The sequence below is a fragment of the Anolis carolinensis genome, unplaced genomic scaffold (genome assembly GCF_035594765.1).
Source record: "Anolis carolinensis isolate JA03-04 unplaced genomic scaffold, rAnoCar3.1.pri scaffold_7, whole genome shotgun sequence".
NCBI lineage: Eukaryota > Metazoa > Chordata > Lepidosauria > Squamata > Dactyloidae > Anolis > Anolis carolinensis.
Window position 1 is genome coordinate 6,611,606 of NW_026943818.1, and position 288,358 is coordinate 6,899,963.

The 288,358-nt window shown below is 41.3% G+C and overlaps 6 protein-coding genes across 18 annotated transcripts in view; 3 read left to right on the forward strand and 3 right to left on the reverse strand.

Annotated features, from left to right (window-relative positions):
- Positions 1-22,500, forward strand: part of whrn (whirlin) — a 49,816-nt gene extending 27,316 nt beyond the window's left edge. The window contains exons 4-13 of one of the 2 annotated variants that reach the window (XM_062959649.1): positions 1,237-1,439; positions 1,571-1,607; positions 8,106-8,318; positions 10,039-10,251; positions 11,948-11,980; positions 13,971-14,039; positions 16,049-16,634; positions 18,106-18,311; positions 19,779-19,901; positions 20,197-22,500. In XM_062959649.1, the coding sequence (XP_062815719.1) occupies positions 1,237-1,439; positions 1,571-1,607; positions 8,106-8,318; positions 10,039-10,251; positions 11,948-11,980; positions 13,971-14,039; positions 16,049-16,634; positions 18,106-18,311; positions 19,779-19,901; positions 20,197-20,379 (1,866 nt within the window). In that variant the 3' untranslated portion in view covers positions 20,380-22,500. The remainder of the gene's footprint in view (positions 1-1,236; positions 1,440-1,570; positions 1,608-8,105; positions 8,319-10,038; positions 10,252-11,947; positions 11,981-13,970; positions 14,040-16,048; positions 16,635-18,105; positions 18,312-19,778; positions 19,902-20,196) is intronic. The other variant, XM_062959650.1, reaches the window with a different exon arrangement.
- Positions 22,501-26,264: 3,764 nt separating this feature from the next.
- akna (AT-hook transcription factor) lies at positions 26,265-87,414 on the forward strand. Of its 3 annotated transcripts, none has more exons than XM_062959646.1 (22): positions 26,265-26,590; positions 47,227-47,767; positions 50,391-51,577; positions 51,705-51,779; positions 54,801-54,957; positions 56,509-56,663; positions 61,460-61,519; positions 63,465-63,592; positions 66,425-66,632; positions 67,349-67,497; positions 69,490-69,678; positions 74,836-75,106; positions 76,731-76,837; positions 78,955-79,193; positions 80,537-80,684; positions 80,934-81,104; positions 83,648-83,760; positions 83,855-83,968; positions 84,210-84,350; positions 84,475-84,591; positions 84,747-84,924; positions 86,427-87,414. In XM_062959646.1, the coding sequence occupies exons 2-22, from the start codon at positions 47,458-47,460 to the stop codon at positions 86,701-86,703; spliced, it is 4,494 nt and encodes a 1,497-aa protein (XP_062815716.1). In that variant the 5' UTR covers positions 26,265-26,590; positions 47,227-47,457; the 3' UTR covers positions 86,704-87,414. The 3 variants fall into 3 exon arrangements, with proteins under 3 accessions (XP_062815716.1, XP_062815715.1, XP_062815718.1); XM_062959645.1 differs by having other exon boundaries at positions 26,266-26,590; positions 56,506-56,663; XM_062959648.1 differs by lacking the exon at positions 26,265-26,590 and adding an exon at positions 49,982-50,053 and having other exon boundaries at positions 47,661-47,767; positions 56,506-56,663.
- A 6,692-nt stretch (positions 87,415-94,106) lies between these two features.
- stxbp1 (syntaxin binding protein 1) lies at positions 94,107-139,364 on the reverse strand. Of its 2 annotated transcripts, XM_062959655.1 has the most exons (20): positions 139,201-139,364; positions 125,418-125,467; positions 125,216-125,297; positions 124,947-125,023; positions 122,444-122,522; positions 121,803-121,906; positions 115,657-115,805; positions 113,822-113,906; positions 113,474-113,604; positions 112,515-112,622; positions 111,081-111,141; positions 110,203-110,268; positions 108,895-108,975; positions 108,607-108,745; positions 107,793-107,902; positions 107,316-107,417; positions 105,979-106,064; positions 104,176-104,330; positions 100,581-100,714; positions 94,107-95,002 (listed from the first exon to the last, which is right to left on the reverse strand). In XM_062959655.1, exons 1-19 carry the CDS (start codon positions 139,235-139,237, stop codon positions 100,605-100,607), a joined length of 1,812 nt encoding a protein of 603 aa, XP_062815725.1. In that variant the 5' UTR covers positions 139,238-139,364; the 3' UTR covers positions 94,107-95,002; positions 100,581-100,604. The 2 variants fall into 2 exon arrangements, with proteins under 2 accessions (XP_062815725.1, XP_062815726.1); XM_062959656.1 differs by lacking the exon at positions 100,581-100,714 and having other exon boundaries at positions 139,201-139,362.
- Positions 139,365-157,196: 17,832 nt separating this feature from the next.
- slc31a2 (solute carrier family 31 member 2) lies at positions 157,197-179,506 on the forward strand. Of its 2 annotated transcripts, XM_062958895.1 has the most exons (4): positions 157,198-157,428; positions 174,242-174,308; positions 175,883-176,072; positions 178,164-179,506. In XM_062958895.1, the coding sequence occupies exons 1-4, from the start codon at positions 157,420-157,422 to the stop codon at positions 178,330-178,332; spliced, it is 435 nt and encodes a 144-aa protein (XP_062814965.1). In that variant the 5' UTR covers positions 157,198-157,419; the 3' UTR covers positions 178,333-179,506. The 2 variants fall into 2 exon arrangements, with proteins under 2 accessions (XP_062814966.1, XP_062814965.1); XM_062958896.1 differs by lacking the exon at positions 174,242-174,308 and having other exon boundaries at positions 157,197-157,428.
- Positions 179,507-180,199: 693 nt separating this feature from the next.
- Positions 180,200-278,344, reverse strand: niban2 (niban apoptosis regulator 2). Its single transcript, XM_003227969.4, has 14 exons — positions 278,102-278,344; positions 243,132-243,262; positions 212,902-213,030; positions 210,133-210,238; positions 207,468-207,635; positions 197,069-197,184; positions 196,808-196,912; positions 195,020-195,182; positions 193,497-193,684; positions 193,016-193,171; positions 189,378-189,494; positions 187,758-187,865; positions 186,601-186,712; positions 180,200-183,319 (listed from the first exon to the last, which is right to left on the reverse strand). The coding sequence occupies exons 1-14, from the start codon at positions 278,154-278,156 to the stop codon at positions 182,658-182,660; spliced, it is 2,316 nt and encodes a 771-aa protein (XP_003228017.1). The 5' UTR covers positions 278,157-278,344; the 3' UTR covers positions 180,200-182,657.
- A 7,886-nt stretch (positions 278,345-286,230) lies between these two features.
- Positions 286,231-288,358, reverse strand: part of cacna1b (calcium voltage-gated channel subunit alpha1 B) — a 250,165-nt gene continuing 248,037 nt past the window's right edge. For all 8 annotated transcript variants that reach the window (XM_062960070.1, XM_062960067.1, XM_062960066.1 and 5 more), the window contains one exon: positions 286,231-288,358. This exon is cut by the window's right edge and continues 7,585 nt beyond it. The gene's annotated coding sequence lies outside the window, so the exon portion shown is untranslated.

Below are 288,358 nucleotides of genomic sequence, written 5' to 3' on the forward strand. Positions count from 1 at the left end.
GGTGATGATGGTTGTGCTGATTATGGCCAATTAGGTGGACAAATTTATTTATTTTTATTTATTTACGGTACTTATATTCCGCCCTTCTCACCCCGAAGGGGACTCAGGGCGGATCAGAATGCACATATATATGGCAAACATTCAATGCCATTATTAGACATACAACATATAGACAGACATAGAGGCAATTTAACATTTTTCCAGCTTCCGGCTTCATGAGGGTATTCTCGATTCTGGCCACAGGGGGAGCTGTCGCTTCATCGTCCACTTGTGACACCGAGTCCTTGATGGAGTACTTTCTCATTCTTCTGCATGCTGCTGGATGTTTTTAGGCTGTCGTGAATTAGTTAAATTAGCCTCCCTGCATAAAGCGGTACCTAGAATTTTCTACTAGACAGATACAACTGTTTTTCGAGCTGCTTAGGTGGGCAGTCACAGGGGGAGCTGCCGCTTCATCATCCACTTGTGACACCGAGCCCTTGATGTAATACGTTCTCATTCTTCTGCATGCTGCTGGATGTATTTATGGTGTCGTAAATTAGTTAAATTAGCTTCCCTGCATAAAGTGGCACCTAGAATTTTCTACTCGACAGATGCAACTGTTTTATGGTTCTTGTCCCCTTGATCAGGTTGTGTAAGTGTTATTTATTGCTATGTAATTGCATTGTTTTACCTTGCTTAATAATGTGTTATTATGTTGCTATGTAATGTATGTGTTTTTTTTATGACTGGAAACCACCCTGAGTCTCATCCAGGAGATAGGGCGTTACATAAATAAATTATTATTATTATTATTATTATTATTATTATTATTATTATTCGAGCTGGTTAGGTGGGCAGCAAGCTAGGCTATTAATGGCTGGGAGCTCAATCTGACCCGGGCTTCGATCCCATGGCCTCTTGGTCAGTAATGATTATTGCAGCCAGCTACTAACCAGCTGCGCCACAGCCTTGCCCTGATCTGACTCAACTCAATCATTTATGTTTCTGTTAACTTCAGCTATTCATCACCATGAAGACTTGAAGCTTCCATTTGTAAGAAGCTTCTTATGGGTCTTATAGGACACTCTAAAGCAGAGGTGTCCAACCTTACGTCCTCCATGTCTTTGGGACTCTTGCACTCAGGTTGTCCAATGGTCACAAAGTCCAAAACATATCGGAGGACCAAAGCTTGGGCAATGCTTCACTGAAGCTTCCATCCTCTCTTCCGCCCATTCCTCTCTTCTCACCACACAGGTTGGAGACCAGATTCTGGAGGTGAATGGCCGAAGCTTCCTCAGTATCCCCCACGACGAAGCGGTGAAGCTCCTGAAGTCCTCTCGCCACCTCATCATGACCATCAAAGACGTCGGGAGGCTGCCTCATGCTCGGACCACCGTCGACGAGACCAAATGGATCGCCAGCTCCCAGATCGGAGAGACCGTGGTCAACCCAGCAGGGTTTGTATCTGTTGTCCTTCACTGCCATCCAGTTGACTTTGGCTTATGGTGATCCCCAAGGAGGAGAGACCTCCAAGCTCTTTGGTTCCCCATCTTCAGCTTGGTGCTAATGATGGCTATCTTCGCTCTAGGGTATCTGGAGATCCCACGGCAGAAGGGACAGCAAAGGTAAGGACATTTCAAGCATGGGAGCAGGTCCAAGGAACACTTTGGTGGTTGTAGCTCCGTGTGCCAAGTTTGGTCCAATTTGTCAGGGTAAAAAATTGTCGCCCTGATTTATTGATGAGCCAGGTCTTACCTTCTCACCACCAGTCAGACCACTTAAGCATCGGCAAAGTGGCACCGACAAATGACACCTCAGCCGTAAATTATCTGCTGATCCCAGCGATACTATACATTTATTTACAGACTATATAGAATACTAAACACTAGGCATGTCCGATCGATGAAAAAAATGTTTCAATTCTCGTTTCTAAAGTAGGGGGCGCTGGCGCTTCGATATAGAAAGTATTTCCGATTTTTTCACCCGAAAATTTCAGATATTTCCAAAAATTCATAATGATTCTAAATGTTTCTAAAATGGCGGACGCGCATGCACAATCGCTACACACCGGGCTTGTATGGCAATCTTCCATGTGGACGCAGAGGACATTAGCCCCCACCTTTGCATCCATCGGGGAAGCTTCTGATTGGCCGGGGAGCGGCAGCCATGTTAGGCTGCGCTAAGCTCCCATTCAAGGTAGGTTGAAGAAACAAAAAAAATTAAAATATTTTTAAAAATATATTTTAAAAAAAATTTGAGGGGGAAAAAATTAACGAAACATTAAGAGACAATTAGAGAATGGGCCAACAATGGTTCGAATTACATTGCTGGTTGCACTGTGAGACAATGTCTCGGAATGCGTATCAAAAAGCGAGAACAATCTGAAATAATTCCGATATACGATTCAAAACGATTTTTTGGACATGTCTACTAAACACCATCACTCTCAGGACTCATGTTTCCCGGCAGTAAGCCGAGTCTGTTATCAGTTCTAGGAGGCACTCCCAACATTCCACAGTTCATGACGAATGTTCTGTCCACACAACGGAAGTCTTGACCCATTGGCCCTGCAGGCAATCACTCAGGGTTGACATGTAATTAACTCCTGTGCTGCTGGAAAGCTTGCCGGAACACATAGACACAATCCAAACAACAATTGATCTAACATTTCACACTAATAACAACAAAAACACTGACACGATTCTATCTGATGGAGTTCAGAGCACTCGTTGATTGCAGGTGAACTATAAATTTCAGTACCTACAACTCCAAAATGTTCAGGCCAATTCCCCTCAAAACCCATCAGTATTCAAATGTGGGCATGTTGAGTATGCATGCCAAATTTGGTCCAGATCCATCATTGTTTGGGTTCATAGTGCGCTCTGGATGGAGGTGAACTACGAGGGTTGAATGAAAAGTAATGCCTCCACCTTTGTTACTTGGGTTTGGATGGGAATATTTTTATAAATCAAATGCAGAAATAATCCTTAGAATGTGCTCTTTAACGACCACTATTCACTTTTCCACATCATCACCAGACAATTGGATACATTTTTGTCAACAATGAACAAGATTTCTGAAGCTGTCACGGAAGAAGTCGACACTCTGTTCCCGCAACCAGCGTCTCACAGGACCCATCGTGCACCTTACTCACCCAATGAGGCACAGGACTCACATTAACACAATCGTCATAAACAGCTTGCATTCTCTGATGATATCTCCTTTGGGGTGACACCTTCTGCTGTCAAGAATTCAATGACTACATGTTGCTTAAGTCGCATTGACCGACAGTCTGCACAGGATTCCATACTTCGCCCTTTGACAACACAACCATTCAATGCTAAGGCTTTCCTGTCTGCACAGGGTCCCACATTTCACACTTTAACAACACAACCGTTCAATGCTAAGGCTTCCCCATTTGCACAGGATTCCATACTTCACACTTTAACAACACAACCGTTCAATGCTAAGGCTTCCCCATTTGCACAGGATTCCATACTTTGCACTTTAACAACACAACCGTTCAATGCTAAGGCTTCCCCATTTGCACAGGATTCCATATTTCGCAGTTTGACAACACAACCATTCAATGCTAAGGCTTTCCTGTCTACACAGGGTCCCATACTTCACACTTTAACAACACAACCGTTCAATGCTAAGGCTTCCCCGTCTATGCAGGGTTCCATACTTCGCACTTTGACAACACAACCGTTCAATGCTAAGGCTTCCCCGTCTGCGCAGGGTTCCATACTTCGCACTTTGACAACACAACCGTTCAATGCTAAGGCTTCCCAGTCTATGCAGGGTTCCATACTTCGCACTTTAACAACACAACCGTTCAATGCTAAGGCTTCCCCATTTGCACAGGATTCCATACTTTGCACTTTGACAACACAACCGTTCAATGCTAAGGCTTCCCCGTCTATGCAGGGTTCCATACTTCGCACTTTAACAACACAACCGTTCAATGCTAAGGCTTCCCCATTTGCACAGGATTCCATACTTCGCACTTTGACAACACAACCGTTCAATGCTAAGGCTTCCCCATCTGCACAGGATTCTATACTTCGCACTTTGACAACACAACCGTTCAATGCTAAGGCTTCCCCGTCTATGCAGGGTTCCATACTTCGCACTTTAACAACACAACCGTTCAATGCTAAGGCTTCCCCATTTGCACAGGATTCCATACTTTGCACTTTGACAACACAACCGTTCAATGCTAAGGCTTCCTGCTGAACAGAACTGTAGAGGAGAGTCTACTGAACAAGCCAGTACCTGCCGCATACCAGTACTGCCATTCTTTGAGGAATTATGAAGGTGGAGGCATTATTTTTCATTCGACTCTCATACAACTCCTATAAATCCACACAAAGTATTTTGTGTTGGTCATGGGGGTTCTGTGTGCCAAGTCTTTGTGTGTGTGTGTGTATGCCTGGTTTTTTCATCCATGAGGAGGAGAGCCTTCAAATACTCATCTCTTGCATTACGTTCTGTTCTGTTGCACTCTTACATGGATCAATGGCACCCTGTATTTATGTTCTTATCTCCAACGATTGTCAGGAACAGACGCCTTGACTTGGCCATTCATACATTTAGTTTCTTTCTCCCTGCTCCGTCTGTAGACATCACATCCTTGTCATCCGGGGCTAATGGAGCCAAGATTCTCACGCCCCGCTTCCCAAACAGGAAGACGCTTGGACACCACCGCCAGCTCCATGCGTTGCTGAGTTTTGTCCTTTTTAAATGCAAATCAGCTCTTAAGTTGAGCAGGTGGTTCTGGCTGATAAATAGATTTGCAAGCAGCGTTCTTTGCCGAGTTGTATTTTTCCACTCTTTCCCATTTCCTGGCATCTGTTATTCCTTCCCCCCAAAGCAAGTCATCTCCATATGCATGGTGTGCATTCCTTAGTGCATTGAAAGAAGTAGGAGAAGCATCCAAACAAACAAACAAAAGCAGTCAAGTTTTGGAACAAAGAGGCAATTATTATTATTATTATTATTATTATTATTATTATTATTATTATTATTATTATTATCTACTAGCTGTGCCCGGCCACGCACTGTGGCAAAGTATGGTGGTATGGGAAATAAATAATAATAATAATAATAATAATAATAATAATAATAATAATACTTTATTTATATCCCGCCACCATCTCTCCACGGGGACTCGGGGCGGCTTACATGGGGCAGTGGCCCAAACAACATAAGAACAAAATATAAGCAACACAATAAATCACAATATAAAAAGATAAAACAATAATACAATATATCAATATAAACAACAATACAAGATAAAAATTTCATTTAAAACACATAAATGGTAAGACCGTAATAAAAACAGGATAAACTATTTATTTATTTATTATTTATTTACAGCATTTATATTCCGCCCTTCTCACCCCGAAGGGGACTCAGGGCGGATCACATTACACATATAGGCAAACATTCAATGCCTTTTAACATAGAACAAAGACAAACAAACATAGGCTCCGAGCGGGCCTCGAACCCATGACCTCCTGGTCAGAGTGATTCAATGCAGCTGGTTGCAGCTGGCTTGCTCTCCAGCCTGCGCCACAGCCCGGGCCTATTGAAGAATTGGTGGTAGTTAAGGTAAAGGGTAAAGGTTTTCTCCTGACATTAAGTCCATTATAAATGGGTTATATAGCTGTGTGGAAGGGCCTTGAGTCTACACTGCCATATAATCCAGTTAAAATCAGATAATCTGTATTTTATAGGCAGTGTGGAAGAGGCCTAAGTGAGGCCTAACTCTGCCTGTCCCCTGGGATGAGTGGGTTGCTAGGAGACCAAGTGGGCGGAGCTTAGCCTTCTAACTGGCAGCATTTGGATAAAAAACAATTATTCCTCTCCCTCTAATTAGGATTTATTTTTATTTTATTTTTGTTGTATGAACGTAGAGGAATGGATGAGGAGTTGTGCTGCCAAGTTTAGTGTTTCTGGGATGTGTAGTTTTGTTGTTTTATCCTAGGCCGAAATTTCATTACCCTTTTATATATATAGATATATATATAAATGTAATGTGCATAATTCCCATGGAGTAAACAACAAAACCACGGGACCAAAGCCCACCCAAGACATAGTCATCCAATCTATGTCTTTCCATCAAAAAACCCTAAAAAATTAGGTCCAAATTACAGAAAATCCCCCAAAAACCAAAAATTACAAATCACGCATGCGCAGAGGCCCCCCCTCCCCGAAATTTGGTGGGCGGGGCTTCAACGTGTCACCGAGCACAGCTAGACATATTTCAGATAGGAAACAACCAGAGCCACCTCCCAACAAAGGATTCCCCTTAGAGTCATTATTATTATTATTATTATTATTATTATTATTATTATTATTATTATTATTATTTTGTATGACACAGCAAATTAGATAGATATGCTGGATTTCGTATCACAAAATCACAAGTCGAATACTTCCCAAGTGCCTAGGGCGTGTTCAACTTGTGATTTTGTGATTATTATTATTATTGGGTTCCTGGGAACCATCAAAATGAACAAAACCTGGCAGCCAGGATTAAAAAACTCTACAATTTGGACAGCAAATAAAGAACCACATTCTGAAAATAAGGGTATTCCAGACAGGAAACAACCAGAGCCAGCTAACACCTCCCAACAAAGGATTCCCCCAGGGAGGAAACAACCACGCTTTGAAGCTGCAAGCTCATTCAGTGCTAATCAAGATGACTAATTACAACATTCACACTTGCCTCCACAAACAAAACCCCACTTAAGACAATACCACAGCAACACGTGGCTGGGCACAGCTTATTATTATTATTATTATTATTATTATTATTATTATTATTATTATTATTATTATTATTAATATTCTGCCCTTTTCCCCAAAGGGACTCAGAGTGGATTACAGTATATAAAGCAGACACAAACATTCAATGCCTTGTTACAATCACATAGAACGAGACACACAACACAAACAATGGCAAAGGCTTGTCCTTTCATTTCCGGCTTCTCACTTTTCCCCAAGGGGACTTAGAGCAGATTACAGCATGTAAACAGACACAGGCAAACATTCAATGCCTTGTTACAATCACATAGAATGAGATACACAACACAAACAAAGGCAAAGGCTTCTCCTTTCATTTCCAGCTTCTCCCTGCTTCCCAAGGGGACTCAGAGTGGATTACAGCATGTAAACAAACACAGGCAAACATTCAATGCCTTGTTACAAATACTGTACAATGAAACACAAATGCACAAACAAAGGCAAAGGCTTCTCCTTTCATTTCCGGCTTCTCCCTGCTTCCCAAGGGGACTCAGAGCGGATTACAGCATGTAAACAAACACAGGCAAACATTCAATGCCTTGTTACAATCACACAGAATGAGATACACAACACAAACAAAGGCAAAGGCTTCTCCTTTCATTTCTGGCTTCTCCCTTTTCCCCAAGGGGACTTAGAGCCGATTACAGCGTGTAAACAGACACAGGCGAACATTCAATGCCTTGCTACAATTACCATACAATGAAACACAAATACACAAACAAAGGCAAAGGCTTCCCCTTTATTTCCGGCTTCTGGAGGCGGTGCTCATCTCTGGCTTTGGGAAAGTTACTCTTCTCAATTTCCTGCGTTGTCACCTCCTGGTCATGTAGCCAGCATGACTGCTTGGATCATCTTTTTTTTCCTTTTCCCACCAAAACGGTACCTATTTATCTACTCACATTGGCATGCTTTCGAACTTCTAGGTTGGCAGGAGCTAGGGCTAACAGCAGGAGCTCACCCTGTCCCGTGGGCTTCAGGTCAGCAGTTCAGCAACACAATGGTTCAACCCATGGTGCCATCACAGCCCAAAACTACGAGAGGGGTAGCAAGCTAGGTAGATAGTCACCAAAAAGAATATGGATGATCCAAGTGCCCAGAATGTGGCTCATATATGCATTATAGATGTTGTATCCAATGGCTAATGAGACAGTGGCATGTAAGCTGGACATGTTCAATGCCATCTCAGATGGAGTGACAACTCAAATTCGCCCATGACGTGGAATCACTTTGGGCACACTAACATGCCACATGGTGTGGCCTTCATGTATAGATTTCTCATATTGTTATTTTCCTCTTCTTCCTCCTTCTAGCCATCTTTTTACAAAGGTTTGGCTGGATCCCAAGTGACCCTCAGCAGCCTGGTGAACCAAAGCCGAGTGATGCTGGAGGAGCAAGCGCGACATCTCCTGAACGAGCCCGAAAGAGCCACCATGGGCTACTACTTGGATGAATACAAAGAGAACAACATCCCCGTGGATGCCCTTGTCATGGCTCTCTTTGAACTGCTGAACACTCATGCCAAGGTGAGAAGAAAGAGGGCTCCAGTTGGGATGCGAAAAGCACTTGGATTTGGTGCTCCTACGTGGCAGAATTGGGGTTGGACTGGGTGGACCTTAAGGTCTCTTCCAGCTCTACGAGTCTATGAGTAACCCATCGAGTTAAGAGATCAATCAGGTAACAACCTGTAACATTTCTGGATTTTCGTTAGGAAGACTCACATAGTGTCGTGGGGTTGGAATTGCATCTATTTGTGTACATGTATCCCATTTCCAATAGCTACAGAAGAACATATCCACATGATTGTTGTATGTTTTCCGGGCTGTATGCCTGCCATAGATGTGGGTGAAACGTCAGGAGAGAATACTTCAAGAAAATGGTCATACAGCCCGGAAAACATACAACAACCCTGTGATCCCGGCCATGAAAGCCTTCAACAACACATATCCACATGAGTTTGATATATCCAATCACGGATAATTGAAAAAATAGGAGCCATAATACTTTTCACCAAGCCTACTCTCCTACAATTTTAGCCCCCAAAGGTAGGTATTAGATTTGTGTATTATTATTATTATTATTATTATTATTAATAATAATAATAATAATACTTTATTTATTTTCTGCCCTTCTCCCCAGGGGGACTCGGAGCAGATTACAGCATGTAAACAGACACAGGCAAACATTCAATGCCTTGTTACGAATACAATGAAATACAAATACATAGACAAAGGCAAAGGCTTCTCCTTTCATCTCCCGTTCTGGAGGCAGTGCTCATCTCTGGCTCTGGAGGAGGTGCTTATAACATTTACAAGCCTATACATATAAACAAACACAGGCAAACATTCAATGCCTTGTTACGAATACAATGAAACACAAACACACAGACAAAGGCAAAGGCTTCTCCTTTCATCTCCGGCTCTGGAGGCAGTGCTCATCTCTGGCTCTGGAGGAGATGCTTATAACCATTTACAAGCCTATACATATAAACAAAAACAGGCAAACATTCAATGCCTTGTTACAATAAGACACACATACACAGGCAAAGGCAAAGGCTTCTCCTTTCATCTCCGGCTCTGGACGCGGTGCTTATCTCTGGCTCTGGGGGAGGTGCTCATAACTATTTCCAAGCCTATACCTATAAACAAACACAGGCAAACATTCGATACCTTGTTATGAATACAATGAGACACACATACACAGACAAAGGCAAAGGCTTCTCCTTTCATCTCCGGCTCTGGAGGAGGTGCTTATAACCATTTACAAGCCTATACCTATAAACAAACACAGACAAACATCCAATGCCTTGTTACAATGAGACACACATACACAGACAAAGGCAAAGGCTTCTCCTTTCATTTCCGGCTCTGGAGGCGGTGCTTATCTTTGGCTTTAGGGGAAGTGCTCTTCTCCATTTCCAAGCCTGCATTGTAACCTCCTAGTCGTGTGGCCAGCATGACTGCTTGGAGAGTCTTTTTGCCTTTTCCTGCCAAAGCAGTACCTATTTATCTACTCACGTTTGCATGTTTTCAAACGGTTAGGTTGGCAGGAGCTAGGGCTAACAGCGGGAGCTCACCCCGTCCCATAGATTCGAACTACTGACCTTCAGGTCAGCAGTTCAGCAACACAAGGGTTTAACTCATTGCGCCACCACGGCCCCTATCGTTTATAATATTTATGGCAGGGGGAGAGGATATGGGGCAGGTCCCCCTTTCAACCCTCGGCCTTTCTTCCCTTGCTGCGCAGTTCTCGCTCCTGTCCGAAGTCAGAGGTGTGATCTCGCCTCAGGATCTCGACCGATTTGACAACCTGGTCCTGAAGAGGGAGATTGAATTCATGAAGGCCCGCCAGCCCTCCGGGACGGGGACGGGGACGGACTCCTTCTCCATGATGTCTTACGGCGACACGGTCTCTTCCACCGGGAGCCACTTCACTTCCACAACTGTCAGTTCGGCCCGGGTAGGTGCTCCACTCCCGATGCTCTTTATGTGTGCCATGCAAAGCCATACCTGAAAGGGAAGAAGAGTGTAAATCTAATCAGAATAGGATGTCCAGTTTGTGAGGTTTGGACAGGTCCTTCTTTGGGTATAAGGGGCCTTTTAGTAAAGCATCCTCTAAGTATGAGGGTTGATTGAAAAGTAATGCCTCCACCTTCATAACTCCTCAAGAGATGGCAGTCCTGGTCTGCGGCAGGTCCTGGCTTGTTCAGTAGATTCTACTCTACAGTTGCATTTGCATTGAACGGTTGTGTTGTTAAGCGAAGTAAGAAACCCTGCGCAGACGGGGAAGCCTTAGCATTGAACGGTTGTGTTGTTAAAGCACGAAGTATGGGACCCTGCGCAGATGGGGAAGCCTTAGCATTGAACGGTTGTGTTGTTAAAGGGCGAAGTATGGAACCCTGCGCAGACGGGGAAGCCTTAGCATTGAACGGTTGTGTTGTTAAAGTGCCAAGTATGGAACCCTGCGCAGACGGGAAAGCCTTAGCATTGAACGGTTGTGTTGTTAAAGTGCCAAGTATGGAACCCTGCACAGACGGGGAAGCCTTAGCATTGAACGGTTGTGTTGTTAAAGTGTGGAGTATGGAACCCTGCATAGACGGGGAAGCCTTAGCATTGAACGGTTGTGTTGTTAAAGCGCGAAGTTGGTCAATGCGACTTAAGCAACGTGCAGTCACTGAATTCTTGAGAGCACAAAGTGTCACCCCAAAGGAGATTCATCAGAGAATGCAAGCTGTTTGTGGTGATTGTGTTGATGTGAGTACTGTGCGTTGTTGGGTGAGTAAGTTTAAAGATCAACATCTGACAAAAAAAGAGTTGGACGTCCCGTGACAGCAACCACCGAGTCTCACAAGCAAAAGGTTGACAGATTGATTCAGGACGATCGTCGTGTCACTCAAAGAGAAATTTCAAGCATCACATGTTCTTGTGAAAGCCGATGATGCTTGAAATTTCTCCTTGAGTGACACGACGATCCCAGTTGTGGACAGTCTTCTCTTACATTTGAGCTTTATGTAAATATTCAAAAACATTTAACCTACTGATGCCTTTCTGAAATTTACCACCCTCGGCTTATACTGGAGTCAATGTTTTCCCAGTTTTTTTGTGGTAAAATTAGGTGCCTCGGCTTATATTCGGGTCGGCTTATTCTCGAGTATATACGGTAATGTAATTTTATTGGTATATACATTTCTGCCTCATTTGGTTATTGGCTGCTTGGGGCTTTTCTATACTCCCCTTCTGTCGAATGCTTCCCAGAAGCAAAAGCACTCAAAAGATACAATAAAAGTAGTGCAATAAAACAACAGAAAATTGAATCATCACTTTAGAAGCTTTTAAACAGCTTTTAAACAGTTACTACAGAGAATCCATTGGTTGTAATGAGTGAACTCAAGGAGGGGTGTGAGGTCTGATCCAACGTAGATCTTCTCCTGTTTTTTACGAGACATTCTCCAGAATTTTCAGGAGCAAGTTCAGTCATCCAGTCTTCATGTGGGAACATGGATGAGAGGTTGCTCATCTGGTTGCGCACTGGTTTTTGTTGAGGCTGATGTTGCTCATGTGTTTTCCTCATCTCCGGCGTCTTTTGCTCCTCTGCAATGCTCCATAACCCCTTTGTTTTGTTTTGGTCCTTTTCATTGCTCCATCCGTCCTCCCAGGAACGACTCTTGTGGCTGATCGACCTCATGGAGGTAAGCAGATCTTCACATATCTCCTTGTATCTTCTATTTCCAATAGATAGTAGATATGTCCAAAAAATCGTTTTGAATCGTATATCGGAATTATTTCGGATTGTTCTCGCTTTTTGATACGCATTCCGAGACATTGTCTCACGGCGTAACCAGCAATGTAATTCGAACCATTGTTGGCCCATAATTGTCTCTTAATGTTTCGTTAATTCCCCCCTCCCCCAATTTTTTTAAAAATATATTTTAAAAAATATATTTTTAAAATAATTTGTTTCTGCAACCTACCTTGAATGGGAGCTTAGTGCAGCCTAATAGGCTACCGCTCCCCGGCCAATCAGAAGCTTCCATGACGGACGCAAAGGTGGGGGTTAACATCCTCTGCGTCCACATGGAAGATTGCCATACAAGCCCGGTGTGTAGCGATTGCGCATGCGCGTCCCCCATTTAGAAACATTTAGAATCATTACGAATTTTTGGAAATATCCGAAATTTTTGGGTGAAAAAATCGGAAATACTTTCTATATCGAAGCGCCAGCACCCCCTACTTTAGAAACGAGAATTGAAACATTTTTTTCATCGATCGGACATGCCTAATAGATAGTCCTAGCAATTGAATGTGGTTGCGAGCGCTTCTCTTATAGTGCAAACTGGATGGAAAGCAGTCTTTCATGGGCAACCAAGAGGAATACAATTTGCAAAATACTCCATCCTGGTGGATATGGAAACGAGTTTTTCTCTTTATTTACTGTCCTGAATTTAGATTTTTTAAAATACTGGTAGCCAATTTTTCTTTCATTTTCATGGTTTCCTCCTTTCTCTTGAAATTTTCCACATTGAAATCCACAAGCATTTGGGCTTTTATGACTGTTTTTATCCATGTTGATGTTTTATTGTTGGCTTATTTGTATATTGTTTTTGTTTTGATTTTGTGCTGTTGTGTCCGGGCATTGCCCCATGTAAGCCGCCCCGAGTCCCTTCGGGGAGATGGGGCGGGGTAGAAGAATAAAGTTATTATTATTATTATTATTTCAGCAGAAAGGAGGAAACCATGAAAATGAACAAAATCTGGCCACCAGTATTTTAAAAAATCTAGAATCAGGACAGTAAATAATGAACAACACTCAGAAAACAGGGGAATTCCAGACAGGAAACAGTCGGGGCCAGCTAACACCTCCCAACAAAGGACTGCCCCAGGAAGGAAGTAGCCAGGCTTTGAAACTGAAAGGCTATTCTGTCAACCAGTATTTTAAAAACTCTAGAATCAGGACAGTAAATAATGAACAATACTCAGAAGACAGGGGAATTCCAGACAGGAAACAGTCGGAGCCAGCGAACACTTCCCAACAAAGGATTCCCCTAGGAAGGAATTAGCCAGGCTTTGAAACTGCAAGGCTATTCTGTCGACCAGTATTTTAAAAACTCTAAAATCAGGACAGTAAATAAAGAGCAACACTCAGAAAACAGGGGAATTCCAGACAGGAAACAGTCGGGGCCAGCTAACACCTCCCAACAAAAGATTGCCCCAGGAAGGAAGCAGCCAGGCTTTGAAACTGCAAGGCTATTCTGTCGACCAGTATTTTAAAAACTCTAAAATCAGGACAGTAAATAAAGAGCAACACTCAGAAAACAGGGGAATTCCAGACAGGAAACAATCGGGGCCAGCTAACACCTCCCAACAAAGGATTCCCCCAGGCAGGAAGCAGCCAGGCATTGAAGTTGCAAGGCTATTCAGTGCTAATCAAGGTGGCCAATAGATACATTCATGTTTGGCCTAAACATATGAGTTATTATTGCCCACTTGCCTAGTTTCCAACAGATCCCACAACCTCTGAGGATGCCTGCCATAGATGTGGGCGAAATGTCAGGAGAGAATGCTTCTGAAACATGGCCATACAGACTGGAAATTTCCCAGCAACCCAGTGATTTTGGCCATGAAACATTTTCTTCCTCGTTCCCCTTGAAACATTATTTTTTTACTCTATCTTGCTATTAGAATACATCGGATTTAGAAGGAGGAGACGGCAGCCAAAGCAGCATCAATGCCCTGCCTGACGTTTCCCTGGTAAGATCCAATTCTCTCCTTCTCTTTTATGTTGATTTCATCATGTCCTCAGTGTTTTTCTGTACGTTTTGACACAGTCCATTAAAATAATGGGTACCTAGTATAGGTCGGCGTTTCAAATCCTCGGGACAGGGTGAGCTCCCATTGTTAGCCTCAGCTTCTACCAACCTAGCAGTTCAAAGACATGCTAATGCGAGTAGATCAATAGGTACCGCTTTGGCAGGACGGTAACAGTGCTCCATGCAGTCATGCCAGTGGCCACATGACTTTGGAGGTGTCTATGGACAACGCCGGCTCTTCGGCTTAGAAATGGAGATGAGCAGTATTACAGACTTTATTACATACATTTATTATTTTACTTTGTTTATTATTACATTTATTATTTTATTTTTCTCTCTTATTGTTGCTACTATTACATTTATTTTATTCTATTTTTATTATTAATAATAATACATTTATTATTTCACTCTGATCTTATCATTATTATATTTATTATTTTACTCTATTTATTATTACATGTATTATTTTCCTGTATTTATTATTATTATTACATTTATTATTTAACTCTATGATTATTAAAAGGATACATAAGCACATTTACATGGAAGAAGATGAAAATAATGATTTAATCAGAGTTGAAGAGTCATATCTTAAATTACAGTTTGATGTAAAGATTCAAAAACATTTAAACTACCGATGCCTCAATTAATGTCATTTTATTGACATTAGCTTATACAGTAGAGTCTCACTTATCCAAGCTAAACGGGCCGGCAGAAGCTTGGATAAGCGAATATCTTGGATAATAAGGAGAGATTAAGGAAAAGCCTATTAAACATCAAATTAGGTTATGATTTTACAAATTAAGCACCAAAACTTCATGTTATACAACAAATTTGACAGAAAAAGTAGTTCAATACGCAGTAATGTTATGTTGTAATTACTGTATTTACGAATTTAGCGCCAAAATATCACGATATATTGAAAACATTGACTACAAAAATGGCTTGGATAATCCAGAAACTTGGATAAGCGAGGCTTGGATAAGTGAGACTCTACTGTACTAGAGTCAATGTTTTCCCAGGTTTTTTTGTGGTAATATTAGGTGCCTCGGATTATATTCGGGTTGGCTTATACTCAAGTATATATGGTAATTTTATTGGTACAGTAGAGTCTCACTTATCCAAGCCTCGCTTATCCAAGTTTCTGGATTATCCAAGCTATTTTTGTAGTGAATGTTTTCAATATATCGTGATATTTTGTTGCTAAATTCGTAAACACAGTAATTACAACATAACATTACTGTGTATTGAACTGCTTTTTCTGTCAGATTTGTTGTATAACATGATGTTTTGGTGCTTAATTTGTAAAATCATAATCTAATTTGATGTTTAATAGGCTTTTCCTTAATCCCTCCTTATTATCCAAGATATTCGCTTATCCATGCTTCTGCCGGCCCGTTTAGCTTGGATAAGTGAGAGTCTACTGTATCTTGCCTTATACTGGAGTCAATGTTTTCCCAGGATTTTTTTGTGGTAAAATTAGGTGCCTCTGATTATATTTAGGTCAGCTTATACTCGAGTATATACGGTAATTTTATTGGTATCTCGGCTTATACTGGAGTCAATGTTTTCCCAGGTTTTTTTGTGGTAAAATTAGGTGCCTCGGCTTATATTCGGGTCGGCTTATACTCGAGTATATATGGTAATTTTATTGGTATCTCGGCTTATACTGGAGTCAATGTTTTCCCAGTTGTTTTGTGGTAAAATTAGGTGCCTCGGCTTATATTTGGGTCGACTTACAGTCGAGTATATACGGTAATTTTATTGGTATCTTGCCTTATACTGGAGTCAATGTTTTCCCAGGTTTTTTTGTGGTAAAATTAGGTGCCTTGGCTTATATTCAGGTCAGCCTATACTCGAGTATATGCGATACTTAAATTAGCCTCCCCACATAAAGTGGTACCTAATTTTCCTACTTGACAGATGCAACTGTCTCCTTGTTTTTCCCAGGATGATGTTTCTTCTTTCCCCGACGAGCCCCCGGCTTTCAAACCTCCACCCCCCCAAGCTTCACCCCAAACCACAGCAGAGAACTCTCCTTCCCAGAACAAGCCCGTCTTGAAAGGAAGGCGCCAAAGGCCGTCCTCCGAATCCTCCCAGTCGGGGCTCTTCTTCACGGCGCCCCGCAACCCCACGCCGCCCCCCAGCCTCTCCGAGAAGGACACCGTCAGCCTGGCCTCTTCGTCCTCCACCACGGCTTCATCCGCCGACGGTTCCATCTACGCCTCCATCAGTTCGGCCACCCACCGGGGCTCCCGAAGGCCCGCCGAGGCCCGCTTGTTGTTGGTCAACCAACACCCCATCGGGCCCTTCCCTCGGGTCCGCTCGCCGACACGGCTCAAGACACCCTCTCCGGAGACCACAGAGGCCACTTCCCCTTCCCCGCCTCCGCCTCCGCCCCATCCTGCTCCGGCTCCTCCGGCCGAAAAAGGTTCCCCGGAAGCCGGGGCTGCTCAGCACTTCATCATGGTGGAGGTCCACCAGCCCAACAGCGAGCCCGATGTGAATGAAGTCCGGCCTCTGCCCCAAGCCAGAGGTGAAAACCCATCTCCTGGTTTTGTGGTCCTTTTGCTTTTTCGGAGAGATGGTTAAAAATTGTGACTTTGCTTCCCCCTTGTGATTGTGTTTGCTCACTGCAAGGAGCGACTCGTAGAATCCGAGAGTTGGAAGAGACAATCCAGGCTCTCCCAACAGATATTAATAATAATTAATAATTCTATCCCGCCACCATCTCCCCATAGAGACTCGGGGCGGCTAGCACAGGGAAAGCCCGAGAACAATAAAACTGAGTAAAATAGATGAAATAGCATATTCAATTAAGACACAATAAAATCAGACATGAATACAAATAATACAGTAGAGTCTCACTAATCCAAGCCTCGCTTATCCAAGCCTCTGGATAATCCAAGCCATTTTTGTAGTCAATGTTTCCAATATATCGTGATATTTTGGTGCTAAATACATAAATACAGTAATTACAACATAACATTACTGCGTATTGAACTACTTTTTCTGTCAAATTTGTTGTATAACATGAAGTTTTGGTGCTTAATTTGTAAAATCATAACCTAATTTGATGTTTAATAGGCTTTTCCTTAATCTCTCCTTATTATCCAAGATATTCGCTTATCCAAGCTTCTGCCGGCCCGTTTAGCTTGGATTAGTGAGACTCTACTGTAATAATAATAATAATAATAATAATAATAATAATAATAATAATAATAATAATAATACAATACAACACACCAGACATCACAGTTGTGGAAAAGAAAAAGGTTTGGATCATTGATGTCGCCATCCCAGGTGACAGTCGCATTGACGAAAAACAACAGGAAAAACTCAGCCACTATCAGGACCTCAAGTTTGAACTTCAAAGACTCTGGCAGAAACCAGTGCAGGTGGTCCCGGTGGTGATGGGCACATGCCAAAAGATCTCAGCCAGCATTTGGAAACAATAGACATTGACAAAATTACGATCTGCCAACTGCAAAAGGCCACCCTGCTGGGATCTGCACTCATCATCCGAAAATACATCACACAGTCCTAGACACTTGGGAAGTGTTCGACTTGTGATTTTGTGATACGAAATCCAGCATATCTATCTTGTTTTCTGTGTCATACAATGTCGTTGTGTCAATAATAATGATAATAATAACTGCACCCACTGGGACCACTATGACTGATTTGTGCCAGAGTCTTTGCAGTTCAAACTTTAAATCTTCGTGTCATGTTAAGCTTTTCCAGTTGCTTCTCATCAATCCTGCTGGGATTGCAACATTGACGATCTATACTTTGTATTATTATTATTATTATTATTATTATTATTATTATTATTATTATTATTATTGACACAACGGCATAGTATGACACAGCAAGTGTTTAACCCATTGCACCATTGTGATGCACTGTTGCAGCCCCCCCCAGTTTAGGGTCTTTGTGCAAGTATCTTTGTGCAGTATCTCACTGATCTGGCCCATTATTTCTTGCCTGTGCTGCTCTCCTGACAGACTCTCTCCTGCTCTCGCCCACCTCAGCCTCCACGCTTTCCCAGCTTTCCGACAGCGGGCAGACCCTCAGCGAGGACAGTGGCGTGGACATCGGAGAGGCCGAGGTCAGCGCCCGGGAGAGGAGCCGGATGCAGGGTCCCAACAAAAGCCGGAGCCCCCAGGAGACCCTCAAAGCGGACGGGACGCTAGAGCCAACACCCAAACCAGTATGGAAATAACAAATAATGGTTGTATTGATAAGACCAATGTCTGGGAGGAGGGGAAGCTCACCTAGGTAGTTACACTATGTAACATGGTTTATAAATATCACTAGCTGTGCCTGGCCACGCGTTGCTGTAGCGAAGTATTAAGGAATTGGTGGTAGTTAAGGTAAAGGGTAAAGGTGTGGAGTCCAGATAATCCAGTTAAAGCAGATAATATAAGATTATAAATGGGTTCTATAGCTGTGTGGAAGGGCCTTTAGTCTACACTGCCATATAATCCAGTTAAAATCTGATAATCTGTATTTTATAGGCAGTGTGGAAGAAGCCTAAGTGAGGCCTAACTCTGCCTGTCCCCTGGGTGAGTGGGTTGCTGGGAGACCAAGTGGGCGGAGCTTAGCCTTCTAACTGGCAGCAATTGGATAAAAACAATTATTTCTCTCCCTCTAATTAGGACTTTATTTTTCTTTTCTTTTTGTTGTATCAACCTAGAGGCATAGATGAAGGGTTGTGTTGTCAATTTTTGAGGTTGTGGGGTGTTTAGTTTTGTTGTTTTGGCGGTCGCCAGGATTCCATCACTCTTTTATATATATAGATTTCTAATTGGTTCAGAATAATAATAATAATAATAATAATAATAATAATAATAATAATAATATACTTTATTTGTATTCTGCTCTATCTCCGCGAGGAGACTCAGAGCGGATTACAGGTACATATATGGCAAATATTCAATACTGTTATACAATTGACATACACAAACAATACACAAATAGAGGCAAGGCTTCCCTCTTTTTTCATTTCCGGCATAGCACTTCCCAAATATAATAATAATATAAATATACTTTATTTATATTCTGCTCTATCTCCCCAAGGGGACTCAGAGCGGATTACAGGTACATATATGGCAAATATTCAATACTGTTATACAATTGACATACACGAACAGTACACAAACAGAGGCAAGGCTTCCCTCTTTTTTCATTTCCGGCATAGCACTTCTCAAATATAATAATAATATAAATATACTTTATTTATATTCTGCTCTATCTCCGCGAGGAGACTCAGAGCGGATTACACGTACACATATGGCAAACATTCAATGCCATTATACAATTGACAAAGACAGAACAGTACACGAACAGAGGCAAGGCTTCCCTCTTTTTTCCATCTCCGGCATCTGGAGGCTGTGCTCAACTCGGCCATGGGGAGGTGCTGTTGTTCTGTTCTTCCTCGTCGTTCCTAGTCATCTTCCTGATCAGGAATTCCTTTTAACTCCCCACTAAAAGTGGTAGCTATTTATCTACTCACATTGCTGTTTTCAAACTGCTAGGATAATACTTCTTTGCCAGAGGCTTTGTTAACCGAGGTGTACATACACTAACAGGGGAACGGGGATTACATCCACTGTTGTGCCTTCTGAATAGCCACTGGCATCATGTCCTTTTTCTCTTCTGCCCCCCAACCCCACAGCCAGGCCTTCTAGAACCGACATCCCATCTGATCCGAGTGACAAAGAGCACCCCAACCCTGGGCATTGCCATTGAGGGAGGAGCCAACACTCGGCAGCCTTTGCCTCGGATCGTGACCATCCAGGTAAAGTAGGAAGGGTCTCAGGCAACTAGTGTTGCACCCATCGTTGTGTGTGTGTTTTTACAAGCTTGTGTTGTCGAAGGCTTTCATGACCGGAGTCACTGGGTGGTTGTGAGTTTTCCGAGCTGTATGGACATGTTCCAGAAGCATTCTCTCCTGACATTTCACCCACATTTATGACAGAGGTTGTGAGGTCTTTTGTGTCTGGATTTCTCCGGTGCATTCAAATCTAATGCTTTGCTCTTCTTTTCTCTTCGCTCCTCTTTCCGCTCCTCTTCCCCTTCCTCATGGGTTGCAGAGAGGAGGTTCTGCCCACAACTGTGGAAAGCTGAAGGTGGGCCACGTCATCTTGGAGGTGAACGGAGTCACCCTTCGAGGGAAGGAGCACCGCGAAGCGGCTCGGATCATCGCCGAGGCCTTCAAAACCAAGGACAAGGACTACGTGGATTTTCTAGTCACAGAGTTCAACGTTGCACTTTAGGAGTGGGGCAGCTGGAGCCCCAAAGCCAAATAAGAGACAAAGGGGGTGAAAGCGAGAAGGAAAGAGAAGGAATGGACAGGGTTCCACGTAGGCTGCCACATGTGTGTTGCAATATGTGTGCTGTCACGACATCTAGATGACTCCGAGCATCCCATATATAAGCATCAGTGGCATTGGACATATACAGGACATCCTACCAAGCTTTGGGTTGATGTCCCAAGACTCAGTCCAGATTCTCTTACCAAGCTTTGGGGTGATGTTCTAAATCTCAGTCTGAATTCTTCTACCAGGCTTTGCGTTGTTGTTCCTAGACACAACCCAGATTCTCCTACCAAGCCTTGGGTTGGTGTCCCAAGACTCAATCCAGATTCCCTTCCCAGACTTTCAGTTGGTGTCCCAAGACTCAGTCCAAATTCTTCTACCAGGCTTTGGGTTGTTGTTCCTAGACACAACCCAGATTCTCCTACCAAGCCTTGGGTTGGTGTTCCAAGACTCAATCCAGATTCCCTTCCCAGACTTTCAGTTGGTGTCCCAAGACACAGTCTAGATTCTCCTACCAAACATTGGGTTAGTGTTCCGAAACTCAACCCAGATTCTATTCTCAGGCTTTGGGTTGGTATTCCAATAATCAATCCAAATTCTTCTATCAGGCTTTGCCTTGGTGTTCCAAGAATCAATCCAGATTATTTTACCAAGCTTTGGATTGCTGTTCCAAGACTCAGTTCAGATTCTCTTCCCAGGCTTTGGGTTGGTGTTCCAAGACTCAATCCAAAATCTCCTACCAGGCTTTGGGTTGGTATTCCAAGACAATCCAGATTCTCCTACCAAGCTTTGGGTTGGTGCTCCAAGGCTCAGTCTAGATTCTCTTACCAAGCTTAGCATTGGTTTTCCAAGACTCAGTCCAGATTCTCCTACCAAACATTGAGTTAGTGTTTCACAACTCAATCCAGATTCTCCTACCAAACTTTGCTATGGTATTCCAAGAATCAATCCAGATTCTCTTACCAAGCTTTGGGTTGGTGTTCCAAGACTCAATTCCCCTACCAAACATTGAGTTAGTGTTTCACAACTCAATCCAGATTCTCCTACCAAACTTTGCGATGGTATTCCAAGAATCAATCCAGATTCTCTTACCAAGCTTTGCGTTGGTGTTCCAAGAATCAATCCAGATCCTCTTACTAAGCTTTGGGTTGGTGTTCCAAGACTCAGTCCAGATTCTCCTACCAAGCTTTGGGTTGGTGTTCCAAGACTCAGTCCAGATTCTCCTACCAAGCTTTGGGTTGGTGTTCCAAGACTCAGTCCAGATTCTCCTACCAAGCTTTGCATTGGTGTTCCAAGACTCAGTCCAGATTCTATTACTAAGCTTTGGGTTGATGTTCCAAGACTCAGTCCAGATTCTCCTACCAAGCTTTGCATTGGTGTTCGAAGACACAATCCTAATTTTCCTAGCAGGCCTTGGGTTGGTGTTCCAAGACTCAGTCCAGATTCTCCTACCAAGCTTTGCGTTGGTGTTCTAAAACTCAATCCAGATTCTCTTACTAAGCTTCAGGTTGGTGTTCCAAGACTCCATCCTAATTCTCTTCCTAAGCTTTGGGTTGATGTTCCAGGACTCAGTCCAGATTCTCCACATCTGACACCATCCCAAGACAGATATGCCTAGAGGAAGAGTCTTGAGGTCCAAGACAGGACCAAGAAGGTCACCTGCTGAGAGGACTTCTTCCTATATACCATCTTCACTTGGTTGGCACACCATGGTTTAAGACCAGTGATGCTAAACTTTGGTGTTCCAGGTCTTTGGGACTCCAATTCTCAGAAATTCTGGGATCTGATGTCCCAAACATCTGGAGGTCCAGAGGTTGTGTTCCACTGGTTTAGACCTTCCTCATGCCCTTGTCTGAAATGCTCACCTGACCATCTTCTGTAGCTTTGCATCAAAAGGGAAGCATCTCAACGTCTTCACGCTTTGGGAAGGTTCCTGGTCTGCCTTTCCATTCATTCATAGCCAGCGACGGAGGACACCTCGCAAATGCCTCATCGGCGTCACGATATTTATATTCCGAATCGCCTGCCCTGTTTCATTTTTCAATAAAGCAAATACATTCAAAGTGGGTTGGAATGAGAGACCCAAAAGGTGTGTGGCTTTTATTTTTTGGTCTGGTTGACAATGGATCTCATAATGGTGAATCCCACCATTATGAAAAGCGGGACAGAAATGAAATAATAATAATAATAATAATAATAATAATAATAATAATAATAATAATAATAATGCTGGATTTCATATCACAAAATCACAAGTCGAACACTTCCCAAGTGTCTAGGACTGTGTGATGTATTTTCGGATGATGTGTGCAGATCCCAGTCGGGTGGCCTTTTGCAGTTGACAGATCGTGATTTTGTCAATGTCTATTGTTTCCAAATGCCGGCTGAGATCTTTTGGCACGGCACCCAGTGTGCCCATCACCACCGGGACCACCTGCACTGGTTTCTGCCAGAGTCTTTGAAGTTCAATCTTGAGGTCCTGAGAGCGGCTGAGTTTTTCCTGTTGTTTTTCGTCAATGTGACTGTCACCTGGGATGGCGACATCAATGATCCAAACCTTTTTCTTTTCCACAACCGTGATGTCTGTTGTGTTGTGTTCCAGAACTTTGTCAGTCTGGAATCGGAAGTCCCACAGTATCTTTGAAATCCAGCATATCTATCTTGTTTGCTGTGTCATAATAAAATAATAATAATAAATAATAATAATAATAATAATAATAATTATTAATAATAATATTGACGTGTGATCAAATTCAACAGCCAGCAGAATGTCTGCTGTGGACTCATCTTGCGTTTCAAATAATAATAATAATAATACAGTAGAGTCTCGCTTATCCAACGTAAACGGGCTAGCAGAACATTGGATAAGCGAATATGTTGGATAATAAGGAGAGATTAAGGAAAAGCCTATTACACATCAAATTAGGTTATGATTTTACAACTGAAGCACCAAAACATCATGTTATACAACAAATTTGACAGAAAAAGTAGTTCAACACACAGTAATGCTATGTAGTAATTACTGTATTTACAAATTTAGCACCAAAATATCATGATGTATTGAAAACAATGACTACAAAAATGCATTGGATAATCCAGAACATTGGATAAGCGAGTCTTGGATAAGTGAGACTCTACTGTAATAATAATAATAATAATAATAATAATAATAATAATAATAATAATAATAAATAATAATAATAATTAATAATAATAATAATCTGTGTCTATTCCACTGTGTGTAGATGCAACCTAGGTATCCCTTGCTTAAGCCAATGTATCAACACTTTTTGCAAAGTTACACATTGCTTAACTTTGCAAAAAGTGTATCACAATCCACCACCTGATACTGTTGCCATGAAACAATTGATACAAAAACTAAGGAAACGGAGGAAAAAAAACAAAAATATTGTCAGCAACAGTGTTTCTCCCTTTCTTCAGGACCAATTTTTATTAAAGGATAGGATCCATTCTAGATAGTCTCAAGAAAGAACTTTGTAGTCTCCGGGGCTGTGCCTACACTAGGGAATTAATGCAGTTTGATACCATTTACGGTATATACTCGAGCCTAGTTTTTCAGCCCTCTTTTTAAGACTGAAAAAGCCCCCCTCAGCTTATACTTGGGTCAGGGTCCTGGTTGGCTTATATTTGGGTCAGCTTATACTCGAGAATATATGGTACATTTATTATTTTTCTCTATTATTATTGATACTAGCTGTGCCCGGCCACGCGTTGTTGGCATTGTCTGGTGGTGTTGGTGAGAAATTGTTGAGGTAGTGGTGGTATTGAATGTCTGTTGTATGGTTGTCTATGTTTAGTATGCACACTGAAGTGGATTATATGGCAGTGTGGAGTCAAGATAATCCAGTTCAAAGCAGATAATATAAGATTCTAAATGGGTTATATAGCTGTGTGGAAGGGCCTTGAGTCTACACTGCCATATAATCCAGTTCAAATCTGATAATCTGTGGAAGAGGCCTAAGTGAGGCCTAACTCTGCCTGTCCCCTGGGCTGAGTGCGTTGCTAGGAGACCAAGTGGGTGGAGCTTAGCCTTCAAACTGTCAGCAATTGGATAAAAACTATTATTCCTCTCCCTGTAATTAGAACTTTATTTTTCTTTTCTTTTTGCTGTATCAACCTAGAGCCGTGAATGATGGGTTGTGTTGTCAAATTTCGAGGTTGGGGGGTCTGTAGTTTTGTTGTTTTGTCCGCTGCCCCAATGCTATCACTCTTTTATATATATAGATTATTACATTTATTATTTTTCTCTATTTTTGTTTCTACTATTACATTTATTTTACTCTATTTTTATTTTTATTATTAATACATTTATTATTTCACTCTGAAATTATTATTATTGCATTTATTATTTTACTCTATTAATTATTACGTGTATTATTTTCCTGTATTTATTATTATTATCTATATATATAAAAGGGTAATGAAATTTCAGCCTAGGACAAAACAACAAAACTACACATCCCAGAATCATAGAATCATGGAATCATAGAATAGTAGAGTTGGAAGAGACCACATGGGCCATCTAGTCCAACCCCCTGCTAAGAAGCAGGAAATCGCATTCAAAGCACCCCCGACAGATGGCCATCCAGCCTCTGTTTAAAAGCCTCCAAAGAAGGAGCCTCCACCACAGCCCCGGGGAGAGAGTTCCACTGTCGAACAGCCCTTCTCACAGTGAGGAAGTTCTTCCTGATGTTCAGGTGGAATCTCCTTTCCTGTAGTTTGAAGCCATTGTTCCCTTGTGTCCTAGTCTGCAGGGCAGCAGAAAACAAGCTCCCTCCCTCCTCCCTATGACTTCCCTTCACGTATTTGTACATGGCTATCATGTCTCCTCTCAGCCTTCTCTTCTGCAGGCTAAACATGCCCAGCTCTTTAAGCCGCTCCTCATAGGACTTGTTCTCCAGACCTTTGATCATTTTAGTCGTTCTCCTCTGGACGCTTTCCAGCTTGTCAACATCTCCTAGAATTGGACACAGTGTGATTCCAGGTGTGGTCTGACCAAGGCAGAAGAGAGGGGAGCAGGACTTCCCTGGATCTAGACGCTATTCCCCTCTTGATGCAGGCCAGAATCCCATTGGCTTTTTTCACCGCCGCATCACATTGTTGGCTCATGTTTAACTTGTTGTCCACGAGGACTCCAAGGTCTTTTTCGCACACACTGCTGTCAAGCCAGGCATTGTCCCCCATTCTGTATCTTTGATTTCCATTTTTTCTGCCGAAGTGAAGTATCTTGCATTTGTCCCTGTTGAACTTCATTTTGTTAGTTTCGGCCCATCTCTCTAGTCTGTCAAGATCGTTTTGAATTCTGCTCCTGTCTTCTGGAGTGTTGGCTCTCCCTCCCAGTTTTGTGTCGTCTGCAAACTTGATGATCGTGCCTTCTAACCCTTCGTCTAAGTCGTTAATAAAGATGTTGAACAGAACCGGGCCCAGGACGGAGCCCTGCGGCACTCCACTTGTCACTTCTTTCCATGATGAAGACGACGCATTGGTGAGAATCACCCTTTGGGTTCGTTCGCTTAGCCAATTACAGATCCATCTAACCGTAGTTTTGTCTAGCCCATATTTTACTAGTTTGTTTGCCAGAAGGTCGTGGGGGACTTTGTCAAAGGCCTTACTGAAATCCAGGTACGCTACATCCCCTTCTGTCTTTGTGCACTGAAAGCACAAGCAAAGCATCCCTGACAGATGGCCACCCAGCCTCAATGTTAATGTTAATGTTAGAAAAACTAAACTTGGCAGTTTGGGGACCCCTGCTCAAAATGCAAGTTTAGAAGACGCCTGCGTTGTATGTAGGCAATTGGGGGGGGGGGGGGGAGATAGAGAGAGCTCTGATTGGCTCATGGATATGCAAATCTGCCGTATGCAAATAAAGCCCCGCCCCCTCCGCTTTGCCGCCTCTTCCCATCCAACCTCAAAGCAACTTCAATCAACTTTCCTTCAATTCGGGGAAGGAGGGGGGAGTGATTCCTCTTCCTCGAGCTCTCATTGGTGGAGCGCTTGGAAATATGCAAATGAGGCCTCCTTAAGCCACGCCTCCTCCTTTCCCCCCTCCCTCCTCCATCTCAGCATTGGCGACTATTGTGAGCCGCGCCAGAGTTGCCACTCCAGGAAATTGAGATTTTTTTGTGGAAAAGAGATTTCATCCTTCGAGGTAAGTGAAAGGAGGGGTTCGAGGCTTCCCTTGGGGTCCTAAATATCCTTATTTTCCTCCTGTTGCTTTGCTTTCCCGGGAATCCTTTCTTTCCTCCCTTTTGCAAGCTCCTTGGGAGGCGTCTACACTGTGCAGTTGATCCAGTTTGGCCCCCTTTTGTGCTCCAAGGGGTATAGCATCCTCGGACTTGGGAGTGCTGCCTCCCTAAATGACAACTTTTAAATTTCCATAGCCTGGAGCCAAGGCAGGGAATAGGGGGCCCCAATCTGGATTAATTCCACAGTGTAGATCAGGGGTCCCTAAACTTTTTAAACAGTTGACGATCCTTTGGACCGTTGGAGGGCCAGACTATAGTTGGCCACCGAGCAATAATTAATAATAATAACAACAACAACAACAATAAAGAGGGTTGGAAGAGACCCTTTGGGCCATTGAATCCAATCCCCTTCTGCCTTTGTGCACTGAAAGCACAAGCAAAGCATCCCTGACAGATGGCCACCCAGCCTCAATGTTAATAATAATAATAATAATAATAATAAAGAGGGTTGGAAGAGACCCCTTGGGCCATTTAGTCCAATCCCCTTCTGCCTTTGTGCACTGAAAGCACAAGCAAAGCATCCCTGACAGATGGCCACCCAGCCTCAATGTTAATGTTAATGTTAATAATAATAAAGAGGGTTGGAAGAGACCCCTTGGGCCATTTAGTCCAATCCCCTTCTGCCTTTGTGCACTGAAAGCACAAGCAAAGCATCCCTGACAGATGGCCACCCAGCCTCAATGTTAATAATAATAATAATAATAATAATAATAAAGAGGGTTGGAAGAGACCCCTTGGGCCATTTAGTCCTATCCCCTTCTGCCTTTGTGCACCAAAAGCCATTAGTATTGCCCCTGACAGATGTCCACTCAGCCTCAATGATGATAATAATAATAATAATAATAATAATAATAATAATAATAATAATAATAACAACAATAAGGGTTGTAAGAGAAGAGGCCCCTTGGGTCATTTAGCCCAACCCCCTTCTGCCCTTGTGCCGTGGGGGCCGGTTAAATGGCTTCGATGGGCCGCATCCGGTCCCCGGGCCTTAGTTTGGGGACCCCTGGTGTAGATGCACAACTCGGGTGTGTTTTGTGTTGCAGTTGCTGGGAGGCAGAGAGGGAAAAAAAGAAGGGAGGTTTTGTTAGTTCCCAGGCTTGCTAAGCAACCAAAGGCTGCTTGAGTTAAGCAGCTTTTTTTCTCTCTCCGTGGGAAAACAATGGGTGCATCTACCCCAGACATGGGCAAACTTGGAAAGAACCTGAGGCTGAGTTGTTGTGTGTTTTCCGGGCTGTCTGGCCATGTTCCAGAAGCATTCTCTCCTGACGTTTCGCCCACACCTATGGCAGGCATCCTCGAAGATTGTGAGGTATATACCTCACAACTTCTGAAGGTGCCTGCCGTATTCCTCACAACAATATCTGAAAAATATGCACCGCAGTAAAGGTTCAAAACATAGAACACAATATGTATATTAGAGCATCATATACATAATACTGTTAACAATAATACAAATAATAATACAACTGATGATCCAATTCTGTCAGCTGTAGTGGCACACAGTCATAACTTACAGAGTACAGTAGACTCTCACTTATCCAACACTCGCTTATCCAACGTTCTGGATTATTCAACGCATTTTTGTAGTCAATGGTTTCAATACATCGTGATATTTTGGTGCTAAATTTGTAAATACAGTAATTACTACATAGCATTAATGCGTATTGAACTACTTCTTCTGTCAAATTTGTTGTATAACATAATGTTTTGGTGCTTAATTTGTAAAATCATAACCTAATTTGATATTTAATAGGCTTTTCCTTAATCTCTCCTTATTATCCAACATATTCGCTTATCCAACGTTCTGCTGGCCCGTTTACGTTGGATAAGTGAGACTCTACTGTATAAAAATGTTTAGACTGCAGTCTTCCAGATTTAATTGCTACACAGTCAGTTGGCTGCATTTACATCCCGAGGAGTCCTATAGAACTACTCCAGGACTACAGAGACTTTGATTTGTTTTGACTCCAAGCCAGGTTTGAGCCAATTGATTTGTACACTGATATATTTAGTTTTACAGCATATTACATGCCATTTTGAAGAGACTGAATGTACACGTACTGTGTCGCTAACAAACTTCATTTGGAGTCTTGTTGATATATGTCTGTTATATGTTTTATACTGAAAACTGCTCTGTGTAGCAATTAAATCTGCTCTAATATACATATTGTGTTCTATGTTTTGAACCTTTACTGTGGTGCATATTTTTCAGATATTGTTTAGAATAGACAGCTGTGTTTAGTTATTATTATATTCCTCACAACCTCTGAGGATGCCTGCCATAGATGTGGGCGAAACGTCAGGAGAGAATGCTTCTGGAACATGGCCAGACAGCCCAGAAAACATACAACAACCTTGAACCTGAGGCGGTTAGGAATTGTGGGAGTTGAAGTCCAAAACACTTGGAAGGAGGGCTGAAGTTTCCCCATGCCTGGTCTAGGTCAAGGTAAAGCTTTTCTCATGACGTTAAGTCTAGTCGTGTCCGACTCTGGGGGTTGGTGCTCATCTCCATTTCTAAGCCAAAGAGCCGGCGTTGTCCATAGACACCTCCAAAGTCATGGCTGCATGGAGTGCCGTTCCCACCAAAGCAGTACCTATTGATCTACTCACATTTGCATTTATTTATGCATTCCCCTTGACATGAAGTCCAGTTGTGTCCAACTCCGGGAGGTGGTGCTCATCTCCATGTCTAAGCCGAAGAGCCGGCATTGTCCGTAGACACCTCCAAAGTCATGGCTTCATGGAGTGCCGTTAACTTCCCGCCGAAGCAGTACCTATTGATCTACTTACACTTGCATTTATTTATGAATTCCCCTTGACATGAAGTCCAGTCATATCCGACTCCGGGAGGTGGTGCTCATCTCCATGTCTAAGCCGAAGAGCCGGCATTGTCCGTAGACACCTCCAAAGTCATGGCTGCATGGAGTGCCGTTACCTTCCCACCGGAGCAGTACTTATTGATCTACTCACACTTGCATTTATTTATGAATTCCCCTTGACATGAAGTCCAGTCATGCCCGACTCCGGGAGGTAGTGCTCATCTCCATGTCTAAGCCGAAGAGCTGGCGTTGTCCGTAGACACCTCCAAAGTCATGTGGCCACTGGCATGGCTGTTAGCCCCAGCTTCTGCCAACCTAGCAGTTCAAAAACATGCAAATGTGAGTAGATCAATAGGAAGGTAATGGAGCTCCATGCAGTCATGACCTTGAAGGTGTCTACGGACAACGCCGGCTCTTCGGCTTAGAAATGGAGATGAGCACCAATCCCCTGGACTTAATGTCCAGGGAAAACATTTGCCTTTAACTATAAAATTCCAAGAAAAATATTTGTGTAAAAAAAAGGATGGGGAGTTACAGTTTGGTGAAGGTAAAGGTTTCCTCTGACGTTAAATCCAGTCATGCCCGACTCTGGGGGTTGGTGCTCATCTCCATTTCTAAGCCAAAGAGCCGGCATTGTCCATAGACACCTCCTAGGTTATGTGGCCATTGGCATGACGGCATGGAGCGCCATCACCTTCCCGCTGCGATGGGGGTAAATGGCACTTTGTGAGTCTGGTGTGTATGTGTGCGCGCCCATGCTCAGCTTTGTTCAAATGATTGGCAGTCTGACCCTCAGAGGGATCCAGATGGCATGCAAACATGTTCGGGAGAAAGGATTTAGGGCATTGTCCACGTGAAACGCTCTCGCTGGAGCAGTGACAACAAATACACCACACACACAAACATATACATAAACCTACCGTATATACTCGAGTATAAGCCGACCCAAATATAAGCCGAGGCACCTAATTTTACGACAAAAAACCTGGGAAAACATTGACTCCAGTATAAGTCGAGGGTGGTAAATTTCAGAAATAAAAACAGATACCAAAAAATTACATGAATTGAGGCATCAGTAGGTGAAATGTTTTTGAATATTTACATAAAGCTCAAATTTAAGATAAGACTGTCCAACTCTGATCCAATCATTATTCTCATCTTCTTCAATGTCAATGTGTTTATGTATCCTTTTAATAATAATAGAGTAAAATAATACATGGAATAATAATAACAAAGTGGTGTCAGTGGACAGGAATGTCCAGGGATTGATAAATGAATTGTCTTTTATCGTACCTTCCATGCACTCCCGTGTTTGGCCAACAATCCTTCCTTCTAGTATGTGAATTTATAATGTTGTGTTGACTGTGTATTGCCTATGTTTTGTTTTGCACTTGTTGTATTTTGTATTTGTCACACCTTGGGTGTCTTGTGAGCCGCCTCGAGTCCCTCTGGGAGATGGTGGTGGGATATAAATAAAGTTTTTTTATTATTATTATTATTATTATTATTATTATTATTATTATTATTATTATTTTATGACACAGCAAACAAGATAGATATGCCGGATTTCATATCACAAAACCACAAGTCGAACACTTCCCAAGTGTCTAGGACTGTGTGATGTATTTTTGGATGATGCTGCAGATCCCAGTAGGGTGGCCTTTTGCAGTTGGCAGATTGTAATTTTGTCAATGTCTATTGTTTCCAAATGACGGCTGAGATCTTTTGGCACGGCACCCAATGTGCCCATCACCACCGGGACCACCTGCACTGGTTTCTGCCAGAGTCTTTGAAGTTCAATCTTGAGGTCCTGATAGCGGCTGAGTTTTATTATTATTATTATTATTATTGAGATAAATCCAGGAACACCTGGTGGCTCAGCGTGTTAAACCGCTGAGTTGCTGAACTTGCGGACCGAAAGGTTGCAGGTTCGAATCCGGGGAGCGCAGTGAGCACCCGCTGTTAGCCCCAGCTTCTGCCAACCTAGCAGTTCGAAAACATGCAAATGTGAGTAGATCAATACAGCGTTGTAACATGACTATTGTAACATGACCTATTGATGCATGGATTGATGCATGCATCAATTTCGTAGGATTTTCTTGGCCAAGGAAGCCACAGAGGTGGTTTTGCCAGCGGATTCTTTTGAAATAATATCCCATGATATTTTTTCTTGTGGACTCCCATTCAAGTATTAACCAGGACTGAGCCTGCTTAGCTTTCCGGATCGGATGCAATGTCTTTAGGGTCTTTGCAATCAAATGTAACTGAGCTGTGGCTCTGTTTGAGACATTTGTATTCTAAGATATCACTCCGGCAACTTGGTGCAAGTGTTGTTCGTAACCAAACCATTGCACAACCGTTCCAGTGCTTGTGTCCCGGCACATTGCGAAACAGGAGCCCTTGCGTGGTGACACAATGTTGTGTGTTGTCACAGTTCACTAGCAAGTCTGCTCCGTCATTACACGTGGTTGTGTTCTCCAATTCTTTTTCCATCCCTTAGAAGCAAATTTTTTAATAATCTGCTTTCCTTATGACTGAGGAAGAAAGAAAACATCTGCCGTGGGATAGCGGGGTGGGCGATGCTAAGCTTTGCCAAAAAGTCCCGGTTCGGGGCCTCCCCGCCCGACCAAAGCAGAGGCCCTTGGAGCTTCACTTCAAGGAAAGCTTGTGGGTAGATTTGGGAGATCAGTCTGCGACCGGGGATGATGGATAATAATCGGATTAACGGAGCAGCCTTGGCTTCACTGAACTGGATTCCAGCTTCCTTTGGTCATGTCGGCAGTGAGATCCCTCTGCCATGACATTTCTTCCGGTCCCCAAATTTCCAACATTGAGAATTTTTTAAAAATAGTTTCTATTAAAAGAAGAGTTTTACTTACATAAAAAGTGGGGGGACATTATAAATAAAGCAAAGTAGGGGAAAAAACAACAGAAAAAAAGGAATTATTGTTTGTGACTTCCGTTCTCCTTCCTTCCGTTTTGTTTCTTTAATCTTTTATCTCTCCATAAAAAAAGGTTGGAGTATGAAATTTCTTTCTTTCCTTTTCATGTCCTTATTTTTTCTTAATACAGTAGAGTCTCACTTATCCAAGACTCGCTTATCCAATGTTCTGGATTATCCAACACGTTTTTGTAGTCAATGTTTTCAATACATCGTGATTTTTGGTGCTAAATTCGTAAATACAGTAATTACTACATAGCATTACTGAGTAGTGAACTACTTTTTCTGTCAAACTTGTTGTATAACATAGTGTTTTGGTGCTTAATTTTTAAAATCATAACCTAATTTGATGTTTAATAGGCTTTTCCTTAATCTTTCCTTATTATCCAACATTCTGCCGGCCCGTTTACATTGGATAAGCGAGACTCTACTGTATATTCTTCAAGGGTTGATCAGTCCATCATTTCTAGTCCTCTGCCAGCATTTTCCTTTAATAAAAATAATAATAATTAATTAATTTGTCCATGTCCTTTATATCCATAACCTTGAGTAGCCAGTCCTTTATGTCTGGTGATAAATAATTTTTAAATAATAAGATAAATAATTTTTCTTCATTATGATTGGTGAAAGTTTCTCTATCAAGCATTCCAAGTAAATAGTATTCGGGTCTCATACTGAAAACTTTTTTGAGAATTATTTGACATTCTTTGTGAATATTTTTTCCAATAAATCTTTGTAGCATCACATATGGAAGAATGAGCCTTCCTTGGCCTTATAGTTCCAACATTTGTTGTCTGTGTTTTTATATATGATTCCGAGTTTCTTCGGTGTTATGTACCAGATTTTCAGCCAGTTTTCTTTTAAGTCTGAAGCGTATGTGTATTTCATTTTTTTTCATCCAAATTTCTTCCCATTCCCTTAGCTTGTATTGGTCTGCTTACATTTCTGGCCCACTTTATCATTGAGCTTTTTACCGTATATACTCGAGTATAAGCCGACCCGAATATAAGCCGAGGCACCTAATTTTACCACAAAAAAACTGAGGAAACATTGACTCCAGTATAAGCCGAGGGTGGTAAATTTCAGAAATAAAAACAGATACCAATAAAATTACATTAATTGAGGCATCTGTAGGTTAAATGTTTTTGAATATTTACATAAAGCTCAAATTTAAGATAAGACTGCCCAACTCTGATCCAATCATGATTCTCATCTTCTTCAATGTAAATGTGCTTATGTATCCTTTTAATAATAATAAAGTAAAATAATACATGTAATAATAATAATAATAATAATAATAATAATAATAATAATAATAAATACAGGAAAATAATACAAGTAATAATACAGTAAAATAATAAATGCAATAATAATAAGATCAGAGTGAAATAATACATGTATTATTAATACAGTAGAGTCTCACTTATCCAAGCCTCGCTTATCCAAGCCTCTGGATTATCCAAGCCATTTTTGTAGTCAATGTCTTCAATATATCGTGATATTTTGGTGCTAAATTCGTAAATACAGTAATTACAACATAACATTACTGCGTATTGAACTACTTTTTCTGTCAAATTTGTTGTATAACATGATGTTCTGGTGCTTAATTTGTAAAATCATAACCTAATTTGATGTTTAATAGACTTTTCCCTAATCCCTCCTTATTATCCAAGATATTCGCTTATCCAAGCTTCTGCCGGCCCGTTTAGCTTGGATAAGTGAGACTCTACTGTAATAATAAAACTAGAGTAAAATAAATGTAATAGTAGCAACAATAATAGAGAAAAATAATAAATGTCATAATACCAATAATAATAGAGAAAAATAATAAATGCAATAATAATAAGATCAGAGTGAAATAATAAATGTATTAACAATAATAATAAAAATAGAGTAAAATAAGTGTAATAGTAACAACGATACTGGAGAAAAATAATAAATGTCATAATATCAATAATAATAGAGAAAAATAATAAATGTACCATATATTTTCGAGTATAAGCTGACCCAAATATAAGCCAACCAGGACCCTCAACCGAGTATAATCCGAGGGGGGCTTTTTTAAGACTGAAAAACTATGCTTATACTCGAGTATGTACAGTATTTCTTCTGTTTCTGTGGCTCAACCAAGCAGTTTGTTGTAAATCCTTGTTGTTAGTTTTTTCTCAAGTTGTAATAATTTTTCCCACGTGGAGAATTGATCGTACATCTAGAGCTCTTGCTTTGGTGTGTTCACTTGGGGTGCATCTTGGCTGTCAAATTCATGCATCTTGGCACCACTTTAATTGCTATTGCTCAGTGTTATGGCCTCCTGGGAGTTGTAGTTTTGCACATTATGTGGCCTCTGTCCAATCGTGCTTAACAAACTTTAACTCCCTATCCCGCTGATAAAGGAGCCATTGATCCTCTGATCAAGTGGGCCCATAACCATTGTCATTCTGTAGGACTGCAGTAAAGGGGGAAAAAACGCACTGTTTTTTCCCTTGCCCTTTATTTCGCTCTGTTTGTATCTAACAAGGGGAACTCTTTATGTTTAATGAGGTCTAACGCATCACACCGCTTGGCGAGTTATATAACCTGCCCTGTGGCGTTTGGGTACGTTAGCAGCAGATTCATGGCAAGTTATATAAAGACCGGGAGAAACCCTCAGTGAATATATCCAATATTCCGTTTCCAGTTCAAGCCCTTTGACTTGGTGTGTCCTCAACACCACTGTACTATTTAAATCAAGGTATTGAGTCGGGTTAATTAGCAGGTTAATAAGCTGAGCTGCTGAACTTACTGACCGAAAGGTCGGCGGGTTGAATCCACGGAGCAGGGTGAGCTCTCGCTGTTAGCCCCAGCTTCTGCCAACCGAGCAGTTCAAAAACATGCAAATGTGAGTAGATATATATATATATATATATATATATATATATTCAATATAAATGCTGTAAATAAATAAATCATCATCATCATCATCATCATCATCATCATCATTTAATTACTTATTAATCGCCCTCCATCCAAGATGCTCTAGGCGATTTACAAGATAAAATGGTAAAGGATAAAAATACATACATACAAATATTGATTAAAAAAATATTAAAATAGATTAAAAGCTCTAGTAGATAGAGTAAATAGTAAATAGATCAATAGGTACATTAAGTCCAGTCGTGTCTGACTCTGAGGATCGGTGCTCATCTTCATTTCTAAGCCAAAGAGCCGGCATTGTCCATAGATACCTCTAAGGTCATGCAGTTGCCATGGCTGCATGGAGCGCCATTACCTACCCGCCGGAGCAGTACCTATTGATCTACTCACATTTGCATGTTTTCTAACGGCTAGATTGGCCTTTGAGTTCTGTCAGATGTTTTAAAAGGTGCTTTTAGGATGTTTTTAAGATATTTTTAAAGATGTTTTAAAGATGTTTTAAGATGTTTTTAAATTGTTGATTTTAACCGGTTCTTGTAAGCAGCCCCGAGCCCTAGGGGAGTGGCGGCATATAAGTTTGATGAATAAATAAATAAATAAATAAAAAGCTGGGGCTAACAGCGGGAGATCACCCCGCTCCCTGGAGTTGAACCTGCGACCTTTCGGTCAGTAAGTCCAACAGCTCAGTGGTTTAACCCGCTGTGCCACTGGGGGCTCCTATATATATACTGCATATACTCGAGTATAAGCTGAGTTTTTCAGCCCCTTTTTAGGACTGGAAAAGCCCCTCTCGGCTTATACTCAGGTGAGTGTCCTAGCTGGCTTACACTTGGGTCGGCTTATATTCGAGTATATATGGGACATTTATTTTTTTTCTCTATTGTGATTGATATAATTACATTTATTATTTTGCTTTATTTATTATTAGTAATACATTTATTATTTTACTTTATTTATTATTATTACAGTAGAGTCTCACTTATCCAACATAAATGGGCCGGCAGAACGTTGGATAAGCTAATATGTTGGATAATAAGGAGAGATTAAGGAAAAGCCTTTTAAACACCAAATTAAGTTATGATTTTACAAATTAAGCACCAAAACATCATGTTATACAACGAATTTGACAGAAAAAGTAGTTCAATACGCAGTAATGCTATGTAGTAATTACTGTATTTACCAATTTAGCACCAAAATATCACGATGTATTGAAAACATTGACTACAAAAATGCGTTGGATATTCCAGAACATTGGATAAGCGAGTCTTGGATAAGTGAGACTCTACTGTACCAATAAAATTACATTAATTGAGGCATCGGTAGGTTAAATGTTTTTGAATATTTACATAAAGCTCTAATTTAAGATAAGATTGTCCAACTCTGATCAAATCATGATTCTCATCTTCTTCAATGTAAATGTGCTTATGTATCCTTTTAATAATAATAGAGCAAAATAATACATGTAATAATAATAATAATAATAATAAATACAGGAAAATAATACAAGTACAGTAGAGTCTCACTTATCCAACACTCACTTATCCAACGTTCTGGATTATCCAATGCATTTTTGTAGTCAATGTTTTCAATATATCATAATATTTTGGTGCTAAATTCATAAATACAGTAATTACAACATAGCATTAATGCATACTGAACTACTTTTTCTGTCAAATCTGTTGTCTAACATGATGTTTTGGTGCTTAATTTGTAAAATCATAACCTATTTTGATGTTTAATTGGCTTTTTCTTAATCTCTTCTTATATCCAACATATTCCCTTATCCAACGTTCTGCCGGCCCGTTTATGTTGGATAAGTGAGACTCTCTGTAATAATAAATAGAGTAAAATAATAAATGCAATAATAATAAGATCAGAGTGAAATAATAAATGTATTAACAATAATAATAAAAATAGAGTAAAATAAGTGTAATAGTAACAACGATACTGGAGAAAAATAATAAATGTCATAATACCAATAATAATAGAGAAAAATAATAAATGTACCGTATATTCTCGAGTATAAGCTGACCCAAATATAAGCCACCCGAGTATAATCCGAGGGGGGCTTTTTCAGTCTTAAAAAAGGGCTGAAAAATTAGGCTTATACTCGAGTATATACAGTAATAATGATAATGAATTTTTAAGTGGCATCTTGCACCATCTTGCTCTTTCCGGAGGCCCCCTCCCACCTCTTCCGTTCCAAAAAGCATCAGAGAAAACCTCAAATATGTCGGCAGAGCAGAAAAGGGGAACTGGGTACACCAATATAGAATTCATGCTGTTTGACACCACTTTTAACTGTCCTGGCTCAATGCTATAGAATCACAGGAGCAGTCATTTGAAAAGGTCTTTAGCCTTCTATAGCATCACCATAAATGTGGTGGGTTTCGTTCCCGCAGCTGGATCCTGTTAAGTCAGCATTCCAGAAAACGCAGCTGCCTGCCAGCCAGCGAGAGGCCTTTAAACATTCCTTCCTTCGGCAGGACTTTCTCTTCCCTTTTCCTTGTGGTTCTGCTGGAGGCTCAGCTGATTTCGCCGCCTTCGGTTTAGGGCGTCAAACAAACAACAGCATGTGATGCAGCCGAAGTTAGCGAGCCGGCATATCCCAAAAAACAGCCATCTCAACCCAAGAAAGAGAGAGAATCCTCTCTTTTCCTACATTAGTGGTTTCACAACTCCGAATGAAGATCCTTGAAGAGGTTTCATGGACATATTTATCATGTCAGAATCAAACTGAGAATACAGTTATAATATATTCACACAAACACACACATCTATCCATATATATAAAAGAGTGATGGCATCACGGCGACCCACAAAACAACAAAACTACAGGCCCCCCAACCTCGAAATTTGACAACACAACCCATCATCCATGCCTCTAGGTTGATACGACAAAAAAAGAAAAGAAAAATAAAGTCCTAATTTGAGAGAGAGGAATAATTGTTTTTATCCAATTGCTGCCAGTTAGAAGGCTAAGCTCCTCCAACTTGGTCTCCTAGCAACCCAATGAAAATAATAAAAAAACACTAAAAAATTAATACAATAAAATATTATAATAACAGAAAATAACTAAAAATAATTCAAGAAAATAATAAAATATAATAAATAAAAAAATAACTTACAATAAAATTAATTAAAAAAATGCAAATAACATCAAATAAAAATTACACAACAATTTTTAACCAATACCACCACCACTTTGCCACAGTAACGCGTGGCTGGGCACATCTAGTATATATATATATATAAGGGTAATGAAATTTCAGCCTAGGGCAAAACAACAAAACTGCACATCCCAGAAACACTAAACTTGGCAGCACAACCCCTCATCCACGCCTCTAGGTTCATACAACAAAAAGAAAAGAAAAATAAAGTCCTAATTAGAGGGAGAGGAATAATTGTATTTATCCAATTGCTGCCAGTTAGAAGGCTAAGCTCCGCCCACTTGGTCTCCTAGCAACCCACTCAGCCCAACAGATGGCCACCCAGCCTCTCAATAATAATAATAATAACAACAATAATAATAATTAATAATACAATCCTAAAGTTAGCAGATACCTCTAAGGATCATCCAGTTCAACTTCCTTATATCATGCAGGAGGACAAAATCAAACCACTCCTCACAGATGGCCAACCAATATCTGCACAATGATAATACACATTGAATCATAGCATCAGACAGTTAGGAGACACCCCTAAAGGCAGTCCAGTCCAACCCAATTCTGCCATGCAGGACACAATCCAAGCACTCCCAACAGATGGCCACCCAGCCTCTCAATACTACTACTACTACTACTACTAATAATAATAATAATAATAATAATAACAACAACAACAACAACATCATACAATCCTAAGGTTTGGAGTGACCCCTAAGGATCATCCAGATCAACTTCCTTCTACCACGCAGGAGGATACAATCCAAGCACTCCTGACAGATGGCCATCCAGCCTCAACAAGATCTCACCAACACCACTAGACAACGCCACAGCAACGCGTGGCTGGGCACTCCATGAAGCCATGACTTTGGAGGTGTCTACGGACAATGCCGGCTCTTCGGCTTAGACATGGAGATGAGCACCACCTCCCGGAGTTGGACACAACTGGACTTCATGTCAAGGGGAATGCATAAATAAATGCAAATGTGAGTAGATCAATAGGTACTGCTTTGGTGGGAACGACACTCCATGCAGCCATGACTTTGGAGGTGTCTATGGACAACGCCGGCTCTTTGGCTTAGAAATGGAGATGAGCATCAACCCCCAGAGTCGGACACGACTAGACTTAACGTCATGGGAAAAGCTTTACCTTGACCTAGACCAGGCATGGGCAAACTTCAGCCCTCCTTCCAAGTGTTTTGGACTTCAACTCCCACAATTCCTAACCGCCTCAGGTTCAAGGTTGTTGTATGTTTTCTGGGCTGTCTGGCCATGTTCCAGAAGCATTCTCTCCTGACGTTTCGCCCACATCTATGGCAGGCATCCTCAGAGGTTGTGAGGAATATAATAATAACTAAACACAGCTGTCTATTCTAAACAATATCTGAAAAATATGCACCACAGTAAAGGTTCAAAACATAGAACACAATATGTATATTAGAGCAGATTTAATTGCTACACAGAGCAGTTTTCAGTATAAAACATATAACAGACATATATCAACAAGACAGCTAGTATATGTATAAATTAGGGAGAAATCTATAGCATCTGATGGAAGTCTATAGTACGGTCCCATCCTATGGAAGTCTATAGCATTTGGGAGAAGACTATGGCGTCTGATGGAAGTCTATAGCATGGTTCCATCCGATGGAAATCTATGGCATGGTTCCATCCTATGGAAGTCTATAGCATTTGGAAGAAGTCTATGGCATCTGATGGAAGTCTGTGATATGATTCCATCCTTAGGAAGTCTATGGCATGTTTCCATCCTATGGAAGTCTATGGCATTTGGGAGAAGTTTATGGCATCTGATAGAAGTCTATGGCATGGTCCCAACCTATGGAAGTCTATGGCATTTGGGAGAAGTTTATGGCATCTGATGGAAGTCTATGGCATGGTTCCATCCTTTGGAACTCTATAGCATTTGGGAGAGGTCTATGGCATCTGATGGAAGGCTATGGCATGGTTCCATCCTTAGTAAGTCTATGGCATGGTTCCATCCTATGGAAGTTTATAGCATTTGGGAGAAGTCTGTGGCATCTGATGGAAGGCTATGGCATGTTCCAAACTATGGAAGTCTATAGCAATTGGGAGAAGTCTATGGCATCTGATGGAAGACCATGGCATGGTTCCATCCTATGGACGTCTATAGCATTTGGGAGAGGTCTATGGCATCTGATTGAAATCTATGGCATGGTTCCATCCTTAGCAAGTCTATGGCATGGTTCTATCCTATGGAAGTCTATAACAATTGGGAGAAGTCTATGGCGTCTGATGGAAGACCATGCCATAGTTCCATCCTATGGAAATCTATGGCATTTGGAAGTCTATGCTGTCAGATGGAAGTCTAAGGCATGGTTCCATCCTTAGTAAGTCTATGGCATGGTTCCATCCTTAGTAAGTCTATGGCATTTGGAAGTCTATGGCATCTGATGGAAGGCTATGGCATGGTTCCATCCTATGGAAATCTATGGCATGGTTCCATCCTATGGAAGTCTATGGCGTTTGGAAGTCTGTGGCATCTGATGGAAGTCTGTGGCATGGTTCTATCATTTGTAAGTCTATGGTATTTGGAAGAAGTCTATGGCGTCTGATGGAAGTCTATAGCATGGTTCCATCCGATGGAAATCTATGGCATGGTTCCATCCTATGGAAGTCTATAGCATTTGGGAGATGTCTATGGCATCTGATGGAAGTCTGTGATATGGTTCCATCCTTAGTAAGTCTATGGCATGGCTCCATCCTATGGAAGTCTATGGCATCTGATGGAAGTCTGTGATATGGTTCCATCCTTAGTAAGTCTATGGCATGGCTCCATCCTATGGAAGTCTATGGCATCTGATGGAAGTCTGTGATATGGTTCCATCCTTAGTAAGTCTATGGCATGGCTCCATCCTATGGAAGTCTATAGCATTTGGGAGAAGTCTATGGCGTCTGATGGAAGTCTATGGCATGGCTCCATCTTTAGGAAGTCTATGGCATTTGGGAGATGTCTATGGCATCTGATGGAAGTCTGTGATATGGTTCCATCCTTAGTAAGTCTATGGCATGGCTCCATCCTTAGGAAGTCTATGGCATTTGGAAGTCTATGGCATCTGATGGAAGTCTGTGATATGGTTCCATCCTTAGTAAGTCAATGGCATGGCTCCATCCTATGGAAGTCTATGGCATCTGATGGAAGTCTGTGATATGGTTCCATCCTTAGTAAGTCAATGGCATGGCTCCATCCTATGGAAGTCTATGGCATCTGATGGAAGTCTGTGATATGGTTCCATCCTTAGTAGGTCAATGGCATGGCTCCATCCTATGGAAGTCTATGGCATCTGATGGAAGTCTGTGATATGGTTCCATCCTTAGTAAGTCTATGGCATGGCTCCATCCTATGGAAGTCTATTGCATCTGATGGAAGTCTATGGCATGGTTCCACCCTATGGAAGTCTATGGAATTTGGAAGTCTATGGCATCTGATGGAAGTCTATGGCATGGTTCCAACCTATGGAAGTCTATAGCATTTGGGAGAAGTCTATGGCGTCTGATGGAAGACCATGGCATAGTTCCATCCTATGGAAGTCTATGGCATTTGGGAGAAGTCTATGGCATCTGATGGAAATCTATGGCATGGTTCCATCCTATGGAAGTCTATAGCATTGAGGAGAAGTCTATGGCGTCTGATGGAAGTCTTGTGGTATGGTTCCATTCTATGGAAGTCTGTAGCATTTGGGAGAAGTCTATGGCGTCTGATGGAAATCTATGGCATGGTTCCATCCTATGGAAGTCTATAGCATTGAGGAGAAGTCTATGGCGTCTGATGGAAGTCTTGTGGTATGGTTCCATCCTATGGAAGTCTATAGCATTTGGGAGAAGTCTATGGCGTCTGATGGGAATCTATGGCATGGTTCCATCCTATGGAAGTCTATAGCATTGAGGAGAAGTCTATAGCGTCTGATGGAAGTCTTGTGGTATGGTTCCATTCTATGGAAGTCTGTAGCATTTGGGAGAAGTTTATGGCATCTGATGGAAGTCTATGGCATGGTTCCAACCTATGAAAGTCTATAGCATTTGGGAGAAGTCTATGGCATCTGATGGAAGGCTATGGCATGGTTCCAACCTATGGAAGTCTATGGCATCTGGAAGTCTATGGCATCTGATGGAAGTCTATGGCATGGTTCCCTCCTATGGAGGTCAATGGCATTTGGAAGTCTATGACTCCATTAAAATGGGATTAAAACCTGGAATGGATGTACCATGCTTCTGAGAGATGAGAGGCACCAAGCTCCACTGAGCATGAAAGAAAGCGAACACTCCATCCTCTCCACCCAAAGGGCCTTTTAGTGGGCATAGTACTTTAAACAGTGAACTATATGAGTAATCTTTTTGAGTATCTCTCACTTAGTGATGCATTAGCTTTCGAATCAGTATAGTCTCCGTTCTGGAAGAAACAGTCTCTTCTTATGCGGCAGCTGATGGGGAGAAATTGTTCTCTTTTCCTTGGATGCTTCCTTTGTCCACAATGAATGCCGCAGTCTGATAAAGGATTTGCTATATTTCTCCAGCTGCATGTAAACAAAGGCATGTCATGTTGTGTCCAAACCGGTCCCTGTCACTGGAGACAGCAATCTCTGGTTTCTTTGCATCCTATCAAAACAATCTCACAACCTCTGAGGATGCCTGCCGTAGATGTGGGCAAAACATCAGGAGAGAATGCTTCTGGAACATGGCCATAAAAGCTCAGAAACCGAAAGCAATTTTATCTTAACTGAAACTGTATGATTGTCCCAGATTCATCCACATTCAACAAACTGTTTTGAAACCCGGGTCAATATTGGGACACAGGTGGCCATGCAACATGGGAATGGATGCATCTACGCTGCAAAATTAATTCAGTTTAAGACCACTTGAGCTGCCGTGGCTCAAGGCTATGAAATACTGGGATTTGTAGTTGGGTGACACACCAAACAGAAAGGGCCAAAGACCTTGTAAAACCACACAACTCTCACGATTCCATAACACCGAATCATGACATATAATGTGGTGTCAAACTGCATTAATTCTGCAGTATAGAGGCACCCAATTTATGTATTTATTTCTCGTGTCAGAAGCAAATTGTGAATATAGTTATAATGTATTAAAAACCACTAACAAAGTTACAAACTTGGCATCTATATATATAAAAGAGTGATGGCATCACGGCGACCCACAAAACAACAAAACTACAGGCCCCCCAACCTCGAAATTTGACGACACAACCCATCATCCACGGCTCTAGGTTTATACAACAAAAAGAAAAGAAAAATAAAGTCCTAATTAGAGAGAGAGAGGAATAATGGCTTTTATCCAATTGCTGCCAGTTAGAAGGCTAAGCTCTTCCAACTTGGTCTCCTAGCAACCCAATAAAAAATAATAAAAAGCACTAAAAATAATAAAAAACACTAAAAAAAATTAATACAATTAAATACTATAATAACAGAAAATAACTAAAATTAATACAAGAAAATAATAAAATATAATAAATAAAAAGATAACTTACAATAAAATTAATTAAAAAATACAAATAACGTCAAATAAAAATTACACAACAATTTTTAACCAATACCACCACCACTTTGCCACAGCAATGCGTGGCTGGGCACAGCTAGTATATATATATAAAAGGGTAATGAAATTTCGGCCTAGGACAAAACAACAAAATTACACATCCCAGAAACACTAAACTTGGCAGCACAACCCCTCATCCATGCCTCTACGTTCATACAACAAAAAGAAAAATAAAGTCCTAATTAGAGGGAGAGGAATAATTGTTTTTATCCAATTGCTGCCAGTTAGAAGGCTAAGCTCCACCCACCCAGGGAACAGGCAGAGTTAGGCCTCACTTGGGCCTCTTCCACACTGCCTATAAAATACAGATTATCTGATTTGAACTGGATTATATGGCAGTGTAGACTCAAAGCCCTTCCACACAGCTATATAACCCATTTATAATGGACTTAATGTCAGGGGAAAACCTTTACCCTTTACCTTAACTACCACCAATTCCTCAATATTTTATTTCCCATACCACCATACTTCACCATAGCAACGCGTGGCCGGGCACAGCTAGTTATACTATATTTCTTTGGACCAGAATCTGGTCAGGCAGTGGTTCTAGTAAGTCAGGGCATGGTCCAGAGTGACTATATAATAATAATAATAATAATAATAATAATAATAATAATAATAATAATAATAACAACAACAACAACAACTTTATTTTTGTATGCCACCTCCATCTCCCAGCTATTTTGTTGTGCTGCAATGCTCCAGTAGAATTCCTTTTCAGATCATCCTCAGAGCTCGAGATGTTGTCTGTCGTTAAGGTGGAAAGCATCCGTCGGCAATTTAAATGGATTACGAATCAGTAAGAGCACCTAAAGCTTCAGAGAGCTTCTGTTCAACTATTTCCAAGCTCACTGCTTGAGCGGTGATTACTCGATCGTCAGCATAGATGAAATTCTCTTTCCATTCTGGCAGTGGCCGATCATTTGTGTAAATATTAAACATTGATGGAGCAAGCACACTTCCTTGAGACAGGGGAGATTTGCCCTAAATATTCCTCCCTAAACTGCAAATCTGAGGATTTCCTATGACAAAAGTTTTTTTAAAAAAAACTATATTATTTTTATTGTAATGTTTGTAAGCAACTTTGATACAGTTTTTATAACAACAAAGATCGTCTTTTCTGAATACAATAAAGCATTGTACACTATATACAGACTATGTGGAAGTGGAAAGAAGTGGGGGGCATGGGGAGGGTAAGTGAACAGGGAAAAATGGGGGCAATGAGGACAGGTTAAAAAAACAAGACATAGAAAAAAGAAGAAGAAAAATATACGTATACACAGTTGCTATACTATTTGTTACTTCCAGAGCCCATGGCGTGGCTCATTTCTGTTTTCCCTTTTTTCCCATAAGTTTTATCCTTTGTAATTGTATAATTTACATTTACTTTATATTTTCGCCCTGGTGATTTTCATTAATCAAACTTTATATACGTATTTGTATTCTCTTTTTGTAAATACTGTGTGAGTGGTTTCCATTTCGTTGTGTTAGCGGGTGTTCTGTCCTGAGCCATTTTTTTGTGTAAGTAAGCCTATGACAAAACTTAAGAGTGCATCTTAGTGGGGAGTTGGACACCACTTTTAAGTGTCATGACTCAATGTAAATAGGGGATTTTGTTAATGTGGGATTTGTGTATAGATAGTGTTTAAATGCAATGTGTGTCTTGGTTTGTATTGCATACTGATTGCATCATCCAGAGTGTGCTATAGTCTGGAAAGAGTTAATTACTGAGAAGCTGTGATGACCTTGATGTGTGGCTGGAACTGGAGAGTGTCCAGACACAAGTGTGTATGCATTACTGATTGCATCAGTTTAGTTCAGTTCTGTTCTGTCTGCCTAGAGTGAGAGTCCTGTGTCTATTGTTTGCAAGTCTGTTTGTCTTGTACAGTAAAACTTTGTATATAGCTTTACCAAAGTCTCTGGATGTCACTTCGCTCTGCGTCCCACTGATTCCATCTATTGCTGCGCTGCAAATTACTCTGACAGATTTGTAGTGTGCCGATTTGTAGTGTGCCGATTTACCAGCACTCTTTGGAAGAGAAGGCTTAAGATATTGTAAAATTACAATTCCATGGAGTTGAGCCATAGCAGTTAAAGTGGGGTCAACTCAACGGTGTCGATTGCAATCTATATATATAAATGAGTGATGGCATCACGGCGACCCACAAAACAGCAAAACTACAGGCCCCCCAACCTCGAAATTTGACAACACAACCCATCATCCATACCTCAGGGTTGATACAACAAAAAGAAAAGAAAAATAAAGTCCTAATTAGAGGGAGAACAATAATTGTTTTTATCCAATTGCTGCCAGTTTAGAGGGCTAATCTCTGCCCACTTGGTCTCCTAGCAACCAACTCAGCCAAGGGACAGCCAGGGTTCAGTTAGGGGACAGGCAGATTTAGGCCTCACTTAGGCTTCTTCCATAGATTATCTAATTTGCACTGGATTATATGGCAGTGTAGACTCAAGGCCCTTCCACACAGCTATATAACCCATTTATAATCTTATATTATCTGCTTTGCACTGGATTATCTTGACTGCACGCTGCCATATAATCCACTTCAGTGTGCATTTTATCCAGCTGTGTAGAAGGGGCCTCATATAATCCAGTTCTAAGCAGATAATATATACAATATACAGTTGAGTCTCACTTATCCAACATAAACAGGCTGGCAGAATGTTGGATAAGTGAATATGTTGGATAATAAGAAGGGATTCAGGAAAAACCTATTAAACATCAAATTACGTAATGATTATACAAATTAAGCACCAAACATCACAATCCAAGCATTCACAACACATGGACAACGTATAAATACTATACAATACTACACAGGGACATAGACGTCTTCTATCCTCACCACTTTCACAGTACACAAACAACCAAATGCATACTAAACATCAAGACAACCATACAACAGACATTCAATACCACCACTATCTCAACCATTTCTCACCAACACCACCAGACAACCCCACAGCAACACGTGGCCGGGCACAACTAGTGGAAGTATAATATTATAATGGTGTTGTACGGACTCTTCCAAATCAACTTTACACGTCTCTACCTCCATTGTCTTTTTTTTTCTTTCTCTTTTCAGCCTCTGGGCAGGATGTGTTTGAGGCACTGAATGAAGTGTCGATGTGACCTACTTTCTTAGGGCATGCTCGCCCACCTCCCCTCCCAACTTCGCCCCCCAGCACTTTGGAGAAACCAGAATGAAGCGGCACAAGTGAGTGTTTCCCTTTAAAAAAAAAGACACACAGAGAGAGGATATCGTCTGTGGCAAGTTATTCCGCCACACTGCACTGTCGCAGACTTCTTTTTCAGCATGGCCAGCACTGCAAACAATGGTTTTGGATGGCGGCAAGAAGAAGAAGAGGACGAAGAAGAGGACGAGGAGGAAGGAGAGGAGGTTGAGCTTGAGGAAGACACGGATCCAAGTGGAGGCAGGCTCTTGGGACACATGGATCGCTGGAACATCTCATCCTCCTCTCAAGAAATCCTAGAAGACATTGATCTCCTGCAGGAGCTTAAGGATTACCAAGACCTTCTGGAAGAACATGGAGAGGACTATGATTTTGGCGAACTTTCTGAGTTTGAAGGCCTGGGAAAGGCCAATCCTAGGAGTCCCCAAGCTGGTGAGTAATTCAAGAGTTGTGGGAATGCAGGGAAAAATGGGATCTGTTCAATATCACTTTCCCGGCAGACTCATAGACCTGATGCATATTCTTAGGATGACAACAAAAGCATTGGTTTTGATTGTAATTATTACTAGCTTGGGGACCCGGTGGTGCCCGGGTCAGGTGAGAAACTTGTTACCAGGTGAGAGTATAGCGGAATCAGTAGCATCCAGATAACACCATGTGCAAAAGACTCAGACCAGGCAGAGGAATTGAAATGAACAAAGGAAACTTTAGTCTTGCTTGTTGAGTTGAAATCAAATAAACAGTTCTGCAATCTTACAATGTCCATGTAGTTGCAGAAGTTCAATAACCAATCAATCAGCATCAATATATACAGCATAGCATGTTCAAATTAGCTACTTGACCATAGCTAGAGAGCCCTGTCTTTTTCTGTGCTCTCCCTCCAAGCTCAAATTCCAACTGACAAACTCAGCCACCTGCCATCAAATAGATACATTGTTTTAGGCGTGGCTTTGCCTCTGCAAAAAGGCTGAGCTCTTTTGCAGAGTTCCCTTTGTAAACCAACTTTTGCAAGGATTTCTTTGCAAGGATTTCTTTACACACACACATAGCAATTTGGCGCAATAAAACTTGTGTGCCAAGTTTGGTCCAGATCCGAAGTTGGCTGGGTTCAGGACTGTCTGGATAAGGGTGTACTACAACTCCCAGAGCCAAGGTCAATCACCCCGAAACCATGCTTGTATGCACAGTTGGGCATGATGAGGCAGTGTGCCAAGTTTGGTCCTGATCAGAAGTTAGCTGCTGGGTTTAGCGCTGTCTGGATTAAGGTGAACTACAACTCCCAGAGGCAAAGGTCAATCACCCCAAAACCATGCCTGTATGCACAGTTGGGCATGATGGGTCTGTGTGCCAAGTTTGGTCCTGATCAGAAGGCGGTTGGGTTCAGGGCTGTCTGGATAAGGGTGAACTACAACTCCCAGAGGCAAAGGTCAATAACCCCAAAACCTTGCCTGTATGCACAGTTGGGCATGATGGGTCTGTGTGCCAAGTTTGGTCCTGATCAGAAGGCGGTTGGGTTCAGGGCTGTCTGGATAAGGGTGAACTACAACTCCCAGAGGCAAAGGTCAATCACCCCAAAACCTTGCCTGTATGCACAGTTGGGCATGATGGGTCTGTGTGCCAAGTTTGGTCCTGATCAGAAGGCGGTTGGGTTCAGGGCTGTCTGGATAAGGGTGAACTACAACTCCCAGAGGCAAAGGTCAATCACCCCAAAACCATGCCTGTATGTACAGTTGGGCATGATGGGTCTGTGTGCCAAGTTTGGTGCAGATCAGAAGCCGGTTGGGTTCAGGGCTGTCTGGATAAGGGTGAACTACAACTCCCAGAGGCAAAGGTCAATCACCCCAAAACCTTGCCTGTATGCACAGTTGGGCATGATGGGTCTGTGTGCCAAGTTTGGTCCTGATCAGAAGGCGGTTGGGTTCAGGGCTGTCTGGATAAGGGTGAACTACAACTCCCAGAGGCAAAGGTCAATCACCCCAAAACCATGCCTGTATGCACAGTTGGGCATGATGGGTCTGTGTGCCAAGTTTGGTGCAGATCAGAAGCCGGTTGGGTTCAGGGCTGTCTGGATAAGGGTGAACTACAACTCCTAGAGGCAAAGGTCAATCACCCTGAAACCCTGCCTGTAAGCACAGTTGGGCATGATGGGGCTGTGTGCCAAGTTTGGTCCTGATCAGAAGTTGGCTGGGTTCAGTGCTGTTTGTATAAGCGTGAACTATAACTCCCAGAGCAAGAATTGAGTTAAGCAACTTGGTCCATCCTCCCCCAATCTGCCCCAGGACGGAAAGAGGTTCATGGGTGTGTGCTAAGTTTGGTCAAGTTCCGTCAATGGTGGGCTTCGCAGTGGCCTGTGGGAGTCGTAGCGATTGAAAGTACTACAAATCCCATCACCCATTCAATGCTGTTATACACAGACAGGATAGACAACAGATAGAGTTATATAGGTATTTCCCATCTTCAGCATCCGGGAGGTTGTGCTCAATTTCGGCCACAGGGGGTTGTTGGCCCTCCGTCCTCCATGTCAAAGAGTCCATGTCAAAGACTTCCACCTTTTTATTGATCGCCGATATTTTTCTGTTATTTTAAAATACTTCCCCGCTAAAGCGGTACCTATTTATCTACTCAAAGCTGTTTTTGATGTGCTAGGTGGGCAGTGAGCTGGGCTGAAAGTCGGACACTCACTCTGACCCAAGCTTCGAACTGCCAACCTTTCAAATGGTAAGATTTATTGCATCTTGGTGGTTAACCTGATCTGCTAAAGCCTGACCCATAGTAAAGTTGCATTACTATATGTTGTCCAGAGTACACTTTCCTGATTTCGCCCAGATCTCTGAATGGGTTTAGGTCAGGGTCAGGGTTAGGGTTGAATCTTTTACCTCCAGAAGTTCCCCTTCCAGCCTTTGGAGCTCAGAAGGTTCTGGATTAAAATGAGCACACTCTTGGTGTCCCAGAAGACTTTGCATAGTCCAGATTACCCGTCCGAACGTATCTCCTTCTATGAACCATCATGGAGATTAAGATCATAGTGTAATGCTCTTGGCTTCCTTCCTTGCAGAATATCTAGAGGGTGATGAGACCCCAGAAGACCTAAGTCCGCTCTCCTATTGGCGTCCAAAGATGGACCAACAGTTGGATTTCCCAGAAGACAACCAAGACATCTCATTGGCACAAGATGTGGCCAGTGATGGAGAGGCCTCCCGTGAGCTTTCTTTTGAGGGTCAGTATGGCTCAGAGTTCAGCACCAGTCCTGAGGCACAGAGAGATCCTTTGACTTCGTATCAACACCGCAGGTCCTACATCTTGGCCTCAGATGGTGGTGAAGAGGACATAATGGAGAACCCCAACCTCAGCGAGGAGGACATATTGGAGAACCCCAACCTCAGCGAGGAGGACATATTGGAGAACCCCAACCTCAGCCCGTCTCCTTCTGGGACACCCCTGCAGCACACCCGCTTAAAAATAGATGTCTTTAAGACTCAGGGGCCACATGGCGACAGTCAAGAGCTCTCCTCTCCATTGGGAAGGGATCTCAGACTTAGTTGTCCTCCACCTTCCATGACTTGGAGTCGGAGCTCCTTCGCAGACCACATTCGCAACTCTCCCAGCGTTGATCCTGAGATGTCTTCCTGGGTGGAGGCCATGGGTCAACCCATGATGACTGCTGGTGAAACATTCCAGAAAGAACAGTATGGTACGTTAGTCACGGCTCAGCCTGGAGATAGATGTTTGGATTTGAGTGAAGCTCTAGAAACACCTCCTGCTCTGAGTCAGGTCCATCACAGGAGGCCAGAAAGATCACGGAAGTTGAAAGCCGGCATCGCCCAAGGGCTCCCGTCCAAATTCAGCAGGCAGTCGAGGTCCCTGAGTCCTCCGGGAAGAACCTCCCGGAGAAAAGCAGCAGGAGAACCAGATTCAAGTCCACCCATCCTTGTTATGAGCAACGCTGTGCCCTACGGCCGAGGGCAGCTCAACTACCCGTTGCCGGATCTATCCAAAGTGGAGCCTCGGGTGAGATTCCCCACTCAACGTTACCACCCGCCCCGAGGGAAAACCCTCCTGGCCAGGTCCAAAGATCCTGGGAAGCCGGTGATCTTCAAGTCTCCTGCTGAGATTGTCCGTGAGGTGTTGTTGAGCAGCGGGGAGGGATCCCCGCAGCAACACGCAGCAGCTTCCACCGTCTCCGTGATTCCAGAAGAATTGAAATCCCCACGACAAGCCACCGAATTGGTGCACCAGCTTCAGGTAACTCAAGAACTCAAGGGAATGGTTTCTTATGTTGTTGCGTGCCTTCAAGACATTTCTGACCTACGGGGTGGTCAACCTGTGAAGCTAAATAAGGTTGTCATCATCATCGCTTTCTTCTTTGTAGGAGGATTACCACAAACTGCTGACGAAGTATGCCGAAGCTGAGAATACTATTGATCGGCTGAGACTGGGCGAAAAGGTAGGAAGCCCTCTCAAGTTGTGGGGCCTCCTGTAGAAGCCGTAGGGTTTCAGTTCCCATCGTTCTCCTACAATAGTGATTCCCAAAGTGGGTGCTACCGCCCCCGAAGGGCACTGGAGCGATCCAGGGGGCGGTGATGGCACCTATTAGGACACGGGGGCGGGGCCTCTTCCCAAGTGCCGGAGACAGGGCTGAGCACCTGAGGTGCCTGTTAGAACACACAGGGGGCGGAGCTAGAGGAGTGGGTGTGACTTCTTCCCAAGAGCCCAAGACAGGGCTGAGGATCTATACATCTCCTGAGGCTCTTGTTGGGAGACAGAGGGCGGAGCTAGGGAAGGGGGCGGGTCTCCTTCCAAGAGCCTGAGACAGGGCTGAGCCTCTATACTTCTCCTGAGAGGCCTTTTAGGACTAAAGGGTGGGGTTATGGGTGGGGGCGGGGCCTCTTCCCAAGAGCCTGAGACAGGGCTGAGCCTCTATAGTTCTCCTGAGAGGCCTTTTAGGACTAAAGGACGGGGCTAGGGAAGGGGGCGGGGCCTCTTCCCAAGAGCGCGAGACAGGGCTGAGCCTCTGTAGACCTCCCCTGAGGCGCTTGTTAGAACACTTCCCAAGTGCCTGACGGCCCCCTCCTCTAGCCCCGCCCTCTGTGTCCTGGCAGGCTCCGCAGGACAGGGATAGAAGCTCAGCCCTGCCTCAGAGCTCATAACTCCGCCCATCCCAATCCTGGCTGCCCATTTGTGGCCCCGCCCACCTCCCCATCTCCCTCACAGCCCTGCATCTTGGACTAGGGGAGAAGCTCAGCCCCACCCTCTTGAGTAGGAGCCACGCCCACCCCTCTAAACCACGCCCCCCTTTCCAGGGGGCGCTGAGTAATATTTTTTCTGTAAGGGGGGCGGCAGGCCAAATAAGTTTGGGAACCACTGTCCTACAAGAAAGTTCTTTGAGCTCTTCTGGGAAGGTTTTTATAAGGTTGGGAACCATGCTTGCGAGACACACAGGAGACTGTCCACTTCTTCATTTCTGTCCTTTCGAAACAGGTCCCTGCGTGTTGCAATGAGTCATTCCCGAACAGGAAGAGAGCAGGGGAGTGAGAACATGCCGAAATCATACTATCTAACAACATCTTAATTTTTTTCTGTTCCTGATTTGAAAGTGTTATTTCCTGTTTAATTGTGCAGTCCCTATTTTGAAAGTAGTTGTTCTACTCCATAAACAGAGGTGTTGAGACTGAGCTTAGACTGGATTTTCAGGGTTGTGGTTCACTGAGCGAAGGAGAGAAAGAAGGAGCACAGATGGCAGGGATTATTGAAATCCAGCGTTCATCCGCCTCAGCTGAAAAGAAGGGAGTGAAAACGGACAAAGGGTGAAGGGAGAGGAGGAACGTCATCCTGGTCCCGGAGTTGTTCATGAATGGAGTTGTAGATGAACTTAACATCACCATGTCCGTGTCTCACTTGGACATTGATTGAAGAACATCAAAACCTTTGTTTGTTGCTATTAGAGACCAAGTTGACCTCATGTATGGCATCTCTGTGCATGGGAGACGTCTTAAGATCATGAAGGTCCTCAGTTCAGATCTTGTAGACTCAGCCCTGATTTCATTCAGTAGATCAACCCATCTGTCATGTGCTTCTCGACTTTTCTTAGTACTTTCTAATTCAACAAGTTTAATCCCCTTTCCCATGAAGTTATGTCATCTCATGGTGCGTTCTAAAATATGATAGTCTCCATTTAGTCATTTTGATTTCTTGGAAATATTCAAGCTTGGTATTGGGGCTCAGCAAGAAGCTGGGGATTTCTCAGACAATGAGGGGGATGATGGGAATCTGTGTGTGAATTGCAGACCTTAGATCAGAGAGAAGTGCAGACAGTTGAAGATGAGCCAGGGGATGTTTTGGATTCCAATGATTGTTGCTATTTGTAAAAGAAGGAGCAGAGCGGGGAAGCTCCTTCAGGCAGGGGGGAATTTTTTTATATCCCACCGCTGCCTCCAATTGTAAAGGAACTTAATTACGAGGAGCTGCCACCAAATTGTGAAGGGCTAATTATGACTGCCAACAATTTGGAAAGATGCAGCTACCAATTGAAATGATCTAGCCACCAAAGACTCAGGGAGGAGACCTTTTACTTTTTATTCTTTTCTTCGTCTTATTCACTCTAGATGGTAGCGTATGTGGTTTATAAAATATATGACAGAGACTTCAATGTTGGAAAAACAAGAACAAGTTTATTCAGGCACAAAGCTTAGTGGTTACAGTATTGTTCTCATGTAGAGGTATTCTTATTAACAGTTACAATTCCAGAATAAGATGAATCAACTCTCTAAAATATTACTTCTTTTACATAAGGTAGTTAAACCCTATTCCTCAGCCACTTTTATACCACAGTCACCCCTGTGATCTGCTATCACGGATTCTCTGTTCCTTACCAGGACACAGATTATACCAAAAAAGTCTCCAAACTTATTTTAAACTGACTCAAAATGACCATTTGAGTCTCCCTGATCCCCTTAACCTAGGATCAGTCTTCCCTGTGCCTCATCAGAGCACAGACTGGCTCTTTTTTTAAAATCTTTGCACTTCTTCAGCAAAATGGCAGTTGGCTCTGCCCCCTTCTCCATGGCAAACAGCCTTTGAGTGCTGAGAAGCAGCAACTGCAATATTTACCCTTATAAAACACAAACACACAATTAAACATAACATCTGTATACCAAAATTTTGTACTTCATTGCACTTAGCAACAGAGGAAAAGTCAATTTCCCTTGGGAATTGGTTTTCAGCTGACAGGAAGTTTTCCCGTGATATCAGATTAGGTCTCGGCGCGGAGATAGTGAAGGATAGATTAATTAGGCATTCAGAAACTTAGTGAGAAGTCCTTGAAGCCCAGGTGTGTGAGGCATGATCTCATGGCTTCTTGGTCGGCCTTGGTCTTAAATTAAGAGATTTTTTTTGTTAAGAGATGGAGGACTAATTGGAGCAATCGGTAGCTATGAGAGTGTTGAAGTCCGCTTTGTGTTCTTTCTAGGTACGCTTGTATGCTGACCCGCCGCAGCCCAGCTATATGGTCCAGATGGGGACGGTATCTCCAGCCTCCAAGGTTATGACCCTAAGCCTCCCTCAAGTCAGGACATCTGAGGTCATGGGGATGTCTAGCCCAGCATTAGAACCTGCTCAGGACAAAGGTAGGTGTCAGCCATTTATATGAGTCCTTCCTTCCTCCCTCCTTCCCATCGATCCATCTAAAGAAGCAACACTCTTGCTAGGAAAGTTCATAGTGTGGGTCATGGGTCAAAAGCAGCCCCTGGAGCTTACTTTCATGACCTCCTAAAACCCTACAACTTCATTTTGAAAACTGATGTGAATTTGGGGAACGGTATGCCCGCCAAATGCATGAAGACAAGTGTATATCCCATATTAGAGGGACCCATTTCAGTTGGGTCCCTCTAATACAGGACGCATCTACACTATAGGGTTAACAATGGGTTAACCCAGTGGTTCCCAAACTTATTTGGCCTGCCGCCACCTTTCCAGAAAAAATCTAACTCAGCGCCCCCAGGAAAGGGGGCATGGCTTAGAGGGGTGGGCGTGGCTCCTGCTCAAGAGGGCGGGGCTGAGCCTCTCCCCTAGTCCAAGATGCAGGGCTGGGAGGGGGAGGTGGGCGAGGCCACAAATGGGCAGCCAGAACTGGGATGGGTGGAGTTACGAGCTCTAAGGCAGGGCTGAGCTTCTATCCCTGTCCTGCGGCACTTCCCAGGATTCAGGGGGTGGGGCTAGAGGAGGGGGCGGGGCTAGAGGAGGGGGCAGGGCCTCTTCCCAAGTGCCTGACGGGGCTGAACTTCTATTACCCCCCCCCCCCCCCCCCGTGTTCTAACAAGCACCTCAGGGGAGGTATACAGAGGCTCAGCCCTGTCTTGCGCTCTTGGGAAGAGGCCCCAGCCCCACCCTTTAGTCCTAAAAAGGCCTCTCAGGAGAGGTATAGAGGCTCAGCCCTGTCTCACGCTTTTGGAAGGAGGCCCCACCCCCACCCCTAGCCCCGCCCTTTAGTCCTAAAAGGCCTCTCAGGAGAAATATAGAGGCTCAGCCCTGTCTCGCGCTTTTGGAAGGAGGCCCCGCCCCCACCCCTAGCCCCGCCCTTTAGTCCTAAAAGGCCTCTCAGGAGAAATATAGAGGCTCAGCCCTGTCTCAGGCTCTTGGAAGGAGGCCCCGCCCCCTTCCCTAGCTCCGCCCTCTGTGTCCCAACAAGCGCCTCAGGAGAGGTATAGATTCTCAGCCTTGTCTCAGGCTCTTTGGAAGAAGCCACGCCCACTCCTCTAACTCCGCCCCCTGTGTGTCCTAACAGGCGCCTCAGGTGCTCAGCCCTGTCTCCGGCCCTGCCCCTTCCCTGGTCCCGCCCCCATGTCCTAATAGGTGCCATCACTGCCCCCCTGGATCGCTCCAGCGCCCACCGGGGGGCGGTAGTGCCCACTTTGGGAACCACTGGATTAAACCGTTGAACTGATTGAATCTGCTGACCTAAAGGTTGACAGTGTGCTGATCTACCAGCACCCTTTGGGAGAGAAGGCTGAAGATCTTGTAAAACGATAACTCCATGGCGTTGAGCCATAGCAATTAAAGTGGGGTCAACTCAACAGTTTCAGTTGCAGTGGAAGCATAATATTATAACGGTGTTGTATGGAAGGTTCTTTGGTAACCACAACACAACAAGAATTGGTTTCTGTCTCTTTCCTTAGTAGGGTTTTCTGGACAGCCTGTGGTTTCATCTTCCGGTCCCAGCTCTGTAAACCCTGGCATTTTAAGAATGGATAGTTCTCCTACCAAAGGCAACCCATTCACAGGAGATGAGTTGATGAAGTTGTTGGCTTTGCAGGCCAAGAAATTCCAGTCTCAGGTACGTGTGAGCAACAAATGGGACGGGACCGGGAAAAGACTGAACCAATTGGATTCGCTTCAGGCCCTTCAACTGCCATGGCTCAATGCTACGGGACCGTGGGAGGTGTGGTTTCACAAGCTCTTTAGCGTTCCCTGACAAACTACAAGTCCCAGAGTCTACACTGGCTGTATAATGCATTCTTTGGCAGTGTAGATCCAGTCATAATCATTTGGACTTGAACTCAATGCAACATATATATATCTATATATATATATAAAAGAGTGATGGCGTCACGGCGACCCACAAAACAACAAAACTACAGGCCCCCCAACCTTGAAATTTGACAACACAACCCATCATCCACGGCTCTAGGTTGATACAACAAAAAGAAAAGAAAAATAAAGTCCTAATTAGAGAGAGAGAGCAATAATTGCTTTTATCCAATTGCTGCCAGTTAGAAGGCTAAGCTCCTCCAACTTGGTCTCCTAGCAACCCAACAAAAAATAATAAAAAACACTAAAAAAAAAATTAAAAACGCTAAAAAATTAATACAATAAAATACTATAATAACAGAAAATAACTAAAAATAATACAAGAAAATAATAAAATATAATAAATAAAAAGATAATTTACAATAAAATTAATTAAAAAATACAAATAACATCAAATTAAAATTACAGAACAATTTTTAACCAATACCACCACCACTTTGCCACAGCAACGCGTGGCCGGGCACATCTAGTGTGTGTGTGTGTGTGTGTGTGTGTGTGTGTGTGTGTGTGTGTGTATATATATATATATATATATATATATTGTTTGGAAGGTGCATCCAGTGGCTTCCAACCACAGCAGCTCTTGTTTCACTGCATTTTCTCATTAGTCTACTTAATGCAGTGTAACCTGATGTATAATGCATTATTTGGCAGTGTGGATCCAGTCATAATCATTTGGACTTGAACTTAATGCACACACACACACATATATATATTTACCATATATACTCGAGTATAAGCCGACCCGAATATAAGCCGAGGCACATAATTTTACCATAAAAAACTGGGAAAACATTGACTCGAGTATAAGCCGAGGGTGGGAAATTTCAGAAATAAAAATAGATACCAAAAAATTACATTAATTGAGGCATCAGTAGAATAAATCTTTCTGAATATTTATATAAAACTGTAATTTAAGATAAAGCTGTCCAACTCTGATTAAATCATTATTCTCATATTCTTCAATGTAAATGTGCTTAAGTATTCTTTTAATAATAATAGAGTAAAATAATAAATGTAATAATACCAATACAGTAAAATAATAAATGTAACAATAATCATATCAGAGTGAAATAATAAATGTATTAATAAAAATAAAAATAAAGTAGAATAGATGTAATAGTAATAATAATAATAGAGTAAAATAATAAATGTATTAATAATAATAAAAATAGAGTAAAATAGATGTAATAGTAACAATAATAATAGAGTAAAATAATAACGGTATTACGAATAATAAAGTAAAATAATAATTGTAATTATATCAATTATAATAGAGAAAAAATTAATTATCCCATATATACTTGAGTATAAGCCGACCCGAGTATAAGCCACCTAGGACCCTCACCTGAGTATAAGCCGAGAGGGGCTTTTCCAGTCCTAAAAAAGGGCTGAAAAACTCGGCTTATATACAGTATATATATTTATATGGATTTATATATATACTAGCTATGCCCGGCCATGCGTTGCTGTGGCGTTGTCTGGTGGTGTCTGTATTTTATAGGCAGTGTGGAAGAGGCCTAAGTGAGGCCTGTCCCCTGGGCTGAGTGGGTTGCTAGGAGACCAAGTGGGCAGAGCTTAGTCTTCTAACTGGCAGCAATTGGATAAAAATAATTATTCCTCTCCTTCTAATTAGGACTTTATTTTTCTTTTTGTTGTATCAACCTAGAGGCGTGGATGAGGGGTTGTGCTGTCAATTTTTGAGGTTGTGGGGCGTTTAGTTTTGTTGTTTTGTAGGTCGCCAGGATTCCATCACTCTTTTATATATATAGAAGATGGATTGTTTGGAAGATGCATCCAATGGCTTACAACCAGCAGCTCTTGTTTCAGTGCATTTTCTCATTAGTCCACTTAATGCAGTGTACGAAAAATCTGGCCTGTTTAGCCATCATGTAAATGAAGCAAGAGGCGGTCAGCAGTCTGGAACTAATAGTTTGAACACGAAGCAACTACCAACGAGAAAGAAGCTTGCCCCGTTGCCTTTGAGATGCTTGTTAAATAGAGCCAAACCAAATTAGACCAGGAATGAGTCTAACTGTGGAGCTAACTGGAATTAATTTGATTTCAATGACGCAGATGAGACCAAAGGTGCGTCTCCACTCGGGAATTAATGCAGTTTGGCTCCACGTGAACTACCCTGCCTTAGTGCAATGGAATCATGGGAGAAAGTCAAAGGTGGAAATTGGCATTCTCACTTAGAGATGGTTTTGCTGGGCTTGTTCGGCCACTAATTGACCACGGAGCCCAATTAGAGCTAATGTCTCAATTAGTACTGTTGGCAACTGTATGTAGAAGGAGAAAGTGAGAGTGTCAAAGATATCCTGGCAGCCTTGAAAACTCTATGACAAGTCAATGCCTGATGCTCTTCATGCCACTTGCCTCTGGCCATTGCCCTTGTTTATTTAATTTATATATTTGAGAACCCCCCCTCTCCCTCCCTCTGTCTGTACACACATACATACAAACACACACACACACACACACATGATTCCATGGTATTGATCCATAGCACTTAGAGTGGTGTTGAACTGCATTAATTCTACAGTCTAGAGACTCTCTTCATAGACGAGAAGGTATATGTGATATGGGGCTCTGTAGGCATCCTTGATGTTTGATGCTTTTTATTATGGTTGTGTTGTATGTTGTGCTAATAGTAATTGTGTTGATGTTTTTATTATGGTTGCGTCGTATGTTTCTTTCTCTGGTAATTGAATGTTTTACTTACAATGGAAACCACCCTGAATGCCCTCGGGGAGATAGAGCTGTGGTGCAGGCTGGTTAGCAGCCAGCTGCAATAAATCACTCTGTCCAAGAGGTCATGAGTTTGAGGCCAGCCCGTGTCAGGGTGAGCACCCGACAATTAAAATAAAATAATAGCCCCTGCTCGTTGTTGACCTAAGCAACCCGAAAGATAGTTGCATCTATCAAGTAGGAAATTTAGGTACCACTTATATGTGGGGAGGCTAATTTACGACACCATAAAAATCACCCAGCTGCCATTGGAATGAGGAAGTGCCATCGCAGTGGATGATGAAGCAGCTGCTCCCCGTGGCCAGAATCAAGCATACCCTCAGGAAGCTGGAGAAGGTTTAAATTGCCTCTGTGTCTGTCTCTGTCTCTGTTCTATGTTATATGGCATTGAATGTTTGCCTTTTATGTGTACAATGTAATCCACCCTGAGTCCCCTTCGGGGTGAGAAAGAAGGGCGGAATATAAATACTGTAAATAAATGAATAAGTATACAAATAAATTATTATTATTATTTTATTATGACACAGCAAACAAGATAAATATGCTGGATTTCATATCACAAAATCACAAGTCGAACACTTCCTAAGCGTTTAGGACTGTGTGACGTATTTTCGGATGATGCGCGCAGATCCCAGTAGGCCTTTTGCAGTTGACAGATCGTAATTTTGTCAATGTATATTGCTTCCAAATGCCGGCTGAGATCTTTTGGCACGGCACCCAATGTGCCCATCACCACCGGGACCATCAGCACTGGTTTCTGCCAGAGTCTTTGAAGTTCAATCTTGAGGTCCTGAGAGCGGCGGAGTTTTTCCTGTTGTTTTCCGTCAATGCGACTGTCACCTGGGATGGCGACATCAATGATCCAAACCTTTTTCTTTTCCACAACTGTGATGTCTGGTGTGTTGTGTTCCAGAACTTTGTCAGTCTGGATTCGGAAGTCACACAGTATCTTTGTGTGCTCATTTTCCAATACTTTTGCAGGTTTGTGATCCCACCAGTTCTTTGCTGCTGGGAGGTGGTATTTGAGGCATAAGTTCCAATGAATCATTTGGGCCACATAGTTGTGCCTCTGTTTGTAGTTTGTCTGTGCGATTTTCTTACAGCAGCTGAGGATATGATCAATGGTTTCGTCAGCTTCCTTGTACAGTCTGCATTTTGGGTCATCAGCTGATTTTTAGATCTTAGCCTGAATTGCCTTTGTTCTGATGGCTTGCTCCTGGGCTGCAAGGATCAGGCCTTTGTCTCCTTCTTCAGGGTCCCATTCGTGAGCCAGAGCCAGGTCTTCTCCTTATCAGCTTTTCCTTCAATTTTGTCAAGGAACTTTCCATGCAATGTTTTGTTGTGCCAGTTGTCAGCTCTAGTTTGTAGTGTGGTTTTCTTGTACTGGTTTTTTGTCTGCTGTGCTTTGAGGAGTTTCTGATTTTTGACTTCAATCAGAGCAGGTTCTTCACTTTACATCTTCTGCCAGGGCATGTTCTTCTTCTTTGACTGCTTGTTTTACTTGCAAGAGTCCTCTGCCCCCTGATCTTCTAGGCAGATATAGCCGGTCAACATCACTGCGAGGGTGCAGTGAGTGATAAATGGTCATGAGTTTTCTTGTTTTTCTGTCCAAATTGTCCAGTTCCATCTGTGTCCAGTTTATGATGCCAGCAATATATCTTAGGGTATTATTATTATTATTATTATTATTATTATTATTATTATTATTATTATTTATTATCCTTGCAACATGGAAGGCTTTCAAATGATCTAAAGAGGTATTTAGAAAGCAATCTGCATGTTTGCATTTAGGTGGAATCCCTGGAGGACTTGATTCAGACGGGGAGGCTGACACCTGAGGACCAGCGAAAGGTACTAAAGCCAATGCTATTCTAGGCTGCATCCGTAGAAATGTCCAGAGAAGGGTGACCAAAATGTCCCAATTTTTGCATGCCAAGCTCTATGAGGAACAGCTTATGGATCTGGGAATGTTTAGCTTGGAGAAGAGACGTTGGATAGGGACATGATAGCCATGTTTAGATATTTGAAAGGACATCATATTGAGGAGGACTTTGAATCTGGTGACCTCAATCTACACTCCTCGAGCCTCAGAACATGCCAGCTGCCACTGGATAAATAAAACTCAGGTAACTTATTATGACGCTTAAACCTTAAGCAGCTTAGGGAAGACATCTCAGCAAGACTGCCTGGGTTAGAGATCTAAAGCTTTGTTTAATAATGTTTTTATTAAGTGTTTCTGTACATAGAAAGAATGAGAACAATGGTGGGTATAGGAAAGATAGAATGAGAAAAAAAGGAGAAAGGGAAAAGAGAAGAAGAAGAAAAAAAATTAGGAGAGGCAAAAAAAGAAGAAGAAAAATATATTTTTTTAAAAAGTATTTGCCTTCCAATTCATTCCTTTCGGGCATACTTCATATCCATCTTATATAGTTCCCGCCTTCTGTCTTTTACGTTTATAAGTACAGTAGAGACTCACTTATCCAACACTCGCTTATCCAACGTTCTGGATTATCCAACGCATTTTTGTAGTCAATGTTTTCAATATATCATGATATTTTGGTGCTAAATTCGTAAATACAGTAATTACTACATAGCATTACTGCGTATTGAATTACTTTTTCTGTCAAATTTGTTCTATAACATGATGTTTTGGTGCCTAATTTGTAAAATCATAACCTAATTTGAGGTTTAATAGGCTTTCCCTTAATCCCTCCAACATTCTGCCGGCCCGTTTATGTTGGATAAGTGAGACTCTACTGTATCATTATCTTACTGACTTCTCATATTGATTCTCTAATTAATGGTGTTCGTTGCTTCTCTATGAAGTCCTTGACTCTTGACCAGTCTGTTATTTTATGTCCTAATTTAATTCTTTCTGTCAGAATGTCCATTTGCGTAATCTCAAGTACTTTAGTAGTCCATTCATGTATGTCTGGTATTTCTTTTTGTCTCCATTTTTTGGCTATGATAATTCTAGCGGCTGTGGTTAGATAAAAGTACAATTTCTCTTGGTTTTTGTCTAATTTGATGTCAGTGATACTCAAGAGGACGTATTCTGGTTTCATTTTAATATTGACCTGGAGGGTTTCTTCCAGACTCTTCCTAACTTCTTCCCAGAACTTCTGGATTTTCTTACATAACCACTAGACATGTCCAAAAAATCGTTTCGAATCGTATATCGGAATTATTTCGGATTGTTCTCGCTTTTTGATACGCATTTCGAGACATTGTCTCACAGCGCAACCAGCAATGTAATTCAAACCATTGTTGGCCCATTCTCTAATTGTCTCTTAATGTTTCGTTAATTCCCCCCCCCCCCAATTTTTTTAAAAATATATTTTTTAAAAATAATTTGTTTCTGCAACCTACCTTGAATGGGAACTTAGCGCAGCCTAATAGGCTACCGCTCCCCGGCCAATCAGAAGCTTCCATGATGGACGCAAAGGTGGGAGTTAACGTCCTCTGCGTCCACATGGAAGATTGCCATACAAGCTCGGTGTGTAGCGATTGCGCATGCGCGTCCGCCATTTTAGAAACATTTAGAATAATTACAAATTTTTGGAAATATCTGAAATTTTTGGGTGAAAAAATCGGAAATACTTTCTATATTGAAGCGCCAGCACCCCCTACTTTAGAAACGAGAATTGAAACATTTTTTCATCAATCAGACATGCCTAATAACCACCACTAATGGAGGAACGTACTTTTTGTTGTTTCACATCTCTAAAGCTTTGACTATCCCATCCTTGCAGGCGAGGAGGAATATTTTTGATAGACATCTTTCTGTCCGTTGCAGGTCTTTGCGAGGCTAAAGGATGCCCAAGGTGCCTTGGAGCAGGCGTACCGACAAGCCCGAGATCAACACCGGATGCTGCAAAAGCAACAAGGACCTACTGGGATGTTAGGGGATTTTGACCCCGATCGGTATGTGTTTACCTAAACAACCCAAAAGACAGTTGCATCTGTCAAGTAGGAAATTTAGGTACCGCTTTATGTGGGGAGGCTAATTTAGGTACCGTACATACTCGAGTATAAACCGACCCGAATATAAGCCAAAGCACCTAATTTTACCACAAAAAAATGGGATAAGTTATGGACCCGAATATAAGCCGGGGGTGGGAAATAAAGCAGCTACTGGTAAATTTCCAAATAAAAATAGATATGAATAAAATTACATTAATTGAGGCATCAATAGGTTAAATAATGTGTATGTATGGATACAGATATACAGGTACATGGATCTATATGTATATAGGATTTACAAGCACCTGCAAACATGAGGGGGAAATTCATATATAAAATTAATGTATATAGATAGATACAGATATATAAGTACATAGGGATTGCAAATACATGCAGGGGGTTAATGCCTATATATCTGTAGGAGGGATTAACAAATATTTCAGGAGAAAATGCTTTTATAAGATTAATGCATATATATTTTTCTTCTTCCTGACTCGCGTCTTTCCCTTTTCAAAACATTCCCTTGGTTAAAAGCGAGGGAGGCTTTGGAAAAGAAAACACACTGATAAGGGAGGAGAAGAGAGAAATATATGATATATTGCAAGCGATGGCCTCCAGGTTCTGCTGCCCGGCCTTGACCTTTATTTATTTATTTATTTATTCGTGACATTTATATCCCGCCCTTCTCACCCCGAAGGGGACTCAGGGCAGTTTACAAGTATATATACATACAGTCTATATATATAAAAGAGTGATGGCATCACGGCAGCGGACAAAACAACAAAAGTAAACACCCCACAACCTTGAAAATTGACAGCACAACCCCTCATCCATGCCTCTAGGTTGATACAACAAAAAGAAAAGAAAAATAAAGTCCTAATTAGAGGGAGAGGAATAATTGTTTTTATCCAATTGCTGCCAGTTAGAAGGCTAAGCTCCACTTACTTGGTCTCCTAGCAACCCACTCAGCCCAGGGGACCCTTTACCTTAACTACCACCAATTCCTCAATACTTTATTTCCCATACCACCATACTTCGCCACAGCAACGCGTGGCCGGGCACAGCTAGTATATTATATTATATGACTATATTGCAATATTATTAATAATATTGCATGTAATAAAAATATACAATTATAATAGTGAATTATAATTATTATTATATTGTATTACATCATAATATTATTATTAATATTACATTTATATAAATATACATTGACCTTGACCCCATTATAAGCTGAAGGAGGCTTTTTGAGCTAAAAAAGGGGCTGAAAAACTCGGCTTATCTTCGAATATGTGCGGTATATGTCGGATGTTCAAGCTAACATCCAATTTCCCCCATTGAAGACTCAGAAGGAAAGACTTCACGGACAAGACTCATACGGCACACTTTTAGTCCAGCTTTAGTTGAAAAGATATAACAGGATCCTGTACCACCTTTGAGGGTACTTCTACATTCAGCTTGGCACCAAGTTTAATTGTTGGAAATCCTAATAATAGAACTGTTAGGGCTCAGCAAGGGATGCGGGATTTCTCAGAGGACAAGGGGGATGATGGGTTTCCAACTGAAGAGTTTCTGTGTGATCAGGGAGAATTGCAGCCTTAGATAAGAGAGAATTGTAGAACAGGGTTCCCCAAACTAAGGCCCGGGGGCCGGATGCGGCCCTCCAGGGTCATTTACCTGGCCCCCGCCCTCAGTTTTATAATATAATATATTGTATATACATATAATATTGATAATAATATTATAATGTAATGCAATATAACCTAATAATAATACCATATAATAATATTAATTATATATTCTATATTACATAAATTACTACTAATAATATTACAGTATAGTGGTATAGTTCAATATAGTAATATATAATGCTAATATTGTGCTATGCTAATAATATAATATATTGTATGTACATATAATTTGTAAGCCACTCTGAGTCCCCTTTGGGGTGAGAAGGGTGTGATACAAATGTAGTAAATAAATGCAGTAAATAAATAATAAATAAATTTTAGACTTAGGCTCACCCAAAGCCACCCAATGGCTTGAAGGCACACAACAACAACAACAACAACAACAACAACAACAACAACAACCCTAATTAACTTGACTATTTCATTGGCCAGAAGCAGGACCACACTTCCCATTGAAATCCTGATAAATGTATGTTGGTTAAAATTGTTTTTATTTTTAAATACTGTATTGTTCTTTCATTGTTTTTCTTCTTGTTGTTGTTTTTGCACTACAAATAAGATACGTGCAGTATGCATAGGAATTTGTTTGTATTTTTTTTTCAAATGATAATCCGGCCCCTCAACAGTCTGAAGGATTGTGGACTGGCCCTCAGCTTAATACGTTTGAGGACCCCTGTTGTAGACAGTTGAAATGAGACAGTAAACCGGTAAAAGGTCTATTTCTCTTGGGACTCGGCCTTCAGCTGATGGGGAGTTTTCCCATGATTTTAGATTAGGTCTCTGGACAGAGGGAGTGGAAGATAGATTAATTAGTATTTGGAGAGACTCCGCAAGGAGTCCTTGAAACCCAGGTGTGTGAGGCATGACTTGATGGGTTCTTGGTTGGGCTTGGGTTTAAATTAAGTGATGTTTTCTTGATGTCTCTCAGAGCAGACTACTGGACTCTGTTAGTACTACTGGACTCTGGTTTGGTGCTGGGTGAAAAGGTGTCTCAAGGCTAGAGTGCAAGAAGATCCATCTTAAACCACTTCATAATGTATCCCTGGGAAACACTCCATCCTTAACTCCTCTCTTTTGGGCCTCTTGGCATGTTTTCCAGTGCGGTGGAAGGAGAGATATTCCATCTTGAGATGCGTCTGGAAGAGCTGAAGGAGAGACTGGGACAGGCTGCTTTCAACCAGAGCAACCCAGTACCAACCACGGCCTCTTCCGCCCATTTTCCAGAACAGAGTCCGGAGGCACAAATGGGATCGCCGACTCCATCTCTTCATGCTCCGATCCCGGCTGTCCGCACACCATATCCTGAGGTTAAATTCAATGGCATGTTTGCACTAGAAGCAGATAGTTTTCCTACTAGAAGTCCTAGAACCCACCTATTGTACATATCTGGGGCTATTGTGGGAGTAACACTATGTAAAACTATGTAATAGTTAAGCCACCATCTGGTCCAACTCTTTTGTCAATTGAAACGGCTAAAACCCTGTGTTTAAACACTTTCAAGGAAAAGGTGCATCTACACTGTAGAATTAATGCAGTTTATAACGGTTTATGACTGTATATAACGGAATCCTGGGATGTGTAGTTTGGTGGAGAAGGCTAAACACCTTCTAAAGCTACAACCCTCTAGGATGTAATAGCATTGAGCCACAGCAGTGAAAGTGGTGTCAAACCACAGAATTCCACAATTTAGATGCACCCCTGGAAGGGGCTCTTGTGTTAGTATGGTAATGATGAGCAGTTTGCAAATGAGTATCAGTTTTGACCAACTCTTTCCAATAATTGCATAAGATCCTCCAGTTTCCTGCCAAAGTGTATGTTTCCCTGAGTGTTTCCAGTGTTCCATCCATTGACGTTCAAGAGTCAATCTAGTTGAACATTCAGAATATTCTCCAATACAGGGATGACCTTGCAGATGTCTCACCTTATACTACCATCGCCTAATATGGTAGAACTCAAGGATGGTGGAAGTTGTGGTCCACCACATCTGGAGGATCAATGGTTCTCAACACTGTTTGCTCCTCAGGTCTCAAACTTGGAAAAGAGTCACTATCGAGTCCAGGTGGATGTGGAGGTGAGCTCAGTCAGTGATGAGATGTCCGAAGGTGGCCTTCCAGAGCCTCTTCGCCATATGCAGCTCCAGGTGGAGAAGGACTTTGACCATCTCTTGGGACAGTAAGTGAACCAGCTTCTGACTTCCATACCTGCATGCGTATTCAGCAAGAGCGTAGCCAAGCGCAAGGGCAGATGTCTTCACTGTATCTTGTTGTGATCCCCAGGTTAGGAATCAGAAGCTTTTCCCTGTAACAGCCAGTAAGAGCACCTAAAGCTTCAGCTCAGGCAAATTACTTGACTGCAGCTGCAAGAATGGTGTATGCTAAGTTATGGAAAAACAAAGACACCCCGGAAATCAACAGGTGGTACACCAAAATTCTAGAGATTATGAATATGGATAGGCTAACATATTTATTAGCAAACAATCACGGCAAACCAAAAAAACAAACAAACTGGGGCTCTATCAAGGACTACTTAAAGAGTGTGAATGTTAAAATTCTGATTTAAAATATAAATCTAGAAAACACATATAAAGGTGGAGGCTGGGTGTAATGTATAAGACAAATTACCATATATAAAGTATAAGCCGACCCGAATATAAGCCAAGGCACCTAATTTTACCACAAAAAAACTGGGAAAACATTGACTCCAGTATAAGCCGAGGGTGGTAAATTTTAGAAATAAAAATAGATACCAAAAATTACATTAATTGAGGCATCAGTAGGTTATATGTTTTTGAATATTTATATAAAGCTCAAATTTAAGATAAGACTGTCCAACTCTGATCAAATCATTATTCTCATCTTCTTCAATGTAAATGTGCTTATGTATCCTTTTAATAATAATAGAGTGAAGTAATGCATGTAATAATAATAATAAATACAGGAAAATAATACATGTAATAATAAATAGAGTAAAATGATAAATGTAATAATAAATAGAGTAAAATGATAAATGTAATAATAATAATAATAATAATAATAATAATAATAATAATAATAATAATAATAAATAATACAGGAAAAAATACATGTAATAATAAATAGAGTAAAATGATACATGTAATAATAATAATAAAAAGCCAGGAAAATAATACATGTAGTAATAAATAGAGTAAAATGATACATGTAATAATAAGAATAAAAAAACAGGAAAATAATACATGTAGTAATAAATAAAGTAAAATAATACATGTAATAATAATAATAATAATAAATACAGGAAAAAATACATGTAGTAATAAATAGAGTAAAATAATACATATAATAATAAGATCAGAATGAAATAATAAATGTAATAATAATAATAATAATAATAATAATAGAGTAAAATAAATGTAATAGTAGCAACAATAATAGAGAAAAATAATAAATGTAATAATACCAATAATAATAGAGAAAAATAATAAATGTACCATATATTCTCGAGTATAAGCTGACCCAAATATAAGCCAACCAGGACCCTCACCCAAGTATAAGCCGCAGGGGGGGCTTTTTCAATCTTAAAAAAAGGGCTGAAAAACTAGGCTTATATTCGAGTATATACAGTACTATTTAAGATATAAATCGGTAAGGTCAGCAGGATTAAGATGGAAGTCGATATATATGTACACTGGGGAGGGGTTAAGGTATATGGTGTGACATATATATATATATATATATATATATATATATATACACACACACACACACACACACACACACACACATACATATACGTATATATATAAAATCACACATTGTCCATATATGTAGTCTTGTGTTTCCATCCATTGTCATGTTTTTCCTTACTGTAATTTTTATTTCTTTTTCTTTTTTGTCCTTGGTTTGTTTCTTTTTGTTTTTTTGTTTTGCTTTTTTATGGTTTAATTCAATGTAGAGAGCACGTAGTCTATGTTTGTTATTGTTCTTATGTGTATTCTTTATATTTTCAATTTCATTTGTGTGTCACTTTCCTGGAAAATCACTAATAAAAATGAAAAAAAAGGAATCAGAAGCTTTTCCCCGTAACAGCCAGTAAGAGCACCTAAAGCTTCAGCTCAGGCAAAAGGAAACTACTGCACCCTCTTCCCACTTTTGTGCTAGTTTGCTCAACCATTGCCTTTGTTTCCAGCTATAGCAGCTTCAAGTCATTGCCGGCAGCCCTGAGTTTGGAACGGTTAGATTCAGATGAGCATCATTTATCACCGGAGGAAACAGATGGTGCAACAGATGCTACAAATCCTGGGAACAAAAAGGACTCCCTCCAGACAGCGGCCAAAACTAAGAAGGCCCCTCGCATCCCATCTTCTTCCTCCATGACGTGAGTCCTACTTGGAGAAAACGTTGTATTGTGAGCCACTGCGTCTACCATTCTCAGAATAGACAATGGAGGGTTATTTTGGGATCTCCAAACAGTAGTAATAGTAGTAGTAGTAGTAGTAGTAGTAGATAATAATATTTTTTTTCGTGTCAGAAGTAACCGGAGTTGTTTCTGGAGTGAGAGAATTGGCTGTCTGCAAGGACGTTGCCCAGGGGACGCCCAGATGTTTTGATGTTTTTACCATCATTGTGGGAGGCTTCTCTCATGTCCCAATAATAATAATAATAATAATAATAATAATAATAATAATAATAATAATAATAGTAATATATCACACAGTTCTAGACACTTGGGAAGTGTTCGACTTGTGATTTTGTGATACGAAATCCAGCATATCTATCTTGTTTGCTGTGTCATACAATGTCCTTGTGTCAATTATTATTATTCTGGGCTTTCCAAGTTACTTCTAATTTGTGATGACTAAGTTGAATCTATCATGGTGTTTTTTCAGTAATAATAGATGTTGTTGTTACTTGCCTTCCAAGTTGCTTCCAATTTATGGTGATCCTAAGTTGAATCTATTATGGTGTTTTCTTAGTAATAATGGATGTTATTGTTGTTATTGTTGTTGTTGTTCTTGTTTGCCTTCCAAGTTACTTCTAATTTATGATGACTAAGTTGAATCTATCATGGTGTTTTCTTAGTAATAATAGATGTTGTTGTTGTTGTTGTTGTCATTATTGTTTGCCTTCCAAGTTGCTTCTAATTTATGGTGACTCTAAGTGGAATCTATCATGGTGTTTTTTCAGTAATAATAGATGTTATTGTTGTTGTTATTGTTTGCCTTCCAAGTTGCTTCTAATTTATGGTGACTCTAAGTGGAATCTATCATGGTGTTTTTTCAGTAATAATAGATGTTATTGTTGTTGTTATTGTTTGCCTTCCAAGTTGCTTCTAATTTATGGTGATCCTAAGTTGAATCTATTATGGTGTTTTCTTAGTAATAATAGATATTGTTTTTGTTTTGGTTGTTATTGTGTGTTTTCTAAGTTGCTTCCAATTTATGGTGACCCTAAGTTGAATCTATCATGTTTTCTTAGTAGTAATAGATGTTGTTGTTGTTGTTGATGATGGTGTTTGCCTTCCAAGTTGCTTCTAATTTATTGTGATCTTAAGTGGAATCTATCATGGTGTTTTCTTAGTAGTAGTAGTAGTAATAATAATAATAATAATAATAATAATAATAATATGTTGTTGTTGTTGTTTGCCTTCCAAGATTCTTCTAATTTAAGGTGACCTTAAGTTGAATCTATCATGGTGTTTTGTTGTTGTTGTTGTTGTTGTTGTTGTTGTTGTTGTTGTGTGCCTTCCAGGCTGCTTCTAATTTATGGTGACCCCAAACTGAAACTATCATGGTGTTTTCTTAATAATAATAGTTGTTGTTGTTGTTGTTGTTGTTGTTGTTGTTGTTATGCGACTTTCATGTTGCTTCTAATTTATGGTGACCCCAAGCTGAAACTGTCATGGTGTTTTCTTAGTAATATTTGTGAGTTGCCTTTGCTTTCCTTTGGAGACACTCCCTTCACAAACTAATTTCCAATGATTTCCACGATCATTTTCATGCTTTGTAGCTTAACTTGAGTTTCCTACGGGAGAGATAAAGCAGGGTACAAATAAATATAACAATAATAATAGTAACAATAATAATAATAATGCTAAGCTCACAGATATTGGCCAGAGCCTTTCCCCAGTAGAAATCATGCCTTGGGCACTCGGGAACGTGACTAAAATTAGAAGCAGAGTTTTGCCTTTTTAAAGAAGCCGTATTTGTTCTCCCTGGCCACAAAACAAGAGAGCCTTTGCCTTTTGCTTTCTTTTCATTTCCCAGAATCGGACAAAGGGCCTGTTTTGGACGCGGCTTGGAGGGCTGCAAAGATGTTTGAAGAGGAACCGCGTGGGGTGGAGACGGGCGGGACTGAAAGCATAGCCGGAAGGAAATAGGGACTCAGCTGGGATCTTAAGAGTCAGGAGGAAGGGAGAGGGAAGAGAACATGGAATAGCTAAAGTGATTTATTTATTTTCTTGCCAACAACAACAGAGCTCCTACTACACATAGTAATAGGGACCGCATCACAATAGAGTTTGGATCCACTTTAAATCCACTTTAAATCTACTTAAGGGAGGAGGCTTTAAACAGCTCAGCCAGACAGGTCCTGGGCCCCACGAAACTACAAACCCCAGAAGTCTGCAGGAGGCGGAAACTGGATTTAAAGTGGATTCATGCTCTAGTGTGATAAGACACTAAGTGCATGGAGCTGCAGTTTGGAGAGGAAGCTTGGGAAACAGGACTTCAATGCAAGAGACCCCCAAATAACACCAACTTAGAATGCAAATCTATATATATATATATAAGAGTGATGGAATCCTGGCGACCGCCAAAACAACAAAACAAAACACCCCACAACCTCGAAAATTGACAACACAACCCATCATCCATGCCTCTAGGTTGATACAACAAAAAGAAAAGAAAAATAAAGTCCTAATTAGAGGGAGAGGAATAATTGTTTTTATCCAATTGCTGCCAGTTAGAAGGCTAAGCTCCGCCCAGTGGGTCTCCCTAGCAACCCACTCACTCAGGGGACAGGCAAAGTTAGGCCTCACTTAGGCCTCTTCCACACTGCCTATAAAATACAAATTATCTGATTTTAACTGGATTATATGGCAGTGTAGACTCAAGGCCCTTCCACAAGATGGCGGGATATAAATAAAGTATTATTATTATCATTATTATTATTATTATTATTATTATTATTATTATTATTATTATAACCCATTTATAATGGACTTAATGTAAGGTAAAACCTTTACCCTTTACCTTAACTACCACCAATTCCTCAAAAGGCCCTTCCACACAGCTATATAACCCATATAATCTTATATTATCTGCTTTAACTGGATTATCTGGACTCCACACCTTTACCCTTTACCTTAACTACCACCAATTCCTCAATACTTTATTTCCCATACCACCATACTTCGCCACAGCAACGCGTGGCCGGGCACAGCTAGTAAATAAATAAAAACATATTGTCTGGATTTACGTGTGCAAGAAACTACAAACCTGAAATGGCAGACAAAGGTTTGAGGTAATGAGACAAAGAGAGTTCCGGTGGCTGTAGAAAAAAAGACGTTTATTCTCAGTGGCCAGAGAGAATATAGACCCTCCTGTCTCCAGGAAAAAAGGGGTACAGAACAAAGAAACACAGGTTCTTATATACTATTTTTGCCTTCCTTTATCTACGTCATATAGGCATTATACATCACCAATTAGTGTAAAAAAAGTCTTACTTTGCACTTTACTAAAAGCTACTTTTGCATTTTCCTAAAATATAGACTACTTTCAAGACCTCTGACCCTCCATCAGGCCTTATCTACGGAATTCCTATCTAGGCTTTCAGGGATCCATTAATTAAGGAATTCACCCCTATCTTAGCTTGTCAGAGAGTCATTAGCACTCCTACGTGGCGCCAGGTCTTATTTTGACATCCCAAAATCCTTAATTTGTCTTTTGTCCATTAGCTTATCTATTCTTGTTGACACTTGACATATGTCTCTGGCACTTAGGGTGAACTTTGGTCTCTGCTTATGGGGAGACAGTTATCTGCTGAGCAGAGTGTATTTTGGGGCTATATGCACACAATCTGCTTGTGATTACATTTTTCCTATTCCTATTTCTAATATGATTACATTCAATATATAGTTTCCAATACAAGTATTATATTTTCCCAATACACCTTCATCACCCCAGAATTCTGCAGAAGGCAGAAACTGGATTTAAAGTGGATTCATGCTTAGTGTGATAAGACTCTAAGTGTATGGAGCTGCAGTTTGGAGAGGAAGCTTGGGAAACAGGACTTCAATGCAAGAAACCCCCCAAATAACACCAACAACACCAATTTAGAATGCAGTCAAATAAATAAAAACATATTGTCTTGACCTAAATGTGCAAGAAACTACAAACCCCAGAATGTTGCAGGAGGCAGAAACTGGATTTCAAGTGGATTCATGCTCTAGTGCAATGATGGGCAACCTTTTGTGCTTGGTGTGTCAAAATTCACCAAAATACCTCGCGTGACTTGGGTGGTGTGTCACTTTGAGAAAAAAACCATAATTTCACAATATATATAGTTTAAATAACAAAAATTTATAATTGTAATATATAACTGTATTTAATAAATCAAAAACTATTTACTACCATTATTTCCATGTACAACAATCTATGGTACCTCTTGCAGTTTCCATGCAAGAGGTTTCCATAGAATGATTATATATATATATATATATATATATATATATATATATATATATATATATACAGTAGAGTCTCACTTATCCAACACTCGCGTATTCAAGTTCCTGGATTATACAAACCATTTTTGTAGTCAATGTTTTCAATATATCGTGATATTTTGGTGCTAAATTTGTAAATACAGTAATTACAACATAACATTACTGCATATTGAACTGCTTTTTCTGTCAAATTTGTTGTAAAACATGATGCTTTGGTGCCTAATTTGTAAAATCATAACCTAATTTGATGTTTAATAGGCTTTTCCTTAATCCCTCCTTATTATCCAAGATAATAGCTTATCCAAGCTTCTGCTGGCCCGTTATGCTTGGATAAGTGAGACTCTACTGTATATATTTTTGCTATTTAAACTATACATATTGTGAAATAATGGTTTTTTTCTCAAAGTGACACACCACCCAAGTCATGCTAGGTTTTTTGGTGAATTTTGACACACCAAGCGCAAAAGGTTGCCCATCATTCCACTAAGTGCATGGAGCCTCAGTTTGGAGAGGAAGCTTGGGAAATGACTTCAATGCAAGAGACCCCCAAATAACACCAACAACACCAATTTAGAATGCAATCAAATAAATAAAAACATATTGTCTGGACTTAAGTCTGCAAGAAACTACAAACCCCTGAATGTTGCAGGAGGCAGAAACTGGATTTAAGTGGGCAAGATCTCCAGGAAAGTGGAGAAACAGATGCCGACATTCATGGACAGAGTCTGATCATTAATGGTAGGTTGTGAGATGAAGGAATCATATGACAACTAACAGTGTTGATGTTTTCTCTGCCACTTCCAACAGAGAGGCTCAACAGAGCTCATCTCGCCATCCGCTTCCGAGAAACCCCCGGAGGCCAGCGTACCAGATTGGGCACGCGCCCACAGCTCAACCCGGGACGTTGGCAATGCAAGAGGAGTCCTCTGAGAAGAGCAGGGCCTCGGGTGCCGTCCGCAAGAAGATGTCCTCCAAAGGGCCGCCGGAGCAGCTTTCCACGCACAGCAGCATGGTCAGTGTTGCGGGCAGCGCTCTCTCTGAACGCATCCCCCGGAAGACCAATATGGCATTGTCAGAGGTGAGTGTCGCTTGGGGTGGATCTGCGCTGTAGAATTAATGCAGTTTGACAACACTTCAACTGTCGTGACTTCATACTATGGAACGGTTGGAGCCGTAGTTGGTGAGCCATCTGCATTATTTGGCCGGGAATGCTAAGGATGTAGTAATAATAATAGTAAAGATAAAGGTTTTCCCCTGACATTAAATCTAGTCGTATCCGACTCTTGGGTTCGTGCTCATCTCCATTTCTAAGACAAAGAACCGCCGTTGTCCATAGACACGTCCAAGGTCATGACTGCAAGCAGTGCCGTTTCCTTCCCACCGGAGCAGTACCTATTGATCTACTCACACTCACATGTTTTCGAACTGCTACATTGGTAGAAGCTGGGGCTAACAGCGGGAGCGCACCCCGCTCCCCGGATTCGAACCGCCAACCTTTCGGTCAGCAAGTTCAGTAGCTCAGCGGTTTAACCCGCTGCGCCACTAGGAGGCCTCAATAATAATAATAATAATAATAATAATAATAATAATAATAATAATAATAAACAATATTATACTTCGAATTAATTAATTTTTCCAGCATTCTCAGAACAGACCACAGAGGATTATTTTGGGATCTCCAAATAATAATAATAATAATAATAATAATAATAATAATAATAAACAATATTATACTTAGAATTAATTAATTTTTCCAGCATTCTCAGAACAGACCACAGAGGATTATTTTGGGATCTCCAAATAGGAATAATAATAATAATAATAATAATAATAATAATAATAATAATAATAATAAACAATATTATACTTCGAATTAATTAATTTTTCCAGCATTCTCAGAACAGACCACAGAGGATTATTTTGGGATCTCCAAATAGGAATAATAATAATAATAATAATAATAATAATAATAATAATAAACAATATTATACTTAGAATTAATTAATTTCTCCACCATTCTCAGAACAGACCACAGAGGATTATTTTGGGATCTCCAAAATAATAATAATAATAATAATAATAATAATAATAATAATAATAATAATAATAATAATAATAATAATAAACAATATTATACTTAGAATTAATTAATTTCCCCACCATTCTCAGAACAGACCACAGAGGATTATTTTGGGATGTCCAAATAATAATAATCATCATCATCATCATCATCATCATCATCACTTTTAATTGGGTTACTGTGAGTTTTCTGTGCTGTACGGCCATGTTCCAGAAGCATTCTCTCCTGACATTTCTCCCACATTTATGGCAGGCATCCTCAGAAGTTGTGAGGTCTGTTGGAAACTAGGCAAGTGGGGTTAATATATCAGTGGAATGATGTCCATAACTCTTGTCTGTTGGAGGCAAGTGGAATGTTGACATTGGCCAGCTTGATTAGCATTGAATAGCATTGCAGCTTCAAAGTCTAGCTGCTTCCTGCCCTGGGGGAATAGTTTGTTGGGAGGAAGCAATCAGGGCCAGCTAACACCTCCCAACAAAGAATTGCCTCAAGCAGGAAGCAGGGGATGCAAAACCTCAAGTCACAAACAGGTATGCATGAACTAGTCCACTGTCTACTTTCGAGGTCTTCTTTCCACACGTTGTTTGCAATGCTTAGATCTGTCTCTTTTTTTCTGCGGCAGGATCTCCGCATTGTGTCTCCAGAGACGGATAGTGGATTTGTGGGATCTGAAGCAAGCAGAGTGTCCCCCTTGGCACAAAGGCCGAAACAACACTTATCCCATTTGAGGTAGGAGACCTTCACGTCTCCGTCAGATGGCCATCCAGCCTCTGTTTCAAAGCCTTCAAAGAAGGAGCTTCCACAACACTCTGGGGCAGAGAGTTCCACTACTGAACAGATCTCACAGTTAGGAAGTTCTTCCTAATGTTCTCCTTTCCCGTTGCTCCGCATCCTAGTCTCCAGGGCAGCAGAAAACAAGCTTGCTCCATCCTACCTATGACTTCCTTTCACATGTATTTATACATGGCCATCAGCATGTCTCCTCTCATGCCCAGATCTTTAAGCCGCTCCTCATAGGGCTTGTTCTCCAGACCCTTGATCATTTTAGTTACCCTCCTCTGGACGCTTTCCAGCTTGTCAACATCACCCTTAAGTTGCGGTGTGTGATTCCAGGTGTGGTCTGACCAAGGCGAATAGAGGGATAGTATGACTTCCCTGGATATTGACACTATACTCCTATTTATGCAGGCCAAACTCCCAACAGAGACAAGTATTTATTATTAATTATTATTTACAGTATTTATATTCCACCATTCTCACAAATCGGGGTGGATCACAATGCACATATACATGGCAAACATTCAATGCCATTGTTAGCCATACAACACACAGACAGACAGACAGTAGAAGTGATTCAATAATTTTCCAACTTCTGGCTTATGGAGAACTCAGGCAGGGGGGAATCTTTTTAATCCCACCTCTGACACCGATTTCGGAGATTTGGAGGAGTTCCTATTAATTAATTATATTTATATTATACATTTAACTATATCCGCTGCCACCAATATAAAGATATATATTTACGCTGCCACCAGATATTAGAGGTTTTATAATGCTGCCACCAAATTACAAAGGGGATCATCAATTCTTGCCACCACTATAGGAATACGTAGCCACTAGCTACTTAGAGAGGAGACTTTTATTTTTCTTCTTTCTTCTTATTTATTCTCGATGTGTGTATGTATGACAGAGACTGAGATGTTTGAAGGAATAATAACACATTTATTTAGGCACAAGCTTGATGGTTACAATAACTTTTCTTCTTGTTTGAGACACGTTACTGAACAGTTGCAAAGTTATATTGAGGTGTTTCAAACTTTAAAATTCCACTTCAATCACAGAATATCTGTTCCTAGTCAGGAGACAGACTACCTTAAAATAAGTCACCAAACTTATTTTAGACTTGACTCAAAATCCAACCTTTGAGTCACCCTGATTCTCCAACTGAGAACCAGTCCTAACTGCAATTCCTCCAATTACAGACTACCTTAAAATAAGTCACCAAACTTATTTTAGACTTGACTCAAAATCCAACCTTTGAGCCACCCTGATTCTCCAACTGAGAATCAGTCCTAACTGCAATTCCTCCAATTACAGACTACCTTAAAATAAGTCACCAAACTTATTTTAGACTTGACTCAAAATCCAACCTTTGAGCCACCCTGATTCTCCAACTGAGAACCAGTCCTAACTGCAATTCCTCCAATTACAGACTGCCTTAAAATAAGTCACCAAACTTATTTTATCCCTGACCCCCTAACTTAGGATCAGCCTTCCCTGAGCTTCAACAGAGCCCAGACTAAAATCAACCTTCCCTGTAGTTCTCTGACCACAGACACTGACTGAGTTTCCCTCCAAATTCTGCTCTCTCTTCAGCTAACCCAGTTGGTTCCGCCCCCTTCTCCATGGCAACCAGCCTCTGAGTGCTGAGTAACTGAAATATTAACCCTTTTTAAAACACAGTTAAACATGGCATCTGTAAATAAAAAATCACACTTCGTTACATGGCTTCAGGAGGTTATGTTCAATTCCGGCCGCAGGAGGAGTTGTTGCTTCATCCACTATGACGCTGAGTCTTTTTGATCGTGGTATTTCCTCCTTGCTCTTTGCTCGCCAGCAGTATCATAAATTAAATTGAATTAACCTCCCCACATTAAGCGGTCTCTAATTTCTCTACTCACAGCTGCAGCTGTTTTCGAACTGCTTAGGTGGACAGTAAGCTGGGCTATTAAACAGTCGAGACTCAATCCGATCACAAGCTTCAATCTCATACCTTCCAGTCAGCAGTGATATTAACCAGTTGCACCACAGCCCAGCCCATGCCACTCAATCTGTCGTTTGTCCAGGTCCCATGGGATCCTGGGAGAATCGGCCCCGCAGGATGGAGTCCAGCAACCGGCTCCTCAGTGGAAGAGACCCATCGTGATGGAACCGCTAAGAGCAAAGGTCTCACCGAGGGACCGATCTTCAGAGGATGGTCCCCAGAGACAGACCCTACCCAAAAGAGGCCCGTTCCGGATCCGCTCCATTCGGCAAGAGCGGACAAACAGCATTGCGAGTGAGATGGAGCCAGGCACTGAGAGTTGTGAGTTGATTTGCTTTAGAAAGTGCAACAAGTATGTATTGATTTGGCGTGAATTGCCTGCGGTCAGGGTGAGCTCCTGGCCTTTAGCCCAGCTTCTGCCTACCTAGCGGTTCGAAAGCAAAATGTGGCAGATAAATAGGTACGGCTTAAAAGCGGGGAGGTATTTTAAAGCACCTTATGGGTGCCTTAAAATACCTCCCCGCTTTTAAACAGTACTTTTTTAGTTACCCACATTTTGTTTTCGAACCACTAGGTAGGTAGAAGCTAGACTAAAGGTCAGGAGCTCACCCTGACCTGGGCTTCGAACTGTCAACCTTTCGATTGACAAGATTTACTGCAGCTGGTAGTTTAACCTGCTGTGCTAAAGCCTGGCCTATGAAATACCCAGTGTAATGAAGTATGAATTTTAGTATACAAATGTTATGTTTAATTGTGGGTTTGTGTTTTAAAATGGTAAGTATTACAGTTGCTGCATCTCAGCACTCAGAGGCTGGTTGCCATGGAGAAGTGGGCAGAGCCAACCACCGTTTTGCTGAAGAAGTTCAGAGTATAAAAAAGAGGGTCAGTCTGTGCTCTGATGAGGTACAGAGAAGATTGATCCTGGTTGAAGGGATCAAGGGAGACTCAACTGGTCATTTTGAGTCAGTTTAAAAAAAAGTTTAGTGACTTATTTGGCATAATCTGTGTCCTGGTAGGGAACAGAGAGTCTGTGATAGCATATCACAGGGGTGACTGTGGTATAAAAGTGGAAGAGGAGTAAGGTTTAACTACCTTAAGTAAAAGAAGTAATCTTTTAGAGAGTTGATCATCTTATCCTGGAATTGTAACTGTTGATAATAAGAAAACCTCTACATGAGAAACAATACTGTGACCACTAAGCTTTGTGCCTGAATAAACTTGTTCTTGTTTTTCCAACATTGAAACTTCTGTCATATATATATTCTGAACCAAGTACGCTACCATCTGAAGTGAAGTAGAAGAAGAAAGAAGTAAAAGTAAAAGGTCTCCTCTCTGAGGCGTTTGGTGGTTGCATCTTCACAATTTGGTGGCAGTAATAATTAGATTCCCCCTTGCCCGAAGGAGCCTCAGTTGTTGATCAAAGCAGTCTTGACAAATTGGTGGCAGTGGTGGGATAAAAAGATTCCCCCCCCCCTCCCCTGCCTGAAAGAACTTTAGTCGTTCATAGTCTTGACACCCAGGACGGTATTTTTTGAAGCCGTCCTGTTCTTACCGTAGAATTGAGTTCTGGTAAAAGCTGTTCCCTGCGTGAGGTTCAACCTAAGGTACTTTTCTGTGGCAAATATTGTTTTGTTATTGAATAGTACTGTCTCCCTTGTCGGCAGCTCACACCAACTCAGATCCAGAGGCAGAACCACCTGGAGAACATGGCACATGCAACCCTCCTCCGAGCGAGTCGAGACACTCTGTTTCTCCCAGTTCTTCCTCTCTGACATGTGGCGACAGCCTTCTTGACTCCCGCTTGAAGCGAGAGTAAGTGTGACCATAGCAGGGAATGGAAGAGACGCATGGGATGGGCGGGAAGAAGAACACCTTTGTGTATTACCTTCCAGTGTCACTATCTCAGTCACCCACCTGGATAATTTCAGATTTCAGAAATCTGGTTAAGGGATGCTCAGCCTGTGTTGTTGTTAGTTTTGGACATGGAATTGAATAGCTCAGATGTCCTCCTAGAGAAGGCTCCTTTTGATCGATCCTGTTTTGCTTTGTTCCTGACTCCAGCCAAGCTATCGCGGATTTGCAGAACGAAGTTTCACATCTGCGGCAAAGTCTGGATGAGACCCTCCATGGACCCTATGGCTACCCAAAGCACTTCTCCTCCCCACGTGCCTCTAAACTCCAGCCGCCACTCCAAGGCATGGCCTGCTTCTCCACAAGGGACAATCCAGTTCTGTAAGTAATAGCCAACTCTATTGCCTAATAATGATAATAATAATATACTGGCTCTTGGCTGGCACACTCCCAATCTTGCGCGATCAAAACTAGGGCACGCTCCAACACACCGGCAAGATTGCTAACCCACAGATATCCTGGCTCTTTAACTCCAATAATCAAAGTTTATAAAGCAAAAATCCTCCCCATAATATTATATGGAGCAGAAATCTGGGGCCTAACCAGATTACCAATATTGGAACAAACTCAATCAAAATTTTTAAGACAGATCCTTGGCGTTGACACTAAGACCACCGCTGCTGCAGTCAGAGCAGAGTTAGAAATATATTCTATTGAAGGACTGGCCAAAATCAGGGCCTTTACTGGGCTAAAATAAAAAATCTCAAAAATAACAGACCCCCAAAATTGTGCTTCTTAGAACAATCTAACGGCCAAAACCAAGATTCATGGGCAGAACAACTAACTAGGTATCTTCACATCTGTGGATTACAAATTACTTCCTTAGGCCAGAATAGGGAGGCTGAAAGAAAGATTCTAGATATTGAAGCCCAGAAAGACATAGCCTCCCTGTCAAACACAGGATCTCTAAAGTGGTTAGGACATTTTAAACGTAATTTCCAGCGGGCGTTATAGCTAAAACCAGATATGCCAAGACACCTAAGAATCGCGTTCACCAGGGCAAGATTCGAACAAAGGGAGTCCATGGAGAGATACGGCAGATTCAACCACATCCCATATGAAGAAAGATTATGTATTTGTGGCGCCCCTGAAGTCGAAAATTTGAACCACACTTTGCATAGTTGTAACTTATACGAAAAAGAAAGGAAGCAATACTTATGGCCTTTTATTTGTAATAAAACAAGCTGGGACATAGCAGCCAAAACTACATTTTTATTGGCCGGTTATAACCCCATTGTGACAATAAAAGTGGCCCTGTATTTGCTTAAAGCTGCTAGAAGGAGATCGGAGTCCATAGATCCGATTGGGGTGCAGTGTAGGGGAGATGAGGATAGTTTAAGCATTCATCTATGGCTAAGCTACATTGGCACCAAGCTGGCAAATACCTGTATATTTTTATTTTATTTTAAGTGTCCCAGATGTATGTTGTATTTCATGTTTGTATTGTCTGTGCTTGATAAGGCAAACTGGCTAATCAATAAATTGTTGTTGTTGTTGTTGATAATAATAATATACTTTATATTCCGCTCTATCTCCACGAGAGATTCAGGGCAGATTACAGAACACATATGTGGCAAACATTCAGTGCCATTATACAATTAACGGCGTTCCATGCAGTCATGCTGGCCACATGACCTTGGAGGTGTCTACAGACAACGCCGGCTCTTCGGCTTAGAAATGGAGATGAGCACCAACCCCCAGAGTCGGACATGACTGGACTTAACGTCAGGGGAAACCTTTACCTTTAACTATACAGTTAACAAGGACAGACAATACATAAACAGAGGTAAAGGCTTTCCCCATATTTTTCATTTGCTGTCACTCATCTCCCTAAGGGCCATCCAGTCCAACCCCCTTCTGTCAGATGAACACACATTATTGCACTCCAGTCTTGACACCCTAAACATCACTTAATTTAAGTCCAAACCTGACCAAAAAGCCATGAATGACATCATGCCTCACACACCTGGGTTTCAAGGATTTTTCATGGTGTCTTTCTTAACATCCAATTAATCTATTTCGTGGGAAAACTCGCATTAGCTGAAGGCTGATTCCCAAGAGAAATTGACCTTTCACCAACTTCCCTTTCCCCTGTTGCTAAAGAACGAACATTGGAACCCAAAACATCCTCTGTCTCATCTTCAACTGCTGGCATTTCTCTCTGATTTAAGGCCTGCAATTCACCCTGATCACACTCAGACTCCTCTGTTGGAAACCCATCATCCCCCTCATCCTCTGAGAAATCCCCAGCCTCTTGCTGAGCCCCAACACCCAATCCTACATTATAATGGAAAAACTGTCAGGGTGGTGTGTGGATGATGGGCTGGGTAGTGGAATCGATCATCCATCACCCTGACTGACTTAATGAGTCAGTTCTCTTCATCTGCTCACCCGAAGGACCACTTTATGCAGCAGCAAAGTGGCACCAACAAAACAACAGCTGAGTCGTTGATTTACTGCTGATCTCAGCAGGTTTAATTGCTTTATTATACAAGTATATACAATTGCTAATAGCCATAGCTCTCCGCACACATGGCCTGTCTTCTCCTCTCGGCTCGGGTATTATCTGTACAAGGCTGGCACCTCCCGCATTCCTGAGTTCATGAGTTCCAGCCAGACATGTCAAACGGAAGCCTTGACCTATTGGTCCTGTGGGCAATCAATCAAGCTGGCTTGTGCTTAACCCTTATGCTGCTGGAATGCTTTGCCAGAAACACACAGTTGCAAACACCCAACAGCAAAAACTTGATATAACATTTCACTCCAACAACAGATGACACTAACAAAAGCGTAAGTTTCCTGCTGTGCGTTATGTAAAAAATGATATATGATGCATGAAAATACTCCTCTCTTTCGTCCTACAGGAAAACCTCAGGGAAAAACACAGCCAAATCTGAGAGTCTACCTCCAACCATCAGTTCAGAAGAGCGGGTGAGGAGAACATCACTCCCCCAAAGTGGGACTCAGGACAATCCCAGTAAGTAGCAGGCATTTGGTTAGTGAGTGATAACTCCAATGACACACATATTTGTCTAAAGATCTTGCGATGTCCCTTTCCTTCTTGTTTCCAGCTTCATCCAAGTTGGATTCTTCTACTCCAAAGCCCCAGAAACAAAGACAGAAGGAAGCCTCTACTTCTGAAACAAAACCCTCGAAGCAGACCATTCTACGAGGACCTTACACAGGTAATTCCAGTGGATATGAGAGGCATAGCTCCTAACTTCTGGAGGTCTACAAATTCTCCATCCCACCATTTCAGATGAGTGTGTTTTGTTTGTGTGAATTCCTCTCCCTTCACGTCAGATCATATCCCCAGTAGATCTGTTGTTGAAGGGCGAATCAACCCACATGCAGATCCCATGGATTCATTGAGTTCGGCTACCAGTAGGATCCAGAGCTTGAGTTCCTTTGTGGTTGCTTTTGTAGGGACGCCGTATGCCTTTACAAACCCAGAGCCCCAAGGACCACGGATCATCAAAGGCACTTCCTCCTGTTCCCGTTGCCAAGAAGCCCAGTCACACCTCGGAGATGTACTCACAAGTGACTCAGGCAGTGATGAGACTGAAGGTACCAGTGACTCTCCTAAAAATGTCTTCCTGCTTTACTTGCTGTTTAAATGGCCCTTTCCCAGGATGATCTAATGAGCTTAGTCCTCACATGAGACTCCAATGCAGTTTCCGTTTTGTTTTAGGTGGTGACTCCCAGAGGGATCCCTTTGGACCATCTCAGCATACGACTCAGAAGAAAACAGAAGCACCAAGATGCCTTTTCTGCAAGGAAACTGGGAAGCACAAAACAAAAGCGCATGGTGAGGGAATGCACACATGGGAGCATACATTGCAAAACGTCAGAAGAAATGGCTGCTAGAACACGGCCATACAGTCTCGAAACCACACAACACCCCCAAAGGTTTTTTTCTTGGCGAAACAGATTTACATCCTGTTTTCTCACTTCCCATCTCAGGACAAAACCATGCAAGAGAGGACACCCTGGCTCAGGACTTTGGAGCACAACAGAAACCTGTCAACCACCGTTCGTCACGACAGCCTGGCCTCTGGCACACTGCTGTCCCATCACAAGCTCCCACCGTTGGTTACATCCCCACCATTCCGTTGGCAGCTTATCCTTTGTCATCTATAATGTAAGAATAGTTCCAATTGTCGGGGGGTTAATTGGCTCCGAACCATATTGCGCCAAAATGCTAATGTGTATGTGTGTGTGTAAAGAAATCCTTGCAAAAGTTAGTTTGCAAGGGAACTCTGCAGAGGAGCTCTTTTTGCAGAGGCAAGGCCACGCCTAAAACAATGTATCTGTTTCTGGCAGGTGGCTGAGTTTGACAGTTGGGATTTGAGCTTGCTGGGAGAGCACAGGAAAAAGAAGGCTCTCTAATAGCTATGGTCAAGTAGCTGACTTGAATATGCTATGCTGTATATATTGTATGCTGATTGATTAGTTATTGATCTTATGCAACTACATGGACATTGTATGATTGCAGAACTGTTTTATATTTCAACTCTACAAGCAAGAGTAAAGTTCCTTTGTTCTTTTCAATTCCTCTGCCTGGTCTGAGTCTTTTGCACATGGTGTTATCTGGATGCTACTGATTCCGCTATACTCCCATCTGGTAACAAACCACTCTGATTTGTTGGTGAGTCAGGCCTCTCACCAATCCATCCTCTGTCAGACTGCTTAAGCATCCGGCTAAGCAGCACTGACAAACGACACCATAGTCGTAATTCAGCTGATCACAGCAGTTCCAAGGCTTTATTATATACAAACTATATACAACTACAAAGTCAATCGCTCATAGGACCCATGCTTCCCTAAGCAAGGCAAAACATGTCCTCTCACATTGCCAATCATCTGCGAAGCACTTCTGTTGGCAACTCCCACATTCCATAGCAGAATGACGAACGTCCTGTCCGCACTTCTGAGACCGGAATGCTTGACCTATTGGCTAGGCAGGCTATCATTCAAGCTGCCATTGACCCGTGTGCTGCTGGAAAGCATGCCGGAATACACAGTTGCAAAAACCCAACAGCAAAAACAATTGAATCAACATTTCACCCTTACACCAAAATACACCAATGTCTGCTCTGAGAGAGACCATGTAAACATCACTTAATTTAAGCCCAAGCCTGACCAAGAAGCCACGAGGTTGTGTCTCTCACACCTGGGTTTCAAGGACTTCCCAACTAGGCAAGTAGGGTTTATATATCTATGGAATATCCAGGGTGGGCGAAAGAACCCTTGTCTGTTTGAGGCAAGTTGCAATTGGCCACCTTAATTAGCACTGAATGGCAGAAAGAAGCCAAGCTTTGAAGCTGCAAGGCCATTCAGTGCTAATCAAGGTGGCCAATAGCAACATACACACTTGCCTCAAACAGACAGACCCTGGACCTTCCATAGATATATAAACCTCCCTTACCTAGTTTCCAACAGACCTCCAACAGAGGTTTCTGAGGACGCCTGCCATAGATGTGGGTGAAACATCAGGAGAGAATGCTTCTGGGACATGGCCATACAGCCCAGAAAACTCACAGCAACCCAATGATTGTATATGCTTTATATTGCATTACTTTGTACATCATGCTCTCACCCTCATGGATCAAAGTTCACCTTCTCTCTGTTTCTTCTTTCCAGATACTGTCCTCCTGTAGCAACTACCTCAACCTCTCCCTCTCCACTTGGTCTCCCTATCTTTGACCATGGCAGTTTCGGACCATTGAAAACATGGGCTTACCGGTGGAGACCGCAATCGGAACCTGACTGCGACAACAGCTTACAGGATCTGAACTGGTCCCTGAACCGTGCGGTGGAAGTGGCCAAAGACATGAAGTTGACCGCCCGACGAATGAGCAGGACATTAACTTGGGAACTGAATAAAGCAAAAAGCCTGCGAGGATCGTGCCTCTTCTGACAATCTCAGATCATCTGGGGATTACTGGAGTTGCCAAAAAATAAGACCAAGATGCATCGTATCTGAAAGGGAATCATGATAGAACATTCCAGGTTTGATGTGCTGAAGAGCAACACCGTGACCACTCGGTTGTCCTAAGCAGCCTCTCTCCTGCAATGAGATGTCACAGCCTTGGATGCCAAGTAGTGTGGGAGAGTCTTACTCAACTTGTAGGTTGATTTGTGTCTTAAAACCCATTGGATCGTCGATGGTCAGTCGAGGAGGGTAACTTGTAGAGTTGTGTGCGGACTTCTTTCCTACCATTTCTTTCGTGTCTCCTGTTTCTTCGGGAACATGAAACAGGAAGCTCCCTCCCCGCACGAAAATCTGCTTGACATGAAAGCCTGCTTTCGTCTGCAGCCGAGCACCTCCCAGAACTTGCCGTCTTGCCTTGGAAAGAGAGTGCATGTGTGGCAGGACATGGCCCAGAGTATGCCTGCAGCTGAGCGCCTCTTACTCTAGAGTCTACAGGTACTGGCAAGCGCTTGTGCTTTCCGGACCTGCCTGAACATCATGCCACATGCACTCCCCAGTGCCTGCAGATGAGCACCTCTTACTCTACAATAAGAGATGCTCAGCTGCAGGTACTGGCAGGCACATGTGCTTTCCAAGCCTGCCTGAACATCATGCCACACGCACTCTCCAGTGCCTGCAGCTGAGCGCCTCTTACTCTAGAATAAGAGGCGCTCAGCTGCAGGTACTGGCAGGCACATATGCTTTCCAGGCCTGCCTGAACATCATGCCATATGCACTTTTCAGTGCCTGCAACTGAGTGCTGCTTACTCTAGAATAAGAGGTGCTTGGCTGCAAGTACTGGCAGGTGCTTGTGCTTTCTGGGCCTGCCTGAACATCATGCCACCCTCACTCTCCAGTGCCTGCAGCCGAGTACCTCTTACTCTAGAAACAGCAGGTGCCAGGTAAGAACTGAAGCCTCCTTAAAGCACATGCCAGGAAGGGGAGCCAGTGGCCACCCCCAAAAACAAATATCTACCCTCCCAATTTCGGGAGGCTCCCAAAAAACGGATCGGGCTCCCGAATGAAAGCTGGGACACAAAATATGGCAATGTTCAGGCAGGCCCAGAAAGCACACGTGCCTGCCAGTACCTGCAGCCAAGCGCCTCTTTTGTGTCTTAAAACCTGTTGGATCATCGATGGTCAGTCGAGGAGGGTAACTTGTAGAGTTGTGCGCGGAATTCTTTCCTACCATTTCTACCATTTTTTTTGTGTCTCCCGCTTCTTTGGAACACGAAACAGGAAGCTCCCTCCCCGCACGAAAATCTGCTTGACATGAAAGCCTGCTTTCGTCTGCAGCCGAGCACCTCCCACCTCTTGCCTTGGAAAGAGAGTGCATGTGTGGCAGGGCATGGCCCAGAGTATGCCTGCAGCTGAGCGCCTCTTACTCTCGAATAAGAGGCGCTTGGCTGCAGGTACTGGCAGGCACTTGTGCTTTCCGGACCTGCCTGAACATCATGCCACATGTACTCTCCAGTGCTTGCAGCTGAACACCTCTTACTCTAGAATAAGAAGCGCTTGGCTGCAGGTCCTGGCAGGTGCTTGTGCTTTCCGGACCTGCCTGAACATCATGCCACACACGCACTCTCCAGTGCCTGCAGCTGAGCACCTCTTACTCTAGAATAAGAAGCGCTTGGCTGCAGGTCCTGGCAGGTGCTTGTGCTTTCCGGGCCTGCCTACACACCATGCCACACCCGCACTCTCCAGTGCCTGCAGTTGAACATTAGAACGTTCTGTTGCACAGAAGGTACTTACTCTCTTCTTGTTCTTCCCATATTTATTTGCTTGAAGGAATCTAGTACATCTGAAGGACTATCTTGAAGCTCTTCGTGGTACCGTTATTGCTCCTGTTGCGGAGCAATTTCTCATTTTTTTTCCTGGGAAAACCATTGTTGGAGGAAACCTTAGCCCAGGATGGATGATGCTATAGGAAAACCTAGTCTTTCTATATTAGTGACCACTTCATATTATCATAAGCACCATATTCACCAGTGTGAATCAAAGAAATGGAGTGGTCACTAAGTGGCCCAGACAGACTTTGCGGAGAGACTCTTGGAGCAATACTTACCTCAGGTCTCATATGTTTCCAAATGAGTGGGAGATCAAGTTTGCAAAGCCTTTGTGGGTTCTGGTTTGTGACAATGTCAGGATGTTTGCCACTCTCTCGCTTTAGCTCAGTTGGTGCCTGTTTCTCTGATTTTGTCCATGGTATATGTGTGTATTTATGTGTGCCTTCAATAACGGTTGTCAATTTATAGACAACTCATTGAACTTCAAGATACGTTGCCATCGCTTCTGAAAGACAGCCAGCCACAAAACATTTTGTGAAGCCAGCAGAGAGTCGTTTCGGTTTTCTTGTGGGAATCATTGCAACCCAAACTGTGAACGAGCCAAGCTTGTAGCCTTTGCAGCATTCCCTTTTTTTTTCTGGAAAATCATTTGGAAGTGTCTCTCCTAGAAAGATGTTAAATAAATAAATGATTTTTGCTGTTTATTTTTAAACATTTGTTGTGAGAGTTAAAGATGTTTATGGAGAGGTGGAATGTGCAAGCAGGTCACTATATACTAGCTTGGGTACGCGGCGTTTCCCAGGTTAGTTGAAAAAAATAATTTAATTGTACAAAATACAATTATGTAAATTTTCTAAAACATTTAACCTACTGATGCTTCCATTAATGTAATTTTATTGTTATCTATTTTTATTTCTGAAATTTACCACCTCGGCTTATACTGGAGTCAATGTTTTCCCAGTTTTTTTGTGGTAAAATTAGGTGCCTCGGCTTATATTTGGGTCGGCTTATACTCGAGTATATACGGTAATAATCACACAGTCCTAGACACTTGGGAAGTGTCCAACGTGTGATCCAATACAACAGCCAGCAGAGTAATAATAATAATAATATATAATAAGCAGAAGCTTGGATAAGCGAATATGTTGGATAATAAGGAGGGATTAAGGAAACGCCTATTAAACATCAAATTAGGTTATGATTTTACAAATTAAGCACCAAAACATCAACAAATTTGACAGAAAAAGTAGTTCACTACGCAGTAATGTTATGTTTTAATTACTGCATTTACGAATTTAGCACCAAAATATCACGATGTATTGAAAACATTAACTACAAAAATGCGTTGGATAATCCAGAACGCTGGATAAGCAAGGCTTGGATAAGTGAGACTCTACTGTACATAAGGTTGTGGGTGAACTACAACTCACATCATGCCAGGTTAAGCCCAAGAAACTCCCATTAGTACTTAAAAGTTTGTTATATTGGGCAAGTTTGCTCTGGATGCATTGTCAGTGGGGTTCAGTGTGTTCTCTGGCTGTAGGGTGAACTATAACTCCCACTATGGTGACTCAGTCCCATCAAACTCCTCCAGTAGGTTGAGTTAGTCATTGGGGTTCTTTGGTCCAAGTTTGGTCCAGGTCCTTCATCGGTGGAGGTCACAGTTTCCCTGGTTGTGGGTGAACTACAACTCCCAGAAAGGAAGGTCTGTTCCCTAACCCCTCCAGTAATCAAACAAATTCAACAGAAAGGAGGAAAATGAACACGATCTGGCTACCAGTATTTTTTTTAAAAAAAACTCTAAAATCAGGGCAGTAAATAAAGAACAACACTCAGAAATCAGAGGAATTCCAGACAGGAAACAGGAGCAGCTAACACCTCCCAACAAAGGATTCCCCCAGGCTTTGAAGCTGCAAGTTATAATGATAAATACACACAAATGTCTATACTAGACAATGTCGAAGAGATAAGCAAACACTATCTGACATGTAAAGGCCACAGAAATAGTCAGGCCTCTCTGAATATAGAGCTATCTTCTTTCTATGTAAAAAAAAAGATAAGCAAATACTATAAAGGTTCAAAACATAAAATGCACTATGTAATTTAGAGCATCATGTATATACATTATAACCTGAGAGTTAACAACAATAATGAAAATAATAAGTACAATCAACTGTTGTAATCCACAGTAGTATCTTCCAGACTGTAATGTTTAAAGGAAACTGTAATTATCAAGGCTCAAATGTGGAGTAAAGTCAAAACATATCAAGCAATTAAACATTACAGTCTGGAAGATACTACCCACACTTCAAAGCGCCTCTTGGATTAATGCTACGACTCCAACCACTCCACAAAACGGCCAGACTTTCACACTGCAAGGCTATTCACTCCTATTCCACCTGGCCAACAAATAATTCCCATAAGCCACAGCAACGCGTGGCCGGGCAAAGCTAGTGTGTATGTATATGTGTGTGTGTGTGTGTGTGTGTGTGTGTGTGTGTGTGTGTGTGTGTGTGTATATATATATATATATATATATATATTCCACTTGCCTAGTTTCCAACAGACCTCACAAACTCTGAAGATGCCTGCCATAGATGTGGATGAAACATCAGGAGAGAATGCTTCTGGATCATGGCCATTCAGCCTGGAAAACTCACAGCAACCCACAGGGTCTTACATTTAAAAAAAATACTTAACAGGCCAACTCTGGGTACAAATACCAGTCGTAAATAAATTGCCTGACTTTGTTGGACGGGACAGCAAATCTTTATTGACTCCAAGTGCTTTGAAAGGTACAGAACAGCTATACAGAGATGACACAAACTTTTTTTTGTGCTTCGACAGTTCCAAACACTGAAATTTCAAGAATGAAAAACAACTCCAGCGACAGAAATATTTTTTTAAAACCTCACTTTTTTTTTTGGTTAAATTATCATTTTCATATATACGTTAACTGAGGAAAGCAACAAAAAACAGACTTAAAACGAAACAGAAAAAGGAGGGGAAGACCCTGAAGCAGTCGCAATGCTACGAATTTAATTTTCTTTTGTAAACAAAGGCGGGAAAACTGGGGCGGAGTGGGCGACGAAAGAGCTACCGGTGCAATATGAACACAGCCTTTGCCCAAAGGATATATATGTAACTAGCTGTGCTCGGCCACGCGTTGCTGTGGCGTGGTCTGGTGGTTAAGATCCCTCTGGTTAGGAAGCAGCCTGGCTTTGAAGCTGCAAGGCTGTTCAGTGGTTTTCAAGTTGGTAAGCAATTGGGGGTTTTCTGTTATTTAGACTTTATTTTTCTAGGTTTTTTGATTGAAAGACATAGATTGGATGACTATGTCTTTTGTGGCCAAATTTGATGTGATTTGGTTCAGTGGTTTTTTTGTTTACTCCATGGGAAAAATGCACATTACATTTTTATATAGATAGATAGATAGATATTGTGATTGATATATATATATATATTTATCAATATATATATATATATATATATATATATATATATATATATATATATATATATATATATATATATAAAAAAAAATAAAAATAATAGTGTGGGCAAGAAAATCAGGATAAATGGGTTATGATGCCCTTTAGTCTTTCTATTGATGTTCCAAAACAATCTTTTCCAAGTGGATGTCTTCTGGATGCGTTGGACTACAACTCCCATCACTAGACTGCATGATGGGATATATAGTCCAATGTCTAGAAAGGGCATCCGTTTGGATTAGGAAGAGAAGGCAATGCCTTAGAAGAGGTTGGAAAGCGGACGAACCAAAGAGAAGGTAAATGGAAAATTGCAAAGGGAGTTTTGACAAGCAAAATGCAAATCTATATATATATAAAAGGGTAATGAAATTTTGGCCTAGGACAAAACAACAAAACTACACATCCCAGAAACACTAAACTTGGCAGCACAATCCCTCATCCATGCCTCTACGTTCATACAACAAAAAGCTCCAGCTACTCCAGAAAACGGCCAGGCTTTGAGACTACAAGGCTATTCCCTGCTATTCCACCTGGCCAACAAAGGATTCCCATAAGCCACAGCAACGCGTGGCCGAGCAAAGCTAGTAATATATATAATAACCATTTTAATTTCAAGCAATTCCTCCTATACAACTATATCTTTAGTTGGGGGAAATGCACAAAGCAAGAGATGGTTGACGGCTGGCATGATGCACAAGTGTTTACTACTGGACAAGCATGGCTAATAATAATAATAATAATAATAATAATAATAATAATAATAATAATAGTCTGAAGTATCCGACGTGTGATCCAATACAACAGCCAGCAGAGTGCCCGCTGTGGACTCATCTTGTTGTGTTTCAAATAATAATAAAATAATAATAATAAATACTCCAAAGGCGCATGGGTGAAACGTCAGGAGAGAATGCTCACGGAATAATGGCCATACAGCCTGGAAAACTCACCGCAACCTAGTGATCCTGGCCATGAATGCCTTCAACAAAACATCATCATCATCATCATCATCATATTATTATTATTATTATTATTATTATTATTATTGGCAGCCCAGAAAACTCACAGCATCCCAGTGATTCCAACAATGAAAGCTTTTGACAACACAATCTCAAATATAGATCTTTAATATGAAAGCTCTGCTCTATGGCAATGCAGCATGTCAGATGAAAAGACCGAATTAAGGGACTATTGCCCACATATATACTGTGTGTGTGTATATGTGTGTGTGTGTGTGTGTGTGTGTGTGTGTATATATATATATATATATATATATATATCTTATTTGCAATATTAAATTGAGCATCCAATAATTTTCCTTTGCTAGTAGGCTGGTTCAAAACCCAAAGAAAACACCAAATTAAGGGACTATCACCCACTATATATGTGTGTGTGTGTGTGTGTGTGTGTATACTAGCTGTGCCCGGCCACGTGTTGCTGTATGGCAAGTATGGTGGTATGGGAAATAAAGTATCTTATATTATCTGCTTAGAACTGGATTATATGAGGCCCCTTCTACACAGCTGTATAAAATGCACACTGAAGTGGATTATATGGCAGTGTGGACTCAAGATAATCCTGTGCAAAGCGGATAATATAAGATTATAAATGGGTTATATAGCTGTGTGGAAGGGCCTTGAGTCTGCACTGCCATATAATCTAGTTAAAATCAGATAATCTGTATTTTATAGGCAGTGGGGAAGAGGCCTAAGTGAGACCTAACTCTGCCTGTCCCCTGGGCTGAGTGGGTTGCTAGGAGACCAAGTGGGCGGATCTTAGCCTTCTAACTGGCAGCAACTGGATAAAAACAATTATTCCTCTCCCTCTAATTAGGACTTTATTTTTCTTTTCTTTTTGTTGTATGAACATAGAGGCGTGGATGAGGGGTTGTGATGTCAATTTTTAGGGTTGTGGGGTGTTTAGTTTTGTTGTTTTGTCCTAGGCCGAAATTTCATTACCCTTTTATATATATATAGATATAATTGAGGATCCAATAATTTTCCTTTGCTAGCAGGCTGGTTCAAAACCCAAAGGGGCTACACACAAATATATAAATATAAATATATGCTAGAAATGGGAGGGGAATGTATTTATTTCTTTGTCGGGCGAGTTTAGGGAGGATCCAGGCATGCCAGCATTGCAAACGTCACAGCCTTTTAAATGAAAGCGAGGAGAGAAACTTTGGGTTCAAAGCCTTCCTGTAAGCCCACAACCTACACAAATAAATAAACCCCAAGACGACAATCCCAACGACAGCAGCGCGAAAGGGTAGGTTGGAAAAGGGAGGAGATGAGATTATTACATTTAGGTCCAAAATGCAAGCGGTTTCCAAACGCAGAGAACATTCACAGTTTGCATCTGAGGTTTTCGGGAACGAGGATCACATAGCCATAAATAAGGTCACGAGCATTCACCCATCCAGGCAAAAAGAGAGAGAAGGAAGAACACAAATCAAGGATTGAAAAATACATTATTCAAAAAATAATTATCGTCGTCGTCTTTGCCACACGGATGGAGCGATGGATTCGTCGGGAACGGGGTTTCGGTTGTTGGCGGTTTTATTTCATCGGAATACATACGGAGATAATATTTATACTATAGAATATATTATTCTTTTCTTTTCTTTCTCTTTTTGTAACCTTTAGACACAATGCATATTGATTATTTTTTGTTTGTTTGTTTGTTCCTGTCTTATTTACTTTAGCTTCAAATGGAAAGGGAGGGAGGATGACAGGGAAAGGAAAGTTCACCGAAACACAAGTCGAGAGGACCGGGAGCGCAACGACGGGGAAACTGGGATACGTCGACCAGAAGTCGTTGCATTTTGTGTGAGCGGATGCAGAGGGATCGGGAAATGGAGGAGAGAAGGACAAACGGGTGGATTCCTTTAACTACTGCTGTCTTCCTCCGTTTTATTCAGTTTCTTCAACGTATCCAGCAGTTTCTGTGGGGTGAGAACATGAGTGGATCCTGGAAAGATCGAAGGGAAGACAAGGAAACTAGGATTAGATTGCGCTTCTTCGACAAAGCTTGTTCGAAAAACATAGGGAGAGCGGCAGGGTATGGAGATTTTCAATCTATTCACAATAATAATAGGAGGAAAGGGGTCTCAGGCCTCCCCCAAAACCACAGTGAAATCTGAACGAATCATATATCCTAATAAAAGGAAGGAGGAGACACGTGGCTGGCGAGAGCTCTGGAGAGCTCTCGACAGCCTTGTGTTTCTGCCTCTGTCCTCCTCTCACTAAAGCACACAGAAATCTATAATACGTGTAAAGATACAGTTGTCCTATTACTAACTAATATACAGAATAGAACAATGGTAACAGACAAATTATAATCCTTACAGGCGCATGAGTAATACACAAATACAAACTGTTTACAGCATTACATCAAACATTATATTCATGTTTGTATGTTTTTTCAGTAACAGATAAGTATGTTCAATAACTGAGTACAACACTTTAAATTCCAGTATTGTCCCACGTAGATAAAAGTCTTAGAAATGCATGGTCAAAGGAATAAACAACTGTATATTGTAGTTCACACTTTAGATAAATTCATCATAGTCCCATGTAAGATAATGTTTTGGAGATGCGCAAAAGGAATGTAAAACATAAAGGAATGTAGAACCAAGGAATGCAGAACAACAAGGATTCCCGGGTATTTTGTAACCCTTGTGAACCACAATATACAGTTGTTTATTCCTTTGACCATGCATTTCTAAGACTTTTATCTATGTGGGACAATACTGGAATTTAAAGTGTTGTACTCAGTTATTGAACATACTTATCTGTTACTGAAAAAACATGCAAACATGAATATGATGTTTGATGTAATACTGTAAACAGTTTGCATTTGTGTATTACTCATGTGCCTGTAAGGATTATAATTTGTCTGTTCTATAATTTGTACAGTTCTATTCTGTATATTAGTTAGTAATAGGACAACTGTATCTGTCCTCCTCTCAACCTGGGGGTGTGGGCCGCAGCTTCCACATGTGGAAAGGAGTGCCATGACAAATGAGACCCCAACTTGACCAGTTTATTATACTCACAGGGTCCACCCCACCCCAAGTTTATTTATTTATTTATTTACTACATTTATATTCCGCTCTTCTCACCCCGAAGGGGACTCAGAGCGGCTTACAAATCAAATGAACATACAATATAATACTAGCATAGCACAATATAAGCATTAAATTACTATATTGTACTATATCATTATATGGTAGTATTATTAGTAATATAGTTGCTCTCCCATTGACGGTAGCACTTAATCAACTTCCTTGTTTACAATATTCACTCGTTGCACTTTACCCAGTTCGTTTTATCCCGTCTTCTTGGGTGCCAAATCCATGTTTTTACTATGATTAACATTTTAAATTTTTACTATGTTTAGAGTGTTAATTTAATGTCTGTGCCTGTATTTTCTGATGTTATTTTATTTTGGTTTTCTGTTTTATCCGGGCTTGGCCCCATGTATGCTGCCCCGAGTCCCTTCGGGGAGATGGAGGCGGGGTATAAAAATAAAGTTATTATTATTATTATTATTATTGACCGAACACATCTCCTCTTACAAACCAACCCAGGCACTGAGGTCAGCAGAGGATTAATGTGGATGTTTGTTTGGATTTTATGTTATGGGGAAAGAAGGAAACCTAGCAAACACATATATGTTTCCCTATTGATATCACTTAAGGAACAGTTGTCGTTGTAAATAATAGAAAGGTTACACTCCATGTAGGTGGTTTGTAGTATCATCATCATCATCATCATCATCATCTTATTATTATATTATTATTTATTTTTTTGTTATCATCATCATATTATATTACCATTAGCATCATCATTATATTATATTATTATATTATTATATTATCATGAACATTATATTATATTGTATTATTACTATATTATTATATTATAATTATTATTTATTATTTATTGTTCTGTTATCATCATATTATATTATGTTATTATTAGCATCATCATTATATTATATTATAATATTATCAACAACATTATATTATATTATATTTTTATTGTTTTGTTATCATCATCTTATTATTATTATTATTATATTATTATTATCAGAATCATTACATTATATTATATTATTATATTATTATTATATTAATGTTATATTATTATATTATATTATTATTTATTGTTTTGTTATCATCATCTTATTATTATTATTATTAGTATCATCATTATATTATGTTATATTATAATTATATTATCATCATCAATGTTATATATTATATTATTATTTATTGTTATTTATTGTTTTGTTATAATCATCATAATCATCATTATATTATATTATAATTATATTATCATCAACAATGTTATATATTATATTATTATTATTTATTGTTATTTATTGTTATCATCATCGTCATCAACAACGTTATATTATATTATACTAGCTGTGCCTGGCCACGCGTTGCTATGGCAAAGTGGTGGTGTTATTGGTTAAAAATTATTGTGTAATTTTTATTTGACGTTATTTGTATTTTTTAATTAATTTTATTGTAATTTATCTTTTTATTTATTATATTTTATTATTTTCTTGTATTATTTTTAGTCATTTTCTGTTATTATAGTATTTTATTGTATTATTTTTTTAGCGTTTTTAATTATTTTTTTAGTGGTTTTTATTATTTTTTATTGGGTTGCTAAGAGACCAAGTTGGAGGAGCTTAGCCTTCTAACTGGCAGCAATTGGATAAAAGCAATTATTCCTCTCCCTCTAATTAGGACTTTATTTTTCTTTTCTTTTTGTTGTATCAACCTAGAGCCGTGGATGATGGGTTGTGTCGTTAAATTTCGAGGTTGGGGGGCCTCTAGTTTTGTTGTTTTGTGGGTCGCCGTGATGCCATCACTCTTTTATATATATAGATAATATTATTATTATTATTTAATGTTATTTATTGTTTTGTTATCATCATGATCATCATCCTGCTTTTCTCTCTCATCTGACATGTTTGGAAAGAGAGGTTTGTGAGCCCATTAATGGGTAACTCCCAGAATAGCTGGCTCTATGCTGCCAAATAATGCAGCTCAAATTGCATTATACGGTCAGTGCAGAGCCATACAATTCAGCTTGAACTACATGGAACTGAGTTATATGGGTCAACTGCAATATAGCTCACCGTAGATCCATACCATTCTCGTGTTATCAGTATCCGGTGGAAGCATCCACCAATTTGGCGTTGCCGCCTTACCTGTTGCCACGCAACCCAACAATGAACATCATCATCATCAACAACAACATTATTATTATTATTACTGGAAGAAATGCTTGCAAAATGTAAGCCTATGGAGCTACGGAGGCATCTAGTGCGGAAAAAAAAGAAACCGAAACCAAAAGAAACCCCATGGAGGTCTCGCCAAGAACTACGTGCTCTAAACGGATGAGGCATGGGGTGTGCGGTCAGCTGTGGGTTCAAGTGTGGAAAGAGAGAGATCGAGAGAGAAAAGAAAAAGAGAGAGTCGTGGCGACAGCGTCTGTCATGATGAGTCCCGCAGAAGGGAAAAAGCCAAAGTAAACCAAACGCTGTACTATCTACACTTGAAAATGTGCATTTTTTTGAGATATGAAGAAGAAGAAAAGGGTTGAAAAGGTGGGAGAATAAAGAGACAATCGCTGGGAGTCAGACATTACTGGACAAAATTGGCCCGAAACAACAATATCCACGATAAATTGGGCTTGGGAGAAAGCACAGTGGTGTCTCTCTTGATTGTGATTTTTTTTTAGTCAAAAAAAGGATCCCATAAAAAAACCCTAGACCTACACAATGGCTATATTTCACATTTGTGGTGGTGGTAGGGGGATAGTAGGGTTGTGCATAGATTTAGTTTTCTTCGGTACTTCGGGATCTCATAACGGTAAGGGCCCTCCCAGTACGAAAACCCACCCGACATGAAAACAAACGGAGCAAGTGCCTGCCTGCAGCCAAGCGCCTCTCCTCTAGAGTAGAAAAAACAGCTTTAAAGAAGCCTCCTCCTCTAGAGTAGAAACAGGTAAAAAGCCTCCTTAAAGCACACATGCCAGCCTGCAGCTGAGCACCACTCCTCTAGCATAGAACCAGATAAGAAGCCTCCTTGAAGCACACATGCCTGCCTGCAGCTGAGCAGCACTTCTCTAGCATAGAACCAGATAAGCCTCCTTGAAGCACACATGCCAGCCTGCAGCTGAGCATCACTCCTCTAGCATAGAACCAGATAAGAAGCCTCCTTAAAGCACACATGCCAGCCTGCAGCTGAGCACCACTCCTCTAGCATAGAACCAGATAAGAAGCCTCCTTGAAGCACACATGCCTGCCTGCAGCTGAGCAGCACTTCTCTAGCATAGAACCAGATAAGCCTCCTTGAAGCACACATGCCAGCCTGCAGCTGAGCATCACTCCTCTAGCATAGAACCAGATAAGAAGCCTCCTTAAAGCACACATGCCAGCCTGCAGCTGAGCACCACTCCTCTAGCATAGAACCAGATAAGAAGCCTCCTTGAAGCACACACGCCTGCCTGCAGCTGAGCACCACTCCTCTAGAGACAGGTAAGAAGCCTCCTGAAAGCACATGCACACTTGCCTGCAGCTAAGCGCCACTTCACTAGAGTAGAAAAAACAGCTTTAAACAAGAAGTCTCCTTAAAGCGTGTGCCTCTCCTCTAGTAGAAACATGTAAGAAGCCTCCTTAAATCACACATACCTGCCTGCAGCTGAGCACCGCTCTTTTAGAGTAGAAACAAGTAAGAAGTCTCCTTGAAGCACACAGGCCTGGCTGCAGCTGAGCGCCACTCCTTTAGAGTAGAAACAAGTAAGAAGCCTCCTTAAACCACACATGCTGGCCTGCAGCTGAGTGCCACTTCTCTATAGTAGAAACAGGTAAGAAGCCTCCTTAAAGTACACACGCCTGTCTGCAGCTGAGCACCACTCCTCTAGAGTAGAAACAAGTAAGAAGCCTCCTTAAACCACACATGCCGGCCTGCAGATGAGTGCCACTTCTCTAGAGTAGAAACAGGTAAGAAGCCTCCTTAAAGCACACACACATGACTGCATGGAGCACCATTACCTTCCCGCCAGAGCGGTACCTATTGATCTACTCACATTTGCATGTTTTTGAACTGCTAGGTTGGCAGAAGCTGAGGCTAACAGCGGGAGCTCACTCCGCTCCCAAGATTCGAACCTGCGACCTTTTGGTCCGCAAGTTCAGCAGCTCAGCACTGAAAGTCTTCCGGAAACTGATCACAATTGGTTCCAGTTCTGGCTAAAGAGAAGTTCACGATAGAGAGGGGGGTGGGTTGAGAGAATAGGTGGTGGGGCACATTTTCAAAATCATAGTGTGTTACCTTTTTGGAAAAAAAAAATCAAGCAAGCATTTTCTCATCAAAAAAAAGAACACCCCCTCCCCAAAAAAATGGAAAAGGGAAGAAAGAAAGAACGAGAAAGAGTTAGAGAAAGAGAAAAAAGTCATGTAAGAAATCAAAGAAGCCCTTCCGAAAGGGGAAAGAGTTTCTTTTTCTATAATAAGCTGCTTTTACTTTTTTATTTGCTCTCTTTGGCTCTCATTCCATTGTTGGAGCCTGCTCCTCAAAAGATACCCTAGTGGAATCCCTGAAGTCGGGGTGCCTCAGATCCATGAGAAATTTGGTGGGGTTAAGAATGTGAGTAGAACCTGCGGGAGAACACAGCACTGACTGCTTGCACAGAAGAATAAATCAATCAATATAGAGACAGAGAGAGAGACAGAGATTGTTCAGAAATATCACAATTGTCGAGAACATGCCGGGAGGAAAAAAAAAGAAGGAGAAGAAATCGTTAAAAGGCCGCCACACATTTCTTTTACGTCCGAAGCAAAAATACAGCAGAATGCAAGCTGGCGGAGATGTATCAAAGGAGCCGAATGAGACAAAGTGAAGATACATGAAAGGAAAATAAACAAAGCTTATTGCTGACGATGATCGAATGATCGGAAAAGCTTCGGCACAGCATGAGTGAAAGGCGACGGACGAGGACTGGGTTTCGGCAGTTGGCGTTGGGCCTCCGTTATCTATATTTGCCCCATCTGCACTGACCGATAGCAGTTCCAAACCGGTTCTGGAAGGAAGTGGTTTGGATTCGCTGTGCAGATATCTACACTATGTAGCACCATATTTGTTCCAGGGTTACCAATGTCATTTCCTAATTGGTGCTATCATAAAAACATGCTTATATGTTAATGCTTATACTACTGAGACTCTACTGTAATAATAATAATAATAATTATAATTATAATATACTTATATATTATACTTATACCACAGATACTCTACTGCAATAATAATAATAATAACAATATACTTATATTATATATTATACTTCTGCTACCAAGACTCTACTGTAATAATAATAATAATAATAATAATAATAATAATAATAATAATAATAATATATTATATATTATATTTATTCTACCGGGACTCTACTGTAATGATAATAATAATAATCATAATAATATATTATATATTATACTTCTACTACTGAGACTCTACTGTAATAATAATAATAATAATAATAATAATAATAATAATAATAATAATATACTTGTATTATATATTATACTTATCCTGCTGAGACTCTGTAATAATAATAATAATAATAATAATATACTTTATTATACATATACTACCGAGACTCTACTGTAATAATAATAATAATAATAATAATAATAATAATAATAATAATAATAATAATATACTTGTATTATATATTATACTTATCCTACCAAGACTCTACTGTAATAATAATAGTAATAGTAATAATAATAATATACCTGTATTATATATTACTAGCTGTGCCCGGCCACGCGTTGCTGTGGCTTAGTCTGGTGGTGTTGGTCAGTCTACATTAGGTTGTATTTATGCTGTGACCTCCACCTTCTTTATACTCACATTAGTAGTAGTATTTGAAGTCTGTTACCTTCTTCAATTTTTGTGTTGATTGATAATTGCTTGAGATCCCTGTTGTCTTTGGTTTGTTGTTAATTGTAATGTCTGATTCTGCTGAGTGCGGTTTATATTTTTATTGTGGTACAATAGTCTTTTTTTTTTTTTTTGCCTGTGTAGGTGTTTATTATTATTGTTGTTGTAGTGATTATGAAGGTACTGTATTGTTTTTTGGAGGCCCAGTTTAGCACTGACTGGCCTCTCAGCCTCAGTGCCTGGCTGTTTCTTGCCTGTGATGGTGTTGATTCTTATTGTTGTTGTTGTTGTCATTGTTATTATTGTAATTGTTTTTTTGGAGGCCAAATGTGAATGTAGAGATTGGGGAGGTGGATGAGTTGTGTTGTCAAATGTTGTATGTGGTTGTGTTGTTACAACTGAGAGGCAAGGCTTTTGTGTTGTGTTGCGAAGTTTTGTATTTCTGGGTCGTTTAGTTGTGTGCCAAGTTTTGTATTTCTGGGGCGTTTAGTTGTGTTGTTATAGTCACGATGCATTGTTGTGAGTTTTGTGGGTCCGGATTGTGGTTTGGTGGTGTGGTTGTGTTGTTACAATCAGGAGGGAATGCTTTTGTGTTGTGTTGCCAAGTTTCATATTTCTGGGGCGTTTAGTTGTGTTGTTATAGTCATGATGCGTTGTGAGTTTTGTGGGTCCGGTGTGGTTTTGTGGTGTGGTTGTGTTGTTACAACCGGGAGGCAAGGCTTTTGCATTGTTTTGCCAAGTTTTGTATTTCTGGGGCGTTTAGTTGTGTTGTTATAGTCATGATGCGTTGTTGTGAGTTTTGTGGGTCCGGATTGTGGTTTTGTGTTGTGGTTGTGTTCTTACAACTGGGAGGCAAGGCTTTTGCGTTGTGTTGTCAAATATTGTATTTCTGGGGCGTTTTGTTGTGTTATAGTCCCGATGCGTTGTTGTGAGTTTTGTGGGTCCGGATTGTGGTTTTGTGGTGTAGTTGTGTTGTTACAATCGGGAGAAAAGGCTTTTGTGTTGTGTTGTCAAGTTTTGTATTTCTGGGACGTTTAGTTGTGTACCAAGTTTCGTATTTCTGGGGCGTTTAGTTGTGTTGTTATAGTCACAATGCATTGTTGTGAGTTTTGTGGGTCCGGATTGTGGTTTTGTGGTGTGGTTGTGTTGTTACAACCGGGAGGCAAGGTTTTTGCGTTGTGTTGTCAAGTTTTATATTTCTGGGGCGTTTAGTTGTGTGCCAAGTTTCGTATTTCTGGGACGTTTAGTTGTGTTGTTATAGTCATGATGCATTGTTGTGAGTTTTATGGGTCCGGATTGTGGTTTTGTGGTGTGGTTGTGTTGTTACAACCTGGAGGGAAGGCTTTTGCGTTGTGTTGCCAAGTTTCGTATTTCTGGGGCGTTTAGTTGTGTTGTTATAGTCACGATGCGTTGTTGTGAGTTTTGTGGGTCCTGTGTGGTTTTGTGGTGTGGTTGTGTTGTTACAACTGGGAGGCAAGGCTTTTGCATTGTGTTGCCAAGTTTTGTATTTCTGGGGCGTTTAGTTGTGTTGTTATCGCATGATGCGTTGTTGTGAGTGTTGTGGGTCTGGATTGTGGTTTTGTGGTGTGTTTGTGTTGTTGTAACCTGGAGGCAAGCCTTTTGCATTGTGTTGCCAAATTTCGTATTTCTGGGATGTTTAGTTTTGTTGTTATAGTCACTGCGCCCGCAACTTTATCCTTTTATATATATAGATAGTTATACTACCGAGACTCTACTGTAATAATAATACTAATAATAATAATAATAATAATAACAATAATAATAATAATAACAACAACAACAACAACAACAATAATAATAATAATAATAATAATAATAATAATAATAATAATAATAAAATAATCCAAAAGAGACCCAAAATCAGAATGCTGCCACCCAGAGAGAGCATGAAATGAGAGCTGGCTTTTGAGGGGCTGCTTACAAATACGAGAGCAGAAACGAAAAGTACATTGTTAAAACGTTAGAAGGGAGACGTTACCTGTGAACCAACACATAGCAAATGTGGACACACACACAACAAACAGCAAACAGATCGGTGAGGCAAACATGGGCAAATGGATTGATTCATGAAGCAGGAGCGGGGCAGGGAGATGAAAGACGGGGCCGGCGACGCGAAGGCGGGGCCGAGCGCGACTCCGCCCACAACCAGACTCACCTATTAGCACCTCCCACTTCCCGCTGGCTTGCGTGACTTCGTAGGCGCAGCGCATCTCGCTCATGCTCACGCCCCCCAGGATGAAGATGATGATGCGGGGACCGCTGCGGTACTCCCCGGGGGCCTTGTTCTTGTGCCAGTGGCCGTAGCGGGCACTGGACGGAGGCCGGAGAGAAGAACAGAAGGAGACGGAGGAGAAGAAGAAGGGAGAGACACCAGGTGGAGGCGCCACTCAAAACAAATCCCATGCTTCAATACAGATTGATACTTATAATAATAATAATAATAATAATAATAACAACTTATTATTATTAATAATAACTTATTAATAATAATGACTTAATAATATCAGTAACTCAATAATAATATCTTAATAATAACTTATTATTATTAAATTATTATTATAAGCATCAATAATAATAATAATAATAATAATAATAATTTTATTTTATACCTCGCCTCCATCACCCCGAGGGGACTCAAGGGACAAATATAAAATGAACATAGAGTAATATCAAATACCGAAAAACGCACAAATGAAAATTAAAAGACATAAAATAAAGTCACAATCATTAGTAAAATACAAGTTAAAACACAGCAATCCGTACAATAACACAATAATAATAATAATAATAATAATAATAATAATAATAATAATAATAATAATAAACTTAATAATAAGTTATTATTAAGTTATTATAAGCATCAATCTACATAACGTAATAATAATAACATAATAATAATTCAATAATAATAACTTATTATCGCCGCCCTGAGTCCCTTCTGGTGAGAAGGGCGGGATAGAAATATTGGAAATAAATAAATTACTAAGTTATTATTATTATTATAAGCATCAATCAGCATAATAACTTAATACTGTAATAATAATAACTCAATAATAACTTAATAATAATGTTATAATATTAATAGTAATAATAATTTAATGATAATTCAATAATAACTTAATAACTTATTATTATTAAGTATTATTATAAGCATCAATCCACATAAGTAATAATAACGTAATAATAATAACTCAATAATAATAATTGAATAAAAATAACTTATTACTATTAAGTTATTATTATTATAAGCATCAATCCACATAACTTAATAATAGTAACAACTTAATAATAATTCAATAATAATAACTTAGTAATAATGTTATAAGAATTAATAATAATAACTTAATAATAATAACTTAATAATAATAACTTATTATTAAGTATTATTATAAACATCAATCTGCATAATAGCTTAATAATAATAATAATAATAACATAATAAAAATAATAACTCAACAATAACTTATTATCATTAATAATAATAATGACTTAATAATAATAATAATTTATCAGTCATGGTATTTATATTTTCACCAATCTAATGGAGATTCAAGACTCCTCAAGACTTGGCACCCGCAAGCATGCACTGGGCCCTAAACATCTGCTGAAGTTTGGTGGATACCAAAATGCATGGATGCTCATGTCTCATTGTATGCAATGGCATCCCTCATACAAAATGGCTAAACTACTAAACAACTAAAATGAGATTCTCAAAAGCTTTCATGGCTGCAATCACAGGGTTGCTGTGAGTTTTCCGGACTGTATGGCCATATTCCAGAAGCATTCTCTCAATGTTTTGCCCACATTTCGCCCCAGTGATTCCAGCCATGAACGCTTTCGACAACACATTATTATTATTATTATTATTATTATTATTATTATTATTATTATTATTATTATTATTGACCCATCCTCATCAGAATAACTCGAGGTTCCACCTGAGACACGTTCCTCCTACCTGACTGCTGTAGTGCTGAAGGAGGCTGAGGATCGGGTGGAGATGTACGGGTAGTGTTTGGTGTCCAGTTTATCCTCAATGGCATCCTGGGAAGAAGAAAAAGGCCCAAGTGATTGATATTTCTGGAAAATGTTCTGCAAGCCATGCATGGTCCGGGAAAGCAGTGCTTACTGGTGCAACATGTTCCCAAATAACCAAACCGAATCTAAAGTTGGTACTAATGTTGGAGAATGGTTCCTGGTCAAAGCGGTCCTCTTTGTGTTTCTCATTCCTGATCTGGGATCTATCCCGACAGAGGTACACCTATCCCAGTGGTTCCTAAACTTATTTGGCCTGCCGCCCCCTTTCCAGAAAAAATATGACTCAGCGCCCACTGGAAAGGGGGCGTGGCTTAGAGGGGTGGGTGTGGCTCCTGCTCAAGAGGGCGGGGCTGAGCCTCTCCCCTAGTCCAAGATGCAGGGTTGGGAGGGGAGGTGGGCAGGGCCACAATGGGAGGCCAGGACTGGGATGGGCGGAGTTACGAGCACTGAGGCAGGGCTGAGCATCTATCCCTGTCCTGCAGTAGCTGCGGGGCTAGAGGAGGGGGCGGGACTTCTTCCCAAGTGCCTGACAGAGCTGAACCTCTATACCCCGCCCCCATGATCTAACAAGCACCTCAAGAGAGGTATAGAGGCTCAGCTCTGTCTCGGGCTCTTGGGAAGAGGCCCCGCCCCCACCCCTAGCCCCACCCTTTAGTCCTAAAAGGCCTTTCAGGAGAAATATAGAGGCTCAGCCCTGTCTCGGGCTCTTGGGAAGAGGCCCCGTCCCAGCCCCGCCCTTTAGTCCTAAAAGTCCTTTCAGGAGAAATATAGAGGCTCAGCCCTGTCTCGGGCTCTTGGGAAGAGGCCCCGTCCCAGCCCCGCCCTTTAGTCCTAAAAGTCCTTTCAGGAGAAATATAGAGGCTCAGCCCTGTCTCGGGCTCTTGGGAAGAGGCCCCGTCCCAGCCCCACCCTTTAGTCCTAAAAGTCCTTTCAGGAGAAATATAGAGGCTCAGCCCTGTCTTGGGCTCTTGGAAGGAGGCCCCGCCCCCTTCCCTAGCTCCGCCCTCTGTGTCCCAACAAGCGCCTCAGGAGAGGTATAGAGGCTCAGCCCTGTCTCGGGCTCTTGGGAAGAAGCCACACCCACTCCTCTAACTCCGCCCCCTGTGTCCTAACAGGCACCTCAGGTGCCCAGCCCTGTCTCCGGCACTTGGGAAGAAGCCCTGCCCCTCCTCTGGCCCCGCGCTTGTCTCCTAATAGGTGCCAATAGGTGCCCAACTTTGATTCCCATATTCAGAAGCTTTAACGCCAAAGCCTCACCTCCATAATATCTTTGACTACCGGGGTCCATCGGGAGAGCTGGTAGGTCTGCTCGCTGATACGCTCCTTCCTTTCCGGCTTGCTTCTGCGGCGTAAGGTGGACTGCGTAGACAAGATTGAAAACAACTAAGATGGAAAGGGTCTAAACCAAAATAAATAAATAAAATAAATCCTTCCACTCACAGGGACGTGGCTGGATCACTAACAGCACATGACTACACTACAATTCCCGGTGACCATGAAAGCTGGAGGAACTCTGAAGTTCCAGAAAGGACGTGTCCCCAAGCTTTGTGTCTTCTTCCTCCCGTTTGGACCACAACAGTACCTTGTGAACAAGTTGTTCATGAGGGAACATCCTTGATAATGTCGGGAAGAGGTTTGGAAATATGTTTTGGGGGGTTCTCCGCATCTTCCCGAGGGTCCAAAGGGCAGAAACAGATCCATCCCAGCTGCCCATCCCAAGGCAGAAGGACTTACATCTGTAATAATGGGTATCCCAAGGTGCGCCATGTTGGTGATGATCTCACTATCCTCCGGTGGGATTTGGGCATGCTGGATGAGCTTGTTGAGATTTTCTTCAGTGATGCCTGAAGAAAAGAGACAAGAAGAAGATGACACCATTGATTAAAACATGAATCCGTGAACGTGAGTATCAGACTGTCCCAAGACCTTAAGCATAGATGTGGAATTAGACGCAAGATCCACATGATAACACAGTGTTGTCTGATCTGGCCCTCAAGTAAACAATCTCTTAATTTAAGGACCCCACAAAGCCAGGAGGTCATATCTCTGACACCTGTAATCTGGTTCCCTCCTCCCAGAGACTGAGTCTCCAACTTCTACTAACTTTAGGTGTGTTCCCAGGGAAAAGATTGCTCCCTTCTAGCTCCTTATCTGGTGTTGCTAAGGCACGACTAGGGGAAAGGTCCTCTCTCTTGCCACAGCATCTTGCTGCCTGCTGTGCTCTGCAGTTGTTTCACTTTCACTAGGCACAGACCCATTATCTAAAGAAGAATCCTTATCTAAAATCCCCTCATTTCCCTCACTAAAATACCTGTCAGTTCTCACAGACTCTGGTAACACAATCCCTCATCTTCAGTCTCTGGCTGAACTACAACACACACGATCCAGCTACTAATCCAGTCAGTATTGGTACATGATCTTCTCCTCTGCTACCGGCAGCAAAAGAACTACAGTCAGACCCTCCTACTGTCATTCCCCCAACTCTCTCTCTCTCCAAACCACAATTTGGACAGAGGTTTTGCCCCCCCTATGTAGGTGCATCTCCTACCATTCTTGAGAAAGACATAGAGCAAGATGATACGGATCTTGTCGTAGGTGCTGACGTTTGCATCCAGAAGGATGGGGACAATGGCTCTCATGGGATCCTTGATCTTCTCCCCTTCGGCATCGGTGCCCATGGCCAGGTCCTAAAGAGCAAAAAGTCAACAGTGGAAGGAAATAAGAAAAGAGGCAGAAATCTGCATTACAGGCGGATTAATTCCACCAAAGACATCTTGCCCCAACCTTGGTGATCTTGCATAGCGTCAAAATCACCTTGAACTGCAAGCCAAATTACCTGTTCAACTCGGCAAAGCTTGTCAACGGTGCCTTGGTAGTGTTTCATGCAGTCTTCGGCCAGGTGAAGGTGAGTGGAATACTATAGAGGAACAGAAGCACCACAAAGACATAAAATATTTACAATATATTCCTGGGATAAGAACACAAATATACATATACTAGCTGTGCCCAGCCACGCATTACTTTGGCGAAGTCTGGTGGTATGGGAAATAAAGTATTGAGGAATTGGTGGTAGTTAAGGTAAAGGGTAAAGGTGTTCCCCTGTAGAGTAAAATCTCACTTATCCAACATTCGCTTATCCAATGTTCTGGATTATCCAACGAAGTCTGCCTTTTAGTAGTCAATGTTTTTGTAATCAGTATTTTAAATGCATTGTGATATTTTGGTGGTAAATTTGTAAATACAGTAATTACTACATAGCATTACTGCGCATGGAACTACTTTTTCTGTCAAATTTGTTGTATAACATGATGTTTTGGTGCTTAATTTGTATAATGATTACCTAATTTGATGCTTAATCGGCTTTTCCTGAATCCCTTCTTATTATTCAACATATTCACTTATCCAACGTTCTGCCAGCCTGTTTATGTTTGATGAGTGAGACTCTACTGTATATTTATAATCTTTTATTATCTGCTTAGAACTGGATTATATGAGGCCCCTTCTACACAGCTGGATAAAATGCACACTGAAGTGGATTATATGGCAGTGTGGAGTCCAGTTCAAAGCAGATAATATAAGATTATAAATGGGTTATATAGCTGTGTGGAAGGGCCTCGAGTCTACACTGCCATATAATCCAGTGCAACTCTGCTAATCTGTATTTTATAGGCAGTGGGGAAGAAGCCTAAGTAAGGCCTAACTCTGCCTGTCCCCTGGGCTGAGTGGGTTGCTAGGAGACCAAGTGGGCTTAGCCTTCTAACTGGCAGCAATTGGATAAAAACAATTATTCCTCTCCCTCCAATTAGGACTTTGTTTTTCTTTTCTTTTTGTTGTATGAACGTAGAGGCATGGATGAGGGGTTGTGCTGCCAAGTTTAGTGTTTCTGGGATGTGTCGTTTTGTTGTTTTGTCCTAGGCCGAAATTTCATTACCCTTTTATATATATAGATATAAACCTTGTGCCAAAAACAGATACAGAATTGACATACAGTAGCAGCATTACTGGACGTTTTAATAAAATAAATAAAAGTGATGCAATCGAAGCGAAGAGTTAACCAAACCACCACGGCACACCACGCTGAGCGGGCTTTAAGAGGCAGCTGCTTAAAATCCGAATGTACCTGATGGTCCTTCTCAAAACGTACCTTGCTGAGCTCCTTCTGATACTGGGGCATCTTCTTCAGCATCTGGGAAAGGTCCCTCATGGTGGTCTGAAAGGGACAAAAATGGGCCGGTCACCAAGGAAGCAGATTGTTTTCCAAATGTACCTTGGCAGAACAATGGTCTCTTCCAACCCATTTGTGATTCTATGAAGGTACTATTGTTGGATCTTAGATCTGACATCCCAAAACAATGATGCTCTCTTCTGCAACGAATTCCAAGCTACCACATTGCATACATATCAAGAATGTCAACATACTTATACACTATACAAAATCCCAGAATACTTGTAAAGTATCTACACAAACACAAGATAGTCTATGTACAAAGAAAATATGTTCAAATAACATATAATATTATTAAAGTTCCCCGTACAAAGCTCAATTTGACGATTTGTCTGGTACTGTCAAATTGAGCTTTGTATGGGGAACTTTAATAATATTATATGTTATCTGAACATATTTTCTTTGTACATAGACTATCTTGTGTTTGTGTATAACATACTTATACAAGCAGATGGATAAACAATGTAAATCCATGGCCAGAATGCCCGTGTTTCGAGATTGAAACAAGACATTTCCTCTGTTGACCCATTCAGTTCTTGGGTCAACACTGAAGCCATCTGATATTAGGGATGCAAACCTTCACAAATGAAAATAAGGGTTTTTTATAACGATTTTCTCCCTGCTGTAAGAAAACCAAAGTCTATTCTGCTCAAAATTCACTCAGTGTTGTTTCTACCCTGATATCAGAAACAGTGACGATTCTCATCAGTCCAAGATGCTTCCCACCAACACTTGGAGAAGAGACTTGTTTTTCAACCATTTCCCTGCCCCTGACTCGTCCTTCAGCCAAAACTTACTTTTTCACCAGTACTCATCCTTTTACTGGAGGAGAAATCTTTCAGAGAGCGAGTGACCTCCCTAGAACGGAAGGAGAACCAGAGTGAGACATCGAACCTTTGTGAAAGTCACTGTTGTGCTCCACACACACACACACACACACACACACACACACATATACACATATACTCATACATATATATACACATACACACACATATATACATATACATATACACATACATATACTCGTACATATATATACACACACATATACACACATATATACACATACACATACATATACTTGTACATATACACACATATATACATAAACACACACATATACTCGTACATATAAACACACACACATATATACATACGTACACACATATATACATAAACACACACATATATATACACATATATACATACATATACTCGTACATATATACACACATATATATACACACACACACATATATACATATACACACATATACATACATACACACACACATATATGCACATATATATACATATACACAAATATATACACACATAAATACATACACATACATATACTTGTACATACACACATATATATACACGTATATATATATATATACACACACACATACATATATCTATATACAATAGCGTCTCACTTATCCAAGCCTCGCTTATCCAAGCCTCTGGATTATCCAAGCCATTTTTGTAGTCAATGTTTTCGATATATCATGATATTTTGGTGCTAAATTCATAAATACAGTAATTACAACATAACATTACTGCGTATTGAACTACTTTTTCTGTCAAATTTGTTGTATAACATGATGTTTTGGTGCTTAATTTGTAAAATCATAACCTAATTTGATGTTTAATAGGCTTTTCCTTAATCTCTCCTTATTATCCAAGATATTCGCTTATCCAAGCTTCTGCCGGCCCGTTTAGCTTGGATTAGTGAGACTCTACTGTATATAAAAGGGTAATGAAATTTCGGCCTAGGACAAAACAACAAAACTAAAACATCCCAGAAACACTAAACTCCACACTGCCATATAATCCACTTCAGTGTGCATTTTATCCAACTGTGTAGAAAGGGCCTCATATATCCAGTTCTAAGCAGATAATATAAGATACTGTACTTTATTTCCCATACCACCATACCTGCAACAGCAATGCGTGGCCGGGCGCAGCTAATACTAGCTGTGCCTGGCCACGCGTTGCTGTTGCAAGTATGTATACACACACACACACACACACACATATATACTTGGGTTATCTGGAATAGCTCAGGGCTTATGGGAAAATTAATTTTGGACTATTCTAGGAGCTCACGGGGCTGCAAGCAAAGACCTGCTACAGTCCTCATGCCCTGCATTTCCTCCCAGAAAATACATTAAAAGTATAGAAATAATAGTAGAGCGATCCCTCCCAGGAAGGACTCTTACTGGGACACTTCGGCAATGTGTTTGTGGCGCAAAGTAACCCAGAGGTCATCATCCTCATCCAGCAGAACCTCCTTGACCCGAGCTTCTCCAATGCCACTGGTCTCATACCTGGAGACGAAGAAGATAAGACAGAAGGCCTCATCAAAAGTCAAGAACGGACCTGTGGAGATGTGGCAGGGAGGAATCTTTTTATCCCACCGCTCCCACCAATTGGTGGAGATGTGGGGTAGAGGAATCTTTTAATTACTTATATTATTATGTATTTAACTATATCCACTGCCACCAATATAAATATGTTTTATTTAACCGCTGCCACCAATTGTGGAGATGTCAGGCAGAGGGGAATTTATTTCTTCTTTCTTCTTTTCTTATTCACTTAGATGGTAGCGTAACTTAGTTTTGAATATATGTGACAGAGGCTTGGATATTGGAAAGAACAAAAAATAAGTTTATTTCAGGCACAGAGCTTAGTGGTTACAGTAACTTCTTTAAAGGCACTTAGATAATGGTTGCAAAGCTATTAACTGATCACTTTGGATCTAACTGGGACTTCTTCCCCTTACTACTCAGACTCTACAAATAAACCTAAACAAGTCACCTAACTTGCTTAATTTAACACCACTAGAGATCTGAGTTCCCCTGGTTTCCCTAACTTGGAACCAGGGTCTTCCCTGTGACTAAAAATCACAGACTAAACTGTTTTTTAAAACATTCCCTCCTTTTCTTCCAAACGGCGGTTGGCTCCGCCCTCGTTGCTATGATAACCTGCCTCAGAATGCTGAGCTGGTTGCCATCCCCCACGCACTGGTAACTAATACTTACCCTTTTAAACATAGCTAAACATGACTTTTAAAATGAAATTAAACAAACATGACATCTATAAATCAAAATAAAAACACACTTCTTTACAGGACCATTGAGGGTTGCGTCGATGAGCCGCGAAAATGAGGGACCCTTACTTGTAGACGTCGTTTTCGATGGGCAGGAGGTCATAGCTCATGGCTTGGAAAGTCAGTTCATGGAGCACCGGGGAGGATGGGTCAAAGCCGCGGTCCAAGATGATGAGCTGCGAGCGAGCTTTGTCTGGACCCTGAGGAGAGAGAAAGGGCCATTTCTCTCATGGGTCATCTCTAAAGGGATCAGTGATTCCCAACCTTTGGGCCTCCAGGTGTTCTGGACTTCAACTCCCACAGTTCCGGGAGTTGAAGTCCAAACCACCTGGAGGCCCAAAGGTTGAGAACCACTGAAATAGATGGAGCCCATCCTGACTCCTCTGTCTGTTACGCTGGAGGATCTACTGCACTCACCTCACCCATCGTGGGGTCGTCTGCTTTGTAAGCGTCCAGTTTGTCCTGGATCAGCTGGGCCAACATGGCGTTGTCTTTGTAATCCCTGTCGAGAGGAGGTGAAAAATAAGATACAAGGAGATCAGGACTCACCTGGAGTAGTAGCATCTGGTTCTGGGAGCAACAATAGATAGATAGAAAGATAGAAAGATAGAAAGATAGATAGATGGAGGGATGGAGGGATAGATGGAGGGATGGATGGATGGATGGATAGATAGTTAGATGGAGGGATGGATGGATGGATGGATGGATGGATAGATGGATGGATAGATGGAGGGATGGATGGATGGATAGATAGAGGGAGGGAGGGAGGGAGGGAGGGAGGGATGGAAGGAAGGATAGATGGATGGATGGATGGATGGATGGATGGAAGGAAGGAAGGATGGATGGATGGATGGATGGATAGATGGATGGATGGAGGGATGGATGGATGGATGGATAGATGGATGGAAGGATGGAAGGAAGGCTAGATGGATGGATGGATGGATGGAAGGAAGGAAGGAAGGAAGGAAGGAAGGAAGGAAGGAAGGAAGGATAGATGGATGGATGGATGGATAGATGGATGGATAGATGGATGGATGGATGGATAGATGGAGGGATGGATGGAGGGATGGATGGGTGGATGGATAGATGGATAGATGGAGAGATAGATGGATGGATGGATGGATGGATGGATGGAAGGATGGATGGATGGAAGGATGGATAGATGGATGGATGGATGGATGGATGGATGGATGGATGGATGGATAGATGGATGGCTAGATGGATGGATGGAAGGAAGGAAGGAAGGAAGGAAGGAAGGAAGGAAGGAAGGCTAGATGGATGGATAGATGGATGGATGGATGGATGGATGGATGGATGGAAGTAAGGATAGATGGATGGATGGATGGATGGATGGAAGGAAGGAAGGAAGGAAGGAAGGATAGATGGATGGATGGATGGATGGATGGATGGATGGATGGAAGGATAGATGGATGGAAGGAAGGAAGGATGGAAGGAAGGATAGATGGATGGATAGATGGATGGATGGATGGATGGATAGATGGAGGGATGGATGGATGGATAGATGGATAGATGGAAGGATAGATGGAGGAATGGATGGAGGGATGGATGGATGGATAGATAGATGGAGGGAGGGATGGATGGATGGATGGATAGATGGATGGATGGAGGGATGGATGGATGGATGGATAGATGGATGGAAGGATGGAAGGAAGGCTAGATGGATGGATAGATGGATGGATAGATGGATGGATGAATGGAAGGAAGGATGGATAGATGGATGGATGGATAGATGGATGGATAGATGGATGGCTGGATGGATGGAAGGAAGGATGGAAGGAAGGCTAGATGGATGGATAGATAGATAGATGGATGGATGGATGGATGGATGGAAGGAAGGAAGGATGGAAGGATAGATGGATGGATGGATGGATGGAAGGAAGGAAGGAAGGAAGGAAGGAAGGAAGGAAGGAAGGAAGGATGGAAGTAAGGATAGATGGACGGATAGATGGACGGATGGATGGATGGATGGATGGATGGATGGATGGATGGATGGATGGAAGGATGGATGGATGGATGGAAGGATAGATGGATGGATGGATGGATGGATGGATAGATGGATGGCTAGATGGATGGAAGGAAGGAAGGCTAGATGTATGGATAGATGTATGGATAGATGGATGGATAGATGGATGGAGGGATAGATGGAGGGATAGATGAAGGGATAGATGAAGGGATGGATGGATGGATAGATAGATCGCCATCTCCAGTGATGCTTAGTATATCCTACTTACCCTCTGTATCGAACGGCTGGGTATTCCTTCAGGGTGGCGCAGAGGGTCGCAATCTGCTCTGCCAGGCGCTCTAAGATGGGATTCTTCATCTGAGCCTTGTGAGGACTGTAAAAGCTTTGGAAAGAGTCGCCTGAGTCCAGGGAGTAAACCTGCAACAAGCCGTGGCGATAAGGCTGAGACAGGGCACATCTATACTGCGGAATGAATGCAGTTTGGTACCACTTCAATTGCCATGGCTCAGTGGTATGCAATCTGGAGAGTTCTAGCTTGGTGCGGCACCAGAGGTAAAAGACCTTGCAAAACTACAACTCCCATGAATCCCACAGCATCGAGTCACGGCACTTAAAGTGCTGTCAAGCCGCAATCGTTGGACAGCATAGATGGGGTCAAGGGGTCAAGCCGGGCAGCAGAGCCTGGAGGCCATTGCTTGCAATATATGATATATTTCTCTCTCCTCTTCCCTTCCCTTATCAATGTGTTTTCTTTTCCAAAGCCTCCCTCACTCTTAACCAAGGGAATGTTTTGAAAAGGGAAATCTGAGGGAGAGAAGCCCGTGCAAGTCAGGAAGAAGAAAAATATATATCCATCAATCTTATAAAAGCATTTTCACCTGAAATATTTGTTAATCTCTCCTACAGATATATAGGCATTTCCCCCCTGCAAGCCTTTGCAATCCCTATGTACCTATATATCGGTATCTATTTGTCCATATACATTAATTTTATATATGATCTCTAGGGACTACCATGTACCTGTATATCTGTATCTATATGTATACATTATTTTATATATGAATTTTCCCCTCACGTGTCTGCAAGTCTCTGGAAAACCTGTATAGATATAGTTATCTATTTATAGAGAGAAGTCTAGATAGATATAAATGAATATAGATATATAGATATAGACACCTCCTAGGTCATGTGGATGGCATGACTGCATGGAGCGCAGTTACCTTCCCGCCGGAGCAGTACCTATTGATCGACTCACATTTGCATGTTTTTGAACTGCTAGGTTGGCAGAAGATGGGGCTAACAGTGGGCACTCATTCCGCTCCTGGGATTTGAACCTGGGACCTTTTGGCCTGGAAGTTCAGCAGCTCAGAGCTTTAGCACACTGTGCCACCAGGGGCCCCGATATATTAAATGTAATATTACTAATAATATTACCATATAATGATATAATACAATATAGTAATTTAATGCTTATATTGTGCTATCCTAATAATATATTGTATGTACATTTGATTTGTAAGCTGCTCTGAGGTCCCCTCTGGGGTGAGAAGAGCGGGATATAAATGTAATAATAATAATAATAATAATAATGCAAAAAGCCACCCTACTGGGATCTGCAAGCATCATCAGAAAATACATCACACAGTCCTAGACACTTGGGAAGTGTTCGACTTGTGATTTTGTGATACGAAATCCAGCATATCTATTCTGTTTGCTGTGTCTTACAATAATAATAATAATAATAATAATAATAATAATAATAATAATAATAATGAATCCAGACTGACAAAGTTCTGGAACACAACACACCAGACATCACAGTTGTGGAAAAGAAAAAGGTTTGGATCATTGATGTCGCCATCCCAGGTGACAAAAAACAACAGGAAAAACTCAGCCGCTCTCAGGACCTCAAGATTGAACTTCAAAGACTGTCAGAAACCAGTGCAGGTGGTCCCGGTGGTGATCGGCACATTGGGTGCCGTGCTAAAAGATCTCAGCCGGCATTTGGAAACAACAGACATTGACAAAATTACGATCTTCCAGCTGCAAAAGGCCACCCTGCTGGGATCTGCGCGGATCATCCGAAAATACATCACACAGTCCTGGACACTTGGGAAGTGTTCAACTTGGGATTTTGTGATACGAAATCCAGCATATCTATCTTGTTTGCTGTGTCATAATAAAATAATAATAATAATAATAATCATCATCATCATCATCATCATCATCATCATCATCATATCCTCAGCTGCTGTAAGAAAATCGCACAGACAGACTACAAACAGAGGCACAACTATGTGGCCCAAATGATTCATTGGAACTTATGCCTCAAGTACCACCTCCCAGCAGCAAAGAACTGGTGGGATCACAAACCTGCAAAAGTATTGGAAAATGAACATGCAAAGATACTGTGGGACTTCCGAATCCAGACTGACAAAGTTCTGGAACACAACACACCAGACATCACAGTTGTAGAAAAGAACAAGGTTTGGATCATTGATGTTGCCATCCCAGGTGACAGTCGCATAGATGAAAAACAACAGGAAAAACTCAGCCGCTATCAGGACCTCAAGATTGAACTTCAAAGACTCTGGCAGAAACCAGTACAGGTGGTCCCGGTGGTGATGGGCACACTGGGTGCTGTGCCAAAAGATCTCAGCTGGCATTTGGAAACAATAGACATTGACAAAACCACCATCTGCCAACTGCAAAAGGCCACCCTACTGGGATCTGCACACATCATCAGAAAATACATCACACAGTCCTAGACACTTGGGAAGTGTTCGACTTGTGGTTTTGCGAAACGAAATCCAGCATATCTATCTTGTTTGCTGTGCCATACAACGTCGTTGTGTTGATAATAATAATAATAATAATTCAGGTTCAGCCTCCTGCAAACTGTAGATTTTTTGCTCTTCATCTGGCATAAAACAGATAGGATACTATGTTTCATTGAAGGTGCTTCACTGAGTTAATGAATCTCTCTTTCGGCCAGCAACTCCCTGAAGGACAACAGCTTTTATTCAAGGGATGTTTGCTATCTATTTCAAACCAAAAAAACAACAACCCCAAGCTGTTTTGTATATATGTATGTACATCTCCGACCGCTGGCTGGCCATCTGTTCCCGGTCCACCTCTCACCCCAAAGTCAGAAGGGGTGGCTTTGTAAACAGATGGTCCGGACACAGGGTTTTTGCATCCACCTTTCATTGGAGGACATGAGAGATGTCAACAAGGAGAGAAGGAGGAGCGTTAAGCCCACAACAGAGGAAACACATGAGAGAAGATAAGCACAAGAGGGCCGGAAACCCGGTGGAAAAAAGTCAACTTCCTCTCCCAGAAAGCGATGGTTATATTAATCGTGTCGCCTCTCAACTGCAAACTGTTACGTAACCCCGATAATCCTATCTTTTTTTCCCCCTGCAAACGGAGCACACTACCCTTTGCCACAACCATCTGTTCACGACTCTATTGCAACCTCTAAGGCGCTCCAAGAAACACACACACACACAAGAAATACAGAGGCTCTTAACGGCAGAAGACGTCACTTGGGGCTTAAGAGGATTAAAAACAATGTTTTGGAGATAGCACTATCCTCTCTGCATTTTCCTGTGCAGAGAAACAAAGCTGTTTTCAATCTACATTACTGTATACACTCGAGTATAAGAGTGTGATGCAGCAGAGAAAAAGGCCAATGCAATTCTAGGTTGCAGCAATAGGAATATAGTGTCTAGTAGGCATGTCCGATCCATGAAAAAAATGTTTCAATTCTCGTTTCTAAAGTCAGGGGTGCTGGCACTTCGATATAGAAAGTATTTCCGATTTTTTCACCCAAAAATTTCAGATATTTCCGAAAATTCTTAAAGATTCTAAATGTTTCTAAAATGGCAGACGCGCATGCGCAATCGCTACACACTGGGCTTATATGGCAATCTTCCATGTGGACGCAGAGGACGTTAACCCCCACCTTTGCGTCCATCATGGAAGCTTCTGATTGGCCAGGGAGCGGCAGCCATGTTAGGCTGCGCTAAGCTCCCATTCAAGGTAGATTGCAGAAACAAATTATTTTTAAAAAATATTTTTTAAAATATATTTTTTTAAAAATTGGGGGGGGGGGGGAATTAACGAAACATTAAGACACAAATAGAGAATGGGCCAACAATGGTTCGAATTACATTGCTGGTTGCGCTGTGAGACAATGTCTCGGAATGCGTATCAAAAAGCGAGAACAATCCGAAATAATTCCGATATACGATTCAAAACGATTTTTTGGACATGTCTAGTGTCTAGGGAAGCCATATACCTTATATACAGTAGAGTCTCACTTATCCAACACTCGCTTATCCAACATTCTGGATTATCCAACGCATTTTTGTAGTCAATGTTTTCAATACATCATGATATTTTGGTGCTAAATTCGTAAATACAGTAATTACTACATAGCATTACTGCGTATTGAACTACTTTTTCTGTCAAATTTGTTGTATAACATGATGTTTTGGTGCCTAATTTGTAAAATCATAACCTAATTTGATATTTAATAGGCTTTTCCTTAGTCCCTCCTTATTATCCAACATATTCGCTTATCCAATGTTCTGCCAGCCCGTTTGGATAAGTGTTGGATAAGTGAGACTCTACTGTACCAATAAAATTACATTAATTGAGGCATCCGTAGGTTAAATGTTTTTGAATATTTACATCAAGCTCAAATTTAAGATAAGACTGTCCAACTCTGATCCAATCATGATTCTCATCTTCAATGTCAATGTGCTTATGTATCCTTTTAATAATAATAGAGTAAAATAATACATGTAATAATAATAATAATAATAAAGACAGGAAAATAATACAAGTAATAATAAATAGAGTAAAATAATAAATGTAATAATAATAATAAGATCAGAGTGAAATGATAAATGTATTAATAATAATAATAATAATAATAATAATAATAATAATAACAGAGTAAAATAAATGTAATAGTAGCAACAATAATACAGAAAAATAATACCAATAATAATTGAGAAAAATAATAAATGTATCATATATTCTCGAGTATAAGCTGACCCAAATAGAAGCTAACCAGCACCCTCACCCGAGTATAAGCCGAGGGGGGCTTTTTCGGTCTTTAAAAAAGGGCTGAAAAACTAGGCTTATACTCGAGTATATACAGTAATTAATGTTGTTGTTCTTGTTGTTGTTGTTATTGACACAAAGACACAGTATGACACAGCAAACAAGGTATATATCCTGGATTTCGTATCACAAAATCACAAGTCGGACACATTATTATTATTATTATTATTATTATTATTATTATTATTATTATTATTATTATTTGTGCAGAGAAACAAACTTATTTTCAATCTACATTAATTATTATTATTATTATTATTATTATTATTATTATTATTATTACTACTGACACAAAGACACAGTATGACACAGCAAACAAGATATATATCCTGGATTTCGTATCACAAAATCACAAGTCGAACACTTATTATTATTACTATTATTATTACGGAGCCTCTGGTGACACAGCAGGTTAAATCGCTGAGCTACTGAACTTGCTGACCAAAAGGTTGGTGGTACGAATTTGGGGAGTAGAGTGAGCTCCCGCTGTTAGTCCCAGCTTCTGCCAATCTAGCAGTTTGAAAAGATGCCAATGTGAGTAGATTAATAGGTACTGCTTCTGCGAGAAGGTAACGGCTCTCCATGCAGTCATGCCAGTGGCCACATGACCTTGGAGGTGTCTATGGACAACACCGGCTCTTAAGCTTAGAAATGGAAATGAGTAGCAATGCCCAGAGTCAGACACGACTAGACTACATTATTATTATTATTATTGTATGACACAGCAAACAAGATAGATATGTTGGATTTCGTATCACAAAATCACAAGTCGAACACTTCCCAAGTGTTTAGGACTGTGTGATGTATTTTCGGATGATGCGTGCAGGTCCCAGTAGGGTGGCCTTTTGCATGACTAAACTACATTATTATTATTATTATTATTATTATTATTATTATTATTATTATTATTATTATTATTATTATGTTTATTTATATCCCACTTTTTTCTCTCTGCAAAGATAAAGTGGAACTACAGCCTGTAATAAAAGGACCAAGGCATTGACATCTCCTGACCATCCTCTGTTTGGATATCAGCCAGCATGCCAGTGCCTTAAATTTTGAATGAAGACTCTAAGAAACAGCTTCCTAAGATCCACAGAGATACTCGCAGGAACGCCTCAGCAAGCAAGAGTCCAAAAGTGGCAGGGTAAACCCCGGAACCTCAATCAGTGGTTGATGACAGGTAAGAAACTCGCTCCTGGGCTTCTGACACAATAAATAAATAAAGGAGTCACAACACTTGAACAGAAAAGGCCAAGGCACTCGTTTTGGACTTACCTGCGACTCATAGGGCAGAAAAGCAATGTTGATTTCGGTCAGGGTCTTGATGACTTTGGCCGCGCGGGACTTGACCAGCTCGTTGAACAAGGAATCAGGACAGGCTGGGATGGAAATGGAGAAGATATGAACATCAAACAATTGTACAAATATACCTCACAATCTCCGAGGATGCCTACCACAGATGTGGGTGAAACGTCAGGAGAGAATGCTTCTGGAACATGGCTATACAGCCTGGAAAACACACAATAACCCAACTGTACAAACACCAAGAGGACATGTTACGGAAGCAATTCCCAAATGTTAGTTGTCCTAGTGTTTTGGACTTCAACTCTTCAGCCTTGGTCAATGGTCAGGGATTCTAGGAGCTCATGTCCAAGATAATTAGAGTTTGGGTAATAAGGAACAAAGAATATCTCTTATATATACAGAGAAAACTAAAAGGATCTGATGTAAGACAATAAGACCATTGGAAGGATCACGGAGGTGCTCTACGATGGTAGAACTCAACCTTTGGTCCTCCATGTGTTGTTAGGACAACACTCAGAAATGGCTTTATTTATGATACTTATGGACACAACTCAACAATCCAGCACAGGAAAAAAAGAACAAAAGCAGGGCCTGATCCCCAGAAAACTTACAGTCAGTGAAGAAGACGTGGGCCGCTCTGTACTTGGCATTGGGAGGCTCCTTGAAGTCGGCCATAAGAGACTCCACGGACTACAAGAATGAAGAAAAGGACAAGGAGGTTGGTTACAGCAGCACAACTTGAGTTTATTTATTTATCGAAAGTGTTGGGGGTTGTAGATATAAATAAACAAAAGCTTTGCAACTGTTTCTGAACCAAAATATACCCTGCAGTATAATAAAGTGTCACTCAGGTTTGTGTAACAAGTAACAGTAACTTTACTTCAGTTCAAAAGATCAAACAATATATACAGCAGTCTCTCCAAAATCTTACAGAGAACAGAGGGAATAAACAGTCCAAGAATTGTTGTATTATGTTATTCTGTAATTTGTTTTATGTTTTAATTGTACACCAAATTGATGGGTTTTAGGGCTTGTCCCCATGTGAGCTGCCCCAAGTCCCTTCGGGGAGATGGAGGCGGGTTATATGAAATAAATTATTGTTATTATTATTATTATTATTATTATTATTATTATTATTATTATTATTTTAAACAGTATTTAAATATGCCTCATCTGCTTTAGAAATAATCAGGCTTCAAAGAGTTGGCAACCAATTTCCTTCCTGACTGTTTCCAGTCAGCGCTCTCTTCACTCTCTGAGATGAGAATGGCAGTTAAAAACGTTTCTCTCGGCAGCAAGCCAGAGACAGTAGCCAATCAGAATTCTGGCTCCTGGCTGGCTTAGCCAATCAGCTGCCAACACATGCCTTTCCAGTCAACCCATTACAGCATGGTGTCTTTTACAGGTCTGCGCAGAAAGGACCTCCCTCCATTGCGTTAAACTCAAATGGCACCTTGGATAGCTCCTTTAAACATCACTTTTAAAAACCAATTTCCTTCCTGACTGTTTCCAGTCAGCGCTCTCTTCACTCTCTGAGGTGAGAATGGCAATTAAAACCGTTTCTCTCAGCAGCAAGCCAGAGACAGTAGCCAATCAGAATTCTGGCTCTTGGCTGGCTCAGCCAATCAGCTGCCGACACATGCCTTTCCAGTCAACCCATTACAGCATGGTCTTTTACAGGTCCCCACAGAAAGGACCTCTCTCCATTGCCTTAAACTTAAATGGCACCTTGGATAGTTCATTTAAACATCGCTTTTAAAAACCTAGGAATGGATTAATCGCTTCAGTGACATGGGAATCATCAACCGACATGGCCCTGGACTTCAGCCTTTACCGTTGGCCATGGAGCGGCGTCTTATGGAAGTCAAAACATTTGGAGAGAACCAGGTTGGCCAGCTCTAAAGTCACCATGACCAAAACATTTTATGCTCCGGAGTGCCTCCTAGAGCCATCTAAACCAATGGTATCCAACCTTTGGTCCTTCAGGTGTTTGGGACTCCAACTCCCAGCAGTCTTGGCCAGCTTGTCCATTCGGCAGGAATTCTGGGAGCTGGAATCCAAAACTCCTGGAGGACCAAAGCTTAGACACCATTGATCTAAACCAGGGGTCCCCAAACTAAGGCCCGGGGGCCGGATGCGGCCCATCAAAGCCATTTATCCGGCCCCCATGGAACAAGGGCAGAAGGGGGATGTGCTAAATGACCCAATGGTCTCTTCTTCTCTTACAACCCTTATTATTATTATAATTATTATAATTATTATTATTATTACTTGAAATACAACAAGATGAGTCCACAGCAGACATTCTGCTGGCTGGCTGTTGTACTGGATCACACACCGGCCACTTCCCAAGTGCCTAGGACTGTGTGATGTATTGGTGAATAATGCGTGCAGATCCCAGTAAGGTAGCCTTCTGCAGCTGGCAGGTGGTAATTTTGTCAGCACCGATTATGTTTAAGTGCAGGCCAAGGCCTTTAGGCACTGCACCCAGTTTGCCGATCACCACTGGGACCACCTTGACTGGCTTGTGCCAGTCTTTGTAATTCAAGCTTTAAATCCTCATATAGTGTCAGCTTTTCCAGTTGTTTCTCCTCAATCCTGCTGTCACCTTGGATTGCAACATCGACAATCCATACTTTGTTTTTAACCCGATTGTGAGGTCAGGAGTATTGTGTTCCAAAACCGTGTTGTTGTTGTTATTATTATTATTAACATTGAGGCTGGGTGGCCATCTGTCAGGGATGCTTTGCTTGTGCTTTCAGTGCACAAAGGCAGAAGGGGATTGGACTCAATGGCCCAAAGGGTCTCTTCCAACCCTCTTTATTATTATTATTATTATTATTATTATTATTATTATTATTATTATTATTATTATTGCTCGGTGGCCAACTATAGTCCGGCCCTCCAACAGTCCGAAGGATCGTGAACTGGCCCCCTGTTTAAAAAGTTTGGGGACCCCTGATCTAAACTATCCTAGCTCATGAGATACTACTGTTATTACTGATGATTGATTCAGCTTCCTAAATTCTTATAACATGGGTTCTAGTCAAGTTTGGAGAGTTGATTCTTCAATGCTCCAAGCTTTTCGAATCTCAATTCCTGGAAGTGGCTCACCTTCTCGGAAGGAGTGATCAGATACACAGCCTCCAGACTGGGCAGCGGCTCTCGGCGCTTGTTGATGTCTTCCACAACTAGATGAGAAAGAAACAGGGCGTTTTCAAGAAATCGTTGTGAATCCAAACCCAGTAGAGACAAACGAACCCATACTATTATATTTTGGAAATCCTACGGTTCCCGTTTCTGTGTCCAAACCTTCTGCAAGTTACCGCAGAAGTAAAAAAATTATAATCCCCAAATATATATTTTGCACACTTTGCACTCACTTGTGATCCCCTCGGTCATGATGTCGGTCATTTTACAGCAGGACGAGAGCATGCGCATGCTGAGCTGATCCACCACCAACACCTGGGAGAGAGAAGTGGCGTCAAACTGCATTAATTCTACAGTGTAGATGCACCCATCGATTACTATGGGATGAATCCAGATAGGGACTAACCCGCTTTCGATTTTGCTCAAGCCACTCACCTTCCATTCTCCCTTCTTCTTTACCTTCTTTATCACATCGGCCATGATTTCTGTAAAAGAAAAACATAGCGAAATAACATTCAGTTGCAATGGGAACAACCTCTCTTCTCACAGCCTTCTTCCGTACTTTCATCTCAAAGGCTTAGTGTCAGTTGGTTGATTGAGACGAATCACCTTCTCAATCTCAATTCCTGCTCAGAACGTAGGGAATTAAATTGCTTCATGACTCCTTCTCAGCTTATCAAAGTGGCTCAAACTTTATTTAAGTATATACAACTTATTTACAAGACAGATCAGACAATTACCAGATTTCATCCAACTACATCAGAGCGAGCTTCAGGAGAGAACATTCCATTCTTATCTCTAAAACATATATCCGACTAGCAACTGGAAACTTCTCAAAGTTACACTCTAGCAATTTCATTTCCATTCTATGCATTTTACCTCTTCACTTCAGGATTACACACACAGCTTTTAACTCTAAGCACAATTTCACACTATACCGATACATTTTACAGACACTAAGTTTCTTCTTACAGTGTTTTTACATTGTGTTTTAAATTTATGGATTATATGTTAATTTATGTTGTGATTGGATTGTTTTTACGTAAGCCGCTCTGAATCCCTTCGGGGAGATTGGGGCAGCGTACAAGAATAAAGTTGTTGTTGTTGTTATTATTATTATTTTATTGTATGACACAGCAAATAAGATAGACATGCTGGATTTCATATCACAAAATCACAAGTCAGACACTTCCCAAGTGTCTAGGACTGTGTGATATATTTTCGGATGATGTGCGCAGATCCCAGCAAGGTGGCCTTTTGCAGTTGGCAGATTGTGATTTTGTCAATGTCTATTGTTTCCAAATGCCGGCTGAGATCTTTTAGCACGGCACCCAGCGTGCCCATCACCACCGGGACCACCTGCACTGGTTTCTGCCAGAGTCTTTGAAGTTCAATCTTGAGGTCCTGATAGCGGCTGAGTTTTTCCTCTTGTTTTTCATCAATGCGACTGTCACCTGGGATGGCGACATCAATGATCCAAACCTTTTTCTTTTCCACAACTGTGATGTCTGGTGTGTTGTGTTCCAGAACTTTGTCAGTCTGGATTCGGAAGTCCCACAGTATCTTTGCGTGCTCATTTTCCAAGACTTTTGCAGGTTTGTGATCCCACCAGTTCTTTGCTGCTGGGAGGTGGTACTTGAGGCATAAGTTCCAATGAATCCTTTGGGCCACATAGTTGTGCCTCTGTTTGTAGTCTGTCTGTGCGATTTTCTTACAGCAGCTGAGGAGATGTTCAATGGTTTCATCGGTTTCCTTGCACAGTCTGCATTTTGGGTCATCAGCTGATTTTTAGATCTTGGCCTGAATTGCCTTTGTCCTGATGTCTTGCTCCTGGGCTGCAAGGATCAGGCCTTCTGTCTCCTTCTTCAGGGTCCCATTCATGAGCCAGAGTCTTCTCCTTGTCAGTTTTTCCTTCAATTTTGTCAAGGAACTTTCCATGCAATGTTTTGTTGTGCCAGCTGTCAGCTCTAGTTTGTAGTGCGGTTTTCTTGTACTGATTTTTTGTCTGCTGTGCTTTGAGGAGTTTCTGATTTTTGACATCTACTATTATTATTATTATTATTATTATTATTATTATTATTATTATTATTATTAGCTATAGCAGAACACCTTTCCCACAAAAACAAAGATGTATTTTTTTTGCAGTTTAATAAACTTTCCCCATGTTTTTTATGATAGAACCAATTAGGAAATGGCATTGATAAACCCAGGGACAAAAAAAAAATCAGTGTTACATGGTGCAATCAAGAAAGCACCGTGTTTGCTCCTCTTCGGAACCAGGCCACTAATCTGACACAAAGACAGGCCTCTCTGACCCATTTATAGAAGCAAGAAGTCAGTGGCTTCAGGCAACTCCTTGTAATCCCAAGCAAATCGCATTTCGCCTCCCCGTTTATGGGCGGCTTACGTAAACCGAGGTGACACCACCATCAGTGGTATAACTTTCAATCATGAGTGTTGAGTTGCATTCTATTACCACTATCTGTCAATTATGTAGCTGTGTTTAAGTTTTCATATATATACCATATATACTCGAGTATAAGCTGACCTGAATATAAGCCGCGGCACCTGATTTTACCACAAAAAAACAAACAAACAAACAAACTGGGAAAACATTGACTCCACTATAAGCTGAGGGTGGTAAATTTCAGAAATCAAAATAGATACTAATAAAATTACATGAATTGAGGCATCGGTAGGTTAAATGTTTTTGAATATTTACATAAAGCTCAAATTTAAGATAAGACTGTCCAACTCTGATCAAATCATTATTCTCATCTTCTTCAATGTATCCTTTTAATAATAATAGAGTAAAATAATACATGTAATAATAATAATAATAATAATAATAATAATAATAATAAAGACAGGAAAATAATACATGTAATAATAAATACAGGAAAATAATAAATGCAATAATAATATTAAGATCAGAGTGAAATAATAAATGTATTAATAATAATAATAAAATAGAGTAAAACAAATGTAATAGTAGCAACAATAATAGAGAAAAATAATAAATGTAGTAATACCAATAATAATAGAGAAAAATAATAAATGCACCATATATTCTCGAGTATAAGCTGATCCAAATATTAGCCAACCAGGACCCTCACCCGAGTATAAGCCCAGGGGGGCTTTTTCAGTCTTAAAAAAAGGGCTGAAAAACTAGGCTTATACTCGAGTATATACAATATAGTAGAGTCTCACTTATCCAACACTTGCTTATCCAACATTCTGGATTATCCAACGCATTTTTGTAGTCAATGTTTTCAATATATCATGATATTTTGGTGCTAAATTCGTAAATACGGTAATTACAACATAACATTACTGCATATTGAACTACTTTTTCTGTCAGATTTGTTGTATAACATGATGTTTTGGTGCTTAATTTGTAAAATCATAACCTAATTTGATGTTTAATAGGCTTTTCCTTAATGCCTCCTTATTATCCAACATATTCGCTTATCCAACATTCTGCCAGCTCGTTTATGTTGGATAAGTGAGACTCTACTGTATATATATACACACACACACACACTAACATGTTGGATCTGTGTGCCAAGTTTGGTCCAGTAAGTTGTGTTGGTCACTAGGGTTCTGTGTTCGAAGTTTGGTCCACATCCGTCATTGGTGAGGTTCAGAGTGCTCTGGGTGCAGGGTGAACTACAACTCCCACGCGGGTGGGTCGGTCCCCCCACGAACACCTCCATTATGTTGTGTTGGTCACCAAAGTTCTGTGTTCGAAGTTTGGTCCAGATCCATATTGGAGTTCAGAGTGCTCTGAACTACAACTCCCACGCGGGTGGGTCGGTCCCCCCACAAACACCTCCAGTATGTGGTGTTGGTCACCAGGGCTCTGTGTGCCATGTTCGGTCCAAATCTGTCATTGGTGGGGTTCTCAGTGCAATGGGTATAAGGTGAACTACAACTCCCACGCAAGCGAGTTGGTTCCCCCTCAAACACCTCCAGTATGTTGTCTTGGTCACCAGGGTCCTTTGTGCCGGGTTTGGTCCAGATACCTTACTGGTGGGGTTCAGAGTTCTTTGGGTGCAAAGTGAACTACAACTCCCACGCGGATGGGTCGGTCCCAACCCCCCATAAATTTCAGTTCCCCAAACCCCTCCAGTATGTTCTGTTGGTCATGGAGGTTTTGCGTCCCAAGTTTGGTCCAGGCCTGCCATTTGTGGGGGTTGCAGTAGTCTGTGGAAGTGGGTGAAAGTACTGCAAATCCCATCATCCCTAGCCCATCCTCGTCCAACCCTTGTCAGGACATAAAGTGTATCATGAAGACTTAACGAAACCCCAAAAAACTGGGAAAACATGGCAGCGGCTTAAAATCCGAATGCAACAGGCAGAGGAGAATTGGGGAGAAGGAAGAACGAGAAAAAACAGGTAGAAGACGAGTATCTCCGATGGCTCTGCAGCAAACGCCTTCTGGCCTGTCGGCTGCTGCACTGTTGAGCCTCATGACTGCACTGCAGCATCACATCGCAGGCCAGCATTCCGAAAAGGCATTTTGCAATCCACACGGTGGAATTAACTCAGTTTGGTGCCACTTGAACTGCCCTGGCGATGGGACGGCGGGATGTATAGGTTGGTGGAACGCCAGCACTCTCTCGCAAGGCAAGTTTCCTTGACAAAGCTCCCTGAGCAGCGAGTTATGATGGTGAAAAGCGGTGCTGAACTGCATTATACAGTAGAGTTTCAGTTATCCGACATAAATGGGCGGGCATAATGTCGGATGAGCGGAACTGTTGGATAATAGGGAGGGATAGGCCTCCCCTTGCTCACTGGAGCCTACCCTCCCTCCCACTCCCACTCACCGAAAGGCAAGTGAATGAGTGAGTGAGAAAGGGAGGGCAAGGCTGTAAAGGCGACAGCAGCGGCTGAAAGAGGAGCCTGGAAGAGGCGGCCAGGCTCCTGCTTCTATCGCCGTCACTGTTGCCTTTGCAGCCTGCCTTCTTTCCCTCTCTCACACTTCCGAGGGGTCTTAGCGAGGAGGAGGAGGGAGAGGGAAATAGAAGGCAGGTGAGTGAGTGAGTGAGTGAGTGAGTGGGAAAGGGAGGGAGGGCTTGGCTGTAAAAGCGACATCGGCGGCAGAAAGAGGAGCTGGAAGAGGCGGCCAGGCTCCTGCTTCTAACGCCGTCACATTTGCCTTTGCAGCCTTCCTTCCTTCCCTCCCTCCCTCACTCATCCGAGGGGTCTTAGCGAGGAGGAGGGAGAGGGAAAAAGAAGGCAGGTGAGTGAGTGAGTGAGTGACAAAGAGAGGAATGGCAGGCTGTAAAAGCGACAGCGGCGGCAGAAAGAGGAGCCTGGAAGATACAGCCAGGCTCCTGCTTCTAACACCATTGTTGCCTTTGCAGCCTGCCCTCCTTCCCTCTCTCACTCATCCGAGGGGTCTTAGCGAGGAGGAGGGAGAGGGAAATAGAAGGCAGGTGAGTGAGTGAGTAAGAGAGGGAGGGCAGGCTGCAAAGGCGACAGTGCAGACCGGCTCCTGCTTCTAGACTGGACCAAGCCCTGTGGCACCCCACTCCTCACTTCTGGAACCATTCGTGAGCACCCTTTGGGTTCGGTCACTCAACCAAGTACAGACCCACCTCACAGTAGTATTATCCAGCCCAAATTTTACTCAAAGGTCAAGGGGGCCTCCTTGAAATAGAGAGATGCTCCATCTACAGAAAGGGTGGAAACACTTTGTTCCGACACCCTGCTGCTCGTTGCAAAACCCGTGCCGGAAAAGAACCCCTACGAAGCACAGCAACAACTGGATCAAAGCTGCAAACAAGTCGGACGGTCCAGCGCAAAGAAGGAAGCAGAGGTTGCAGACAAAAGGAGGAAATAACCACACATCCTGAGGAAAAGGAAGTCCACGTGTCAGCGATTCCGGCGAGAAACACCAGAACGTCTCCAAAACATCAACATCAAACCGCAACATGAGTGGCACCACAAGATGTACACAAACAACAACACCAAGCTGAAGGTTGGCAATTCCAATGTTTCCGATCCTAAGACTCCATCCATTGCTTGATTTGAAACTAATATTAAAAGTCTTCTCTTCCTAACGGTTCCCTGCTAAACATCGATCTAGGACTCAGGGTTGTCTGACATGTCCCAGAAGCATTCTCTCCTGACGTTGGCAGGCATCCTCGGAGGTTGTGAGATCTATGTGTCTTACAATGATTGTGAGTTTGTTTTATGCCTTTTAATTTTATTTGTGTGTTTTTTGCGTTTCATACCATTGTATGCTTGTTTTATATCTGTAAGCCACCCCGAGTCCCTCTGGGGAGATGGTGGTGGGGTATAAAAATAAAATTATTATTATTATTATTATTATTATTATTATTATTATTATTATTATATGACACAGCAAACAAGATAGATATGCTGGATTTCGTATCACAAAATCACAAGTCGAACACTTCCCAAGTGTCTAGGACTGTGTGATGTATTTTGTATTATTATTATTATTATTATTATTATTATTATTATTATTTTATTATGACACAGCAAACAAGATAGATATGCTGGATTTCGTATCACAAAACCACAAGTCGAACACTTCCCAAGTGTCTAGGACTGTGTGATGTATTTTGTATTATTATTATTATTATTATTATTATTATTATTATTATTATTATTATTATTATTATTTTATTATGACACAGCAAACAAGATAGACATGCTGGATTTCGTATCACAAAACCACAAGTCGAACACTTCCCAAGTGTCTAGGACTGTGTGATGTATTTTCGGATGATGTGTGCAGATCCCAGTAGGGTGGCCTTTTCCAGTTGGCAGATCGTAATTTTGTCAATGTCTATTGTTTCCAAATGCCGGCTGAGATCTTTTGGCACGGCACCCAGTGTGCCCATCACCACCAGGACCACCTGCACTGGTTTCTGCCAGAGTCTTTGAAGTACAATCTTGAGGTCCTGAGAGCGGCTGAGTTTTTCCTGTTGTTTTTCGTCAATGCGACTGTCACCTGGGATGGCGACATCAATGATCCAAACCTTGTTCTTTTCCACAACTGTGATGTCTGGTGTGTTGTGTTCCAGAACTTTGTCAGTCTGGATTCGGAAGTCCCGCAGTATCTTTGCGTGCTCATTTTCCAAGACTTTTGCAGGTTTGTGATCCCACCAGTTCTTTTCTGCTGGAAGGTGGTACTTGAGGCATAAGTTCCAATGAATCATTTGGGCCACATAGTTGTGCCTCTGTTTGTAGTCTGTCTGTGTGATTTTCTTACAGCAGCTGAGGGTCTGATCAATGGTTTCATCGGTTTCCTTGCACAGTCTGCATTTTGGGTCATCAGCTGATTTTTCAATCTTGGCCTTGATTACATTTGTTCTGATGGCTTGTTCCTGGGCTGCAAGGATCAGGCCTTCTGTCTCCTTCTTCAGGGTCCCATTTGTGAGCCAGAGCCAGGTCTTCTCCTTATATATCATCATCATCATCATCATCATCATCATCATCATCATCATCATCATCATCTAGGGCACCTTCTCTGCTTGTATCTCCCTTCACTTCCCTTTCCTTCACCTGTTGCCTCTAGAACTTGAATGTCCACGTGGCAGTGTTTACTATATTCCAATTCTACATAAATAACGATAAGGTAAAGATAAAGGTTTTCCCTTGACATTGAGTCTAGTCGTGCCAGACTCTGCAGGTAGGTGCTCATCTCTATTTCTAAACCTAAGAGCCAGCGTTGTCCGGAGACACCACCAAGGTCATGACTGTATGGAGCGCCGTTGCCTTCCCACCAGAGCAGTACCTATTGATCTACTCACATCTTCATACTTTCTAACTGCTTGGTTGGCAGAAGCTGGGGCTAACAGCGGGCGCTCATTCCGCTCCCCGAATTATTGTATTTTAATCTAACTATGATTGGAATATTACCATAGCGATTAGGGTCTATCAGCCGGTGTATTTCTATTTTTGCCTTTTTATTGTCGATATCGTCAGTGGACTAATCAATAATCAATAAATTTTTCTGGTTGCCTTCCTCTTCCGTCTTTAAGGCATTTAAGTGATGTGTCCAGAGGATGACTGACAGCCTCCATATCATATTCCTTGGTTTTCTATAGTGCAAAGGATTTCCCAAGGAAGGAAGCAGTCAGGCTTTGAAGCTGCAAGGCTATTCAATGCTAGTCAAGGTGGCCAATGACAACATTGACACTTGCCTCCAACGGACAAGAGTTCTTTCATCATTCCACGGATATATAAACCCCACTTGCCTCATTTCTATAGCAAGTCCCATGTGGAAAGGATTCCCCAAGGAAGGAAGCAGCCAGGCTCTCAAGCTGCAAGGCTATTCAATGCTAATCAAGGTGGCCAATGACAACATTGACACTTGCATCCAAAAGGACAAGAGTTTGTTCATTATTCCACGGATATATAAACCCCACTTGCCTCGTTTCTATAGCAAGTCCCATGTGGAAAGAATTCCCCAAGGAAGGAAGCAGCCAGGCTCTCAAGCTGCAAGGCTATTCAATGCTAGTCAAGGTGGCCAATGACAACATTGACACTTGCCTCCAACGGACAAGAGTTCTTTCATTATTCCACGGATATATAAACCCCACTTGCCTCGTTTCTATAGCAAATCCTATGTGCAAAGGATTCCCCAAGGAAGGAAGCAGCCAGGCTCTCAAGCTGCAAGGCTACTCAATGCTAATCTCCTGTATCAATTTAATGATATAATAATATATAATAATATTATACTATACTAATATTATACTATATTGTGTATACATGTAATATTGATAATAATATTATGATGTAATGCAATGTAATAATAATTATAATTCACTATCATAATGGTATATTTATATTACATGCAATATTACTAATAATATTGCAATATAGTCGTATAATATAATATATTGTATGTATATATACTTGTAAACCGGGCCAGGAAGACCATGTCTCCTGTATCAACTTAATGATATAATAATATATAATAATATTATACTATACTAATATTATACTATATTGTGTATACATGTAATATTAATAATAATATTGTGATGTAATGCAATGTAATAATAATATTGCAATATAGTCGTATAATATAATATATTGTATGTATATATACTTGTAAACCAGGCCAGGAAGACCATGTCTCCTGTTCAATTTAATGATATAATAATATATAATAATATTATACTATACTAATATTATAATGTATTGTATATACCCTGTTTCCCCTAAAATAAGACATCCCCAGAAAATAAGACCTAGTAGAGGTTTTGCTGAATTGCTAAATATAAGGCCTCCCCCGAAAGTAAGACCTAGCAAAGTTTTTGTTTGGAAGCATGCCCAACGAACAGAACACCAGAACATGCAGGATCGGTAAATGTACGTACCATAAAGTGTTATACATGGAAATATTGGTAGTAACAAGAAATTCTTGATAGGATTCACAGTTTGTCTGGTTATGTTGGTTTATGATGACAACTACTGTACTGTATATAATAAATGTTCATTTTTTTGTTCAACAATAAATGTGAATTTTTCTTCATGGAATAATAAGACATCCCCTGAAAATAAGACCTAGAGCATCTTTGGGAGAAAAATTAATATAAGACACTGTCTTATTTTCGGGGAAATACGGTACATGTAATATTGATAATAATATTATGATGTAATACAATGTAATAATAATTATAATTCATTATTATAATGGTATATTTATATTACATGCAATATTACTAATAATATTGCAATATAGTCGTATAATATAATATATTGTATGTTTATATACTTGTAAACCGCCCTGAGTCCCCTTTGGGGTGAGAAGGGCGGGATATAAATGTCGCTAATAATAATAATAATAATAATAATAATAATAATAATAATACAATATAGTAATATATAATGCTTATATGAATAATATAATATATTGTATGTATATATACTTGTAAACCGCCCTGAGTCCCCTTCGAGGTGAGAAGGGTGGGATATAAATATCGCTAATAAATAATAATAAATAATATTCAATGCTAGTCAAGGTGGCCAATGACAACATTGACACTTGCCTCTAACAGACAAGAGTTCTTTCATTATTCCACGGATATATAAACCCAATTTGCCTAGTTTCCAACAGACCTCACAACCTCTGAGGATGCCTGCCATAGATGTGGGAGAAACGTCAGGAGAGAATGCTTCTGGAACATGGCCAGATAGTCTGGAAAAAAAACTCACAGCAACCCAGTGATTCTGGCCGTGAAACACATTGTCTCTCCCGACTTTCCATGAATGCTAGCAATAAAACCCCATTGCATTTGCAAAAAGGAAAGGTTTTGCAAATTGCAAAAAAAGGTTGCCTTCGATGTTTTCACTGCAATGACTAAACACTTTCAGGCACAAGCTTCTCTCCTTTGCAGAATTTGTATTGGGGAGGGCGGAAAAAGAGGCAGACATGAGTTATTATTGGAGGCAAGAGGAGAAATAACCAGAATGCAATGCACTGACACTGCAGATTTTTTTTTTTTTTTTGCACTAGAAATTCCTAGTGGAAGACGGTTTTTGCAAACGTATCTCCATCGCTGTGTGCTTTAAAGGGATACTTCGCATTCTGTTTACCTCCAACAGGCCATATATATACATATATAAAATATTTTTGAAATATATATAATTTATTTTCAATATAGATATTTTTCTAGTATTTTTACATATATAATTTTCTATTATTTTTAAAATACTTAATTTTTTAGTCTTTTAAAATATATTTTCTGGTATTTTTATGGATCGTCTAGGAGACATGTGAAATGTGTTATGTCTCCATATATAGGAGACATGACACATCTCGGTTAACTCTCAAGCAACCAGCCAAAAAAATAATGCCGTTTTTATAATACGTTAAAACTGTTAAGTTCTGTTGTCATTATGGCCATGTTCCAGAAGCATTCTCTCCTGATGTTTCGCCCACACCTATGGCAGGCATCCTCAGAGTCTATGAGGCCTGTTGGAAACTAGGCAAGTGGGGTCTATATATCTGTGGAATAATGTCAACGGTGGGACAAAGAACTCTTGTCTGTTGGAGGCAAACAATCAGGTCCAGCTAACTCCTTCCAATCAAGGATTTCCCCAGGCAGGAAGCAGCCAGGCTTGGAAACTGTAAGGCTTTTCAATGCTAATCAAGATGCAGGCAAGAGTTCTTTCTCCCACCCTGGACATCCCGGAAAACTTACAGCAACTCAATATAATTAATATTTTATAGAAATACAGTAGAGTCTCACTTATCCAACACTCGCTTATCCAACGTTCTGGATTATCCAACACATTTTTGTAGTCAATGTTTTCAATACATCATGATATTTTGGTGCTAAATTCGTAAATACAGTAATTACTACATACTTATTACATTACTGTGTATTGAACTACTTTTCCTGTCAAATTTATTATAATTAATAATACCTGCTTTGCACCTCAATCACGAGAGAAATGTATATTATTAGTATTGGGTGAAATATTAACATTATTAATTATTTTATTATAACAATAATAGTATAATTAATACAATTATTAATATATTTGTAATATTAATATTACTTCTAATACTGTAATAATACTATACTTTTTCTCTTGGAATGTGATGCAAAGCAGGTCACGCCATTAAAAAAAAAAAAAAACGAAATGCAGTTTAAAATCCACAACCCACACAAACATTGGAAGCGAAGCTTTCGATTCAATAGCAAGCCAAGGAAAAAACAATGATATTTTTCTCTTTTCCCTTTCGACGCAGACTGCAGAGGAAAATGCCAACAGCCTCCCACTTGCAAAGACAACAACATCAGCGAGAATGGCTTGCTTCAGCCACATTTTGCATTTGCTTCTGCTCCGATAAACTGCAACTCCATCTGCCTTCCTTTTCTGCATCTTCGAAATGATTCCAAAAAATAAAAAGTGTCCCATTCATTCAATTTCCTATTTTTTAATTAGTGGGAAAAAGGGAGAAAACAATGCATTTGCACCCTATTAACATTTCCTTGTATCTCTTCTTCTCCAAGCACCACAAATCCTTAAAGCTGCTCCCAAAATGCAGACCTCATTATTATTATTATTATTATTATTATTATTATTATTATTATTATTATTATTAACAATAAATTTTTTAATAATATTTCCCCCTAACTCTCAACTTTCCTCCCTGCAGGTAAAATATATTATCCTAAAATAGAACAGGATATAAAATCCAATGTCATGTCAGGATATAAAATCCAATGTCATGCAAAATGCAAACCACAAAACCAATGCAAAAAATACAGATCATAAAATATATCAATCAATAAGAATAAAAATATATGAATGCTCCGACCAATGGTGGTATGCATTTACACCAACAGACACAACATCCCAACAAGCATCTATACAAAACACTGTAAAATCCAACAGTTAAAAGCAGGATGCAAGCAGATATAAAATCCAATGTCATACCATAGAATATAATAGACTCAACAAATCTCAAATACAATACCGTAAAATAATAAAATATGTATCAAATCGAATGGAATGTTGTCAAACATGATGTACCAAACAAATACGAAAAGTAGCATCATAAAATAATATATACATAGATATATAATGTAAGGTTATAAAATAGAATGTACTAAACAGATATGAAATACCATAAAACTATATATCACTAAATATGAACTATACCACAAAATTGTATATATGTGTTTATATGTGTATGTCTGTGTGTGTGTGTGTATATATATATATATAACTTTATGATATATTTCATATATATGTACACACAATGCTAAGATTTTATGAGCATAAATATGTATTATATTATATTTATTATATTATTTATATTATATTTGTATTATGATATTATATTATTCATATTATATTTATTATTATTTATAATAATAATATTACATCATTTTATTATATTACATTGTTATATTTATATTATATTTGTATTATTATATTATATTATTTATAATTTATGTATTATATTATTTTATTTATATTTTATGTATGTTATCATATTATATTTATTTTATTGATTATATTATATTATTTATATTATATATATCCTTTATATTACATTATGGCATTATTATATAGATAAATATTTATCTATTGATATAGATAGATATAGATATATAGATGGATTGAAATGCATGCATTGGGGAGACAGAAAGAAACACCAGCAGGGATTTAAGAAATCAATAATAATAATTTGAATTGTTGGAAAGGACAGAAATACAATATTCATTGGGAAATAATGCCAATAAAAACGAAGAACAATCCAAAGGAAAATAATAATAATAATAATAATAATAATAATAATAATAATAATAATAATAATAAATAAAATCAAGAAAAATAATGTCAATAAAAATTTAAAATCCAGAAAAATAATGTCAATAAAAATAAATAAAATTCAGAAAAATAATAAAAATAATGTCAATAAAAATAAATAAAATCCAGAAAAATAATAAAAATAATGTCAATAAAAAATAAATAAAATTCAGAAAAATAATAAAAATAATGTCAATAAGAATATAAAAAATCCAGAAAAATGTCAATAAAAATTGAATAAAATTCAGAAAAATAATACAAACAATGTCAATAAGAATATAAAAAATCCAGAAAAATAATGTCAATAAAAATTGAATAAAATTCAGAAAATAATAAAAATAATGTCAATAAGAATATAAAAAATCCAGAAAAATAATGTCAATAAAAATTGAATAAAATTCAGAAAAATAATAAAAATAATGTCAATAAGAATATAAAAAATCCAGAAAAATAATGTCAATAAAAATTGAATAAAATCCAGAAAAATAATAAAAATAATGTCAATAAGAATATAAATATCCAGAAAAATCATGTCAATAATAATAAATAAAATCCAGAAAAATAAGAAAAATAATGTCAATAAGAATATAAAAAATCCAGAGAAATAATGTCAATAAAAATTGAATAAAATCCAGAAAAATAATAAAAATAATGTCAATAAAAATTGAATAAAATCCAGAAAAATAATGTCAATAAATAATAAATAAAATCCAGAAAAATAAGAAAAATAATGTCAATAAAAATAAATAAAATCCAGAAAAATATGAAAAATAATGTAAATAAAAAAATAAATAAAATCCAGAAAATAAGAAAAATAATGTCAATAAAAAATGTAAAAAATCCAGAAAAATAATGTCAATAAAAACAAGGAAAATTCCAAATTAATTAGAAAAGGGCTTACTTTCTCCCACGACGGCTTTGAGTCCAGCGGGGGCCATGGTGCTTCTTCTTCGGGGTCTCCCTGGCTTCTCCTCCCGGAATGCGAAGGCTCTTGAGCCCGTTGCTTTCTCCTCCTCCTCCTCCTCGGCTTCGGCTTCGGCTGCTGGCTCAGCTGACTGCAGAGGGAGAGAGGGAGGAGCTTCGGCGCCTCAGCCAATCAGCGCCCTCGCCCTGGCGCGAGGCGGCCCGGGATTGTGATGCTGATGCGGGAGGATGCAGGAGCCCGGACCGACGTCACGGCCAAGTCAGCCAATCAGCGCCCTCGCCCGCACAGCATCCTCCTCCTCCCTGGGACACAAAAAAGGGACAAAGAAAAATCGCAGGTGGAGAGAAAGGGACGTGCCCTGCGTGTCTCACCAAGGCCCAGCCTGGGGTCTGCTGCCAGGATTATTATTATTATTATTATCCCATTGCTATTATTATGCATTATCATCTATGGACAAAAAGTGGATTGAATATGCAGCCCAAATTGATGTATTATTATTATTATTATTATTATTATTATTATTATTATTATTATCCCATTGCTATTATTATGCATTATCATCTATGGACAAAAAGTGGATTGAATATGCAGCCCAAATGTATATAATAATCATAGAATCATAGAATCATAGAATAGTAGAGTTGGAAGAGACCACATGGGCCATCCAGTCCAACCCCCTGCTAAGAAGCAGGAAATCGCATTCAAAGCACCCCCGACAGATGGCCATCCAGCCTCTGCTTAAAAGCCTCCAAAGAAGGAGCCTCCACCACGGCCCCGGGGAGAGAGTTCCACTGTCGAACAGCCCTTCTCACAGTGAGGAAGTTCTTCCTGATGTTCAGGTGGAATCTCCTTTCCTGTAGTTTGAAGCCATTGTTCCGTGTCCTAGTCTGCAGGGCAGCAGAAAACAAGCTTGCTCCCTCCTCCCTATGACTTCCCTTCACATATTTGTACATGGCTATCATGTATGTGAAGGGAAGTCATAGGGAAGAGGGAGCAAGCTTGTTTTCTAATTAATAATAATAATTATTATTCCATTGCTATTGTTATGCATTATCATCTATGGACAAAAAGTGGATTGAATATGCAGCCCAAATGGATGCATAATTATAATAATAATAATAATAATTATCCCATTGCTATTATTATGCATTATCATCTATGGACAAAAAGTGGATTGAATATGCAGCCCAAATGGATGTATTATTATTATTATTATTATTATTATTATCATCCCATTGCTATTATTATGCATTATCATCTATGGACAAAAAGTGGATTGAATATGCAGCCCAAATGTATATAATAATAATAATTATTATTATTCCATTGCTATTGTTATGCATTATCATCTATGGACAAAAAGTGGATTGAATATGCAGCCCAAATGGATTCATAATAATAATAATAATAATAATTATCCCATTGCTATTATTATGCATTATCATCTATGGACAAAAAGTGGATTGAATATGCAGCCCAAATGGATGTATTATTATTATTATTATTATTATTATTATTATTATTATTATTATTATTATTATCCCATTGCTATTATTATGCATTATCATCTATGGACAAAAAGTGGATTGAATATGCAGCCCAAATGTATATAATAATAATAATTATTATTATTCCATTGCTATTGTTATGCATTATCATCTATGGACAAAAAGTGGATTGAATATGCAGCCCAAATGGATGCATAATTATAATAATAATAATAATAATTATCCCATTGCTATTATTATGCATTATCATCTATGGACAAAAAGTGGATTGAATATGCAGCCCAAATGGATGTATTATTATTATTATTATTATTATTATTATTATCCCATTGCTATTATTATGCATTATCATCTATGGACAAAAAGTGGATTGAATATGCAGCCCAAATGTATATAATAATAATAATAATAATAATAATAATAATTCCATTGCTATTGCTATGCATTATCATCTATGGACAAAAAGTGGATTGAATATGCAGCCCAAATGGATGCATAATTATAATAATAATTATTATTATTATCCCATTGCTATTATTATGCATTATCATCTATGGACAAAAAGTGGATTGAATATGCAGCCCAAATGGATGCATAATTATAATAATAATAATTATTATTATCCCATTGCTATTATTATGCATTATCATCTATGGACAAAAAGTGTATTGAATATGCAGCCCAAATGGATGTATTATTATTATTATTATTATTATTATTATTATTATCCCATTGCTATTATTATGCATTATCATCTATGGACAAAAAGTGGATTGAATATGCAGCCCAAATGGATGTATTATTATTATTATTATTATTATTATCCCATTGCTATTATTATGCATTATCATCTATGGACAAAAAGTGGATTGAATATGCAGCCCAAATGTATATTATTATTATTATTATTATTATTATTATTATCCCATTGCTATTATTATGCATTATCATCTATGGACAAAAAGTGGATTGAATATGCAGCCCAAATGGATGCATAATTATAATAATAATTATTATTATTATCCCATTGCTATTATTATGCATTATCATCTATGGACAAAAAGTGTATTGAATATGCAGCCCAAATGGATGTATTATTATTATTATTATTATTATTATTATTATTATTATTATCCCATTGCTATTATTATGCATTATCATCTATGGACAAAAAGTGTATTGAATATGCAGCCCAAATGGATGTATTATTATTATTATTATTATTATTATTATTATCCCATTGCTATTATTATGCATTATCATCTATGGACAAAAAGTGGATTGAATATGCAGCCCAAATGTATATAATAATCATAGAATCATAGAATCATAGAATCATAGAATAGTAGAGTTGGAAGAGACCACATGGGCCATCTAGTCCAACCCCCTGCTAAGAAGCAGGAAATCGCATTCAAAGCACCCCCGACAGATGGCCATCCAGCCTCTGCTTAAAAGCCTCCAAGGAAGGAGCCTCCACCACGGCCCCGGGGAGAGAGTTCCACTGGTGAACAGCCCTTCTCACAGTGAGGAAGTTCTTCCTGATGTTCAGGTGGAATCTCCTTTCCTGTAGTTTGAAGCCATTGTTCCGTGTCCTAGTCTGCAGGGCAGCAGAAAACAAGCTTGCTCCCTCCTCCCTATGACTTCCCTTCACATATTTGTACATGGCTATCATGTATGTGAAGGGAAGTCATAGGGAAGAGGGAGCAAGCTTGTTTTCTAATTAATAATAATTATTATTATTCCATTGCTATTGTTATGCATTATCATCTATGGACAAAAAGTGGATTGAATATGCAGCCCAAATGGATGCATAATTATAATAATAATAATAATAATTATCCCATTGCTATTATTATGCATTATCATCTATGGACAAAAAGTGGATTGAATATGCAGCCCAAATGGATGTATTATTATTATTATTATTATTATTATTATTATTATTATTATTATTATCCCATTGCTATTATTATGCATTATCATCTATGGACAAAAAGTGGATTGAATATGCAGCCCAAATGTATATAATAATAATAATAATAATAATCTTGTTTGCTGTGTCATACAATAATAATAATAATAATAATAATAATAATAATTTCATTTTCTATGCTCAGATTTGACCACCAGGGGTCTATTATTCATTATAATCTATGCTCAAACATAATAATAATAATAATAATAATAATAATAATAATAATAATAATATCATATTCTATGCTCAGATTTGACCACCAGGGGTCTATTATTAATCTATTTATTATTATTATTATTATTATTAGTAGTAGTAGTAGTAGTAGTATTCATTATCATCTATGCTCAAACATAATAATAATAATAATAACAATAATAATAATAATAATAATAATAATAATAATTTCATTTTCTATGCTCAGATTTGACCACCAGGGGTCTATTATTCATTATAATCTATGCTCAAACATAATAATAATAATAATAATAATAATAATAATAATAATAATAATTCATTTTCTATGCTCAGAATTGACCACAAGAGGTCTATTATTCATCTATTTTATCATTATTACTGTATTATCATTATCATTATATATATATATGGCTTCCCTAGACACTATATTCCTATTGCTGCAGCCTAGAATCGCATTGGCCTTTTTCTCTGCTGCATCACACTCTGGGCTCATGGGTTCTGCTAAGACTCCTAGACCCCTTTCAGATAAGACTCTTTCCAAGCCAGGTCTGCTTCTGCAATTGTGTTTCGCCCACGCTTCACACATTCCCTTGAGTATGTTCCATACTAGGACACAGTAGTTATTTCCGACCAGTTTCCAGAAGGTATTTGTTTGAGTGTGAAAAAGGAAAAGTGGATAGCGGTGGAAATCAAGGAGAAGCACAGCAACAACAAAATGAAGGCGGGAACTGCATGGCTCTAATGGAATATATATATATACACACACACACACACACACACACACATACACATATACACATACATACATATATATAGTCCAGTTAGCTGTGCTTTTCCTGCATGGCAAAAGAGAGTTGGACCAGATGGCCTCTGGGGTTTCTGCTATTTATTATTATTATTATTATTATTATTATTATTATTATTATTATTATTATTATGGCTGGATGGCCATCTGTTGGGAGTGCTTTGATCGTTTTTCCTGCATAGCAGAAGGAAGTTGGACTGGATGGCCTCTGGGGTCTCTGCTATTATTATTATTATTATTATTATTATTATTATTATTATTATTATTATATATTATGACACAGCAAACAAGATAGACATGCTGGATCTCATATCACAAAATCACAAGTTGAACACTTCCCAAGTCTCTGCTATTATTATTATTATTATTATTATTATTATTATTATTATTATTATCCCATTGCTATTATTATGCATTATCATCTATGGACAAAAAGGGGATTGAATATGCAGCCCAAATGGATGTATTATTATTATTATTATTATTATTATTATTATTATTATTATTATCCCATTGCTATTATTATGCATTATCATCTATGGACAAAAAGTGGATTGAATATGCAGCCCAAAAGTATATTATTATTATTATTATTATTATTATTATTATTATTATTATTATTATTGTTATTATCCCATTGCTATTATTATGCATTATCATCTATGGACAAAAAGGGGATTGAATATGCAGCCCAAATGGATGTATTATTATTATTATTATTATTATTATCCCATTGCTATTATTATGCATTATCATCTATGGACAAAAAGTGGATTGAACATGCAGCCCAAATGGATGTATTATTATTATTATTATTATTATTATTATTATTATTATTATTATTATTATCCCATTACTATTATTATGCATTATCATCTATGGACAAAAAGTGGATTGAATATGCAGCCCAAATGTATATAATAATCATAGAATCATAGAATCATAGAATAGTAGAGTTGGAAGAGACCACATGGGCCATCTAGTCCAACCCCTGCTAAGAAGCAGGAAATCGCATTCCAAGCACCCCCGACAGATGGCCATCCAGCCTCTGCTTAAAAGCCTCCAAAGAAGGAGCCTCCACCACGGCCCCGGGGAGAGAGTTCCACTGGTGAACAGCCCTTCTCACAGTGAGGAAGTTCTTCCTGATGTTCAGGTGGAATCTCCTTTCCTGTAGTTTGAAGCCATTGTTCCGTGTCCTAGTCTGCAGGGCAGCAGAAAACAAGCTTGCTCCCTCCTCCCTATGACTTCCCTTCACATATTTGTACATGGCTATCATGTATGTGAAGGGAAGTCATAGGGAAGAGGGAGCAAGCTTGTTTTCTAATTAATAATAATTATTATTATTCCATTGCTATTGTTATGCATTATCATCTATGGACAAAAAGTGGATTGAATATGCAGCCCAAATGGATGCATAATTATAATAATAATAATAATAATTATCCCATTGCTATTATTATGCATTATCATCTATGGACAAAAAGTGGATTGAATATGCAGCCCAAATGGATGTATTATTATTATTATTATTATTATTATTATTATTATTATTATTATCCCATTGCTATTATTATGCATTATCATCTATGGACAAAAAGTGGATTGAATATGCAGCCCAAATGTATATAATAATAATAATAATAATAATAATAATAATTCCATTGCTATTGCTATGCATTATCATCTATGGACAAAAAGTGGATTGAATATGCAGCCCAAATGGATGCATAATTATAATAATAATTATTATTATTATCCCATTGCTATTATTATGCATTATCATCTATGGACAAAAAGTGGATTGAATATGCAGCCCAAAAGGATGTATTATTATTATTATTATTATTATTATTATTATTATTATTATTATTATTATCCCATTGCTATTATTATGCATTATCATCTATGGACAAAAAGTGGATTGAATATGCAGCCCAAATGGATGTATTATTATTATTATTATTATTATTATTATTATTATTATTATTATTATTATCCCATTGCTATTATTATGCATTATCATCTATGGACAAAAAGTGGATTGAATATGCAGCCCAAAAGTATATTATTATTATTATTATTATTATTATTATTATTATTATTATTATTATCCCATTGCTATTATTATGCATTATCATCTATGGACAAAAAGGGGATTGAATATGCAGCCCAAATGGATGTATTATTATTATTATTATTATTATTATTATTATTATTATTATTATTATCCCATTGCTATTATTATGCATTATCATCTATGGACAAAAAGTGGATTGAACATGCAGCCCAAATGGATGTATTATTATTATTATTATTATTATTATTATTATTATTATCCCATTGCTATTATTATGCATTATCATCTATGGACAAAAAGTGGATTGAATATGCAGCCCAAATGTATATAATAATCATAGAATCATAGAATCATAGAATCATAGAATAGTAGAGTTGGAAGAGACCACATGGGCCATCTAGTCCAACCCCCTGCTAAGAAGCAGGAAATCGCATTCAAAGCACCCCCGACAGATGGCCATCCAGCCTCTGCTTAAAAGCCTCCAAAGAAGGAGCCTCCACCACGGCCCCGGGGAGAGAGTTCCACTGGTGAACAGCCCTTCTCTCGGTGAGGAAGTTCTTCCTGATGTTCAGGTGGAATCTCCTTTCCTGTAGTTTGAAGCCATTGTTCCATTGCGTCCTAGTCTGCAGGGCAGCAGAAAACAAGCTCCCTCCCTCTTCCCTATGACTTCCCTTCACATATTTGTACATGGCTATCATGTATGTGAAGGGAAGTCATAGGGAAGAGGGAGCAAGCTTGTTTTCTAATTAATAATAATAATAATAATTCCATTGCTATTGTTATGCATTATCATCTATGGACAAAAAGTGGATTGAATATGCAGCCCAAATGGATGCATAATAATAATAATAATAATAATAATTATCCCATTGCTATTATTATGCATTATCATCTATGGACAAAAAGGGGATTGAATATGCAGCCCAAATGGATGTATTATTATTATTATTATTATTATTATTATTATTATTATTATTATTATTATTATTATCCCATTGCTATTATTATGCATTATCATCTATGGACAAAAAGTGGATTGAATATGCAGCCCAAAAGTATATTATTATTATTATTATTATTATTATTATTATTATTATTATTATTGTTATTATCCCATTGCTATTATTATGCATTATAATCTATGGACAAAAAGTGGATTGAATATGCAGCCCAAATGGATGTATAATAATAATAATAATAATAATAATAATAATCTCATTGCTATTATTATGCATTATCATCTATGGACAAAAAGTGGACTGAATATGCAGCCCAAATGGATGTATAATAATAATAATAATCCCATTGCTATTGTTATGCATTATCATCTATGGATAAAAAGTGGATTGAATATGCAGCCCAAATGGTTGCATAATTATAATAATTATTATTATTATCCCATTGCTATTATTATGCATCATCATCTATGGACAAAAAGTGGATTGAATATGCAGCCCAAATGTATATTATTATTATTATTATTATTATTATTATTATTATTATTATTATTATTATCCCTTTGCTATTATTATGCATTATCATCTATGCACCAAGATGGAAAAAAGACGGATTTAATATGCAACCCAAATGCATGCATCATATTACTAATAATAATAATAATTTCATTATCTATGCTCAGATTTGACCACCAGTCATCTATTTTCATCTACAGTAGAGTCTCACTTATCCAACGTTCTGGATTATCCAATGCATTTTGTAGTCAATGTTATAATATATCATGATATTTTGGTGCTAAATTTGTAAATACAGTAATTACTACATAGCATTACTGCGTATTGAACTACTTTTTCTGCCAAATTTGTTGTCTAACATGATGTTTTGGTGCTTAATTTGTAAAACCTAATTTGATGTTTAACAGGCTTCTTCTTAATCTCTCCTTATTATCCAACATATTTACTTATCCAATGTTCTGCCGGCCCATTTATGTTGGATAAGTGAGACTCTACTGTATTTATTACTATATTATTTATTTTGTTTATTTATTTACAGTATTTATATTTCGCCCTTCTCACCCCGAAGGGGACTCAGGGCGGATCACGTTGCACATATACATGACAAACGTTCAATGCCATAACAAAGAACAGAGACAGAGACAAACGCAGGCATGGGCTGGCCTCGAACTCATGAACTCTTGGTCAGAGTGATTTGTTGCAGCTGGCTGCTATCCAGCCTGCACCACAGCCTGGCCTATTATTATATTATATAATAATAATAATAATAATAATAATAATTACTATTATTATTATTCATCTATTTATTATTATTTTATTGTATGACACAGCAAATAAGATAGATATGCTGGATTTCGTTTCACAAAATCACAAGTCGAACACTTCCCAAGCATTCAGGACTGTGTGATGTATTTTCGGATGATGCGTGCAGATCCCAGCAGGGTGGCCTTTTGCAGTTGGCAGATCATGATTTTGTCAATGTCTATTGTTTCCAAATGCCAGCTGAGATCTTTTGGCACGGCACCCAATGTGCCCATCACCACCGGGACCACCTGCACTGGTTTCTGCCAGTCTTTGAAGTTCAATCTTGAGGTCCTGATAGCGGCTGAGTTTTTCCTGTTGTTTTTTGTCAATGCGACTGTCACCTGGGATGGCAACATCAATGATCCAAACCTTTTTCCTTTCCACAACTGTGATGTCTGGTGTGTTGTGTTCCAGAACTTTGTCAGTCTGGATTCGGAAGTCCCACAGTATCTTTGCATGCTCATTTTCCAATACTTTTGCAGGTTTGTGATCCCACCAGTTCTTTGCTGCTGGCAGGTGGTCCTTGAGGCATAAGTTCCAATGAATCCTTTGGGCCACATAGTTGTGCCTCTGTTTGTAGTCTGTCTGTGCAATTTTCTTACAGCAGCTGAGGATATGATCAATGGTTTCATCAGCTTCCTTGCACAGTCTGCATTTTGGGTCATCAGCTGATTTTTCAATCTTGGCCTTAATTGCCTTTGTCCTGATGTCTTGCTCCTGAGCTGCCAGGATCAGGCCTTCTGTCTCCTTCTTCAGGGTCCCATTTGTGAGCCATAGCCAGGTCTTCTCCTTGTCAGCTTTTCCTTCAATTTTGTCAAGGAACTTTCCATGCAATGTTTTGTTGTGCCAGCTGTCAACTCTAGTTTGTAGTGCGGTTTTCTTTACTGGTTTTTTGTCTGCTGTGCTTTGAGGAGTTTCTGATTTTTGACTTCAATCAAAGCAGGTTCTTCCCTTTGCTTTACATCTTCTGCCAGGGCATGTTCTTCTTCTTTGACTGCTTGTTTGACTTGTAAGAGTCCTCTGCCCCCTGATCTTCTAGGCAGATACAGCCGGTCAACATCACTGCAAGGGTGCAGTGAATGATGGATGGTCATGAGTTTTCTTGTTTTTCTGTCCAAATTGTCCAGTTCCATCTGTGTCCAGTTTATAATGCCAGCAGTATATCTTATGACAGGTATGGCCCAGGTGTTTATGGCCTTGATGGTGTTGCCTCCATTGAGCTTGCTTTTGAGAATTTTTCTGACCCTTTGTGTGTATTCTTTGCTGACCACAGGTTTCACATGTTCATGCTTGATGTTGTCCAGCTGTAATATGCCCAGATATTTATAGGCTTCTGGCTGGTGACACTTTATTGTTTGGCCATTGGGCATATTTATGCCCTCACTTTCAATGATTTTTCCCTTCTTCAATGCCACTGTCGAACATTTGTCCAAGTCAAACTCCATGCTGATATCAGTGCTAAAAATTCGGACGTGTTAGTCAGAGACTGGATTTCAGTTTCCGTTTTCCCATACAGCTTCAGGTCATCCATGTACATCAGATGCGAAACTTTGTGAGATTTCTTAGATGTTTGATAGCTGAGATTTCTTTTTGGTAAGATTGTTGACAGAGGGATCATGGCACTAATGAAAAGCAGAGGGGACAATGAATCTCCCTGGAAAATTACTATTATTATTATTCATCTATTTTTTATTATTATTATTATTTTTATTACCATTTATTATTATTATTATTATTATTATTATTATTATTATTATTATTATTATTATTATTATTACAGTAGAGTCTCACTTATCCAAGCCTCACTTATCCAAGCTTCTGGATAATCCAAGCCATTTTTGTAGTCAATGTTTTCAATATATCGTGATATTTTGGTGCTAAATTCGTAAATACAGTAATTACAACATAACATTACTACATATTGAACTACTTTTTCTGTCAAATTTGTTGTATAACCGGATGTTTTGGTGCTTAATTTTTGAAATCACAACCTAATTTGATGTTTAATAGGCTTTTCCTTAATCCCTCCTTATTATCCAAGATATTCGCTTATCCAAGCTTCTGCCAGCCTGTTTAGCTTGGATAAGTGAGACTCTACTGTGTTATCATAATGCATTGATTGAATATGCAGCCCAAATGGATGTATAATAATGATAATAATAATTTTATTTTCTATGCTCAGATTTGACCACCAGGGATCTATTATTCATCTATTTATTATTATTATCATCATCATCGTCATCTTCATCATTATTATTCATCTATATATTACTATTACTAGTACAGTAGAGTCTCGCTTATCCAATGTAAAGGGGCCGGCAGAACGTTGGATAAGCGAATATGTTGGATAATAAGGAGAGATTAAGGAAAAGCCTATTAAACACCAAATTAGGTTATGATTTTACAAATTAAGCACCAAAACATCATGTTAGACAACAAATTTGACAGAAAAAGTAGTTCAATACACAGTAATGCTATGTAATAATTACTGTATTTACGAATTTACCACCAAAATATCACGATATATTGAAAACATTGACTACAAAAATGCGTTGGATAATCCAGAACATTGGATAAGCGAGTGTTGGATAAGTCAGACTCTACTGTATTATCATTATTTATTATTATTATTATTATTATTATTATTATTATCATTATCATCTATGCTCAAACAGGGACAAAAAGTGGATCGAATATACAGCCCAAATTCATGTATCATATTAATAATAATAATAATAATAATAATTTCATTTTCTATGCTCAGATTTGACCACCAGGGGTCTATTATTCATTATAATCTATGCTCAAACATAATAATAATAATAATAATAATAATAATAATAATAATAATAATAATAATAATAATATCATATTCTATGCTCAGATTTGACCACCAGGGGTCTATTATTAATCTATTTATTATTATTATTATTATTATTATTATTAGTAGTAGTAGTAGTAGTAGTATTCATTATCATCTATGCTCAAACATAATAATAATAATAATAATCTTGTTTGCTGTGTCATACAATAATAATAATAATAATAATAATAATAATAATAATTTCATTTTCTATGCTCAGATTTGACCACCAGGGGTCTATTATTCATTATAATCTATGCTCAAACATAATAATAATAATAATAATAATAATAATAATAATAATAATAATAATATCATATTCTATGCTCAGATTTGACCACCAGGGGTCTATTATTAATCTATTTATTATTATTATTATTAGTAGTAGTAGTAGTAGTAGTAGTAGTAGTATTCATTATCATCTATGCTCAAACATAATAATAATAATAATAATAATCTTGTTTGCTGTGTCATACAATAATAATAATAATAATAATAATAATAATAATAATAATAATAATTTCATTTTCTATGCTCAGATTTGACCACCAGGGGTCTATTATTCATTATAATCTATGCTCAAACATAATAATAATAATAATAATAATAATAATAATAATAATAATAATAATAATAATAATATCATATTCTATGCTCAGATTTGACCACCAGGGGTCTATTATTAATCTATTTATTATTATTATTAGTAGTAGTAGTAGTAGTAGTAATCATTATCATCTATGCTCAAACATAATAATAATAATAATAATAATCTTGTTTGCTGTGTCATACAATAATAATAATAATAATAATAATAATAATAATAATAATTTCATTTTCTATGCTCAGATTTGACCACCAGGGGTCTATTATTCATTATAATCTATGCTCAAACATAATAATAATAATAATAACAATAATAATAATAATAATAATAATAATTTCATTTTCTATGCTCAGATTTGACCACCAGGGGTCTATTATTCATTATAATCTATGCTCAAACATAATAATAATAATAATAATAATAATAATAATAATAATAATAATTCATTTTCTATGCTCAGAATTGACCACAAGAGGTCTATTATTCATCTATTTTATCATTATTACTGTATTATCATTATCATTATATATATATATGGCTTCCCTAGACACTATATTCCTATTGCTGCAGCCTAGAATCGCATTGGCCTTTTTCTCTGCTGCATCACACTCTGGGCTCATGGGTTCTGCTAAGACTCCTAGACCCCTTTCAGATAAGACTCTTTCCAAGCCAGGTCTGCTTCTGCAATTGTGTTTCGCCCACGCTTCACACATTCCCTTGAGTATGTTCCATACTAGGACACAGTAGTTATTTCCGACCAGTTTCCAGAAGGTATTTGTTTGAGTGTGAAAAAGGAAAAGTGGATAGCGGTGGAAATCAAGGAGAAGCACAGCAACAACAAAATGAAGGCGGGAACTGCATGGCTCTAATGGAATATATATATATACACACACACACACACACACACACACATACACATATACACATACATACATATATATAGTCCAGTTAGCTGTGCTTTTCCTGCATGGCAAAAGAGAGTTGGACCAGATGGCCTCTGGGGTTTCTGCTATTTATTATTATTATTATTATTATTATTATTATTATTATTATTATTATTATTATTATTATGGCTGGATGGCCATCTGTTGGGAGTGCTTTGATCGTTTTTCCTGCATAGCAGAAGGAAGTTGGACTGGATGGCCTCTGGGGTCTCTGCTATTATTATTATTATTATTATTATTATTATTATTATTATTATTATTATTATTATTATATATTATGACACAGCAAACAAGATAGACATGCTGGATCTCATATCACAAAATCACAAGTTGAACACTTCCCAAGTCTCTGCTATTATTATTATTATTATTATTATTATTATTATTATTATTATTATTATTATGGCTGGATGGCCATCTGTTGGGGGTGCTTTGATCGTTTTTCCTGTATAGCAGAAGGAAGTTGGACTAGATGGGATCTGGGTTTTCTATTATTATTATTATTATTATTATTATTATTATTATTATTATTATTATTATGGTTGGATTGCCATCTGTTGGGAGTGCTTTGATCGTTTTTCCTGCCTAGCAGAAGGAAGTTGGATTGGATGGCCTCTGGGTTTTCTATTACTGTATTATTATTATTATTATTATTATTATTATTATTATTATTAAGGCTGGATGGCCATCTGTTGGGGTGCTTTAGAGTCTGGATTGTATGTAGGAAATCATGGAGCTTCTCTGTCCTGCATGAATACATATATTTATGTGTGTGTGTGTGTGTGTGTATAAATATATATATGAATATAAATGAATAAAAAATCAAAGGAAATATCAAATAAATAAATATATTAATATATGAGTGTATGAATATAAAACATTAAAATAAAAAGAAATATTAAATAACTATTCACATGCATATATGTATATATATATATATATGTACATGCATGGTGATAGAACATAAATATATCTATATGTATATACAGTAGAGTCTCACTTATCCAAGCTAAACGGGCTGGCAGAAGCTTGGATAAGCGAATATCTTGGATAATAAGGAGGGATTAAGGAAAAGCCTATTAAACATCAAATTAGATTATGATTTTACAAATTAAGCACCAAAACATCATGTTATACAACAAATTTGACAGCAAAAGTAGTTCAATACGCAGTAATATCATGTTGTAATTACTGTATTTATGAATTTAGCACCAAAATATCACGATATATTGAAAACATTGACTACAAAAATGGCTTGGATTATCCAGAAGCTTGGATAAGTGAGGCTTGGATAAGTGAGACTCTACTGTATGTGTTAATAGAAATAAATCTAAAAAGACTAAATAAATAAATATACCTATATGAATGTAAGGGGCAGAGAAAGTGAGAGGCATGGCATTGCATTACAATTAATATCTAAAAAAATATTAAATAAATAAATTAAAATATGTATATGAATATAAATATAAATAAATTCATATATAAATCAAAATGAGAAGCATTTGGGGCAGAGAAAGTGAGAGGCATTGTATTGCAATTAACATCTAAAAATACTAAATAAATAAATTAATATATGTATATGAATATAAATATAAATAAATTTATATACAGTAGAGTCTCACTTATCCAACATAAACGGGCCAGCAGAACGTTGGATAAGTGAATATGTTGGATAATAAGGAGGGATTAAGGAAAAGCCTATTAAACATCAAATTAGGTTATGATTTTACAAATTAAGCACCAAAACATCATGTTATACAACACATTTGACAGAAAAAGCAGTTAAATACGTAGTAATGCTATGTAGTAATTACTGTATTTAAGAATTTAGCACCAAAATATCACGATGTTTTGAAAACATTGACTACAAAAATGCGTTGGATAATCCAGAACGTTGGATAAGTGAGACTCTACTGTATATCTATATATATAAAAGAGTGATGGCATCACGGCAATTCACAAAACAACAAAAGTACAGGCCCCCCAACCTCAAAATTCGACAACACAACCCATCATCCATGCCTCAAGGTTGATACAACAAAAAGAAAAGAAAAATAAAGTCCTAATTAGAGGGAGAGCAATAATTTTTTTTATCCAATTGCTGCCAGTTTAGAGGGCTAATCTCTGCCCACTTGGTTGCCTAGCAACCAAGGGACAGCCAGGTTTCAGTTAGGGGACAGGCAGATTTAGGCCTCACTAAGTCTTCTTCCACAGATTATCTAATTTGCACTGGATTATATGGCAGTGTAGACTCAAGGCCCTTCTACACAGCTCTATAACCCATTTATAATCTTATATTATCTGCTTTGCACTGGATTATCTTGACTCCACACTGCCATATAATCCACTTCAGTGTGCATTTTATACAGCTGTGAAGAAGGAGCCTCATATAATCCAGTTCTGAGCAGATAATATAAGATTAGAAATATACAGTAGAGTCTCACTTATCCAACATAAACAGGCCGGCAGGATAAGTGAATATGTTGGATAATAAGAAGGGATTCAGGAAAAGCCAATTAAACATCAAATTAGGTAATCGTTATACAAATTAAGCACCAAAACATCATATTATACAACAAATTTGACAGAAAAAGTAGTTCCATGCACAGTAATGCTATGTAGTATTTACAGTAGAGTCTCACTTATCCAACACTCGCTTATCCAACGTTCTGGATTATCCAACGCATTTTTGTAGTCAATGCTTTCAATATATCGTGATATTTTGGTGCTAAATTCATAAATACAGTAATTACTATATAGCATTACTGTGTACTGAACTACTTTTTCTGACAAATTTGTTGTCTAACATGATGTTTTGGTGCTTAATTTGTAAAATCATAACTTAATTTGATGTTTAATAGGGTTATCCTTAATTCCTCATTATCCAACATATTCGCTTATCCAACGTTCTGCCGGCCCGTTTATGTTGGATAAGTGAGACTCTACTGTACTGTATTTACAAATTTACCACTAAAATATCACAATGAATTTAAAACACTGACTACAAAAACATTGATTATGAAAAGGCAGACTGCGTTGGATAATCCAGAACATTGTATAAGCGAATGTTGGATAAGTGAGATTCTTCTTTAATATGAAATAATTACTGGGATAGAATAATGCAGAACAATATAATCTCTAAAACCAGGACAGTAAATAAACAGGGGAATTCCACACAGGAAACAATCAGGGCCAGCTAACACCTCCCAACAAAGTATTCCCATCATCAAAGTCTGGCAAATCCTGTTTTCTCAGGGCCACAGACAGTAGAGGCACGTAAAATATCGCAAACAACACCACTCTGAAAACAAGGGAATTCCAGACAGGAAACAATCAGGGCCAGCTAACACCTCCCAACAAAAAATTCACTCAGGAAGGAAACAACCAGGCTTTAAAGCTGCAAGGCCATTGCATCCTAATCATGTTTCCTAATTGCAGCATTCATACTTGCCTCCAACAAACAAAAAAAAACCAATCAGAAATATTGTATATTCACAACCTTTATGAAATAATATCCCCTGATGGCGCAGCGTGTTAAAGCGCTGAGCTGCTGAACTTCTGGACCGAAAGGCCACAGGTTTGAATTGGGGGAGCGGAGAGAGCCCCCACTGTTAGCCCCAGCTTCTGCCAACCCAGAAGTTCGAAAACATGCAAATGTGAGTGGATCAATAGGTACTGCTCTGGCGGGAAGGTAACGCCGCTCCATGTAGTCATCCCACATGACCTTGGAGGAGTCTACGGACAACGCCGGCTCTTCGGCTTAGAAATGGAGATGAGCACTAACCTCCAGAGTCAGACACGACTGGACTTAATGTCAGGGGAAAACCTTTACCCTTGACCTTAACTACCACCAATTCCTCAATATTTTATTTCCCATAACACCAGACTTCGCCACAGCAACGCGTGGCCGGGCACAGCTAGTATATATATATATATATATATATATATATATATATATATATATATCAAAATCAGAACCATTTGGGGCAGAGAAAGTGAGAGACATTGCATTGCAATTAAAATCTAAAAAATACTAAATAAACAAATTAATATATGTATATGAATATAAATATATATATACAGTAGAGTCTCTCTTATCCAACACTCACTTATCCAATGTTCTGGATTATCCAACGCATTTTTGTAGTCAATGATTTCAATACATCATGATATTTTGGTGCTAAATTCATAAATACATTAATTACTACATAGCATTACTGCGTATTGAACTACGTTTTCTGTCAAATGTGTTGTATAACATGATGTTTTGGTGCTTAATTTGTAAAATCATAACCTAATTTGATGTTTAATAGGCTTTTCCTTAATGCCTCCTTATTATCCAACATATTCGCTTATCCAACATTCTACCGGCCCGTTTATGTTGGATAAGTGAGACTCTACTGTATATCAAAATGAGAAGCATTAGGGGGCAGATAAAGTTAGAAGCATTGCATTGCATTGCAATTAAAATCTAAACAATACTAAATAAATTAATTAATATACTTATATGAATATAAATATAAATATATTAAAACCAAAAGGATATATATATATATATGAATAAATCAAAATCAGAAGCATTTGGGGGGCAGAGAAAGCAAGAGGCATTGCATTGCATTGTAATTGCATTGCATTGCATTTCAATTGTATTGCATTTCATTTGCATTGCATTGCATTTCAATTGTATTTCATTGCATTGCACCCAGGCAGCTTCCACCGTTGGACTCCCAAAAATCTCCACTGCAGACTACAAGTCCCAGGATGCCTTGCGAGGCCTGGATCACATGACCTCTTGCAAAAAAAAAAAACAAAAAAAAAGGAAGGGAGTTTTTAAAGCAAAGGCAGATGAGAGGCGTTTCCTGCTGATTGGAGAAAGAAGCAGGCTTTGCAAGAGAGCTCAGCTTTGCTTTTGAAAACAAGGAGGAGAAGAAGAAAAAAAGCCAAGATGATGCCAGTAAGTCGACTAGTCGTATAGTACTTGATATAAATATTGTAATTTACATTCGAAAGGGTGTATCTACACTGTGGAGTTAACCCAGTTTGGTCCCTTTCCCTTCCACTTTAACTGACTTGGGAGTTAGGGTTTGGGGAGTCTCCTTTTTTTGCAGAGGAGGCTTTGCAAAAATACAACTCCCAGAACCCCAAAAGTTTAAGCCCATGGTGGTTTAATGTGGTGCTAAACCGCATTTATTGTACAGTGTAGATGCCTAGGTTGGGGAAGATTCTTAGCAATTGCTTTGGAAACTAAAAGGGGATTTGTTTTGAACCATGTTATCAGTTCCTTTGTAGCAGAATAATAGGGTTTGAACCACCTGCAACTCAATGAGACCTGGATTACTATATATACTCGAGTATAAGCCTAGTTTTTCAGCCCTTTTTTAAGACTGAAAAAGCTCCCCTTGGCTGATACTCGGGTGAGGGTCCTGGTTGGCTTATATTTGGGTCAGCTTATACTCGAGAATATATGGTACATTTATTATTTTTCTCTATTATTATTGGTATTATTACATTTATTATATTTCTCACTATTATTGTTGCTACTATTACATTTATTTTACTCTTTTTATTATTATTAGTAATACAATAATAATTTATTTGTTTGACCAGTCATATGACCATTTCAAAGTGCAACATAAATGAAAACAAGGCAAAAAGGATGGGAGGACAGGCAACTGACCATCTGTTTGCCGACAGAATCTTATTTTCCTGATTCTTCTTTCAGGAAATGTGCTCTTTTCTTGATAGCTTTCAGAATAAAAAGGCTTACTCTAATTATGGTGGATCTTTGTTGTCCTTGCAAGAGGACTCCCAGAAGATCATTTCTGTTGGGAGACCTAAAATTAGATAGTAATGGATGTAAGTAACTGTGTCTAAGATCGTCATATGCTGGGCAATCAATCAAAAAATGTTCGATATCTTCCACTATTTGATCTCCCCAGACACAGAATCTCTCATTTCTTGGGATGTTACAGTAGTGACCAGTTTGCATCATAATACCGAGTTGTTCAAACCTGGCCCTGGTATATATTCTTCTTAAGGGCAACGGAACTGGAATAGTCAGATAGTGTTCTAAATGAGTATTCATTTTGTGGGAGGCTAAAAACTTTGTGGCAGAAGACCTACCTATACTTGCTAGGTCCAATTGAGCATAGATATTATGAGTGCGTTGCATGAGCACTTGTTTTGCCCTAGGTCCTAGATCAGGGGTATCCAAACTTTTAAAGCAGAGGGCCGGTCCACAATCTTTCAGACTGTGGAGGGGCCGAATTATCATTTGGAAAAAAACCCGAACAAATTCCTATGCACACTGCACATGTCTTATTTGTAGTGCAAAACAACAACAATGAAAGAACAATACAATATTTAAAAATGAAAACAACTGTAACCAACATAAATCTATCAGGACTTCAATGGGAAGTGTGGGCCTGCTTCTGGCCAATGAGATAGTCAAGTTAATTAGGGTTGTTGTTGTTGTTGTTGTTGTTGTTGTTGTTGTTGTGTGCCTTCAAGTCATTTCAGACTTTGGGCGAGCCTAAGTCTAAAATTATTTATTTATTCATCTACTACATTTATTTATTATATTTATATCCCACCCTTCTCACCCCGAAGGGGACTCAGAGCAGCTGTATGTACATAGAATATATTATATTATTAGCATTGCACAATATTAGCATTATATATTACTATATTGAACTATACTACTATACTGTAATATTATATGTAATATATAACATACAATTAATACTATTATATGGTATTATTATTTGTATTATATTGTATAACATTATAATATTATCAGTATTATATGTAAATACAATATATTATATTATTAAAAATGATATAAAAATATTATATTATAAAACTGAGGGCGGGGGCCAGGTAAATGACCTTGGAGGGCCGCATCCGGCCCCCGGGCCTTAGTTTGGGGACCCCTGTCCTAGATCATTCAAAAATTGTAAAAGAAGGCCAATTTTAGCCATCTCATTTTTTAAGGCCACCGCCCATGATGACTTGTGGGCACGCTGGTCTTGATCCTCTAAACATAGGTGGGGAAGTCTACTGGAATTCATCTGATTTACTTTTGACTAGTAATTGAATTGTCTCATTAAAATTTGAGCTTTTACTGGGAGCATTCCTAGCTTTGCCCTTACAGCAGCCATCAGTGTTGTTCTGGAAAGTCCCAGAAGAGTGCAAAGCTGCTTAACTTGGAAGGCTTCAATCTTGGCCAAATTGGTGTGCCCCAAATATGAGTGTTGGCATTATTTTTTTCTTAAAAACTTCCAGGGCAAGCGTGATTGTGCCTGGGTATCTATGATGGTACAGCTTGTAAATGGAACCTGCTGCTTTTGTTGCTCTTTGTATACTATGAGTAATATGATTAGACCAAGCACCAGATGATGAAAATGTAATACCTAGATATTTGTAGCTATTAGTTTGTTCCAAATGTACACCATTTAGGGTCCAAGTGTACCGCTTCCTGTTTTTTCCAATTACCATAATTTTGGATTTATCCTTGTTCAAAATGAGGGAATTTAGCTCACAGTACAAATTGAATTTTGCCAGAGATCTTCTCAGTCCCACTGGAGACATTGCCATGATCACCATGTCATCAGCATAAAGTAAGATGTTGATAGTTCTGGTCAGAACTTTAGGGCCATGTAGATTGTCAGAGGACAGTGTTTTCACGATATCATTAATATAGAAATTAAAGAGAAAGGGGGTTATTAGTAATACATTTATTATTTCACTCTGATCTTATTATTATTATTGCATTTATTATTTTACTCTATTTATTATTAAATGTATTATTTTACTGTAGAGTAGAGTCTCACTTATCCAACACTCGCTTATCCAACATTCTGGATTATCCAACACATTTTTGTAGTCAATGTTTTCAATATATCGTGATACTTTGATGCTAAATGTATAAATACAGTAATTACTACATAGCATTACTGCGTATTGAACTACTTTTTCTGCCAAATTTGTTGTCTAACATGATGTTTTGATGCTTCATTTGTAAAATCATAACCTAATTTATGTTTAATAAGCTTTTCCTTAATGCCTCCTTATTATCCAACATATTTGCTTATCCAACATTCTGCCGGCCCATTTATGTTGGATAAGTGAGACTCTGCTGTATTTATTATTATAATTATTACATGTATTATTTTACTCTATTTATTACAGTATTACATGTATTATTTTCCTGTATTTATTATTGTTATTATTATTAGTATTATTACATGTATTATTTTACCCTATTAATGTTAAAAGGATACATAAGCACATTTACATTGAAAAAGATGAGAATAATGATTTAATCAGAGTTGGACAGTCTTATCTTAAATTTGAGCATAAGTAAATATTCAAAAACATTTAACCTAATGATGGCTCAATTAATGTAATTTTATTGGCATCTATTTTTATTTCTGAAATTTACCACTCTCGGCTTATACTGAAGTCAATGTTTTCCCAGTTTTTTTGTGGTAAAATTAGGTGTCTCGGCTTATATTTGGGTCGGCTTATACTCGAGTATATACGGTAATTGACCATATTGAAGATAACAATATTGCTCTCTGGCTGTAGGGTGAACTACAACTCCCACTATGGTGAGCCAGTCCCCTCAAATCCCTCCAGTAGGTTGAGTTAGTCATGATGATTCTGAATGCCAAGTTTGGTCCAGATCCATCATTGGTGGAGGTCACAATTTCCCTGATTGTGGGTGAACTACAACTCCCAGAGAGGAAGGTCAGTTATCTAACTCTAACCCAAACCCCTCCAGTAATCCAATTTCAGCATATAATAATAATAATAATAATAATAATAATAATAATAATAATAATAATAACTTTATTTTTATACCCCGCCTCTATCTCCCCGGAGGGGACTCAGAGCGGCTTACATGGGGCCAAACCCGAATAAAAACAGTAGCAGTATAAAACACAGCAATAAACAACAACTTGCACAATAAAAAAAAATTAAACATTAGCCAATAAAAAACAAGAACTAATAAAAACATGGATTATCAGGTATGTGTGCCAAGTTGGGTTCAGATCCATCGGTGTTTGGGTTCACAGTGCTCTCTGGATGTAGGTGAACTACAACTTTCTGGATGTAGGTATACTACAACTCCCCTAAATCGAGGTGAATTTCCCGCAAAGACCTCCAGTATTTTTTACTGGTCATGGGGCCTCTGTGTGCCAAGTTTGGTCCAGTTCCAGATTTGGTGGAGTTCAGAGTGTTCATTGATTGTACGTGAACTAGACATCCCAGGACCTACTACTCCAAAATGTCCAGGCCAATTCCCCTCAAAACAGACCAGTATTCAAATTTGGGAATATCGGGTATGCATGCCAAGTTTGGTCCAGATCATCATTGTTTGGGTTCACAATGCGCTCTGGATGTAGGTGAACTACAACTCCCTAAAATCAAGGTGAATTTTCCCCAAAGACCTCTACTATTTTTTGTTGGTCATGCATTTTCTGGGCTGTATGGCCATATCCCAGAAGCATTCTCTCCTGACGTTTCGCCCACATCTATGGCAGGCATCCCATCGGCACAATTTTTGGTGGCGCTCAGAGTGCTCAATGGTTAAACTATACATCCCATTACCTACAACTCCCAAAATGTCTGGGCCAATTCCACTCAAACCCCAACAGTATTCCTATTTGAGCATATCGAGTATGTGTGCCAAGTTTGGTGCAATTCCATCTTTGGTGGAGTTCAGAGTGCTCATTGATGGCAGGTGAACTATACATCCCAGTACCTATGACTCCAAAATGTCCAGGCCAATTCCCCTCAAAACAGACCAGTATTCAAATTTGGGAATATCGGGTATGTGTGCCAAGTTTGGTCCAGATCCATCATAGTAGTAGTAGTAATAATAATAATAATAATAATAATAAATAGATGAATAATAGATGACTGGTGGTCAAATCTGAGCATAGATAATGAAATTATTATTATTATTGTTTGGGTTCATAGTGCGCTCTGGATGTAGGTGAACTACAACTCCCTAAAACCAAGGTGAATTTTCCCCAAAGACCTCTACTATTTTTTTCTTGGTCATGGGGGCTCTATGTGCCAAGTTTGTTCCAGGTCCATCATTGGTGGAGTTTAGATTGCAGGTGGACTATACATCCCAGTACCTACAACTCCCATAAATCATGGTAAATTCTCCCCAAACCTCTCTCTCTAGTATGTTCAGTTGCTGATCAATTCCTCTGTTTGCTGTGTGGCATAGAAAAGAATAAGGGTTATGAACGTGGGTGGGATTATGCAAATTCCACACCAATGGAGAGAGTCAGAAACACTGGGATGTCTGTGGTGGAGGAAAAACGGAAAATCTAGGATGAAATTGTCCCCGTATGGATGTTGGGCAGGATGATGTTTGTGGAGGATATTGGCAATGCTCTTGGACATGTTTGCATCACTCGCCATAACCTGTAATGTTATTGGAGGTAGAGCCATTGGTGTCTCCAACCTCGGACTTTGCCAGATCTGTTTTGTTGCCGCAATGGCCCCATTGCCATTCAAGGTTGTTGTGAAGACAACAGGGTTGTTGTTGTGAGGAGGAGGAGGAGAGTCAAAGGAAGGGTGTGAACTATAATTGGCAATTTGGGGTTACTCCCCAATCAGTGAGTGGTGGTTCGTGGTTGCGTGCCTTCAAGACATTTCCAGTTGAATTGAGATCCTCAATTGAACAGATAACCACACTAATAGAGACACTACGAAACACAATTTTTGTTCCTAGTGTAGAAATGTTATTTCTTAATGGGGAAAGTCTATGAAATGGGTCGTTGTGCATTTTCTGGGCTGTTCCAGAAGCATTCTCTCCTGACGTTTCGCCCACATCTATGGCAGGTATCCTCAGAGGTTGTGAGGTCTGTTGGAAACTAGTGGGGCGTTTATATAGCTAACACCTCCCAACAAAGGATTCCCCCCAGGCAGGGAAGCAGCCAGGCTTGGAAGCTGCAAGGCTATTCAGTGCCAATCAAGGTGGCCAATGGTACCTTGATTTATAAATATATAAATATATTGTATATACATATAATATTGATTATAATATTATAATGGAATACAATATTATACTACTATTAATACGATATAATAATATTAATTATATATTATATATTATATGTAATATTACTAATAATATTACCATATAATGATATAGTACAATATAGTCATTTAATGCTTATATTGTGCTATGCTAATACAGTAGAGTCTCACTTATCCAACACTCGCTTATCCAACGTTCTGGATTATCCAGTGCATTTTTGTAGTCAATGTTTTCAATACATCGTGATATTTTGGTGCTAAATTCATAAATACAGTAATTACTACATAGCATTACTGCGTATTGAACTACTTTTTCTGTCAAATTTGTTGTATAACATGATGTTTTGGTGCTTAATTTGTAAAATCATAACCTAATTTGATGTTTAATGGGCTTTTCTTTTAACCCTCCTTATTATCCAACATATTCGCTTATCCAACATTCTGCCGGCCCGTTTATGTTGGATAAGTGAGACTCTACTATACTATACTTATATAGTATATATAATATTATAATGGAATACAATATTATACTACTATTAATATGATATAATAATATTAATTATGTATTATATATTAAATGTAATATTACCAATAATATTACCATATAATGATATAGTACAATATAGTAATTTAAGGCTTATATCATGCTATGCTAATAATATATTGTATGTACATTTGATTTGTAAGCCGCTCTGAGTCCCCTTTGGGGTGAGAAGAGTGGGATATAAACGTAGTAAATAAATAAATAAATAAATTCTCTCCTGACGTTTCGCCCACATCTATGGCAGGTGTCCTCAGAGGTTGTGAGGTCTGTTGGAAACTAGGCAAGTGGGGTTTATATAGCTAACACCTCCCAACAAAGATTTCCCCCCAGGCAGGAAGCAGCCAGGCTTTGAAGCTGCAAGCCCATTCAATGCCAATCAAGGTGGCCAATGGCAACATTCACACTTGCCTCCAACAGACAAGAGTTTATATATTACTAGCTTTGCCCGGCCACGCATTGCTGTGGCTTATGGGAATCCTTTGTTGACCAGGTGGAATAGCAGTGAATAGCCTTGCAGTCTCAAAGGCTGGCCGTTTTCTGGAGTAGCTGGAGCTTTTTGTTGTATGAACGTAGAGGCATGGATGAGGGGTTGTGCTGCCAAGTTTAGTGTTTCTGGGATGTGTAGTTTTGTTGTTTTGTCCTAGCCCGAAATTTCATTACCCTTTTATATATAGAGATTCCACAGATATATAAACCCCACTTGCCTAAGTTCTAACAGACCTCACAACCTCTGAGGATGCCTGGCATAGATGTGGGCGAAGTGTCAGGAGAGAATGCTTCTGGAACATGGCATTCTGGAACATGGCACATTAGGCCATTCTCTCCTGACGTTTTGCCCATATCTATGGCAGGCATCCTCAAAGGCTGTGACTCCACAACCTCTGAGGATGCCTGCCATAGATGTGGGCGAAATGTCAGGAGAGAATGCTTCTGGAACATGGCATTCTGGAACATGGCACATTAGGCCATTCTCTCCTGACGTTTTGCCCATATCTATGGCAGGCATCCTCAAAGGCTGTGACTCCACAACCTCTGAGGATGCCTGCCATAGATGTGGGCGAAATGTCAGGAGAGAATGCTTCTGGAACATGGCATTCTGGAACATGGCACATTAGGCCATTCTCTCCTGACGTTTTGCCCATATCTATGGCAGGCATCCTCAAAGGCTGTGACTCCACAACCTCTGAGGATGCCTGCCATAGATGTGGGCGAAATGTCAGGAGAGAATGCTTCTTGGACATGGCCAGACAGCCCGGAAAATGCACAACGCCCCAGTGATTCCAGCCATGGAAGCCTTCGACAACTACTATCAATTTTATATGTTTATTGAAACTTTGCTGGAGGGACATCCTGCTATAGCACACATTGTTATAGCTTTTCAATGAATATATCTCATCATTGAGTCTGAACCAATTCAACCTAGTTTGTGGCAGCCACAAAAAAATGAAGTTTCTGGAGCAGAACAGCTCCTTTCAAAGGACCGTGCAGGGAAATGGGAAATAACACTTTCAAACCAGGAACAGAAAACAAAATGTTACATAGCGAGATGAATCAAGGCACGTATTGGGTTTTCAGCCAGGCTTGAACTTCGCATGTAGAATATCATTGATTTGAAACAGAACGCTTTGTAAGTATAGACATAATATCTTTTCATTATTTTATTTTTATCCATTCTGTGTTTAATGTATCAAGAGATCAACTTGTAAGCCACTGTATGTTCCCAATAGTTATATAAAAATATATATAAACATGTAATGTGCGTTTTTCCCATGGAGTAAACAATAAAACCACTGAACCAAATCACACCAAATTTGGCTACAAAAGACATAATCATTCAAGCTATGTCTTTCAATTAAAAAACCTAGAAAAATAAAGTTCAAATAACAGAAAACCCCCAATTGCTTAGCAACATGAATACCATTGAACAGCCTTGCAGCTTCAAAGTCAGGCTGCTTCCTAACCAGAGGTATCATAATCACCAGACTACACCACAGCAACACGTGGCCGTGCACAGCTAGTTTATTGTATATAATACAATGTTTAATCATATTTAATACATTGTTATTATTCCATTAGTGGACACTTGTTAGTTCATGCCCAAACTGGTATCATACTTTGCATGGTGTGTTTTACGTGGGAGTGAGATCTGCAAAAACTCAAAAGCAGGTCTCGCTTCCCTTTCGGATGCAAAGCAAACCACTGTCATTGGTTTTGCTGGAAAGGAAAGTCCCATGTCAGATGTGAGTCAGTGGATCGTGACACTGACAATCAGCAGATACACCAGTGGTTCCCAAACTTATTTGGCCTACCACCTCTTTTCCAGAAAAAGTATGACTCAGTGCCCCCTGGAAAAGGGGGCGTGGCTTAGAGGGGTGGGCGTGGCTCCTGCTCAAGAGGGCGGGGCTGAGCCTCTCCCCTAATCCAAGATGCAGGGCTGGGAGGGAGACTGAGAGGTGGGCGGGGCCACAAATGGGCGGCCAGTACTGGGATGGGCGGAGTTACGAGCTCTGAGGCAGGGCTGAGCTTCTACCCCTGTCCTGGATGCAGGGGGCGGGGCTAGAGTAGGGGGCGGGGCCTCTTCCCAAGTGCCTGACGGGGCTGAACCTCTCTACCCCGCCCCCCGTGTTCTAACAAGCGCCTCAGGGGAGGTATACAGAGGCTCTTGGGAAGAGGCCCCGCCCCTGCCCCTTAGTCCTAAAAGGCCTCTCAGGAGAAATATACAGGCTCAGCCGTGTCTCGCGCTCTTGGAAGGAGGCCCCACCCCCTTCCCTAGCTCCGCCCTCTGTGTCCCAACAAGCGCCTCAGGAGAGGTATAGATTCTCAGCCCTGTCTCAGGCTCTTGGGAAGAAGCCACGCCTACTCCTCTAGCTCCGCCTCCTGTGTGTCCTAACAGGTGCCTCAGGTGCTCAGCCCTGTCTCCAGCACTTGGCAAGAGGCCCCGCCCCTCCCCTGGCCCCGCCCCGTGTCCTAATAGGTGCCATCACCGCCCCCCTGGATCGCTGCAGCGCCCACCAGGGGGCGGTAGCACCCACTTCGGGAATCACTGGTATAGAGGCTCAGCCCTATCTCAGGCTCTTGGAAGGAGGCCCCGCCCCCTTCCCTAGCTCCGCCTTCTGTGTCCCAACAAGCGCCTCAGGAGAGGAATAGATTCTCAGCCCTGTCTTGGGCTCTTGGGAAGAGGCCCCGCCCTTCCCCTGGCCCCGCCCTTCCCCTGGCCCCGCCCCGTGTCCTAATAGGTGCCATCACTGCCCCCCTGGATCGCTGCAGCGCCCACCAGGGGCGGTAGCGCCCCCTTTGGGTATCACTGAGATAGACATATGCCATTGCATTTGGCAACGGCCTCATTGGAAAACTGCAGTGTTTAGTGGCACCACTTCAGACCCACAACCCACTTATGCAGGGAGACAGCATGACTCAGTGCTCTCCACTGGACTCAACTTGGAAGTCGCGTAAACAGCAACATTGAATTGAGACCATTGTGTCCAGTGGAGTTTGTTCTGTATTAAATCAATGGCATTTTGTTGAGAAAACCTCATAAGAGTTATTACTGTATATGCATGTATGTGACTAAGTTTCTGTGGGATCACTACTTGTGTAAGTGTGTGTTAAGAGAAAAACACCTGGTTAATTACAACTCATGGTTGAGTAATTGGAACAATCAGGGCTAACAGGCTTGAGCCACTCCCTGAATGGGGTATATCTGGGAAATGTTTGTAATGTCTTTTGGGGACTTACTGGGGGACTTACTGAATGCTTGCTGAGAGCCTACTATGAAGATGCATGAATTTAATGCCAGAGACTTTATGTGAGTTTTGTTGCTGGAAGTTTTATTATGATTTTTGACTCTGCTACTTAAGAGTAAATTTTGATTTTCTCTTCCATTTTCGTGGCTTCTTTTTCTTTTGCTCATTGTGGATACAACAAAGGACTGGATAAGTCTGGATAGGACTGCACGCAGTTTGTTTTTCTACAAACCCGTAACAAGAGTTGCAAGACACACAATAATCAAAGTTTCCTGCATTTTGGATTCTGACTCCCTTGCCTGGGGCTGATGGGAATGGCAGTCCAACAACACTGAGACCAAGGGTGGGAAGATCGGTTCGCCAAACAATGCTGAAAACTCAACTTCTGTCATTTCTTGCTGTTGCTGAGATAGGCTAGTGGTGACAGGTGTTGCAGCCCTCATCACGCCGGCTGGGGATGTTGGGAGTTGTAGTCCAAAGCTTGGTGAGAGTTGTGTTGTCGAAGGCTTTCATGGCTGGATTCACTGGGTTGCGGTGAGTTTTCCAGGCTGTATGGCCATGTTCCAGAAGCATTGTGTTGACTGTTTATTGCCTATGCTTTGTTTTGCGCTTGTTGTATTTTGTGTCACACCTTGAGTGTTTTGTGAGCCGCCCTGAGTCCCTCTGGGAGATGGTGGCAAGGTATAAATAAATTATTATTATTCTCTCCTGACATTTCGCCCACATCTACAACAAGCATCCCCAAAGGTTGTGAGGTCTGTTGAAAACTAGGCAAGTGGAGATTATATATCTGTGGAATAATAAGGATTCCCCCAGGCAGGAAGCAGCCAGGCTCAGTCTGTTTCCTTCTGGGAACTTTTGCCAATGAGAAGACTCCTGTTGCTTTCCCATTCCCGGCAAATCACTCATTGGGAACCACACCTCGGCAAGCCTAGACTTGCGTTAGCTGCACCTGCAAGTACTCCTCCAGGTATTCACTAGAGCTGGAGGATTGTTGTTATTATTATTATTTATTATGACACAGCAAACAAGATAGATATGCTGGATTTCGTTTCACAAAATCACAAGTCGAACACTTCCCAAGGGTCTAGGACTGTGTGATGTATTTTTGGATGTTGCACGCAGATCCCAGTCGGGTGGCCTTTTGCAGTTGGCAGATCGTGATTTTGTCTATGTCTATTGTTTCCAAATGCCGGCTGAGATCTTTTGGCACGGCACCCAGTGTGCCCATCACCACCGGGACCACCTGCACTGGTTTCTGCCAGAGTCTTTGAAGTTCAATCTTGAGATCCTGATAGCGGCTGAGTTTTTCCTGTTGTTTTTTGTCAATGCGACTGTCATCTGGGATGGCAACATCAATGATCCAAACCTTTTTCTTTTCCACAACTGTGATGTCTGGTGTGTTGTGTTCCAGAACTTTGTCAGTCTGGATTCGGAAGTCCCACAGTATCTTTGTGTCCTCATTTTCCAATACTTTTGCAGGTTTGTGATCCCACCAGTTCTTTGCTGCTGGGAGGTGGTACTTGAGGCATAAGTTCCAATGAATCATTTGGGCCACGTAGTTGTGCCTCTGTTTGTAGTCTGTCTGTGTGATTTTCTTACAGCAGCTGAGGATATGATCCATGGTTTCGTCAGTTTCCTTGCACAGTCTGCATTTTGGGTCATCAGCTGATTTTTCAATCTTGGCCTGAATTGCCTTTGTTCTGATGTCTTGCTCCTGGGCTGCAAGGATCAGGCCTTCTGTCTCCTTCTTCAGGGTCCCATTTGTGAGCCACAGCCAGGTCTTCTCCTTATAAGCTTTTCCTTCAATTTTGTCAAGGAACTTTCCATGCAATGTTTTGTTGTGCCAGCTGTGAGCTCTAGTTTGTAGTGCGGTTTTCTTGTACTGATTTTTTGTCTGCTGTGCTTTGAGGAGTTTCTGATTTTTTACTTCAATCAAAGCAGGTTCTTCACTTTGCTTTACATCTTATGCCAGGGCATGTTCTTCTTCTTTGACTGCTTGTTTTACTTGTAAGAATCCTCTGCCCCCTGATCTTCTAGGCAGATATAGCCGGTCAACATCACTGCGAGGGTGCAGTGAATGATGAATGGTCATGAGTTGTCTTGTTTTTCTGTCCAAATTGTCCAGTTCCACCTGTGTCCAATTTATGATGCCAGCAGTATATCTTATGACAGGTATGGCCCACGTATTTATGGCCTTGATGGTGTTGCCTCCATTGAGCTTGCTTTTGAGAATTTTTCTGACCCTTTGTGTGTATTCTTTGCTGACCACAATCTTCACATGTTCATGCTTGATGTTGTCCAGCTGTAATATGCCCAGATATTTATAGGCCTCTGGCTGGTGACACCTTATTGTTTGGCCATTAGGCATATTTATGTCCTCACTTTCAATGATTTTTCCCTTCTTCAATGCCACTGTCGAACATTTGTCCAAGCCAAACTCCATGCTGATATCAGTGCTAAAGATTCGGACAGTGTTAGTTAGAGACTGGATTTCAGTTTCCGTTTTCCCATACAGCTTCAGGTCATCCATGTACATCAGATGCGAAATTTTGTGAGATTTCTTAGATGTTTGATAGCCGAGATTTGTTTTTTGTAAGATTGTTGACAGAGGGATTATGGCGATAATAAAAAGCAGAGGGGACAATGAGTCTCCCTGGAAAATTCCTCTCCTGATGTTGACAAGTCCATAGCTTTCATTTCCAACAAACAGTTCAGTTTTCCAGTGCTCCATCATGTTTTCAATAAAGGTGCCAACGTTTTTACTAATCCTGATGGCGTCCAGGCACTTGATGATCCAGCTGTGTGGGAGTGAGTCAAAGGCCTTTTTGTAATATTATTATTATTATTATTATTATTATTATTATTATTATTATTATTTATACCCTGCTATTTCTCTCCACAAGGGGACCCAAACTGGCTGAATTTCACAATGCAGGACTAAATTGATATTAACATTGAAAATAATATCGGAATATAATACAATAATAATACATTATTATAATTGTATATTTATATTACATGTAATATTACATATATTTAGGTCAGCTTATGCTCGAGTATACACAGTATATATTACTTGTAAGCTGCTCTGAGTCCCCTTCGGGGTGAGAAAGGGCGGGATATAAATATTGCTAATAATAATAATAATAATAATAATAATAATAATAATAATAACACACTATTATAATTTTATATTTATATTACATGTAATATTGCTAATAATGCAATATAGTGGTACTAGCTGTGCCTGGCCACGCGTTGCTGTGGCGAAGTCTGGTGTTATGGGAAATAAAGTATTGAGGAATTGGTGGTAGTTAAGGTAAAGGGTAAAGGTTTTCCCCAGACATTAAGTCCAGTCGTGTCTGACTCTGGGGGTTGGTGCTCATCTCCATTTCTAAGCCGAAGAGCCGGCGTTGTCCATTGACTCCTCCAAGGTCATGTGGGATGACTGCATGGAGCGGCGTTACCTTCCCGCCAGAGCAGTACCTATTGATGCACTCACATTTGCATGTTTTCGAACTTCTGGCTTGGCAGAAGCTGGGGCTAACAGTGGGGGCTCTCTCCGCTCCCCCAATTCAAACTTGCAGCCTTTCGGTCCAGAAGTTCAGCAGCTCAGCGCTTTAACACGCTGCGCCATCAGAGGATATTATTTCCTAAAGGTTGTGAATATACAATATTTCTGATTGTTTTTTTTTTGTCTGTTGGAGGCAAGTATGAATGCTGCAATTAGGAAACATGATTAGGATGTAATGGCCTTGCAGCTTTAAAGCCTGGCTGTTTCCTCCCCAAGTAAATTTTTTGTTGGGAGGTGTTAGCTGGCCCTGATTGTTTCCTGTCTGGAATTCCCTTGTTTTCAGAGTGGTGTTGTTTGCGATATTTTATGTGCTTCTACTGTCTGTGGCCCTGAGAAAACAGAGAATTTGCCAGACTTTGATGATGGGAATATTTTGTTGGGAGGTGTTAGCTGGCCCTGATTGTTTCCTGTGTGGAATTCCCCTGTTTTCAGAGTGTTGTTCTTTATTTAGTGTTCTGATTTTAGAGATTGTATTGTTCTGTTTTATTATACCGCATTAATTTTTATATATTCTGATTTTAGTGTTTTTGAATACTTGGAACCAGATTGTATTCATTTTCATGGTTGACCGCAACACAACAACAATAATAATAATAATAATAATAATAGTAATGATAGTAATAATAATGACTTTGGTAATACATAGTGCTTCACTCCCTTCTCAGCTTCCTTTCTGGAAGAATCCTTTCTTGGGAGGTGTTAGCTGGCCCTGATTGTTTCCTTTGTGGAATTTCGAATTTTCCTGCTTTCAGACTGTTGGTCTTTATTTACTGTCCTGGTTTTAGAGATTATATTGTTCTGCATTATTCTATCCCAGTAATTATTTCATATTAAAGTAGAATGTTCTGGATTCTCCAACGCAGTCTGCCTTTTCATAAGCATTGTTTTTGTAGTCAGTGTTTTAAATTCATTGTGATATTTTAGTGGTAAATTTGTAAATACAGTACAGTAGAGTCTCACTTATCCAACATAAATGGGCCGGCAGAATGTTGGATAAGCGAATATGTTGGATAATAAGGAGGCATTAAGGAAAAGGCTATTAAACATCAAATTAGGTTATGATTTTACAAATGAAGCACCAAAATATCATCTTAGACAACAAATTTGGTAGAAAAAGTAGTTCAATACGCAGTAATGCTATGTAGTAATTACTGTATTTATGAATTTAGCACCAAAATATCATGATATATTGAAAACATTGACTACAAAAATGCGTTGGATAATCCAGAACATTGGATAAGCGAGTGTTGGATAAGTGAGACTCTACTGTAATTACAACATAGCATTACTGAGCATTGAACTACTTTTTCTGTCAAATTTGTTGTATAATTTGATGTTTTGATGCTAAATTTGTATAACGATTACCTAATTTGATGTTTAATCGGCTTTTCCTGAATCCCTTCTTATTATCCAACATATTCACTTATCCTGCCGGCCTGTTTATGTTGGATAAGTGAGACTCTACTGTATATTGATAATCTTATATTATCTGCTTAGAACTGGATTATATGAGGCCCCTTCTTCACAGCTGTATAAAATGCACACTGAAGTGGATTATATGGTAGTGTGAACTCAAGATAATCCAGTGCAAAGCAGATAATATAAGATTATAAATGGGTTATATAGCTGCGTGGAAGGGCCTTGAGTCTACACTGCCATATAATCCAGTGCAAATTAGATAATCTGTGGAAGAGACCTAAGTGAGGCCTAAATCTGCCTGTCCCCTAACTGAACCCTGGCAGTCCTTTGGCTGAGTAGGTTGCTAGAAGATGAAGTGGACAGAGATTAGCCCTCTAAACTGGCAGCAATTGGATAAAAAAATTATTGCTCTCCCTCTAATTAGGACTTTATTTTTCTTTTCTTTTTGTTGTATCAACCTTGAGGCGTGGATGATGGGTTGTGTTGTCAATTTTTGAGGTTGAGGGGCCTGTACTTTTGTTGTTTTGTGAATTGCCGTGATGCCATCACTCTTTTATATATATAGATAGGACAATATAGTAATATATAATGTTTATATTGTGCTATATGAATAATATAATATATTGTATGTATATATAACTTTTAAGCCGCCCTGAGTCCCCTTCAGGGTGAGAAGGGCGGGATATAAATGTCGCTAATAATAATAATAATAATAATAATAATAATAATAATAATACAATATAGTAATATATACTGTTTATATTGTGATAGGTAACCAAATTTGGAAAATGTTCTATTCCTAGTTTGAAAGTGTTATTTCCTGTTTGATTATGCGGTCCTTACTTTGAAAATAGTTGTTCTACTCCAGAAACTTTGTTTTTTTGGTCGAATTGATTGAGACATTAGGAGAGCCAACCCTTCCGATGCCATAAAGAAACAAGCACAATTGCATCTCGATCCCCATGAACCAAGGATTTGAAAGATGCCAATCCTTGTTTACAACCTTGTTTTGAAGTTCCGGCATTAAGCTGAACAGAAGGCATCAGTTAGAAGGATTAAGCCAGAGAATAATTAATTATAGGCTTTGTTGGGAAGGAAACGGCACGTGACGAGGTCCTTCTTCATGCCGGATCAGCCCCGTGTTGTGCAAGGCATGTCCTACCAAGAATGGGGAGAGGCTCAGGAATATTTTGGGGCAGGTATTTTTCCCAGAAGTGCCTGCAATCCCTATCTTCCTCAGCCAACTGTTTTGATTGGAATCTAGGCTTTAGAAGAACTATCCAAGGTGCTGAAGCGATATTAAGGTGGTCGCTCAGCACCTTGGACAGCTCCTTGTAAAATCTCCAAAGTCCAGAAAGGATTCACCAACTAACCTGGGCACACAAATATTTTTTATTTTTTTCTCTCTCTCTCAATCCAGATGCATTTTTATTTCTCGGACAAAGTGGTCCTTCTGTTCGACTTCTGGAACGTCCACAGTCCAGCAGGTAGGAGAGCAAAAAAATATTCTTATCGAAGTCAAATTATGGGCTGCGGAGCCAAACAAGAGAGAAGATAGAGGACTAAGGAGATTACAGGAAACTATAGCTGCGGAGAAGACCGAAGGTGGTTATGAAAGATGGCTCTGTTTACCTCTTTTGAGATAACAGCCTTCCTTAGACTGCTTTGCTCCATAATCTTGTCTGAGGCCAAACCGGGAAGGTTGGATACACAGGTTGTTAAGCCTCCCAAGCCAGTTTACACATAGTTTTTGACTATTTAAGCATTTAAATGGAGCCCTGGTGGCGCTGCGTGTTAAAGCGCTGAGCTGCTGAATTTGCAGACTGAAAGGTTGTAGGGTTGAATCTGGGGAGTGGAGTGAGCTCCCGCTGTTAGCCCCAGCTTCTGCCAACCTAGCAGTTCAAAAACATGCAAATGTGAGTAGATCAATAGCGGGAAGGTAACGGCGCTCCATGCAGTCATGCCGGCCACATGACCTTGGAGGTGTCTACGGACAACGCTGGCTCTTTGGCTTAGAAATTGAGATGAGCACCAACCCCCAGAGTCGGTCACCTTTGCGTAATTCTTGATTTATGTTTCTTGGCACTTTGTGCTAGGTGTCGGCTACCCCGAGTCCCTTCGGGGAGATGGCAGCAGGGATACAAGAATAAAATTATTATTATTATTATTATTATTATTATTATTATTATTATTATTATTATTATTTTATTGTATGACACAGCAAACAAGATAGACATGCTGGATTTCCTATCACAAAATCACAAGTCAAACACTTCCCAAGTGTCTAGGACTGTGTGATGTATTTTCGGATGATGCGTGCAGATCCCAGCAGGGTGACCTTTTGCAGTTGACAGATCGTAATTTTGTCAATTTCTATTGTTTCCAAATGCCGGCTGAGATCTTTTGGCACGGCACCCAGTGTGCCCATCACCACCGGGGCCACCTGCACTGGTTTCTGCCAGAGTCTTTGAAGTTCAATCTTGAGGTCCTGATAGCAGCTGAGTTTTTCCTGTTGTTTTTCGTCAATGCGACTGTCACCTGGGATGGCGACATCAATGATCCAAACCTTTTTCTTTTCCACAACTGTGATGTCTGGTGTGTTGTGTTCCAGAACTTTGTCAGTCTGGATTCAGAAGTCCCACAGTATCTTTGCATGTTCATTTTCCAATACTTTTGCAGGTTTGTGATCCCACCAGTTCTTTGCTGCTGGGAGGTGGTACTTGAGGCATAAGTTCCAATGGATCATTTGGGCCACATAGCTCTGCCTCTGTTTGTAGTCTGTCTGTGCGATTTTCTTACAGCAGCTGAGGATATGATCAATGGTTTCGTTGTTATTATTATTATTATTGTTATTATTATTATTATTTGAAACACAACAAGATGAGTCCACAGCAGACACTCTGCTGGCTGTTGTATTGGATCACACGTCAGACTTTATTATTATTATTATTATTATTATTATTATTATTATTATTATTATTATTATTTATTGTCAAAGTGGTGTGAGATGACTGCCTGATTCTGTCCCAATTAACTCTTCTTGTTGTTGTTCTATTGACAGGGATGGTGCTCACCGTGGTGGTCATCCTGCTGCTAGCGGTGCTATACGAAGCCATCAAAGCGGGCAAGTTGAAGCTGATTCAGTGTGCCATGCCGGTGGTTCCTCCCAGCATCAGCCAAGAGGCCTTAGGAGAACCAGAGATCACGTCTATTAACACGGGCACGGCTCAGCTATCGCGCACCTCAAAAATGTAAGAAAATGTTAGGGGGGGATAGGAAACGAGACCAAGTCAGTGTGGGCATCCCCGAGAAACGTGGTCGTTCTTTAGGCAGCACAATTCCTTCCCGAAGGAGCTACGGTTGGCTCCATACGTTTCTCCTTTGTAAAGAGATGGTCCATTTATTATTATTTATTATATTTACAGTATTTATATTCCCTACTTCTCACCCTGAAAGGGGCTCAGGGCGGATCACAACAACAACAACAACAACAACAACAACAACAACAACAATAATAATAATAATAATAATAATAATAATAATAATAATAATTACAGTATATATATTCCATACTTCTCACCCTGAAGGGGACTCGGGGCAGATCACAATAATAACAACAACAACAACAACAACAACAATAATAATAATTACAGTATATATATTCCATACTTATCACCCTGAAGGGGACTCAGGGCAGATCACAACAACAACAACAACAACAACAATAATAATAATAATAATTACAGTATATATATTCCATACTTCTCACCCTGAAGGGGACTCAAGGCAGATCACAATAATAATAATAATAACAATAATAATAATAATAATAATAATAATAATAATAATAATAATAATAATAATTACAGTATATATATTCCATACTTCTCAACCTGAAGGGGACTCAGGGCAGATCACAATAATAATAATAGTAATAGTAATAATAATAATAATAATAATAATAATAATAATAATAATAATAACATATTATATTCCATACTTCTCAACCTGAAGGGGACTCAGGGCAGATCACAATAATAATAATAGTAACAACAACAACAGTGTTTATATTCCATACTTCTCACCCTGAAGGGGACTCAGGGCAGATCACAATAATAATAATAGTAACAACAACAACAGTGTTTATATTCCATACTTCTCACCCTGAAGGGGACTCAGGGCAGATCACAATAATAATAATAATAACAACAACAACAACAATAATAATAATAATAATAATAATAATAATAATTACAGTATATATATTCCATACTTCTCAACCTGAAGGGGACTCAGGGCAGATCACAATAATAATAATAGTAGTAATAATAATAATAATAATAATAATAATAACATATTATATTCCATACTTCTCAACCTGAAGGGGACTCAGGGCAGATCACAATAATAATAATAGTAATAATAATAATAACAACAACAACAACAGTATTTATATTCCATACTTCTCAACCTGAAGGGGACTCAGGGCAGATCACAATAATAATAATAATAATAATAATAAGAAACTACTATTACTACTACTTTATTTTTATATCCTAACTCTATCTCCCCGAAGGGACTCGAGGTGGCTCACATGGGGACAAGCCCGATCCAACACTGATTAAAATAACTATGTACATATACATGGCAAACATTCAATGCCATTAGACATACAACATGCAGACAGAGACAGACACAGAAGTAATTTAACATTTTCCAGCTTCATGAGGGTATGCTGGATTCCGGCCACAGGGGGAGCTGCTGCTTCATTATCCACTTGTGACACCCGAGTCCTTGATGGGAGTACTTCCTCATTCTTCCGCACGCTGCTGGACGTTTTTATGGTGTCCTAAATTGGTTAAATTAGCCTCCCCGCATAAAGCGGTACCTAAATTTCCTACTTCTTTTAAAAAGCGATTGAAAACTTGGTTCTTTCATTGCGCTTTTGAGTAATTACTCCCCATGACCAAAATTAACTTACATATTCTTTTGCATCGATCTCGGTTCTTATAATAAATTGGACGTCTATCTCCACCCAACGGTCAAGAAATAGTTGCACTTTGTCCTCTGCCCCGAAGCACTTTATAACTTTACTATGGCACTTTAGTTCAATTCGGCCACTCCATACTATCCCATTCCACTAACCTGGTGGTTCATTTTATTTTATTTTACCTATTTTATGTTTCAATGGGCTTTTATGCTTAATGTAATGTATTGTTTGCATAATGTGATTTTACTGTGTTTTATTCATTGTAATATGTTTTAATTGTTGTACTTGTTAACTAGCCAATGCTCAACTGCCGATCTGACTCATTCTTTGCTCCGCTTTCTTTGGCCAAAAGCCCTTTCCCTTGGCACGTGGTCCAGACCTTGATCCACGTGGTCCAGGTAGTCCTCGGATACATGGTGATGCTGGCGGTGATGTCGTACAACTCGTGGGTCTTCATCGGCGTCATCGTGGGCTCGGCCATTGGCTACTACGTGACATATCCTTTGATCAGTGTCCGATAGCAGCAACGTGGTCTACTTTGACCGAGAACCATAAGAACCAGACGTTGGTAGATGAAGGCCAGCTCAATGGCGATTCCAAGACAGTCCTTTGTTCCGTCTGATTCGATATCTGCATCAAGAAAGATGACTTCCTATTGCTTTTATCTTTGGGAATTATATTTTTATTTCTAGTTTTTGCAATCCTGAAGTGCCTTTGAACATATTGTTGAAGACCGTCAACTGCATCATTGCCATTGGTGTTCACACTGAGACCATGTCTCCAAGGTCTCACACAACGTATGTCTCTGTGAAGCTGCTGGTGTGTGTTTTTAACCATAGCTAGCTGAGATCCTGAAAAAAAAAACCTTATTAAGGTTGACTTGTTAAAGTAGAAGCTGGATGGCCATCTGTCGGGAGGGCTTTGATGGTGTGTTCCTACAAGGCAGAAGGTTTGTCCTTGTGGTCTCCAACTCTAGGACTCTTTGGAGGCTTCTTTGGAGGCTTTTAAGCAGAGGCTGGATGGCCATCTGTCGGGGGTGCTTTGAATGAGATTTCCTGCTTCTTAGCGGGGCGGGGGGGGGGGGGGTGGACTGGATGGCCCATGAGGTCTCTTCCAACTCTACTATTCTATGATTCTATGACTCTATGGGCCCTTCTACTCTGCCATATAATCCAGATTATCATAGTAGATAATCCACATTATATGAGTCTACACTGCCATATAATCCAGATTATCATAGTAGATAATCCACATTATGTGAGTCTACACTGCTCAAAGCAGATAATCCAGATTTTATATGTGGCCCATGACTCTAAAAGACAGCTATGAATTTTCGTGCCTTAAACATACAGTAGAGTCTCACTGATCCAACATAAACGGGCCGGCAGAATGTTGGATAAGCGAATATGTTGGATAATAAGGAGGGATTAAGGAAAAGCCTATTAAACATCAAATTAGGTTATGATTTTACAAATTAAGCACCAAAACAACAAATTTGACAGAAAAAGTAGTTCAATAAGCAGGAATGTTATGCTGTGATTACAGTATTTACGAATTTAGCACCAAAATATCACGATGTATTGAAAACATTGACTACAAAAATGCATTGGATAATCCAGAACGTTGGATAAGTGAGACTACTGTATTTGAAAGCATTTGATCACTATGTAAATTATTAAAATGATTCAATATGAACATGTGGTTTCTGGTGGGTTTTGAGGGGAATTGGCCTGGGCATTGTAGAGTTGATAGTACTGGGATGTATAGTTCACCTGCAATCAGTGAGCACGCTGAACTCCACCAAAGATGGAATTGGACCAAACTTGGCACACAGAGCTCCCATGACTAGCAAAAAATACTGGAAGTCTTTGGGAGAAATTCACCTTGATTTGGGGGAGTTGTAGTTCACCTGCATCCTGAGAGCACTGTGAATCCAAGCACTGATGGATCTGGACCAAATGTGACACATACACAAACGTGACACACTGATATGCCGAAATTTGATTAATGGTTTGGGATAGGGTTAAGAAACTGACCTTCCTCTCTGGGAGTTGTAGTTCACCCACAACCAGAGAAACTGACCTCCACCAATGATGGACCTGGACCAGACTCGGCACACAGAACTCCCATGACTAACTCAACCTAATGAAAAAGTTTGATGGGACTGACTCACCGTAGTGGGAGTTGTAGTTCACCCTACAGCCAGAGAGCACACTGAACCCCACCAAAGATGTATCCAGAGCAAACTTGTCCGACATAACAAATTTTAAGAACTGATGGGGTTTCCTGTGTAGACGAACGCTTGGAGACACACAACCAGAACCCAACCCAACCTTCTCTGGTGGAGAGATTTCAACTCCTTATGGCCAAAGGATGACACCGGTCGTGTGACCTTAAATAAAGCAGGATTTTATTATTAATATATATATATATATATTTAAGCACATTTTCCTTAAACATTTGGTATAAGATTTGCAATAAACTATCTCCAGGGAGACAGGAAAGACAGGCTTTGGTTCCCATAGATTAAGGCACTTTAGAAAACAGCAGAACCCAACGGGGCAAATTCTCCCCACCATGATTTAATAGGAATTATCATTAAAAACACTTAAGAGGCACATGGGAAAACCGGAATGTTATCACTGCAGCTAAGAAGGACGTTTGGAGTTCAGATCAGGGCTATTTTCCTATGGGATGTCCATCAACCCACCTGTTCAACAGGACCGATCTGAAGGAACACAATGCTCTTCTATATCCCTGACTCAAAAGATGCCCCTGCAACTGTCACTACACCACACCAAATCTATTTAGCTAACCATACATACGCTCACGTACGCATACACACTTCATTTTATATCTTCTAGCCATAAAAACTGCCACAAACCTGGAGAAAGCAACACTACGCCTAGATGATGGATCATGAAGACTTCCTAGATGTTGCTAGACTCCAACTCCTATTGTTCTCCACCTAAATTGGAATCACAAAGACCCTCTAGATGTTGCTAGGCTCCAACTCCTATCGTTCTTCACCTTAAAAAGAATCATGAAGGTCCTCTAGATATTGCTAGAGTCCAACTCCTATTGTTCTTCATCTAAAGAGGAATCGCGAAGGTCCTCTAGATATTGCTAGAGTCCAACTCCTATTGTTCATTTTAAAAAGAATCACGAAGGTCCTCTAGATGTTGCCAGACTCCAACTCCTATCATTCTTCACCTTAAAAGGAATCACAAAGGTCCTCTAGATGTTGCTAAGCTCCAACTCCTATTGTTCTTCACCTAAAGAGGAACCACGAAGGCCCTCTAGATGTTACTATTGTTCTTCACCCAATGAGGCCCTCTAGAATCAGTGGTTCCCAACCTTTGGTCCTCTGATTGTTTTGGACTTCAGTTCCCAGAAATCCCAGCTATCTGACCAGTTTTAGGGGCTGAAGTCCAAACACCTGGAGGACCAAAGGTTGGGAACCACTTCTAGATGTTGCTAGACTTCCAACTTCCATAATCCCTCAACGAGTTGTGTTTCTCCATTCAACTTCACTCTACAGCTGACTTGAAGAGCCACTTCAAAAAGTGATGAATCCCAGTAAGGCACAGCCTAGCTTCCCAAACCATGTTGCTGTCACAGGGAAAGTCCACCTTGGCCATTGGTCAAACAAAGACCAAGAAGGCAACCCAAGTAGATTTGCAGAACCAGGATGATGAGTGACTGGATTCCTCTAGAATAACAATATCCAATGTATGAAAAAAATGCAACTGAACATACCTGATGTTATTCTCTAAGAGTTCGGGTACATTCCTTGTAAACATTAGATGTTTAAAAGACCCCCGCCCTAAATAAGTGAGCATATCCAGAGAACGTGAAAGAGAAACATATACAAAACATTGCAATTGCAATTCAGAAAAGCCTGGGCCCTAAAATAATTTATTCTGTTATCAGGATGGCCAAAGGAGACTGTTTATTCTGTCCACTTGCTCCCTATTCTCTGCTTCATAAGTTTATCAGACTTTCCATTTTTGGATCTTCTCAGGTCTATGAGTATATCTCCATTCTCAACCCAAGACTTATCGCCACTCCTCACCTACCAAGATCCCGCAACTGAGACTCACTCCAGAATTGTCAAAGAGAGCCAGAATACAGGTAACAAAGGACTGCTTTCCTTGCCACTCAAGCAACGTTAAGATATGGTGGACATCTGAGATGGGAACACATCTCACCATCAACCCCAAAAAAAATCAACCGGGATGATATTGACCAACCTATTATAGTTAAACCGAAGAGATGTGAAATGGAGACACCCAACCGATTAATTTTAAAGAAGGAAAAGAATCAAATTCTCACATCTACTGGAGGAAAGAAGTTAGGTGAAGGCATCTAAAGAGCTTCAACAAATAAACAAACTAGGGGACCAGAAGTTAGAAGAAAGAGTTTGCCAAACAGATTCCAGCTGCCATTCTTTGTTGTGGTGCTCCATTTCTTAGCATCCTGGATAAAGTGTCCCTCAAAAGAAAGGGGAGAACCAACACCCAAACCCACCACCCTCCCATTGTGAAAGACAGACCGAGAAAAGGTGCAAAGGACAAGGGTTGGGGGAGCAACTCAAGCCGTGGCTCCAAAGGCCTAGTAGAAAGTTCAACCCTGCTTCCAAGAGGCAGCTGCTTCACTCCGTCCTTTCTCCAAGAAGAAGGCCATGTCCTCCAAAGGGACCCAGTGCATAAAAGGAAGGGTGTTATGGGACCAATCTAGGGGCTCTTCCATTCCCACCTCCCACCCCTATTTTGCAGTGTCAGCCTCTTGGTGTCTAGGTAGTCAAGAGAGAACCTCTCTCATGAGCAAGCGAGGGTCACGATTCCTAGAATTGAGTCTGTACCCCCTCGCTGTTGTCTGTGACCACTGGGCTGTTCTCTGAGGACGGCTCTGCTTTGACCTCATGGACCAGAGCGGCCACTTCTCCTGTCTCCTTGTCGCCCGGTTCAAGGTGTTCTCCTCGGGAAGGTGGTTCAGCTCCAGATGTGGTGTTTGTGGCTTCTGGTTTACTTCCTGGGAGATGGTCAGCGGTCACTTGCTCAGGTTCGCCTGCTTTCCCCTCCGCGACAACCTTGCTCTCTTGGATAATGGTGCCGTTGCTCAGCTGTTCCTCAGCCTTCCCAGCAACGGCGATGGGAGACTCCACTTGGAACTCCTTCACCAACATCGTACGCAGCTCCTTCAAGCTGTTGGGAGACCCCGGTGTTGGGCTGTTCTCCAATTCCTCTGGCTCCGAGGCATCCGGAGACATCTCCAAGGAGGTGACATCATAAGGTACGTTCCCTTCATCCGTGTGGATGACGGACACCACTTGCTTGGCCCGGCGTTGCTTCTCGTCCAACTGGTCCGAATCGCCCTCACCAAATTCTTCCCCCCAATTGATGGGCTTATCCTCCCCTAGCAAATGCAGGTTGGGGTCGCTGTTGTGCATCACAATGCTGTCACGATACAGGTTGTGCTTCCGCTGCACGGCTGCCTCCTTCACAGCTGAAACGAATCAAATAAATATACGGTAGAGTCTCACTTATCCAATATAAAAAGGCTGGCAGAATATTGGATAAGTGAAAATGTTAGATAATAAAGCCTATTAAATGTCAAATTACTGTATATACTCGAGTATAAGCCTAGTTTTTCAGCCCTTTTTTTAAGACTGAAAAAGCCCCCCTCGGCTTATACTCGGGTGAGGGTCCTAGTTGGCTTATATTTGGGTCAGCTTATATTCGAGAATATATGGTACATTTATTATTTTTCTCTATTATTATTGGTATTATTAGGGAGCCCCAGTGGCGAAGTGCGTTAAAGCACTGAGATGGAGACCGAAAGGTCCCAGGTTCAAATCCCAGGAGCAGAATGAGCACCCGCTGTTAGCCCCAGCTCCTGCCAACCTAGCAGTTCGAAAACATGCCAATGTGAGTAGATCAATAGGTACTGCTCCAGCGGGAAGATAATGGCGCTCCATGCAGTCATGCCGGCCACATGACCTTGGAGGTGTCTATGGACAATGCCGACTCTTCGGCTTAGAAATGGAGATGAGCACCAACCTCTGGAGTCAGATACGACTGGACTTAATGTCAGGGGAAAACCTTTACCTTTACTTATACTTGAGAATATATTATTTTTCTCTATTATTATTGGTATTATTACATTTATTTTTCTCTATTATTGTTGCTACTATTACATTTATTTTACTCTATTATTATTATTATTATTATTATTAATACATTATTTCACTCTGATCTTATTACTATTATTATAATATTTATTATTTTACTCTATTTATTACTAAAAGTATTATTTTACTCTATTTATTATTATTATTTTTTTCCAGCATTTATATCCCGCCCTTCTTACCCGAAGGGACTTAGGGCGGCTTACAACAATTACAGTAGAGTCTCACTTATCCAACATAAACGGGCCGGCAGAACGTTGGATAAGCAAATATGTTGGCTAATAAGGAGAGATTATGATTTTACAAATTAAGCACCAAAACATCATGTTTTACAACAAATTTAACAGAAAAAGCAGTTCAATATGCAGTAATTTTATGTAGTAATTACTGTATTTACGAATTTAGCACCAAAATATCACAATGCATTGAAAACATTGACTACAAAAATGCATTGGATAATCCAGAAACTTGGATAAGTGAGACTCTACTGTATTATTATATTTTATATTTTTACTCTATTTATTTACTACAGAAAAAGCAGTTCAATATGCAGTAATGTTATGTTGTAATTATTTACAAATTTAGCACCAATAATAATAATAATAATAATAATAATAATAATAATAATAATAATAATAATAATAATTGCATTATTTTACTCTATTATTATTATTAAAAGGATACATAAGCACATTTACATTGAAGAAGATGAGAATAAGGATTTAATCAGAGTTGGACAGTCTTATCTTAAATTAGAGCTTTATGTAAATATTCAAAAACATTTAACCTACTGCTGTAATAAAATGTAATTTTATTGGTATCTGCTTTTATTTCTGAAATTTACCGCTCTCGGCTTATACTGGAGTCAATGTTTTCCCAGTTTTTTGTGGTAAAATTAGGTGCCTCGGCTTATATTCGGGTCGGTTTATACTTGAGTATATACGGTACATTATGGTTTTACAAATTAAGCACCAAAACAACTGGAAGACCAGAGCTGGGAACACACTGATATACTGTAGATTAATCATCTCTAGAATCCCATATTGAGCAGAGGAATGGCAACACTGGGAAACCAAAGTTTGCTAAATATTTCATATTGGTCAACTGCCTTCCAGCCTGGCAGAACGGGGCTGGACTGGATAGCCTCTTAAGGGAAGGGGTCTCTTGTGTTTCTAGGGTTCTATGGAGATGCGCTTTCCTCCTCCTTCCAGTTTTTTCGAACAGGAAAAAGAGCCACAGCGCTCACCTTTGATTGAGTGAAGCACCTATTAAAGGGTGCAATGTTTCCAATTTACCACTAGATGGTGTCGGATAATATGGAGTGTTGGATAAGCGAGACTCTACTGCAGGGGCCGGATGCGGCCCATCGAAGCCATTAATCCGGCCCCCACGGCACAAGGGGGTTGGGCTAAATGACCCAAGGGGTCTCTTCTTCTCTTACAACCATTATTATTATTATTATTATTATTATTATTATTATTATTATTATTATTATTATTAACATTGAGGCTAGGTGGCCATCTGTCAGGGATGCTTTGCTTGTGCTTTTGGTGCGCAGAGGCAGAAGGGGGTTGGACTAAGGGTCTCTCCCAACCCTCTTTTTTATTATAAGTATGACACAGCAAACAAGATAGATCTGCTGGATTTCGTTTCACAAAATCACAAGTTGAACACTTCCCAAGTGTCTAGGACTGTGTGATGTATTTTTGGATGATGCGTGCAGATCCCAGTCGGGTGGCCTTTTGCAGATCCCAGTCGGGTGGCCTTTTGCAGTTGGCAGATCGTAATTTTGTCAATGTCTATTGTTTCCAAATGCCGGCTGAGATCTTTTGGCACGGCACATTATTATTATTATTATTATTATTATTATTATTATTATTATTATTATTATTATTAACATTGAGGCTGGGTGGCCATCTGTCAGGGGTGCTTTGCTTGTGCTTTCAGTGCACAAAGGCAGAAGGGGATTGGACTCAATGGCCCAAAGGGTCTCTTCCAGCCCTCTTTAATAATAATAATAATAATAATAATAATAATAATAATAATAATAATAATTATTATTATTGCTCAGTGGCCAACTATAGTCCGGCCCACCAACAGTCCGAAGGATCGTGAACTGGCCCCCTGTTTAAAAAGTTTGGGGACCCCTGCTCTACTGTACTGGTAACGGACTCATTCAATGTATTAACACAGGGTTGTTGTGTGTTTTCCGGGCTGTATGGTCATGTTCCTGAAGTATTCTCTTGATGTTTCACCCACATTTATGGACTAAACTTTTATCTCACAACCTCTGCCATAGATGTGGGCGAAACGTCAGGAGAGAATACTTCTGGAACATGGCCCTACAGCCCAGAAAACAACAACCCTGAGACTCATTCAAGATGGGGAACTCTACTCCAAAGTTGAGGTGCTCTTTCAATCTTCTCAACTGCTTAGGATTTGGGTTTCTTCCCTACTCTGAATGGACCAGTTGATGACTTTCCTTTGGTAATGCACCCAAGTGTAAGTTCGAGGGGCCCTCAGAGGGAGCAAACCCATTGGAGTGGTGTCCTTGCCCCCTCCCTGGTCCCCATAAGGAGAAAAGGGGCCTTCTTCTCACCCATCATGATGTCTTTCATGACGGACTGCAGCACCACCTCTTCGTAGGTGTTCTCCACCAGGATGAAACGGGCAAAGTCCTCAAATATCAGCTCCTGGAATCTTCCCAGATCCTGTTGGGAGATAAGGTGTCGTTAAAAATGGGGTGAGCATGAAAAAATGTTCCATAAATGTTCCTCTAGAACAGGGGTCCCCAAACTAAGGCCCATGGGCCGAATGTGGCCCCCCAAGGTCATTTACCTGGTTCCTGTCCTAAACTTTAGACTTAGGGTTGACCTAAGTCTACCTGGTTTTTGGAGGTCTCTTTGCTTATCTATGGTCTTATGAGATTGTCTAGATGGTCTTTGAAGGTCTCTTTGCTTAGCTATGGCCTTATGAGACCATCTAGATGGCTTTTGGAGGTCACCTTCCTTACCTATGGTCCTATGATACCGTCTAGATGGCCTTTGAAGGTCCCTTTCCTTACCTATGGTTTTATGAGATTGTCTAGATGGCCTTTGGGGGCCTCTTTTCTTACCTATGGTTTTATGAAACCATCTAGGTGGTCTTTGAGGTCCCTTTCCTTATCTATGGTCTTCTGATGGCCTGATGAGAGCATCTAATGGCCTTTGAGGTCCCTTTCCTTACCGATGGTCTTATGAGACCATCTAGATGGTCTTTGGAGGTCTCTTTGCTTGCCTATGGTCTTATGAGACCATCTAGATGGTCTTTGAGGCCTCTTTCTTTACCTATGTTCTTATCTAGATGGTCTTTGGAGGTCGTCTAGATCAAAGAGCCCCAAACTAAGGCCCACGGGCTGGATGTGGCCCTCCAAGGTCACTTACCTGGCCTCTGTCCTAAACTTTAGACTTAGGGTTGACCTAAATCTGAAATGACTTGAAGGCACACAACAACAACAATCCTAATTTTTGACTATTTCATCATAGTCCGCCCCACAACAGTCTGAGGGACTGAGAATTGGCCCTCCACTTAAAAAGTTTGAGGACCCCTGCTCTAGAAGATGTGGGAGATGTCTCCTTGCCATGTTTTTGGTCCTTCAGGGCCATTTTGAACCTAGTAGAGGACTTCTTCGTACAACTCTCAGAATCTTCCAGACACGGGAGGATTTTGGGAGCCATAGGTGATCTCTTTCAAGCTTTGAGGGCCTCTCTTGCTTACCCCCTTGCAGGTGGGAGCCAGTTTCTTCAACAGGAAGGGAATCGTGATCTGCAGGAGGGCTTCCCGGAAGAACTTCTTCCTCACCGTGCTGCTGTCGTAGTCGTATTTCTGGTGAGAAAGGAGGGGACAAAAGAAGAAAAATTACATTACCAAGGGGGAATCCAGGGGTAAGAAAATATAATGTAGTGGAGCTGCATGGATCAGACCTCACCTGGAACAATAACCCTGTGTCCAGTTCTGGACAAGCAATTCAAGAAGGATATGGACTCTAAGCTGGAAGGTGTCCAAAGAAGGATGACCACAATGGTCAAAGGTCTAGAAGCCATAAATCCCTATCAGGAGCCACTTAGGGAGCTGGGTATGTTTAGCTTGAAGAAGAGAAGTTTGGAAAGTGTTACATAATTATACTATGTAATTATACTATAGGATGGGGTTGTGTATTTTCTGGACTGTATGGCCATGTTCCAGAAGTATTCTCTCCTGATGTTTCACCCACATCTGTGGCAGGCATCCTGTCATACCCCAGCCACCTTTGGCTTCTGAATCTGATCCAGAACTGAACTTTGACCAGGATGAAGCTTATTCTGACCTTTTGCCCAGTTCTCCCAGCTCCTTTCAGTTACAGCTGCCGGCTGTTGATAGTTCAGATGCTTCCTTAATTGGGAGAGATACTGGAGATGTTACTCCCATGGCTGAACCAGATGTCCAGAGTTCCCCAGAGAACGTGCCCTTCAACCGAAAGGAGTTTTTGCATCGCCAGAGATCAGAAAAACAAGGGCTTAGAAGGAGTAACCGCTTGTCATCTCGAGAGGATTGTGGATAAGAAGATTCCCTTGGGAACCTTTGGGGAGTTTGGTCTCCCTTCATTGGGATCTGATCTTCGTTGCGGTGTCAACGTAGCATTTTCCTGAGAACACTTCACCGACTCCAGTTCCCTGATTTCACCAAGCCAAGCCTCCTGTTCCTGGCGGCCAAGCCAGAGTAAACCGGAGTAAATTCACTTCCTTGCCATGTTCCTGAAATAAGTTTGATCTTCGCTTCATCTTGTTCCTGCTTTGATATCCTCAATCTCCTCGTGACTGCGGACCTTGTTATTCAGCCTTGCTTCCTTGTTGTTCCCCGCTCAAACTTCCCAACAGTTTGAGCGTGTTTCGGTTTTGGACTTTGGACAATAATATTGGACATTTTCCTTCATCTTTTTGGACTTATTCATACCTCATCACAAAGGACTATTTCCCACTCATCCTTTCTGCTTGTGCATTCCTGAATTTATATTTGCTTTAATAAAGATATTATATGATTATTGGTCTCTGTCTAGTTTCCAATGTTCACGCTGCCTTGGGGTGCAACACATCCTCACAGATATGGGCGAAACGTCAGGACGGAATACTTCTTGAACATGGACATACAGCACAAAAAATACGCAACAACCCTGTGATTCCGGCCATGAAAGCCTTTGACAACACATACTATGTCCCCTGGGCAACATCTCTGTAGACTGCCGATTCTGTCACACCAGAAGCGTTTTGCAGTATATTCTCAATCTGCTTCCGACAAAACTAGATGGGGAACTATATTGGGCAGCTCAATGGGGCCCCAATTTGGCAACTGGATCCCTACCTTGAGCACGCGCTCCAGGATGCGCTGGATGGTTTTGCAGAGCTCGTCTTTGCTGAGCGACTTCCCCAGCTCCTGGTGAAGGAGCGTCTCAAAGGTGTAGACGGTATCGTCCATTTGCTGTATTGTGAGAAGACAAAAACACACATAGTGTTGGAAATAGCAACCTTCTTCAAGCCTCTGCGACTTATTTGTAATGCCTAGAATTCAGATTGTTTACTGCATTGTATATGTGTGTATTGGTAGGCAGTTTTCCTTAGCTCTTGGTTGTCGGAGAGGCTGCAGACTATGTGATCAGAACTGGGATTGACTTACGCCAAAAAGTGGAGGGAAAAAAATAGGCCGGACATCAAATTATGGTATAATAAAACTTTTGAAATAATGACAAATTAATGGACAAATTAACATATCTATTAGCAAACACCCAAGGGAAATCAAGAAAACAAACAAACTGGGAATCAGTCAAAAACTATTTTAAAAAAGAAAAATGCAAGATAATAATATGAAAATGGTTTAGAGAAGAATGAATGAATAATGGACCACCCCAGAATATGTGAATAAGGAGAAAATAAGCAATAAGGTAAATAAGAGTACAATATGTATAAAAAGATTAATTTTCAAAGCACTGCACAATAGAAGGAAGTCAATTTTAATGTGACTGTATTGTTGGTGCATACATGTTGTGTCTGTGGGGATGATTTAGGTTTCAATTTGTGTGTGTGTGTGTGTGTATATATATATATATATATATATATATATATATATATTTATTCTTTTTTTTCTTTTTTCTCTTTTTTTCTGTTTTTGTTTTGTTCTCTCTTTCTTTCAATTTAGTTTATTTATCTCTTCCTCAGACATACACCCAAATACACACACACACACATTTGTACATGTAATCCACGTTATTGTTCGTTACTTTTTTTGTTTTTGTTTTTTTTGCACAATGGTATGTCTGTATGTTCTTCACTTATGTTACATGCTTGTTTGTTTGTTTGGTTGTTTTTAATAATAAACTTCAATAAAAAAAAAGAACTGGGATTGTTCAGAACTCAGACTCCGTTTTAGAAGTCAGTAGGAACTGTTTACTTAGAGCAGTGGTTCTCAAACTGTGGGTCCCCAGATGTTTTGGCCTTCAACTCCAGAAATCCTAACAGCTGGTAAACTGGCCGGGATTCCTGGGAATTGTAGGCCAAAAACATCTGGGGATCCCAGGTTGAGAACTACTGCTTTATATAGTTTGTGTACAAACGCTCTCCCAGCACTAGAGGGTGCTGCTACTACTTTGATTTTGATGACATTTTCATCTTCTTGGCTTTCTTACTTTTCTTTTTAAAATACCACTAGCTGTGCCCGGCCACGCGTTGCTGTGGTGTAGTCCTAAGTGGGGTTTTCTTCGTGGCATTCAAGGTGGCCTAGAAAGGGTTCCCCTAGGCATGAAGCAGCCAGGCTTTGAAGCTGCAAGGCTATTCAATGATACTCAAGTTGGGTAACAACGGAATCCCCTAGGTATGAAGCAGCCAGGCTTTGAAGCTGCAAGGCTATTCAATGATACTCAAGTTGGGTAACAACAGAATCCCCTAGGTATGAAGCAGCCAGGCTTTGAAGCTGCAAGGCTATTCAATGATACTCAACTTGGGTAACAACGGAATCCCCTAGGTATGAAGCAGCCAGGCCTTGAAGCTGCAAGGCTATTCAATGATACTCAAGTTGGGTAACAACGGAATGCCCTAGGTATGAAGCAGACAGGCCTTGAAGCTGCAAGGGTATTCAATGATACTCAAGTTGGGTAACAACGGAATCCCCTAGGTATGAAGCAGCCAGGCCTTGAAGCTGCAAGGCTATTCAATGATACTCAAGTTGGGTAACAACGGAATCCTCTAGGTATGAAGCAGACAGGCTTTGGGACTGGAAGGTCACTCCTTGGAAAGTGATGAGCATTGTGGCCAAATGTGGTGTGATTTGGCCCAGTGGTTTTGTTGTTAACTCGGTCCTAATTATGCACATTACATTTTACATAGATAGATTATTACCATATATACTCGAGTATAAGCCGACCCGAATATAAGCCGAGGCACCTAATTTTACCACCAAAAAAACTGGGAAAACATTGACTCCAGTATAAGCCGAGATACCAATAAAATTACATTAATTGAGGCATCAGTAGTTTAAATGTTTTTGAATCTTTACATCAAACTGTAATTTAAGATATGACTGTTCAACTCTGATTAAATCATTATTTTTATCTTCTTCAATATAAATGTGCTTATGTATCCTTTTAAATAATCATAGAGTGAAATAATAAATGTAATAAATAAATGTAGTACAGTAGAGTCTCACTTATCCAACACTCGCCTATCCAACGTTCTGGATTATCCAACGCATAACCTAATTTGATGTTTAATAGGCTTTTCCTTAATCTCTCTTTATTATCCAACATATTCGCTTATCCAACGTTCTGCTGGCCCGTTTATGTTGGATAAGTGAGACTCTACTGTAATAATAAATGCAGTAAAATAATAAATGTAATAATCAATAGAATAAAATAATAACTGTATTGATAATATTAAAAATAGAGGAAAATAAATGTAAAAGTAACAACAATAAGAGTAAAATAATAAATGTAATAATAATAATTAATAGAGTAAAATAATAAATGTAACAATACCAATAATAATAGAGAAAAATAATAAATATGCCATATATGCTTGAGTATAATCTGACCTGAATATAAGCCCTCCAGGACCCTCGCCCAAGGAGTTTTTTTTTTAGTCCAAAAAAAGGGCTGAAAAACTAGGCTTATACTTGAGTATATACAGTATATTTATTATGGAAAGAATAGACCTATCTAGTAGACATGTCCAAAAAATTGTTTTGAATCGTATATCGGAATTATTTCGGATTGTTCTCGCTTTTTGATACCCATTCCGAGACATTGTCTCACAGCGCAACCAGCAATGTAATTCGAACCATTGTTGGCCCATTCTCTAATTGTCTCTTAATGTTTCATTAATTCCCCCCTCCCCCATTTTTAAAAAATATATTTTAAAAAATATTTTAAAAAAAAATTTGTTTCTGCAACCTACCTTGAATGGGAGCTTAGTGCAGCCTAATCTGGCTACCGCTCCCCGGCCAATCAGAAGCTTCCATGATGGACGCAAAGGTGGGGATTAAAGTCCTCTGCGTCCACATGGAAGATTGCCATACAAGCCCAGTGTGTAGCGATTGCGCATGCGCGTCCGACATTTTAGAAACATTTAGAATCATTAAGAATTTTTGGAAATATCCGAAATTTTTGGGTGAAAAAATCGGAAATACTTTCTATATCGAAGCACCAGCGTCCCCTACTTTAGAAACGAGAATTAAAACATTTTTTTCATTGATCGGACATGCCTACTATCTAGCTGTCCTTTAGCTCCTCTGGTGGTGGCATTGGCTCAAACTGTATACATGACCCAACAGCCGGTAGGTTGTTAGGAATTGTGGGAGTTGAAGTCCAAAACACCCGGAGGGCGGAAGTTTGCCCATGCCTGGCCTAGATGCATCCGCTGAGGCCATTGTAGGATGAGTAGGCATGTAGGATGTGTATGACATATGGAGGGCCACCTGTTCCATACCTAGGCAAGGTTTTGGTGCTCACTTACCTGCCTCATCAGGATCTGAGCCCTTTGCTTGAACACCGAAGCGCTGGACACATCAAACCTCTGCTGCAGCCCTTCCAATTTCAGCTGGTCCATCTTCTCATAGCAGGGTTGCATCTTCACTGGGTGGAAAGCCAGCTGTGAAAGTTTTGCCATGTACTTTTGGCGAGGAAAAGAGGAGACAAAAAAAGAAAAGCCAGATGATATAAGCCTTGGTCTCCTTAGTTGATGATGTATGGAAGGAACTCATCAGGGTTGAAAAGAAGTTCTCTAAAGCTTTAGGTGCTCTTACTGCCTATTACAGAAAAACCAGCGGATCTGTAATCCATCTAAAACGCAAACATGTGCTTTCCACCTTAAGAACAGACAAGCATCTCGATCTAGTCTGACCCCTTTTGGAGAGGTCATTTAGCCAAAAAAGGTGAGCATTAGATTTGAGTAAATATGGGGTATCTTTTCCTTCCCTTGCCCATTACCATCTTACCTCCCCCAACTTCTCCGTTCCCCCTTCGTTGACAATATTTAAGTTCATGTCGGTGACCTCCTTGAAGAAGACCTCTCGGACCTCAGCAAAGCCCTGGCTGGTGGGGATCATCAGGGCTTCCAGGATGGACGAGATGTAAGGTTGGACGTGGTTCCGGACACAGACCTCGGCTTTGGAGAAGACAGATGCTGGTTGGGGAAAACAACAAGGTTAAGACTGAAACAAGTGGCCAGATATCAGTGGTTGGTATAAAGCAGTGGTTCCCAACCTTTTTTTGAGCAGGGACCATTTTGACCAGGGACCACTTTGACCAGGGACCACACTGACCAGGGACTACTTTGACCAGGAACCATGTTGACCAGAGACCACACTGACCAGGGACCACACTGACCAGGGACTACTTTGACCAGGGACCACGTTGACCAGGGACCACGTTGACCAGGGACCACGTTGACCAGGGACCACACTGACCAGAGACCACACTGACCAGAGACCACACTGACCAGGGACCACACTGACCAGGGACTACTTTGACCAGGAACCACGTTGACCAGGGACCACGTTGACCAGGGACCACACTGACCAGGACCACTTTGACCAGAGACCACACTGACCAGAGACCACACTGACCAGGGACCACACTGACCAGGGACTACTTTGACCAGGGACCACGTTGACCAGGGACCACGTTGACCAGGGACCACACTGACCAGGACCACTTTGACCAGAGACCACACTGACCAGAGACCACACTGACCAGGGACCACACTGACCAGGGACTACTTTGACCAGGAACCACGTTGACCAGAGACCACACTGACCAGGGACCACACTGACCAGGGACCACATTGATCAGGGACCACGTTGACCAGGGACCACATTGACCAGGGACCACTTTGTTGCAACAGTGTAGTAACAGTGAGGCCGTGGACCATATTTTAGTTCTTGAGGACCACTGGTGGTCCATGGACCACAAGTTGGGAACCACTGGTATAAAGTTTTAACCCACACTCTCAGAACCTCATGATTGTGGGGATTTTGGGAGTGGTATTCCCCTTGTCTGGCTTGTTGTTCTCTCTTGTTGTGGAGGCCAGGCTGTGGCACAGGCTGGTTAGCAGCCAGCTGCAACAAATCACTCTGACCAAGATGTCCTGTGTTTGAGGCCAGCCCGTGCCTGCGTTTGTCTCTGTCTCTGTTCTATGTTATGGCATTGAATGTTTGCCTTATATATGCAATGTGATCCGCCCTGAGTCCCCTTTGGGGTGACAAGGGCAGAATATAAATATTGTAAATAAATAAATAAATAATCCAACCAGATTCCCATTAGAAAATGGGGAGAATAGGTGGGCAAATAATGGTCTGGACCTGTCCATTGATGGATAGCTATGGGCTAAATTCAGATATTTTTTTAAGACTGAGGCTTCCATCAATTCCTCTCTAGTGGTCAGGGCTCATGGGAGTTCTTCCCAGGTTCTAAACCTTCATGGAGTCAATCAACGCAAAGATGGTGTCCAGTTGCCCACCTCTGATTTTGCTGGCCAAGTGCTCTTTGGACTGGATAATCTGATCCATGTCTGTACGGATGGTGCCCTTCAGCTTGGGGACCTGAAGCTCACACGTGGTCACTGTTGCATCGTAACGGGCCTTCGTCTGGTCATAGACCATCTTGTACACAGCATCGGAGACCTACAAGAAAGAGGCGGAGAAGTTTGGGGAGTCAGGGAGAGAACCCTTAGGACCATATTGTTGGAAGAGCACAGGGTCTCGATTGAGGGCAGTCCTAGTCCCACTCTCTTCTGCTTTGGAACAAACCTGGCCTCTCTAGGAATCTCTAGACCCCTAACCCCCCCCCCCCCCCCCCAATGTGACACTGGTCAACTTCCATCAGAGGTGGACCATTGAGTCACACAAGATGACTTATAAATTCCTAGAAAGGTGCACTGGATGACCAAGGGATTCCTAGAGATGTGTTCTCTCAAAGAAGACAAAATAAAACAGAGTTGTAGAGTTGCAAGAGACTACATGGACCATCTAGTCCAACCCCCTGCCATGCAGGAAAAGCATAATCAAAGCAACCCTGACAGAGGGCCATCCAGCCTCTGTTTAAAAGTTTCCAAGGAAGGAGCTTGATAAGGAGGCCCTTTACACCTTCATCCAAGTCATTAATAAAGTACTGAATTCTGCGGCACTCCACTAGTCACTTCTTTCTAGGATGCAGAGGAACCATTGGTGAGCATCCTTTGGATTAGGTCGCTTAAACCAGGGGTTCCCAAACTAAGGCCTGTGGGCCAGGCCCCTGTCCTAAACTTTAGACTTAGGGTTGACCTAAGTCTACCTGGTCTTTGGCGGTCTCTTTGCTTATCTATGGTCTTTTGAGATCATCTAGATGGTCTTTGAAGGTCTCTTTGCTTAGCTACGGCCTTATGAGACCATCTAGATGGCTTTTGGAGGTCACTCTCTGTACCTATGGTCCTATGAGACCATCTGGATTGCCTTTGAAGGTCCCTTTCCTTACCTATGGTTTTATGAGATTGTCTAGATGGTCTTTGAAGGTCTCTTTGCTTAGCTATGGCCTTATGAGACCATCTAGATGGCTTTTGGAGGTCACTTTCCTTACCTATGGTCCTATGAGATCATCTAGATGGCCTTTGAGGGTTCCTTTCCTTACCTATGGTTTTATGAGATTGTCTAGATGGCCTTTGGGGGCCCCTTCCTTACCTATGTTCTTATGAGACGATCTAGATGGTCTTTGGAGGTTCCCTTATCTATGGTCTTCTGATGGCCTGGTGAGATCATCTAGATGGCCTTTGAGGGTCCCCTTCCTTACTATGTTCTTATGAGACCATCTAGATGGTCTTTGGAGGTCTCTTTGCTTACCTATGGTCTTATGAGATCGTCTAGATCAGGGTTCCCCAAACTAAGGCACTCCAAGGTCATTAACCTGGCCTCTGTCCTAAACTTTAGACTTAGAGTTGACCTATGTCTGAAATGACTTGAAGGCACACAACAACAATCCTAATTTTGGACTATTTCATCCTAGTCCGGCCTCCCAACGGTCTGAGGGACTGTGAATCGGCCCTCCACTTAAAAAGTTTGAGGACCCCTGGCTTAAACAATTCCAGATCCACCTAATAGTAGCATTGCCCAGCCCACATTTGACTAGTTTGCTTGCAAGAAGGTCATGGGAGGCTTTGTCGAAGGCCTTACCAAAATCAAGATATACTCCATCCACAGCATTCCCTGCATCTACCAAGTTGTAACTCTATCAAAAATATAAACACTGGAAAAGGCCGTGTTTCTCATCTGCTCACCTGGATCCACACTCGGTGCCTCTCCTGGGCTTTGCCCTTCAGTCGAGGGCCGATCATATTCTTGAGTTCAGGGAGGAGTTCCTCCATCACCAAGTTGCTCAAGACCTGGAAGGAGAAAAGAAATATAAACTCCACTTGCCTAGTTTCCAACAGACCTCACAACCTCTGAGGATGCCTGTCATAGATGTGGGTGAAACGTCGGGAGGGATTGCTTCTGGGACATGGCCAGACAGCCGGGAAAACTCACAGCTACACACTCACCTGTGCCTCATTGCCACAAAGCATGTCCCAAGTGCCGTACTGGTCCTTCGACTGGCGATACATGCGGACGGCATCCGTAAAGGCAGGGGATTCCACTTTGGAGTCTTCTGGGATTCCTGGAAAGGGAGGAAAAGTTGCAAATGGTCAGACAAATTGTTCCAAGCCAATATACCTCACAAGCTCTGAGGATGCCTGCCATAGATGTGGGAGAAACGTCAGGAGAGAATGCTTCTGGAACATGGCCAGACAGCCTGGAATACTCACAGCAATCCAGTGATTCTGGCCATGAAAGCCTTCAACAACACATTGAACATCTCTACGGGGAGAAATTGTTCCAAGCCAATATACCTCACTACTTCTGAGGATGCCTGCCATAGATGTGTGAGAAATGTCAGGAGAGAATGCTTCTGGAACATGGCAATACAAACCGGAAAACTCACAGCAATCCAGTGATTCTCGGCCATGAAAGCCTTCAACGACACATTGAACATCTCTACAGGGATAAATTGTTCCAAACCAATATAGCTCACAATGTCAGAGGATGTGTGCCATAAATGTGGGAGAAACTTCAGGAGAGAATGCTTCTGGAACATGGCAGTACAACGCGGAAAACTCACAGCAACCGAAGAAGAAGAAGAAGAAGAAGAAGAAGAAGAAGAAGAAGCTGATGACCCAAAATGCAGACTGTGCAAGGAAACTGACGAAACTATTGATCATATCCTCAGCTGCTGTAAGGAAATCGCACAGACAGACTACAAACAGAGGCACAACTATGTGGCCCAAATTATTCATTGGAACTTATGCCTCAAGTACCACCTGCCAGCAGGAAAGAACTGGTGGGATCACAATCCTGCAAAGGTAATGGAAAATGAGCACGCAAAGATACTGTGGGACTTCCGAATCCAGACTGACAAAGTTCTGGAACACAACACACCAGACATCATAGTTGTGGAAAAGAACAAGGTTTGGATCATTGATAATAATAATGATGACCAGGGTGCACAACTTTTGTCATTTGTCTTCAGATCCCTACATTCATGGTTTCCAAGGACCAAGCCAAGGAGGAAGCGTTTGAAATAAGGGCCAGGCTTGAGCTCAGGAAAAGCCAAGGGGGAAAAAAGTTAAAAATATGAGCCTTGAGTTGCATCTGTGCTGGCTCCGGAAACCAGGGCTAAATCCGCCAAAGGAAGAGGTATGTCCGGAGGGTCAGGCCGGTGGAAGTGGAGCCTTCCAAAGGAAATTGCCACATTTTGGCAAAGCCCACTGAGGGATGTGGAGAGAGGGGAGAAAGTGACTAAAAATAGAACTGTGTTACAACATTTGAAAGTTCCCTAAACACTTGGGAAGTGTTCGACTTGTGATTTTGTGTGACAAAATCCAACATATCTATTTTGTTTGCTGTGTCATAAAATAATAATAATAATAATACTTTATTTATAACCCGCTTCCATCTCCCCGAGGGGACCAAGCTTGATCAACAGAAGAAGCTGGGGCTAACAGCGGGAGCTCACCCCGCTCCCCGATTCCAACCTGCGACTTTTCGGTGAGAAAATTCAGCAGCTCTGCGGTTTAACCTACTGAGCCTAGCATTCGAACTGCTAGGTTGGCAAAAGCTGGGGCTCAGCACTTTAACACACAATAATAATAATAATATTAATAATAATAATAATACAATAGAGTTTCACTCATCCAACATTCTGGATTATCCAACACATTTTTGTAGTCAATATTTTCAATACATCGTGATATTTTGGTGCTAAATTCGTAAATACAGTAATTATTACACAGCATTACTGTGTATTGAACTACTTTTTCTGTCAAATTTGTTGTATAAACATGATGTTTTGGTGCTTAATTTGTAAAATCATAACCTAATTTGATGTTTAATAGGCTTTTCCTTCATCCCTCCTTATTATCCACGATATTCGCTTATCCAAGCTTCTGCTGGCCCGTTTAGCTTGGATAAGTGAGACTCTGCTGTACTGACAGAGGGCCGCTTCCCCATTACATCTGATGTGTATCAATGGGTCTTAATATTAATATTAATAATGAGACTTACTCTGTAACCCTAAACTGAGTCTGAGAGAGAAGTGCTTTCCTGTGATATCTGATGTGTACTAATGGATGTTAATAATAACAATAACAATAACAATAGTTATTTCTGGGACCCTAAGCTGAATCTGAGAGATGAGTATTTCTGCATGACATCTGATGTGTACTAATGGGTGTTAATAATAATAATAATAATAATAATAATAATAATAATAATAATCAGCTGCTGTAAGAAAATTGCACAGACAGACTACAAACAGAGGCACAACTATGTGGCCCAAATGATTCATTGGAACTTATGCCTCAAGTATCACCTCCCTGCAGTTAAGAACTGGTGGGATCACAAACCTGCAAAGGTTGTGGAAAATGAACACGCAAAGATACTGTGGGACTTCCGGATCCAGACTGACAAAGTTCTGGAACACAACACACCAGACATCACAGTTGTGGAAAAGAACAAGGTTTGGATCATTGATGTTGCCATCCCAGGTGACAGTCGCATTGAAGAAAAACAACAGGAAAAACTCAGCCGCTATCAGGACCTCAAGATTGAACTTCAAAGACTCTGGCAGAAACCAGTGCAGGTGGTCCCAGTGGTGATGGGCACACTGGGTGCCGTGCCAAAAGATCTCAGCCGGCATTTGGAAACAATAGACATTGACAAAATTACGATCTGCCAACTGCAAAAGGCCACCCTGCTGGGATCTGCACGCATCATCCGAAAATACATCACACAGTCCTAGACACTTGGGAAGTGTTCGACTTGTGATTTTGTGAAACGAAATCCAGCATATCTATCTTGTTTGCTGTGTCATACAACGTCGTTGTGTCAATAATAATAATAACAATAACAACAACAGTTATTCTGGGGCCCTAAGCTGAGTCTGAGAGAGGAGTATTTCCCCATGACATCTGATGTGTACTATGAATGTTAATAATAACAACAACAACAACAACAACAATTCTGGGACCCTAAGCTGAGTCTGGGAGACGGTGTTAATAATAATAATAACAACCACAACCACAACAACCACAACAACAACAACAACAACAACAGTTATTCTGGGAACCTGAGTCTGAGAGAGGAGTACTTCCCCATGACATCTGATGTCTACCAATGGATGTTAAAAAATAATAATATTAATAACAATCGTTATTCTGGGACCCTAAGCTGAGTCTGGGAGAGGGTGTTAATAATAATAATAACAACCACAACCACAACCACAACAACAATAGTTATTCTGGGAACCTGAGTCTGAGAGAGGAGTACTTCCCCATGACATCTGATGTCTACCAATGGATGTTAAAAAATAATAATATTAATAACAATCGTTATTCTGGGACCCTAAGCTGAGTCTGGGAGAGGGTGTTAATAATAATAATAACAACCACAACCACAACAACAACAACAACAATAGTTATTCTGGGAACCTGAGTCTGAGAGAGGAGTACTTCCCCATGACATCTGATGTCTACCAATGGATGTTAAAAAATAATAATATTAATAACAATCGTTATTCTGGGACCCTAAGCTGAGTCTGGGAGAGGGTGTTAATAATAATAATAACAACCACAACCACAACAACAACAACAATAGTTATTCTGGGAACCTAAGTCTGAGAGAGGAGTACTTCCCCATGACATCTGATGTGTACCAATGGAAATTAATAATTAATAATAATACCAATGGGAGGATATTGGACGAACGGATTTTAAGAATATGTTTATGTTTTATATTTTATACTGTATTTAATTGGTTGTAATATATTTTATATGTTGTTGTTTTTAATGATGTATCGGCATCAAATTGTTGCCAATTGTACGCCGCCCTGAGTCCCTTCGGGTGAGAAGGGCAAGATAGAAATATTGAAAAATAAATAAATAAATAAATAAATAAATAATAATGGGCACACTGGGTGCCGTGCCAAAAGATCTCAGCTGGCATTTGGAAACAATAGACATTCACAAAATCACGATCTGCCAACTGCAAAAGGCCACCCTACTGGGATCTGCACGCATCATCCGAAAATACATCACACAGTCCTAGACACTTGGGAAGTGTTCGACTTGTGATTTTGTGAAATGAAATCCAGCATAACTATCTTGCTTGCTGTGTTATACAATAATAATAATAATAATAATAATAATAATAATAATAATAATAATAATAATAATAATGAAAACTGAACTGTTTGTTGGAAATGAAAGCTATGGACTTGTCAACATCAAGAGAGGAATTTTGCAGGGAGACTCATTGTCCCCTCTGCTTTTTATTATTGCCATGATCCCTCTGTCAACAATCTTACAAAAAACAAATCTCGGCTATCAAACATCTAAGAATTCTCACAAAATTTCACATCTGATATACATGGATGACCTGTAGCTGTATGGAAAAACGGAAACTGAAATCCAGTCTCTGACTAAAACTGTCTGAATTTTTAGCACGGATATCAGCATGGAGTTTGGCTTGGACAAATGTTCGACAGTGGCATTGAAGAAGGGAAAAATAATTGAAAGTGAGGGCATCAATATGCCCAATGGCCAAACAATAAGGTGTCACCAGCCAGAGGCCTATAAATATCTGGGCATATTACAGCTGGACAACATCAAGCATGAACATGTGAAAACTGTGGTCAGTAAAGAATACACACAAAGGGTCAGAAAAATTCTCAAAAGCAAGCTCAATGGAGGCAACACCATCAAGGCCATAAACACCTGGTCCATACCTGTCATAAGATATACTGCTGGCATCAAAACTGGACACAGATGGAACTGGACAATTTGGACAGAAAAACAAGAAAACTCATGACCATTCATCATTCCCTGCACCCTCGCAGTGATGTTGACCGGCTGTATCTGCCTAGAAGATCAGGGGGCAGAGGACTCTTACAAGTAAAGCAAGCAGTCAAAGAAGAAGAACATGCCCTGGAAGAATATGGAAAGCAAAGTGAAGAACCTGCTTTGATTGAAGTCAAAAATCAGAAACTCCTCAAAGCACAGCAGACAAAAAACCAGTACAAGAAAACTGCACTACAAACTAGAGCTGACAGCTGGCACAACAAAACATTGCATGGAAAGTTCCTTGAAAAAATTGAAGGAAAAGCTGATAAGGAGAAGACCTGGCTCTGGCTCACGAATGGGACCCTGAAGAAGGAGACAGAAGGCCTGATCCTTGCAGCCCAGGAGCAAGACATCAGAACAAAGGCAATTCAGGCCAAGATCGAAAAATCAGCTAATGACCCAAAATGCAGACTGTGCAAGGAAACTGACGAAACCATTGATCATATCCTCAGCTGCTGTAAGAAAATTGCACAGACAGACTACAAACAGAGGCACAACTATGTGGCCCAAATGATCCATTGGAACTTATGCCTCAAGTCCCACCTCCCAGCAGCAAAGAACTGGTGGGATCACAAACCTGCAAAAGTATTGGAAAATGAGCACGCAAAGATACTGTGGGACTTCCGAATCCAGACTGACAAAGTTCTGGAACACAACACACCAGACATCACAGTTGTGGAAAAGAAAAAGGTTTGGATCATTGATGTCGCCATCCCAGGTGACAGTCGCATTGACGAAAAACAACAGGAAAAACTCAGCCGCTATCAGGACCTGAAGACTGAACTGCAAAGACTCCGTCAGAAACCAGTGCAGGTGGTCCCGGTGGTGATGGGCACACTGGGTGCCGTGCCAAAAGATCTCAGCCGGCATTTGGAAACAATAGACATTGACAAAACTACGATCTGCCAACTGCAAAAGGCCACCCGACTGGGATCTGCACGCATCATCCGAAAATACATCACACAGTCCTAGACGCTTGGGAAGTGCTCGACTTGTGATTTTGTGAAACGAAATCCAGCATATCTATCTTGTTTGCTGTGTCATACAATAATAATAATAATAATAATAATAATAATAATAATAATAATAATAATAATAATAATAATATCACACAGTCCTAGACACTTGGGAAGTGTTCGACTTGTGATTTTGTGAAACGAAATCCAGCATATCTATCTTGCTTGCTGTGTTATACGATAAAATAGTAATAATAATGTTATTATTAATAACATGGCCATACAGCCTGGAAGACTCACAACAACCCAGTGATTCCGGCCATGAAAGCCTTTTTGCAGTTTTCCATGTTTTTCTGATAGATCCAATCAGGGAATGATATTGATAACCCAGGAAACAAATAATTGTGCTACATAGTGTAAGTCAACCTCAAAGGCATTGACAGTAAACATGCTCACACAAAAGCAAGCAGACATACAGCAGCAAGAATAAATATAAAATTGTCAAATATGACAGCTTGATAAAAAAGAAAGAAAGGAAGGCAGGAAGGAAAGACAAGGGCGGTTATTGTCTTGAGGGCAGCGGGCCGTGCCCAGTTCAAAATGCCAACAGGGAGGGAAAGCACCACCCGTGGGAGCCTGGCAGGGTATGTTTACAAATCTCCTTTTTGCGCTATTTCTTTACTCTCGACAACCCGTATATATCTGCAAACGCACACACACATCAGTGTGAAAGCAAGGAAGCTGCCAAGCCAAGGGACCGAGCAGGATGGGTGGGGACCACCGCATACCAACATTTATAATAAATCCGCCGCTGCCAACAACGCCTTGCCCCGGGCAGGTTGGAATTCCCAGCTAGCATAGCATGGGACAGGGAGCGTTGGCCTAGGGAACCCCAAAGGCCATCCAGTCCAACCCCCTTCTTGCTGCCACCCAAGCCCTCCCAACAGAGGCTCATCCAGTCTCTGCTGAAAACCTCCACCTTGCTCTAACACTGAAAAAGTTTTTGTTCACTGTCGCATCCAGGAGTGTGACCTATTTAAACACATACACACTGTGGACTAGTAACTTCAAATTTTGGCTGGATCCCTCCAGATGTACTACGCTGCAGGAACAGCCACTCCGTTTGTTGTCGAAGGCTTTCATAGGGTTGTTGTGAATTTTCAGGGCTGTATGGCCATGTCCCTGAAGCACACTCTCCTGACGTTTCGCCCACATCTATGGCAGGCATCCTCAAAAGTACAGTAGAGTCTCACTTATCCAACATAAACGGGCCGGCAGAACGTTGGATAAGCGAATATGTTGGATAATAAGGAGAGATTAAGGAGAAGCCTATTAAACATCAAATTAGGTTACGATTTTACAAATTAAGCACCAAAAACATCATGTTATACAACAAATTTGACAGAAAACGTAGTTCAATACGCAGTAATGCAATGTAGTAATTACTGTATTTACGAATTTAGCACCAAAATATCATGATATATTGAAAACATTGACTACAAAAACATGTTGGATAATCCAGAACGTTGGATAAGCGAATGTTGGAAAAGTGAGACTCTACTGTATGGTCATGTTCCAGAAGCACTCTCTCCTGACGTTTCGTCCGCAACTATGGCAGGCATGCTCAGAAGTATGGTCATGCTCCAGAAGCATTCTCTCCTGACGTTTCGCCCACATCTATGGCAGGCATGCTCCGAGGTATGGCCATGCTCCAGAAGCATTCTCTCCTGACGTTTCGCCCACAACTGTGGCAGGCATCCTCAGAGGTATGGCCATCCTCCAGAAGCATTTTCTCCTGATGTTTCGCCCACATCTATGGCAGGCATGCTCAGAGGTATGGCCATGCTCCAGAAGCATTCTCTCCTGATGTTTCGCCCACAACCATGGCAGGCATCCTCAGAGGTATGGCCATCCTCCAGAAGCATTTTCTCCTGATGTTTTGCCCACATCTATGGCAGAAATATCTGTGGAATAATGTCTAGGGTGGGAGAAAAGAACTCTTGTCCGTTCGAGGCGAGTGTGAATGTTGCAATTGGCCACCTTGATTAGTGTCGAATAGTCTTGCAGCTTCAAAGCCTGGCTTCTTCCTGCCTGAGGGAATCCTTTGTTGGGATTTTTTAGCTGGCCCTGATTGTTTCCTGTCTGTAATTCCCCTGTAGCATTTGTTGGATTTTCTTATAGGTTGTGTAGATAGTTTGTAGGTTGTGTTTCTTCATCAGCTTTGTTATGCAGTCAGTGGTTTTCCAAGCTGTATGGCCATATTCCAGAAGCACTCTCTCCTGACCTTTCGCCCACATCTATGGCAGGCATCCTCAGAGGTTGATATATCTGTGGAACGATGTCCAGCGTGGGAGAAAAAACTCTTGTCCGTTCGAGGCGAGTGTGACTGTTGCAATTAGCATCGAATAGCCTTGCAGCTTCAAGGCCTGGCTGCTTCCTGCCTGGAGGAATCCTTTGTTGAGTTTCCCCGTTGCATTGAGTTCAATAGTAATCAGTTCTCCTAGCTTACTATTATTACAGCATCGCAACTGGGAGGTAACCGAGACAAGAGGCACGGTTTCAAGCCAGCGCAGGCCTTTGGTAACTCCTCTCCCAAACTGTCTTCCTTCCAAGCCAACCTGGCATGTGTTCAGAAGAGTTTCAGCTTGGGACCCAGCCATGGAAAAACACTGTGTTGCTTCACCTGAGGCCCTTCCAATGCTACACAAGGGTGGCACATTGCTTTCGCTTCAACTGCTACGTCCAAAGCTTGAGACGTAGCAGTTGATTACCATCAGCCCTCCATATCCAAGATTTATGCATCGCCAAATGCAGTCACCCACAGCTTGAGAGGAAACGTGTGATATAATAATAATAATAATAATAATAATAATAATAATAATTATTATTATTATTATTATTATTATTATTATTATTATTATAATAAATTGGACACAGCAGTCAAAGAAGAAGAACATGCCCTGGAAGAATATGGAAAGCAAAGTGAAGAACCTGCTTTGATTGAAGTCAAAAATCAGAAACTCCTCAAAGCACAGCAGACAAAAAACCAGTACAAGAAAACTGCACTACAAACTAGAGCTGACAGCTGGCACAACAAAACATTGCATGGAAAGTTCCTTGAAAAAATTGAAGGAAAAGCTGATAAGGAGAAGACCTGGCTCTGGCTCACGAATGGGACCCTGAAGAAGGAGACAGAAGGCCTGATCCTTGCAGCCCAGGAGCAAGACATCAGAACAAAGGCAATTCAGGCCAAGATCGAAAAATCAGCTAATGACCCAAAATGCAGACTGTGCAAGGAAACTGACGAAACCATTGATCATATCCTCAGCTGCTGTAAGAAAATTGCACAGACAGACTACAAACAGAGGCACAACTATGTGGCCCAAATGATCCATTGGAACTTATGCCTCAAGTCCCACCTCCCAGCAGCAAAGAACTGGTGGGATCACAAACCTGCAAAAGTATTGGAAAATGAGCACGCAAAGATACTGTGGGACTTCCGAATCCAGACTGACAAAGTTCTGGAACACAACACACCAGACATCACAGTTGTGGAAAAGAAAAAGGTTTGGATCATTGATGTCGCCATCCCAGGTGACAGTCGCATTGACGAAAAACAACAGGAAAAACTCAGCCGCTATCAGGACCTGAAGACTGAACTGCAAAGACTCCGTCAGAAACCAGTGCAGGTGGTCCCGGTGGTGATGGGCACACTGGGTGCCGTGCCAAAAGATCTCAGCCGGCATTTGGAAACAATAGACATTGACAAAACATTGCCTCAAGTACCACCTCCCAGCAGCAAAGAACTGGTGGGATCACAAACTTGCAAAAGTATTGGAAAATGAGCATGCAAAGATACTGTGGGACTTCCGAATCCAGACTGACAAGGTTCTGGAACACAACACACCAGACATCACAGTTGTGGAAAAGAAAAAGGTTTGGATCATTGATGTTGCCATCCCAGGTGACAGTCGCACTGACAAAAATCAACAGGAAAAACTCAGCCGCTATCAGGACCTCAAGATTGTGATGGGCACACTGGGTGCTGTGCCAAAAGATCTCAGCTGGCATTTGGAAACAATAGACATTGACAAAATTACGATCTACCAACTGCAAAAGGCCACCCTACTGGGATCTGCATGCATCATCCGAAAATACATCACACAGTCCTAGACACTTGGGAAGTGTTCGACTTGTGATTTTATGATACAAAATCCAGCATATCTATCTTGTTTGCTGTGTCATACAATATAATAATAATAATAATAATAATAATAATAATAATAATAATAATAATAATAATAATACAAAAAGGCCTTTGACTCACTCCCACACAGCTGGATCATCAAGTGCCTGGACGCCATTGGGATTTGTAAAAACGTTGGCACATTCATTGAAAACATGATGGAGCACTGGAAAACTGAACTGTTTGTTGGAAATGAAAGCTATGGACTATCTATCTTGTTTGCTGTGTCACACTATGTCATTGTGTCAATAATAATAATAATAATAATAATAATAATAATAATAATAATAAGAGCAAGGCTTACCATTGTTACAGTGTCGCACACAGTCTTGGAAGACAGCTCGCCACTTCTCTTGCTCCTTGCCGGTCATGACGCAGAAGTAATAATGCCGAGCGTACGGGTGCCAAAGGATGAGCGGGAACTCAGTGGGGCATTTCAGGATGGAGGCATTGCCCGATTTGGGCGTGGGGCCTAAAGCAAACGAAAAGGAAGGATGGTGGGTTCCTTCAAATGCATGTTATTAACATATTTCAGAGGCCACTATTTATTTATTTGCGACGTTTCTATCCCGCCCTCACCCCGAAGGGGACTCGGAGCGGCTTACGTGAGCAGCATTATTCCATCATCAAATAACAATTAAAAGCAATTAAATAACATTAAAACAAAATATGTAAACATTAGATGACTGTTGTGCATAGATCCAAAGCCAAATAATCATCATAGTCATCAATCCAAAGCCAATTCTAACTATAAGATAAAGAGCCCCTTATATTAAGTCCAGTCGTGTCTGACTCTGAGGGTTGGTGCTCATCGCAATTTTTAAGCCAAAAAGCCAGCGTTGTCTGTAGACACCTCCAAGGTCATGTTTCCATAGGCATGACTGCATGGAGCTCCGTTACCTTCCCACCTATTGATCTACTCACACTCTGGGGGTTGGTGCTCATCTCCATTTCTAAGCCAAAGAGCCAGCGTTGTCTGTAGACACCTCCAAGGTCATGTGGCCAACATGACTGCATGGAGCGCTATTACCTTCCCGCTGAAGCAGTACCTATTGATCTATTCACATTTGCATGTTTTCGAACTGCTAGGTTGGCAAAAGCTGGGGCTAACTGCGGGAGCTCATCCCGCTCCCTGGATTTGAACCGACAACCTTTTGGTCATTAAGTCCAGCAGCTCAGCGGTTTAACCTGCTGTGCCACCGGGGGCTCCTTCTGTGTTGTAATAACAACAATAACAACAACTACTGTATATACTCGAGTATAAGCCTAGTTTTTCAGCCCTGTTTTTAAGACTGAAAAAGCCCCCCTTGGCCTATACTCGGGTGAGGGTCCTGGTTGGCTTATATTTGGGTCAGCTTCTACTCGAGAATATATGGTAAGTTTATTATTTTTCTCTATTATTATTGATATTATTACATTTATTATTTTACTCTATTGTTATTGTTACTATTACATTCATTTTACTCTATTTTTATTATTATTAATACATTTATTATTTCACTATGATCTTATTATTATTACATTTATTTTTTACTCTATTGTTATTGTTACTATTACATTTATTTTACTCTGTTTTTTATTATTAATAATACATTTATTATTTCACTCTGATCTTATTATTATTATTACATGTATTATTTTACTCTATTTATTATTACTTGTATTATTTTCCTATATTTATTATTATGATTATTACATGTATTATTTCACTCTATTAGTATTAAAAGGATACATAAGCACATTTACATTGAAGAAGATGAGAAGAATTATTTAATCAGAGATGGACAGTCTTATCTTAAATTTGAGCTTTATGTAAATATTCAAAAACATTTTACCTACTGATGCCTCAATTAATGTAATTTTATTGGTATCTGTTTTTATTTCTGAAATTTACCACCCTCGGCTTATACTGGAGTCAATGTTTTCCCAGTTTTTTGGTGGTAAAATTAGGCGCCTCGGCTTATATTCAGGTCGCCTTATACCCGAGTATATACGGTAATTTTATTGCTATCTCAGCTTATACTGGAGTCAATGTTTTCCCAGTTTTTTGGTGGTAAAATTAGGTGCCTCGGCTTATATCCGGGTCAGCTTATACCCAAGCATATACGGTGATTTTATTGGTATCTCGGCTTATACTAGAGTCAATGTTTTCCCAGTTTTTTGTGGTAAAATTAGGTGCCTCGGCTTATATTCGGGTCAGCTTATACCCGAGTATATATGGTAATTCTATTGCTATCTCGGCTTATACTGGAGTCAATGTTTTCCCAGTTTTTTGTGGTAAAATTAGGTGCCTCGGCTTATATTCGGGTCAGCTTATACGCGAGTATATATGGTAATTCTATTGCTATCTTGGCTTATACTGGAGTCAATGTTTTCCCAGTTTTTTGTGGTAAAATTAGGTGCCTCGGCTTATATTCGGGTCAGCTTATATCCGAGTATATATGGTAATTCTATTGCTATCTCGGCTTATACTGGAGTCAATGTTTTCCCAGTTTTTTGTGGTAAAATTAGGTGCCTCGGCTTATATTCGGGTCAGCTTATATCCGAGTATATATGGTAATTCTATTGCTATCTCGGCTTATACTGGAGTCAATGTTTTCCCAGTTTTTTGTGGTAAAATTAGGTGCCTCGGCTTATATTCGGGTCGGCTTATACTCGAGTATATACTGTACTAGTAGTATTACTATGTTTGCAGCCCATTCCCCAAAAGAGGCTGAGTTCCAATTCTGTCCATCAAATGGAGATGCAAAGCAATAGCAGCCAAAGATAACTGGAATAATATTCCTGCAGCAGGATGTTGGAAGCCTCGATCTGTCTGCCTTCCTCCCCTTGAGGCTACGCAAATCTGCAGCCCATCTGCCACTTCTGGATCCAATCGCTGGCGGCAAATTCCGACAAATAGGAAGGCAGAGCATCTGGGAAGCAGGGAAAGTCTCCTCCGGAACTATAGAGCAATTTTGGAGACTCACCTGGCAGGTTGCTATTGAGCAGCTCCAGGTACTGTTCCAGGGAGGTGAGGACTTTGTAGCCGGCGCTGTTGATCAGGATGCGAGGCTGAAGCCCCCTCTCAAAGGCCTGTGAGAAGGGAGAAGAAGGCATAGGTGCTCAAGGTCAAAGTAAAGGTTTCCCCTGAAGTTAAGTCCAGTCGTGTTCAACTCTGGGGGTTGGTGCTCATCTCCATTTCTAAGCCAAAGAGACAGCGTTGTCCGTAGACACCTCCTGGGCCACGTGGCCATTGGCATGACTGCATGGAGCTCCGTTACCTTCCCGCCAGAGCGGTACCTATTGATCTACTCACATGTACATGTTTTTGAACTGCTAGGTTGGCAGAAGCTGGGGCTAACAGCAGGCGCTCACCCCACTCCCCAGATTTGAACCACCGACCTTTCGGTCAGCACGTTCAGCAGCTCAGCGATTTAACCCACTAATAAAATAATTTTGTTATATTATAATAATAATAATGATATAGCAAAATCTGAAAGTGTTCTGAAAGAAATAAATAAAAGAAAAAGTCTGAAAGAAAGTTTGGGGGCTCCTGCTCTAGACTGTACCACTATCTTATGACCCTGTTTTTTTATTATGGTTTTTATTCTTATTCCTTTCTCACCCCGAGTTTTAACTCAAGTGTTCATGTGGCCCGCCCTTGTTTTTATGCTTACCTGATTTTGCGTTCTAATGTATATTATTATCTATTGTATTGTTTAATGTGTTATGATGTGTTGTTTCTTTGATATTTTGTTATATTGTATGGTTCTGGGCATGGCCCCATGTAAGCCGCCCCGAGTCCCCGTTGGGGAGATGGTGGCGGGGTATAAAGTTTTATTATTATTATTATTATTATTATTATTGACACAACGATGTTGTATGACACAGCAAACAAGATTGATATGCTGGATTTCGTTTCACAAAATCACAAGTGGAACACTTCCCAAGTGTCTAGGACTGTGTGATGTATTTTCGGATGATGCGTGCAGATCCCAGTAAGGTGGCCTTTTGCAGTTGGCAGATCGTAATTTTGTCAATGTCTATTGTTTCCAAATGCCGGCTGAGATCTTTTGGCACGGCACCCAGTGTGCCCATCACCACCGGGACCACCTGCACTGGTTTCTGCCAGAGTCTTTGCAGTTCAATCTTGAGGTCCTGATAGCGGCTGAGTTTTTCCTGTTGTTTTTCTTCAATGCGACTGTCACCTGGGATGGCAACATCAATGATCCAAACCTTGTTCTTTTCCACAACTGTGATGTCTGGTGTGTTGTGTTCCAGAACTTTGTCAGTCTGGATTCGGAAGTCCCACAGTATCTTTGCGTGTTCATTATTATTATTATTATTATTATTATTATTATTATTATTATTATTATTCTGTTCCTAGTTTGAAAGTGTTATTTCCTGTTTAATTGTGCGGTCCTTACTTTGAAAGTACAGTAGAGCCTCACTTATCCAACATGCACTTATCCAACATTCTGGATTATCCAACGCATTTTTGTAGTCAATGTTTTCAATACATCGTGATATTTTGGTGCTAAATTCATAAATACAGTAATTACTACATAGCATTACTGCATATTGAACTACTTTTTCTGTCAGATTTGTTGTATAACATGTTTTGGTGCTTAATTTGTAAAATCATAACCTAATTTGATGTTTAATAGGCTTTTCCTTAATCTCTCCTTATTATCCAACATATTCGCTTATCCAACATTCTGCCGGCCCGTTTATATTGGATAAGTAAGACTCTACTGTAGTTGTTCTACTCCAGAAACTTAGTTTTTGTGCCTGCCACAAACTAGGTTGAATTGGTTGAGACTCAACAGGATTTTCATCGGAAAAGTAGAGTAAAATGTGCTGCAAGGTGATGTCCTTCCCACAGAAATGAAGTTGTTGCATTTTAATAAACTTTGTCCATGTTTTTGCGAACGAAGCAATTAGGAAATGACATTTATAACCCAGGAAGAAAAATCGTGTTACATAGTATAATAATAATAATAATAATAATAATAATAATAATAATAATAATACGTGACAGCAGGATTGACAAGAAGCAACTGAAAAAGCTAACGCGAAATGAGGATTTAAAGATCGAACTGCAAAGATTCTGGCACAAGCCAGCAAGTTTTCATTGCTACTTCATAACTGTCATTTTGCTACTGTTATGAATCATAATGTAAATATCTGATACACAGGGCCAAATTTGGCACAAATATGCGATACGCCCAAACTTGAAGACTAGTGGGATTGTCAGGGATTGATTATGTCATTTGGGAGTTGTAGTTGCTGGGATTTATAGTTCACATACAAAGACTCCACCAACAATGGAATTGAACAGAACTACCATGACCAAATACTGAAAGGTTTTGGTGGGCATTGACCTTGAGTTTGGGTGTTGTAGTTCACCCACATCCAGAGAGCACCGTGGACTCAAAACAATGATGGACCTGAACCAAACCTGGCACAAATACTCAATACGCCCAAATGTGAACACTGGTGGAGTTTGGGGAATATAGACCTTGATATTTGGGAGTTGTAGTTGCTGGGATTTATAGTTCACCTACAATAAAAGCGCCCTTGAACCCCACCAACAATAGAATTGGGCCAAACTTGCCACACAGAACCCCCATGAACAACAGAAAATACTGGAAGGATTTGAGTGGAATTGACAGTGATTTAGGGGAGATGTAGTTCACCTACAACTGTGAACCTAAACAATGATGGATCTGGCTCCGCAATGAAGGCCTCCTCACCAGTTTGTTTTCGTAGAGCACCAGCCCATAGTTGTGGGGCACAAGGCTGAACCGGTTCCTCCACTTCTTGTTCTCCTCCAAGTATTGGAAGAGGTTCCCCGAGAAAATGGTGCATTCGTCCAGCGGGACCTAGAGGGAGAGAGAGAGAAAGACCCATGAGCTGGGAAAGTATCCAGGGGCAATGGGTGAGGTTGAATTCCAACAGGTTGTGTTGGATGTTGTAGATATAAATAAACAGAAGCTTTACCACAGTTTCTGAACCAAAACATGCCCTGCAGTATAATAAAGTGTCACTCAGGCTTGTGTAACAAGTAACAGTATCTTTATTTCAGTTCAAAAGGTCAAACAGGGCAACAATATATACAGCAGTCTTTCTGAATTCGCACAGAGAACAGAGAAACAGTCCTTTTATACAGTCTTTAAATATGCCTCATTTGCGTTATAAATAAGCAGGCTTCGGAGAGTTGGCAGCCATTTCCTTCCCAACTGTTTCCAGTCAGCGCTCCCTTCACTCTCTGAGGTGAAAGTGGCAGTTAAACCATTTGTTTCAGCACCAAGCCAGAGGCAGCAGCCAATCAGAATTCTGACTCCTAGCTGGCTCAGCCAATCAGCTGTCGACACATTCCTTTCCAGCCAATCGATTACATCATTATGTCTTTTTACAAGTTGGCAACCATTGCTTTCCCGACTGTTTCCAGTCAGCACTCCCTTCACTCTCTGAGGTGAAAGTGGCAGTTAAACCGTTTGTTTCAGCACCAAGCCAGAGACAGCAGCCAATCAGAATTCTGGCTCCTAGCTGGCTCAGCCAATCAGCTGTCAACACATTCCTTTCCAGTCAACCCATTACATCATGGTGTTTTTTTTTTTTTTTTACAAATCCCCACAGAAATCTCCACTTCTGCCCCCACAAACTCTCTGTGTTGGTGCATTCCCAATGACGTCAGAAAGGCAGTGATACCAGAACCCTCCTAGGAGGGCCTTTTCCTAGGAGCCTTTCCTCTCCTTCTTGCTGATTCAGGCAGTCTTGAGCCTCTCAAACATTTCTTTATGATGGTCACAGACCAGTCTTTAGCCATATTAGGCATCTCTCCACCCAGAGCTCCTTATGAGTCAGGCACACTGGCTTCCTGAGCTCTTTCGTGTCACCGAAGTCCACAAACAGGAACAAGCACAGTTTCCCTCCCCACCCCAGACAAAGATTGTGACACGCTATACCAAAAACTCCAAAAACGTATTTATTTACTTACTTGCTATATTTATATCCCGCTTCCATACAGACACATGTGTGTTTGTATGACACACAAAGAGAACTATCCGGTAACAAGCCAGCCAATGTCCTTTCTCATTGATCAAGGTTGGGTTTAACCACAAGGGCAGGGCATCCAGAAGGTGCTCATTAAACCCTAAATGTTTACTTTCTGTGGGTGTCCCGTGCTACACAAAATCAGCCAAGGACAGGCTTCAAGCTGCAATTCAGAATTTTAAAAGCCTCCTCTCCCTTCAAGGAGCAGGATACTAAGCACACAGCAATGCATTAAAACTCAGGATTAAATCAGCAGCAAACAAGACAGAGGAATCTGCTGAAAAGGGCAAACAGATGTTAAGAGTCAAGGCGGAAGCTTTGTTTATTAGGCTTGTGCAATCCGGGTAAACCTTGACCCGTTTCATGTCCCGGCTTTCGGTGGGGGCCCCGATCTGTTTTTTGGGAGCTTCCCGAAATATCTGTTATTTCTCTGGGGCACCGAAACATCCATTTTCTATCATCCTATTATGGGGGGGGGGGGAGGGGCTCCTCAGGTTACCCTACCCATCATAGGCATTTAAGCTGTTTCTACTCTAGAGGAGAGGCGCCCAGCTGCAGGCAGGCACACACATTGAAAAGGCTTTGTACCTGTTTCTCTACTCTAGAGGAGAGGTGCTTGGCTGCAGGCCTGCATGCCACACACACTCTCCAAAGAAAGGAGGCAAGTTCTATTTCATTCTTACTCTAGAGGAGGTGCACGGCTGCAGGCAGGCGCACAAACTTTCTGGGCCTGCATGCCACACACACTCTCTTTCCAAGACAAGGAGGTTCTGTTTCTTACTCTAGAGGAGGTGCTCGGCTGCAAGCAGGCACACGCGCTTTCTAGGCCTGCATACCACATATGCACTCCTATCAAGACAAGGAGGTTCTGTTTCTTACTCTAAAGGACACGCTTAACTGCAGGCAGACGCACACGCTTTCTGGGTCTACATGCCACACACACACTCAAAGGCAAGGAGGTAAGTTCTGTTTCTTATTCTAGAGGAGGCACTCAGCTGCAGGCAGGCAACCATCCTTTCTGGTCCTGCACGCCACACACGCATGCTCTTTCCAAGGCAAGGAGGTTCTGTTTCTTACTCTAGAGGAGGTGCTCAGCTGCAGGCAGGCAACTGTGATGCCTCATGGGCCTTGTAGTCCTGCTCCTAGTGCCATCGTGGCAGATGAAGACGAAAACATGGGGTTTTCGCCGGTTCAACAAGAGCCGGAGTCCTTTCACCTGCCGGATGTTGATGTTTGTCCCCAAGAATTCAGTAAAACAGACCTTGGGCATTCTTCGCCTCCGTTCCCTAGAAAAGAATCCTACTGTGCTGACAGAGGAGTCAGGGAACAGAATCACAGGAGTTTACGGATTGCTGCCAAACAACAGGCTGATTAGACCTGCTTCCCTTGGGAAATTCTAAGGAGTCTTAAAGTTGGGTTTCGCTTCCCGTTCTCTAGGGAAAGAGATTGTTGACGGGAAAACGAGACCCCAATATAGGTGCCTGACGCGGGAGAATCTTTGCAGAGTCAACAGAGCAGCTTCAGGAGTAAGATCGTGTGTGGACTTCGTAACCCCAGTTCCTTGCTTCCCGGATTAAGTATTCAAGACTTGCCTCGCTTTGCTTTTAACCACGGACCTTGTTCCAAGAATCACTGTTTGCCTTGTATCCAGCCTTGTATCCAGCCTTGTATCCAGCCTTGTTGTCAAGCTACCTAGGACTCCTGAGACTCAGACATTTCCCCACACTATTGCTTGGCAATAGTGTGTGTTTCGGTATTGGATAAAAACTTTGAACTCTAATATCATTTATTGGACAATACATTTTTGGACTATATTTGACCTCATCTGAAAGTTCTGCTTCTGAACTATATTCTTCACTTGTTTTTATTGCTTTTATACATTTACTTAATAAAGATATTAGATAGAGATTGGCCTCCGTGTATGGTTCTTGGTGCCCTGCTGCCAGGGGTCTGACAGCAACCATGCTTTCTGGGCCTGCACACCACACATGCACTCCTACCAAGGCAAGGAGGTTCTGTTTCTTACTCTAGAGGAGGTGCTCAGCTGCAGGCAGGCAACCATCCTTTCTGGTCCTGCAGGCCACACACGCATGCTCTTTCCAAGGCAAGGAGGTTCTGTTTCTTACTCTAGAGGAGGCGCTCGGCTGCAGGCAGGAACCATGCTTTCTGGGCCTGCATGCCACACACACATGCTCTTTCCAAGGAGAGGAGGTTCTGTCTCTTAATTTAAAGGAGGTGCTTGGCTGCAGGCCTGTATGCCACACATGCATTCTCTTTCTAAGGCAAGGAGGTTCTGTTTCTTACTCTAGAGGAGGTGCTCAGCTGCAGGCAGGCGCACACACTTTCTGGGTCTGCACGCCACACACACATTCTTTCCAAGGCAAGGAGACTGCTCATGAAAACCAGGCGAGGAGCTGGGATCGGCTCCTGCTTGCTTTCGTGTCGAACTGAGTTGTGTACCGGGAGGGGGCTTACGGAATGAAATGGAAGTAATGAAAGAATGGATATAACGAAGGAAAATGGATCCCGCACAACTCTATTGTTTATCCCACTTCCATTATTATTACTACTACTGTGATAATCTAATATTTATACCCAGTTTTTCTCTATTTATCTATATATAAATGTAATGTAATGTATGTTTGTAGGACTGAGTTAACAACAAAACCACTGGAGCAAATGCCACCAAATCTGGCCACAATATGCCAATACATCCAATACATACCAATACAAAAGGTATGACCTCCACCCCAAAAAGCCTAAACAAATAAACAGGAATGAATAGCCTTGCAGCTTCAAAGCCTGGCTGCTTCTCATTACAGTAGAATCTCGCTTATCCAACGTAAACGGGCCAGCAGAACGTTGGATAAGCGAATATGTTGGATAATAAGGAGAGATTAAGAAAAAGCCTATTAAACATCAAAATAGGTTATGATTTTACAAATGAAGCACCAAAACATCATGTTATACAACAAATTTTTATAGAAAAAGTAGTTCAGTACACAGTAATGCTATGTAGTAATTACTGTATTTACGAATTTAGCACCAAAATATCATGATATATTGAAAACATTGACTACAAAAATGCATTGGATAATCCAGAATGTTGGATAAGCGAGACTCTACTGTACTTTAATTTCCATACCACCCGACTATGCCATAGCAACGCGTGGCCGGGCACAGCTAGTTGCATTATAATTATTTTCCAGTCATGCAGAAACATTACGTTCTTTATGTTCCAGCGTAATTGCACAAAACGCTTCATCCCCTGTGCTCCAGACAGTGGAGCCTACAATCGCATTGGCCTTTTGACCTGCTGCATGACACCATTGACTCGTGCTCACCTTGTTGTCTACGAACACTCCTAGGTCCCTTTCACATGCTGTAAAAGAAGACAGGAGAAAAGGACAGGTTGCTCACCTGTAACCATGTTTCTTCGAGTGTACTCTGTGAATTCACACTAATGGAGAAGCTGCGCCTGCGCAGGTTCCGACGGAAACTCTTCCAAGCTGAAGTTCAAATTTTGGCGGTAACCACGCCCCCCTTCCCAAGGGGCATATAAGGCAGCCCCGGGCGCCCGCTCTCCAGTTCCTACGCCGCCAAGGCAACGAGAAAGGGAGAGGTTTGCCAGAGGGGAAGGAAGGGCGGGTTTGTGTGAATTCACAGAGTACACTCGAAGAAACATGGTTACAGGTGAGCAACCTGTCCTTTTTCTTCGTGTACTCTGTGAATGCACACTAATGGAGACTAACACGCTAAGGTCCCGGATGGTGGGACAAGGCAAACTCGACAATCAGTGAATGTCCAAACACATGTTTATTAGGACATAGAAAAAATAACCGTCCCAAGGGACCAGTGCAATAAATTGTCCGAAAGGACCAGTGCAATGCAACATGAGCATCATAGAAGAAGAACATAACATGGAAGGAATTTTTCAATAAACATGATAGAGAAAAATACACAATTGCGTAGTGCATATAAACGCTCTCCCAGGGGGAGAGGGACAAACACATCTTGGTCTTTGGCATATCCGCCAGGGCCAACGAGGCGGTACAAAGCAACAGAGCAACTGCTCAATACAATCATGGGAAAAAAAAAAAACATATCCCTAGAGGCAGGTATGGGGAAAAAACCCCGTCCAACTTGAAGGAGAGGTATAGAGAGTCACCTGTGGGTGAATATGAAGAGAAAAAACGTCTGAGAGTCAGGAGAGGCAAGATGAGAGTACTGATCTTGCAAAGGCCGAGTCTTTAAGGGCCTTACTGTCCAGCCTGTAGTGAGAGACAAACGTGAGAGGGTTTGACCAGATAGCCGCTTTACATATGGAGTCAAGCGGAATACCCCTAAGGAAGGCGGTCGACGCCGAGAGGCCCCTAGTCGACCTCGGGCGGATGGAAGGAGGGGGAGGTCGCTTGGCTAGTTCATAGGCCAACTCAATGGCCTGAGCGATCCAGTGGGACAGTCTTTGGGAAGAGATGGGATTACCCAACTTGTCCTGGGCATAGGCGACAAAGAGTCTTTGTGACTTACGAATGTCCTTAGTACGGTCCCTGTAGAAAAGAAGTGCTCTCCGAACGTCGAGAAGGTGCAGTTTTTGCTCGAGAGGAGAGGAGGGGTTAGAGAAGAAAGCTGGTAAGACAATGTCCTGGTTGAGGTGGAAGGCTGACACCACCTTAGGAAGAAAGGTAATGTCCGGGCGAAGAACAGCGCGGTCATGGTGGAAACGAAGATAAGGCTCGTCGACTCTGAGGGCAGCGAGCTCGGATGGCCGTCGTGCCGACGTGATCGCCACCAGAAAGGCCAACTTCCAGGAGAGCAGGCGTAGATCGGTCGAGGCAAGCGGTTCGAAGGGAGCAGAAGACAGTTGAGAAAGTACAAGTTCGAGGCTCCAGCCCGGCGTAGGTGGTAGCGACGGCGGGCAGATGTTATTGTAGCCCCGGAGAAAGGTTTTGATCAGGTGGTGAGAAAAAAGAGATGGCTGGCCGTGGCGCTGAAAAGACCAGGAAAGAGCTGCGAGATAAGCTTTTATAGAGGCAAGAGAAAGTTTCTTCTCGACGAGAGTCATGAGGAAGTCGAGGACCACCGATACCGAGGTCGGGAAGGTGTCGACGTTACGGGATCGAAGGAAGGCATGAAAGCGAGAGAGTTTGTAGGAATAAGCCTTGGTAGTAGACGGCTTATGGGCTGCCCGCAGGACGTCTTGCAGATTCTGCGGAAGAGAGGCTAGGTAAGAATCCTCCATGCAGTGAGATGAAGGGAAGAAAGGTCCGGGTGAAGAATTTTGCCGTCCTCCCGTGAGAGAAGGTGCGGCGAGAGAGGCAGAGGGTGAAACGATCCTCTGGAGAGGCGAAGAAGGGCTGGATACCACGGTTGGCGGGGCCAGGCCGGAGCTATGAGAATCGCCGTGACCGAGATCGAGAGAAGTTTTTCGAGAACTTTCGGTATGAGGGGAATCGGTGGAAAAAGATAAAGCATCTCCGCCGACCAGTCCAGAAGAAAGGCATCCCCTAGGCAGCCGGGGAAAGAGTTCGGGGGGAGCCTCGCTCCGTAGCGGGGTAGCTGAGCGTTGTGGGGAGACGCGAAGAGATCCAGAGTAGGGCGCCCCCAGAGGCGGAACAGACCGTCGAGGACCTCGGGATTGAGCTTCCATTCGTGAGAGGAAGAAGTCATCCTGCTGAGGGCATCCGCTAAGCCGTTTTGGGCGCCCGGTAGGTGGATTGCAGAGATCTGTACGCCGTGGGCTATGCACCAAATCCAGAGACGAGAGGAGAGGAGCATCAGTTTCCTCGAACCCGTACCACCCTGTTTGTTGATGTAGAATACTGCTACTAGATTGTCCGATTGAATGAGGATGGACTTGTGGCGGATGAGGGGGGAGAATGCTTTTAGGGCTTTGAGAATGGCGAGAAGTTCGAGGAAGTTTATGTGGTTGGCCCTCTCTGACGGGGACCAAAGATTTTGAACCGTTAGACCGTTCATGTGGGCTCCCCAAGCGTAGGTGGAGGAGTCTGTGGTTATGGTTAGCGATGGCGGGGCTGGATGGAAAGGAAGGCCCTTGCACACGTTTTGGTGAGACATCCACCATGAGAGAGACTGGCGGACGGACGACGGTACCGACAGGTATCTGGAGTTGTGGTGGTGGAACGGTTTGAAAGTGTCTATAAACCACCTTTGCAGGGTCCGAAGGCGCAGCCTGGCAAACGGGGTCGTGAGAACCGTGGAGGCCATGTGGCCTAGAAGGACCTGAATGACACGGGCTCTGACCCTCCGGGCAGATCGACAAAGGGCGATATGGTGGCGGAGAGCCAGGAATCTGTCGAACGGAAGTGACACAGTCTCTGCGACGGAGTCGAAGAGGGCCCCGATGAACCGGATTCGGGTTGACGGGGAGAGATTTGACTTCTCGGAATTGAGTTGGAGGCCGAGAGATTTTAGAAGACGCAGCGTGAAAGAGACGTGATTTTGGAGAAGAACCGGGTCGGGCCCGACGAGAAGCCAGTCGTCCAGATAAGGAAAGACCGTGATGCCATGTAGCCTGAGGTGGGCCGCTACGGCGGCGACAACCTTGGTGAAGACCCTCGGGGCCGTGACGAGACCGAAGGGCAAAGCGGTAAACTGGTAGGTTTGGTCGAGAACTTTGAAGCATAGGAACCGTCTGTGCGCCTCTCGTATTGCCACGTGGAAGTAGGCGTCTCGTAAGTCTATGGAGGCAAAGTAGTCTCCCCGCTGCAGCATCGGGAGGATAGAGGCAATAGAGACCATCCTGAATTTGGAGGGGCGAATGAATATATTGAGTGCCCTTAAGTCCAGAATCGGGCGTAGCCCGCCTCCTCTTTTCGGGACTGTAAAGTATCTGGAGAAGAAACTTAAAGGGTCCAGTTCGGGAGGGGAGGGACGGATAGCGCCTTTGGCCAGTAGCGCTTCGACTTCGGCCAGTATCTCTGGGGAAGGGTTTGAGTGGAGAACGTGACCTGTAGGAGGGAGGTCCATGAACTCTAAGGCGTAGCCGTCTTGGACAATGCGGAGAACCCATGCATCTGAAGTAATAGAGTCCCATTGATTGTAGAAAGGGGCTAGTCGGTCTGCAAAGATACCGAAGGGACGAGGCAGCGTGGGCTCTACAACGGTAGCGGGCGAGGAGCTTTGGCAGGGGTTGGCGTCAGGTACGCCGATTAGGCTGCGGAGGAGCAGGGGTGGATCGACCGCGTTGCTTTTGCGGATGAGGTCCCCGGCGAGGTTGGTGATGGGCTTGATTGTTCGAGCCCGAAGGCCGCCTGAAAGAATGGTGTCTGAAAGATTGCGGCGGGAAACGGCGGGAACGGTGCGGGAACCAGCGAGTGCGCTGAGGTTGAGGTTGGTCGCCACATTTAGACGCAAGAATTTTAAAGTCATGATTAGACTTGAGTTTGTCATCGGTACCGGCGTGAAACAGTCCGAGCGCGTCAAAGGGAAGGTCCTCAATGACCTGTCTGGAAGATGAGGAGAGACCCGAAGACCTCAGCCAGGCGTGGCGGCGAATGGAAATCGCGTGGGCAATCATTTTACCCGCAGTATCACCTGTATGCTTCGCCATTTGTATTTGGTGGTGAGCGAGCGAGTCTGCCTCCTGTTGGAGGGTAGTGAGGACGGAGCGGTCTTCGTCCGACATCTTAGCGAAGAAGGGCTGCGCCTTCTCCCAGATAATTTGTTGGTAGGCACCCATGCAGGCTCCATAATTCGCCATGCGGCAAAGCAAAAGGGCTCCGGAATAAAGTTTTCGACCCACGGCGTCGAAGCGCTTCCCCTCTCTGTCGGCCGGAGTATTCGACTGACGACCTGAGGATTGAGAGGCCTTAACGACCAGGGAGTTAGGGTCGGGATGGTGTTTGAGCCACTCCAGGGTATCATCGTCGGTACGGTACCAAGTCTCGATCCTCTTCGAGGTCGGAGGAATGGAGGAAGGGTTTTTCCAGGAGGCCTGGATAACGTCCAACAGATAAGGCAGAAAGGGGAGTAGCGTGGCCGGCGGAGCTTGGGCCTGCACCCTTTTGAAGACTGGGTCAGACACTGCTTTGGAGGTTTGCTTGATCTCCAAACCCAGGGCGTCGGCCATCCTGACCATTTGCTCAGCGAAAGCGCGAACATTGTCAGTAGGAGAAGGCGGGTCCGCCTCATACGCGTCGTGGGGAGGAGAGAGGTCGAGACCGAGAGAGACCACCGAGGCCGAGAGGACAGAGTCTGGGCGGTCGACATCAACATCTTCCTCCTCAGCCCCTTGGGGGGACTGAGGGGGAGAAGACAGCACAGTCTCGGGAGGAGGCAAGGCCTCGCGGGAAGAGAGGGCCGGAGGCCGAAGGTCCTTAGAGGCTGAGGCCTGGGCTGCCCGAGCCAGGCGAGCCGTTTGTCTGCCACGCTCCGGTGTCGAGGTGGGAGGGAAGAGCTGTTGGCGCGACGAGCGAGGCGGCGCAAGGGGCTCCGGCACCGGCACCCTGACCACCGTTTGGGTAGAGTGGTGGGGTGAGTCCTGCAGCTCCCCATCAGACAGGGGGTGCAATGGAGACTGAGAAACATCTCTAGGCCTCTGGGCTGGTACAATAGGAGAAGACCTTCTCGAGGAAGTTGTCGAGGAAGATGGCGGGTCTTTCTTTGAGGAGGCCGAGGAGGAGGAGCGCTGAGTTAGCCGTTTCTTCGCCGGCGGTTGCTTGGATGCAACCCTCAAGGACTTGCCAGGTGTGGGAGGAACCACAGCTGAGTCGGATTGCGCTCGACGAGACTCCTCGTGAGCCCTTTTAAAGGCTATTTTGATAGCAGAGGAGGACGGAGGGGAACCGATACGAGAGCGGATCGAGGTCACCGAAGCCAGAGAGCTCGACGTCGAGGAAGGTCCCACCTTTCCGGAGCGGGTCGACACGGTCGCCGTCGTCACAGTACACGATGGTTTGACCGGTTTAGCGGCCCTGGAGGTCTTGGACGCTCTGGACGAGACCGAGGAAGCCTTGGCTGCCGGAGGCTTAGTTGGTGGTGCCGACATAGCTCTCAAAGCTGAGGACGCCGACGTACCCGACGTCGACGGAGTCGGTTCTGGCGCGAGAGATTTTTCGTAGAGCGCCGCTCTAAGCCTAGCGGCTCTGTTCTTTCTGGCCTGAGCCGTGAGAGCTAGGCAAAAACGGCAGGTACTGACCACATGAGCCTCGCCAAGACAGAAGAGGCACTTGGCGTGGCCGTCCGAGTCAGGAATTTTAGCAGCACACTGCGTGCAACGCTTGAAACGAGTAGTAGACATGCGAAGAGTCCGAAGTGAACCTTGCGGCGGAAAAAAAGGAACTGGAGAGCGGGCGCCCGGGGCTGCCTTATATGCCCCTTGGGAAGGGGGGCGTGGTTACCGCCAAAATTTGAACTTCAGCTTGGAAGAGTTTCCGTCGGAACCTGCGCAGGCGCAGCTTCTCCATTAGTGTGCATTCACAGAGTACACGAAGAAAAAAAGAGACGTACTTCCTGGCTCCTTCCTGCCACCCACCGAGTCGCAAGGAGGGGCGACAGGATCCCGAATATTTGCAGGATCCCCTTGGATCAAAGGCTCAAGGGAGAGAACACACAGCTTGGCCTTGTCTGCACCCAGGCGCCTTTTGGCCCCCGGCAGACAGACAGCGCTGCAATTAAGCACTTGGCATGTTTACACTTGGAAAAAAGGACAGAAGATCAGCTGGAGGGAAACGTCTCTGGCTCTTGCTTCAAGGGAGGAAGGAAAACCCAACCATGCAAAGAAGAGAACAACAGTTGGTTAGGAACCTTCTCCGGTTTCAGCAAAGCCCGGGCGCGGATCTGCACACAATAGAGAGACTGTTCCTGCCGCAGAGCGCGTCTGGAGGGATCCAGCCAAAATCAGAAGTTACTAGTCCACAATGTACATGTGTTTAAAGAGGTCACCTTCCTGGATGCGACAGCAGTAAAAAAAACAAAAAAAAACACTCTGGAGCTTTTTCAGTGTCGGAGCGGTGGAGGCTTTTCAGCAGCGGCTGGGTGACCATCTGTTGGGAGGGCTTTGATTGTGTCTTCCTGCATGGCAAAAGGTTGGAATGGATGCCTCTGGGGGAGGGGGTCTCTGCTGGAAACGAGGCAAGTGGGGTTTATATATATATCTGTGGATTCCCCCAGGCAGAAAGCAGCCAGGCTTTGAAGCTGCAAGGCCACTCAATGCTCATCAAGGTCATCTGATGTACGTAACAATAGACCCATTTCTCTTTTAAATGTGGACTATAAAATATTTACTACCATATTAGCAAATAGATTAAATTTTTTTTTGAATAGCTGGATTGGGAAAGAACAAAATGGATTTTTACCGAATACAAGTACAAAGGACAATGTTAGATGTGTAATCGATGTCATTGAGTATTATGAACATTACCATCAGAAAGAAGTAGCCCTGCTTGTCCTGGATGCTGAAAAGGCATTTGACAATTTAAATTGGAATTTTTTAAAATTATTAGCTGTGCCGTCCGCCGGACAATAAAAAACTATAAAACTGAAACGTGCTGTCCTTTATCCGGGCGAACTGCAAATCCCTATAAGCTGTCCTATAGATATTGAACGACTGAGTCTGGATAACTTCAAAAAAAGAATGTTTATTCATACAAGGTTGTAAACCTGGCACAGATCTTAAAGTTGCAGAAAATGAAACAAATTTCTATAGGTTTTAGTCACAGAATTATCCCTGGTTCCAGAAGGCAAAAGTGATTATAAAACCACTATACCCTAATCACGCTGCCTATATTAGAAGGAGAAACTCTTTCCTTCCCTATCTTTACAGCAAAGATTAGTTCTAGAAGCGATGGAATAACTTTGCTCCTCTAACTAGATTTCCTATTCCAGATCAATATAATTCAATACTTATCTAATTTGGATAGGCTTAGATTGGCCTGGTTTTGAGGATGATTTGTCCCAGTTAGCCTTGCACAGCTCCAGCACGTTGGAAGACAATAGCCAGAATGAAGCTCCAAAATGGAGACTAGACCCTGGTAAAAAGGGCGGTCCTAAGATGTTGCACTCTTTGACCAATCACTGCAAAGAAAACTGCAGCCAGCTATTGCAGATTCCAAGCCACTTTTCCTAGGCTTTTGCAGCCAGAGGCTCAAACAAAATGCAAAGGAGGGAAAACAAACAAACGACCAATAGGTAAGGCAAACCATCGTCCTGGGGGACGGAACACTCCCCGCTAAATTCCCAGGATGTGGGAATTTACCAATCAAAAACATACAAACACCTTTGTATACACAACAATACAACAGTATAAAACTTTAAACATCTCCAATAAGCAACACGAGGTCACTAATTGGTCTGTCCAGGACAGACATTTTGTCCTTACTATGAGTCTTTACTTGAACTTTTCTAACCTTACCGTCAGGGCAAGGAAAGGTCTTTAGTATAATGCCCATAGGCCAGGCATAGCGGGGCAAGTCTTTGTCCTTTGGCAACACAAGGTTTCCCACCTTGGCATTGTCCTTTGGGGTTTGCCAGAGTCTTCTGGTTGGAAGCTGGCTTAAGTATTCGGCCTTCCACCTCTTCCAGAAGTGGTTGGCTAAGGTCTGCACATGCAAAATTGGTGCCACAGTCCGACCAAATTGACTTAATTGGCCCTCTGAGGGCTATGAACCTTTTCAATGCGTTTATGAATGATGAAGTGTCCATTCCCTCTGCAACCTCTATATAGACAGTTCGTTTTGACAAACAAGTAAACAAACCCGCCCATCTTTTGTTATTTACAACACCACCCCTGGTTTTCCTAGTGACAACCTCCCAAGGACCAAACACATCGATTCCCACATGGGAAAAGGGGGGGGTCTGTCAAAGTCCTGTCCTGAAGTAACTCAGCCATCAGCTGACTCTGACAGTTACGTCTGAGTCGCCGACATTTGACACACTTAAAAATAACACTGCTGACCAAACTTTTAGCATTTACCACCCACAGGCCTTCATTTCTAAGGGTCGCCTCAGTCAGAGTTCTACCTTGATGATGGATTTTCTCATGGTAGTGACGAACCAACAGCAAAGCAATATGGCTATTGGGGGGTACAATGATGGGGTTCTTTATACACACTTTGAGTTTAGCTTTGGCTAACCTTCCTCCAACTCTCAAAATACCCTCCTTGTCTAAAAATGGGTTTAACTCATTTAGAAGACTTTGATTAGGGATGTTGAGCCCTTGCTCTAGCCTAGCTATTTCCTGCTTGAAAGCAGATCTCTGTACTGACTTGAATATGACGCTCTTAGCCTTTATCATATCCTGGACCTGTAAAGGCTCACTATCTTTGCAAGCTAAACGATGTATAAGCCTAGCAACTGCTCTAAGAAGACTGTGCCACTCCGAAAAACGTTCAAAACGGTGTGGTTCCAGGCAAGATCTTTGGCCCATCTTGATTTCTGTGGTTGATTTGCAGGCTTTCACCTCTGCACTTCGTGAGACTTGAGCATTCATAATGTCCGAAAACCTTTGCTCATCTTTCGAGAGCGCTGTGGCTTCGTCTCTCTCAGAGACTTTGAAGATGGAGGAATACTCTGGAGTTATTGCTTGGCAGTAGACTGAGATGTGACTTAGGCAACTGCGCACAAGTGTAGGACGTCCACCTTTAAGCACCTGTGCTTGATTGGAGTCCAACGACGATGGTGGGTGCATCTTGTTTATGCACACTGGGCCTGTAACTGTCCAGCCTAGTGGTAGCAGCTGAGCAATGGGCGCCCCTGGAGGTCCCTTAACTTGGTCGTTCACATAGAACAAGTTCGGACAGTCCGCACCAAGCAAAAGGGCAATGTCCACATCTGGCTGAAAGGCTGGTATGGCATTCTTTAACCGTCGCAAATGTGGATGAGCCTCCACAACTTCTCTAGTTACAATTTGTTTTTTGTTCCGAGGGATGGAGGAACACTCAATCAGGTCTGGCAACTTGAACTGTCTCTTCTGGTCGCAAGAGGAGACAACAAAGCCAGATGCTATGCGACCCTGCAACTTCTTTTTTCCTGCACACGTAGTCATAGTGTAGTCGACCATCTTGGTTTTAAGGTCAAACATGCGGAAGAACTCTGGAGTAGCCAGGGAGGCGTCGCTCTGTGAATCCAGGGCCACATAGAGTCTCTTTCTAAGCCAAGGGCTCTTGGCTGGATATACATCCGCTAGGCAGATAGGATGACAAACTCTGTACTGGTGCGAGTCAGAACACAGCTCTGTACAGGCGACTGCTGAAACTTCCACCTGCATCTCTGGTGCGGCTGGCTTGTCGGTGTCTTCGACTGCTGACTTTTCTTTTGGTGAAGCGTTCTCTTTGGGGTGGGAGATGATATTGGAGTTGTGCATTGCGGTGCAATGCTTGAGGCTGTTGCATTTCTCACACTTGATGTTTTCTTTGCAGTTGGATGCAAAGTGTGGAGTTGCTCCACAGCATCTAAAGCAGATTCCCTGCTTTTGAACTAGCTGTTGCCTTTCTTTGTATGTCTTCTTACTAAACTCCCTGCAGTTGGCCAAGCTGTGAGGCTTTTGGTGAATAGGGCAAAGCAACTCTTTTACCTCTGACCTGGGTTCGTCAGTCTTGTGTTGAGTTTCGACTGCCTTTACGCTGACAGGTCTATTGGCCTCTCTAGGTGGTTTCTTGTCCACTTCAGGTGCCTTCCCTGGATGGATCCCCTGATATAAGGTGGGCAGGCCCGTCTGTGGATCATTCCTTTCCCTGGCCGCTCTGGTGATGAACTGGACCAGATGGGAAAACGGTGGGTACGCCTGAGAATGGGCCTCCTTGTAGTTAAAAACCTGTTTTCCCCAGTCTTCCTGCAGAGCGAAGGGAAGTTTGCCCAGAATCTGCCGCTGGGACAGATGCTGATCGAGGCACTGCAGTCCAGGCAACTCTGGATTCTCCTTGGCCGACTCTAACTCTGCAAGAAGATCACTGAGGTCCCACAGGAGCTTGCAGTTCTTGAGCTTTAAGGTTGGGAACCTTTGCAGCTTGTCCATTAGAGATGCTTCAATCTCCGTGCTAGCTCCATACCGCTGATGTAATCTGTCCCAAGCCTTTTCCAAGGCTTTGTCGGGATCAGCTACATGGGCTGAATATATTCTCTTAACTTGAGAAGATGATGCTGGACCCAACCAGGCGCCTAGCAGGGTCAGCTCTTCTTCAGGCAACAACTTTAAGTCTCTAATTGCCCTCTTGAAGGTAACCTTCCAGAGAAGGAACTCTTCAGGCTTGTCTGAAAACTTTTCGACTCCCTTGTCCTTGAGGTCTCTTTTGGGACTTCTAAGGATCGAGACGAGTTGGGATTCTGGTGTTGACGGTGTCTTATGTGGCGTTGGCTGCTGCAGGGAGAAATCCCGTGCTCCTGGTGTCGACCTTTGACCCTTTGGAGGGAAGGCATCGTCTGTAGACGGACAGATGGTTCCTTTTGGACTTGCTTGTAGGGCCCAATTGGTGATAGGCTTTGATGGTTTGGCTGACTGCTCGGGAATCTTAGTAGGAGGCACAGGCAAACTGAGCAAAGAGGAGCTCCCCGCTATGACGCTTTGAACTTCCGGCAGCCCGAAGGCAACTTTAGGGCCCTGTTCTGACCGAACGGAGAAGTCTTCATGTTCCTCGTCAGAAAGCTGGCTGTTTAAGCTATTAAGATGCACAAGCACCTTGGAAGAAGGGTCCTGCTTCGGCAACTGACTTACATTTTCTTCTGTGAGCTGCCCACTTAGGACCTTGGCCAAAGTCTCAGCCTTTACCTTTTTGGCAGTAGCATCCATCCTTATTCTAAGCATTTCTATTTCACATTGCCTTTGGGCCTGTTCTATTTGGAGTCGCTGTTCCTCCTCTTTAAGGTGGAAAGTGTGGTCAGCTGCTTTTGCATCAGCTTCCGCCTCCGCAACCTTGCTCTGTAGCTCCAGACGTGCAGCCTCCTTAATGTGCAAGGCAGCTAGGGAAGAGATGGCACTCCCAGCAGCAGAAGACTTGCTAGAGTGGCTGTGTTTAGACGATGCACGCTCCCTTAGCTTAGATACCTGGCTAGAGCGGTTGGACTTAAGACTAAGTGCCACAGCAGGTGATTTTAAAAGATTGGTCTCATGGCTGCATAAGGAAGACTGATTTCCTTTTGGCTCAGACCTTAGATTAACAGATGGAGAACTAAATTCCAAGGCATCTAGAATTGCCCTCACCTTATTTTCTTTCTCATTAGTGTCAGCTAAGACACTCACTATTTCTAACTCTGAATCCTTGGCGTTAATGCGCTCGAGGACCTGGACTATCTTAGACACCAAACCCCTCCAGAGACCGAAGGTCTCTTCAAGGTCGGTCTGTAATATGGATGGCACCCTTGTAATACCCAAGCTCTCAATTCTGTCCATCAATGTTACAATTCGCTCCCATGCCGAACCTAACCTCACATGGAGGAGCTCCCTTTCATCTATTAGATGGGCTAGCATCTTGGCTGAAGGGTGCTTTATCCTTTAGGGCCTTTCATTCCTACTTTCAGCCTCAGAAGGAGGTATACCATCTGCATCATCTTGAAATTGCATAGACATTATGTATTCTTAATAGCAAGTAAATTTACAACAAAGGCAAATGCAATATACCTGCAAGTAAATTTACAATAAAAGCAAATTCAATATATAATACAATTCACAGCACTTAACCATAGCAATATATATCACTAAGTAACTATACTTTACAAAGATTGTGACCTTTGGCGCCAAACTTTGGTAGGCAAGCTGCAAAATGCCAACTGACAGCAACTTGCCACTTGATACCTCCCTTGCCCGAGTGACGTAAACTGCCAAAATGGCGACTTCGCCAAATTTTCAAGCACCTTGTGCTCCGCGGCTCGAGGCCTGCCGCCAAAGGAGCACCGAGGCTGGCTTTGGAAAGGAGGAGAGAAGAGACGCCTCCTCCCCGCTGTGAAGGGAGGTCACCACCGCAGGTCAATGAGGCAGGTCACCACCGCAGGACGATGAGGCAGGTCACCACCGCAGGACGATGAGGCATGTCACCACCGCAGGACGATGAGTCAGGTCACCACCGCCAGGCGATGAGGCAGGTCACCACCGCAGGACGATGAGGCAGGTCACCACCGCAGGACGATGAGGCAGGTCACCACCGCAGGACGATGAGTCAGGTCACCACCGCCAGGCGATGAGGCAGGTCACCACCGCAGGACGATGAGGCAGGTCACCACCGCAGGACGATGAGGCAGGTCGAAGCCGGCCGAGTGCTCCGGCCGAACTCGCAGCAGCGTTGCCAGGCCTGTCCAGGTTCTAGCCTGGTTCTGGTGGGGTTCACGCCTCAGAGCCAGCCAAAGAACTGTCGCTGGTGCTCCGCGGCTCGAGGTCTACCGCCGAGGGAGCCCTGGACGTTGCTGGGAACTGCACAGCCTGTGCAAACCCAGAAAGCCACTGGGCCACGTGCGCACACGCGAGCCAAATAGCAAGGAAATAGAGCCCCACTATTTGACTCCTTCAGGTCTGAGAGCGGGCTCCACTGCCTCAGACGCTGGTAGAGTCTTTAGGTATGCAGACTGAGCTCAGGCGGAAAAGCCGCGGCCTAAACTAAACTTCCTAAACTATAAAAAACTATAAGCCGTGCAAGCTAGCTCAAGCGGAAAAACCGCTGATCTACCTCAAAACTGTGCCGTCCGCCGGACAATAAAAAACTATAAAACTGAAACGTGCTGTCCTTTATCCGGGCGAACTGCAAATCCCTATAAGCTGTCCTATAGATATTGAACGACTGAGTCTGGATAACTTCAAAAAAAGAATGTTTATTCATACAAGGTTGTAAACCTGGCACAGATCTTAAAGTTGCAGAAAATGAAACAAATTTCTATAGGTTTTAGTCACAGAATTATCCCTGGTTCCAGAAGGCAAAAGTGATTATAAAACCACTATACCCTAATCACGCTGCCTATATTAGAAGGAGAAACTCTTTCCTTCCCTATCTTTACAGCAAAGATTAGTTCTAGAAGCGATGGAATAACTTTGCTCCTCTAACTAGATTTCCTATTCCAGATCAATATAATTCAATACTTATCTAATTTGGATAGGCTTAGATTGGCCTGGTTTTGAGGATGATTTGTCCCAGTTAGCCTTGCACAGCTCCAGCACGTTGGAAGACTATAGCCAGAATGAAGCTCCAAAATGGAGACTAGACCCTGGTAAAAAGGGCGGTCCTAAGATGTTGCACTCTTTGACCAATCACTGCAAAGAAAACTGCAGCCAGCTATTGCAGATTCCAAGCCACTTTTCCTAGGCTTTTGCAGCCAGAGGCTCAAACAAAATGCAAAGGAGGGAAAACAAACAAACGACCAATAGGTAAGGCAAACCATCGTCCTGGGGGACGGAACATTAGCTAAAGAATTAGATCTGGGATATTATTTTCTGAATGCCTTAGAGGCGATTTATGATAAACAATCTGCCAGAGTTATGATAAATGGGCAACAAACAAAATAATTTAAAATTGGGAAAGGAGCGAGGCAAGGTTTTCCCCTCTCCCCCCTAATCTTCATTTTTGCCATAGAAACATGACTAAGAAATATGACTAAGAACAGGACGATCAATTAAAAAGAATAAAATTAAGAAGTCATGAATTTAAAATTCGAGCATTAAAAAATGCTCATTAAGGTCATCAATAGCAACATCCACACTTGCCTCCAACAGACAAGAGTTCTTTCTCCCACCCTTTCTCTCCAGGGTGGGAGAAAGAACTCTTGTCTGTTGGAGGCAAGTGTGAATGTTGCCATTGGCCTCCTTGATAAGCATTGAATAGCCCTGCAGCTTCAAAGCCTGGCTGCTTCCTGCCTGGGGGTGATCCTGATTGGCAGAATCACAGTATAACACCCAAACCATACTCCATGCACATAAAATAGTAATGGGAAAAAGTATATACCGTATATACTTGAGTATAAGCCGACCCGAATATAAGCCGAGGCACCTAATTTTACCACAAAAAAACTGGGAAAACATTGACTCCAGTATAAGCCGAGGGTGGTAAATTTCAGAAATAAAATGATCTTTGCTAAATATTGGAAACTAAGGGACATACCAACTAAGCAACATTGGTTGGAGAAACTGGAAGAAATATATGACATGGACAAATTAACATATTTAATGAGAGTAAACAGAGGAAAGGCAATAAAACCAACTAATTGGGAAAAATTTGAAGAATACAAGGAAAAGTTAAAGTAAAAATACGCAAAAGGAGAACCCGAGAATATTTAAATTAACTAAATCTAGTCCAGTGCTTGAAAAAGAGATGAAGACGGAAAGGAGATTATTCCACTAAGAATAGAAAGCGGAAGGACATTTACTATCTATATCTCTCTCCCCCTCCCCCTTTTCTTTTTTCTTTCTTTCTTTCTTTTTCCTTCCCCCCTCTCCCCACTCACTGTACCCATTTTCTCTCACATTATTGTTTTCTCTATTATAGTATTTTTAATGTATGTTTATGTGAAAAAAGTTGAATAAAAATCAAAATAAAAAAAATTTTCAGAAATAAAAATAGATACCAATAAAATTACACTAATTGAGGCATCAGTAGGTTAAATGTTTTTGAATATTTACATAAAGCTCAAATTTAAGATAAGACTGTCCAACTCTGATCAAATCATTATTCTCATCTTCAATGTAAATATGCTTATGTATCCTTTTAATAATAATAGAGTAAAATAATATATGTAATAATAATAATAAATACAGGAAAATAATACATGTAATAATAAATAGAGTAAAATAATAAATGCAATAATAATAATAATAAGATCAGAGTGAAATAATAAATGTATTAATAATAAAAATAAAATAGAGTAATATAAATGTAATAGTAGCAACAGTAATAGAGTACAATAATAAATGTAATAAGACTAACAAATACAGTCAAATAATAAATGCAATAATAAATAGAGTAAAATAATAAATATATTAATAGTAATAAAAATAGAGTAAAATAATAAATGTAATAACACCAATGCAGTAGAGTCTCACTTATCCAACACTCGCTTATCCAACGTTCTGGATTATCCAACACATTTTTGGAGTCAATGTTTTCAATATATTGTGATATTTTGGTGCAAAATTCATAAATACAGTAATTACTACCTAGCATTACTGCGTATTAAACTACTTTTTCTGCCAAATTTGTTGTCTAACATGATGTTTTGGTGCTTCATTTGTAAAATCATAACCTAATTTGATGTTTAATAGGCTTTTCCTTAATGCCTCCTTATTATCCAACATATCCGCTTATCCAACATTCTGCCGGCCCGTTTATGTTGGTTAAGTGAGACTCTACTGTAATAATAAATAGAGTAAAATAATAAATGCAATAATAATAATATGATCAGAGTGAAATAATAAATGTATTAATAATAAAAATAAAAATACAGTAATATAAATGTAATAGTAGCGACAGTAATAGAGTACAATAATAAATGTAATAAGACTAACAAATACAGTCAAATAATAAATGCAATACTAAATAGAGTAAAATAATAAATGTATTAATAGTAATAAAAATAGAGTAAAATAATAAATGTAATAACACCAATAATAATAAATGTACCATATATACTCGGGTATAAGCCAACATGAATATAAGCTAACCAGGACCCTCACCTGAGTATAAGCCGAGGGGGAGGGGGCTTTTTCAGTCCTAAAACAGGGCTGAAAAACTAGGCTTATACTCGAGTATATAAGTAATAATATTTCTATGCTTTCTGTGCAGAAGATGCCTACAAAATGGTACATCTCCAAAAAAAGATGATCCACAGGTGAGTTTTGTGCCAAATGAGCACCTAAGATTCTCACCTGCCCAGGTTTCCCCTTGCAAGGGAAAAACAGGTTAGGAGAGAGTAAAAACTGTGTTTTTTTGGTATGTTGGGGTGGGAGGAAAACGGTTTCACCACAACACTTCGGCACGTCTTAAAAGAACAGCCAACCCCACCAAAGGCATCCACTGAATCCGATCCCTCCCCAGCCCCGAGATATGATACATCAACCCCAGAATCGGTGTCTCTGCACACCTGTCCTATGCCTCCAAAGGAAGCCTTTCCCACTCCGTCTTCTAACAACACCTCCGATGCTTATCTGAAGCATGCCGTCGCCTCCTTCCTCTTGCGAAATCGGTTCCAACCCCTTCTCCCCAAATCATACAAGATCTTTCTTTCAATCTGGATTATTCAGGATGAGAGAAAAAGCAAGCCGCACGCAAGACGCACATATATATTTCCCACTTCCAGTGGAGCAACGGGAGGAGCAGCATCAGCTGAGCTCAAGGGCAAGTTTTGATGCTGATATCTAATTGCTCTTGTATTATCTTAAACTCTCAATTTTAAATTTTTAATTGAAGACTGTTGTCCTTGAACTCCTTGCTTTTATTGAAGACTGTACAAACATACAATAGTCTATGTACAAAGAAAATGTGTCCAAATCTATATACAGTAGAGTCTCACTAATCCAAGCCTCGCTTATCCAAGCCTCTGGATAATCCAAGCCATTTTTGTAGTCAATGTTTTCAATATATTGTGATATTTTGGTGCTAAATTCGTAAATACAGTAATTACAACATAACATTACTGCGTATTGAACTACTTTTTCTATCAAATTTGTTGTATAACATGAAGTTTTGGTGCTTAATTTGTAAAATCATAACCTAATTTGATGTTTGATAGGCTTTTCCTTAATCCCTCCTTATTGTCCAAGATATTCGCTTATCCAAGCTTCTGCCGGCCCGTTTAGCTTGGATAAGTGAGACTCTACTGTATATAAAAGAGTGATGGCATCACGGCGACCCACAAAACAACAAAAGTACAGGCCCCCCAAACTCGAAATTTGACAACACAACCCATCATCCACGCCTCTAGGTTGATACAACAAAAAGAAAAGAAAAATAAAGTCCTAATTAGAGAAAGAGGAATAATTGCTTTTATCCAATTGCTGCCAGTTAGATGGCTAAGCTCCTCCAACTTGGTCTCCTAGCAACCCAATAAAAAAATAATAAAAATCACTAAAAAATAATACAATAAAATACTATAATAACAGAAAACAACTAAAAATAATACAAGAAAATAATAAAATATAATAAATAAAAATATAACTTACAATAAAATTAATAAAAAATGCAAATAATGTCAAATAAAAATTACACAACAATTTTTAACCAATACCACCACCACTTTGCCACAGCAACGCGTGGCCGGGCACAGCTAGTGAGATATATTATTACAGTTCCCCGTACAGAGCTAAATTTGGCCGTACCCGACAAAATGAAAAGGAGCAACAGCTCTAACACAAAAGTTATTCAAGTCTGGTATTGGTTCCAATGTATATAGGCTTCAGGGATACATAGTCAATGAAAATATCTTCCAAACAATTTAAACAGATGGTTGGTCATGTTGCTGTATACTGGAATGAAGAAAATAATGATGGAGCACTGCTCTCAAAAAAGTCTTCGAAAGTAAAATCCAAATAAAGTCCCAAGTCTACAGGGGTCCCGGGTATTTTTGTACCCTGTTTCGGGGAGAAAATCCCCTTCTTCAGGAGTTGTTATACTCAGCAACAATGAATTTCTATCTAAAACAAAACATAGAGTAACAAGTATTTTACCAGCAGTATTAACAGAAGTAAAGGTAACCCATATAACAGTATTATACTTACATAGTGCCTAATTGCCTATGTATCCCTGAAGCCTATATACATTGGAACCAATACCAGACTTGAATAACTTTTGTGTTAGAGCTGTTGCTCCTTTTCATTTTGTCGGGTACGGCCAAATTGAGCTTTGTACGGGGAACTGTAATAATATATGTCATTTGGACACATTTTCTTTGTACATAGACTATCGTATGTTTGTATAGATACTTTACAAGTATTCTGGGATTTTGTATAGTAGTTTATTGAAGACTGTTCATGTGTAGCTAATGCAGTCTTAGAGGTTTTATCTGCAACTGTTTGGAAAACGCCTAAGCCTCCCTTGAAGGAGTGAAGGAAAGAAGAGGATCACACTGCTGAATCTCTGTTTGCCTCAAACTGTTCTCTCCTTGGATGGCTGGAAGTGCCGGCAACATTTTACAGGGCTCTATGTGTCCAAAGGTTTTTTTATTTTTAACTTTTATATTATTTTATTCTATTCTTTTTACTCCAGTTTCCATCTGATTGCCGGCTGCTACACTGGAGTACATACTTAGAATCATAGAATCGTAGAGTTGGAAGAGACCTCATGGGCCATCCAGTCCAACCCCCCCGCTAAGAAGCAGGAAATCGCATTCAAAGCACTCCCAACAGATGGCCATCCAGCCTTTGTTTAAAAGCTTTCAAAGAAGGAGCCTCCACCAAAGTCTGGGAGAGAGAGTTCCACTGTCGAACAGCCCTTCTCACAGTGAGGAAGTTCTTCCTGATGTTCAGGTGGAATCTCCTTTCCTGTAGTTTGAAGCCATTGTTCCCTTGCGTCCTAGTCTGCAGGGCAGCAGAAAATAAGCTCCCTCCCTCCTCCCTATGACTTCCCTTCACGTATTTGTACATGGCTCTCATGTCTCCTCTCAGCCTTCTCTTCTGCAGGCTAAACATGCCAAGCTCTTTAAGCCGCTCCTCATAGGGCTTGTTCTCCAGACCCTTCATCATTTTAGTCGCCCTCCTCTGGACGCTTTCTAGCTTGTCAACATCTCCCTTCAATTGCGGTGCCCAGAATTGGACCCAGTGTGATCCCAGGTGTGGTCTGACCAAGGCAGAAGAGAGGGGAGCAGGACTTCCCTGGATCTAGACGCTATTCCCCTATTGATGCCGGACAGAATCCCATTGGCTTTTTTAGCTGCCGCATCACATTGTTGGCTCATGTTTAACTTGTTCCCCATGAGGACTCCAAGGTCTTTTTCGCACACACTGCTGTCAAGCCAGGCGTCCCCCATTCTGTATCTTTGATTTCCATTTTTTCTGCCGAAGTGAAGTCTCTTGCATTTGTCCCTGTTGAACTTCATTTTGTGAGTTTCGGCCCATCTCTCTAGTCTGTTGAGATCGTTTTGAATTCTGCTCCTGTCTTCTGGAGTGTTGGCTCTCCCTCCCAGTTTGGTGTTGTCTGCAAACTTGATGATCGTGCTTTCTAACCCTTCGTCTAAGTCGTTAATAAAGATGTTGAACAGAACCGGGCCCAGGACGGAGCCCTGCGGATGGCACTCCACTTGTCACTTCTTTCCATGATGAAGACGACGCATTGGTGAGAATCACCCTTTGGGTTCGTTGGGTACTTAGCAAGGCTGTTGACTTGAGAAACACCTGAGAGCTACGCTGAAGCACAAATCTCTGCTAAAGCAGCACAGACTGCAAGGCAACAAACAGCAGATGGTGTAAGGACTGTAGATATACATTTCCCAGCAGGAGAAGTCCCGTTGGGATAGTAGTGTGCTACTCCTCCCGCACCCAGACTCCCAGCTTGTTGCACTCTAGCCTTTTCGCCTAGCACCACACCAGAGCCCAGTAGTACTAACTACTAGGCATGTCCAAAAAATTGTTTTGAATTGTATATCGGAATTATTTCGTTTTGTTCTCGCTTTTTGATACGCATTCCGAGACATGGTCTCACAGCGCAACCAGCAATGTAATTCGAACCATTGTTGGCCCATTCTCTAATTGTCTCTTAATGTTTCGTTAATTTTTTCCCCCCAATTTTTTTTAAAAATATATTTTTTAAATTATTTTAAAAAATTGTTTCTGCAACCTACCTTGAATGGGAGCTTAGTGCAGCCTAACCTGGCTGCCGCTCCCCGGCCAATCAGAAGCTTCCACAATGGATGCAAAGGTGGGGGCTAACGTCCTCTGCGTCCACATGGAAGATTGCCATACAAGCCCAGTGTGTAGCCCAGGCGAGCCATTCTGGGCTGGGTTTTGCGCGAAGAGGGTGGTGGTCTGGTCTCCGTTGCTGCGAACGGAGAGCAAGCAAGCCTCGTGTCTGGAGGGAGAGGGTGAAGTGGCCCAGTCTGGCTATTCCCACAGAGGAGTTTGGAAAAAGGGTTAGGGTTTTGTTGCTGGTTCGTTCTCTTAGAAAGGGAATTTCTAGTTTTCAAAGTATATTTGCACAACTTGCAAGGGCATTGCAAATTTGATGAAGATAGCTCAAGAAATGAGGGCGGGAGAGCCCTATAAAAGTCCCCCCCCCCCCGGTTCCTTTTTTTTTGGCGATTGCGCATGCGTGTCCGCCATTTTGGAAACATTTAGAATCATTACGTATTTTTGGAAATATCCGAAATTTTTGGGTGAAAAAATCGAAAATACTTTCTATATCGAAGCGCCAGCACCCCCTACTTTAGAAACGAGAATTGAAACATTTTTTTCATTGATCGGACATGCCTACTAACTACAGCTGTTTCTTAAGAAAAGCATGTACAAAGGGCATTTCCCAAAAAAGCAGTAGAAAGAAGCTATAAAATAGTAGTAGTCCATACACAAAAGAGCAGCATGACAGCAAGAACCTTTCCCAAGGCAAGACTCTTTCAGGAACATAGACAAACATAGAAGACTTGAATTATGAACTTGAGAGCTGAGACAGGAACCTGAACCTTTTGGCAACGCAAGTAAGCATCATTTAATTTAAGCCTTAGCCCAACCAAGACACCATGAGATCATGCCTCACACACCTGGGTTTCAAGGATTTCTCACCTTATAAAATCTCAAAATGTTTTAAAAATGTCTCCAACAAATGTTGGAAATGTGGCCAACTGATGGGCACTTTTTTCCACACTTGGTGGTCTTGTGCAAAAGCACAACAGTACTGGAGAGAAATAAATGAAGCCATCCAGAAAATACTTAAAATGAAAATCCAGAGAGAACTGGAATATTTCTTACTAGGGATGCTAGACATAGAAAAAGACAAAAACAAGGAGATTCTATTTAACTTTCTGGCTACTGCAGCTAGAATAGTTTATGCCAGAATCTGGAGACAAACAGAAATACTGAAAAAAGAAGACTGGCTACACAAAGTGTTAGAGATTATAAATATGGACCGACTTACATATTGGTTAATGCCCAACCACGGATTACCCAAGAAAGAAACTAACTGGGACCTTGTAAAAGATGAAACAGATGAAGATAGACCTCATTTGTTGAAAGTATGCAACCTCAAGGAATAGAAGAAGACAGAGGGGAAAGTAGAACTAAAACAAGAATATACGGACTCGATTTGAACTACAGGACTATCAAACTAAGAAGGAAGTCAACAAACCCTTTTTCTCATTTTTTTTCTTCTTTTCTTTTTTAGAATTTACTATTTTTAGATAGAATTGTCTTTATATATATACACACACACACATGCATATATCTTTTTTTTTCTTTTTCCACCCTTTCCCCCCCTCAACCTCTCTTTTCCTTTGTATTCCTACTTTCTATACAATCAAAATGTTCTCACTCTTTTGTTGTAAACTTATTTTATTTTATAAGATTACTAGCTGTGCCCGGCCACGCGTTGCTGTGGCGAAGTCTGGTGGTATGGGAAATAAAGTATTGAGGAATTTGTGGTAGTTAAGGTAAAGGGTAAACGTTTTCCCCTGATGTTAAGTCCAGTCGTGTGCGACTTTGGGGGTTGGTGGTTATCTCTATTTGTAAGCTTGAAGAGCTGGCGTTGTCCGTAGACTCCTCCAAGGTCATGTGGTATGACTGCATGGAGCACTGTAACCTTTCCGCTGGAGTGGTACCTATTCATCTACTCTCATTTGAATGTTTTTGAACTTTAGGGTTGGGAGAAGTTGGGGCTAACAGTGGGGGCTCTGTCCGTTCCTCGAATTCAAACCTGTGACCTTTCGGTCCAGAAGTTTAGCAGCTCAGCGCTTTAACACGCTGCACCATCAGGGGATATTATTTTCGAAAGGTTGTGAATATACAATATTTTTATTGTTTTTGTCTGTTGGAGGGAAGTATGAATGCTGCAATTAGGAAAAGTGATTAGCATGTAATGACCTTGTAGCTTTAAAGCCTGGCTGTTTCCTCCCTGAGTGAATTTTTTGTTGGGAGGTGTTAGCTGGCCGTGATTGTTTCCTGTCTGGAATTTCCTTGTTTTCAGAGTGGTGTTGTTTGTGATATTTTATGTGCTTCTTCTGTCTGTGACCCTCAGAAAACAGAGGATTTGCCAGACTTTGATGATGGGAATACTTTGTTGGGAGGTGTTAGCTGGCCCTGATTGTTTCCTGTCTGGAATTCCACTGTTTTCAGAGTGATGTTGTTTGCGATATTTTATGTGCTTCTACTGTCTGTGACCCTCAGAAAACAGAGGATTTGCCAGAATTTTGTGGTGGGAATACTTTGTTGGGAAGTGTTAGCTGGCCCTGATTGTTTCCTGTCTGGAATTCCCCTGTTTTCAGAGTGATGTTGTTTGTGATATTTTATGTGCTTCTACTGTCTGTGACCCTCAGAAAACAGAGGATTTGCCAGACTTTGGTGATGGGAATACTTTGTTGGGAGGTGTTAGCTGGCCCTGATTGTTTCCTGTCTGGAATTCCCCTGTTTTCAGAGTGATGTTCTTTATTTAGTGTTGTGACTGTAGAGATTATATTGTTGTGTATTATTGCACCACAGTAATTATTTCATCTTACAGTAGAATCTCAGTTATCCAACATTTGGTAATCCAATGTTCTGGATTATCCAACGTAGTCTGCGTTTTAGTAGTCAATTTTTGTGTAGTCACTGTTTTAAATTGTGATACTTTTTCTGTCAAATTTGTTGTATAACATGATGTTTTGGTGGTTAATTTGTATAATGATTCCCTAATTTGATGTTTAATTGGGATTTCCTGAATCCGTTCTTATTATCCAACATATTCAGTTATGCAATGTTGTGCTGGGATGTTTATGTTGGATAAGTGAGATTCTACTGTATATTTATAATTTTGCAAGGAAGGCGTTTGCGCCATCCCCCGGGCCCTGGAAAAGGGTAAATAAATAAGAGAAGAGGAGAAGGCGCTCTGTACGTGCTCAGGGGCCAGGCGGGAGGCGTGGCGGGGTGAGGTCTGCCCTTCCCCTTTGCCCCTCAATCCCGGCCCTTCCCCTCCTACCGGAGGTGGCGCCGGTGTGGTGGTGGGTTGTAGGCCAGGCAAGAGCGGGCTCCGGTGGAGGCGCAGGCCTGGGGCGTCGCGGCTTCCTCCCCGCCTCCGCGCTTCCCGATGCCGGCCTCCATGTTCTTCCCGCGGAGGAGGAGGAGGACAGGAGGAGGCCTGAGCAGCGGCGAGGAGGAGGAGGAGGGGAACCAGGCCAGGAAGGCGGGCAACGTGGCACTCGTCCGCCGCTGCAGGCCCGAGAGGAAGAGAAAGGGGTGGGAAAGGCTTCCCCTCCACACAGAGGGAGAGAGGCAGGACTCGCTTTCCCAGAAGTGCCTGGCGCGGCAGTGACAATGTTGGCGCCAAAAACCAGGAAGGTACTGAGGGAGGGGGAAAGAGGCCCTTTTTGTTTTCCAGGCGAGAGGTGAGGGCAGGGAAGGGTCGGCTTAGGCCCTCCGGGTGTTTTGGAGTGGAACTCCCGATTCGAGGATGGGGAGCTCAGCCTCGTGAGGCGGAGATGTGCCTTCTCCTGCAGAGTCCCTGGCTTCGGCGGTGGAGGCGGCGCTAGAGGGGAGGGAGGGGGGACGGTCCTGTGTGTGTGTGCGCGCGTGCGCGGAAAGAGTTGGGAGGACTGTGTTTGTGCGCATGCGCACATTGCCTGTTGTGTTTTTTTGGTGTTGTGATTGTGTTTTTTGTTTGATTATGTTGTATCTTACTGGAGGCGGGGATGATGGATTGTGTGGGTAATTTTAGAGTTTGAGGGATGTTGGGTTTTGTTGTTCTGTGCATCGCCACCATGCCAAAAGCCTTTTATATATATAGAAAAGTCCAATAAAAATATATTATTTTAAAAAAGGATTTCTCACAGAGTCTATCTTTCACTCCCTCCGTCCAGAGACCTAATCTGATCTTGCGGGAAAACTCCCCATCAGCTGAAGCCTGATTCCCAAGAGAAATTGACATTTCACCAGTTTTCTTTTCCCCTGTTGCTAAGGAACAAACATTGGAATCCAAAACATCCCTTGTCTCATCTTCGACTGCTTGCACTTCTCTCTGATCCAAGGCCTGCAATTCACCCCACTCACCCACAGATTTCTCAGTAGGAAACCCATCATCCCACTTGTCCTCTGAGAAATCCCCAGTTTCTTGCTGAGCTCCAACACGGCTTGAGTATAACCGCTATCTCTTCCACTACACTATGTTTAATAAAATTTGAAAAATTGTCTGCTCCTGGTTTGAAAGTGTTTGTTTCGTGTTTAATTGTGCGGACCTTACTTTGAAAGTCATTGTTCTACTGCAGAAATTTCGTTTTTGTGACTGCCACAAACTATGTTGAAGTGGTCGAGACTTCAACAAAAACTAGAGCAGAATGTGCTGCAAACAATGAAGTGTTTGCAGTTTAATATTTTTTCCTATTTTTTAATGATAGAACCAATTAGGAAATGGTATTTATAACCCAGGAACAAAAAATCGTGTTACACAGTGTTATCCTCACAAAGTGCACTGAGGATGTGATGGCTCAGGTGTGTTTAGCTCTCTTCAAACACACATACACTTTCCTAACCAAGTGGTCTCTGGAGAGGCCTCACGTGAAACTGAACTCGAGGACTCATTGTGTACTGAATGACTCCTTCAATGCTCAGTGAGATAGAAAGTAGAAGGAAAAGGAGATGGGCATTGAAAACCATGAGAACCAAAGGGCCAAGAAACCAAAATACGTACCCTTGACATTCCTAAGGATACATCGTGCTGACTTGAAAATATATATTTCTAAATCTCGTCACTGTGGTCCATTGCTGGCATTGCCCAAGAGCCATGCGGATAGAATTTGGGACTCACAAACAGGATCAACGTGCCATAAGGGTTCTTATCTGGCTTCCCAAACTGCACTTTCATTGAGCCTCAATGACATCCGTGGCCAACCTTACCTTTCGATGGAGAAGCTGAGGCTGGGGTCCTCCGCCACCTTCAATCTCATACCGGACGCTGTTAAAGAGCGCGACGCCAAATTGCTCCTCGTAGAAGCGGCAGAAGTCGGCAAGGACATTGCTAGTCTTCTCTGGAAAACAAAAATGAAACAGGTAAGGTAGGTATATAGAGAGAAATGGGAAGCAGCAGGATGTAGTGGTTGGGACGAGGAACTCAGGGACTTTGAATGTGCACTCCACCATGGAAACCCATTGGGCTTTGAATCCACACCCCACCATGGAAACCCATTGAGCTTTGAATTTGAACTACACCATGGAAACCCATTGGGCTTTGAATCCGCACTCCACCATGGAAACCCATTGGGTTTTGAATCCACACCCCACCATGGGAAACCCATTGGGCTTTGAATCCGCACTCCACCATGGAAACCCATTGAGCTTTGAATCTGCACTCCACCATAGAAACCCACTGGGCTTTGAATCCGTACTCCACCATAGAAACCCATTGGGCTTTGAATCCGTACTCCACCATAGAAACCCATTGGGCTTTGAATCTGCACTCTACCATGGAAACCCATTGGGCGATCTTGGGTAAGTCTCGGACTCTAAACTCAAGACCTCCTGTGAACAAATTTGACAATGAAAACTTCGGGAAAAGCTCATCTTGGGTTTGCCTTGAAGATGACAATGACAACAACAACAACTGAAATACAAGGAGAATACTTAGAAGAATGAAAACACTGATGTTGATAATATTACACTGTATAACACAATATATAGGAGCCCCTGGGTGGCGCAGCGTATTGAAGAGCTGAACTGCTGAACTTGCAGACCGAAGGTCACAGGTTTGAATCCGGGGAACAGAGTGAGTGCCTGCTGTTAGCTCCAGCTTCTGCCATCCTAGCGGTTTGAAAACATGCAAATGTGAGTAGATCAATAGGTACCGCTCCAGTGGGAAGGTAACAGCGCTCCATGCAGTCATGCCAGTGGCCACATGACTTCAGAGGTGTCTACGGACAATGCTGGCTCTTCAGCTTAGAAATTGAGATGAGCACCAACCCCCAGAGTCTGACACCTTTACCTTTACCCTATGAATCTGAGTCTTATCTTTGAGTGTGGACTCCAAGTCTAAAGTCCAATACTCCAGGCCGGCCTACTTTGAGCGAAAACGGCTCTTGGCCTAATACGAAAACCAAAAAAGCTGTTTCCCTAAAAATAGTTGCAACGTGGAGATCTTGGGAGAATGTCCTCTCCCTTCCCCATCCCAAAGGTCAAGCTGTTTGAATGCCCAGACAACATTCAAACAGATTACAATATGACTGGCTCTGATGGAGACACAGCCGTTTCAGTCCCTCTGGGTTGTGACGTAAAGCACAACACAATGCTTCTCTGGCCCTCATATGATAACTATATATAACACAATTTTTGGTACTGGATTATAAAGGCCATATCCTAATTGTTTCTATCATAAAAGCATGGGAAAAGTGTATTAAACTGCACAAACTTTTTTTTTTTTTGGTGAGCACATTTTGCTCTAGTTTTTCAATGCATATCTCCTTGAGTCTCAACGAATTCAACCTAGTAATACGGAGCTCCTGAACAATGCAAACAGGAACATCATCGGAAAAATAAATGAAATAACAAGGAACTGCAATGCTACAAAAGGTCATCTTGAACACACAATGCCTTGGGCTTTATGGGGATCCCAGTTGCTTACTGGCTTAGTCACTGGAGTGCTTGCCTCAGCGGTGTGGGTGGGTGAAGCCTAGCGGGTGATTCACTGCCCAAAACTGCAAACCACGCAGGGTACGGAAAAAAGGGCCAAAGGGAAGCCTTGAGCTTTCTCCAAGACTGGTTGTGCAAAACAAAAGCATCAGAAGAGAAAACACATCTGGATTATGCTTCCGTGGAGTGTGGTGGGGTCTCCTTCTCCAGAGGTCTTCAAATAGAGGATGTCGGGAGGGTTGTTGTGTGTTTTCCGGGCTGCCTGGCCATGTTCCAGAAGTATTCTTTCCTGACGTTTCGCCAACATCTATGGCAGGCATCCTCAGAGGTTGTGAGGATGCCTGCCATAGATGTGGGTGAAACATCAGGAGAGAATACTTCTGGAACATGGCCACACAGCCCAGACAACAGACAACAACCCTGTGATCCTGGCCATGAAAGCCTTTGACAACACAATGTTAGGAGGGATTGAATGGCGTCTTCCAACGCAGGGTTGGACTGGCTGGCCCTTGGGGTCTCTTCCAACTCAAGCGTTCTGCAATGCTTTATCTCCCCACCAAGAAAACCCATTTGCTAGGACTTCAAGGTCCATTTCTTTCCTCGCTTTTCATCCAGCTGAAGATTAGCAGCCTGACAGTTACCACTGTGAACTAGAAATTAGACTTGTGCATTTCAGGTAAACTGCAATCCGTTTCAGTGTCATGATTTTCGATCCGTTTTTCGGGAGCCTCCCGAATTTGGGAGGGCAGAAATCTTTTCCATTCAATTCATTTTCCATTTGGCCCATTATGGGAGACTCCCCAGGCTTCCTTAGAACAGTTTCTATAGGAGAGGTAACTAGGAGGCTGGACTAGCAAGCGGGTTATGGGCTGGGCTAGTATAGCAGGTTAACCTCTAACTATAGTTCAAGTTCACTTTACTATGGTCAATGACCAGCTCTATAGAACATCCTGCCGACTGGAAGGTTGGTAGTTCAAGCCCAAGTCAGGGTGAATTCCCGCTGTTAGTCCTGCTTCTGCTCACCTAGCAGTTTGAAAACAATAACGCTAGTAGATAAATAGGTACCGCTTTGGTGGGGAGGTAAAAGGTGTCCTACTAAAAATACAACCAGGAAAGGCATCCATGGACGACAAGCTCCTCGGCGTGGAAAATAAAACAATAGCACCTCCCCATGGCCGAGTCGAGATGCCAAAGATGAAAAGAGAGAAGCCTTGCCTCTGTTTATGTACTGCCTGTCTCTGTCAATTGTACAACAGCATTGAATGTTTGCCATATATGTACCTGTAATCTGCTCCAATTCCCCTCAGGAAGATACAGCAGAATATAAATAAAGTACAGTAGAGTCTCACTTATCAAAGCTAAACGGGCCGGCAGAAGATTGGATAAGCGAATATCTTGGATAATAAGGAGGGATTAAGGAAATGCCTATTAAACATCAAATTAGTTCCATACGCAGTAATGTTATGTTGTAATTACTGTATTTATGAATTTAGCACCAAAATATCATGATATATTGAAAACATTGACTACAAAAATGGCTTGGATAATCCAGACACTTGGATAAGCGAGGCTTGGATAAGTGAGACTCTACTGTAATATAATATTACTAGCTATGCCCGGCCACGCGTTGCTGTGGCAAAGTATGGTAGTATGGGAAATAAAGTACTGTATTGAGGAGTTGGTGGTAGTTAAGGTAAAGGGTAAAGGTTTTCCCCTGACATTAAGTCCAGTCGTGTCTGACTCTGGGGGTTGGTGCTCATCTACATTTCTAAGCCGAAGAGCTGGCGTTGTCCGTAGACTCCTCCAAGGTCATGTGTGATGACTGCATGGAGCGCCGTTACCTTCTCGCCGGAGCAGTACCTATTCATCTACTCTCATTTGCATGTTTTTGAACTTTAGGGTTGGCAGAAGCTGGGGCTAACAGTGGGGGCTCTCTCCGCTCCCCCAATTCAAACCTGCGACCTTTCAGTCTAGAAGTACAGCAGGTCAGCGCTTTACCACGCTGCGCCATCAGGGGATATTTGCTAAAGGTTGTCTGTGTTAGCTGGCCCTGATTGTTTCCTTTGTGGAATTTCCAATTTCCCTGCTTTCAGAGTGTTGCTCTTTATTTACTGTTCTGGTTTTAGAGATTATATTGTTCTGTATTATTCTATCACAGTAATTATTTCATATTAAAGTAGAATCTCACTTAGCCAACATTAGCTTATCCATGATGGTTTTGTGCACCCGAACAAACCGACGAAGCCAGACTGGCTGAAGGAAAGACTAAAAACAAATCTGTTCACAAGTCTACTTGTTATCGCATCCCTTGAAGCCAACTTTTAGCATCCTTATCCTAGGGCTTTCTCAGCAAGATGGAATCAGAGGAAATGTGCCGTTGCTTTCCCCCGAAGCTGAGTGAATGTAACTTGCCCAAGGTCATCCATGGCTTAGGAGAGATTCAAACCCTGGTTTCCTGGAGGCCACACCGGCTACTAAAACTCCTAAGGACACTTTCCGAGCCCTGTATGGCTTTGAATGCAAGACAAGAGCAAGATATAGGCAATGCCCAGAACAAGAGAGGTTCTATAGGTTTGCTCTGGATTCGTGAGTCAGAACTGGGATAATTTTAAAGTGTAGATAGATAGGGTTGTTGTATGAGTCAGAACTGGGAAAGGTTTAAAGTGTAGATACATAGAGTTGTTGTATAAGTCAGAACTGGGACATTTTTTAAGTGTAGATAGATAGATAGGGTTATAAACAGATAGGGTTGTCGAAAACACATTGTAGATAGAAAGTTAGGGAATGGACCGGGGACGGACGGCTCCATTTATTGCACCAACGTCCAATAATATGGACTTGGCTCTATATTTTCCAGGGCACATTTTCTGCAAGTCCTGTTCTCTTTCTCTCCTCTCTCGGCCGGATCAGCTGACTGCACTCCGCCACTTTGGAGGCTATTTCAAGAACGCATTCATTTCCACATGATTCTTTTTCAAAGAGAGAGAAAAGAAAGGGGCGGCTGCGATTTCGCCTTCCTCCTCCTGGCTGCAGTCCCTGGCTTCCAAACCTGTCCGTCTGGTCTCTCTCTCTGGGTTCGGGAGCCACGTGAGCCAAGCATCTCGAGGCCCCGTCAGCAGAAAACGGAGAGAAGAGAGGCCTATCCGCACAACCGAGTGGTTCCTAATTGAGCCGGATCGGCTGTCAAACCAATCTGTTTTTCAAGGCAGGTGATCTTGTATTTCTCCTGTCCGACTCCGAGATTCCAAAATCCTGAACAGCTGCTCTTCTGGAAGAATGGTTAGGTTACATCTCAAGTCAAAATGATGACGTCTATCATTTTATAGAATTCTAGTAAAAAGGTAAAAGTTTTTTCCTGACATTAAGTCCAGTCGTGTCTGACTCTGGGGGTTGGTGCTCATTACCATTTCTAAGCCAAAGAACCGGCGTTGTGCGTAGACACCTCCACAGTCATGGCTGCATGGAATGCCGTTACCTTCCCATCAGAGCAGTACCTATTGATCTACTCACATTGGCATGCTTTCGAACTGCGAGGTTGGCAGGAACCACTCCGTTTTGCTCTTGGCAGAACCAGGCTAAAGGCGAAGCCAGGAAAGACACAGGTAGAAACAGAAGGAGACGGTGAGAGTTCAAATGTCTCCGGTATCGCCCGCCGACATGAGAGCTGTCGATACTGCTCCTCCGATAATTATAATCTGTCATCACTCAACATGGAGATGAAGCTGGAGACACAACATATCCTTCTTAACCTTCCCATTTTTCCTGGGGGGCGGGGGGGGGGAACTGGAGAGCAAAACAAAGCAAGAACCAGTTTCCTCCTTTCTGTTGAAATCCTCCACATGCTTTTGGATTTCAGTGGCTTCTCTGTGTGTAGCCTGACATGGTGGTTGTGAGAGTGTTCCACAGGGGTTGTGATATATAAACCCCACTTGCCTAGTTTCCAACAGACATCACAACCTCTGAGGGTGCCTGCCACAGAAACATCAGGAGAGAATGCTTCCAGAACATGGCCATACAGCCCGGAAAACTCACAACAACCCAGTGATCCTGGGCGTGAAAGCCTTCGACAACACATTATTATTATTATTATTATTATTATTATTGACACAAAAACACGGTATATGCTGGATTTCATTATTATTATTATTATTATTATTATTATTATTATTATTATTATTAGATGACATGCGGATGCAACCAAAGAAGGATGGCACTGTAAGTAGCATGCACATTATTATTATTATTATTATTATTATTATTATTATTATTATTATTATTATTATTATTATTTGACAGTGCAGATGCAGCCAAAGGACAGCACAGTTAGAAGCATGCAATAATAATAATAATAATAATAATAATAATAATAATAATAATAATTATTATTATTATTATATGACAGTGCAGATGCAGCCAAAGAAGGATGGCACTGTTAGAAGCATGCACATTATTATTATTATTATTATTATTATTATTATTATTATTATTTGACAGTGCGGATGCAGCCAAAGAAGGATGGCACTGTTAAAAGCATGCACATCATCATCATCATCATCATTATTATTATTTGACAGTGCGGATGCAGCCCAAGAAGGACGGCACTGTTAGAAGCATGCACATTATTATTATTATCATCATCATCATCATCATCATTGTTGTTGTTATTATTATATGGCAGTGTGGATGCAGACAAAGAAGGATGGCGCTGTTAGAAGCATGCACATAATAACAATAATAATAATAATAATAATAATAATAATAATAATAATTATTATTATTATTATTATTATTATTATTATTATTATTATTATTATTCCCTGTCTGGGGGAATTCTTTTCTGGAAGGTTTAGCTGGCCTTGTGTCCTGTTTGGAATTCCAAAATTTCTAGAATCAGGACAGTAAATAAAGAACAACATTCAGAAACAAAGGACTTCCACAGAGTAAACAATCAGGGCCAGCTAATAGTCAAATAGTAATTATTATTATTATTATTACTATTTGACAGTGTGGATGCAGCCAAAGAAGGACGGCACTGTTAGAATCTTGCACAGAACCCCATAGAGAGCGAATGGGGAAAAGAGCCGGCTGCATCCGTAGCTTTCAATATTAGAACCGGAGAAGCTTTTCCAAATGAAAGAAAAACTGACCTCCTTCCAGTAACAGAAGGAAGCAAACACACAAGTTGGATTCCATCAGGAAAAAGGGGGAGGTGGGAACCGGTGCCCAAAAAAAAGGGCTTCAGACTTGAGCTATTTGCAGTATTTCCGGCTTCCTTTCCCCCTGCTTAGCGTGGAATGTCTCCACAAATAGGGAGCTACAACAACCCCCCTCTGACGGCTCGAGAAAAACACATGGAGACATAATATATATGTTCCAAAAGGTCAATATTTGCTTCGGGGTCGAAACCCGTTTGCATTGCACCCAAAGGTTTCCGGATAGGTGAAGAGCCCCGAGCCAGCCGAGAGTTTCCGTTTACAAATATTACAAATATTTTCTGGTGAACTGGAAGAAGACATCATTATCATCATTAACTGACAGGTTTCAAAAATCCAATCACACAGCAAACAGAGGCAACCCATTCTGTTCTGGGTTGCTGTGAGTTTTCTGGACTGTCTGGCCATGTTCCAGAAGCATTCTCTCCTGACGTTTTGCCCACATCTATGGCAGGTATCCTCAGAGGTTGTGAGGTCTGTTGGAAACTAAGCAAGTGAGGTTTATATATCTGTGGAAGGTCCACAGTGGGAGATATAACTCTTGTGTGCCTGAAGCAAATGTGAATGTTGCAATTGGCCAGCTTAATTAGCATTGAACAGCTTTGCAACTTCAAAGTCTGGCTGATTCCTGCCTGGTTGGGAGGTGTTAGCTGGCCCTGATTGTTTCCTGTCTGGAATTCCCCCGTTTTCTGAGTGTTGTTCTTTATATACTGTCCTGATTCTGGAAATTTTGGAATTCCAAACAGGACACAATCAAGGCCAGATAAACCTCCCAGCAAAGAATTCCCCCAGACAGGAAGCAGCCAGGCTTTTTTTGGAGGTGTTAGCTGGCCCTGATTGTTTACTCTGTGGAAGTCCTTTGTTTCTGAATGTTGTTCTTTATTTACTGTCCTGATTCTAGAAATTTTGGAATTCCAAACAGGACACAATCAAGGCCAGCTAAACCTTCCAGAAAAGAATTCCCCCAGACAGGAAGCATCCAGGCTTTGTTGGGAGGTGTTAGCTGGCCCTGATTGTTTCCTCTCTGGAATTCCCCTGTTTCTGAGTGTTGTGCTTTGTTTACTGTCCTGTTGGAAACTAGGCAAGTGGGGTTTGTTTATCTATCTATCTATCTATCTATCTATCTATCTATCTATCTATCTATCCCTGTGGAATGATGTCCAGGGCGGGAGAAAGGACTCTTGTCTGTTGGAGGCGAGTGCGAATGTAGCCATTGGCCACCTTGATTAGCACTGAATACCTCTGTGGATGCCTGCCATAGATGTGGGCGAAACGTCACGAGAGAATGCTTCTGGAACATGGCCAGACAGCCAAGGAAACTCACAGCAACCCAGTGATTCCGGCCATGAGAGCCTTTGACAATCCATTCTGTTATGTTTTGAGCAATGATTGTAAGGGACATGACTTTTAAACAAAGCCGAAACCGAATGCACCATCTGCAAGGGCACCTTTGCTTACGGAACGGCAAACGTGGGGAGGAAAACACCCAAATCCGGTGGTCAAAGAGCAAAGCGGAACTAGAAAGGCAGTCCCGATCGAGACACGGCTGGGTTAATCTATAATTCAGTCAATGTTTAGCCCTGCTCCAATCTCAGACTGAGTAAAAGGAATCAGAAGAGAGAGAAAGAGGAGGAAGCGAGAATGGGCACAAGACTTCCCGAGCCAGCTCTCCAGGCTTCAATTCCAGCGGATCAGCCTCCTTTTTCTGGAAATGAAAGCCACTGCCAAGCATCACCTTTGCAGAAGCATATGAGAAGCTCAGTCTCTCATTGAACGTGAAGAAAACCAATGTGCTCTTCCATCAGTCGTCAACCAATCACTCCACAATGCCAGGAATACAGCTTAATGGTGTAACGTTAGAAAATGTTGACCATTTCCGCTTCCTCTCCACAAAAGTCAACATTAATAATAATAATAATAATAATAATAATAATAATAATAATAATAATAATCCTAGACACTTGGGAAGTGTTCGACTTGTGATTTTGTGATACGAAATCCAGCATATTTATCTTGTTTGCTGTGTCATAAAATAAAATAATAATAAACATTGACACTGAAATACAACACCGCCTGAGTTCTGTGAGTGCAGCAGTCTTCTGGATGGAGCAGAGAGTGTGCCAGAAATACAGCTTAATGGTGTAACATTAGAAAACGTTGACCATTTCCGCCCCCTTGGCAGCCACCTCTCCACAAAAGTCAACATTAATAATAATAATAAACATTGACACTAAAATACAACACTGCCTGAGCTCTGCAAGTGCAGCAATGAAATACAACACCGTCTGAGCTCTGCGAGTGCAGCAGTCTTCTGAATGGAGCAGAGAGTGTGCCAGAAATACAGCTTAATGGTGTAACATTAGAAAACGTTGACCATTTCCGCCCCCTTGGCAGCCACCTCTCCACAAAAGTCAACATTAATAATAATAAAAATGAACATTGACACTGAAATACAATACCGCCTGAGCTCTGCGAGTACAGCAGTCTTCCGAATGCAGCAAAGAGTGTGCCAGAAATACAGCTTAATGGTGTAACTTTAGAAAATGTTGACCATTTCCACCCCCTTGGCAGCCACCTCTCCACAAAAGTCAACATTAATAATAATAATAATAAACATTGACACTAAAATACAACACTGCCTGAGCTCTGCAAGTGCAGCAATGAAATACAACACCGCCTGAGCTCTGCGAGTGCAGCAGTCTTCTGAATGAAGCAGAGAGTGTTTGAGGACTGGGACATCCATAGGGAGACCACGGGGCTTGTGGATAAAGCCATTGTCCTCCCAACCCTGTTCTATGCCTGCGAAACGTGGATGGTCTACAGACGTCACACTTAACTCCCAGAACGATTCCCAAAGCAGTTACTCTACTCCCAACTCAAAAATGGAAAACAGAACGTTGGTGGACATGAAAAGAGATTTAAAGATGGGCTTAGAGCCAACCTTAAAAACTGTGGGATAGACACTGAGAACTGGGAAGCCCTGACCCTTGAGCATTCTAACTGGAGGTCAGCTGTGACCAGCAATGCTGTGGAATTCAAAGAGGAACAAATGGAGGGCGAAAGGGAGAAACATGCCAAGAGGGAGGCATGTCAAGCCTGGTATTTATGTCCATTTATCAGCCAAGTGGAGGGTACCGGGGCCCCGACGCAAGCTGGAAGTCTCAATGTGAAACAAGGAGATGGGAGCAGCTCCTCTTTTCACACACGCAGACAGGTGCCACAGGGCAAGGGATGGCAATCGAGATGAGATACGGGCACCAGAACCAGTTTGGCAAGGGCAGGGCGAGCCTGTCTTCGCCGCTGACATGCCTGTCATGACTCACAGAGAACGAAATTGGGAGGTTGCCCAATGTCACAATTTTCACCTCTCGAGTCCTTTCCTAAGGCGCCTGCAAAGTCATCACAAGACTTCAAGGGAGTCGGAAGGGAAACCAAGGGGAACTCAGTGGGGTGATGAACAAAACACAGTCGACAACAGTGTGCTTTTGGCATTATTTCCTAGACGCCTAGAGGAAGGGACCTCAAAGGCCATCCAGTCCAACCCCTTTATCTGCCAGGCGGGAGGACACAATCCAAGCCCTCCTGACAGATGGCCATCCAGCCATAGACAGGATTGGGATATATATATATATATATATATACACACACATACACACATACATACATACATACATACAGTAGAGTCTCGCTTATCCAACGTAAACGGGCCGGCAGAACGTTGGATAAGCGAATATGTTGGATAATAAGGAGAGATTAAGGAAAAGCCTATTAAACATCAAATTAGGTTATGATTTTACAAATTAAGCACCAAAACATCATGTTATACAACAAATTTGATAGAAAAGGTAGTTCAATACACAGTAATGCTATGTAGTAATTACTGTATTTACCAATTTAGCACCAAAACATCACGATGTATTGAAAACATTGACTACAAAAATGTGTTGGATAACCCAGAACGTTGGATAAGCGAGTGTTGGATAAGTGAGACTCTACTGTATGTATGTGTATGCATATATATATATATATATATCACTTAGAGGTAGAAGGGACCCCCCAAAGGCCATCCAGTCCAACCCCAAGCCTTCCTGACAGATGGTAATCCAGTCACAGATATGATTGGATATAGATAGATAAAGAGATAGATAAAATCTCACTTAGCAGTAGAAGGGACCCCCAAAGGCCATCCAGTCCAACCCCTTCTGCTGCTGTCCAAGCCCTCTCAACAGATGGCCATCCAGCCATAATATGATTGGGGAGGTATATAGATAGATATAAATATAGATATGAATGATAAATATATCAGAGGTTGAAGGGACTCCCAAAGGCCATCCAGTCCAACCCTGTTCATCTGCCAGGCAGGAGGACACAATCCAAGCTCTCTCGACAGATGACTATCTAGCCACAGATATGATTGGTGTATGCATATGTATGTATGTATGTGTGTGTGTGTGTGTGTATGTGTATATATATCAAGTAAATATATCACTTAGAGGTAGAAGGGACTTGAAAAGGCCATCCAGTCCAACCGCCTTCTCCCGCCAGGTTGGAGGACACAATCCAAGCCCTCCCAACAGATGGTCATCCAGCCATAGATATGAGTGGGAGACATGTATAGATATATAGGTATGATAGATATATCACCTATTGGTTGGACCCCAAAGGCCATGCAGTCCAACCCACTTCTGCTGCCAGGCAGAAAGACACAATTCAAGCCTTCCTGACAAATGTCCATCCAGCCATAGATATGACTGGGAGATATTTATAGATATATAGATATAGGTATAGATATGATAGCTATATCACTTAGAGGTGGAAGGGACCCCAAAGGCCATCCAGTCCAACCCCTTTCTGCTTCCAGGCAGGAGGACACAATCCAAGCCCTCCTGACAGATAGCCATCCAGCCATTGATATGATTGGGAGAGATAGATCACCTAGAGGCCCCCAGATAGATGATTGCCATGCAGATTGAGTGCATTTATTGATGCAAATTTATTGGGAGTCGAATCCCAACGTGGAAGCCGGCAAGTGAGGTGTCCCAAGAGGCTTGTAATTAATTGCCTTTCACAACGGAGGCACAACATAAGCCATATTATGTCATTAATGCATGATGGGTCTGCTTTTGCAACCGGCGAAATGTGTGTGTGTGGCCTCCCGGCATATAGTCACTATTTCTCATTTGTCTTCCAGAGCATATTGATCAATCAGATGACTTTTAAAGAACACATTAGGGTCCAAGCCCCCACAATTATTATTTTTTTTGCCAGTTGCTTAAGAGTTTTGGTTGCTTGAGTTCTGCTTAACTGAGTGTCTAGTGTGTTTTGAAGACATTTCCTAATTCTTTTAAGATATTATTATTATTAACCAACCTGAGTTCTCTTGGGGACACAGGGTGGGATAGAAATAATAATAATAATAATAATAATAATAATAATAATAATAATAATAATTTTAAGGCATCATTCTTCCCCATCATTTCTCTCTGCATTGATTAGCTCTTTAAACTGGATATTATTATTATTATTGTTATTATTAGCCACCCTGAGTTCTCTTGGGGAGATAGGGTGGGGTATAAATAATAATAATAATAATAATAATAATAATAATAATAATTATTATTATTATTATTTTAAAGCATCATTCTTCCCCATCATTTCTCCCTGCATTAATTAGCTCTTTAAACTGGATATTATTATTAACCACCCTTAGTTCTCTTGAGGAGATAAGGTGAGATATAAATTATTATTATTATTATTATTATTATTATTATTATTATTATTATTATTATTTTAAGGCATCATTCTTCCCCATCATTTATCCCCATCATTCTTCCTTGCATCGATTAGCTCTTTAAACTGGATATTATTATTATTAACCACCCTGGTTTCTCTTGGGGAAATAGAGTGGGATATAAATTATTATTATTATTATTATTATTATTATTATTATTATTATTTTAAGGCATCATTCTTCCCCATCATTTATCCCCATCATTCTTCCTTGCATTGATTAGCTCTTTAAACTGGATATTATTATTATTAACCACCCTGGTTTCTCTTGGGGAGATAGGGTGGGATATAAATTATTATTATTACTATTATTTTAAGGCATCATTCTTCCCCATCATTTATCCCCATCATTCTTCCTTGCATCGATTAGCTCTTTAAACTGGATATTATTATTATTAACCACCCTGGTTTCTCTTGGGGAAATAGAGTGGGATATAAATTATTATTATTATTATTATTATTATTATTATTATTTTAAGGCATCATTCTTCCCCATCATTTATCCCCATCATTCTTCCTTGCATTGATTAGCTCTTTAAACTGGATATTATTATTATTAACCACCCTGGTTTCTCTTGAGGAGATAGGGTGGGATATAAATAATAATAATAATAATAATAATAATAATAATAATAATAATAATAACCAGCAAAGGTCGTGGAAAATGAACACGCAAAGATACTGTGGGACTTCCGAATCCAGACTGACAAAGTTCTGGAACACAACACACCAGACATCACAGTTGTGGAAAAGAAAAAGAAAAAGAAAAAGGTTTGGATCATTGATGTCGCCATCCCAGGTGACAGTCGCATTGATGAAAAACAACAGGAAAAACTCAGCCGCTATCAGGACCTCAAGACTGAACTTCAAAGACTCTGGCAGAAACCAGTGCAGGTGGTCCCGGTGGTGATGGGCACACTGGGTGCCGTCCCAAAAGATCTCAGCCGGCATTTGGAAACAATAGACATTGACAAAATTACGATCTGCCAACTGCAAAAGGCCAACCAACTGGGATCTGCGCGCATCATCCGAAAATACGTCACACAGTCCTAGACACTTGGGAAGTGTTCGACTTGTGATTTTGTGATATGAAATCCAGCATATCTATCTTGTTTGCTGTGACATACAACGTCGTTGTGTCAATAATAATAATAATAATAATTATTATTATTTTAAGGCATAATTCTTCCCCATCATTTCTCCCTATCATTCTTCTCTGCATTGATTGGCTCTTTAAACTGCAAATTCCAATTTATTTGACAAGCAAAAAAAATTCCCAACTTCTGCATCTACTGTTAACTAAACCTTGCTTGGATTGGAAAATATGTTGCAAAATTGCTATCAGAACAGATTTTGGATTGAGGCAGCAGCTTTTGCAAGCTGTGTCCAAGTATCTATACAGTGTTGCCTGTTTTTATACTTGTGTATAAATATGGAAACAAACAAAAACACACAAAAAAGAGAGGTTACATTGAATTCAGAGTAGTTGCAAACACGACCCGTGCCAGCAGGTCTCTTCCTGGTCCTTTTGCACCGAGAGAAAGATACGGCACTGTCAGTCTCAGGACAGGTCTCAACTGTTTCCCGGCCGCAGAAAACATGCCAAAACATCCGGAAGCAAACAACAGGGCCAAGGCAGAAAGGCCATTATTTTCCCAAAGTTGGGCAAGTATGCCTTTTGTACAAACCACACAAATCCCAAAGCACTCTCCGCAGGGATTAACCGTTACACAGATTGCTCTCACTGACAAGGGAACAATTTAGCTTGTTCTCCACTGGGACCAAAAGAAAGAAAGAAAGAAAGAAAGAAAGAAAGAAAGAAAGAAAGAAAGAAAGAAAGAAAGAAGGAAAGAGATAATAAAAGAAAGAAAGATAAAAGATAGAAAAAGAGAGAGAGAGAGAGAGAGAGAGAGAGAGAGAGAGAGAGAGAAAGGAAGGGAGGGAGGGAGGGAGGGAAAGAGAGATTGAGAGAGACAGAATAAAAGAAAGAAAGATAAAAGATGGATGGATGGAAGGAAGGAAGGAAGGAAGGAAGGAAGGAAGGAAGGAAGGAAGGAAGGACAAAAGGGAGGAAGAAAAAAAGGAAGGAAAAAAGGAAGGAAGGGAAAGAGAGAAAGAGAGAAAGAAAGATAAAAGATAGAAAGAGAAAGGAAGGAAGGAAGGGAAAGAGAGAGAAAAAGATTAAAAGAAAGAAAGATAAAATATAGGAGAAAGGAAGGAAGGAAGGAAGAAAAGAAAAGAAAAGAAAAGAAAAAAAGAATAAAAGGAAGGAAGAAAGGAAAAAAGGAAGGGAAAGAAAGAGAAAGAAAGAAAGATAAAAGATAGAAAGAGAAAGGAAGGAAGGGAAAGAGAGAGAAAGAGAGAAAAAGATTAAAAGAAAGAAATATAAAATATAGGAGAAAGGAAGGAAGGAAGGAGGAAGGAAGGAAGGAAGGAAGGAAGGAAGGAAGGAAGGAAGGAAGGAAGGAAGGAAGGAAAGAAAGAAAAGAAAAGAAAAGAAAAGAAAAGAAAAAAAGAATAAAAGGAAGGAAGGAAAAAAGGAAGGAAGGAAGGAAGGGAAAGAGAGAGAAAGAAAGAAAGATAAAAGATAGAAAGAGAAAGAAAGGAAGGAAGGGAAAGAGAGAGAAAAAGAATAAAAGAAAGAAAGATAAAAGAGAAAGAAAGAAAGAAAGAAAGAAAGAAAGAAAGAAAGAAAGAAAGAAAATAAATGGAAGGAAGGAAGGAGGGGAGGGGAGGGGAGGGAAGGGAAAGGATAGGATTAAGGGGAAGGGGAACTAGTGCCTAGATCAGTCATTCCCAACCCGTGGGCTGTGAGACCTAAAATAAGGTTGCGAGAGGGACCTCAGTCCCCACCCCTTCTTTTATTTTTACATGAGCATTAACAAAATCGACGGATAATAATAGCCTAAACCAAAAAAAACAAAAACAAAAAAAAAACGTTTTTCTTAGTGTCTTCGTTTTTAGGCCTGTTTCTGGGGTTATTTGGGTGCTGGTCCAGAAAATTGCATTGGATGGACCACATCAGCTCTAGATTATTAAATATGATTTTCTGAGGGCGAGCAGATGGTGACGACTGGGCGGCATGTGTTCTGGATCAGAAATTAGAGCTGATGTGGTCTATCCAATGCAATGTTCTGAATCAACACCCCAAATAATCAAACCGAATATAAAGTTGACCAAAAACTAATTTGTAACCTTTTTGGTACTAATGTTGGAGAGTGGTCCCTGGTCCAAGTGTTCCTGGGGTTATTTGGGAAGCTGATTCAGGAAATTGCACTGGATAGAATACATCAGCTCTCAATTATTAAATATGGTTTTCTGTGGGCAAGCAGATGGCGACTACTGGATGGCATGTGTTCTGGATCAGAAATGAAAGCTGATGTGCTCTATCCCATGCAATTTTCTGAATCAGCACCCCAAATAACCAACCCAAATCTAAGGTTGGCCAAAAACTGATTCGTAACCCTTTTGGTACTAATGTTGGAGAGTGGTCCCTAGTCAAAGTGGTTGATGGTCCAACTAATCCCTGGTCAGAGTGGTCCCCGGTCAAAGAGGTCCCTGGTCAAAGTGGTCCATGGTCAGAGTGGTCCCCAGTCAAAGCGGTCACTAATCAAAGTGGTTGATGGTCCAAGTAATCCCTGGTCAGAGTGGTCCCTGGTCAAAGAGGAACCTGGTCAAGGTGGTTCCTAGGAAAAGTGGTCCCTGGTCAGAGTGGTATCTGGTCAAAGTGGTCCCTGGTCAAAGTGGTCCATTGGTCAGAGAGGTCCATGGTCAGAGTGGTCCATGGTCAAAGAGGAACCTGGTCAAGGTGGTCCCTAGCAAAAGTGGTCCCTGGTCAGAGTGGTCTCTGGTCAAAGCAGTCCCTGGTCAGAGTGGTCTTTGGTCCAAGTGATCCATGGTCAAAGCAGTCTCTGGTCAAAGTGGTCTCCAGTCAAAGCAGTCCCTGGTCAAAGCAATCCCTGGTCAAAGCGGTCCCTGGTCAAAAAAAGGTTGGGAACCACTGTCTAAATTGAGGGAAGGCATGGTGCCTCTCTATTCTCTATTGACTCTAAGCTGAAAGGTGTCCAGAGGAGAGCAACTAAAACTATCAAAGGTCTGGAGACCATGAATAATTCCTTCTAAAGAACTGGGTCTGTTTAGCCTGCAGAAGAGACGGTTGAGAGGAGACATGAGAGCCATATGAAAGGTTGTCCTGTGTGGTGGAAGAGGGTGAGTCTATATGGCCCACGCGGTCTCTTCCAACTCTATGAAATAAAAATATACAACTTTCCAAGCTGATATTCCTCCTCCTTGGTCTGAGTTCTTGAGAACAGCAGGCCAGGCGTTGAGATGTAGGAAGCCTGATGTTGCAATGTGCAACCATGTGCTTGCATTGGTCACCGCCTGGGAAAAGGGAAAGAAGGGAGAGAGCGAGAGATTCTGGGCAGGCAACTCATGTTTCGGGGCAGAGCTGCTGGCACATGGAAGAGACATGCGATGCCAGGCTGGAGAGCCGGCAGGTGAAGGAAGAGCCACAAAGGGAAAACAGGCCACCCCTTCAGCCTTTCCAAAAGCCGGCCAGGAGGGAGAGAAAGGGAAGAATGGGGCTGATTCTCCTCCCATTCCAGACTGGAGAGCCTGTGGGAGGGGGAACCAAAGCAAATAGTCTGGCCGCGCTCAAAGGGCAATGCTGCTGGCATCTCGGCTCTCCTCCTCGCAGGGGACAAAAGACGGAGTGTTTGAGAATTCCACTCCCCTTGCAAAAATACGAAGGCTCTCCGAGCCAAAACTCCACAGGTCAAAGCAAGAAGGGAGTCCCTCTGCTTAACTAAGCAATGCATTATTATTATTATTATTATTATTATTATTATTATTATTATTATTGACACAATGACACACTATGACACAGCAAACAAGATAGATATGCTGGATTTCGTATCACAAAATTACAAGTCGAACACTTCCCAAGTGTCTAGGACTCTGATGTATTTTCAGATGATGCGTGCAGATCCCAGCAGGGTGGCCTTTTGCAGTTGGCAGATCGTAATTTTGTCAATGTCTATTGTTTCCAAATGCCGGCTGAGATCTTTTGGCACGGCACCCAATGTGCCCATCACCACCGGGACCACCTGCACTGGTTTCTGCCAGAGTCTTTGAAGTTCAGTCTTGAGGTCCTGATAGCGGCTGAGTTTTTCCTGTTGTTTTTCGTCAATGCGACTGTCACCTGGGATGGCAACATCAATGATCCAAACCTTTTTCTTTTCCACAACTGTGATGTCTGGTGTGTTGTGTTCCAGAACTTTGTCAGTCTGGATTCGGAAGTCCCACAGTATCTTTGCGTGCTCATTTTCCAATACTTTTGCAGGTTTGTGATCCCACCAGTTCTTTGCTGCTGGAAGGTGGTACTTGAGGCATAAGTTCCAATGAATCATTTGGGCCACATAGTTGTGCCTCTGTTGGTAGTCTGTCTGTGCAATTTTCTTACAGCAGCTGAGGATATGATCAATGGTTTCATCTGTTTCCTTGCACAGTCTGCATTTTGGGTCATCAGCTGATTTTTCGATCTTGGCCTGAATTGCCTTTGTCCTGATGGCTTGCTCCTGGGCTGCAAAGATCAGGCCTTCTGTCTCCTTCTTCAGGGTCCCATTCGTGAGCCAGAGCCAGGTCTTCTCCTTATCAGTTTTTCCTTCAATTTTGTCAAGGAACTCCCCATGCAATGTGTTGTTGTTCCAGCTGTCAGCTCTAGTTTGTAGTGCGGTTTTCTTGTACTGGTTTTTTGTCTGCTGTGCTTTGAGGAGTTTCTGATTTTTGACTTCAATCAAAGCAGGTTCTTCACTTTGCTTTACATATTCTGCCAGGGCATGTTCTTCATCATCATCATGATCATCATGATCATCATCATTATGGAAGTGGAAAGAGCGGAGTCAGCCACATTTGGAGAAGAATCCCAAAAGACGCAGGCAGATTGGTGCATTCATGCAAACAAACTAGTTCTCTAGCCATTTTTCATGGTTCCCTGCAGGTCATTTGTAAAGTATATGGGACTTAGTGACCCATCCCTGCCAAAGCCAAATGGATTACCATTCAGACAAAAAAGAGATGCTGTAATTAAGCAATGGTAGTAAGGAACTTAAGTAAAGGTCAAGAGAGGCAACCAGGGAGAGGTTTCGAATGGCAACTCTCATCAGAAGGTGGAGGCATTACTTTTCATTCAACCCTCATAATATTGAAGGTCCCATGATGAGGAAAAAAAGGCTCTTGTCGGAGGAAATAATATTTGGGCTCAAAATAAAGGAGGGAAAAAGACCTCTATTTCTGGCTGGTCACCTTTTCCTTGAACTTAGGACTTTTCAATGTTTTGGATTTCAGCTCCCAGGTGAATTTTGGGGATTTTGGAAGCTGGAGTCCAAAATGCCCTTGGAGACTCCTTGCTCGGCAGGAATGTGATTGATCATCCCTTTTTTTGCGCCAGTTTCCTCTTTGCAAGGGCACGCCTCAAGCAGCCCTGTGCCAAAAAAGCAAAACAAAACAGGTTTGCCCTTGTAGGTGGATTCGTAATGAACCTGCACAGATTTGCATGCCAAATGTGAGGTATGGCCCCAACTTAGGATTCAGGATAATTACTCGGTGGTTACTACTGCTAGAGTGCCTTGTCAGGTTAACGCCAGTGCTTAAAATAAAGCACAGCTTTGGCCCTGAGGCCGAAGCCCTGATCAGCCGCCATGTAAATACATAGTTCTTGCTATTGTTTACTGCAAAACTGCAAACCCCATCATCTCTGAGTTAGGTGGAGGCATTGTACCAATATTGGCACCTTACTGTCAAATGAATGCATTTTGACACCATTTTAATTGCTTATGGAATAATGGGAGTTGTAGTCTGGTGAGACACCCGTACACTTTGACAGAGAAAACTCAAGATCTTCATGATCCCATAGTACTGAGCCATGGCGGTTAAAGTGGTTCAATACTATGGGATGATAACAGCAGACCTTGAGACTGAACTGCTGACCTGAAGTTTGGCGGTTCGAATCCGCGAGACGGGGTGAGCTCCCCTCTGTCAGCTCTAGCTTGTGTGGGCATGAGAGAAGCTTCCCAGCAGGATGGTAACACATCCGGACATCCCCTGGGCAACGTCTCTCACAACAGAAGCGACTTGCAGTACGTTCTTGCAAGACGGGGTGAGCTCCCGTCTGTCAGCTCTAGCTTGTTTGGACATGAGAGAAACCTCCCAGCAGGATGGTAACACATCCGGACATCTCTTGGGCAATGTCTCTCATGCCAGAAGCGACGAAGTATGTTCTCACGAGACGGGGTGAGCTCCCATCTGTCAGCTCTAGCTTGTGTGGGCATGAGAGAAGCCTCCCAGCAGGATGGTAACACATCCGTACATCCCCTGGGCAACGTCTCTCACGCCAGAAGCGACTTGCAGTATGTTCTCACGAGACGGGGTGAGCTCCCATCTGTCAGCTCTAGCTTGTGTGGGCATGAGAGAAGCTTCCCAGCAGGATGGTAACACATCCGTACATCCCCTGGGCAACGTCTCTCACGCCAGAAGCGACTTGCAGTATGTTCTCACGAGACGGGGTGAGCTCCCATCTGTCAGCTCTAGCTTGTGTGGGCATGAGAGAAGCCTCCCAGCAGGATGGTAACACATCCGTACATCCTCTGGGCAACATCTCTCACGCCAGAAGCGACTTGCAGTATGTTCTCACGAGACGGGGTGAGCTCCCATCTGTCAGCTCTAGCTTGTGTGGGCATGAGAGAAGCCTCCCAGCAGGATGGTAACACATCCGTACATCCTCTGGGCAACATCTCTCACGCCAGAAGCGACTTGCAGTATGTTCTCACGAGACGGGGTGAGCTCCCATCTGTCAGCTCTAGCTTGTGTGGGCATGAGAGAAGCCTCCCAGCAGGATGGTAACACATCCGTACATCCTCTGGGCAACATCTCTCACGCCAGAAGCGACTTGCAGTATGTTCTCACGAGACGGGGTGAGCTCCCATCTGTCAGCTTTAGCTTGTGTGGACATGAGAGAAGCCTCCCAGCAGGATGGTAACACATCCGGACATCTCTTGGGCAACATCTCTCACGCCAGAAGCGACTTGCAGTATGTTCTCACGAGACGGGGTGAGCTCCCATCTGTCAGCTCTAGCTTGTGTGGGCATGAGAGAAGCTTCCCAGCAGGATGGTAACACATCCGGACATCTCTTGGGCAACGTCTCTCACGCCAGAAGCGACTTGCAGTATGTTCTCACGAGACGGGGTGAGCTCCCATCTGTCAGCTCTAGCTTGTGTGGGCATGAGAGAAGCTTCCCAGCAGGATGGTAACACATCCGTACATCCTCTGGGCAACATCTCTCACGCCAGAAGCGACTTGCAGTATGTTCTCACGAGACGGGGTGAGCTCCCATCTGTCAGCTCTAGCTTGTGTGGGCATGAGAGAAGCCTCCCAGCAGGATGGTAACACATCCGTACATCCTCTGGGCAACGTCTCTCACGCCAGAAGCGACTTGCAGTATGTTCTCACGAGACGGGGTGAGCTCCCATCTGTCAGCTCTAGCTTGTGTGGGCATGAGAGAAGCTTCCCAGCAGAATGGTAACACATCCGGACATCCCCTAGGCAACGTCTCTCACACCAGTATGTTCTCAATTCACTTCTGACACGATAAAAAGAGTTAAAGTGGCATCAAAGTGCATTCATTCTAGTGTAGATTCACCCTGAGCCTTTGTGTCTCCATGATCAGTAACATTGAATGGGTAAGGGCAAATGTTCATGGGGAAATATCCCTTTCCATAACAGGCATTCCCACTCATTCTGGGCAAGCCAGCTTCGATCTGTTTGTTAGCTGTCTCCAACCATTCCTTGGATTATTTTAACCTACTTGGATGTTGATATTCTGTGGATTTCAGTCTGCTGCTTTGTAGCCGGAGGGTTGATTCCAGCAGTCAGCTTCCAGCTGAAAGCAGAAAGACTTGAGGAATGCAATGAAGCGGTTCTGCTTTTAATTTGGATTAAGTTGAGTCTCGGTGCCAAACTGGCTTTGGTTTGGGAGGAAAATCACTGTGAACTGAGGAGAGAAAAGAACGAATCTCTCCGCGACTGACTGGTCATTTCTGCCAATGCAACAAACGAACGTAGGAAATCCTAGTTTCCTCTTTTTCTTTCTCCTCATCTGCAGTCCGAAATGGCCAGTGAAGTGGTTCAAACCTTATAACCATCTGTGTTTGTTGCAGCACCGTTTTGAAATCCTCGATGGAGTTACGGTTTGGTTCAGGTCCCAATACGAATCGTCAAAGGTTTTTGCATACCAATTCCACAGGCCTGTCTTGTTGCCGTGGTTTTCCCTTCCTTTCCGATGTACAGGGTTTTCCGAGGCTGAGAATGTGTGATTTGGCCAAGGATCACCTTTTGGCTTTTCATAGCTGAGCAGGGATTTGAATCCTGGTCTCCACAGAGTTGTAGCCAAATGCTCAAATTGCTAGACTGAATTTATAATAAACCAATTCGAATGCATTCTAAGATTTGCCACTGCCGCCTTCTTACGTTTGGAAAGTTTGCCAAAGGTCAACCAATGGGTTTTCTATGGCTGACGAGGGATTCAGAGTCTTAGTCCCACATTCAAATCCTTTTATTGGGCTGTAACATTACAGACAAGAGTTCTTTCTCCCACTCTGGACTTTACACAGATATATACAAGGGTTGAATGAAAAGTAATGCCTCCACCTTGGTAACTCCTCAACAGATGGCAGTCCTGTTTTGCGGCAGGTACTGGCTTGTTCAGTAGACTCTCCTCTACAGTTCCATTTGGCGGGAAGCCTTAGCATTGAACGGTTGTGTTGTTAAAGCGCGAAGTATGGAACCCTGCACAGATAGGGAAGCCTTAAGCATTGAACGGTTGTGTTGTTAAAGTGCGAAGTACGGAACCCTGCGCAGACGGGGAAACCTTAGCATTGAACGGTTGTGTTGTTAAAGTGCGAAGTACGGAACCCTGCGCAGACGGGGAAGCCTTAGCATTGAACGGTTGTGTTGTTAAAATGCGAAGTACGGAACCCTGCACAGATGGGGAAGCCTTAGCATTGAACGGTTGTGTTGTTAAAGTGCGAAGTATGGAACCCTGCGCAGACGGGGAAGCCTTCGCATTGAACGGTTGTGTTGTTAAAGTGCGAAATATGGAACCCTGCGCAGACGGGGAAGCCTTCGCATTGAACGGTTGTGTTGTTAAAGTGCGAAGTATGGAACCCTGCGCAGACAGGGAAGCCTTAGCATTGAACGGTTGTGTTGTTAAAGTGCGAAGTACGGAACCCTGCGCAGACGGGGAAGCCTTAGCATTGAACGGTTGTGTTGTTAAAATGCGAAGTACGGAACCCTGCGCAGACGGGGAAGCCTTAGCATTGAACGGTTGTGTTGTTAAAATGCGAAGTACGGAACCCTGCGCAGACGGGGAAGCCTTAGCATTGAACGGTTGTGTTGTTAAAGTGCGAAGTATGGAATCCTGCGCAGACAGTCGGTCAATACAACTTAAGCAACATGCAGTCACTGAATTCTTGACAGCGGAAGGTGTCACCCCAAAGGAGATTCATCAGAGAATGCAAGCCGTTTATGGTGGTTGTGTTGATGTGAGTCCTGAGCATCGTTGGGCAAGTAAGTTTAAAGATGTTGAGGTGGGAACATCTGACTTGCATGACAAGCAAGGAGTTGGATGTCCTGTGACAGCAACCAAAGAGTTTCACAAGCAAGAGGTTGACAGATTGATTCAGGACAATCGTCGTATCCCCCAGAGAGAAATTTCAAGCATAATCAGCATTTCACGAGAACGTGTGGGTCACATTATTGCTTTGCTTGGCTGCTGGAAGATCTGTGCACGATGGATCCTGTGAGACGCCGGTTGCGGAAAGAGAGTGTCAACTTCTTCCGTGACGGCTTCAGAAAACCTGTTCATCGTTGGCAGAAATGTACCCAACTGTCTGGTGATGGCGTGAGAAAGTGAATAGTGGTAGTTCAAGAGCACGTTCTAAGGATTATTTCTGCGTTTAATTTATTAAAATATTCCCATCCAAACCCAAGTAACGAAGGTGTAGGCATTACTTTTCATTCAACCCTCCCTTGCCTAGTTTCCAACAGACCTCACAACCTCTGAGGATGCCTGCCACAGATGTGGGCAAAACATCAGGAGAGAATGCTTCCGGAACATGGCCAGACAGAACGGAAAATATACATCCTTTGCCAGGCAGAGAGACGCTGAAGCTAAGTTGGTGCTTATTGAGGGCACTTGGGTCAGACTTGGTGGCATCTGCAGACCTGTGTCCATATAATGAACCCCTTGAATTGCAAAATGGAACAGCGAAGGAGTTCATTTTACAAAGCAAGCATTAGCTGCCACCCTCCAGCATGGCTACTTGCAGCCCTGGCATCAATTTGCCTAATGAGAGAGTCGTGGAAAGAAGGGCTTTCTCGGCCCTATGAAGAACTGTCATCTGCAAAGAAGTGCCAACAGCACCAAGTAAAAACGTGGCAATCTGGTAACACCTTTGGGACCTGATTCCAAGCACACATGCATGTTTTCCACATTATTCAAATCTTAGAGCTGGAAGAGACCTCTGCAACACAGAAAAATACAATCAAAACACTCCTGACAGATGACCGTCTGGCCTCTGCTTAAAAATCACCAGACATGGATACTCCTAGGCAGCATATTTCATGTCTGAAGGGCTGTTACCTTCAGGAGTTTCTTCCTAATGTTTGCACAGAATACCTTTTTCTGCATTTTGAATTTATTGCAGTGCCGGCTGCACTGCTGACTGGAAGATTGGTTGAGACTGACTATTATGAGGTTGGGTTGCTGACCTGAAGGTTGCCGGTTCGAATCCGCAAGACGGATTTTTCTTTCTGTGTCAGGAGCGACTTGAGAAAGCAAGTCGCTTCTGGTGTGAGAGAATTGGCCGTCTGCAAGGACGTTGCCCAGGGAACGTTGCCTGGATGTTTTGATGTTTTTACCATCCTTGTGAGAGGATTATTATTATTAATTTTATTATTATTTTTTCGTGTCAAGAGCAACTTGAGAAACTGCATGTCGCTTCTGGTGTGAGAGAATTGGCTGTCTGCAAGGACGTTGCCCAGGGGACATTGCCCGGATGTTTTGATGTTTTTACCATCCTTGTGATAGTATTATTATTATTATTATTATTATTATTATTATTATTATTATTATTTATTTTCTCATGTCAGCGATTTGAGAAACTGCAGGTCACTTCTGGTGTGAGAGAATTGGCCGTCTGCAAGGACGTTGCCCAGGGAAAATTGCCCGGATGTTTTGTTGTTTTTACCATCCTTGTGAGAGGATTATTATTATTATTTTCTCGTGTCAGGAGCGACTTTAGAAACTGCAAGTTGCTTCTGGTGTGAGAGAATTGGCCATCTGCAAGGACATTGCCCAGAGGACGGTGCCTGGATGTTTTGATGTTTTTACCATCCTTGTAGGAGGTTTCTCTCATGTACCCGCATGGAGCTGGAGCTGACAGAGGGAGCTCATCCGCGCTCTCCCCAGGTTGGATTCGGGTGAGCTCCCATCTGTCAGCTCTATCTTGCAGGGACATGAGAGAAGACTCCCAACAGGATGGCAACATATCCTGGTGTCCCCTGGGCAACGTCTCTGTAGACATCCAACTCTCTGTAGTATGTTCTCAATACAATAAAAAAAAACCATCGCTTCATTAAGTTCTAGTCTTTGCAGCACCAAAGGGGAAAAATATTTAGGATGGGTGACACCTAGCTTGAAAATAGTCCCTGTGGAAGGGATCTAGGAGTCTTAGTAGTAGACCATAAGCCGAACATGAACCAGGGGTGCGAAAGAGGCCAACGTGATTCTCCAGAGCAGCAGAAAACAAGCTTGTACCTTCCTTAATGTGACATCCTTGCAAATATTTAAGCATGGCTCTCATGTCTGCTTCTCTTAGCCTTCTTTTCCAAATCTTTGACCATTTTGGCTGCCCTTCTCTGGACACCTACCAGCTTGTCTATATCCGTCTTGAATTGTGTTGCCTATAACAACACAGGGTTATTATTCCAGCGGAGGTCTGACTGATGCAGACTAGGGCGGCACTGTGACCTCCATTATGGGACGTAAAGATGAACACAAAAAATATATATGACAACAATACTACTATGTTAAAAAAATGAAAAATGTAATGTTCCTGGTTTGAAAGTGTTATTTCCTGTTTAATTGTGTGGTCCTTACTTTGAAAGTAGTTGTTCTACCTCTGAAACTGCCACAAACTAGGCTGAGTTGGTTGAGACTTGATGATGAGATATTCATGGAAAAACTAGAGTAAAATAGGGTTGTTGTGTGTTTTCCGGGCTGTATGGCCAGGTTGCAGAAGTATTCTCTCCTGACGTTTTGCCCACACCTATGGCAGGCATCCTCAGAGGTTGTGAGGTCTGTTGGAAATGAGGCAAATGGACAACACACACACACACACACACACACACACACACACACAGTAGAGTCTCACTTATCCAAGCTAAATGGGCCGGCAGAAGCTTGGATAAGTGAATATCTTGGATAATAAGGAGGGATTAAGGAAAAGCCTATTAAACATCAAATTAGATTATGATTTTACAAATTAAGCACCAAAACATCATGTTCTACAACAAATTTTACAGAAAAAGTAGTTCAATACACAGTAATGTTATGTTGTAATTATTGTATTTACAAATTTAGCACCAAAATATCACAATATATTGAAAACATTGACTACAAAAATGGCTTGGATAATCCAGAAACTTGGATAAGTGAGACTTGGATAAGTGAGACTCTACTGTAGTTGCTCTGTTCCAGAAACTTCGTTTTTGTGGCTGCCACAAGCTAGGTTGAATTGGTTGAGACTCTATGGTGAGATATTCATTGAAAAACTAGAGCGAAATTTAAATAAACAATAATACAGTGGGTCCTCGCAACTTCGCGCTTCGCTTTTCGCAGACTCGCTGTTTCATGGTTTTTCAATAAATATTAATGTAAAATATCTATCGCGGTATTTTCGCTGTTTTGCGGGGTTTTGCACATGAGTAGTACGTGTTGTAATGTATACATTTGAAGCTTTTTGCATTAAAAAAAATCACAAATTGTATACAAATATATTAACAGTAACTAGGGAGGGTTTATAAAGACTTAAAACAGTGTATAACTACTAAAATAATGTATAAATATTAAATAAATATAGCCTCCCTTCTTTGCGGATTTTCACTTTTCGCGGGTCATCCTGGAATGTAACACCTATGATAAGTGAGGGAACACTGGTAATAATAATAATAATAATAATAATTATTATTATTATTATTATTATTGTGCAAAATATGCTGCAGGACATCCCTCCCGTAAAGTTTAATAAACTTTGCCCATGTTTTTATGATAGAACCAATTAGGAAATGACATTATGAACCCAGGAGCCAAAATTGTGTTACTATACACACTAGCAAAAGTTGCTCCAGGTCTCTGACATGTCTGTGATGCCCAACAATATCGACCCCGATGATGCCCAGCTTCCAGAAAACTATGAATCACCCTCTGCAAAAGGGAAGGAACGAGGAGATTCTGACATGCTTCTTGTTCTTTTTCCCACTAAGCAGACGACTCATTTATTCCACTCGGTCACATGGAGGGAGAATATCTTGAGTCATGATGAGGATGGACCTTTTCTTGGAAATCAACCCAGCTGGAAAGAAGGAGTGCACTCTGAACATGCTCAGAAACACCTCAAATATTTCCCTGCATTTAGGTGCAGAGAGGAGACTTGGAACTGGTTGGGATGGGATGAATCAGAGTCACTTTCAGCCCCAAATAGATATGATCTCATTCACTGCTCCGGTCTTTGTGGCAAAGGTGTGTTTTCGGTGTTTAATAAACAGCCGTCGCGGAGGAGCCAAATATGCATTTCACGCACTGCTATTAGCACCAATGCCGGAAACGAGTGCCATAAATACATTTTAAAATAATAACAGCTTCGAATTGCACCGAAGACCAAAATTATTACGATAAACACACTTTATGTAACAGCTCGCTCGTATAACTAACTACAGGCTTATAACTAACTACAGGCTAAGAGTCACCCCAGGGCCAGACATCATTTCAAATGACAACAAGTGAAAATGCCAACAAGGACAAAGGAAAAAAAATTAGATTTCAAATAATAACACGCCAAAAGAGAGCCAGCATGGTATTATGGCCTCGAAGTGGCTCTATTTAATATAATATGCTATAGCTGAACTGGCAACAGAACTAGGGAATCCATAGTAGTGAGCTGTGGCAGTTAAAGTTGTGTCAAACCGCATTAATTCTACAGAGTAGATGCTCCCATAGTATTCCACTTAAATCACTGCACTAGGTAAAGGTAAAGGTTTTCCCTTGAAATTAAGTCCAGTCGTGACCGACTCTGGGGGTTGGTGCTCATTTCCATTTCGAAGCTGAAGAGCCGGCATTGTCCATAGACACCTCCAAGGTCATGTGGCCACTGGCATGACTTCATGGAGCGCCTTACCTTCCCACCGGAGAGGTACCTATTGATCTACTCACATTGGCATGTTGTCGAACTGCTAGGTTGGGAGAAGCTGGGGCTAACAGTGGGAGCTTACTCCGTTCCTGAGATTCGAATCACCAGCCTTTTGGTCAGCAAGTTCAGCAGCTCAGTGGTTTAACCTGCTGCGCCACCGGGGGCTCCAATCACTGCACTATAGTAGCTTAAAACTGCGCCAAGATTGGGTTGCTGTGAGTTTTCCAGGCTATCTGGCCATGTTCCAGAAGCATTCTCTCCTGACATTTCACCCACCTTTATGGCAGGCATCCTCAGAGTTTGTGAGATCTGTTGGAAACTAGGCAAGTGGGGTTTATATATCTGCGGAATAATGTCCAGGGTGGGAGAAAGAAGTCTTATCTGTTTGAATGTTGCAACTGGCCCATTTGATTAGCATCGAATGGTCTTGCAGCTTCAAAGCCTGCCTGCTTCCTGCCTTCGACAACACATTTCATTTTATTTCATTTTGGATTTTATTACAGCATTTCTACCCCGCCCTTCTCACCTAATAAGGGGACTCAGGGTGGATTACAATAAAAAATGCATCTAAACAATGACGATAATTTAAAACTTAAGTTGCATTAATAGTTAATAGTTGGGACTTGTTAAATAATAACGCTCCAGCAACCAGGAACTACATTCATCCAGCACCTACCAATAGGATTTTAATGGTGTGTTTTATATATTTAACAAATAAATAATTTTCATGTATTTATTTTTTTGCCCTATATGTGAAAGACGCATGGTCTCAGCATCGAATAAAACTCAGACTCAAAACACCTACCAATCTCCATGGCTTCAATTCGCAGGGAAGGTGTCAGATCTGAGTTCTGTTTGGGGGTTTCCACTAAGGGCGAATATTACTGTATATACTCGAGTATAAGCCTAGTTTTTCAGCCCTTTTTTTAAGACTGAAAAAGCCCCCCTCGGCTTATACTCGGGTGAGGGTCCTGGTTGGCTTATATTTGGGTCAGCTTATACTCGAGAATATATGGTACATTTATTATTTTTCTCTATTATTATTGGTATTATTACATGTATTATTTTTCTCTATTATTGTTGCTACTATTACACTTATTTTACTCTATTTTATTATTCTTATTAATAAATTTATTATTTCACTCTGATCTTATTATTATTATATTTATTATTTTACTCTATTTATTACTACATGTATTTTCTTCCTGTATTTATTATTATTATTATTACATGTATTATTTTTCTCTATTATTATTGGTATTATTACATGTATTATTTTTCTCTATTATTGTTGCTACTATTACATTTATTTTACTCTATTTTATTATTCTTATTAATACATGTATTATTTCACTCTGATCTTATTATTATTATATTTATTATTTTACTCTATTTATTACTACATGCATTTTCTTCCTGTAATTACAGTAGAGTCTCACTTATCCAACACTCACTTATCCAACGTTCTGGATTATCCAATGCATTTTTGTAGTCAATGTTTTCAAGATATCATGATATTTTGGTGCTAAATTCGTAAATGCAGTAATTACTACATAGCATTAATGTGTAATGACCTACTTTTTCTGTCAAATTTGTTGTATAACATGATGTTTTGGTGCTTAATTTGTAAAATCATAACCTATCTTGATGTTTAATAGGCTTTTTCTTAATCTCTCCTTATTATCCAACATATTCACTTATCCAACATTCAGCTGGCCCGTTTATGTTGGATAAGTGAGACTCTACTGCAGGGGTCCCCAAACTAAGGCCCGGGGGCCGGATGCGGCCCTCCAAGGTCATTTACCTGGCCCCCACCCTCAGTTTTATAATATAATATTTTTATATCAGTTTTAATAATATAATATATTGTATATACATATAATATTGATAATAATCTTATGTTATACAATATAATACTAATAGTAATACCATATAATAATATTAATTATATGTTATATATTACATATTATATAATAGTATAGTGGTATAGTTCAATATAGTAATGTATAATGCTAATATTGTGTTATGCTAATAATATAATATATTGTATGTACATACAGCTGCTCTGAGTCCCCTTCGGGGTGAGAAGGGTGGGATATAAATGTAATAAATAAATGCAGTAAATAAATAATTAATTTTAGACTTCGGCTCGGCCAAAGTCTGACATGACTTGAAGGCACACAACAACAACAACAACAACAACAACCCTAATTAATTTGACTATCTCATTGGCCAGTAGCAGGCCCACACTTTCCATTGAAATCCTAATAGGTTTATGTTGGTTAAAATTGTTTTCATTTTTAAATATTGTATTGTTCTTTTGTTGTTGTTGTTGTTGTTGCACTACAAATAAGACATGTGCAGTATGCATAGGAATTTGTTTGTCTTTTTTTTCAAATGATAATTCGGCCCCTCAACAGTCTGAAAGATTGTGGACCGGCCCTCTGCTTAAAAAGTTTGGGGACCCCTGCTCTACTGTATTATTATTATTACACGTCTTATTTTACTCTATTATTATTAAAAGGCTACATAAGCACATTTACATAGTAGAAGATGAAAATAATGATTTGGTCAGAGTTGGACAGTCTTATCTTCAATTAGAGCTTTATGTAAATATTCAAAAACATTTAACCTACCGATGCCTCAATTCATGTAATTTTATTGGTATCTATTTTTATTTCAGAAATTTGCCATCCTTGGCTTATACTGGAGTCAATGTTTTCCCAGTTTTTTTGTGGTAAAATTAGGTGCCTCGGCTTATATTCGGGTCGGCTTATACTCACGTATATACGGTATATGCTTCCCCATTAGTCTATTTGGGCCCTGCATTCCTCTCATGACCCTCCACCGACTTCAGAAGTGGAAGTCGAGCCTGCAAAGGCGAGAGGTCAAGGCAAAGGGATGGACGGCAATGACGGAGTGTCTGGGGCCATCGAAGAGGGACGGGAAGGAGTATAGATCGCTCCAAAGCGAGCTCCCTTTCTCCCTTTCCTTTAGGGCCACTCCAATGTCTTCAGCAGGACACTTTGGTTGTAAAACCAGGGAGTGGCATTCCTTTTAGACTTCTGAACTTGGTGCCGAAGGAAAGTGTGATTATATGTGTCTGTGCGTAACAACTTTCAGCAATTAGCAGATAAATGTGCTAATAGTCTACTTGGGGGCAATGTGTTGTCGAAGGCTTTCATGGCCGGAATCACTGAGTTGCTGTGAAACGATCGGGGCCAGCTAACACCTCCCAAGAGCCCCCTGTGGCACAGTGTGTTGAAGCGCTGAGCTGCTGAACTTGCAGACCAAAAAGTCACAGGTTTGAATCCAGGGAACAGAGTGAGCGCCTGCTGTTAGCTCCAGCTTCTGCCATCCTAGCGGTTTGAAAACATGCCAATGCGAGTAGATCAATAGGTACAGCTCCAACAGGAAGGTATCAGTGCTCCATGCAGTCATGCCAGTGGTCACATGACCTAGGAGGCATCTACGGACAATACTGGCTCTTTGGCTTAGAAATGGAGATGAGCACCAACCCGCAGAGTGTGAGTAGATCAATAGGTACTGCTCTGGCAGGAAGGTAACGGCGCTCCATGCAGTCATGCTGGCCACATGATCTTGGAGATGTCTACGAACAACGCCAGCTCTTTGGCTTAGTAATGGAGATGTGCACCAACGTTAGGGGAAAACCTTTACCTTTACTAACACCTCCCAACAAAGGATTCCCCCAAGCAGGAAGCAGCCAGGCTTTGAAAGGAGGAAACCATGAAAAAGAACACCATCTGGCTACCCGTATTTTAATAAAACTCCAAAATCAGGACTGTAAATAAGCAACACTCAGGAAAAAAAACCCGAGGAATTACAGACAGGAAACAATCAGGGCCAGCTAACACCTCCCAACAAAGAATTCCACCAAGCAGGAAGCAGCCAGGCTTTTAAAGGAGGAAACCATGAAAAAGAACACCATCTGGCTACCCGTATTTTAATAAAACTCCAAAATCAGGACTGTAAATAAGCAACACTCAGAAAAATCAGAGGAATTATAGACAATCAGGGCCAGCTAACACCTCCCAACAAACGATTCCACCATGGTTTCCTCCTTTCTGTTGAAATTGTCCACATGCTTGTGGATTTCAGTGGCTTCTCTGCGTAGTCTGACATGGTGGTTGTGACAGTGGTCCTCCGGGGTTGTGACTGTGTCCACAGATATGCAGCCAGGCTTTGAAGCTGCAAGGCTATTCAATGCTAATCAGGGTGGCCAAGTGCAACATTCATGATTAACTCCAGCGGACAAGAGTTCTTTCTTGCACCCTGGACATCAGGGTGGCCACTTGCCTCCAGCAGACAAGAGTTCACACTTGCCTCCAGCGGACAAGAGTTCTTTCTTGCACCCTGGACATCAGGGTGGCCACTTGCCTCCAGCAGACAAGAGTTCACACTTGCCTCCAGCAGACAAGAGTTCTTTCTTGGACATCATTCCACAAACCCCACTTGCCTCGTTTCCAACAGATCTCACAACTTCTGAGAATGCCTGCCATAGATGTGGGTGAAACGTCAGGAGAGAATGCTTCTGGAATGTGGCCATACAGCACGGAAAAGCTCATAGCAACCCAAGGTCGATAGAGCTGGTCAAACCCTTATGATTCCATGGCAACGAAAGCAGTATCAAACCACATTCATTCTACACTGCGGATGCAACTATACTCTGAAAAGGCACCACGTTGCCAGGAAAGTGCCAGGAAGGCCCGCCATGAGTAGGTGTGGAGAGGCAAAGTGCCAAAGGAAGGAAAAGCAGATTTCTCTCTCTTTTCACAGCTCCTTCCCCACTCCTGCCCCCCTTCTCCCCTCCACCCCAGAGAAAGAGCTCTTTGCCCAGACTTGCTTTGGCAGGCCAAGCCCCTTCCCTTCCTTCTCCAGAAGCAACAAGGAGAGGGAGAGGCCGGGAGGGAGGATTTCCATTTGAGTCTGCAACGTGGAGAGGAAAAGCAGGAAGGGCTGGAGGAAAAGCCTCACGCCAAGCAAAGCAGACCTCACAACCTCCGAGGATGCCTGCCAGAGATGTGGGTGAAACGTCAGGAGAGAATGCTTCCGGGACATGGCCAGACAGCCCGGAAAACTCCCAGCGACCCAGTGATTCTGGCCAAAACCCCTTCCAGTATTTTTTGTTGAGTCAAGTTTGGTTCAATTCCATCGTTGGTGGAGTTCAGAATGCTCTTTTATTGTAGGTGAACTATAAATCCCAGCCACTACAACTCCCAAATATCAAGGTCTATTTCCCCCAAAATCCACCAGTGTTCAAATTTGGGCATATTGAGTATTCGTACCAAGTTTGGTCCAGAGGTGAACTACAACTCCAAAATTCAAAGTCAATGCCCACCTTGGTCCCATGAATTAAAATACATCCTGCACATCAGATATTTACACAACGATTCATAACAGTAGCAAAATGAGAATTCTGAAGTAGCAACGAAAATAATTTTATGGTTGGGGGTCACCACAACATGAGGGACTGTATTAAGGGGGTCACCACAATATCAGGGACTGTATTAAGGGGCTCGTCACAATATCAGTTATTGCATTAAGGGGGTCACTACAACATCAGGGAATGTATTAAGGGGGTCACCACAACACGAGGGACTGTATTAAGGGGGTCACCACAACATCAGGGACTGTATTAAGGGGCTCACCACAATATCAGTTATTGCATTAAGGGGGTCACTACAACATCAGGGAATGTATTAAGGGGCTCGTCACAATATCAGTTATTGCATTAAGGGGGTCACTACAACATCAGGGAATGTATTAAGGGGGTCACCACAACACGAGGGACTGTATTAAGGGGGTCACCACAATATCAGGGACAGTATTAAGGGGGTCACCACGACATCATGTATTAAGGGGATCACTACAATAGCAGGGACTGTATTAAGGGGGGTCACTACAACATCAGGGAGTGTATTAAGGGGGTCACCACAACACGAGGGACTGTATTAAGGGGCTCACCACAATATCAGTTATTGCATTAAGGGGGTCACCACAATATCAGGGAGTGTATTAAGGGGTCACCGTAACATCATGTATTTAGGGGGTCACTACAATATCAGGGACTGTATTAAGGGGGTCACAACAACATGAGAGACAGTATTAAGGGGGTCACTACAATATCAGAGACTCTATTAAGGGGGTCACGACAATATGAAGATGTGTATCAAGGGGTTCACGACAACATCAGGGACTGTATTAAGGGGGTCACCACAACATCAGGGCCTGTATTAAGGGGCACACCACAATATCAGTGATTGCATTAAGGGGGTCACGACAACATCAGGGACTATATTAAGGGGGTCACAACAACATGAAGAAGTGTATTAAGGGGGTCACGACAACATGAGGGATAAGGGGGTCACCACAATATCTGGGAACTGTATTAAGGGGGTCACTACAATATCAGAGACAAGGGGATCATGACAATATGAAGATGTGTATTAAGGGGGTCACAACAACAACTGGGACTTATTAAGAATGCATCAGAAAGGCTGAGAACCACTGCTCTAGACTGCAGGAAGCAATGCTTGAACTGGGAGTTGGGGTTTGGTGAGGCGAAAGGCATGTCAAAGGACCACTCCCACTGTTCAAGTGGTGTCAAAGTGCATTAAAAGAACAGTGCGGATGCCCTGCTGGCAACAGAAAGCAGGAATCCGTCCCTCCTGGGCTTGCAAAGGCTGCTTCACTCACCTGCGATGAATTGCCGGCGGGCCTCGTCCAGGTGTGCCGAGAGGACGTCTCCCATGGCGGCGAAGAAAGAGAAGGAGGCGAGGAAGGAGGCGAGCTGCCCGTCTCTCTGGCTAGTAGCAACACAAGGCAGGAGGCCAGGGCTGGCTGGGCTTGGCCATCCGAAGGAACAAGCAGGTCGCCCAAAGAGTCCTTCCTCTGCGCCTTGCAGACGCCTCGCCCTCCCGCTCCGGAGTGGCTTCGCCTTCCTCCGCCTTCCTCCTTGCCTTCCTTCCTCCTCCTCCTCTTCTCTGGGAGACGCCTTTCTCGGAGGCTGCCTGTCTCCTCCCCTTTTTGCAAATCCAGATTACCCCTCCCCTCCCTCCCCTCCAAGGCTATCGCCAAGGAGAGCTCTTTGCCCAGTCGAAGTCGGGAGTAAACATGAGAATTAGAAACGTTTAAAAACCTTTGGGTCTACCCCAGAGTACTATTATTATTATCATTATTAATGATCTATTATTATTATTATTATTATTATTAATATTATTAACACCCATTGGTACACATCAGATATGAAGCACTCTTCTCTCAGACTCAGCTTAGGGTCCCAGGATAGCTATTTATTAATATTAATATTATTATTAACACCCATTGGTACACATCAGATATCATGGGGAAGCACTCCTCTCTCAGACTCAGCTTAGGGTCCCAGGATAGCTATTTATTAATATTATTATTATTATTAACACCCATTGGTACACATCAGATATCATGGGGAAGCACTCCTCTCTCAGTCTCAGCTTAGGGTCCCAGGATAGCTATTTATTAATATTAATATTATTATTAACACCCATTGGTACACATCAGATATCATGGGGAAGCACTCCTCTCTCAGACTCAGCTTAGGGTCCCAGGATAGCTATTTATTAATATTAATATTATTATTAACACCCATTGGTACACATCAGATATCATGGGGAAGCACTCCTCTCTCAGACTCAGCTTAGGGTCCCAGGATAGCTATTTATTAATATTAATATTATTATTAACACCCATTGGTACACATCAGATATCATGGGGAAGCACTCCTCTCTCAGTCTCAGCTTAGGGTCCCAGGATAGCTATTTATTAATATTAATATTATTATTAACACCCATTGGTACACATCAGATATCATGGGGAAGCACTCCTCTCTCAGACTCAGCTTAGGGTCCCAGGATAGCTATTTATTAATATTAATATTATTATTAACACCCATTGGTACACATCAGATATCATGGGGAAGCACTCCTCTCTCAGACTCAGCTTAGGGTCCCAGGATAGCTATTTATTAATATTAATATTATTATTAACACCCATTGGTACACATCAGATATCATGGGGAAGCACTCCTCTCTCAGACTCAGCTTAGGGTCCCAGGATAGCTATTTATTAATATTATTATTATTATTAACACCCATTGGTACACATCAGATATCATGGGGAAGCACTCCTCTCTCAGTCTCAGCTTAGGGTCCCAGCATAGCTATTTATTAATATTAATATTATTATTAACACCCATTGGTACACATCAGATATCATGGGGAAGCACTCCTCTCTCAGTCTCAGCTTAGGGTCCCAGGATAGCTATTTATTAATATTAATATTATTATTAACACCCATTGGTACACATCAGATATGAAGCACTCTTCTCTCAGACTCAGCTTAGGGTCCCAGGATAGCTATTTATTAATATTAATATTATTATTAACACCCATTGGTACACATCAGATATGAAGCACTCTTCTCTCAGACTCAGCTTAGGGTCCCAGGATAGCTATTTATTAATATTAATATTATTATTAACACCCATTGGTACACATCAGATATCATGGGGAAGCACTCCTCTCTCAGACTCAGCTTAGGGTCCCAGGATAGCTATTTATTAATATTAATATTATTATTAACACCCATTGGTACACATCAGATATCATGGGGAAGCACTCCTCTCTCAGACTCAGCTTAGGGTCCCAGGATAGCTATTTATTAATATTAATATTATTATTAACACCCATTGGTACACATCAGACGTCACGGGGAAGCACTCCCCTCTCAGATTCAGCTTAGGGTCCCAGGATAGCTATCATTATTATTATTAATATTAAGACCCATTGTCATGGGGAAGCACTCCCCTCTCAGATTCAGCTTAGGGTCCCAGGATAGCTATCGTTATTATTATTAATATTAAGACCCATTGTCATGGGGAAGCACTCCCCTCTCAGACTCAGCTTAGGGTCCCAGGATAGCTATCGTTATTACTATTAATATTAAGTCCCATTGTCATGAGGAAGCTATTATTAATAATAATAATAACACCCATTGGTATACATGAGATGTCACAGGGAAGCACTCCTCTCTCAGACTCAGCTTAGGGTCCCAGGATAGCTATTTATTAATATTAATATTATTATTAACACCCATTGGTACACATCAGATGTCACAGGGAAGCACTTTCCTCTCAGACTCAGCTTAGGGTCCCAGGACAGCTATCGTTATTATAATTAATATTATTATTATTAAGACCCATCAGATGTCAAAGCACTCCTCTCTCAGACTCAGCTTAGGGTCCCAGGATAGCTATCGTTATTAATATTATTATTAAGACCCATCAGATGTCAAAGCACTCTGACTCAGCTTAGGTTCCCAGGATAGCATTCATTATTAATATTAATATTATTATTAAGACCCGTCAGATGTCAAAGCACTCCTCTCTCAGACTCAGCTTACGGTCCCAGGATAGCTATCGTTATTAATATTAATATTATTATTAAGACCCATTGATACACATCAGATGTCATGGGGAAGCACTTCCCTCACAGACTCAGCTTAGGGTCCCAGGATAGCTATTTATTAATATTGATATTATTATTAAAACCCATTGGTACACATCAGATGTCACAGGGAAGCACTCCTCTCTCAGACTCAGCTTAGAGTCCCAGGATAGCTATTTATTAATATTGATATTAATATTAAGACCCATTGGTACACATCAGATGTCACAGGGAAGCACTCTCCTCTCAGACTCAGCTTAGGGTCCCAGGAAACTATCGTTATTATTATTAATATTAAGACCCATTGTCATGGGTCTCAGCTTAGGGTCCCAGGATAGCTATCGTTATTATTATTAATATTAAGACCCATTGTCATGGGAAAGCACTCCCCTCGCAGACTCGGCTTACGGTCCCAGGATAGCATTCGTTATTAATATTATTATTAAGACCCATCAGATGTCAAAGCACTCCTCTCTCAGACTCAGCTTAGGGTCCCAGAATAGCATTCGTTATTAATATTAATATTATCATTATTATTAAGACCTATCAGATGTCAAAGCACTCCTCTCTCAGACTCAGCTTAGGGTCCCAGGATAGCTATTGTTATTAATATTATTATTAAGACCCATCAGATGTCAAAGCATTCCTCTCTCAGACTCAGCTTACGGTCCCAGGATAGCTATTTATTAATATTAATATTATTATTAAGACCCATTGGTACACATCAGATGTCACAGGGAAGCACTTCCCTCAGAGACTCAGCTTAGGGTCCCAGGATAGCTATTTATTAATATTAATATTATTATTAAGATCCATTGGCACACATCAGATGTTATGGGGAAGCACTCCCCTCTTAGACTCAGCTTAGGATCCCAGGATAGCTATCATTATTAATATTATTTTTAAGACCCATTGGCACACATCAGATGTCATTGGGAAGCACTCCCCTCTCAGACTCAGCTTAGGGTCCCAGGATAGGTATTTATTGATATTATTATTATTATTATTATTATTATTATTATTATTATTATTATTATTATTATTAAGATCCATTGGCACACATCAGATGTCATGGGAAAGCACCGCTGCCTTCTGTCCCTTGTTAAGGGTCCGAAACGAAAGGAAAATGAAAGCAAGCACGATAACTGTGCGGCTTTCGTTTTCGTGTCGCCTCTCATTTCCTACGAAAATGTCGTCATTCGTTTTGTGTAAACACAGTCAAAACAAACTGAGGGAATTATGGAAACTACAGTGTCTCCCACTGACTGGTTCATCTAATCGAGTGGTTCCCAACCTATGATCCATGGACCACCAGTGCTCCCCAAGAACTAAAATATGGTCCGCGGCCTCACTGTTACTACACCGTTGTGACGAGAGCTACTAGTCTCGAGAAACTCTCTTATAGTGCTGAGAGGGATGTCGAGAGGGGAGAGACTGACTACCCAAGAAAGGCATGACATTGAATTATTGCCATGGTTTGTAAGAAAATAACACTTTTAAACCAGGAAAAGAACTTTTTCCCAAGTTTGGTTACATAGTGTTTTTGGATGAAAATGTCTAGACTTATACACGAGTCCAAAGCGTAAACAATGGCTCTTCTTTTTTGCAACCCAAAAAAAGCCATAAGAAGGGCATTTGCAGCTATGGGCCGCTCCATTGCTGGTGTTCGTTGCTCCAACTATTGCTGGTGATGCCTTTTTTGGCACTGGCATGGCTTCGGTTGTGATTTTGAGAGACGCCCATCCCAGCCCGCCTGGAGTCATTCTCTCTGCGAAACCCGTAGTGCCGGCTCGGCTGTGTCCCTGCCTAATCCCCAGGTGTGTCTTGCTGGGATTGGATATGGAAGAGAAAGAAAAAAAAGAGGTGGGTGGATGGGAACTGAAGCCCCAGCAAAGATCTGAGAGAAGGCAGAGGAGAATTTGGAGATGGAAGTGCAGAGAGATTTCTGGCTGGAGGCCTGCTTTGGTTCACTCCCTCTCCAAAGAAGCCTTGCAGCCTCACAGCTCCATCTTCTGCCAGTTGCCCTGAAACAATCTGAAAGCTGTGTTTGCTTTTCAGTATAGCAGTAAGCACTAGGCATGTGTGCAGGGCCGGCCCAACACGGAGGCCACTGAAGCGGCCGCTTCGGGCGCAGGTCCCTAGGGGCACCATCAAGCTTCCCCCCCCCCCAGCGGGGACCATGGGCTCGCTCGCCAGCGAAGAGAAAGGCCTGTTTGGCGACGAGCGAGCTCTCCCGCTGCAGCATGGCCGGCTGGGCAAGGCCAGCCAGGCTAGGGCGTGCTGGATGGGAGGCGGGGCACCGTCAGGGCGGTGCCCCGCCTCCCGCCCAGAGCGCCCTGGCCCCACCTCCCACGCTGCGCGAGAGGCGGGGTCAGGGCGAGCAGTGCGGGAGGCGGGGCCAGGGTTGGCCCTGCCTCCCGCGCTGCTCGCCCTGGCCTGGCTGGCGTTGCCCAGCCGGCCAGGCTGCAGAGGGAGTCCCTCCAGGCCGCGGTCGCTGCGGCCTGGAGGGACTTTCCCACCGCTTCCTGGCCAGCTGGGCAGGGTGCACGGGGCGGGAGGCGAGGTCCCATCAGGGCGGTGCCCAGCCTCCTGCCCAGCGTGCCCTGGCCCCGCCTCCTACGCTGAGAGGCGGGGTCAGGGCGAGCAGCACAGAAGGCGGGGCCAGAGCACGGGAGGCAGGGCCAGGGTGTGGGAGGCGGGGCCTCCTGCAGCGCATGGCCACGCCTCCCGCAGCATGGGGGGTGCAATTCCCCCCCTGCTTAATATGGAAAATTATCTTGGGCCAGCCCTGCATGTGTGATCCATGAAAAAAATGTTTCTAAAGTAGGGGGGTGCGAGCGCTTCGTTTCTAAAATCATTTCCGAATTCTGAACCAAAAAAATTTGAAACTCTCCAAAAATTTGGAATATTCGTAATTACTTTATTGATGGTGGATGCGCATGCGCAATTGCAAAAAACAGCGCTGGGGGGACTTTACGGGGGGCGCTGGCGCTTCGTTTCTAAAGTCATTTCCGAATTTTGAACCAAAAAATTCGAAACTTTCCGAAAATCCAGAATATTCGTAATTACTTCGTTAATGGCGGACACGCATGCGCAATTGTGAAAAACAGCGCCGGGGTGGGAACTTTACAGGACTCTCCCACCCTCATTTTTTGAGCTATCCTGACAAAACTTGGTACAGGGGTAGAACACATGTACCACTGCTAATTCACCAAATTTCAGAACGTTTTCCTTATCCTCTGATATTGGGCGAATTTTCATATTTTTTATAAAAAAAGATAGTGGTCCATGAGGTCACAAAGAAAAGATAAAAAGCCATTTTAAAATAATTGCACAAATCTGTTCCTGGTTTGAAAGCCTTATTTCCTGTTTCATTGGTTTGTCTTTACTTTGAAAGTCCTTGTTCAACTTCGGAAACTTTGTTTTTGTGGCTGAAACTCCATGAAATTGTTGGACACAGTTTCCCAGGACACCATAATGTGCTATCATAGCACCATGTCCTTATGAAGCACACATATCTTACATCTTAACTTGTGAGTATGTGTTGTCGCATCCTTAACAGTGCCCAAAAAGCAAAGGAGGAGAATGTGAAAATGTTCTCCAGGTTGCTGTGAAGGCTCTTTCTCTCCAAACCCAGCTGGAGTGTTTACCCAAGCGCCGGCACCACTGGTGAAAGGGTGGGATGCTGTGGCTGCTCAGCACACAAAGTACGCTGTCTCTTCTGCCTTGGCATTGCTTTCCTTGGCAGGCAGAGCAGTGGAATATTTTGCTGCATGTGCCAGCATCCTTTTCCAACCATTTCTGAGTTTGAATCGATGGAACTCTGCAGAGTGCATTGGTATTTCTCTTCCCTTTTAGGCGTAGCTATGAGAGCTTCAGAATAACATGCCACTAATAACACTATGTAACAAAATTTCAACGTTTTCCTATTCTTGGATTGAAAAAACTGTTGAATTGTGTGATACTTACTTTGAAAGTAGTTGTTCTATCTCCTTGACTTGAAAATGGAGATAAAGCACCTCCCCGGAGCCAGAAATGAGCATCGCCTCCAAAAGCCGGGAATGAAAGGAGAAGCCTTTGCCTTGTTTGTGTTTGTATGTCTCATTGTATTTGACTGTAAAGGCAGTGAATGTTTGCCTATGTAAATGCTGTAATCTGCTGTGAGTCCCCTAGTGGAGAAGAGCAGAATATAAATAAAGTGTATGTGTGTGTGTTTGTGTGTGTGTGTGCGCGCGTGTGTGTATGTGTATATATATCAGTGGTTGCCAACCTATAGTCCATGGACCACCAGTAGTCCCCAAGTATAAACTAAAATATCGTCCATTGCAACAAGAGAGACTGGTCTCACAAAATCCTCTTATAGTGCCAAGTCAATGGGTATCTTGAGCTAGAAGAGGCTGACTATCCATGAAAAGTGTGACAAAAAGCCTCCTGACTGCTGCTTCTCCTCCTCCTCCTGAGCGGAGCCCTTCCATGTGGCGCCTGGAAGTGGGGGCACTTTGGTGTCTTCATTTTTAGGCCTATTCCTGGGGTTATTTGTGGTGCTGATTCAGGAAATTGCATTGGATAGACCACATCAGGTCTAGGTTATTAAATATGGTTTTCTGTCGGCGAGGAGATGGCCACTGGATGGCATATGTTCTGTATCAGAAACTAGAGCTGATGTGGTCTATCCAATGAAATTTTCTGAATCAACACCCTAAATAACCAAACCGAATCTAAAGTTGACCACAAACTGATTTGTAACCCTTTTGGTACTCATGTTGGAGAGTGGTCCCTGGTCAAAGTGGTCTCTGGTCAAGTGGTCACTTGTCAAATTGGTTCTTGGTCAAATGGCCTCAGGTTATAGATATATATATATCTCTGGTCAACTGACCTCAGGTTAAAGTGTCTCTGGTCAAGTGGTCACTTGTCAAAGTGGTTCTTGGTCAAATGGTCTCAGGTTAAAGTGGTTCTTGGTCAAAGTGGTTCTTGGTCAAGTGGTCTTAGATTATAGTGATCCCTGGTCAAAGGGTCTCAGGTTAAATTGGTCCCTGGTGAAGTGGTCCCTGGTCAAAGTGGTCCATGGTCAAGTGGTCCCTGGCCAGAGTTGTCCCTGGCCAAAATGATCCCTGGTCAAAAAATAAAAGGTTGAGAACCACTAATATATATGAAGGAAAGCGAGGGAAGAAAGAAGAAAAGAAAGTAGGCCATCCCAGAACAGAAAAAGGGAGAAAGTAGGCAGGCATTGGTCCCAATGACACCCATGCAATGCTGGATACATATGCTAGTATAGATATATATAGAGAGAGAGATAGAAAGAGCACATGGCACAATCACATCAAGTCTTTATCACACATCACATTCAATGTATTATTTTTTCCCCCTAAGGTTTTATTTTAATTCAAGGAACTTTGCTTCATACAAAATGTAATTTTAGAAACAACAGCAGAATTCAAAGTTTGGCTGATAAATATTACTCAGGCAGCAGGTAAATATTACTCAAATAGTCAATCACAGAACTCATTTCCCCCCCGTTCAGTTCCGATTGTGTTGCATGTTTGGAACCTTTCCGGGTTTGCTTTTCGTTTTCTTTTCTTGTTTAATTTTTTTTTTGTAACACTGTTTTTCTTGGTTTTCAATATAAAGTTTTGCAACAAACCCCCGAGTTGATATCAAATATAATTAAAAATTAACAACCGAGGAATACATGGTATCAAAAAGTATGAAGATAAACATTTTCCCATGCACAGTTTTTTTGTATTTATATATATATATATAAATACATATATTTATATATATATATATTTATATCATATGTATATATGTATATATAATTTTTTTTTTTACATGCAAACGTTACTTATTCAAAATACAGCCACCACAAGATTGATTTCGGGATGCAGAAAATGGGAGTGTTGTACTTCAAGTTTTGGCAATTCTAGAATTCTGGGAGATATTTGGGCCTTGGTGGAGCTAAAGTTAGTACAAACTATGTCCCATGAAACCCAGAGAACATTCAAGTCAGGACTGATTCAAGCCTCATGGATGACTTGGTCTCCGTTGTGCAAAAACTGTCGTGATTTTTCAACGATTAGACTCCATGTTGAGTTGTTTTTAAAACTGGGAAGAAAATGGGTGTTCCAAATCAGAATTTTTTTTTTGTTTCAAATGCAATCCTTTTATGGAGTGGGAAGGAACCTGATCTAGTACCGCAAAGGCACCGCTGTGCTTTGGATGAGACATAGTCATGAAAGAACTTTAACTGCAACAGAGCCTTGGCTGTGCATTGACAAAAAAAGACGACGTTAAGGCTGTTTGACAACAAGCATCTCCCCTCGCCACCGGAGAACCGGCACTGACCTCTTTCTTCTCCTACTATATCTACTGATTTTCCATAACGTTGCTATCACTTTTGGTAGTCTTTCCAATGGGGTTGCAGTGCAACAGCTACCTTTTATTTCTCTCTTCTTCCCTTCCCTTTCTTCCACTTTCCTTCCCTGCTCTCTCTGCCCATTCCCTCCTTGTTCTTCCTCACTTGCTTCTTTCCTACCTGGCTTCCTGCTGGCCTACTAGGCTTGTGCAATCCGCGTAAACCGCGATCCGTTTCGGTGTCCGTTTTTTCGGGAGGCTCCCGAGTTCAGGAGGGAAGACAGGATTCGTCTTGTATCCAGCCCATTATGAGGGAGACTCCCTAGGCTCCCCTTCCCATCATTTTAGGCATTCAAGCTGTCTCCTACTCTAGAGGAGGAGGAGAAACGTGCTGCAGGCTGGTGCATATGCTTTCTCTCTCGGACCTGCACACAGTCTTTCCAAGGCATTTAAAGGAGGAACGTTCTTAAAGCTGTTTCCTATTCTAGAGGAAGGAGCCCCCGGTGACGCTGGTTCCTCAAACTTTTTAAGTGGAGGGCCGATTCACAGTCCCTCAGACTGTTGGGGGGCCGGACTATGATGAAATAGTCCAAAATTAGGATTATTGTTGTTGTGTGCCTTCAAGTCATTTCAGACTTAAGTCAACCCTAAGTGTAAAGTTTAGGACAGAGGCCAGGTAAATGGCTTTGGAGGGCCTTAGTTTGGGGACCCCTGATCTAGACAATCTCATAAGACCATAGGTAAGCAAAGAGACCTCCAAAGACCATCTAGATAGTCTCATAAGACCATAGGTAAGGAAAGGGACTCTTAAAGACTATCTAGATGATTTCATTAGGCCATCAGAAGACCATAGATAAGGAAAGGGACCCTTAAAGCCCATCTAGATGGTTTCATAAGACCATATGTAGGGAAAGGGGCCCTCAAAGGCCATCTAGATAATCTCATAAAACCATAGGTAAAGAAAGGGACCCTCAAAGACCATTTAGATGGTTTCATAAGACCACAGGTAAGGAAAGGGGCCCCCAAAGGCCATCTGGACAATCTCATAAAACCATAGGTAAGGAAAGTGACCTCCAAAAGCCATCTAGATGGTCTCATAAGGCCGTAGCTAAGCAAAGAG

Excerpts from the sequence above, each read along its gene's own strand:
- stxbp1 (XM_062959655.1), bottom strand. The coding sequence starts at position 139,237 with ATGGCCCCCGCTGGACTCAAAGCCGTCGTGGGAGAAA. Across the intron at positions 121,907-122,443 it reads CCACGTCTTCTTCACTGACT|CCTGTCCTGATTCCTTGTTC; the intron begins GTAAGTTTTCTG and ends TTTCCATCCCAG. Across the intron at positions 115,806-121,802 it reads TTCTGCCCTATGAGTCGCAG|GTTTACTCCCTGGACTCAGG; the intron begins GTAAGTCCAAAA and ends GGCTTGTTGCAG.
- niban2 (XM_003227969.4), bottom strand. The coding sequence starts at position 278,156 with ATGGGAGACGTCCTCTCGGCACACCTGGACGAGGCCCGCCGGCAATTC. Across the intron at positions 243,263-278,101 it reads CCGCCGGCAATTCATCGCAG|AGAAGACTAGCAATGTCCTT; the intron begins GTGAGTGAAGCA and ends TTTGTTTTCCAG. Across the intron at positions 213,031-243,131 it reads CTCAGCTTCTCCATCGAAAG|GTCCCGCTGGACGAATGCAC; the intron begins GTAAGGTTGGCC and ends CTCTCCCTCTAG.
- akna (XM_062959645.1), top strand. The coding sequence starts at position 47,458 with ATGGCCAGCACTGCAAACAATGGTTTTGGATGGCGGCAAGAAGAAGAA. Across the intron at positions 83,761-83,854 it reads TGGGACTCAGGACAATCCCA|CTTCATCCAAGTTGGATTCT; the intron begins GTAAGTAGCAGG and ends TCTTGTTTCCAG. Across the intron at positions 84,592-84,746 it reads GCACAAAACAAAAGCGCATG|GACAAAACCATGCAAGAGAG; the intron begins GTGAGGGAATGC and ends TTCCCATCTCAG.
- slc31a2 (XM_062958895.1), top strand. Across the intron at positions 174,309-175,882 it reads GAACGTCCACAGTCCAGCAG|GGATGGTGCTCACCGTGGTG; the intron begins GTAGGAGAGCAA and ends TTCTATTGACAG. Across the intron at positions 176,073-178,163 it reads CTATCGCGCACCTCAAAAAT|CCCTTTCCCTTGGCACGTGG; the intron begins GTAAGAAAATGT and ends TTTGGCCAAAAG.